Below are 231,895 nucleotides of genomic sequence, written 5' to 3'. Positions count from 1 at the left end.
TTCATTTGTATTTCTCCTTTTTATATACTAGTTGTTCATCTGTATATTCCCCTTTTAACATATTGGTTATTTCTTTTCATTCCCCTTTTCACATACAATGTACTGGTTGTGTATTTTTTTTATATCCCCTTTTCACACACTGGTTATTCTATTTTCACCTACTGATTGTTAATTTTTCTTCCCCATTACAACATACTGATTTGTCATTTTTATTCCCCTTTTCAACATACAATATAAACTAGAGGCTCTAAAGGGCCTTGTCGCTCACCTTGGTCTATGTGAATATTAAACAAAGGAAGCAGATAGATTCATGACAAAATTGTGTTTTGGTGATGGTGATGTGTAGATCTTGACCTGATAAACAATTTTCCCCATGTCAGATTTGCTCATAATGCTTTGGTCTTTGAGTTATAAGTCAAAAACTGCATTTTACCCCTATGTTCTATTTTTAGCCATGGTGGCCATTTTGGTTGGTTGGACGGGTCACGGGACAAATTTTTTAAACTAAATACCCCAATGATGATTGTGGCCAAGTTTGGTTTAATTTGGCCCAGTAGTTTCAGAGAAGATGATTTTTGTAAAAGTTTGATGCAAAGTGATGAGAAAAGCTCACTTGGCCCTTCGGACCAGGTGAGCCAAAAAAGAAGATGTGGTATGATTGCCAATGAGACGTTACTCTCCACAAGAGACCAAAATGAAATAGAATTAACAATTTATGAAGACAGATTTTGTAATTTTCTTAATAAACATTGCCGTAGTTGCTTTGAGTGGGATTCCGTCTATGGGAACGGTTCAAGTCCAAATATAAAGTATCAGTGTTACAAATTAGGAATGATCCTTTTTATTCCCTTTTTGACATACTGTTTGATTATTTTCATTCTCCTGTGCATAAATTGATTGTTTATTTTATTCCCCTTTTCATATACTGATTATTAATTTTAATTCCCATTTCAATATACTTGTTGTTTATTTTCATCCCCTTTTAACATACTGAGTTATAGAACTTTCATCATTTGGTACGTCAAAACCCCTCTTCTAAATTATCCCTCTTCATGAAAGCTCAAACATTTGAAATTCAGGGAAACATTAGGAGCTTAAATATGACTAAAATAAATTTTTAAAGAACAGAAAAATTCATCCATTGGAATTGGAAACTTGGATTTTTTCAATGATTTCTTAAAGTATTCACATGGAAGTTTAGTAAAGTACATTATAAATCATTCCAGTACCAAACCATTGACTGATGAACATTATATAATTATGGAACTTTTTTTTGTTGTTGTCATGGTATTCATTTATAATTGAGTTATGTCTAACTGGTATTCATGAAAAGTACAAATAATTGATCAAAATTGTTGCTTAGACAATTAATATAGATTTGGTTAGAAGTTTGGTTGTACCTGTAGAAAACTTATTTCAAACAGGATGGCACATCCTCATTTTGATGGAAATGTTGTTTACCCTGCCGAAATTTACAAATCCTGGTAAACTTATCGTTCCATTAAATAAACTTATTTAAAAAGGTTACCAATTCAACTGTAAGTGTAATTAGATCGTTAAATATTGTTTTTATTGGTATTTATATTGATTTTGATATCAGTAAATTAAAAGCAAACAAAATATTATTATTATATAAAATGTGTATATATACATATACATAAACATTTAGAGATCTACAATCTGTTGAAACCTGTATTTTGGCATTCCACAAGGTCATGTTTTACTAAGACTGTTTATGACGTCTTTACACTAAATCCATTGGATGTTGGATATGTACTGATCGATAATCATTTAAGATGCATGATTTTTTTTTAGTTGTTTAGGCTTTGAACTAGCTGTCAGTAACTGCAAGTACTCTCAGATCTGCACTTAGTTGTCTTCTTGTTGTTTGGGTATAATACAAGTAACCGGCCACGTTCACTCTTAAGTAGTATTTCTAATTGTATCCATCAGATGAGTTAAGCCTTTTTCAACTGATTTTTATGACCGCAAAATCTTTTTTGGGTTTTTATAATGCTATGATGTTGTCTGTGTTGTTGTCCAAAGACACATTTGGTTTTCAGTCAACAACTTAAGTCGAATTGAAGGGATCTATAAGAAATTTTACAAGAAGGTTAAATACTACAAAATAAAGGTTGGGATTGATATTGGGGGTTATGGCACCAACAGTTTATGAATTACGGGCCGAAAATGAGCCAAAAACAAGCATTTTTGTAGTTTCCACACAATAACATATGTGAAAGTGTATGGATCTCTCTTAAATGTAACACAAGGTTTCATATCACAAAGGGAAGGCTGGGATGAAGTGTGGGGGTAAGTGACCACAACAAGAATTAAGGGCCAAAACCAAGCATTTTTTTTCTAGTTTCCAGACAATAACTTTTGTTTAAGTGTATGGATTTCTCTAGAAATGTAATACAAAGTTCCATACCACAAAGGGAAGGCTGGAATTGAGTTTGGAGGTTATAACTCAAAGGGGATAAAACACCAAGGGGGTGTCATATTTTTTTCTTCAAAATTTTTTAACTTTTAATTTTTTTTAAAGTTTCAAGAAGAAATATTCAATAGATTTTTAAGATCTTTGACTACATTTATTTTGTGTCAGAAATTTGATCACAATCCAAATTCAGACAGTAAGTATCAAGCTTGAATGTTGTGTCCAAACTTGCCCCATCTGTTCAGGGTTGGACTTCTACTGTGGTATTAGGCTGCGCTCAGCAAATCATGTTATTATACTGTGGATTCATTATTTTTCCTTGAATACCAATATTGGTGGAAATCTTTGGAACAGGGAAACCACAAATTTAAATGTGAAATGCTTTGCAAATTTGCTGTATGATTAAATTCAGACTTTTGGAAAACAATGAAAATAAATATCCACGAAATTATTTTCCTCAATCCATGAAAATTAATACCTACAAAAATAAATGAATCCACAGTAGTTTGTTCTTATGTTGTAAGGTTACTTCACTGTCCCAGGTTAGGGGAAGGGCTGTCTGTGCCTGTCTCAAGTCAGGAGCCTGTTATTCAGTGGTTGTCTTTTGTTGATGCGTTACATATTTGTTTTTCCTTCAGTCTTTGTACATAAATTAGGCCGTTAATTTTCTTGCTTGATTTGTTTTCATTTGTCATTTCAGGGCCTTTTATAGCAGACTATGCAGAATAGGCTTTGCTTATTGTTGAAGGCTGTATGGTGACATATAGTTGTTAATTTCGGTGTCATTTGGTGTCTTGTGCAGAGTTGTCTCATTGGCAATCATACCACATCTTCTTTTTTATAAGCCATTTTATAAAAGATGCCTGTACAGCTCTCATACAGATCTACATGATACTAGTAATCAACCATGACAAATTTTCAACAAAAAATCTAAGAAAATTGTAATACCATGTGAATGAAATCTAAGGTTACCATTAAATTAAAAAAAAACTAGAGGGTCCAAGGACCCTGTGTCGCTCACCTGATATTTTTATTTACAATTGTTGCATGATAAATGCAACTGTTGTACTGTCGTTTAGTTTCAGAGATATAATACTAAAAAGTGCATTTGAAACCTATGTTTAATTTCAGCCATGTGGGCAGGCAGGGTCATCATACACAGTGGTCCCTGGATATCCTAGTGGTGATTTAAACCAAGTTTGTTTAAATTCAACAGTTGTTTCAGGGGAGAATTTTTGTACAATTTATCTAACAAGAAATGCAAAGTAATGAGAAAGTTGTGAAGTAGTTTTGTTGTTGCGCAACCCCCCCCCCACTTTGCCAAAAAAACCAAAAAGGTAATAAAAAATTATCATATAAGGGCAATCTATCCTATTAATGATTTCTGCAAAATTCAGTTGATTGTGCAAGGGTTGTATAGCCAGCTGAGGTCATTAAAAACTCTCTTTCTTTTGTTGTTGCAGATAGATCTTGACCTGATAAGCAATTCTACCACATGTCAGATTTGCTCTAAATGCTTTGGTTTTTGAGTGATAAGCCAAAAACTGCATTTTACCCCTATGTTCTATTTTTAGCCATGGCGGCCATCTTGATTGGTTGGCCGGGTCACCGGACACAATTTTTAAACTAGATACCCCAATGATGATTGTGGCCAAGTTTGGTTTAATTTGGTCCAGTAGTTTCAGAGGAGAAGATTTTTGTAAAAGATAACTAAGATTTACGAAAAATGGTTAAAAATTGACTATAAAGGGCAATAACTCCTAAAGGGGTCAACAGACCATTTTGGTCATGTTGACTTATTTGTAGATCTTACTTAGCTGAACATTTTTGCTGTTTACAGTTTATCTCTATCTATAATAATATTCAAGATAATAATCAAAAACAGCAAAATTTCCTTAAAATTACCAATTCAGGGGCAGCAACCTATCAACGAGTTGTCCGATTCATCTCAAAATTTCAGGGCAGATAGATCTTGACCTGATAAACAATTTTACTACATGTCAGATTTGCTCTAAATGCTTCGGTTTTTGAGTGATAAGCCAAAAACTGCATTTTACCCCTATGTTCTATTTTTAGCCATGGCGGCCATCTTGGTTGGTTGGCCGGATCACCGGACACAATTTTTAAACTAGATACCCCAATGATGATTGTGGCCAAGTTTGGTTTAATTTGGTCCAGTAGTTTCAGAGGAGAAGATTTTTGTAAAAGATAATTAAGATTTACGAAAAATGGTTAAAAATTGACTATAAAGGGCAATAACTTCTAAAGGGGTCAACAGACCATTTTGGTCATGTTGACTTATTTGTAGATCTTACTTTGTTGAATATTTTTGTTGTTCACAGTTTATCTCTATCTATAATAATATTCAAGATAATAACCAAAAACAGCAAAATTTTCTCAAAATTACCAATTCAGGGGCAGCAACCTATCAACGGGTTGTCCGATTCATCTGAAAATTTCAGGGCAGATAGATCTTGACCTGATAAACAATTTTACCCCATGTCAGATTTGCTCTAAATGCTTTGGTTTTTGAGTTATAAGCCAAAAACTGCATTTTACCCCTATGTTCTATTTTTAGCCATGGCGGCCATCTTGGTTGGTTGGGCGGGTCACCGGACACAATTTTTAAACTAGATACCCCAATGATGATTGTGGCCAAGTTTGGTTTAATTTGGTCCAGTAGTTTCAGAGGAGAAGATTTTTGTAAAAGTTAACGACGGACGACGGACGACGGACGACGGACGCCAAGTGATGAGAAAAGCTCACTTGGCCCTTCGGGCCAGGTGAGCTAAAAAAGGAAAACCAATAATGTTGAAAGATAAAGTAAATAAAACAAACTTTTATTTCTTTTTAAGAAATTACACAATAAGTAACTGACAAATGTAATATTTATTGCTTCTGATTCATATTTTAATGTGATACAATATATCAGATCTAGATTACATTATATACAAGATGATACATGTAGTGATTCATATTGACAAACACGTTATATGATTTACATTGTGAAAAGTGGTTTGCATCAAGGAAATAAAAAAACAATGCAATAAATAATGAAAGGCCAGTATTTAGTTGGCACATTTTTTCAAATAATTACATCTTTTTTTACACAAATTTCTTTTTACCAACTACAGATTGCGAACAAGATATTAGTTAAACCAAATCATCAATACAAATGAAAAATTTAATTACTAAAGGGTTTTAAACATAAAGTCACCATACAGTATACAACTACAGCTACATGTTTTTAACATCAATAAACACAAACAGAGTTAAAACATTACCCCTAAATCACACATCTATATATATCTTAACAAAACCAGAGGTTTCAGAATCTGTAAATAGTATCTTCATACAAATAGGTAATGGTATGATAACCAATAAGACAACTCTCCACTAGAGGTCAAATGATGTAGAACTTAACAACTATAGGTCATTGTACAGCCTTCACAAATGAATAAAACCCATACCACGTAGCAAGCTACTACTGTATAATACTGACATAATCTGTTTCTTGTTTGGTTCAGTTTTGATCAGTGGTTTTCCCTCCTTCAGCTTGTTCTGTTGTTTTGGTAAAGGTATCAGTAGTTTCCTTTAGCTTGAAATTGCTAGCCCTTGTTAATTATGATGTAAAAAATTTAAATTGTATACCATATAACGGTTTTGAAGCAAAGTTCACGGTCCAATGAGCATACAAAAGTAAAAGTGTAAAAATAAGAACATCCTAGGGTTATAATGTTTGGTTTTTAGTATTTTACCATTACATTGTGGTTTTATATCAACTTAAAACTAAGTGCATATGATCATAAGAGGCAAACTTTTAAAATCAAATGCAAAATTACAATTTTGACCTTCAATGCACTTTTTACTTAAACCTGATAAAGACTTTATGACAAGCTGCCATCTAAATGTATTAAAAATAAATTAACAACCAAATTGACTTCTGAACAAGAATGTGTCCAAAGTACACGAAGCCCCACTCACACTTTTATTTTCCATGTTCAATGGACCGTGAAATTGGATAAAAAATATAATTAGGCATTAAAATTAGAAAGATAATATCATGGGGAACATGTGTACTAAGTTTCAAGTTGATTGGACTTCAACTTCATCAAAAACTACCTTGACCAAAAACTTTAACCTGAAACATGCACTTTCATTTTCTATGTTCAGTGGACTGTGAAATTGGGGTCAAAAAATTAATTTGGCTTTAAAATTAGAAAGACCATATCATAAGGAACATGTGTACTAAGTTTCAAGTTGATTGGACTTCAACTTCATCAAAAACTACCTTGACCAAAAACTTTAACCTGAAGCGGGACAGACGGACGAACGAACGAACGGACAAACGGACGGACGGACAGACGAACGGACGCACAGACCAGAAAACATAATGCCTCTCTACTATCGTAGGTGGGGCATAAAAATGCAACAGGACCTTTACAAAATGCTGATGGTCTATGACATTGTGTCAATATAGATATAAATATAAACATAAGCAATAGTATATATAACAATTTTCCAAGTCTGTTTGATTTCAGGTCATGGACTAAAAAAGAAGTAGATAATTGTTTGACCAAAAACATGTTTCACACATCTCTCGAATAGTGTTGCAAGAAAGGTCGCATAAATATGGGTTCAAATGAGGTTGAATAATTATTAATAAGACATATGAGCCAATAACACATCAGCAATGTTTATCTCATTTTGGAGAAATTGCATCAACTTACTTCTTACATGTCTTATCATGCTTATAGTGAAATATTATTCCTAAATTCGCTTTTAAAAATGTTTGAAATAGTAAGTTTAAATTGCGACAAAATCCCAATTAAGAGCTACTGTAAATGTAAATGGCAAGATGAATAAAAGTGCACACTATATAAATGTCTTTCCTGCTTTACATCTTTTGATTGATTTTAATATTGAAAGTTTAATAATTGTATGTGAATTGTTTCAAACTCAATTCTAATTCTCTACAGACTTTTACCCAAAATAATGAAATGATGTTACCGTATATCATGTACATGCACATAACAATGGTTTTGAACCAGTTTAAATGTAAAACATTATCATGCCTTATGTCTGATCAAAAAACAAGAATTGCACTTAATCTTAAATAATAGAACATGTTTGGCTTCAACTTAATTTGATGTATGTTAACTTTGCAGTACATTTATTTCAGATCACTCAGTTGAACTAGGTCTACTAGCTAGCAAATATTAAAGACTTAAACATCATAAATACAAGTCTATTTGAACAATGTTGAACAGTAAATTTACAACTTAAATGTTATTTTCTATTAAGTTTTGACAAAAATACTACTGCTATTGTTAAAACAATCTAGTCTTTGTAAAGTATTTATGTTTTGGTTCTCCTAACTGATCTTAACTCTGTTTTGTTTGTGATAAAACAGAACATATGGGGTCCCTAACAGAGATCCATCTTGCAACATACTGCAGAATTTTTCTTCAGAGTATACTTTAACCGACTCATCATCACATTGTAGCCAACAATCCTCATACTTCTGAGATGGAATCTTGACAAACTTTGACAGGTTGTCTCCACGGGGTGACTCTGACAAAGCTCTTTGCGACTGAGAGTTGTATGAAGTTAGTGTGCTCCTATTTAAGGCTGGAGATTTGGAGGTGGATGGAGAGGAATACTCCTGAGATCCTGATGATTCTTGTACAGAATGAAATACACGGACATAAGTCAGATAATGTCCTGAGGTCAATGTCACTCCTGCATGGGCTATCAAGCCATATAATCTGTACCTGCAAAAAAAATCATGACAATTAATAGTTACATTAGATGTATGTTTCATTATAATACGTTATTCTGATTGGCTACACTGCAAGCTCACGTTATTCCTTATTCAACTTCATTACTCAATAATTACATCAGATGTATGTTTCATTATAATATTTTATTCTGATTGGCTAACTGCACATCTCGTGTTATTCCGTAAGCAGTTGCATTGCTCAATACAACTTTTCATTAATGATAACACGTGCTCCAACAATAAAGTGCACAGGTGAATTAAATAATAAAATATATAAAATTCGTGTTTTCATAATCATAGCTAAAAAATGTAATTATAAGTATTGAATGCTTCTTTTTGTAACTTTATAGGGTTGTAAAAGCGTTGACCGTGCGTACATTTTTAGAATGAAGCGCTTCCGCGCTTCATACAAAATGTACTTCGGTCAACGCTTTTACAACCCAATAAATTTACAAAAAGAAGCATTCAATTCTTAAATAAAATTTATCATTCATGATGACACGGGTCCCACAATAAAGTGCACAGGTAAATTAAATAAAAACTTGATAAAAATCGTTTTTTTCATGATCCTTGCTAAAAAATGTATCGAATGCTTCTTTTTGTAACTTCATAGGGTTGTAAAAGCGTTGACAGTGCACACATTTTTAGAATGAAGTGCTTCCCCACTTCATACAAAATGAACTTTGGTCAATGCTTTTACACCCCAATGAACAATGATGAAGTTACAAAAAGAAGCATTCAATTCTTAAATAAATTTAAAAAAAACATGTATAAATTTAAAAAAAACATGTATAAATTTATGCATATAATACAATGTATTAACAAGAATGCACTCGCTGAAATGTCTCGCCTTCTTTAATAATCATTGATATCATGTTGATAGTCCTTAATATAAAGCTTTATTACAACTGTCACATAAACTAAACATTAACCAAGATAACTATACATTGACCAATGAACCATGAAAATGAGGTCAAGGTCAGATGAACCAAGCCAGGCAGGCATGTACAGCTAACAATTATTCAATACAACAAATATAGTTGACCTAATTTGCTTATAGTTTTAAAAAAACCCAGACCAAAACACAAAAACTTAACTCGGAGCAATGATATGAAAATGAGGTCAAGGTCAAATAAAACCTGCGCAACTGACATATAGATTGTAATATTTCCATACACCAAATATAGTTGACCTATTGCATATAGTATTAGAAAAAAAGACCAAAACTCAAAAACTTAACTTTGACCACTGAACCATGAAAATGAGGTCAAGGTCAGATGACACATGCCAGCTAGACATGTACACCTTACAATCATTCCATACACCAAAGATAGTAGACCTATTGCATACAGTATAAGAAAAACAGACCAAAACACAAAAACTTAACTATAACCACTGAACTATGAAAATGAGGTCAAGGTCAGATGAAACCCACCAGTTGGACATGTACACCTTACAGTCCTCCCATACACCAAATATACTAGACATATTGCTTATAGTATCTGAAATATGGACTTGACCACCAAAACTTAACCTTGTTCACTGATCCATGAAATGAGGTCGAGGTCAAGTAAAAACTGTCTGACGGGCAGAGGTCTTCGCAGGTACGCACATACCAAATATAGTTCTCCTATTACTTATAATAAGAGAGAATTTACAAAAATCTTAACTTATTTTTTTTAGTAGTCACTGAACCATGAAAATGAGGTCAAGGACATTGGACATGTGACTGACGGAAACTTCCTAACATGAGGCATTCATATACAAAGTATGAAGCATCCAGGTCTTCTACCTTCTAAAATATAAAGCTGTTAAGAAGTTAGCTAAAGCTGCCGCCGCCTGATCACTATATCCCTATGTCGAGCTTTCTGCAACTAAAGTCGCAGGCTCGACAAAAATGAATTAGACACAAATAATACCCTATACATTATTCTCATGTAGGACTTTTAAATATGATCAATTCCAAGCAAGGATTATAACACCCTATTTATATGTGTTGACTGTAAGGTAATTACTACTAAAATGACAAAAACATCATTTATTGTAGGTTATTAAAGCTAAATATTGAGTTACATACATCCATAAATTATATAAAGATTTGTTTCTTTGAACAAATACTAGGTCTTATTCATCCATTTGTATGGACCATTGTTACTACTCATGACATGTGTAACATGTTACTAAAATATTTTAATTATTAGGGGCTGCATATACGGTTCATGCCACTGCTGGTGGACATTTATTCCTGAGGATTTCACCAGCCCAGAAGTCAGCACTTTGGTGTTGACATGAATATCAATTATATGGTCATCCTTATAAATTTACTGTTTGCAAAAGTATGAATTATTCAAAATACTATGGATTTTCTTATCCCAGGCATAGATACCCCTAGCCGTATTTGGCACAACTTTTTGGAATTTTCGGGCATAAATGCTCATCTTTGTACTTGTTTTGCTTTTTATATATTTTGATCTGAGATCACTGATGAGTCTTATGTAGAAGAAACGTGTGTGTGGAGTATTAAATTATAAGCCTGGTACCTTTGATATCCTTTGATAACTATTAACTGTTCCTGAACACAAAAATTAGACATTCAACTTAACAATAAAGGCCACCCTTACAAAAACCTAATTCAAATACAGATCCTGCTCACAAGTATCTGATAATGCTCTCATCTACTTTCTGTTTTGCAAAACCTTTAGATTTAGAAATTTCATAGGCTAATGTTATAATTACCAGAACAGAATGTAGAACAGATATTGTCAGATTCTTATAAAAGAAGCAGGGACACAAGATCTAAAATGGACATAATGAAGGTTCAATTGCCTAAAATCAAGGACAGTTCTCACTATGACTTGTTCTGAATAACGTTTACCTGATCAGATATTGTTTAGGTATACTTACCTATGATCAGATCTACTGCATGGACTTGGACATTTGTGTCTTAAACAAGGCAATGACAGTGGTATCCTTACATGGTCATTTATCTTAGACATATAGCCAAATATCCTGAAAAAAATCCATTCAAACTTTACTGTAACACAGTCAAGTAAATTAAATAAGAATAACAAAATAATATATAATCATGATAATACATATAAATCAGATAATATAATTGCATCTTCAGGTCACCATTCAGCCTTTAACAATGCGTAAAACCCATACTGTATTTATAGTAAGCAACCAGTAGAAATCAAAATAAGAGTTTTAGATTTACAGATGTCATCATGGTCTTTATGTCCCATTTTAAATTTATCAATAAAAACATTAAATTAATTTTTTGAATTAACAACAACTATACACTATTAAAATATCTATAAACAATTTTTTGACGTTTGCATGGTTTAATAATTCAGCATAGTACATGTAGTACTAAAAAAAAACACATGTTTCGTCTACAAAGACTCATCAGTGACGCTCAAATCAAAACATTTATAAAGCCAAACTAGTACAAAGTTGAAGAGCATTGAGGATCCAAAAATAATATGAAATTTTGAATTTTTTCAACCTTTTAAGACTGTTAGACAAAACTTAAAGATAATTTAAATAAAATTGTGTTATCGTCCTGTAATTCATATAATTATTAATTCCTATAAAATTGTGTATTTTACTTACCCTGATGCTGTAGAAAATCTTTTTAGATGAACCGATAGTACATCAGGTAAGACATTATAATGTAATGATCTTTCAGCCTCAACATGGTGTTGACATTTGTCACAGAAATACTTGTTATCTCCCTTTAATCTTTCTACTTCACAGAATGACTCCAGTAGCTTTGGTAATGATGGATCTTTATCATCTTCTTCATCATCTGCAATTTATATTCAATGTATTTTAGTATTTTAGTCTGAAAGTTTCATGTACGGGTATCGGAGTTCAAGTTTTCCTCAACTCAATTTTGTATAAAATAAATCTGTTAGCTATATACTCTATCAATCTTGGAGGGGGAGAACTATAGACATAAGGCAAACTGAGGAGTCTATAAAACATTCACCAGACAGTTATTTTCTGTTGTGATGATGTTACATGCATGTATATATGTCCCCCTGTATGTCAGTCAAGTGTAATACCTACACAAAGTCTTTTATATACATGCATACTTGATATACTCGAAGATGTAAATATTATTTACTTGTACATGTATATTGGTTAGATTCAAATATTCCTTTCAAGGTCAAATAATAAACCCTTTTTTCTGGTTTTACAACTATGATGACTTTTTAAAATAAGAGTTTAACCTTTTATCATGTTTATCTCATTAACTTAACAAAGAAATATACTCTGTGTAGATGCTGAGTAACTGCACAAGATGTCAGAAAGGTTTTGGAGTTACTGTCCTTGATTTGATTTGATTTTTGGTGTAATAACCCCACTATGTCATGTATATAGCACCGCATTTAGGCTATTTCGTGGTGGCCAGTTTTTATTGATGGAAAAGATAATGTCCTTGAGTTTGCCTACATATTGAGAACTGAGAATTGGTTTTGTATGGCCTTTTAATCATGTTAATTGATCTTTGCATGTACCTAATTGTCCCCTATTGTACCTAATTGTAGTACCTGATTGGCAGTTTTCCTCTTTGGCATCATCTTCATCATCACTCGTCTCAATATTTTCTTTTCGAACAGCAACACTAATATCATGAAACTCCTCTATTTTTTCTCGAGAAAATTCACATTCTGTACATTTTGTTCTTAACATCAGTGTCCCCATGAATAATTTCTCTACAAAATCTTTTTTTTTAGTACTTGTATTGTTTTGATCAGAGAAATCTAGTTTTGCCATAGCAGAGAGAACTCTATTCTTTGGTGAATGTGTTGGAGTCAATGTTTGTGTTGCATATGCTGCACTGACAGATTTTTTAGGACTATCACATACATGGTCACAATTTTCAAGTTTAACAACTGGCATTCCATTTTTCAGAGGTGAATTCTTTAAATTCAAAAGTCCATTTTTCATCGGTGAATTTTTTAAATTAAAAGACCCTTCAGATAATGGTGAAATTTTTGCATCTGATAACCCATTACTAAGTAAAGGTTTTCTGATGCAAGAATATTTGGAAGGTGAAGCTCTTTCTTTAAAATTTTCTCCATTAAAAGAATTTGTTTCAGGACTTGAATTTTCATTTGTTTCCATAGTGTATTCAGTACCATGTACCCCATCAATACAGGACAACAGCTCTCTTTCTTGATTTGACATTAGATGTTCCTCAGTGTTGTTGCTATTGTTAATATTCATTCTGTTCTTCAGCACTGCTCCCCTCATACCCAATCTTTTACAACTAGCACTTCCCTTTAACATAGCCATTATAGATAGCTGATTATCTTTCTGTGAGTCATTTTCCCCTGAAATGTCTGAGATGCATACTACACCATTTTCTTTCCCATCACACATAATATTTTCACTATTTCCATTGACCATTGAGTTCTTTTTTCTCTGTCTTTTAATACTTATACAATCAGATCCTTTGGTTTCAAGAGGTATGTCTGCAATTTGACATTCTGGCACTTTTTCAGGGGAGATAATTTCAACACTCCCTCCAGTCATAGCACTTTCACTTTCATCAATTTGTTCAAGTAAATCTGTTTTATTGCAATTTTCTTCGGTGGAGATAAAAGGTTTATGAAATAAATCTTGGCTGATATTTTCAGAATGAGAAATGGAACAATCCCTTTTTGACTTCTCTTCTTTTCCTGCTGATATAAAACTTTGCATTATGGGATTCATTAATTTGTTGGTATTTGGTAATTTCACTGGTTGAATAGAATTCTTTAATTTTAAAATTTCCTTTTCTGCATCTTGTAGATAACATAGGATGCACCTCAATAATTCCTGGGCATCATGTTGTAAACTTCCCTCAAACATTGGATTCAGCTCCCTGAAAAAAATATAAACCAATTACTTTTTTAAATTTCAAATTACTATAAATTATCTGTAGACTGAATGTTGTTTGCACAAAATTAAATATGACACAATCTTCTATTTGCAACATAAACTATAGTATATACCTTCACATATATACTACCCATATACTTTACAGAACAATTTTCCAATGTCCTCTTCTGCAGCACCATATGTTATCTGTCCAAGGGCAATAACTCCAATCATTTTATTTTTTTGTTTACATAAAAAAATATAAAAAAATGCAGAGGTAAACATGCTTTCAGTGAAATTTTTTTCAATAGAATTTGCATAACTTCCTAAAAAACAATTATTTGTCAATTGTTTTGAAATGTTCATAAACATTACTGATATTAACCATTGATATAAAATATACTCTGTGAAGAAATGTGTCACGAAATAGAAGTTCCTTCATAATATAAGTTCCAAGTGGAAGAAATATTCTGTAATATCATTTCCATTGGAACATATAAATCAGTATTTGTTCCTTATGGAATAAAGGGTATAGAATATTTGTTCCAACAGGAGCATATACTTTGACATTGTTTATAACAAATTTTCCAGTGGGACTTGTTTGGTGGAACAAATACAAGCTGACATTCAGACACTCAGTATTTCTTTGTTCTTCAATTTGTATGTCATAAAACTGAAAATAGAAATGGCAAAATATCCAGTTTTCATGGTTTTAAGTGGTATATATTTTTGTAGACAAACTAATGAAATTCTAACCTGATTGCACCCAAAATTTTCTCTGGTTTGATTGCCATAGACATAACATCTTCTGTAGCTATATCATGATGTTTTTCCTCTTGTCGTTCCATAGTTCTGTACAACTGTAATAAAAATACAAATTCAGTTTTTTCTTTTCCAGAGAAAGCAGATTAACAAAGACTTGTATTCCTCCAATATAAACAACTTATTAATCTACAATATCCCATTTCACTACTGTAGCTATCTACTTGTGCAGTACTTTTTAATACAATCTGTTACCTATTAATAAAACTTGCTGGTTGGGTGTTTCATTGAGACTATTCTGATGTAAATGGCAATCTAGTACTTGAAAGTGGAGTCTTACGAAATGGTGCAATCTCACTTACATAATTATTGTTGCTTAACAGTAGCATTATAACAATATTATAAAATGTTATCAGTGCCATTAATTGCAACATGCCCACTGCATGAAAGTTCTTTGTACCAAGTTTCTTTTTTATAATTCCTATAACTATTTTTATTGGTTTATTCATTTACAAGACTTTGTACTGATAAGAATAAAAAATAAAATAAAATATAGCCAACCTTGTACAAATATTTGACAAGTTCACAAGTCTGTGGTGTTTTATAGTCTTCATCTTCATCTCCCTGTAATGATAAACATACCTAGTCATGATATCCTCTTTGATTTTGTATCTCTATTGTAAAAGATTAATTATGATAAATTTACTGAAATGAAAACTTCAAATTTCTGTGGACTTTTACCTCAGTAGAAGACATTTTACAAGTCCCAGTAATACATTGAAAAAAATCCTGGTCTTTATATAAAATTTATGTTAAATCAATAATTTGCAATTTTTTAAACACCATGACTACCACATAGGGTCTCCACTGGTCAGTAGCATAACACAGAATACATAGTAACCTTTAGCTGTTTATCTTGTTTCTGTAACTTTTCAGTTTGTACTAATTCTTGGTATAAATCATCTAATCTGTCCAGAAATCTTGGTGTAAATCTGAGTATCTGTAGGACACTGTTCAGAAAACAGGTATTACCTGACAAAAAGAAAGATAAACAAAAGGTTAACTGGTTTGACCTGTCATATATGGAAGAAAGCAACAGTAATTTTTCAAAACTAACACTTATGACAATTATTTGGTGTTAAATGTCCAGTGGCAATTATTACATGTAGATCACGCAAAGAGCATATATATGAATGTTATTTTTAAAAAAATCTGCTTTGTACTAGACTGACATATTGAGCCAGTTATTCAAATGGTTATTCACAAGGTTACCTGATGACATATCACCTTACACAAGCACATTATTTTCCAGACAACCACACAGACTTTTTTCATACTCCTCAATTCCATTTTTTTAATTTTCTGTTTAACCCAGTTGGGGATTGAATATAAAACCTCCTGCCCCTTGACAAAATTTGTGTTTGTTTAAGCCATAATACCAGATGGATGCATTCATAAAAATACCTAAATTTTCTAAAGATGAAACAGCAGGAACTACAGAACTTTCAGTAATGCTGGTATCTCCATCAAAAGAAACATTCTTCTCTGTTATATCATCACTCACTTCCCTAAATCAAATTATATATATGTACATGATGTAAATAATTCTATCAGTGTTCATTATATAATTACTGTATATATTGAAACATTCCATCATTCATATATAAAATAATTAATAATTTTAACAGTAGTAAAGGTTATGTTGACAAAATTCATTGATGTGTTAATCCAGCCTTAAAATTAGGCTGTTAGTTTTGTTGTATGACTTGTTTTACATTTGTCATTTCCGGGGCTTTAATAGCTGACTATGTGGTATGGGCTTTGCTCTGTGTTGAAGGCCATACAGTGACCAATAGTTATTAATTTTTGTGTCATATAGTTTTTTGGGAAGAGTTATCTCATTGACAATCATACGACATGTTCTTTTTCATATTTATTCAACTTTATATAATGTGTAAAAATGTGTTAAAATACACTTATCATTTTTCAGTTAGTTCATACTTGCCAACTGTGACTATTTTCGGGCATTTCCCCAATGGAGGCTCCTATTTGGAAATTTTTAAAGAACAACTTTGTCCACAATTAAAAACAAAACAATCAATGGTCATGGTTATAGGTTTGTTAAAGTATCGAGAAGCAAAAATAACCAATATTAAAATAAATTTGAAGGCCTCTTTAAAGGTTTTGTAGGACCATCTTGCACATAGTACCCACATGAGCATTTTGAAATGTTGGCAGGTATGTCAGTCAGAGGTACTCCTTGAACAATTGTCAATCAATTTTTTTTTTTTTACTTGAAAGAGTGAATAGTAATATACTTATAAATACAGGTAAATTTTTTATATATATATTCATATTTTCTTATGAGGTTTTGAATAATCTTCACCATTTGGAAATATCTTGGAAAATGCAAAAAGAGTGCAAATACATAATGAGCAAAAATTAAAGAAATAATAACCCTGTATATTTATATCATTCAGAATTAAATTAGATTTTTTTTCAGCGTAAATACTGGCTATCAATGTTGCATATCCATAAATCAAATACATGTATAATCAAGTGTGAAAACTTACCTCTTCTGAAAAAACTATTTTAGTTGGGATAGGATAAGAAATACAAATGTAATTGAGTTTATACCTTGCAATTAAAGGCTCTTTCTTCTCGCTGACTGATGTTGGGGTATTGGTTGTTGAATCAGTTGAGCCTCTTTTGAGAAATTTCAATGATAACTTGGCTCTTTTCCTGACAGGACCAGGACTATCTGCATCTGCTACAACCATAACAACTTGAACCTAATGCAAAAGAAATAGATTTGCAATGCATTAAAAATAACTTCCTGTAAAAACACATTTCAAACATTTATTTGGCGTTTTGGAACTTTTTGCTGACATTGTACTTGGAAATTATGTTCCCATTAGTTGATTGTGTAATGTTTTGGGCATTTTTGTATTTTTATTTCCATCTTCCATGTCTTCACTTTCTTCTTCTTTTCTTCTTTTACCAGGCTTTCAAAATAACATAGAAGACTCATTCCCAATTGTAGTCAATCATGACTTGCATTTTTGTTTTATTTATCTAGGTCCAGCCAAACTCCAAAACTTTTCCAGGTGCACAGGTTTGTCTGTACAGAGATAATTTTGTGGTGTAAATATGGCCATATATTTGCTAAAAGGTAATGATGAACCTTCACAAATTATTCAGATCATAACCTTGAACCAGATGCTCCACAGGGCACAGCTTTATACGACCGCAGAGGTCAAACCCTGAACTGTTGGGGCAAGTATGGACACGACATTCAAGCTTGATACAGCTCTGAATTTGGATATTGTGATTAAATAGTTGACACAGCAAAGGTTTCTGACACAGAATGAATGTGGTCTAATGAACTTAAAATATTTTTTTTTTTGCATTTGAGCAATACACTATGCTGTTGAATATAAATCCCCTCAAAAAATATATTTGAAGAAATATTCTTTTTAATTTTTGAAATCTGAAATGAGAAAAATTTTACCCCCCCCCCCACCCCCCACCCCCCATCCATCCATCTCCATTTGTTTTTCTCACCTCCTCCAATCCCTTATTTCAAAAATAATCTCAATTCAAATTTAAATTAAGTTGGCAACAATAACTACTCATTTAAATACATGTTCATCATAAAGTATCAAAATATAAAATAACTTAGTCATGATTAAAATTAATATTAATTGACAGTGACTTCTAAAAATAAATTTACAGCTACACATCTCAAGACAATTATCACGTTCTTTAACATAATTTTCAAGCAGTGTCAGGGAGGTAATCAAGTAATCCAACATATAACAGTATTCTTTGAATTTTAATTGGAATTGGATTACCTCCCTTACACTGCCTTTAACCAGAAAAACCCTGGTTTCCTCCCCTTTTTGCCCCGATTAAATTGCTTAATGATTTGATCCATTACCCTATATAACCATCCCTTTGTAGTATGGAAACTTGTGGTATAATTTCAGAGAGATTTATACACTTAAACACAAGTAATTGACTAAAAACTACACAAATGCTTATTTGGGCCCTCACTTGTTGAAACCCCCTAGGAGCAAGAACCCCAAAACTCAATTTCAGCCTTTCCTTTGTAGTAAGAAACCTTGTAGTATAATTTCAGAAAGATCCATACACTTCAACACAAGTTATTGTCTGTAAACTAGAAAAATGCTTCTTTTTGGCCCCTTATTCCTAAATGTTCAGGGATATAAACTGACACCTTATATGGAACATTGTGGTATAATGTAAGAGAGATCCATACAGTTAAACATAAGTTCTTGTCCCAAAACTTCAAAAATGCTTGTTTTTGGCCCCTTTTTGGCCCTGAATTCCTAGACTGTTTGCCCCATAACCCTTAAAATAAATCCCAACCTTCTACTTAATGGTATGAACATTGTGGTACAATTTCAGAGTTATTGAAATACTTATGCACAACTTATTGTCATGAAACTAGATAAATGCTGTTTTGGGCCCCTAATTCCTAAACCTTTGGGACCATAACCCCCAAAAACAATCCCAAGCTTTCTTTTGTGGTTATTAACATTGTGTTAAAATTTCATTGATTTCATATTACTTATTCAAAAGTAATTATCCGGAAACAATCCGTCTTCGGACGATGACATGATACCAATATACAACCAAATTTTTTTTAATTTTTGCGGTCGTATAAAAACGATTTTTTGTTGAATTTGAACATAAAGTTATGAAGAACACTTCGTAAATGTGAAATGATTTGCTATAAAGTCATGTGACTGGCTATAAATGACCAGTCCCCTTAGTATAGAAAATGTTGTAAATATGGCGCGAACACAACACGGGAACGTCACTTAGGTCTTATATTGTAACGTCAAAACTTTGTGACGTGTCACTTGTATACTTGGGCTTATATAGATCGATTACATTATTAGAACATGCAACGTTTTATTCCTTAATTCACGTATTCCCTGGGGAAACGATATAGACTATAAATGTATAAATACACTTGTATGTAAATTTGTCTGCCATTATGTAAAATCATACCAGGTCCTGTAAACTTTGACATCTTAATTCTAAAAGATTGACATCACAATAGTCCATTTGCAAATTACCGAATTGATTCTGTTATTACACACGTTTTAAACAGATTACTTCCCTTTGTCAGTCTTAGGCTGTTTCTATACGGGACAAAATTGGCTTTTGACAACATGGCCAATACAAAGCATGATGAATTGAAAATGATGTTTCAGCCATTTAACTAACTTTTCATAAAAAATAATTTCTGATGTCAAAAGTATTTAGCTTAACCCTTTCACCAATAGCTGCCCAGACAGAAGCTACTCTGAGACGATGGCTTCCCAGGCTACTTTTACTCAAGAGGGCAGTCAGGGGTACTACTTGTACAAGTGTATTTTATTTACTTGAAGAAGTAAAAAAAAATATGGACCATAATTTGCTATTGGGCTCCGTTTCCTATAACTATAGAAAAGTGATAAAATTTGAATTACTATAAGAAAAGCTGTAACTACATCTAAAGATGCCATTATTTTTATTAACATACAAGTGTATGCTACTCTTCCCCAGAAAAAAAATTGAAATATACGAATTTCAAAGATTCTACAACCGTATTTTTGTGTCGTTTCTCGCGTTACTTTTTGCTTCCGAAGAGCATAACGCTGACTGATTTATAGATAATCGTCACCGGCAAATTCGTAACTTTTGCTTTCAAATAACAAAGAACATCGACCAATAAGAATAGTGAGAAGAAAATGCCGAGAACTATAAGTATTTATGTAGCAGATGTAAGAACAGTGGCGTGATTTTTGTGTCCGATTTCGTAACGCAAATTTTAGATGATGTAATCTGCTTTGTTGTAATAGAATTCTTAAAAACAATATGCAAATATGAACTCTCGCGAGATGTTCAAACAGGTAAATCAGAGATGATTTACATTCTTGTTTTGATCTTCGTAATAATTAAGTAAGAAAATGACGTTATCGTTATGCGTTACATTTCACACGAAACAGAAGTCCAGTTATTTATTAAAATTGTTTTTGTCCTTAAGTTCTAATCATTTCCGGTCATACGTGAAACATGTGACTAACATGTGATCACGCCCTTACAGCCGGACATACGATATACTAGTTCTAAACATTGTTTTTGTTTCCAACAGGATGTTAGCAAACATAATCTGTAGACTTGTTTCGACTTGTTTAAAAAAGGAAAATACAATTTTCAAAGAGATTGCGCCGGGGGTCTATTATTATTCCTATGTGCATAATGTTACATACGATCTTGTGTGAAAATAAATGCCCAATGACTTGACAAAATCTATTTCAAATTTGACCGACGTTTAAACACACTACGTTTCCCAATAACGATGTAAAGGGTCCTTGGAAAATTCAATCGAAATTACGTCTCTTATCATGGTGCCGATGTTCGTTGGATTGATTTTGCTTCAGCAGTAAATATTACTGGATATTTTAGGTGAATAAAGATAATTAAATGAAAAATGCATGTTAATATACCGTTACACTAGGAATGTACAAAGTTGGTAACTTTGTCACAATTTTTAATTATTTTTTTTTATTCATGTTCTGCAAACACTTTTCAGAAACGCAATAAACTTGTCAAAGGAAAAGTAAAGTTTTACCAGACATGACTTGAAAGGAAGTACTTTATTGATTTTAGCCCACTAAAGTAGGTTAAAATGTGGAAACCATGTAGATGGTGTACAGTTCACAAATATCACATGGTGCCTATTTTAAAGATTTTAATTCCAAGTTAAAAGTTTTTTTCTTTACTGGATTTAAAGAATTTTACATTGCCAATGATTTGGAATAAATTTTATATAACTGGAATTTCAAAACCAAATATAAATATATTTTTTTGGCCAAAACATCAAGATACAACGATTATGGTATCCTGTATCAATGAAGAAAATATGGAAAATTCTGAATAAATTGTACTAATTGTTTTCAAAACAAGCACATATTTAGGAGTTTTATAATACTGTTACATTTAAGATGGATTTTAAGAAAAAGTATACTGTTCAGATTATTTTAAGCAGATTTTGCAATAAAATAAAACTAAAAAAATGCTTTCGGTTTCTTATGGTTTCCTGTCACGTTTAAAAAAAACTTTAATATAACATTGAAAATAGATTTTAAATATTAACATGAAGCAAGTAACACTAGTAATGGTGTTTATTTATGCCTTTTGAATTATATTGTGCAAAATAAAGAAAATAAAGATTGGTTTCCTGTTTGGTTTCCTGTCACGTAAACGGTGAATCAAAATGTATTAATTTTTTCTCGAAAAACTCAATTGTTCCATTCATACTATTCTAACACCAACACAACCCACAAAATAAAAGTTAAAATTTTAGAACTTATAAAAAAGGATACAAAAAGAAACCAAAGGCTGAATACCAAATTATGGTCCATATACACATATAAGTAAATTTGTAGGATACTTATACAAGTGAATTTTATTTACTTGTATAGATAAAAAAAAAATAGGCTTAGTTATGTCCCTTAGGCATTCAGATTTTTTTACTTGCATAAGTAAAAAAATCATCCTTTCTATATTTCTTGAATTCTTAAGATTTCTTTGCTCTACTAGAATTTTAAATTAAGTACCCTTTACAGATGTCTTTACTAATCATTTAAGTGTAATTTCAAGGACAATGAAAATCCCATTTGACTGTTATCTTCATATCACTGCTTATTTACAAGACCCAAAGGAGCAATTTTTGATTGCCTAAATTGAAATTGCCTTGCGCAAATATACAAGATCTTTGCTCAATCAGTTTCTTTGATGAATTAATGAGATGAAACATTGAACTTTAATAAAAAAATTTGAGCTAACCTAGGAAAAATCATTAAAGGCATGATTTTACATCTAAAAACTTGAGGATTTTTGTGGGATTGTAAGAAAAATTTATTTATTTTTTAGAAAATTAAGGGGAGATTATTCCAACATTATTTATTTACTTATATGTGTATATTTTTTTTACTTCTTCAAGTAAATTAAATACACTTGTAGAAGTAGTACCCCTGACTGGAGGGAGATCTTAATAATAAATATCAATAAAAACTTGTCTGTAGTTATTTGTGTCTTTAAATCATAAATAACACCATGTTTACAGTTTTGTTCATGTTTTGATAATTTTTTCTTCATAAAAATTAAAATATTCATATTTTCGAATTTTCGGCATTATCTATCTAGGTGAAATTCCCAAAATTCGGCTCCTTGACCCATAATCATAATTTTTCAACCCAAAACGGCAAAATTTTGCAAAATTTAATGAGGCTGTACAAATTCCTTACACTGAACGATGTCCATTCCAAGTGTTTTGTACATAAAACTACATTCAAGTAAAAAAAGTATACTAGTTTGGCTTCAATTCTTCCATATTCTTTCAAAAAAAATTTCCCCTCATTGCAAATTCTCTTAAATTCCGTAAATTTCCTCTGATTTTGACACGGTTTTCCATAAATGAAAGCGTCATGTTTACACTTTCATCCGAGTATTCAACAAAGAAAGATAACTCATGTTTGCACTGTTTTCAGCGGGAAATATAAAAGAGGTATTACAATCCCTGTAAAACAGGACTCATTGTCAGCTGTCTGAAGCGTGAATCCCTGTAAAACAGGACTCATCGGCGAAAGGGTTAACAACAAATTAATGCAATTAAAAGATTTGAAAACCTTAAACATGTTAAAGATGACTTATATTACACACAGGTAAACTTGCTCTTTCTTCTAGCTCTCCATTGTAAATACTAATTAATATGTCCCTCATAAGGGAGACAACTAAAAAGGGATCTCTAATTATAGGGTCAATTACAGGAATTGGCAAATAGACTATTAAAAAGTAATGTTGCTTGACATCAGAAGGTTATTCTGTCATAAGGAGACAAAATTCAGCTAAATACCAAAGTGTAAATAAGTTTAAGTCTCATATAAAACATGTCAACCCTGCTGCATTTTTGCGCCTGTCCCAAGTCAGAAGCCTCTGGCCTTTGTTATAATTTTTAATTTTAGTTTCTTGTGTATAATTTGGAGTTAAGTATCATTTTCATTATCACTAAACTAGTATATATATTTGTGTGTAGGGGCCAGCTGAGGGACGCCTCTGGGTGCGGGAACTTTTCGCTGCATTGAAGACCTATTGGTGACCTTTTGCTGACAGTTGTCTGTTCTGTGGTCAGGTTGTTGTCTCTTTGACACATTCCCCACTTCTATTCTCTATTTTATTATTCTACAGATGGACACCAGTTTTGTAGCGTCCCAAATGTAAAACGTTTAGATAATTTTAACATGACAAATCAAGGGAAAAACTCGGCAGCAAGAGGGTTACATTAAACCATCAGCTGCTCATGGGATACTATAGCAAGTCAGCCAATTGTCTCTAATGAAGAGCTGGTGTTAGAAATAGAATGATAAATATAACCTAGTCTATGGCAAGGCTATTGGCGTCATAGAAAAAAAATAAAAATAGCCTTGCCAGACGTCATAATTATTTGGACTAAATATAACCATGAGACTCATGTTTATTTTTATCATGAAGAGTTGGTAAACTTTATCAGAAAACAAGGAAACATTATAATTCGTTTGGATTTTTTATAAAACTTTCTTACAACAAGCCAAAGAGCTTCAGCTCTCAGCTTTCGAAACAGTCACAGGATAGTCAAACTAATGACGGTGGTGTTAGAAGTAGAAGTAGCCTCCAGTGTAGAAACTTTTGAATTCGCCGGAAATAATGGATCTTGGCGGTTATTTTCGTATGTAGTTCTATTAATAAAATGCTCTCATTTTTTATGAAATTCATAGATTTCCATTTAACTGTTATTTAAAAAAATATGAAATATATGAATTATTGTTAATTGCAGTACAATAAATGCATATTTTTCGAATTAATTATACGAAACTAACTCGTCATTAATAAATATTATTTCTGAAACTGAAATAAGAAACATCATCTTTCTAAAAATACTTATTTTGAAGATTTAGTTTGCTTGTCATAAAAAGACATTACTAGAAAAGAATACGTGGTAAGGTAGCAGAGTGGGAAAAGTTCGTTATTTTGTTATAAATTTATGAAAACACAACACATAATATTACTGTACTGCAGTATGTGAAACTGAAAGTGGTCATGTATACATTTTTACATGAGGGTAGTCAATGAGGATACCTTCATGACGTAAAACATTAAAAATGCTTGCCAAATGACGTTAACAGTAATTTTTAGTGCATGACAATAAAATGTACACTTTCTTTTAGACGAATTATAGTTAACCCGTACCAATGTAAACTCGTACCAACGTTAACTCGTACCACTAAAAAATAACTCGTACCAATGTAAACTCGTATCACTGCTAACTCGTACCAACTTATTTAAATGCATTTGATTGGTGTTTAATTATGAATATATACTGTTATTTTTCTCAATACCTCTTAAGTCTGTAAAATGTATATAATTTGAAAGTAAAATGACCAGTCTGTAGTTAATGTTCCATGTGTATTAGATATAGACAATACCTTGGCAGATTTGTTTGTTGTCTCCCTTGAATCTTTCTTTTTTAAACTTATGCTGATAACCATTGGATTTAATTTTTAATCATTCCAAATCAGTTACATTGAATAGATTTGGGTACTTTTCTTTTGTTTCTCAAAGGAATTTTATTCACTGAAAGAATTAATTTAGTGTGTTTTAAAGGTTGTAAATTGTTTATGACCAACATGTTAAAAGTATGAATTATTTTATATATAATATTTTGCACAAGGTAATGCTTACTCACCGAGAAACTGACAACTTCTATTAAGATTTTAAGTAATGTCATGTTCATTTTTAAATGTGTGAGATATGCATTGCTTTGAAAAAGAGTAGTGACACCTTCAGAGGAAAGTAAACGAGACCTGAAATCATCATCAGATTAGTCTTTCGTTTGCTATGTTGTCACGGTCTTGTGTGCTATTATTTATTAGCCATGGCGTTTATTTCTTTTTATGAGTTTGATTGTCCATCCATGGTTTTGATAATCAGGAATTTCATTTAATAAAAAAACATTATATGTTTAATTCCAAGCTGTGAAAGTATATAACAACAATCAAAATGTAATAATATGATTAAACAAGTTGATTAGTTAATAATCAACCAATAATCACACAATCAAAGAAATGTATTAATTTGATCACACAATCAAAGGAATGTATTAATTTGATCACACAATCAAAGGAATGTATTAATTTGATCACACAATCAAAGGAATATCGTATATTAATTAGCAGGGTATTAAGGTAATTAAGACCATTTATATTTGTACGACTTCCCAGTGGTACGACTTTAAGTTGGTACGAGTTAACTTTTTTGGTACGAGTTAACATGGTACGAGTTTCCGTTGGTACGAGTTAACTTGCTTCCCTTTTAGACGATAAAAAAAATCAGCTGAATTTGACAAATCATGCTATTTTTTTCTCTTAAGGTTCATGTGGACCCTATGGCTAAAATGGCCGTGTTTTCACCTCAAAATTGAATCTGAGTACAGACAAACCTGTGCATTTTGAGAAGTTTTAAGGCATAGCATGCCCTAGATAAATAGAATTCAAATGCATTGTATGGTTTAGAAAATTCATAACTTAACTGAATTTTTAATACCGTACACTTTTTTTCGTACCTGCAGAAGATGATAAAATTAACAAACAGTTGAGTTTACCTTGATAGATCTTGATATGGTCCACTCAGGTACACAGTTTAAATAACCAATTATTGTCAGGTATCTATTGTCCATCGCATGTCCATGTCAAACAAAACAGCTCACTTCAATAATTACCTGTGGGGAAGTTCTCAAACCTGTTTCCCAACTTAGTTTATTTTGGCACCTTCTGGAGGAATGAAAAACAGTGCACGGCAAAATCCTGGTAAGTTTTTATTTTTCTAAAACACAAAACATATTTGAAATTTATTTATCTAGGGCATGCTATGCCTGAAATTTTTTTACAGATGCACAGGTTTGTCTGTACTCAGAGTAAATTTGAAGGTGAAAATACGGCCATTTTAGCCATAGGGTCCGGTCCACATGAACCTTAAATAACGGTAGTGATAATTATTTGAGACATCTGACAAATCTGACATGATAAGAATATTTTGACAAATCAGGGAAAAAATTTAACCAATTTGACGCTAACAGAAGCTGAAAATGACAGTTTGTCGCCTGACGTTAAAGGGCATTACCACCCTTTTACTCATGTGTTATGTAAAATCTCTGACTCTGTATCTTTATACATAATGCAACACAAAACTTTGTAGTAACACACACTGGTTTTTGTCGAGCCTGCAACTTTTGTTGCAGAAAGCTTGACATAGGGATAGTGATCCTGCGGCGGCGGCGTTAGCTAACTTCTTAAAAGCTTTATATTTAAGAAGGTGGAAGACCCGGATGCTTCATACTTTGTATATACATTGTAGATGCCTCATGTTACGAACTTTCCGTCTGTCACATGTCCAATGTCCTTGACCTCATTTTCATGGTTCAGTGACCACTTGAAAAAAAAGTTAAGATTTTTTGTAATGTTAAATTCTCTCTTATTATAAGTAATAGGATAACTATATTTGGTTTGTGCGTACCTTGCAAGGTCCTCATGCCCGTCTGACAGTTTTTACTTGACCTCGACCTCATTTGATGGATCAGTGAACAAGGTTAAGTTTTGGTGGTCAAGTCCATATCTCAGATACTACTAGCAGTAGGACTAGTACATGTATATTCGGTGTATGGAAGGACTGTAAGGTGTCCATGGCCAACTGGCAGGTGTCACCTGACCTTGACCTCATTTTCATGGTTCAGTGGTTATAGTTAAGTTTTTGTGTTTTGGTCTGTTTTTCTTATACTATATGCAATAGGTCTACTGTATTTGGTGTATGTAATTATTGTAAGGTGTACATGTCTAGCTGACAGGTGTCATCTGACCTAAGTTGACCTCCTTTTCATGGTTACAGTGGTCAAAGTTAAGTTTTTGAGTTTTGGTCTATTTTTCTAATACTATATATTATATGTAATCATGGTAATAGGTCAACCATATTTGTTGTATCGAAGAATTGTTAGCAGTACATGTCTGCATTTTCATGGTTCATTGATCAATGATAAGTTTTCTTGGTTAATGTTGAGTTTATGTGACAGTTGTAATAAAGCTTTATATTTAGGACTATCAACATAGTCTCAATGATTAGTAAAGAAGGCGAGACATTTCAGCATGTGCACTCTTGAATACTATTGGTTAAAGGTGTTGTTGATATGTTGATATATAAACGGTTTGTGAGAGTAATAATGCTCTCAATATAAAACCTCTCTGACGAATAAGGATAAGGATATTTTGACAATCACAGTAAAATTTCAACCCATTTGACGCTAGCAGTAGGCCAGTAGCCCATAATGACTGTTTGAAGCCTGGTGGTAAAGGGCATTCCTACCCTGGCTTTATATAATATCAGTTATGTAATAAATATGCCATGAGCCTATACCATTTATTGTTGATGAGTTTGTCCTAATAAAATATTTGTATATTTGTTTTTTGTAAAGAGATATAAATTATGTACAGTGAAGTCCTTGCTGTCTGTGCCACTGGTGATATCACCCATTAGCTGATTTCGTCATAACCGCTGTAACAGTAATAGAATTGTTTTAATCTTCAGAATGGACTGAAAAAAATTTAAATTGATAGGTTCAAGAGAAAATTAATAACTGCAGTCCAATGATTAACCATATTTAGCCAATTTCTGTTATTTAATTTCATCTTCAGATAAATTCATTTCATACAAGTCAAATTTCTATCGTATTGAAATTTATTTTGCGCTGCATCCCTGGCAGTCTGTTTGATTCAATTAATCTACTATATTTCGTAGTAAAGAATCTTTCTTTTATTCAAAATAATCTATTTTTAGCTGGAATTCAAGGAATCACCAGACATTTGAAGAACTCTCAAAACAGGTGTTCTTTATTTAAGACACACATTACTAGATTATGCATAATCTTAAGGGTGATACCAGTGATACATACAGAAGATTTTATGAAATAAATGTATGTTATGAATATGTTCACACAAAATTATCCGATTATTGGTTTTATCAGTTTAACAAAATGAAGTCATTTATAAGTCTTAGGCAATGTTAGGTGTGCGGATACACTTGACTGCACCGTATTATATAACATAAAATGATATCCCCTATTGCATAAATATATGATATATGGACAATACTGTGACATGTGTCTGACAGACTAAATTACATAGAAAGTATTGTCTGTCAGTCAGCATAAATCTGATAGAATATTGTCTGCAGAATCTCAAATTTTATCATATTGTCCTGATCTGTGACCTCTTTGAAATTTTGTCATTCATGAATGTTAAATTTTGGCACTGACATGACTGATGCCTTTCTACACATCGCGACATAACAAAAAAAGAAAATGGCCTTTCAAACTTATAATCTTGAGTCCTGAAGATCTTTTGTAAATGTGGGTCCTTAAATTAGCCCAGATTCCTTTTCTCACCCTGACTGAGGTACATCCAGGTGTATCCCAGTTCTGTCTAGGTTATTTGCTTAGATTTTATGATTAATGTGATTTTGTCATGATAATTGCAATGAATGAATTGTTTTATTTTTTATGTGTAAAAATATAAGTGGTCTACTCATGCTATTTTAGCATCTCTTTCCCAAGATGCTATCAGGTATTGAAATTGCAAAGTTTCTATGCATTTGTGGTTGTTGTTGATTGCTATCAGCCATATTCAGATATTTATTTTTAGTTTATTATTTTGGCATAAATGAGGCCCTTGGTTTTTTATTGAATTGTTTAATATTTTGTCTGGTGGCAGACCCTTGATATCTTACTCCATGCTATGAATTTTGCTCATCATGCTCATTGTTGAAGGCAATATGGTCTGAAATATCATGACTTGACTTGACTAATCCACTTCGTCCCAAGGGGGACATAGGGTGACTACAGTTTCTTTCCATTTCTTCCTGTCCATTGCTGTTCCTTTTGTTTCTTTCCAGGTCTTTCCGAATTTTGCTCAGCTCAGTTGTTAGTCCCCTGCGCCAGGTGTTTTTTGGCCTCCCCGTTTTTCCATGTCCTTGGGGGTTCCATTCTAGGGCTTGCTTAGTAATGTTTGAGTCTTTTTTCTGAGTGTACATTTTATGCCCAATCCACTTCCACTTTCCAGTTCTTATTATCTGAGTTATTGACTGTTGTTTGGTTCTTCTCCATAACTTATTGTTAGATATTTTGTTTGGCCATCTGATGTTGAGGATGTTTCTCAAACATTTATTGACAAACGTTTGGATAGATTTGACAGATGCAGCTGTTTCTCTCCAGGTTTCTGATCTGTATAAGAGTATTAATTTGACATTGGTGGTAAATATCCTTAACTTTGTGAAGTTGTTATCAAGCTTGTCCATTAATCACTGGTGGATAGTTGTCTCATTGGCATTCACACCTTATTTAATTTCCATATTTCCATGTATTTCGTATATCAGCTAGTTGTTATTACTCTTTTTATTGTATTTACAGATCTACAAGGATTGGCAGATAAAAACTGAAAGATGTATCAGGATGCAGAGACAGGATTTGCTGATCATGCTGATAGCACATTTCAGGAAGGATCATTTGGAGAAGAGGCTATCAGAAAGGGTATATATACTGTTGTTTTTAGATGGCGATGAGAAATGTTATGGAATTACATTGTAAGGGATTAAATTGCATTTGAAGTTTAGGGGCCAGAAACATGTATATATATATGTACCTCCTCCTTCTGTGTATGTAATCATGACTACGCTACTTATTATAAGAAGCCTATATATATAGTGTACAGGTATATGATATACACAGTATATCCCATGTCTTTATATCATCTCATCATTTTAAAATCAAGCAGTCCAGAATTTTTTTTAGTTTTTCCTACAGATATTTGATTTGATTATTGGTACATGAAGATGACCATTAATAATAAACACTTATATTGTAAAGTACAACAACAGGTTAACTGAATTTGTATTTTCTTACTGTTGACTGACATTTCATGGAACAACAGCACTTGACTTAAAAAAAAATCAAGAAATTGTACTTGAATGAATATGTCTTAGTAATGCCTGCAGACTTGAATTTTATTTATGAGACACTATAGTGTATAATGATGACCTACATTTGAGAAAGTGTTTCATCCTGATTGGCTCAATTTTGTGAAATATTTGTCTTGACTCATGGGTCATTATAGTCTTACTGACACATCTAATTGACTATGAATAATACATGTACACAGAAAATGTAATCTTCAAAAATCATCAAGACAGAAATAATAATATGAATGAAATATAGCATATATATATATATATATATTCCCATCATCATGAAAACTATAAAACATAAACCTTTATTTAACATGTTTAAAAATGGTATATATGCATTACAAGTACACACGTAAGCTTTTAAAACTGAAAAACAAATTGTAAACAACAAAAATGATAAGCAATACATCACTTCATAACATACAAAATTGTCAACTTGTCAATTGACTAAAACTGTCAATTAGATATTTAATTTACCTTTAGTTATCAATCATATGGTTGTTAATAAAAGGACAAAATAAGGTTGATGAAAAGATAGGAAGTAGTGTACACAAATCTCTGGTGTCTTTTCGAGGTTTATTCCCGATTGTCCCACTTTTTCAAATTTTAGAGTTCTGATTGTCCCACATGAAAAGTTCTGATTAAATTTTTATGTGAAATGTTCTTAAATAAACAGTAGACTTTGTGTTTATTTTGTTAAAATAACAAGAATTAATTATTACCTTTTCAAAGTATTATATTTGGATTATATCCATTTTATTAAGTAAAAGATATGATTTTTTTTTAAATTATGAAATTAATGCACTTTTCATTCAATAATATAACATTTAGTATCTAAAAAACATATCTGAAATGTTACTTTTATTTATAAAACAAATACAAATACCAACATTTATATTTTTTTTGCTTAGATTCTAAATAAATATTAAAAAATGCATCCATTTAAAAGAAAAAAGAGTATTCATAGATTTTATATTTTTTCTTTAAATTAATATTTCTATGTTTGCTGCTTTTTCATATCAATGTGTGCAAAATAAAATATTTAATAATTATTTTATGTTCTTTTTCATATTTTACAAGAAAATGATTACTTACCTGTAATTACTTACTTTACACTATAAAACAGATTAATCACAATCAAAACAATTCCCAATTGTCCCACAAACATCTTCCCAATTGTCCCACAAAATTTCACTACCTTTTTACCTGTAATTTCGAAAAGTGGGACAATCGGGAAGACACCCTTTTCGAATGCCAACATTTTGTATGTTACCTATTCCTTGAATGCCAACACAAATATTTCAATGGATGTTTATATAATAACAATAGGTGTTTTTATAAGTACTTAACTGTAAAAATAATTAGTGAACTTGATGAAATTGCTACATTTTAGGAAAAAATAGCAATTTTAAGGGTTTAAATTATTATGAATTTAAAGAAAAAAGAAAATGAAATCATTTTTATTTCTATTATTTATTGAAAAAAAATTGGGGGAATGAAAATGTTTATTAACATAAGACATATTTAGATGAACTATATGAATATTTTAATTGAACAAAATTTAAAAATCATCAAAAATAATTGAGTAATTAAAGAAAATTTGATAACTTCCAAGCTGGCACTCTACAAAGTTTACAAAGTTTGGAGAAAATCCATAAAATAAGGTAAAAAAGAATTTAGTCTAAAGAGGCATGATTTTTATTAGTTGTAAGTGGCTTTGAACTAGCTATCAGTAACTGCAAGTTTTCTCAGAGGCTGTTCTTAAGTGTCTTTTTGTTGTTGGGATATACAAGTACCTGACCCCGTCCATTCTGTGTAGTATTTCTATTTGCATCCATCTGATGAGATAAGACTATTTGGTATGAGCTTTGTTCATTGTTGAAGACTGTACTGTGAACTATAGTTGTTAATTTCTGTGTTATTTGGTCTCTTGTGGAGAGTTGTCGCAATGTCAATCATACCACATCTTCCTATTTATAAGAACACCGATGCGTTGTGAATGCCAGTTGATAAACCCCTTACCAATATCATTTCATGAACACTTGCAAAAAAGGATATAGTATTATTACTAAGAAAAATATCCTGAACAAAATGCAAACTGAACATAATAAAACATAGTAATCTAACACGTGATACAAAGTTTCAAGAAACTTGATCTAGTCATATGGTAGGATATTACAGCTCACACAAATATAGAAATATTGAAAAAATACCTTCAAAGTCCAAAGAGGCTGCTGTATAATTTGTGTTAATTGGAATTCCTGACAATAATGAATATGCACATTTTGACTTATTGATGCAACACTTTTTCAATATTCTGTGCATACATGGGATATATTTCATATTTGTACAGTACTAGATCTGTCTCTAAAGGATGCTTCAAGAAAGAAATGTTTTACTCTGTGTTAAGGTGTTTGTAAAAGAGTTTCTCCCTTCAAAATCTCATAAATTCCACAACAAATTTGAGAATTGTTAATGATATTTTATCTGCCAATTAACAAATGATTAAAGTTAGCTGTTTAAGAACTTATGGAAATCTTTCTTTTACCTTGTTGATGAATTTGATCGGGTTGCCCTTCAAGACCTTAGTAAACAGTTTCTTGATATAATTTTGCAGATAAAACAATGCCTATTGCTCTGTTATGACATAATAATAAGAGTTGTTACATAGTAAGAAAGAATGGATAAATCTTGACTGCCAGGTTTAAAGAAATATTGGACCTTGTTTAGATGCAAAAACGAATTGACAATAATAGTTTTATGAGAAGTTACAAATGAAGAGTGTGATTAATTTCATATTTATATATTACAGCTTTTATACGAAAGGTGTATGGTATACTGCTAACACAGATTATGTTTACTCTGGGAATAATGTCTATATTTTTGTATATGTAAGTGTGTTTCATAATCATGATTTGATATTATACTCCTCTTTTGTAAATTTTTAAAGTGTAATTATGTGACAGTTTTTCTGGTTATGAGTGACAATGTCACATGGCAGAACCATTAGTGGATAATAAACTTCCTACCATTATGGAGTGCTTGTGCTTACCCCCTTTTCCTTTTAATTTTTATGCCCCTCCACCACAGCTCTGAGGCATTTAAAATTTTCCCTAGGCTGTCTGTATATCTATATTTTCTAGTCATGTTCTACCAAATTTATTTTTGTCGGCCTGATGTTTGGCTGAAATGTACAAGAAGAAATGAGGGAATGTTTGTTAAATTTTAACAGTAATTACAAATGAAAGTTTTCTGGAATTGGCTTTAAAGCTTACTATACTTATACACGATACGGTTTGACTTTTTTCTTACATCCATGGCTTATCAACTTCCTGTGTACTAAATACTTATGACAGAGGTATCACTAGCTTATATTTTATATAGAATAAATAGAATGTCAATAACAAAGAAAATTAAAGTTTTTATAGGACCGCAAAATCTTGCAGTCGTATATTGGTATGACATTGGCGGCGTCGTTGTCGTTGTCTGAAGACACATTTGTTTTTGCACTATTACTTTAGTTTAAGTAAATAGAAATCTATGAAATTTAAACACAAGGTTTATGAACACAAAAGGAAGGTTGGGATTGATTTTGGGAGTTTTTGTACCAACAGTTTAGGAATTAGGGGCCAAAAAAGGGCCAAAATAAGCATTTTTCTTGGTTTTCGAACAATAACTTTAGGAGAAGTAAATAGAAATCTATGAAATTTAAACACAAGGTTTATGAACACAAAAGGAAGGTTGGGATCAATATTGGGAGTTTTAGTCCCAACAGTTTAGGAATTAGGGGCCAAAAAGGGGCCCAAATAAGCATTTTTCTTGGTTTTCACACCATAGCTTTAGTATAAGTAAATAGAAATCTATGAAATTTAAACACAAGGTTTATGACCATAAAACAAAGGTTGGGATTGATTTTGAAAGTTTAGGTCCCATCAGTTTAGGAATTAGGGGCCCAAAAATAAACTTTGTTTGATTTCATCAAAAATTGAATTATTGGGGTTCTTTGATATGCTGAATTTAACTGTGTATGTAGAATTTTAATTTTTGGTCCCATTTTCAAATTGGTTACCATTAAGGTCCAAAGGGTCCAAAATTAAACTAAGTTTGATTTTATCAAAAATTGAATTCTTGGAGTTCTTTGATATGCTGAATCTAAACATGTACTTAGATTTTTGATTATGGGCCCAGTTTTCAAGTTGGTCCAAATCGGGGTCTAAAAATAAACTTTGTTTGATTTCATCAAAAATTGAATAATTGGGGTTCTTTGATATGCTGAATCTAACTGTGTATGTAGATTTTTTTATTATGTGCCCAGTTTTCAAGTTGGTCCAAATCAGGGTCCAAAATTAAACTTTGTTTGATTTTATCAAAAATAGAATTCTTGGGATTCTTTGATATGCTGAATCTAAACATGTACTTAGATTTTTGATTATGGGCCCAGTTTTCAAGTTGGTCCAAATCGTGGTCCAAAATAAATCTTTGTTTGATATCAACAAAAATTGAATCCTTGGGATTCTTTGATATGCTAAATCTAAACATGTATTTAGACTTTTGATTATGTGCCCAGTTTTCAAGTTGGTCCAAATCAGGGTCCAAAATTAAACTTTGTTTAATTGATTTCAACAAAAATTGAATATATGCTGAATCTAACCATGTATTTAGATTTTTGATATTTGGGCCCGGTTATCAAATTGGTCCACATTGAGGGGTCCAAAATTAAACTTTATTTGATTTCATCAAAAATTGAATTCTTTGGGAGATGATATGCTGAACCATGTATTTAGATTTTGGATATTGGACCAAATAGGTAAATGTCCAATTTGAAATTTTTAAGTTTTTAAGTTTAAGTTCTTAGACCACATTTATTCTGTGTCGGAAACCTATATGTTGTGTCAAATATTAAATCACAATCCAAATTCAGAGCTGTATCAAGCTTGAATGTTGTATCCATACTTGCCCCACCTGTTCAGGGTGCGAACTCTGCGATTGTATAAAGCTGCGTCCTGCAGAGCATCTGGTTATTCTTGTTTAAAAAAAAATTTCAAAATATAAACATGATAATATATATTTGGAAATTGTTCTGCTTACATCAAAATCTTAGTGAACACATCATGGTGCCCTGTATGTCTTTAATATTTCTATAAGAAATGAGAAACTTAATTTTATGTTGTTTGCTAATTTTGTGAAGACTATGTACTTTTAAAGTTGCAATAATTTCAAATTTTAAGATATTACATTATACTTTTCAGACCAGAAGTACGAGATTATTCTAAACATAACACTTGGTTATGGATCGTTGCATTGTAAGTAATTTTAATGTTTCACATTTTTCTGCTGCTGAGTCATAGAGATTGTCCCTATAAGAAAAAAGATACTGCCACACCTGTTATTCTATAACCTGAATGGTTTTTGGGTAAAGATTGCTTGAAATGAAATAAAAAATCTATGGTTCTGAATTGACATTGGAATTCTTGAAGGTTTATCACTACCTTTGATAGTTCAAACAAAAAAGTGGAGTAACGTTATCATTCTTTAGATCCGATCCAGTTAATCATGTTAAGGATGTACACCTCTGAGGAGCCAAAAATTTCTAGAATTAAACTTTTTTTCTTAACCTGATTTTTGGATTCATAAGACTGTAACAAAATAATTGGTGAAAAAAAAATCATATGGTGGTGCACTACTTTTTTTGCTACGACCCTTTGAAAATGCCCAATTTTGATGATTTTCCCATTTTTCATCGATTTTTACCTATTTTTTGGCTATTATCGTGAAAAAAATCACAGTTCCACAATTAAACTTTTTTTCATACTTTCTATAACTATAGATGGAGTGGACCAATCTGAATAAATTTTACTTAAAAAAACTATAGGTAGGTGTTAATATAAGAAAGATTTATCATATTTTGACGCTTTTTTGTGTAAAATTTACCATGCTGTCAATTTTGTATTTCTATAATTTTTCTCAGTTTTAAGAGCAAAATGCATATTATTTCAACTTTTTTGTTATAAATGATTGAAAAAATACATATCTAAGAAATTTGAAAAGACCAAAATGATATGGGATGAACATGATTCTTGTAAAATCATTGTTTGTATCCCTCACCCATTTTCTCAAAATTTTGGCTAAAAATACAGACTTGATTAATCGTAAAATTTGAAAACTGGATTACTCAAAAACCATTCATTGTAAATACACAATTTTTTCACAGAGTTATGTTTGATTATAACATTTTTAAAATTCATTGATATTTTCCACTTGTATCACATTTTTTGGGAATAATTCAAGAACGAGATTTCAATGAGACTGAACGAGACTGAAAAGTCAGAAGAATACATCCTTAATGTCAAGCAATTTATAAATGATGTGTTATAATTAGATATTCAAGTTACAACATGATGTGTATTTGAACTACTGTACTTGTCAAGAAAACTTTTCTTTATTGAAAATTACATAAGTAATGCAATTGCATATGAAGTCTAGTTTGGTAACAGTTTCAAAATACATTTAACTTTTGTTCATAAAAAAAAAAAAATGTTTTTTAAATTATTTTTTTCTATTGCAGTGTGATGACATTTATTATTTTGATTGTATTGGCTTGTTGTGAAAATGTACGCAGAAGTTTCCCACTCAATATGATCTTTCTAGGATTATTTGTAAGTAAATAATGTGACAAAACTTAGTACAAAATAAAATATTAAACAGTTATTAAATGGAAAATTGCATTGTTATTGCTTTCATATGTTCAATTATCACCAGAATATTATGAAACTCATATAGGTTCATATCAGTAATGTCTTCGGGGGAGGGGGGTGGGGGACATTGAAACTCTGTTCTTTCTTTTATATTAACGAAAATTTTTAAGGAATCTTTAGACTATTTAGTAGCTGATCATATCACCGAAACCACATGACTATTTTTGCTGCGTTTTATTTTTGCTTTTCCTGACCTTTATTCTGTATTATTATATTATATATATTTTAAATTTTTAATGATATTGTAATAGTGTATTGCTCAATAGCAAAAAAACATAATTTTAAGTTCATTAGACCACATTCATTCTGTGTTAGAAACCTATGATGTGTCAACTACTTAATCACAATCCAAATGTAGAGCTATATCAAGCTTAAATGTTGTGCCCATATTTGCCCAAACTATTCAGGGTTCGACCACTGAGGTCGTATAAAGCTGCACCCTGCGTAGCATCTGGTTGTGTTTTGGTCTGTTTTTCTTAAACTATGAGCAATAGGTCAACTTTGTTGTATGGAAGAAATGTTAACATGCCTGCCTGGTATGGTTTATCTGACCTTGACCTCATTTTCATGGCTTGTTGGTCAATGTTTACTGTAGTTTTCTTGGTTAATGTAAAGTTTAGGTGACAGTTGTAATTAAGCTTTATATTTAGGACTATCAACATAATATCAATGAATAATAAAGAAGGTGAGACATTTCAGCGTGTGCACTCTTGTTTTTCTAGGAGTTACACCCCTTTGAATTTATTTGCCTCAATATACTACTGCATCAGTTTGTCATCCCAACTCCTCTGAAACCACGCATCACAATTTCATGAAACCTTGTAGGTGATAAGGACATACTATGTAGATGTGCATATCGACAGACAATTATGATTCAATTTCTTTTTCTTACAAGTTATTTTATGGAAAGGGGGGGGGGGGGGGGGGGGGTATGTGAGGCACTCACTAAGGTTCTTTAATTTGCACCTGTTATACAGAGTGTTTACCATTTTAAAAATTCAGATTTATTTCATTTCAGACTTTTTTTGAAGCATTTTTACTGGGAACTGTGGCAGCGTAAGTAATAACTTATCACTTCATAACTGGAATTTTGTACTAAGCTTAAATTGTTATTTCCTTACTCTTAGAGAATTATTCAATTTGAATCAATAACCAAATATTTCGTATATTGTTTTTTTGGAACTCAATGTAATAATGATTTCATATTTATGTATATAAACTTGTTATATTGTATTAAACCACTCCTGTTAATTGAATACCATCAGATCTTTTGGAACATGCATCAGCCAGGAATCATTTTAAGTTGAAGTCATCTATTCAACTTTGCTTATCAGATAGCAACTCAAGCAGTGTAAAATTTTTGTATAAAGTTTTTATATTTCAATAAATATGGAGACTGTGTAATCCATATCTTGTATCGGGATCATTTTTGTTGAGCCAGCGAGACATAGCTCTCCAAGATTCTGTCAACAGCCTCAACAACATTTAGGTTCAGTCTGTGGTTAAAGTTTAGTAGGTGTAATCAAGCCTTTAAGTTGTTTTTTTCAGTCACTTTGATTAATAGGTAGGCTATGCTAGGTTTAAATATTGCTTGTACCTGAAGAGTAAGTGTCAAAATGAAGTGGAGGTAGACGCTTCAGCATGAACTCTATTATTTTTAGCGATTGACATACAGTTTGACATGATCTAGTTGACAGCTATTTCTGTACACCTTGAAATAACTGCAATTTCACAGTATTTTCCATTAAATACCAGTATATATTATGCAGTTGTAATTATATTTTATAATCTATATTTTTCAGACGTTATGAAGCAGATGAAGTAATGTATGCAGCTGCCATCACAGCAGTAAGTAAAGCTTATTTTCATATGACATGTTTATTTTAGTCCTCTACCAAGGAAGTCAAAGGGGACTTAACGTTTGCACTCTGTCTGTGTCTGTCCATTCATCAGTCCAGCTAATCAGTTTTCCACACTTTTATTCTATATGCTTGAGGATATTGATTTGTTATTTGGTGTATTGTTTTATCATGCCAAGTAACAGATCCAGTTCTTTTTGTTCTTGTCTGATAATTTTGTGTAGAGTTATGGTCCTTGGACTTTCAAAATTCACTTAGTTAATCAGTTTTCAACAATTTATTTAGTCATGCTTAAAGATATTGACTTGATATTTGTTATAAGTTTGCACCAAGACAAGATATAGATCAAGTTCGAAATTTTGTTCCAATACAATGAATTTTTAATCAATAGGGGATTATGTATTACCATGCAATATGCACAGAATGCTTGTTATTATTTATTAGTTTTTGTGCTTGAAGATCATTATTCACCATGTTTCCTGAAATTGTTTATTTTTGTTTGTGAAATGACGATTTAGTTTTCGTCTTTGTCCGTGGACACATCCCCTCCTTTTGAAATTGTGTGACAATAACATGCAACAGCTGAGCAATGATCAATGATAATATTTGGAACTAAAATTTAAGAAATAATGACAAAAATAGCATACCAAACATATTGTAAATAAGGTGAAATATATATATTTTTTTACATATTTATGTCTTGAAAGGTATTTTAAAAAAATTTGTGAAAAATCTGTAAACCATCAAATTAAAAAATCCTGGCCAAATCAATATTCAAACTGTATGTCAGTTAATTTTTAAAGCAATATAAATATTTACGTTTACCCATGTATCTTATGAACTTTGACATAGGTTATTATCAGAGAAGTCAAAGTCTTGCAATGCATCTTCTTGAAAATGAGAAATTCTACATGTAGATAATTCTAATATGATTTGCATATCTATAAATACTTGAATTGGATTGGTCAATAAGAATTTTTCTCTTGGTTTACACTTCGATAAACCATGTTTCCGAAACTACTTTCGTAATCTATTCATCCGCGATACACATCCTTGCAGGGATACTGGGATTTTCAGCAAATTGAGATTAAAAAAAATGCATAACAGTTGTTTCTATTATAATGCATATATAACAAAAAAGAAATAAAACAAATGCACTAAAGCTTTGAAAAATGTATAAAAATAAAATTTAAATAAAATTCCGCAAAATTTCATGACTCATTTGGCGAATTTACGTCATGGCAAAACACGACGTCATACGAATGAAAACTTTAAAGGGACAGATTATTTCGTTACTTGAACGCTTCTAATTCGGGTAATATCTTATTAAAATGAAGTTTTGGAGGTAGGTGCTATTTCATTTTAATTTCCGTTGCCTTTATAGAACATTTATGGAGTTTAGAAAGTCAATATGGCGGCCAACTCCTTAGTTACGACCAGTCAGTTGTGCATTTTGTTATTTTGTTAATAAAAAATCAGGAATATTTGGCTTAAGAATTATAAGGATTAAACACATTTTTTCTAGAGGTGATTGATGTGTAAACCATGGCTCTTACTCACAAACTTTACATCCTATAGTAAATTATTTTAAGTATGAAATATATGTCATGAGATTGAGAAGATATTTCTAAAAATTGTCTTAAATAATGTTTGGTATAATAAGAAATTTGTCTTGTTTCCCTAATTAGCTTTTCTGTATAAATAAATTGACTATGTATTTCTAAGATTGGTAATATTCTCTATATTATATTTTCAGGTTGTAGTTTTAGGACTTACAATATTTGCTTTCCAGACAAAAGTAAGTGATTTATAAATACATAGGATTCAAGAATGCCTTTACTTGATTACTATTATTATTATTATATATGTACAAGGTTATCCAGAGAAGTCATATGACATTTTGTGTTTGATGTATGATGCTTTAATTTGGATTCCAGGAGAGTCTTTCTAATTTGATAATTTCAGATCCAAATACCTGATTTGCAGTGTGCAAGATGCAGATATTCTTTTATAAATCAATAAAATTCAACTTGCTTTGCTATACAGACATCTAGACATCTATACTTAAACACAATTAACACATGTTTAATGATAACTTTCATTTGTTAAGCCTTGCATAATTCTATGACTATGATCTAGTAATGGACATATGTTAGTAATTGTTTGTACCTCGCGTCTGAATTTGGTTAGTCGTAGCGTACAAAATATGCCATTATCAAACTGAAGCGTCCACATGGAAAGGTTAATAAAGATAACAGAAGAAGACCAAATATATATGATAATAAAGTTGACTGCCATCAACTTAAAAGAACCCAGGTCTAACTTTATTAAATGCTGTTTACTCTGATAGTTGATAGATAATATATTTTCATATTAATCTGCTTTTGTCTTTTTTAGTGGGATTTCACAATGATGGGAGGAATGCTGTGTGTATTACTTCTTGTGTTAATAGTTTTTGGTATACTGGCTGCAATATTTCACAATAAGGTAATTTGAAATGCAGAAACAACTTGAGTGAATTTGACTTCTTTGGGATTTATGCAATTAATTGGATAATACAGCATTTTGGGAAACAGAGCTAAAGCTTCACTGATTGAGTATGATAAACTTATTTCTACTGATTAAACATGTCCAAATTATTTGCACACTATCTTTCAGTAATTTCGTACATTGATTATTTCTACCCTGCCATTGAAGAGATTGAGTAGTTTCAGTTTGTAAAAAGAATAGAAAACTAGTTTTATTCTTCAAACATATAAATATACAACTATATCTTTACAGATTCTGAGTATGGTTTATGCATCAATTGGAGCCCTTATATTCTCTGCAGTAAGTACATCTTATATGTTTAATTTAGAAATTAGGAAACATGGTTTGATTCCAAGGTTGCTATTATTAAACCAAAAGGCAAACTAGGGAAAAATTACAGCTCACAATATGGTCTTCAACAATGAGCAAAACCAATACTGTTTTCAACAAATTTCAATTAGTTGTATAGAAAAATCCTGTAAATTATTACTTATGGTTACGTTTATTGAATGATAAAAATAATCATGCCATCATTTATAAATAAGAAATCTAGGGGAAAATCCTCTTTCAAACTGTAATTAGATTTCACTCAAATTTAAAGTTGATATGAACTCTTTTACTGTAAATGAATTGAAAGTTTTAAGTTGATATTGATCTGTTTTGATGGGTGTATTATGTACATAAACATGTTACACAAATAGGTATTGAAAAAAAAAAGACTGAAGATATTCAAAACTCGCAAGTTGAAGAAAAACTTACAACGCCAAGGCAAAAAAACAAAAAAACAAATAGAAGTAAAAACCTACGTGTCCACCAAAACACTTCATAGAAAACCAAGGATTGTTCAAAATCTTATTTATCTCTTGATTTTATTCCACAATGAACATAATATTTTATTGAAGAGGATTTCCTTTGCTTTTAGCCAATGAGAAAAACAGAAAAAATATAATCATATGAGAAAAATGAATTAATTATTTACCATTTAAAAATGAAAACAAACCCATAAAATATATTTTCATTTATAAAGAAGTCCACACTGACTGCAAGGAAGATAATATAGGATAAGTTTCTTATTAAAATAAGCCTATCATTTCTTTAATTATGATTGTACAGAATATTTAAGTTTCATGTTTCTATATGTACATTATACTATTTTCAGTACATTGTATTTGACACACAGATGATGCTAGGAGGGAAACACAAGTACGCCTTGTCACCAGAAGAGTATATTTTTGCAGCCTTGAATCTGTACCTGGATATTGTCAATCTATTCCTCTTCATTCTGGCTATCTTTGGTGGATCTAGAGACTAAATCCAGAAAAATGATTTTATACACTCTGTTCAAGAACAGAAATTTAGTTATTGGTTGTGGTATTTTCTAGTCTCTTATTAGTCAAAGGTGGTCATCTTTTGTGTATTACTTTTCAATAATAAGAACCAAAACTACAAAAATAGTGATAATTTGTACATATTTGTAGAATAACTAATCGAAGAATTCAAATAGAGAAAAATATTCAACGAGTGACCGAACAACACATTAATTCACGAATGTGCATAGCGCATGAGTTAATTATCAGTGTTGTTCGGTCACTAGTTGAATATTTTTCTCTATTTGAATTCTTTAATTAGTTGTTCTTTTTATAACATTGGCAAACGGCTTTTTTAAAGAAATTAATGTAAAACATGTAAGAAACTAAATCTTTTTTCTACGCATTCACAATTTATTTTGATCCGCCGTTAATGACGTCTTGACAATGCCTATTGTTGTATGACGTCAGAGAGTGAAACAACCATGTTTATTTCACATGTGAAATTATCGGGTTTTATTTAACTGGGAAATCAATGTAATTCATTGCAACCAATGTAATAATTGAAGTTTTGCACTTTGTATTTTGATATTTATTACCTGTCTGTGGTAATCATATTTACACTTAGACCTGACCTAGTTAGTTTTTGTGTATACAGCTTTAATTACGAAAATTAAAATCCTGATAAATGATTTAAAGATGACAATCATACTCGACATACTCAATGTTCATTTGTTTATCACTTTGTACAATATTTTATTGTACACAGGAATTTATGCTGGTATGCAACGATACAGAAACAATCAAATTTGTCAGACATGAATGATTCAAATTACAAATACCTGTAACTAAATTGAAACTACTAAAATGATTCAAACTGATTGAATTTTGAAAGTTAATCAAAAAACTTTTGTTTAAAATTGGTTTTCATTCATTATAGTATGATATAGTACTTTAATATCCATTAATAAATCTGCCGCTCCATATGCTCCATATTTTATGATTGTCAACATGGCCCTCAAAGTCACTGTTTAAATGTGACTGAATCTCTGGTTAATGATTGTTATTACATCGGCCTTTGTTGGTGCCAAGTAGTTGCAGTCGGACATTCAGGAGAATTTATTGATCAAGTTCAGACAATCAACTTCTCTAATGGATAACTTTTAAGCAAAAACTGACAAAATTCCTTTTTTTGAAAAATCTAAACTGATTACTTAGTTGATTAAGAAAAAATAGAACATTGAATTTTACTACACAATAAGCTTTCCTATAAATTCCCCCTATTTTTAACGAGTACAGGATTAATCATGAAATTATTCAAGTTACAAAAATAAGATGTATAGTTTAAGTAGTTCATGCTGTAAAATAGATGATATAGATTCCCTTATGTTGTGACTTCTGGTATGAATTTATTGTCTTCAAAAGTGAATTGTAAAATTGTAGGGGGGGGAGGGGGGGGGGAAATTCTCAACTTTTGCCAATATATATCCAACACTGCTTAGATATTATTCTATGTATTCTCTTTTGTATTTATAAGCACACTGATTTACTACAAAAATATAAATAACATTTATGGCTTTTAAGGTATAAAAGAAGTTCATATTCAACTGCCTGTTTTTGTTAGTAAAGGAACATGAATATGTAGGATTAATAGTATTTTGGCACCTATAAGGTGATACTGCTTAATACCCATAATACCAGTTCCCTAAGAACATTAATCAATGATGTTTTAGTTATAGTTTTCATATTCAAGGCAGGAGGTATAAGGGCCAATATTTGGCCCTGAAATGTCAAAAATAGTAAACTTATTCAAGCCATTCAAAATTATGTTGATTATAGAGGTAAATTAATCAGATGTTTAATCTGAAAACTTTAGTGCAGTGCAGAAATTTCACTTGTAATAAGAACATGTTGAATATGACATTGAGATCTAAGAAGGCCATTTCCACATAGTTATGGGTCAAATTATATATAAGTAATAACTTTAATAAAAAAAATATTTTACACAACTACCCATCTTCATCAAAATATTTTGAAGCAACTTATCTTTTTGGATAAATCTATTTCTCATATCTAAATATCAATTAAAAGATCTAAAGTGTGGCTATTTTGGCAGTTTTTTATGTAGAAAATTATACTGAGTAAACACTGAATGTTGGACAGAACTTTAAATGTCTTTTCAACATTTGAAGGATGTTATTTTGTAGATTTGTAGTACTTTTTTTATTTTTGTACTTTCTGTACCTTCCCTTATACATGTTATAAGGCTTTTCTAGATATTCTTAATTTTATTTTAAAAAAAACTCAAGAATTATGCAGCCATTATTAGTTTCTAAGTATAGATTTTTATGTATATATTTTCACCACAGTTTTATGGGAAGATAAAGGATTATCATCAAACCAGCTTTATTGAATGTGTAATAAATAAATTTTTACTGTGTATCATTGACAAGAATCTAATTTCAGTTTTAGTGTACTACATATGCATGAATTATTGTTATGTTTTAATACATATAAAAGCCATATCAAGTGTGTCATTTTAGTTAGTTTACACTTCAGGTGGAAGTTCTACAGAATATTAGGTATATGTATTATTTAGTATGAGCTCTTTATTGTGTTAATTATACTCTGTAAAATGGCATTTTATTTGCAATTAATATATTACTGTACATTCATTATTTTTTCGTGAGATACAAATTTTCCATGAATTTTTTGGGTTTAATAAAGTACAAACATTTTATAGTCTTACATGCAAACTTTGACTAAACCACAAAATGTTAATATCCATAAGAATACAGTGTTTTCTCAATCCACCAAAATGTGTACCCACGAAAAATAACTGAATCCACATAATTCCATGTAATAGCATTCCACTGATTATAAGCTTCATTGCTACTCCCAAATTGGAGCACAATATTCTCAGATTCTCGGTTGTGTTTTATTAGAATATGACCTTAAAGATGATTACTATAGATCTGATTGCTTTTTTTAGGATCTGCAACACATGATCTGAGATTATGTGACACTTGAACTATTGCATTATACAACAATGGCATTGTTGTGTCAGACATTTCCTCTTAAGACATTAAAATTTAACAAAATGTCTGTAATGGCAGAGGAACAGTGATAAGGTGTAATGAAATTTCAAACTAAACACATTATAAAAATCTGCAACTGATCTTCACCAGTGTTATTTAACATTTACACATATTTGTTTTCTTTTGAAAAGAAAGATCTTGTAGAGAATTGGAGATGTAAAATTTATTTTAAATAATTGAGGTCCCTTGAAATCAGATTCTAATGCTATTGGTTTGTTTTGATTGTGAAAAGATTTTAAATAGTTTTTTTTACAAAATTATATGTCTGGTTGGAAAGATGTAAGAAGTTGAACGTGTAAGTGTTAATGAAATACTTTTTTTGTAATACACTAAATAAATTAAATTAATCAAAGAAGAAGGTACATTTTTGGGCCTATTTGGTCCTGCTTATATATTTCAATAATCACTTATAATCTATATAATTAACAAATGTAACTATTACTACAACAATCACTTTATATATGATGGTCAAGGTTCAGTGATTGAAGTATCTAACTTTTTTGCTGATACCCCCTTTTTTTGGCATTTTTTTTTTACATTATTTTATGTAGATCATTCATTTTGAGAAATGAGTAACATTCCTACCTAGAAATGAATTCGGAAGACCTTTTTTATGGTTATGCATTAAAACATTATATCGGAGGGCTAATATTTCAGTGGTGGGTGGATGCAAGAGGACTGTACCTTCTTCGCTCCAACAGCTATACTACTGTACATGATTTAATGTTTGTCCTGATGTTTTACATGTCTGCATAATCATTGATGATAAAATAGAGTTTTTTGTTTTATTTTAAAGTACAGATAAATAATCATATAAAATATATGATGTATTATGGTGTTCAGCATGTATGTTTTGTAATTTGTTTGTTGTTGTTACACAAAAAATAAAATTTACTTTAAAAAAATGTGTTTGCTTTTCATACCTGTGTAATTGAGGAACAGAAGTTAGAATTGGCATAACTTTTATATGTTTATACCCACTTCTTACTGTTAATTGATTATCATTAGTCTGCCATAACTCATTAATTTCTTCTTATATTTATTGTCCCTTTCCCACAAAGAATACATAAGAAAACACATGGTCAGTTAAAGAACTATTATATTTTCTCAATTTTCAATGCCAATTATTGATTTTAATTGATAGATACTTAAGCACACATAGGACAGTCAGAAATATATTTGTGATTGTAAAATCTAAGATTGGGGAAGAGATGTATAAAAATGCATTACACATGTTACATTTAACCCAATCCATTGTAATTGCTTAAAAATCTCTTTTAAACAAAATATTAGAAAAACAAACCTTGTCTCTGATTGTTTGGTGAAAATGACAGTTGTCAATCATACTAGTATTGTATCAATACTCAATTACTTAATCAAACTAATTAAAAAGCCTGCACATGAACACACCTTTGACATACATTTTTGAATGAACTTCTCCAAAAATTGACCCATTTTTTATACGACAGCAAAAGTTTTTTGGTTGTATATTGGTATCATGTGGCGTCAGCGTCGTCCTCGTCGTTGTCCGAATGCTTTTGGTTTTCACACTATTACTTTAGTTTAAGTAAATAGAAATGTATGAAATTTAAACACAAGGTTTATGACCATAAAAGAAAGGTTGGGATTTATTTTGGAAGTTTTTGGTCCCAACAGTTTAGGAATTAGGGGCCAAAAAGGGCCCAAATAAGCATTTTCTTGGTTTTCGCACTACAACTTTAGTTTTTAAGTTAATAGAAATCAATAAAATTTTGACACAAGGATTATGAACACAAAAGGAAGGTTGGAATTGATTTTGGGAGTTTTGGTTCCAACGGTTAAGAAATTAGGGGCCAAAAAAGGGCCCAAATAAGCATTATTCTTGGTTTTCGCACAATAACTTAACTATTAGTTAATATAGAAATCTATGAAATTTAAACACAAGGTTTTTGACCATAAAAGGAAGGTTGGGATTGATTTTGGGAGTTTTGGTCCCAACAATTTAGGAATAAGGGGCCCAAAGGGTCCAAAATTAAACTTTGTTTCATTTCATTAAAAACTGAATAATTGGGGTTCTTAAATTTGATATGCTAAATCTAACTGCGTATGTAGATTCTTAATTTTTATACGACCGCAAAATTTGAAAAAATTTTCGTCGTATATTGCTATCACGTTGGCGTCGTTGTCTGCGTCGTCGTCGTCGTTGTCGTCCGAATACTTTTAGTTTTCGCACTCTAACTTTAGTAAAAGTGAATGGAAATCTATGAAATTTTAACACAAGGTTTATAACCACAAAAGGAAGGTTGGTATTGATTTTGGGAGTTTTGGTCCCAACATTTTAGGAATTAGGGGCCAAAAAGGGCCCAAATAAGCATTTTCTTGGTTTTCGCACTATAACTTTAGTTTAAGTTAATAGAAATCTATGAAATTTTGACACAAGGTTTATGACCACAAAAGAACGGTTGGGATTGATTTTGGGAGTTTTGGTTTCAACAGTTTAGGAATTAGGGGCCAAAAAAGGGCCCAAATAAGCATTATTCTTGGTTTTCGCACAATAACTTTAGTTTAAGTAAATAGAAATCAATGAAATTTAAACACAATGTTAATGACTACAAAAGAAAGGTTGGTATTGATTTTGGGAGTTTAGGTCCCAACAGTTTAGGAATTACGGGCCAAAAAGGGACCCAAATAAGCATTTTTCTTGGTTTTCGCACCATAACGTTAGTATAAGTAAATAGAAATCTATGATATTTAAACACAAGGTTCATGACCATAAAAGGAAGGTTGGTATTGATTTTGGGAGTTTTGGTCCCAACAGAATAAGGGGCCCAAAGGGTCCAAAATTAAACTTTGTTTGATTTCATCAAAATTGAATAATTGGGGTTCTTTGATATGCCGAATCTAACTGTGTATGTAGATTCTTAACTTTTGGTCCCGTTTTCAAATTGGTCTACATTAAGGTCCAAAGGGTCCAAAATTAAACTTAGTTTGATTTTGACAAAAAATGAATCAGTTAGGTTCTTTGATATGCTGAATCTAAAAATGTACTTAGATTCTTGATTATTGGCCCAGTTTTCAAGTTGGTCCAAATCGGGGTTCAAAATTAAACTTTGTTTGATTTCATCAAAAATTGAATAAATGGGGTTCTTTGATATACCAAATCTAACTGTGTATGTAGATCCTTTATTTTTGGTCCTGTTTTCAAATTGGTCTACACTAAAGTCCAAAGGGTCCAAAATTAAACTTGGGGTTCTTTGATATGCTGGATCCAAAAATGTACTTAGATTTTTTATTATGGGCCCAGTTTTCAAGTTGGTCCAAATCAGGATCTAAAATTATTATATTAAGTATTGTGCAATAGCAAGTCTTTTCAATTGCACTGTATTGCGCAATGGCAAGAAATATCTAATTGCACAATATTGTGAAATAGCAAATTTTTTTTTAATTAGAGTTATCTTTCTTTGTCCAGAATAGTAAGCAAGAAATATCTAATTGCAAAATATTGTGCAATAGCAAGATTTTTTTTTAATTGGAGTTATCTTTCTTTGAATCAACTTAAATCTTTGTTATATACAATATACAATGTATATTCACTTTTTACTACCAACTGATAAATTAAAATAATCTTTACCATTCAGTGATAACAAGCAGTTTTTTTACATCTTAATATTTTATGATGTATTTAAATGAGTAGTTATTGTTGCAAACTCCATTAGAAATTTTAATTGAGATTAGTTTTGGAATAAGGGAAAGGGGGATGTGATTAAAAAAATTGGGTTCAATTTTTCTCATTTGAAATTTCATAAATAAAAAAGAAAATTTCTTCAAACATTTTTTTGAGAGGATTAATATTCAACAGCATAGTGAATTGCTCTAAGAGAAAACAAAAATTTTAAGTTCATTAGAACACATTCATTCTGTGTCAGAAACCTATGCTGTGTCAACTATTTAATCACAATCCAAATTTAGAGCTGAATCCAGCTTGAATGTTGTGTCCATACTTGCCCCAACCGTTCAGGGTTCAACCTCTGCGGTCGTATAAAGCTACGCCCTGCGGAGCATCTGGTTGGTCCTGTTTTCAAATTGGTCTACATTAAGGACCAAGGGTCCAAAATTAAACTAAGTTTGATTTTAACAAAAAATGAATTCTTGGGCTTCTTTGATATGCTGAATCTAAACATGTACTTAGATTTTTGATTATGGCCCAGTTTTCAAGTTGGTCCAAATCAGGATCCAAATTTATTATATTAAGTAATTGCAATAGCAAGAAATTTTCAATTGCACAGTATTCAGCAATAGCAAGACATTTTCAATTGCACAGTATTGCGCAATAGCAAGAAATCTTTAATTGCACAGTATTGTGCAATAGCAAGTATTTTCAATTGCACAGTATTGCACAATAGCAAGATATATCTAATTGCACAATATTGTGCAATAGCAAGAAATTTATAATTGGAGTTATCTTTCTTTGTCCAGAATAGTAGTTGAATCAACTTAAATCATTGTTTTATACAATATACAATGTATATTCACTTTTACTACCAACTGATAAATTAAAACAATCTTTACCAATCAGTGATAACAAGCACTTATTTTACATTTTGATATTTTATGATGTATTTAAATGAGTAGTTATTGTTGCAAACTCCATTAGAAATTTGGATTGAGATGAAGGGTCCAAAATTAAACTTTGTTTGATTTCATCAAAAATTGAATAATTGGGGTTCTTTGAAATGCCGAATCTAACTATGTATGTAAATTTTAAGTTCATTAGATCACATTCATTCTGTGTAAAAAACCTATGCTGTGTTAACTATTTAATCACAATCCAAATTTAGAGCTGAATCCAACTTGAATGTTGTGTCCATACTTGCCTTAACCATTCAGGGTTCAACCTCTGCAGTCGTATAAAGCTGTGCCCTGCAGAGCATTGGGTTTAAATGAATGGACATTTTTTATTCTCGTAAACTATGTTATGATGAATTTTAGGTGTACTATAGATTGAATACATTTATATACACAAGTTTATCATGTCTAATTTGTGCTGTAAACTATTCCTCACTAATTATACCTCTTTATAAGGTTTTGGATAAGCATGAAGTTGACATAAAAAAATGAAGTTTGATATCAAAACACATATGATGGCAAGACAGTGTGGTGAAGCTTGTGTTGAGAGAATGTAACCTTCCAACTCAGGAACAGGTAGATACTTGCAAACAAAATATAAGAGAAATAGCACCACAAGAAAAAAAGATTACTGTTATGATTGTTATACTGTACCAAAACACTTGCATCTACTGAAAGGAGGCTTATTGTATAAATAAGGTGAGAGGTTTTTTATTTGAACTATTTCACATTTTTGTTGGGGCCTTTTATAAGTGACTATATAGTATTAGTGGTTCTCATAGTTGAAGGTTGTATGGTGACCTATAATTGCTTTTATCTTTGTTATTTGACCTCAGATGGAAAGTTGTCTCATTGCCAATAATTTTTATCTGTACATCCATAGTTTTTCCCTTCTAATACTAAGAATATAAATAAAATTGAGAATGGAAATTGGGAATGTGTCAAAGAGACAACAACCCGACCATAGAAAAAACAACAGCAGAAGGTCACCAACAGGTCTTCAATGTAGCAAGAAATTCCCGCACCCGGAGGCGTCCTTCAGCTGGCCCCTAAACAAATATATACTAGTTCAGTGATAATGAACGCCATACTAATTTCCAAATTGTACACAAGAAACTAAAATTAAAATAATACAAGACTAACAAAGGCCAGAGGCTCCTGACTTGGGACAGGCGCAAAAATGCGGCGGGGTTAAACATGTTTATGAGATCTCAACCCTCCCCCTATACCTCTAGCGAATGTAGAAAAATAAACGCATAACAATACGCACATTTAAAAATTCAGTTCAAGAGAAGTCCGAATTTGAGGTTGATATAGATGCAAATATCATTTACCCCATCATAATATTTGTTTAAAGTGGAAAAGTAAATACCTTTTGAAAAGTGTCCTTCATTTTATTTCAAAATCTGAAACCCCCAATCCCCCATACACAATACATCTAAGCATTATTAAGTTCCAGACCAAATATAAAGATGTTCCTCAATTCAGAATATAATTACTAACACATTATTCTCTTATGGAATTTACAGACAAGACTGATAGAGTAGGACAAGAAACAATAAAAAGTAAGATCACAAAAATACTGAACTTAGAGGAAAATCAATTCGGAAAGTCCATAATCACATGGCAAAAATTGACAGCAAACAAGGTTTTCTGTATTTTGAAGGCTCTTGAATGCATGTTTGATGTGCCATGTTCTGTGCATATTTTTAAAAAACTCAACAATATCAAATTAAGAGGCCTCCATTTTTGGCTTACATTTCAAACTAGGCTCTATTGGCTAATATCACAATGAATCATAGCTAATACAGTGACTAGGTTGGAGATATGGTTTTTTGTTGGAAATTTATGTTCCTGCGTTTTATTTGTGATGTGACAAATAGTACTTGTTTTGATTTTCCACAAAGAATCAATGAAAATTGGTAAATTTCCATTGATTATTGGACAGGAAACATGGAGCACATACGTCGACATAAAAGATCTTTGAAAATAATGTTGGTAAAGACATTTAACATGTCTAGCTTGAATATTTAGTTTGTCGACTTCTAAATTTGGCTGAAATCCAGTAGATTTAGTCAATTTCACCAAAATCACTCATTTTGACCTAATTGGAATGTAAAAATCAACACTTTCGAATAAACTTTGACAGAAATAGTTTTATATAACTTTCTCATGTCTTTAAGTCAACTTAAAACATTTGAACTTTATAATCGGGTCCGAGTAAATTCACAAGATATTACAATGAAATGACGCTATATATATCAAGGTAAATAACTCCTGAATGGGGAAAGTTAAACTCATCTTTGAACTTGCCCTCTATTTTTTGTCATTTGTAACAACATATTATAATTTGAAAAGCATTAGTAGAATGGTTCTTAGTTATTGGACAATGGGCATAAAGTGTAAAGTGCCAAAATATTAAGGACAGTAACTCTTCAGACAGACAGACTGACAAGGTGATGGCAGTATTAAAACTCGGTGAGTAAAGGAATAATGTTTTCTATTGTACATTTGATAAAAACAAGTAATAATTTGTTCAAATCTTTTATTAGAATCTGGATAAATAAGTTTATTGAATGAATCATTTAAAACCATTGGTGATCATCTTCTTGAAAAAATCTAAAAAAGAAGTAAAAACACATGTCTAATAACACAATTAGAAAGAATTATAAAAATAATCAAATAAGATTTGTTTTAGCAGTAAAATTATGTAAAAGTCCTCAAATTGACAGTTTGCACAGTAAATCTCTAAAACAAAGGTCTATAATGAAGGTTTTAAATCAATGCAAATAAAAACTTAAAAAATACAATTCCACAGTTTGTTTTGTACAATTACTTTCTACAACATTTAATACACAATTTACCACAAATGTGATTCAGCTTCTCTTTTTTATGAGCTCCATTGTGTAAAGTTTAAGGGATTTGATTTGGAAACTGGATGTTCAGAAATGATTAAGTTGGCAAACAGATCCTTGAACAATTCCATATTGACAGGTGTATAAATCACTGCAATCTTTTACTCTAAGTTAACAAATATGTTGGCAAACATATGCATAATATAAAATGAGTAAAGTAATGATTTTTGCATGATCACAAAATAATTGTTTCAATGAAAGGTTAATGAAGTTTCCCGAGTTTGAAAATTACACAATTCACCTATCTTCATGCACAACAGTGTTAACATTTTTGGGTTTGCATAACAAATCCCTGATTGTGGATCTTTGGTTACACTTTTACAATATTTTCATATAAGCACGTAAAAGGATAAGTACTTTTGATTTACAGTTAATAGGAAATGAAATACAATGGAAATCTGTTTTGATATACAATATGCTTTAACTGTCTTAAATGTTTTGTCTCTGTCTGATGTGCAAGTGGAATAAAGTCTTTCAACTTTTCTCTCATTTTATGCATTTCACTGTATTTAACCTGCAAGAAGAGAAAAGGTCACAATAATTAATTGTTTATCTGTGTAATAGATAACCATGGATATGTTTCGTTCATTGTCACCACAATGTGGTCCTTTTTTCCTCATTATAACAAAAGATTTGAATTTAACTAGCCGTGAGAAACATAATGGGAGCCACTGATGTAGCAAAATATAATTCAAATTCTCAAGCACTATAGGTAACTTAAAGTATTTATACAGATTTGTTTTGTTAAATTTAAGTTTGTTTGATGTTTTCTTTGATCTTTTGCCTCCTCATTTTTTGTTCTCTTTTGCCCTGGTCAGTTTTTCGTAAACAAGGTTTCTGTCCACTATTTCGTATAACTTTGGGATTCAAGGATCATGGCCTACGGTTTGACTCAGACAAATTATGATTGCAGCATGATTTTTCTTGACTATGTGCTTATACTTTTGGTAACAGAACCGCATTTGTTTACACTAACATGAAAGTTAGAATTGACCCGACATGGTTAAATATCATAAGGACTTATAAGAGCTACTGTTCTGCAGCTTATACCACAAGGCTCTATACTTTGCTTTAATTTGTATACAAAACATTTTTTTGGTTGATGGTGTGAACAACCTCACCATGTTAAAATGTTGTTTTGATATATCAGTCTTACCTCAACAACAGTAAAATGCCTTTCCTCTAGGAATTTCTTTTGAATGGCATATTCTCCAAGGAGTCTGCCTGTGTTTTTACAATAGCAATCAGAGGTGTATGGTAAAATTGCAACCCTGAAGTGATATACAAAATGTATAATAAAAATGTATAATATTTCATATAATTAGTTAGTATTTTCATATAGAGACACAGTTCTTTTTATCTTGGGTAGTTTTTTCAGGTCATATCGCAAAACAATTTTTCCTTCTTTTGTCTTTTTATGGTCCTGCAACAAAGTTGTCGATGCCATATAGTTTTACCCTTGTCCGTCATTTCGAAATTCCGTAATTCTGCATTTCCGTAATTCTGTTATTCCGTCATTCCAGAAGAAACCATTATACAGAGTTTTTTTCTAAATGCCTTCAGATATTGGACTGGATTTGAGTATGTGAGTTAACCATGATGAGTTACACATTTTTTGTTACACATCAAGTTTCGTTATGCGAGTTACTCTTGATGAGTTACAGATCAAATAAAAGTTTTGTTCGGCTCAGCTGATTTTTGCTGTAATAGGCTGATTTTTGGTATGTGAACTAACCATGATGAGTTACAGATCAAGTTTAAGTTTCCTTCTGCTCTGCTAGTTTTTGCCAAAATTAAGGGTTTACAACTTTGAAAATTGTTGAAAATCAGTTATACTGACATTTTTCTATATGCATCCAAATTTTGAGCTGTATTTGTTCACGTGTTATTGAAATTGCAGCTTTTTCAATTTTTTGAGATGAGGCAATTCGTGTCGCTTTAACACATCTAGTATTTTTTTTATTATACGTGTACATTTTTTTGTAAATTAATAAAAGAAGATGTTAGATTTGTTTTTGGGGAGGGGGAGGGGGATGTGCTTGTTTTTAACAAAATCAAAATCTATTAAAACATCATTTTGTTACATGTATCAGAATAATGTATCTAGGTATAAGCGTCAACATTTGGTATCAAACTGATTCATGTACCACTTGCAATGTGAAATTCATATACTTTCTAGGTATCAAGAGGGTCTTTGTACACTGTGTTAACAATTACTCTTTAAATTTTTTAATTTTTTATACAAAGCAAGCCTGATTCTATCAATAAATAAAGTTAGCTTTCGACACAACACTCTGTCTATGTTCCAAAGTTATCTTTATCTAACGATTGTCTCATTCATACATTGTCTTTGAAAATGCTAAACTTCCTAAACAAAAAAGTCTGAACAAATAGAAAGGTACACAATTGCACAATGTACTTTGTGTTAGTGTAATCTACAGAGAAATTGGCAACTTGATAACATAGACATAAAATTACAAAACCAATGCCTTCCCACATAATATGTAGAGGGACGGTTTCCCCAAAAATACAAAATGGCAACTAAAATGACTTTATTTTACAGCTTTTTCACTAAATGTACACTTACTGCCTCAATGTTGAATTGTGATCATCTATAATTTTGTCCTGTAACCTGAAAAAAAAATCAAACTATTCACACATTGATGAACATAAATCATTAAAATACAAAGTATAATAATTCATTCATTTTTTGTGTTACTAAATAATCCTGGGATATAAATTTCAGGCATTTCATGGAACAGGTGCATCCTTAATTTAGGTGTTAAATGAAAAGCATTTTTTTTACAGGCTTGTATGCAGTATGTGACAAACAGGGTTTCCCCTGGGTCAATTATTTTTTTCGCCACCTCTTTCGCCAAAACAATATATTTTTCGCCACTTTATTATTTTTTTCGCCAAGTAACATAAATATATTTTTCCTGTTGTGCCCTTTTGTACTACTAAGTAATTTTTACAACAAAACAAAAGCTTTTATCTCATGAAATTGATCCCTCATTTCATGTGTAGTCATTAAATTGAAGGGTTACTCTCATTCGAGGGGTTGTTCCCAGCCTTTTGGATGGATTTTTTCATAACGACAGTTTTCTTTTCTTGGCCATCGTAAATGAAAATGTTGAGACGTACAACTATGCTTGAAACACGTGCATGTGTCACTCAAACGACTTTATTAAAGTCAAAGGATAAAAGAATTAAAGTTTTAAATCGGAGATTTTTCTTGCTTTTGAACAATTTTCGTCACAACAACAGCTTTCTTTACAAAACTATCTTTAAAGGGAGAGATGTCAAAAGTTTTCTTCAAACACGTGCGTCGCAAAGATGTAAATAAATTCTGTATGTGACATTTATAGCGGAAGCCATTTGACCATATCATTTTGTGAAACAATTCAATCAACACCTTTATTAATTAGTCCTTTGTTGTCGTAAGCTATAAAATGCAATCAGTTGATTATTGATTTTCTGTCTAAATCTTAATGAGGTCAAGGTGAATTCCGAGTATTGTCTGATCGGGTAAAGTCCGAGAAACTCGAAAAAAGTAAATAAACAAGATGGAGGCAAATAAATCGGTTTATATATTTCTTTCGCCAAATTCTTTCGCAAATGACGAATTTTTATCGCCACAATTATTATTTTTTCGCAAATTGCGAAAATGGCGACCGCCAGCGGAAACCCTGGTGACAAAATCACTAATCAAATATCAACGAAAATGCAAGTTTTCTTCCATCCACAAACTAGAGGCTTTTAAAAGCCTGTGTCGCTCACCTTGGATATATATGCATATCAAACAAAGAAAACAGATCGTCAGATGGATTTATCACAAAATTGTGTTTTGGTGATGGTGATGTGTTTTGAGATCTTGCTTTTCTGAACATTCTTGCTACTTACAATTTTGTCTATCTATAATGAACTTGGCCCTTTAATTCCAGAGGAAAATATTATGTAACAAGATGTGTCCAAAGTACACAGATGCCCCACTCGCCCTATCCTTTTCCATGTTCCATGGACCGTGAAATTGGGTAATAATCTAATTTGGCATTAAAATTAGAAATATTATATTATAGAGAACATATGTACTAAGTTTTAAGTTGATTGGACTTCAATTTCATCAAAAACTACCTTGACCAAAAACTTTAACCTGAAACTCCCACTTTCATTTTGTATGTTCAGTGAACCGTGAAATTGGGGTCAAAATTCTAATTTGGCTTTAAAATTAGAAAGATTATATCATAAGCAACAAGTGTACTAAGTTTCAAGTTGATTGGACTTCAGCTTCATCAAAAACTACCTTGACCAAAAACTTTAACCTGAAAGGACGGACGTACGGACGGAGCCACAGACCAGAAAACATAATGCCCTTCTACTATCGTATGTGGGGCATAAGACGCACAGACGAACGGACGGATGCACAAACCGAGCCACAGACCAGAAAACATAACGCCTCTCAACTATTGTAGGTGGGGCATAAAAACTAATGAAAATTGTTAGAAATTGACTATAAAGGGCAATAACTCCTTAAGAGGTCATGTTCATTTAATTGTAGATCTTACTTTGCTGAACATTATTGCAGTTACAGTTTATCTGTATCTATAATAGTATTCAAGATTATAACCAAAAAAGGCAAAGTTTCCTTAAAAATTAACAATCAGGGGCAGCAACACAACAACCAGTTGTCCGATTCATTTGAAAATTTCAGGGCAGATAGATTTTTACTTGATAAACAATTTTACACCAGTCAGATTTGCTCTAAATGCTTTGGTTTCAGAGTTATAAGCCAAAATCTACATTTTACCCCTATGTTCTATTTTTAGCCATGACGGCGATCTTGGTTGGTTGGCCAGGTCACGTTACACATACTAAAGGATACCCCAATGATGATTGTAGCCAAGTTTGGTGTAATTTTGCCCAGTAGTTTCAGAGGAGATGATTTTTGTAAAAGTTAACGATGACAGTTGACGACGACTACGACGCCGTCCGCAAAGTAATGAGAAAAGCTCACTTGGCCCTTAGGGCTAGGTGAGCTAAAAATTTGGACCCACAAAATAAATTCATCCTCAGTAGTCTATAGCTTGTTTTAATACCTACAGCTAAAAGACAATGCACAAAAGTCCAAGGAACTTTCAAGTTCAATTATAGTTCTCTAATAGATTATTCTTACCTGCGAAACTGTTGCTTCACAATCTAGAAAAAAACAAGACACAAATAATTTAAACCTATACAGAAAATACATATAAATATTAAAGAAAATGGGAAAGAAATATCTTTAATAGAGCAATTTAAAGTAAAAAAAATAGGTTTACCAAAGAAAAATAAACAGCTGCGCCATGAGCGCATGATACGCCCGACGTCTTGTGTGGAAGTTTTATGCAATAATCATAAATAGTTTCTGAGAAAGTTTTAAGCAATAACCATATATTGTTTTTGAGACACGGCGGGACATGTGAAATCCCCAACCCTGTTTTATTTTTGAGATACGGCGCGACATGTAAAAAAAACCTCCCCTGTTTAACAAAATACTCAATAACTCCAAAATAAAAGTTTTGAATCATCACTAAAAAGTATACAGATCTTTAGATTAATATAACAAAAAGTGTGTAAAGTTTTAAGCAATAATCATAAATTGTTTTTGAGATACAGCCCAACATGTAAAAAAAACCTCCCCCTTTTTTACAAAATACTCAATAACTCAAAAATGAAATTTTGAATCATCATCAAAAAGTATACAGATCTTCAGATTAATATAACAAAGACATGTGTAAAGCTTTAAGCAATAATCATAAATCATTTTTGAGATATGGTGCGACATGTAAAAAAACCCTCCCCCTTTTTTTACAAAATACTCAATAACTCAAAAATAAAATTTTGAATCATCACCAAAAAGTATACAGATATTAAAATTAATATAACTAAGAAGTGTTTAAAGTTTTAAGCCATAATCAAGAATCGTTTTTGAGATACGGTGCGACATGTGAAAATAAACAGCTGCGCCATGAGCGCATGATACGCCCGACGTCTTATGTGGAAGTCTTATGCAATAATCATAAATAGTTTATGAGAAAGTTTTAAGCAATAACCATATATTGTTTTAGAGACATGGCGGGACATGTGAAACCCCCCACCCTGTTTTTTTTTACAAAAACTAAATATTACCAAAATAAAATTTTGAATCAAAACCAAAAAGTATACAGATCTTTAGATTAATATATCAAAGAATCGTGTAAAGTTTTAAGCAAAAATCATAACTTATTTTTGAGATACGGCGCGACATGTAAAAAACCCTCCCCTGTTTTACAAAATATTCAATAACTCAAAAATAAAATTCTGAATAATCACCAAAAAGTATACAGATCTTTAGATTAATAGAACAAAGAAGTGTGTAAAGTTTTAAGCAATAATCATAAATCGTTTTTGAGATATGGCACCAGATGTAAAAAAAACCCTCCCCCCTTTTTTAAAAAGTACTAATAACTAAAAAATGAAATTTTGAATCATCACCAAAAAGTATACAGATATTGAGATTAATATAAAAAAGACATGTGTAAAGTTTTAAGCAATAATCATAAATAGTTTTTGAGATATGGCGCGACATGTAAAAAAACCCTCCCCCTTTTTTACAAAATACTCAATTACTCAAAAATGAAATTTTGAATCATCACCAAAAAGTATACAGATATTGAGATTAATATAACTAAGAAGTGTTTAAAGTTTTAAGTCATAATCAAGAATCGTTTTTGAGATACAGTGCGACATGTGAAAAAAACACCCCCCTGTTTTAGTCATAAAGTGCTGTAACTCAAAAAGTTTAAATCTCATTTTCACCAAAAAGTATACAGATCATTTGACCATCATAAGAAACAACTATATAAAGTTTCATGAAATTTGGATAAGTCGTTCTCAAGTTACGGTGCGACATGTTTACGCCGGACAGACGGACAGACGGACGGACACCGGACATTTGTATACCATAATACGTCCCGTCAAAATTTTGACGGGCGTATAAAAACACACCCCCTGTTTTAGTTACAAAGTGCCGTTACTCAAAAAGTTTTAATCTTATTTTCACCAAAAAGTATACAGATCATTTGACCATCATAAGAAACAACTATGTTAAGTTTCATGAAATTTGGATAAGTCGTTCTCAAGTTACGGTGCGTATAAAAACCAACACGGAGATCATAAAACATACATCATCAGATGGATTTCTTATATATTTTACAAATCACTGGGTTTTTATTTTCATCCATGATATTTGCCAAAATATATTTATATGTTTCTATGTTTTACATCTTACATAAACACATAATCAATAACTTAAGGAAGCTGGATTGTCATGTTTTAGTTTTTTTTTGTCAGATTTTCAGAATCCTCTGGTTTTATCCATTTGAATGCCTTTAAAAAAAATTGCCCGGTGACCCCCATTTTTATTTTTGTAAATCTTTTACATGTATAATGATAAGCCATCTGTAAAAGTCTTATGAAATTTTAATTACTTTTTAACAGTTATTGAGAACTTCAATTTGTCAATGATAAAGCTATGAAAAGTCAAGAGAGAATATTTTCCTGCCAAAATTTCAATGGCCAGGCGCGTAGCTCCCTATACGCTAACACGCAGTTACGTGCACATGGATTCGGCATGCAAAAAAAATATGGCAAAATAAAAATTTATAGATTGAATGTTAAAGGAAACACCTATGTTGTCACTTTTTTAATTGATGAAATATCATTAAATAACGGCATTTGGTTTCAAAATAAAAGTGTTATTGGAGATTATGACAAAATTGGACAGTAACTTGTACCTTTTACAAGATTTGAATATTAGTCTGTCGACCACATCGCCTCGGCATATTTTCAACGATATCAAAGGGTTCTGATAATTCTAATGCCGATTGGTACATCTCATTCCAAACTGTATCACACAAATATGTGTTGTTTATGTATTACTCTATTCAGAAGATTTATTAATAGTTTTACATTCATAATTTTTTTATAAGTCCTATCTACATATAGCTCCTCTTTTAACCGTCCTATGACCGAAAACCGGAAAAGAAAACATTTTTCTGCATAAAAGGGTCCCAAAATTTTTTTCGCCTTGATTCGCTCGGCAGTAGTTGATTGCACATTGTTTCTTTCTAGCTACGCCCCTGATGGCTAATATCTCGAAAACAAGCATGATGACCTATAATTTTTTTTTGCTCTTTGGATTCCTTTATTAATCCCCTATCAATATAAACTAGTGTTTTGAAAAGTTAATTACTTTGAAACTGAGAAGCGAACTCCTTTAAGCTTTATTAAGGTCAAGTTAAAGTAAAGCACTATGTCAAAGATTTTTTTTTAATTTTGCATACAACTTTTGCTCATTAAACTATAACTGGAAATTGAGTTTTAATAATATATTTGTCTCTTTTATTTTCTGTAATATTTGTGATTAAAAATTAACATACTGCATTGAATATATTGGCTATAATGGTCCAAAAAATATTTTTAATCAACCATTATCCAGGGCTCACACTACTTCAGAATTATAGGGAAAAGTGACTTCTCTTTTTGAAACTGACAGGGAGAAGTGGTGAGATTTGAAAGAGAAGTGCTCATTCGCGCGGTGCGATACAATGTTTGGATTTTACAATAGTATAAAGGGCCATATGTAAATAATTTTCTTTTTATACTGTTCAATTCATATCTGAGTAAAAAAATTACAATTAAAGTAACATTAGAAATTAAAAGTTGTTTAAGGTTGTGAGAAACTACCAACTAAATATCTAGCACTAAAAAAATAAAAAATATTTAAAAAAATGTAAAGAAATTATAATACATCAATTACAATTTAATTAAAAATTATCTTGTGTATGACATTCAGTGTTTCTCATAAAAAAATATAAAAGTTATTAAGCTGGGCCATAATATATTGATATAAGTATAACAGTCTCAGAGTTAAGCAACTTTAATCAATAGTTTGAAACAATCCATAAAAAATATAAGGAATTATATACTCCAATCAATTAGATGTAACCAAAAGTCTCTTAATGCGTGTGGAATGCGTAAATTTTCCCTTTGGGATCAATATTCTTCTGTCAGCTGTTCCATCCGTGCGTCCGTAGTATTTATTGTAAAAGTACGGATTTCGGTCATGGCTGGTCCGGTTCAGATCCAGAGATTAGAAATCGGTCAATGGCGGACGAATGCAAGAAAATTTACAAAAATAAACGATGTTTGACAAGTTTTTTGGAAAGGAACATGACGTTTTTAATGCAATAAATGGATTAAAATTTACTGGAGGCAACTTTTATCACGTTTAAATGAAGTAACAAACTTATTTCGCCGCCGAAATTGAGGTTGATGTACGTTTTCGAGTAACAAGCACCGGTACTTGCGGAAATGCACGAAGTGATAAAAAGTTGTATTTTTATCAAATAACCTGCTACACACTGCGAAGACAATGCTTCAACCTCTTTTCAAAAGATAATGAATCATTAATGTCTGAATTTCTTTAATTATCAATAAAAATTTGATGTTTCATCAACTTGGTAAAAATTGAAAATGTCCGATGACGGAAGCGACTGAAAGCGACTGTCGTCAAGAACAGGGCGACTTGTTTTCGCTTTTGGGGGTCGGGGAAAGCGAAGTGACGGTCGGGAAGGCGACTTCTTCGCCCAAGTCGCCTGGTAGCGTGAGCCCTGATTATCTATGTATTCTTGCAACAATAATTAAAATCTTTTCACTAACTTTTGAGTCTGTAAAATGTTGGATGTCCTGTAGCAGTTCTTCATAAGATTTCTCTGTTTCCTGTTGCCATTCATCATTGATCAATCCATCTTCTGACATTATATCATTGGTTTGGAATAGTAAATCTAATCCCTCTACTTTAGGCAGATTTTCATCTATGTCTTTATTATCTTCATTGGATACTCCATCTTCAACCGTATTGTTATTTTTGAAATTATCAAAATGCTGTTCACTTTCCTGTGTAAAAGAAAGCATACTCTTACAAAAAAACATTGTAAGGGTTGCGCAGAACCCAGTGTCTCATCTACTTTTCTGTTAATCACAGGCTCAACAAAAATGAGGAAAAAAATCAATAAAATTGTTCCTGTTGATGCTTCTGTCCAAGTTTGGTACAAATCCAAGATAGTTTATGAATCTAATAAATGTTTAAAAACTTTAACTGCAGACTGTATTTAATGTTAACTGGAAAAAAAACTAAGTCCATTTATAAGTAAAATATAGATACACAGAAACAAAATTTCCTTCAAGATGCTAGCTTTTGATCATAAACAAGCTTCTGTACAAGTTTGGTACAAATCTAAAATTGTATAGGAAAGTTATTAAAATTCTAAAAACTTTAACCACAGAGTGAATGTGTTGTTTCCTGGCAGAAAATCTAAGTCCATTAAAAGTAAAGTACGGAAAAATTGAATTTTATTTTTACAAAATTTACTTCTGGATACTATCTAATGATCATAAACAAGCTTCTATCCAAGTTTGGTAGAATTCTAGTACAGTTTAAGAAAGTTATTAAAATTTCAAAAACTTTAACCACAGAATGAATATTTGTGGACGCCGTCGACAACACAGACGACGACGCAGATGTTGACGGAATGTAGGATCGCTATGTCTTGCTTTTTCGACAAAAGTCGAAAGGCTCGACAAAAATGTTTATGGTCAAGTGGAAACTTTCAATTAGGACCCCTTTCGAATTGGAGATTCTATCATCTTAAGAGTAGAATTAATTTGAGGCTACACATGATTATTATTAAGCAATATTAATACCTTGGTTGAGTAGATCGGTCACTTGTTTATAGTTGGATTCAATTTACAACAAAACACTGCATTAAATTGACAGGAATTATTAAATATATAGGTTAGTACAAAATAAAAACAATTGTTAATCAACCACTCCTTTGTAAGGAACGAACCACTTAATTTTTATTTGGATAAATGATAGAGGAACATGTTAAAAAGATTTATTTTTAACTTCTGATAATAATGAAATATAGTTTATCCTTTATAAATGTGTAGATAAGTTCTTTTAAAAATATTAATCATTAGTGGAAGAAAATATATAAGCTGTGATTAATAATTGTAACACACATTTGACCTCAATAAAAACGTAAGATATCATAAACCTACCAATAGTGGAAATGCTTTAATGCCATTTATAAGAGATTTATTGCACAAATTCAAATCTCTTGTCAACAGCAATACTGAACAATCTGGATCTTTAAAACAAAATATATGTATCGTTAAATCAACAAATTATGAATGTCATAATCAATTTTGAGCTAATTCTTCTTACAAAGATCATCCATTGAAGACAAATTAACACCAAGAACACTAGCTTCTTGTTGTTGAATCATACACAACATACACCATTCCTTCTTTTTTATAACAAAGCAGCATTACACTTTTTGTGTGTTTTGTTGTGTACATGCATGTTTTGATTTTGTGTCATGGATGAATACCTCATATCCTTTTTTCTTTTAAATAGTTGTTATATATTTATCAGGATATACTAAGCACCACTTATTACTTTTGATTTTTATGAGATTTAATATTGGTCAAACTATAGATATCATTGTTACAAGTTATTTCCATTTCATTGTGAATGACTGCATGCCAATATTGTCCCTAGCTCATATTGCTCATGGATTATCAACATGTTAGAATTCTTCCTACACATTTAGTCTTTCCATTTCAGTTGATGACAATACTCACTGTTACTTTGATATTGTATACAACATTGTAATATTCTATCATCACTGCATTCTGCTTTAAAATCACTGACTTCAGAAGCAACTCTTGCCTACAAAATAGATGAACTGATTATCATACAATTTACCCAGTCTACGTTGAGATGACAACTATTCAAACTTCAAAAAATGATTGCTTACATAAGAGCCAGTAGAATTTGAATGGAACCGCAATTGAAGGAATCCAATGAGATATTTTATTTCACAAGGCACATTATGTAAAATGTATTGTATCATTTGTTTGATTTTATTCTTCTAAAAGATACAAGACTTATCGTACTTGGACATATAAGGCCTTAAAACTGATCAAAAGACTTTCTTATGTACTAATTTACAGGTCCTTGAAAAAATTATGACCACTATCACATATCTAATTTAGGATAGTTGGTTACAATTTTGTTTGTCAGATTGCTAGACAAACTGTTTATCATAGATGATATAGCTCATATTTCATTTCTGACCTGGTTCGCCTAAATAAAACATTACTGAACTATGAACTGCACTTCTTTGAAATCAAGGTTAAGTTTACAAAACTCACTTTTACTTTGTGATAAAGTGTACCTACCTGTGCAGGTGTCTGACCAACAACACGTGGGTGACTAGATTGAAAACATTGGTATAAATACTGAACTGCATGTCTTGCTTTCTGGGCTTTTTCAATAGTCTGTAAATAATTTTTTTTTTAATTCTCATTCAAATTAAAATAGTAGAACATATTTTGTAATTGTGATGTAAAAATTATGCTTATGAATTTCAATATCTTTTAATATAATTTCTTGTTTTGTTTAAACACAAAATGCCCTAAACAGCATATATGTGTTTCACAATCATATGAAGGTATTCATGACTACTTTTTTATTTTCATACAGTAGACTCACAACTAACTAAACTAGATACTACTTTGATGTTAATTTTGACTGGGCTGTTGTCTCATTGGTAATCAAACCATATTTTCTATTTTATTTTGCATCCATGAAAGGTCAAACCAAAAAAGTGTATTTGATTTTTTGTCTAGAGTGGGGTGCTCATTTTCGCCATATCTTTCCATGTTTTCTACAGTTTATGTTCAGGTCTATATGTTTTTGAAGTACCGTAGATACTCGAGTATAAGTCGATCCGCTTATAAGTCGGATGCCCTTTTCAGCTTTTAAATCTAAGGATTCCGTCTTGACCCACCTATAAATCGGTTTAAATTGGGACCTTTTTTTTTTGCAGCAGAAAGGAACTGATCATCGGCAAAATCAAGAAATTAAATTGAGATTCCTGTATTGAATGAATGTTTGTTTCTTTAAATAAGTACATAGAATTGATGTTCATCCTGATTATTTATTTCTATTGATAATAATAAAGATCTATTCATTTCTTGTTTCTTGTTTTTATTCACTGTTTTGCCTCATATTGATTTCGTAATGCATCAATGATATTGTAGTGTATGACCAAACACCTATTGTTTGAGAAAAACGAATATAAACCAGCATGAACCTGAACAAAATAAAAGTCAAACACAAATAAATTAATCCTGTTAATTATTCATAACAGACCAGTCATAGTGATAAATATATTGAGACATAAGAGACACCATCAATTAATGGATTATAGAAATCAAGGAACACTAACTAATTAACCTATTAACCTGTCACTGATATTTTTCACTCCCATAGTGAATACAACTCTTTGTCACTTTATTAGGGGTTATTCATGGATAATATTGACTTGTCAATCAATGTTGTAATTTTTAATAAAACAATAATAACACAATTAGTCGGTTAGATACATTCTTTTTATATATTTAGTACATTATTATCTTCTTCTGATTTCTGGTTCTTGGCTCTTCCTTTGGGATGATACAAAAACCATGTGACCATGAAAAATCAATACACAAAACGGAAACAGGGGGAAATTCAACACAAATGTTAACAGAGAACAAATAAAACACAAAGACAGTATTGTAGTCATTTATTTTCAACAAAAGCTATTCATTTTGAGATTTATGTAGGTTTGGCTATCAAAAAACGTAGTTTTGGTCAGGAAATTCACATCTGACAACCTTTCGTGAGCTTGGATTTTTCCTCTGGTCTCGGGATCTCACTTATAAGTCGGTACCCCTCTCTGGATTCTGAATTTTACTCCCAAACTTCCGACTTATAAGCGAGTTCCTACAGTATACTGATATTTCTATACGAAATAACTTCAAATGCAAAATATTCTTAAGCTTGAAAACTTGTTTGCTTGAAAATAATTATCTGAAAAATTAGATTAAAGGGTGTTTGAAATTGCCTGATGTTTTGTCTATGGGGGACACATATTCGACGTTTTTATACATCTACTTAAATCCAAATAACTGCAGCTTTAAACAATATTTTTCAAATCAATTTCATTATAGACAGCAATAGCAGACATTTCATAGGTGTACAAAACTAAAATTTAGGGCGATCAGTCAAAGAATTAATAAGAAATACTTCTTTGAAATCGGGGTTTTCATTCAGGAAATTAGCCGAAAATCGTTGTCCATTTTTCGGTTCTATCCGGTAAGTCACGCAATTTTGTCGTAGTTTAAAAAATAATCATATTTGTTAAAAAAAATTAATTTACCGGCATATTTCTTTCATTTCAGCCATCCTTTGAAGTTTTTACACCTCAAAATCATAAAACGGCGAAATTGTGTCCCCGGCGAATATGTGCACCCCACTCTACTTACTACTTTTAAAACATAGGTAGAGAAGTATCTTTGTTACAGTATCTGATAAGTTTCATCTTTGAAACAATAGAAACTATTTTTCAATCAACATGATTTAATTCAACAGTTTATACTTCCACAGTTACAAACAAAATTTCAATTATAATATAATTGATTTATTTATTACAATTCTTAAAAGTATCCAATGGGAACTTACATTAGAGGATATTGACGTCTTTCCCTTTTTCAAAAAATCCAATTCTTGCATCACAACCCAAGGAAATACTAAAGCAGGTTTACCATGTGCTAAAAATATACATTCATTGCAGAATAAGAATTTTAGGCTTAGTAAACAAATTTGCTTCCACCTCAAAAAGATATTTTGTAGGAAGGTGGGAGATGCTGTATTTTATTTATCACAAAAATCAATCAGTTTATATCAATATCAACACAACATTTAATAAATATTTCCATTTTTTTTTAATGTAATTTTTTAGTGAAAATAAGTTTTTATGTTGTTCTGTTACACCACATGGGGAGGGTTGGGATTCTGCTTACATGTTTAACCCTACCACATTCTGTATATATGTGTCTATCCCAAGTCAGGAGCCTGCCTTTTTTGGTGTGTTACATATTTGTGTTTTGTTCATTTTTTGTGTATATAAATTAGGCTATTCATTTTTTTGTTTGAATTGTTTTACATTTGTGATTTTGGAGCCTTTTATACTATCTGACTATGTGGAATGGGTTTTGTTCATTGTTGAAGGTTGTATAGTGACCTACAGCTGTTAATTTCTGTGTCATTTGGTCTCTTGTGGAGAATTGTCTCATTGGCAATCATACCATATCTTCTTTTTTACATATGATTCTGGTTATCAAACACAAAGAAAGAGGCATAGAATATGGACATTCTGAGAAAATCAAATGTACTATAGAGATTCCTTACCTGTAAGACCTTGTATCAAATCTAGATCTGATATCAACATGCCTGTGTCAACAACAATGAACATATCCTGAAAATAATCAAAAACATATTTTTTTTTAGTGTTTACATTTTAGAAAGAAAAAAAAGTTATTTATAACTAGGAGGATAAAATAATTATGTTACTCCGTTTGTATATTAAAGTATTAACCAGAATTATGAATTATTAACAATATACTATAATACACAATGCAGCAAATAGCATAAAAAGTTGAAATATATTTGAAATTAACAGTTAAACATCTACTGAGACACATGGATGCTTTAATACACCAGAATAACTGAGATCATCTACCTTTTGAGATTCTGATATCATTCTTGTCAACTTTTCTAATACCTGAAATCAAAAGCACGATACATGTATACAAAGATTTTGTAACAATTTCCTGAACAACTCTAAAATTATAAAATGAATTTCTTGTCATTATTTACTACAGAACTCTATAAATGATAATACATTTAAAGTTAGACAAATAATTCACATAAGTTTGATAAAAAAAAATCTATGGGTGTTCAATGTGCGACATTTTTTTTTAAATTTCTAAGTCATCAAACTTTCCATTTTGTATTTCCATGATATTATGATTTCTAGAAACTGACCTTGTTTGAAAAATGTCATCTCAAATCCATTCCCCTAATTTTTTTGAGTAATACATTGTACAGAATTTTTACCACAAGTAAATTAAATTAACCTACATGGGTAATATAAAGTATCCCTCTTTATAATAGTGGTTTTCTTTCTTGTGTCAATAAAACAGTGATACAAATTATCATTTACAATTTAATTTCTTTCATCTTACCTGTGGCACATCTATGTTTGAACTTCCTTCACTGTCACTCACAGCATAATCTAAAAATTTAAAGTTACAGAAATATTAGTTTATAAATACCTAAACCAACTAAACTAGGGGAGATAATTTAACTCTTTCAATTAATCATTTAAAACTAGTATAGTAATGGTAATATATCTTAGTCCTAGAGGTAAGCTTATTAAAGTTTTCAATCTTGTTCCATCGATTGTACTGTACATTTTGATTGGATAACTTTACCAATTTTCATGGCATCCAGTCACAATTCATGCAATGAAAGCAGAGTTTTCCATTCGGCATTTAAGCCGGGTGTGCCGATCACCTTCTTTTGAAAGCCGACCACCTTTCGATTTTGGGAGGTGGTCGGCTTTTTTTTCAAAATCCGGATTTTTTTCGGTTCCGTACCGTTAAAATTTGAATACTAATCCCGCCTTGTTTTCATTCACAAAGATGGCGTCCAATCGTCAAATTTCAATGTTTTCATTAATCAATCGGGGGAAAAGAAAGGAAGATGACGATGATGATAAAGAAAATACTAGACCAAATAAGTTAAATAAAATTGATAGTAATGTTGAAGTTATGGAAATTGAACAAAAATCAACCAAACAACGGAAAAGACACGCAAGTGAAGACAAATATGAGCAAGACTTCAAATGACTTACAGTCACAGAGGAAGGATACTACTGTTCTGTGTGCCAAACATACGGCACAAAAGCAAGAAACAGAATAGAAACCTGGATCGAAAGGCCTTAAATCCATGCTGATGCATAACATTGTAAATGAAAGAAGAGATAAAAGAGATAAATTTTTGAAAAAATAAAATCAAAAAATAATTGACAATTAATATGACTACTTCTATTTATGTTTGTTCAACTGCATAAAATGTGAATATTATACTAATCTTTATTTCTGTGACCCCCACGTGCACCCACAGTAAATTAAAAAAAGGTTGGACATTTAAAACCTTAAACCACCCGGTTGCAAGTTATTTTTTTAAAACACCCACCTTACCTTAGTGAAAAAAGGAAAACACTGGAAAGCCTGCACTAAGTGCAAACAACTTACAACCGATTTTAAATGTATGATGCTGTTTTCTGTTTATTTTATTTTAAAGTCATATAAAACGAGTGACTGGTGAAAAATAATGTTTATCCAATTCTTGAACCAATGCATGTATATATCATTTACTTAGTCTTCTGTGCACGACTTTATTATTACGCAAATGTTTTTTTCTCTCTCTGTTTGTTATGATGTGAAAATATGGCAGCTCATTACTAATTAATCATGTTTGAAGCCTTAGTTTACAGATTGTCACCTTATAGTAAACAATCAACAAAGAAGCATGGATAATGAGCACATGTTTAACATGTACAATCAGATAATAGTTTATTTCAGTGACAGATCCCTGCGTATTGCAATCCCCTGATTTTTATGAGAAAGGTCACGCTAAGGTCACTGTGCATACGGAAAATATGTCGGTGAATTGCTTCCTGCAAGTAAGCAATTTAAAAAAAGTTGACATCTTCTCAATGTGGACAAATTATAAAGAATTTTCTTCAGAAAATAGTATATGTACATAAGTTTAAGAATTAAAAATATTCATTTTGTTATAAAGACATATGCATCATTTGTTTTAATTTGAGGTTTCATATGACTTTAAGCTCCTACGGCATAAAATCACCAAATGATGACTTCGACCTGAAACTACAATACTACTATCTCCTAGTTGAAAGACAATTATTCATCAGTTCAAATAAGGACACAATTTATTTGATCTACCAAAATATATTAAAAGGAAGCTTCCTGAAGTTTAATGTTTGAAATATTACTTGCCACTGGTTGTTTTCTTCAATATAAGGTCATAATCATTTTCTTCTCCAGAACTTTTCTTCACTCTTTCTTCAGCAACTCTCATCAATAAACCTTTTGAATATTTTTCCAGACACTGTACACCACTGTCTTTGATTGAATATCTCACAAAAATCAAACTAGAAGATATGAACAAGCTGATATTACACATTGATTGTTTAAGACATTTGTAATGTTACATTACTACAATGTTATGTGATAATTAAATAAAAGTTGAACTTTCTATTCTAAGAAAAATAATCATCAGTGAGGTTTATATAAGAAAAGATCATTTTTTTATACAAAATTTATAAGTTCATTAAATTTGACAGCAATTGATTAACCCTTTTCAGTGTTTTCTTTTATTCTTATAAAAATTATGTTTTCTTTTTAAGCTATGGTGACATCAATTTGGTGCAAATTAATGGTTTTTGTTTACAGAGAAAAGCTACAACATAAGTGATGAAAATAGGTAAACTGGCATAATAGAGAGAAATGGAATGTCATTGGCTACCGATTATGTTCATGAATATGAGTGTAGGAAATAGAATTTATAAACTTACTTTGGAATAATGCGTACTTCAGACAGTCCAGGAAAAACACCAAACTTTGCATGTAGACTCTGCAAGTACAAAGATATTTACAGGTTTTATTTTAAACGTGTACTGTAAATGTGGATCGTGTGAATAAAGTAGGAATTGGTAAAAAAAACATTAAATAATGTTACATATTCTACCTTTTATATCAAAATGACATAGTACATATTTATAAAGGTGTCTGATTTAAAAACAATCAGATTTCAGATATAGGGCAATGTTTTCTGTAAGATATACCTCCAATGTAACATTAATGAACAGATTTCAGATATAGGGCAATGTTTTCAGTAAGATATCTCCAATGTAACATAAACAATCTTATTTCAGATATTGACTAATGGTTTTTTTTTTAATATATACCTCCAATGTAACATCTTTTCTTTCCTTGAATCTTGGGTAACAGAGAGCATACTGTCCCTCCAAATTAGGCAAAAAGTTGGCATATTTATCATCATTGACAGTCTCTTTTTCATTACTCATGTCACCATGTGTACTTATCCATTTGTCTGTCTTCTTATCTGAAATAATATCTATAATTTTTCAGAAATAAGTTTCTACTGAAGCAATCAACACAAGTATTGTTTAAAGTCATTGATACTGGAAATGTATCTCTATTTAAACTAAGAGAAATGTCAAAAATCCTCCTCTGCATAACATTATTGTTGGCACTCAATTATTTTTAATAGGAAATCCATTATTTTTACAGTATTACATTTGACATTTTCTGGCTTTATATAGTTGACTTTGCGGTATGACTTTGCTTATTGTTGAAAGCCATACAGTGACCTATAGTTGCTCATTTTTGTGTCATTTGGTCTTTTGTGAATAGTTGTTTCATTGGCAGTCATACCACATCTTCTTTTATTATATTTTATAAGTGACTTAAATTGATTGATTGATTGGTGTTAAGTGACTAAGAAGTATTAATACTAATGTATACACGGTAATATGTATTGGTATTTATATATTATACAGCTACAGTGTCATGACCGCAGATGGCAACAAAAAAATGTCCCTAGATAAATTGGCAGTTATCAATCCTTAACATTTGCACCATGGCATCCCTTTTTTCAGGCATGCATAATGGTTCATTGTTCAATAATTTAAGAAAATTCATGTATTTCTTATTACAAATAAATGAGTCTGACTTAAACTTTCCCACTCAACATCAGAATAATTTGAAAATCTTTCCTAACTTTAAAGGTACACCAAAAGTGCAACTGTTTTACCTAATTTCGTCTGGATACTATTTTAGGATCATTTATAACAAGCTTCTGTCCAGATTAGGTAGACATCCAGGATAGTTAAGAAAGTTATTGAAATTTTAAAAACATTAACCACAGAGTGAATTTTTGTGGGCACTGCAGCTGTGGACGAAAAGTAGGATCGCTATGTTTTGCTTTTGCAACAAAATTCAAAGGTGCGACTTAAAGAAATGAATAGATATTCTGATAGAGAAAAGAAATCTTGTGTTAACATTACCAGCAGACAATGTTTCCACAACAGGAGAATTAAATGATTCTTTCTCAGTTTCTGGTATCTTCTTGGTTATGTCCCCAATATCTATTGTATTGACATTCTCACGGGTCTCACTAAACCATTTCCTGAAATACCAATACATTCAGTTGACAGTATTCTTCACATATATTTATTCCATACATTTTTAATGCATCGATTCTGTCCAGAATTTGTTTTTATAGATTGGCTAAAAATCAGTAACATTGTGTTTAGTTGCTGGGTATATAATATGCATCCCTTTTACCTGACAGATGAAAATGGACAGCAATTTAATAATTCTGATGATATTATCTGTTAGGTTAAAGCAGAATGAGACATATATCAAAATGTTTTCTCTTACCTGTGATTATAATGTGTCAGGTCATGTAAATTAACAACCCTGTTATTCTGGTCAATAAATATAAGGGCACCTGCAAAAGAGAGTCAATTCTAAATAAACAGATAAATAAAAAGTGTTGGTCAACATCATATAAAACAATCAATCAAAGAGCAGATTGCTTCACAATGTATGCATGTAGCTGGATAATATTATTTTCATAACTAATTCAAATGACAAACAGACATGTAAAATAGTTACAAAATAGCCAAACCCGGATAAAAGTGTATGAACAATGTAATTAGGTCTATTGTGTTTTATTTTTGTACTATCAATACCAAGTTTACTTTCCACAGCAGTCACTGACTGACTCAGAGTGAGAGATGTCAGAGAAGGTATTTTATTTCACTCATTGGTTATTATATTTTATTAAGTGTCTGTGAGCGATGTGCCGACGTATAGTCATCAATGTGCTGATGGATCGTCGTATGATGTAGATGTAGATGTAGATTTCAATTCGTATCTTATCACCTTTTTTCCTACGTTAATTCTAGGAGGAACCCCATTCCCAACTCTTTAAATATTTAATTTCCTTTGGGTCAGTCATCATGGCTCCTTTCTGTACACATTTATCGGTTTAAATTGCATTCGTTTTTAATATAATACGACGTTTATTGACAGAACGAGCTAATACTCAACGTCTTGTTTATATTCAGAATTCACGCAAGTTACTGTCGGAAGGGAGACAACTCGAAACGATAATATGGAAGACTCCATTTCACCTGAAGGGGTGTTCTATGATGTGGAATATATTTATTTTAATCTAAATGATGCATATGATTTAAAATTATGCAACAACAAAAACCCTCAATAGCAGACATACATAGAAAAGATCCAAATGAGTTATAAATTAATTAATTGAGTGGGGAATCCAGAGCAACCATTCAATCTAAAACCCCTTAAAGTCAAGAAAACTATACGCATGCGCATAATTTCCAAATCAAACCCTGGGGCAAGATATATTATATGCTTATTAAACGACCTAGATGGTTCTCAATTTCTTTATGGACGTACAATCTCAAATATCAGTTTTATAACGGTAACATATAAGAAAAACTCCACTTCAGTTCTTATATGACAGAAATAGATTTATCAATATTCAGAGAACTCTCGCATTTTATCAAAACTGGGAATTCCCTCTGACATGTTTCTAAATTTATAACTACACTAAATATAAATACTGCTTAATTCTGATTTTCCGTGTTGTTAAAAACACGCATCAAAGTCAAGGGAATTATCAAACATGAAGATTGTGAAAAGAACATTATAGGAAAGTTGATTAAGTTCAATCCCTTTGTTTGTTTTTACCTTTTAAAGCAGGACAATCATAAGAATCTGAAATGTTCCTTAATGTTTAGAATAAAACGATTGACGTGAGGGAAATTGCTCTGAGCCGCCGGTATAAGTCTACAGATTGCTTGAAAGCAATCGTATCCCAAAAAATGTAAGACGGCTTTCCAACAAAGGGTTTAATAATTGTATTGAGCACAGATGGATGGATAATAAATAGGGAATGTGTCCATGGGACACCGATGATGCCCCCATTTGCATATCATATAATAGTTATAAAGGGAGATAACTGTAGAACAATAAAAGTGACACTACCTAAATTTGTTCTTGATTTCAGTTTTGTGGTAGTAAGTATTGTGTATTTATTTCATAACTTTTAGTTGAAGCAAACTTAAGTTAGAGAACAGAAATGAAAAATTCAGCAATTTTTCCATTTGAAAAGGGGCATTACTCTAGAACAGTATAAGTGACACCACCAAAGTTCAAACTTTATCTGCTTTGGTTTTTTTTTGTGGTTATAGGCATTGTGTATAAGTTTCATAACGTTTGATTAAGGCAAACTAAAGTTAGAGAACGAAAACCAACTTTGGGATGTACTGATGGACATGCAGATGTACAAGAGAAAAACTGTATCCCATCTCCGCTATGGCATGTGCATTAAAAAAAACATAACCATGATTAAAATGTGTCCTCAGCTTCTAATTTGAAGGACAACAAAAAATCTATTTTTTTTTTTTTACTGTTTAGGTTCTATTTTATAATAACATCCTTAAATTTTGTGATTTGTGATAACAGTGCCTAAAAAGATTACTTTACCTAATTAAGAACAACTATTTCAGATGTTGCAAATCTTACCAAAGTTGAAGAAAGTATCATTCCAAAAAGCATATTTTGAATCCACTACACAAGACTTTCGCTCAAGCTCAGCTAAAATGTTCAGCATGAAATATCTTTCATGGTTCTTTGAAATCTCAATATTTTTTCCTACAAATATAAAAACAAATAGAAAAGATGAGAATGTGAAAGTTGTTATCCAATTAGATTAAATAAATGTCCTATAAAATAAAGTCCACTGGTCAAAGTTTAATAGAAACAATTTCCTTTTTAACGTTCATAGAACCTTAAATAAAACAGTTAGTTATTATAAACATTGTTATTTGTTTTTCAATTGTTGTCTCATTGGAAATCACACCACATTCACTTATAATCATCTGATGAATTAATGAATATTTTTGGGGTTGTTTTCTCACAAATTGTATGACTATGAATATTGTTACTCAGTTTCTGAAAAGCTTCAGTAAATACTTGTTTTCAATCTTTAGAAAATACTGAGTTTAAGATTGTGTATTCCAAAAGTTTATAATAATGTGAGAGTGTGAGAGGTTGATAAGGATGAGAAACCATTTTTTCCCCATACCATTCTGTATATCATATGAAAGAATTGAATTTAGCATATTCAGAGATCAATAATGTAAACATCAGAGCAAATAGTCCTTAACTTTGTAAACTGCTGTAATTTCTTCATAAATGATGGAAGGATTTACATTGTACATCTGTTTTTCAGAAAGATAGTTACAATACTACTTTTAAATTTAGGTTTACCATGTTTACCAAAGAATGACTAGAGAGCTTATTTCACTTTTAAAACATTAATTATATAGGAAATTGTTAAAAAAATCTTATTATAAATATAAACAAAATGATGAAATTAGAGACAAAAAAAATTGATTAATATAAATATTTTTCTTTTAAACTAATGAACAAAACTAGTACTGTGTAAATGCAAATCAAAGCATTTTTCAGGTGTACAAAAGAATTATCCTTCATCTTCCACTTACTTGAAATATTTCTCATTTCATAGAAAGCATGTCTGACAGTTTGTAGTCTTCTCTGTAAAGCACCAGTATCTTTTACAGCATACTTGATGGTTGACATCCATACTGATATCCTTTCAAGACTTGATTGTGTACAGGTCTCTATAACATAAAATCACAATTTACACATTAAAAACAAGAATATCTTTATTTATGAATATGTTATTTATATACAATGAAATGTTATGTGAATTTTTTTCTATAGAACTGGACAGGATAAAACTTTACTCATGCCAAGTATATCTTTATTTGAAACAAAGATAAATTCTGCACATTTTTTTGAAAAGTGCAAATTTAACAAAGACTAATAGGGGAAAATCAATGGGGGTATTACACCTGTATATATATATGTAAACTGTAATTACAATGTATGTACATGTTCCCGTACAAAGATTAAATCTAACTTTGGAAGTCATATAAAAAAGAAGATGTGGTATGATTGCCAATGAGACAACTGTCAATAAGAGACCAAAATGACACAGACATTAACAACTATAGGTCACCGTACGCCCTTTAACTATGAGCAAAGCCCATACATAAAAGGTCCTGATAAGACAATGTAAAACAATTCAAACGAGAAAACTAACGGCCTTGTACAGTTTTGAGGGATAAAGAACTGGGTTTATATTTTTAGAAAGAAAAGTTCCCTCTAAGTACTCTAAATATGAAAATATTTGTACCTTTGCATTTCCTCCAAAATGAAAGAGACAGAACTTGTGAGGCAAAGTTCAAAGGCAATCGATCCAGGTAAACAAAACTAGCCAGTAGTTCAGTAATGTGTACAGGGTCAAACTTGTCAAAATCTCTCAGTATGATTTCTTCAGCCACAAGAAACATATCATCTAACTGCTCTGGTTTGTAGTTAAAATGTCCAAATGGCACAAGGATGTGGTACAACTGAGTTGGGTCACAAGATTGTCCATATTTTTCAAAATTATTTGCTACACAGTCAAGAATTTTGGGGGAGCAGAAATTCATCACATGTTGATATTTCATGATAGTAGCAAGTAAATCTATGTTCATGTTTGAGCTATGTGTTTTTACATACAATTCAAGGGCCCGCACAAAAACATCACAATGAGTCATCAAAGTTAAATATCCCTCGGTAACTTTGATGAGGTCGCTTGCTGTCATGTCATTTATATTCACAAGTAACCATTTGCTGATTAAATCATAAAATGTCCAGCTCTTCACATTATGCAACTTTAATGCTGATACAATTAGTGAAAGATCTGTCCCAGGAATTTCCCACCAAACCCGGTTGAACTTCTTCCACAGAATTTCAAACACATTTTTCTTGGCACACAAAGGGATATTTGGAACTGACAGGAAAACAGATGATAAATTTCTTTCATCAATTTCTTCATCCCTATGACACATGTGAACCCAAATTAATTGTAGGAGACGTTGTAACTGATTGTCATGGCCAACAAGAACATGACTCAAGGTACATAACTCTGATATTGAAAAGTTACTATCCCAAAGACGTTGTTCAATTTCTTCACTAATGCTATCTGTACATTTGGATCTAAAGGGTTCTGATTTACAATATCCATCCACCAGTGAAATTAATATTGTATTACTATATGAAGAGATACTTGAATTAATTATTTTGTATAATTCATTCATGAAATCATCTTGAAAATGTGATTCAAAGCGAGTGATATTCTTTTGTGTCTCATTCAAGAGCAATATTTTCTGGAGAATCAACAATGCTGAAATGCTTGTAAATCCTGGAGATGGAATTTCTACTTTCTTCACAATCTCATTCACAGTTTTACAATCTTCAAGTTGTGCTATAATTGTTTTATCTTTGTCAGAAAGTTCTAATGTCACACCATTTTTAGAACTGTGTGTAAAGGATTGCTGAGGTAATATGCTGTCCATCTTTACTCTGACTAAAATAGGCATTTCTTTAAGTTCTTGACCTTCTTGCTTCATAAGTGATGCCACCTGAAGTCCCTCACATCTGCATCCATTGGAAGTCTTATTGTTTATCGAACAGGAAATGAACTTTGTTTTATGTACAACTAAGTTTCTCCTCTGTGACCATGCCAACCTCTTAAAGGTTGTATTGACACAACATCTTGGTAAAGCCATGATTAAAATTTACTGAAAATAAAAAAGAGAAAAAGTTAACAGTGAAAAAGGAATATATTCATTAAACATGTTAAAAACCCTTCAATTTTATATACATCATGTAATGTACATGCAGTACACATCAGTCACGTCAGTTAAAGACAACTTAAATGACTTGACTTCAGGTTGGCAAAGTATTACCCGCCCGGGTTTTACTGGGCGGGAAAACCCGTGTTTTCCCGGGTTGGGCAATACTCCCTGAAACGGGTAATACTGGGCAATACTGGGCAATATGATTTTTTAAGCTTATTTCAACAAAAAATAATAAAGACTTGTTGTAGTTTCATAGTATTATAGCTAAATATATACATTTTATACAGATAACCATTGAGAGTCATTTCTAGCAGATTACAAATTCAAGTTCATTCCTTCTCCACTTAAATTCTATGAAGGCAAAATGCAAGATTTGCCCAATTCCTTGTTAATTTTGAAGCTTTGTTTCAATAATCTAAACATTTTATTGCAGTGTTTATGAGGAATGTAAATTAAATTGCTATATATATATGCAATTATGATTGCTAAACAAACACCCTAGAGGGTCTTGTCATTAACTCTTATAGAAATGAAAAGGCTGATTATAATTATATAACATATCTGTGTTCTAATCTGAATAATTACTTAATAATCATTTAATGAGTTTGGTATATTTGTACTTTCTTTCATGTAATTGTTAAATACTTTATACCAAGGATTTGTATAGTATTACTATACAAATCCTTGTTTATACTAGCTATATTTAGTTGAAGAAAAAAAATCTCAGAGTTGTTAGAATAATTCTTTTATCAAATGTATACATTTGTACATGCATGTACATAAGACTCAAACAAGTAAACTTATTTATAATTAAAAATAGGTTTATATATATATCTTAAATGTATTGTATTTGTGTTTGATTACTGAATCCTTTATAAAATTCAGTCCAGTATCTTATATTACCCAGTATTACCCAGTAAAACCCGGGTTTTCCCAGTATTTCCCACTGGGCTGGGCAATACTCATAAAACCCGGGTTTTTGCCAACCCTGCAAGTTGACTTACGTGTACAAGTGTGTGTGTGTCATTTTTTTGAGTACATGTACCATATGAATATATAGTCAATATATTTTTTAAAGTTGACAATCTTTTTAATTGTTATTTCTCTTGTTATGTATAGATACATGTACATGTAAAGAAAATAAGTTATATGAGTATTCATTATTCTTTATTGCAAGTTGGGGATCAGCTTGTAACGTTGTGTATGTAACTATTTGTTATTTAATACACAGGATGAAAGACTTGCAGTTAAACATGTTGAAAAAAAATGCTAATTACTGCTGATTAATGTTGATGCATGGCTATTGATGATTGTACTAAATTCTGTTATATATGATTATATTATAAGAGGGGCGGAAGAATGTGAAATAACATTGCCATTTCACGACGAACATACACAGTCAGGGGACTTACTGAAATAAGTGATTTTTAAATCACTGTTCGGAGGTGTTGAAATTTGTGGGGGTTAATAAAATAATGATACTTAAAGAAGTGATTTTTGGGAAGGAAATTGAGGTATGATACTTAAACAAGTGATTTTTCTGTCCTTATCCTAGATTCAGTATACGTACAAGGTCATCACCTGAAATGACTTGGTCATCCTAGACAACACAGATAATGGTTCTGATAAGTTTAGAAACATAATTAGTCCCTGGATCATTTGTATTCTATATTTAAAGCTACAATAAGATTAAATCACTTCTTCTAGTGATTAATTTGTACTACTTAAATAGGTGATTATTAAAGACAACTCTTACTTCCAACTCTTACTTCCAACTTTTATGGAAATAATGTTACTTAAACCAGTGATTTAGAAAATCACTCGTTTAAGTAAGTCCCCTGACTGATACAATTAAAAATGTGCTTGCACTTTAGATCTTTTTACTGATTTCACAAAACACAGTGAATAACAAACCTTTTTCACGGCTGCACGTGAAATAAAAATGACAAAACATGTTGCACAATAATTACCCTTTACAACCCTCTATAATTATACCCAATAATCTTGAAAACTTGTCATGCTTGTAAGGAAAACATCATCAACATAGTTGTTAAAAATACTCATCTAATAAAAACATTCGTCAAAGGCCAACTTTTTTTTTACCATACACCTAGTCCAAATAATTATAATGTGTTGTATAGCCTTGCCAGACGTCTGTACACCTTTTTTCTTAAAAAAATTATGAATTTCATTTCATATATGACTTCACTAGTATTCCTTATAAATATATTTTTTTTATTGGGCTGGATCGACTTTAAATATGGGGTTGGATGGACGAATCCGGGTCCGTCCGCCCTGATTTCGGTTCGCCCTAGTTGCTGTTCGCCCTAGTTCCGTTTCGCCCTGAGACCGTTCGCCCTGATTTTTATTTTTTATTATAGTATTGTGTTGTGTGTATTTAATTGAATATGTTGAAGTCAGTCTACAATTTCGCCGAATATTTACGAACTATTGAGAACTAAGTTAGTATCTGTATGTAATTACGTTACTAGGAAATCACTATCACACATCCTTTTACTTTACATTTCCACATATGATTTGATCAATAAAAATGATACGTTAGGAGTACTAAAGTTATACATAAGAAAGTGTTCAAAGTTCAAAGTGTTTATTGATCTAAAATTCTTTACTGCAGCGGCTGAACGTTGTCTAGTAGGTTGTCGGACGGCTTGTACAGTTTGGCAATAACTTTGTAAAAATTTTATTTGAGAAAAATGTTATTTTCATTATTAATCCATCAAAGACAATTCATATACCAATCAGTGATATCAAAATTTCAAATTATCAGCAATCAAAATTCAATCAACAGTAATTAAAAGTAATTATAAAATAAAGTGTAACAATGCAGCCAAGAATTTTATTTCATTAATATTCTGTATTTAACTTTTAATAGATATACATAAATTTTAATATATATAAATATATATTTCTTTCATTAATGTAACGTATACATTGTACATATCATAAATGAAAATAGGGCGAACGAACCCAGGGCGAACGGATTACCAGGGCGAACAAACTCAGTGCGAACGAACCTAGGGCGAACATGTAATCAGGGCGAACGATCCCGATACCTGGATGGACATCACTCATCAGGCCGGATCAATGACTTAATTTGGGGCCAGATTGACATGATAGAAGGATTAAAGACTTATGAAACCACTTGATGGTTAAACAGACAGGCCAGTGTAATACAGCCACACACTCCCATGAAAAATTTATTGTTGTTCTGTTGCACAGACAATTCACGTCAATTGTTATGTAAAATTATGTGCAGCCCCCTTTTTTAGTTTTTAACTTCTAATTTCTTTTTCTGGCTTTAATTACTTACCTGAAATAAATTGGATGAGGAGAATTAAAAATAAAATAGTATCATTAGAAGTTATTATTCCTCGCAACTGTTTGGCAATGACCAGTACCAGTTTAGACTACATTTTTAGTTTATATAATAACACACGTTTTGTAACGATAAAGGCGCTTTAGGGGAGATAATTTTTTAGGTCGGATATACAGCATACAATTTTTTTTATTAATTATTTAATTTACTCATTTAAATATATTTGTGACATATCTTCCTGAATCAAAGATGAATTTACTTTATATTTTCTTATTGTTTTCAAGAGTATTTAAATGTATATAATTTTTTTTAATAAGAAACAAAGTATGATAAATTCTATGGCGTGTATCTATTTGTAAGACAAACTGGTTTAATTACTATAGGTACCAGATACTGTTATGAAAAATTCTGATTTAGACTGTTAGAGGTCAACAAATACAAATGAAATGCCTATCAGATCATTATTAAGGTATATTTTATCATGATATCATTGTTCATTTTTATTTTAAGATTTCATATTCGTTAAAAATATACAGAAAAGATTGTGTCCCATAAGTCAGTGCATAATCCTATTTTGCAACAACCCCTTTCCCCTTTTATTAGTTTTAAAAATCCCAAATAAGGCACTGCCCCTTAGGTTTTTTTGCTGTTGCAAGTAAAGATTAAAAAAAACATCACCTAATTTTTAACTCCAAATTAGGGAAAATTATCATCAGTCTGGGGCTGCTGGATAACTCGGACTAAAACAAAATCGGCCTATTCTCAGATCCGGACATCCTGGCATTTAAATTTTTCAAGGGGTGATGCAGATAGGATTCCTCTAGATTTTTCATCTATTTGAAGGTGTTAACTGATTATTTATATTGCTGATTATTTTTTAACCAGAGGATATAGTATGATAAAAATCAAAATGGAGATATTATATAGTGTCTTTAACAATATTAAGTCGGTAAAATTACTAGATTCAACTGGTGTTGATATATATCAATTAAATTAATTTACATTGAAGTCTATGGAAAATCTAGAGGATTCTCATCCGCATCACCTCTCAGAATCGGACTATACAGTAACAAACTCGGACTGGAACAAACTCGGCCTACCATTATTTATATGCAGAAATATATTGAACAAACTCGGACTACGATTAGTAGATTGTTTTTTTTTACTTTAACAAAAAAAAAAACTTTAACCCAAATTGCAACGAGTACCCAAATTGCACCTATTTAGCAAAAATAGCAGCAGATATCTTACAAGATCTCCTAGAGACTAAACAATTTGTATTTTTATGTTTTGATACTATACATGTCTTTCAAAATAGGTAAATATATTTAGATATACACAAAACGTTCACAGTATTTATCAATAGATAAAGTGTTTACTGAAAAAGCAAAATGTACTGAAACGTCGCCATGCGACGTCATCAAAACGTCATCTTTTTGAAATTAGAAAATACAATATGTTTCAAGTATTCATTTCTTAAAAAAAGAAGAGTAAGCATGGACAAATATCCAATTGTTCAAAATATTTGAAAAAAATTAACAAAAGCTCTGTTATTCGACTTTTGACGATGCGAGTTTAAGCATGGATGCAATTTGGGTACTCCTCATTACAGAATCATTGATGGTTTGGAGGTTAGTTCAGACCAATTTTTCTATGATTCCATATAAATTGAAAATCAAATTGGTGTACCTATATAGTAAAGAACGATACGGCTACAAAATAAACACAAAATTGAAACTTTTGTCTTAATCATAAAAAAACGTAGTTGAAAAAACTGTCAAAATAGGTGCAATTTGGGTACCGTCACGTTATACATTAAAATTATATACTTTAACAACAAAAAAACGCTTTATATATTAAAATTATATTAAAATTATATACGAATTTATGAGATTATAATAAATATTTAAAAAAAAAACAATATATAGAAATGTATTAAATATTTGTTATATGAGTTGATTTGATATGTTTAAACAAGTTGCTTTCTTTAAAACAAGAAATGCAATCGTAAACCCAAATGCTTGTTTGGCATTAAATATAAGATAATTGTTTAATAAATATGTATTGTTTCAGTTATTATTTTTGTGGTATAAGAATTAGAAACTGACATCGATAATCATTGTTCAATATGGGTGATATATATTCTTGTTAAAGGAATCATTGACCGCGTCCAAGGAATTTTTTTCTCCTTTCTCCCGAAAGACAACATGCTAAGTCACCCACTGGATGTTCCATTCTAAGGTGCTGGATTTTCTTTTGATAAGAGTTAGTTTTAAGACTAAAATTCAAATGAAAATGTGAAGAAATTTAATCAATTAATGATTATTTGTGTTTAAGAAATGCAATACATGAACCTGTGAAATAGCTGTTTTATTGAAATTTGATTATGTTCATGGTTATTTGAATAATGGCTTGATATTGATCATTATCAAGATCCTTACACCTGTGTCATCAGTACATGTGCCAGTTGTTTGTTTAACTTATGGTGATTAAAAAGGTGTCAACGATACACGTGACATAATGTCATAATCAATTAAGATATGCATATAATAAAAAATTATTTTCAGAGAGGGACATTATTACAAATAATTATACTGAAAAGACAAATCAGTGGTGAATTTTCATATTAAAAAGAAGTTTTTTGTACTTTTTATTTATATATAGATATCTATCATGTTAACATATTTTTGTTTATCCCCTTCAAAAAATTTTAAAATAAATTATTTAATTAATTGTAGGTAAATTAAAAAAAAATTAATTCCCAATAGCAGCAACGACCAAAATTATACTTATATATGTCTTATATTCTTCTAGTAGTCCGAGTTTGGTATAGTCTGAGTTTGTTATAGTCCGATTTTTGGAGGCCGATTATGTGTAAGGCCGAGTTTGTTATAGTCCGATTTTGTTATAGGCCGAGATATCAGGGATTCAGTCAGGGGACTTACTTAAATGAGTGATTTTCTAAATCACTGATTCAAGTAACATTATTTCCATAAAGGTTGAAAGTAAGAGTTGTCTTTCTTTAATAATCACCTATTTAGGCAGTACAAAATAATCACTAGAAGAAGTGATTTAATTTTACTGTAGCTTTAACAATGTTTAAATATAGAATACTAATGATCCAGGGACTAATTTTGTTTCTAAACTTATCTGAACCAACATCTGTGTTGTCTAGGATGACCAGGTCATTTCAGGTGAAGACCTTGTACTGAATCTAGGATAATGACATAAAAATCATACCTCAATTTCCTTCCCAAAAATCACTTCTTTAAGTATCATTATTTTAATAACCCCACTAATTTCAACACCCCCGAACAGTGAAATTTTTATCGCGATCAGTAGAATTTTATTACATTAGAATCTGAAAGATTAAACCTTAAACTTTACAGGAAAAATACTCCCACTGCTGGGAAAAATCTGTTAAGAAAGTATCAGATCATTATGTAAAGCCATTATTATAGCATTTTTTCAACTAAAATAGAATTTGCAGCTAAATGATAGCATCAAAGGCATAAACCTTGATACTTAAAAGAGGCAAAACATTCATTTTTTTTAATTTTACTAATGAAAAGATATTTTTTAAACCTATGTGTTTAAAATTTTGGTAAAACTACAAAATCACAATTTGTGACAAAACTTTGAATTTGCTACTAAAATAAGTGATTTAAAAATCACTTATTTAAGTAAGTCCCCTGACTGATCATACAATGTATTTGAAACAACTCTTCTAAAAGTCTGAAAACAGGGGATATCCCACTTTTTCTGACTTGGCCCAATCTTAGAAAAGGGATTTTCACTCTCCCATCCACAACTGAGGTTTGTAATTGGGGTACCTTCATAACTAATGACATTGTAACCGGAGAGCATGAATTTCATTACAAAATTGCTTTGCTCCACCTAGTCCAAATTTTTAATTTTTGCTTTGACGCCTTCCTGCGTCGATGTAAGGCTTCAAAGAAAAAAAATATAATAGCCTTTCATGATGTCATGATTATTTGGACTAGTCTCCACCATGACTCGAACCCGGGACCTCTGTGTTACAAGGGAGCGTGTTAACCGTCTGAGCTTACTTCCTTAGCTCAACAGCTTACGGCTGACTAGATATCTAACACACATTCAAAGAGAAGCAATCCCGTCACACTTCCCCACCTCAAGAGTCATCATACCATTTTGGCTCTCACACAAACATACCATAGCTAGAATTCCGCTCTAAGCACCATGGGTTTTTAGTTGGGCTTCAAAGTAACCAGAGAGCATGAATTTCATTACAAAATTGCTTGTCTCCACTGTATCTGGAACCCGGGACTTCTGTATTACAAGGCAGCGTGTTAACGGACTGAGCTAAAGAAGTTTTACCTTATCAGAACCGCTTACAGCTGACTAAGTATCTAACACATGTTCAAAGGAAAGCAATCCCGTCAGTGTCACAACATGAATAACATTAAAAGTTATTGCAAAATGATGTTAACATATAATTTATTATACCAAATGTTCTGCTATTATATATTGTCTTTAAAATTTTAGATGGAAAGTTATAAACTATGCATCATGTACACAACAACATTGCAGCTAGAAAAACAACAAAAGTTAAGCAAGCTGTATCTTTTATTATAACAATTTCTGATGTCATTACAGAGAACTTTAGCATTGTATTCAAAATTATTGATGTAAATTCACTTCATTGTCCTTAAAATTAATGATTTTGATTGTTATGCAGGAGAGGGTGTTATTCAAAAATTTCACACATGGCCATGTGATACTATACATGGTATAGGGTAAGTTATCTCCATTTAATTAGCGAATCAAAATCTGTCATTTTAACCTGAAGTATAATAATATTGAATAATAATTATCCTTATTCTCTTTTCCAGATATTTGCTGAATAATGAACAAATGATTCAAAAAGTAAGTGCTTAATATTTTCTCTGATATAGTGTTTATCATGATTTTTATGGCCCACTTATAATTAATGGCATTGTATTTCGGTCTGCGCGTCAATTCATTCGTCAGTTTGATTGTATGTCTGTCTTGCTTAAGTTTAAAAGTTTTTGGTCAAGGTAGTTTTTGATGAAGTTGAAGTCCAATCAGCTTGAAACTTTAAGTATACATGTACATGTTCCCTATGATATGATCTTTCTAATTTTAATGTCAAATTAGAGTTTTCTCTAAGAGTTATGCCCTAGGAATTAGGAATTTTGGCAATAATATACTACTGTAACAGGTTGCCATCTCAACTCCTCTGAAATCACACAACAGATTTCATGAAACTTTGTAGATAACAAGGACATACATGTATGAGCTGGCTAATTTGGTGTTTTTTGCTACTTAGAAATGAATTTTAGAAGTTTGAGACCCTAATGCTAATATGTGAGGCAAAATACACAAATATTGATATGGATGTGTGATAAACATTTGATTGATGTAATTTGCATGCTTTGGTAGATTGATAATCATTCTCAATTTTATAATTTAAGAGACCAAAAAAGATGTTTTGTCATACCTTCTCCCAAAATCATTCACACACATTGATAGGTTATAATGTAATGTAATTTGAAAAGTTTGAATATAGTTTTTATGATCACTCACAAAACATAAATTTATATATATAAAATTGAGAATGGAAATGGGGAATGTGTCAAAGAGACAACAACCCGCCCAAATAAAAAACAACAGCAGAGGGTCACCAACAGGTCTTCAATGTAGCGAGAAATTCCCGCACCCGGAGGCGTCCTTCAGCTGGCCCCTAAACAAATATATACTAGTCCAGTGATAATGAACGCCATACTAATTTCCAAATTGTACACAAGAAACTAAAATTAAAATAATACAAGACTAACAAAGGCCAGAGGCTCCTGACTTGGGACAGGCGCAAAAATGCGGCGGGGTTAAACATGTTTGTGAGATCTCAACCCTCCCCCTATACCTCTAACCAATGTAGTAAAGTAAACGCATAACAAAACGCACATTAAAATTCAGTTCAAGAGAAATCCGAGTCTGATGTCAGAAGATGTAACCAAAGAAAATAAACAAAATGACAATAATACATAAATAACAACAGACTACTAGCAGTTAACTGACATGCCAGCTCCAGACTTCAACTAAACTGACTGAAAGATTATGATTTCATCATATGAACATCAGGCACAATCCTTCCCGTTAGGGGTTTAGTATCATACCATCATAACATATATGAGAAGAACATAACCCGTGTCATGCCAACAACTGTTTTTAGAATAAATGTGTTTAGTTCCGATGCAAAGACCTTATCAATGACTCAATATTAACGCCAAAATATGCAATCTTTAATGACTTGACAACAGTATCGTAATTATATCCCTTCTTAATAAGTCTATTCAAAGGTTTTGTAAGTTTCTGAGGTGAATACTGACACCTTTGTGCTTTATAAAGAATATTACCATAAAAAATTGGATGTGAAATACCTGAACGTATTAAAAGTCTGCATGTTGAGCTATATTTACGAATAATGTCTTTATACCGATGATAAAATTTAGTAAATGTTTTGACTAGTTTGTGATATCGAAAACCCTGGTGTAATAATTTTTCAGTAATACATAAATTAGCAGTTCTCGCTCGGACACACATGTTGCATGTTGCATCAGTTTTATTTTCTAAAAAGGGGTAAATTACAAATGTACTATAACAACTTTATGCTCAATCTTTTTTATCAGTTAGCTGACAGTAAGCCAGTAAGAAGAGCAGCCCAACTTACAGTGTTTGTTAGTCAGAAAGCAAAAGAATCAGGTATTTATATGATTTAACTTTATGCCAGACAGATAAGAATTTCAGTTATGCCTACCTAAAGGAAGTTATGGAAATTGGATTAGAAAAAAATGGTTAGCAATGTGTTTCTACAAATGGTGGGTTAGTCAAGGTCAGGGGAACCCTTACCAAATTGTTGAAACTGGATGTCCCAAAAAGTGTTTTTTTCTGTATATTGGAGCTCTGGATAAAACATTGGTACAATGTAACAATTTTTTAATTCTATATAGCTGACTTATGTGCCCTTTCTAGCAGCATATGTTGTTTCCTTGTTAATAATTTAATCAAATAAATTGAAGTCATATCTTTTCACTGCACATATGATTTCGGTTTTACTTATGTTTTGTATTTTCAACAACATGTTTTAATTGTGTGTGTATTTTTTTTAACAGGGTTTGACAGTGTTAGTAAATTTTCAGAGGGATTTAAACAAGGGGAGACAAATGCATCAAAACCAGTTCGTAGAAGGAAATGATAACAGCGTGGAGAATAATGCTGGATGGACAAATTGCATTTGCTGAAGACATGAACTCCATCAATTAATTTATAACCTTTGAGCCTAACATTTCTATACAATGTACTTTTAATGATCATGATGCCAAACTGTGGCTATTTATTTTAATATTATTTCTGTTGAACTGTGATTTTCAATAAAGATACGGATGGTGTTGTATTTGTAGAAAGGCCATTTTTCCTATAGTAATCACTTAGTATATGTCCCTGTGCTTCACACAAACATGTACAAGTGAACATGTCTGTTTTTAAGTCTGTTGCATTCAACTGATGTCTGCTCTGTATTTGTTTGTAATGCTATTACTTGATATATGTCCTGGATTTAAACAAAGGCCATTAAATAAACCTATGGCTTTCACTTGGTGTCTCATATATTTAAATTTCATTCACTTGGTTTTTTACCTGTATTTGAACAAAAGTAATGTAACCTTTTGCCACTATTGAGTATATTTCCTGTATTTGTACTTGAGTCATGTTATCTATTGATTATTTTTTATTGCTGTCACTTTATATAATTTAGTCCTGTATATATGTTCAAATGTCAAGCACCTTTTGCTATCAGTTGATATATATCTTGTATTTGTAATAAGACCTAGTTACCTTTGGTATGACTTGGAAACTGACCGGTTTTTTAGCTCACCTGGCCCAAAGGGCCAAGTGAGCTTTTCTCATCACTTTGCATCAGGCGTTGTCCGTCGTCCGTTGTCGTTAGCTTTTACAAAAATCTTCTCCTCTGAAACTACTGGGCCAAATTAAACTAAACTTGGCCATAATCATTCAAGATTTCAAGATTTCAAGATTTTATTGGGGTATCTTGTTAAAAAAATGTGTGGCGTGACCCGGCCAACCAACCAAGATGGCCGCCATGGCTAAAAATAGAACATAGGGGTAAAATGTAAAACCAAAGCATTTAGAGCAAATCTGACATGGGGGTTAAATTGTTTAGCAGGTCAAGATCTAGCTGCCCTGAAATTTTCAGACAAATCGGACAACCCGTTGTTGGGTTGCTGCCCTGGAATTGGCAATTTTAAGGAAATTATACCGTTTTTGGGCTATTATCTTGAATATTATTATAGATAGAGGTAATCAGTAAACAGCAATAATGTTCAGCAAAGTAAGATTTACAAATAAGTCAACATGACCGAAATGGTCAATTGACCCCTTTAGGAGTAATTGCCCTTAATAGTCAATTTTCCATTATAGTCAATTTTTAACCATTTTTCGTAAATCTCAGTTATCTATTACAAAAATCTTCTCCTCTGAAACTACTGGGCCAAATTAATCCAAACTTGGCCACAATCATGTTTGGGGTATGTTGTTTACAAAAAGTGTGACCTGACCCGGCCAACCAACCAAGATGGCCGCCATGGCTAAAAATAGAACATAGGGGTGAAATGTAGATTTTGGCTTATATCTCTGAAACCAAAGCATTTAGAGCAAATCTGACAGGGGTTAAATTGTTTATCAGGTCAAGATCTATCTGCCCTGCAATTTTCAGACGAATTGGACAACCCGTTGTTGGGTTGCTGCCCCCGAATTAGTAATTTTAAGGAAATTTTGCAGATTTTGGGCTATTATCTTGAATATTATTGCGAAGAAAAAAGGGTTTGAATTACCCGATATATAGCCATTAACATGTTTGATGATGGCACAGAGATTTCATGTATTTGTCCACCAGAAGCAACGAAACAACAGCGAAAAAACACAATTATCCATGAGACAAACTTACTGGTGTAAAGTAAGCCGTCGATAACAGCCGGTGCTGATATTTAAGAGTACAGCAATGTTCGTATAGATGATTAAAGGCAAATGTAGGATCCTTGAATTTTGTGTTCGTAAAAAAGGCGAAGAAATATTTACATACATGGCAGTGTTAACAAAATCTATAAGTATTTTTGTTGGTCACATTTCAGTATATGGGACTTCCAAACTGTTCCCTTTTTTTGAAGGTAGTGAAGTCAGCAACTGTAGTTTAAGTTTGTTCTTTTTTAACGGGCTCGGACATTTGCCAAACTGAATAAAATCATTACAGCTGATTTCTTAAATCTGCAATATGTATGTGCGACAAGGTGGAAAATTGTGAAAATTGCAGCGTTGGATTTATAATAAAAAAGAAGATGTGGTATGATTGCCAATGAGACAGCTGTCCACAAGAGACCAAAATGACACAGAAATTAACATTTATAGATCACCGTACGGCCTTCAACAATAAGCAAAGCCCATACCGCAAAGTCATCTATAAAAGTCCCTGATATGACAATGTAAAACAATTCAAACGAGAAAACTAACGGCCTTAATTATATTAAAAAAAATGAACGAAAAACAAATATGTAACACATAAACAAACGACAACCACTGAAATACAGGCTCCTAGTATACAATATATTTTTTTTTGATGGTATAGATTTCTTGTCCTTTTATATATTTAATTGGGCTGGTTTTTGTTTTGTTTTTTTTGTTTTTTTGATTGTTTTACACAAGTAATTTATGGGTCATTAATATCATAGCTTACTTTTCAGCATTGGACCTATGACTGCTTACTTTACTAAATTATGTCTTTGTTGGAAAGATGTCTCATTTGGCACTCATACCTCATCTTCTTATTTCTATATACAAAGCACGTTTTAAAAAAAAATAAAAGGTAATATGGCACCCACTATGATCCAGAGACTTAATATTGGAGATATTTTACATATGTCAACAGGACAGCAGCTGAACGATAAAAAAAAACCTCAGTGGCGGATCCAGGGGGGCGGGGGTTCCGGGGGTCCGATGGACCCCTTTTTTTGGACGATCAGTGCATTTGGATGGGGACATGTAGTTGGAACTCTATCCCCTTTTGTCCGGGGTTAGGACCCCCTTTTTTAAATGGCTGGACCCGGCCCTGCCGCTTTCATAACACTTCTTTTTAGCATACTGAATATTATGATGTTCTTACTATTAGTTCAGGTCCTGATAAAAAAAACCACAATCAGTACAGAAAGAAGTGTTTCAATGAATGTTTCGTGTTTTTCTAGGCAGAAATGATTTTGCAATGACATTATACAGGTTTAAAAGAGCTCAAATGATTTTCTTACTGGACAGTGGTCACTTCATTGGATATTTCACTGTGACATGTCGTGAAATCAATGCAGGTTCAATTCATAACAATGCACAAAACCGGTTCAACTACTTTTGCAAGGCGAACAAGAATGTGTCCTCAGTACACGAATGCCCCACTCGCACAATCATTTTCTATGTTCAGTGGACCGTGAAATTGGGGTAAAATCTCTAATTTGTATGGTGGCCGGTTAAGGCCATTTCGCGTTTTCGCGTTTTCGCCCATCATATTATATAGGGCGAAAACGCGAAAACGCGAAATCGCGAAGTCGAAAACGCGAAAACGCGAAGTCGAAAACGCGAAAACGCGAAATATTTTTTCTTTCCGATTTCGCGTTTTCGACTTCGCGTTTTCGCGTTTTCGACTTCGCGTTTTCGCGTTTTCGACTTCGCGATTTCGCCTTTTCGCCTTTTCGCGTTTTCGCCTTTTCGCGTTTTCGCCTTTTCGCCTTTTCGCGTTTTCGCGTTTTCGCGATTTCGCGTTTTCGCCTTTTCGCGATTTCGTGTTTTATATACCAATACATATTCTTAGTATTTGACTTTATTTCATAATCTATTTTGTTCAATTCAATATTTTATCATAAATATTTGTTGTTTTTTAAGGTGTTTCGGTTAAGGTTTAACTACCAAGGCTTTTCCTCATCAGGTATCCCAAGCCTCTAACTAATAAAATAATCAGTTTCAAAGTAAAGTTCAAAGCATCCATACGCATAGAATTTAAAAATTCTGCATACCGGGATACGACACCTGGTAACTTTGTATTGATGTATTGTATTCTAAATTAAATCAGTTTATGATTTGATATAACCATTGTCTTTTATGTTGTGATTTATCCTATAACTTGGTTTATCCTATAACTTGGAGGATGTAAGTAGATCCTTCAAGTTTTTGTGTCTTTTATATGCTATGATCGGAGGTTTTGGAAACATGGTTTTTGTGCTATCATTTTGTTCAATTAGGTGCCAATGTTTTTTAATTGCTTTATTTAGTCCATTGAAGGAAGGATTAAATTTGGTGGCTAAAACAAATGGAGGCATTGCTCTTTTGTTTTTAAGCTTGTACCTTAGACAATCTTTTCTTTCCTTATGAAGTGCATTTGTTATAATGGGGTTGATATCTTTTTCCGAGTATCCCCTTTGGAGAAGTTTTGTTTTAAAAGTTTCAATTTCTTTTAGTGTATCTTTTTTGTTATTTGATGATCTCATAAAACGCAATATTTCCGCAGTAATAAATCCATTGAACACCGATGATGGGTGAGCTGACGTTCGTTCAAGATACTGAAAGTTATCAGTAGGTTTACGGTATAGTTTTACGTCTAATATATTATGATTAAGGAATCTGTTTCCTTTAAAAATTGTGACGTCAAGGAATTGAATGCTAGATTGTGATATTTCATGCGTAAATTTTATCAACGGGTGTATATTATTAGCAATGTTAAATAATTCAGTAAGATTATCTTGACTAGAATTAAAAAGAATGAATCCATCATCTCTGTATATAGATAACAGTGCTAAGTTATCTTTAAAAGGAAATATATCAAGAATATTCGTTATAATCTCGAACATTCTTAAATCAGCCAGGGATGGGCTCATTGGGGCTCCCATTGGGATTCCACATGTCTGTCTGAATATCAAGTTATTAAATTCAAATTCATTATTGCATAGAATGAATTGAAGTATTCGTAAGAAGTCCTTTTTTGGTGGTAGAGGTATTTCATGTTTATTACGACATATTTTGTACCATGCTCTGTCAACTGCTTGCAGTATTTCATCGTGAGTTAAGGAATTGTACATACTAGTAATATCAAAAGTGCACATAATTATGTCATCCGGTGCCCTTATTTGTTCTATTTTGTTGATAAATGAGGTCGTGTCCTGTGTATAAGTCCATAATTGGCTAACTACCGGTTTTAGGAAGTGGTCTATAAATTGACCAATTTTTTTCAATTGGACTATTGCATAATGATACAATTGGTCTCCCAGGAATATCTATATTTTTAAGGAAATCTTTGTTAGTTTTGATTTTTTCTCTGTCTTCATGGTTAATTTTGTGAATTTTTGGCAACATATAGAGTCGTCCCACTCGTATATTGGCATTATTGGCTAGGTATTTATATGTTATATCGTCGATATATTCTTTCTTGTGTAGTTGTTTGATCATTTTTTGAATAGTTTCGGATATTTTGTTCGTATTAAATTCATGAATTTGCTCATAGCATATACTGTTGTTCAGGAAATTCAGTGTTTGTTTAATATATAGATTTTTATCCAGAACAACAGTAGATGAATTTTTGTCAGCTTTCTTAATAATTATATTATTATTTGAACGTAAGGTTTTGAGTGCCGCTCTCTCATGTTTAGAAAGATTATTTCTAACTTTGTTTATTTTAAGTCTGCATATTTCCATCTTTGTGGCAAATAGATAATTTTCTATTGTGTTGTTTGCTAAAGAGGGTTTAAATCCCGATTTGATTCTAAAAGGATGATTGGTGTCCGCATTAGTTTTATCACTAAAGTGATATTTGCATCGCATTTTTCTACCTAGTTCGTCAAAATCTCGTAAGAGATTTTGTTTAATGTATTTTACATCAGGACTGGGAATAAATTTTAATCCCTTTGCAAGAACTAATATTTCATAGTTTGTGAGATTCTCACGTGAAAACACTTCTATATAGTTTAAAGCTTTTTTTACATTTTCATGAAAGTGTTTTGTGCGTTTAAGATGGCCTTTGTTATTATTATGTATACGGAGTTTACTTTTGTATTTTATTAATCGTTTTTTCTTATCCCTTTTTCTGAGAGATCTTTTTCTATTACTCATAGTAATTTATTTGTATAAATTTGTTTTGTGACAAAACTATTTTGTTTGTTTGTATAATTATTTCAACTCTAATTGAGAGATGAAATGAATATATATGAACTTCAACTCTATTTGAGAGATGAAATGTATTTTATTAATTCTACTCTATTTGAGAGATGAATTGATTTGTATTTTGTTTAAATCTATTTCAAAAATTATACATTGTATATGTAAACTCTGTTGAAGTGTTTGTTCACTTGTATCCCGGTATGCAGAATTTTTAAATTCTGTGCGTATGGATGCTTTGAACTTTACTTTGAAACTGATTATTTTATTAGTTAGAGGCTTGGGATACCTGATGAGGAAAAGCCTTGTTAGTTAAACCTTAACCGAAACACCTTAAAAAACAACAAATATTTATGATAAAATATTAAATTGAACAAAATAGATTATGAAATAAAGTCAAATACTAAGAATATGTGTTGGTATATAAAACACGAAATCGCGAAAAGGCGAAAACGCGAAAACGCGAAAACGCGAAATCGCGAAATCGCGAAAACGCGAAAACGCGAAAACGCGAAATCGCGAAAACGCGAAAACGCGAAAACGCGAAATCGCGAAAACGCGAAAAGGCGAAAACGCGAAATCGCGAAGTCGAAAACGCGAAAACGCGAAAACGCGAAGTCGAAAACGCGAAAACGCGAAGTCGAAAACGCGAAATCGGAAAGAAAAAATATTTCGCGTTTTCGCGTTTTCGACTTCGCGTTTTCGCGTTTTCGACTTCGCGTTTTCGCGTTTTCGACTTCGCGATTTCGCGTTTTCGCGTTTTCGCCCTATATAATATGATGGGCGAAAACGCGAAAACGCGAAAACGCGAAATGGCCTTAACCGGCCACCATAAATTTGGCATTAAAATTAGAAAGATCATATCATAGGGAACATGTGTACCAAGTTTGAAGTCGATTGGCAGGGCCGTAACTACATTGAGGCAAATGAGGCAAATGCCTCATGTTGGAAATTACCAAAAAAAAAAAAAAAAAAAAAAGAACTGAAACAAGATTGTCTTCATATCAACCTGAATTGTATTCACGGAAAGTTTCTTGCAATAGTCTGCAAATAGTCAAAAAATAACATAAGGACCTAAGAGCTACGGCAGCTAGCAAGAAGCACGTTCTCTTTACTCTCTGATGTCACCCCTGCATGTTTTTCGTGATTCATGTTTCTATTTTACTTTTAGTTTTCATAGTTGATGGTCTTTTGTTTGTACTTCTGTGTCCCGGGTTTGTCTTTTGTTCATTTATTGTCCTACTTTATAACTATAGTCTGCAGAGTGTTGATTTTCATTTGTAAAGTATTGTTTTGCAATGTTGCATGTCCACCGATGTCCAGACATTGTACGAGAAAATATTTTATTAATAAGAATATACGATGCTACTGGACATAGAAAAAAATTTTCGTTTCTGCATGGAGAATTGAACTTGATCATGTTGATATCAAAGAATACAAAACTGGCCCTTTTTTTTTTTAGATAAAACTAGGTAACTGACATGGTTTAGATTAAAGTAAGACCACCAATTTCCCGGTATCAAATCATCTTTAAAAAAACGTCAATGTATTGCCATATGACCTTTTACATTGAAGGGTTAAACTTGCATGAACACGTGACCCTTCAACTCAAAATAAAAGAATATGGAGTAAACGTCACGTGCACAGGACCTTATCTCACACAAAGTCAATGCATAGAAAAAATACAAATGACCAATGGCCAAAGTTTTTTTCCTGTCCTTCATCTTGATAGTTGATGGATCATTAATACCGTAAAACAAGGTCAAGATGGTCCTTAGTGTCGACTTAAGCAGTACTAGTACTTTAACTGTATAACACTGCACTGTCACTATATTTAAATCTAGTCACAAAAAAATCACCAAAGTCTGAATTACTGAGCACAATACAAGACAAGAGCAGACAGACATAATGATAATGAGAATTTCGGTTTTTGCTTTATCCTACATATCGGTCTACTTTTAATGTTGTCCCCGTAAAACCTAAAAGCCTTAAATTACAATGAATCTATGTTTTTGCTTTGAGACAAGAATATTGTCGAAAGAAATAGCTAAAAATTAATTGCGTTTCAATGTAAGAAAGAGTCCTGGAAACGTTTAGAATACACGATTTTGCGTAATTTTTCTCAGAGTGTCTGGGCTCTTTGAGCAGCCCCCAGACCCCTCGCCAAAATGTTGTATATTTTGCCTCAATATTAAAAGAAGCTAGTTACGGCCCTGGTTTTTCAAGGCCATATTGGCCTTGTGTTTTGGAAATTACTATATATATATATATGCAAATATATTCTGACGTCAGAAAATCTAGAGTTCTCGACCTGTTTAATAAACATATAATATACGTTCTTGCTCCAGGGTTTGTTTAGGAAATTATCCGCATGCGTATAGTTTTCTTGACTTCAAGGGGTTTTCGATTGAATGGTTGCTCTGGATTCCCCACTCAATTAATTAATGTTTAACTCATGGGATCTTTTCTATGTATGTCTGCTATTGAAGGTTGCTGTTGCATAATTTTAAATCATATGCATCATTTAAATTAAAATAAATATGGTCCACATCGTAGAACACCCCTTCAGGCGAAATGGAGTCTTCCATATTATCGTTTCGAGTTGTCTCCAGTGGCGTAGCTGGGTCATTTTTACGTGTACGCCCGAACCTTGGCGAGGGATAGGAGGGGGCTAACAGCTCAATGTTAAAGCACCTGCTGGTAGTGGGTTCGAAAGGGACGAAGCCCCCGAAAGCTATCGAGAATGAGATACCATAATGATTCATGTCAGTAAAAAATCATTGATAGCAACATACTTTTTAATCTAAATGGTTTATTTGTTTTGGTTAAATTTTGTAATATGTTAAAATTGAGAATGGAAATGGGGAATGTGCCAAAGAGACAACAACCCGACCATAGAGCAGACAACAGCAGAAGTCTTCAATGCAAGGAGAAATTCTCGCACCCGGAGGCGTCCTTCAGCTGGCCCCTAAACAAATATATAGCTTATTCATCGTGTTAAACTGGAAGCTATCGTAATGGTCATTGGTTTTAGAGAAAACGTCCAAACCAATATTACTGTTAAAAAAGTTTAAAGGGTGCCGTGAGTGAGCATACAATCGACAAAAGCACCTTTTAATGAACACGAAAAAAAATATTTCTAAGAGGTGCAATATAAAAAAAATTCTGGAACACCTAGGATTTCTTCCCACAAAAAGTGAATCAATTTATCATTTCTTTAAAAGGATTTAAAAAAAAATCTAAAATTTTCTTTTGATATTTTGTTCTTGTTCTGGAATATTTCACGACAACCTATGAAGGTTTATAAATTGAGCATGTAAAACAATTAATTGCGTAAAGAAGAGTCCGGCTATCTGTCTATCAGAAAAGAACAGAAAAATGAACGAAAAAAAATGTTTTCAAAATTTTAGCTTTAAACATTAGTCATAGAAAAAGCTTCTTCGGCATTTTCATAAATTCAATAAAGGTTCGACAAGTAGTTAATGTAATTGAGAAATAAAAAAATGTAAGCCTAAACTGCGACCACTTATTAATTGCAGAAAGAAATACATTTTGTCCTTAAAATTCAGGAAAAATAAAGCTATAATTGCATTATTATATTGCTCTGGATACTCTTTTGATCATAAACAGTTTCAGTCCAACTTTCGTAAAATTTCACGGAGAGTCATTCAAAAGAATTTATCCACATTCGGAACCTAAATATTGACGCCGCTTTATCTCGCTTTTAGGACATAAATCACAGGCTCGACAAAAATACAAACATCATATCGAATTTGAGCAGATAGTGAATGGCTTTAAATATAAGAAAAGTACGTAGAATTCATAGTAGATTCAGACTTTTACAAAAGATTCGACCAAATATATTAAATGATCTATTTGAGTAAAATTAGTCCTTTTTATTCAAAATTACAATCCATTGAAAAAAGAAGCACAAGGCTGATGTGCTTTTCACCAGTTTTTCTTATTCTATGTCGATTATTTGTTTTATTTTCAAAATCCAAGTGTACGCCCGGGCGTTTTGACGTAAACGTAGCTACGCGCATGGTCTCCCTTCCGGAAGTTACTTCCGTGAATTCTGAATCAAAACAATACGTCGAGTATTAGCTCGTTCTTTGAATAAAGTGTATTACATTAAAAACGATCGCAATTTAAACCGATAAATGTGTACGGAAAGGAGTCATAATCACTGACCCAAAGGAAATTAAATATTTAAAGAGTTAAGAATGGGGTTCCTCCTAGAAAAATAGGTGATAAGATACGAAGTGAAATACCTTTTCTCACTCTGATCCACTCTGAGTCTCAGTGACTGCTGTTATAAGTAAACTTGGAATTGATAGCACAGACTATTGAATTGAATCGGTACATCTATACATTTTTGTTCAGGGTCACTCAATCGACATCAATTTTTGGAAAGTTTGCTATATATCTTGCTATTGCTACTTTCCTTAGGCGTCGGCCTCAAACTTCCGGTTGACAGATTATCGCAATATATTCTGCTCCGAGATGATGTAGTACTAGTTTTTGAGTTCTGATTCTTGGAAGATTCTTTTTAAATTTTGAGTAACTACTGTTTTGAATGAAAAGATTACAGCTTGAATAAAAAAGAAATGAATGTTCACCGACGATTCAGATGAATTTAACTTCATTTTTTAAAATGAGTATCACAAACACTACTTCGCGGATCTGCCATGCGCTGAAGAGAAAATCACAAGAAATCTACGCGAGATTACGTTTTCATTCGTTCATGAATATTTAATGAATGAACATTTTCCCGCTCTACTTTTACCTGTTTATTGTATGTACGTACGTAAACGTGGTAAAATTCCGAGTGTATCGAAAGAATCGGGAATGACTGATAAAAATGCGAGAACAAGTTGACATTTTGACCAAGCCGTCGGATAATTGAAAAGTGATAACGGTTTGTTTAAACAAAACACAGGTGAAAGAATATAAAATACTCGATAATTATATAATATGTCTAACGTCTCACGCCAAGGACGAGTAAATGTTAATACTCGCTTTGATTAAAAAAAATTAAAAAAAATGCATTGTTTTTGTCAAAACATCGATCGGAAAATTTTGATGCCAAAAATCATTTGAAAACTTAATTCCGTTATTTAATTACTAATTGTTTCACATTCCAATGTGGATATAAGGAACTTTACTCGTTCAGCATGCTCAAGTGGATCAAACTTACAGCAGAAAAACTTTGACCCAACGTCAGTTCTTCTTCAGTCTTCTTCCAATAATTTACATTATACCACTTCTGGTGTATCATTGTAAATTTGTATCATACAGCATCTGTATTAAAAGCAACCGAGTTAGCATCTACTTCTCCGAATATTATAGCTCAGGGTATCAAGACAAGTTCTGTAGAAATGATATAAGGTTCATGGTGTGTACCCTTTGGCTAAAATGGCTGCATCAATTTCACCTCAAAATTTAGATAGATGACAGACAAACCTGTGCATCTGGAAAAGTTTTAACTAAAGGCATACCATTCCCTATATAAATAGATTTCAATTGCTTTGTCATCCAAACATAGAGGCAATGATTACCGTAATATATCAAATGAATGGCTTAAAACAAAAATTCTCAAATGTTATTTACTCATAAGACAATGCTTAATTTCACAACAGCAACTAAAATGTGTTACAGGTTATACAGTAAGCACTCTATGAATCTAGTGATTATAAACTTTTTATTCCTGTGGTCATACTGCTGTTGTTATGCTCCCACCGCATTGAGTTTTATCCTTGTTCTGCTGTAAGTATGTACCTCCTTCCCTTACTTGTATGTACATGTACATTGTAACTCCGTGCATCCCAAAATTCGTTTCTGTTCTCGTACTTTAGTTTGCCTGAACCAAATTGCATGAAACTTTATACGCAATGATTATAACCACAATTCACAAGTCAAGTTTGAATTTTAGTTGCGTCACTTTTACCATTCTAGCGTTTTATGCTACTTTACAAATAGGAAAGATGCTGGAAATTTTAGTTTCTGTTCTCTAACTTTAGTTTGTCTTAACCAAATGCTATGAATCTTATACACAATGCTCATTACCACAAACACTGATCAAGTTTGAATTTTGGTGGCGATAGTTATACCATTTTAGAGTTATGCCCCTTTACATATGTAAAAAATTGCTGACTATTTTCGTTTCAGTTATCTAACTTTAGTTCGCTCAACCAAATGTTATAAAACTTATACATTGTAATATTTTTAACAATAAAACAAAGATCAAGTTTGAATTTTGGTGGAGTCAATTTTAACTGCTCTAGGGTTGTGCCTTGTTACAAATGGAACCAGATGCTCTTCTTGTCACATCTTTATACGACCGCAGAGGTCGAGACCCTGAACAGTTGGGGCAAGTATGGACACAACATTCGAGCTTGATATAGCTCTGCATTTGGATTGCGATCAAATTTTTGACTTAATATATAGGTTTCTGACACAAAACAAATGGCAAGATCTTACAAATCTATTGCGCAATACTGTGTAATTAGAATGTATATACAATGCTTATTACCCCATAACTCAGATCTTGAGTTCACATTTTGGTAGCGTCACATTTACAGTTCTTGAGTTGTGACCCTTTATAACATTAATTCTAGCGAGGGCATCATTTGTGTCCCACGGACACGTTCCCAATTTTTGATAAAAGCCTTTAATATAAATTCACTTTCATTACAGTTGTATTGATTTAAGTTACTGTTACTGTCTTGTTTATAAAAAAGGATGCGGTATTTTTTGCAAAGAACCAATGCTATCCAAAAGAGTTCAAAGGAGGAAAATGTATTAATAACTATAGGCCACCATATGGTCGTCAATAATGAGAAATATTTGTACCATATACATGTAGAAAGCTATAAAAGGCCCCGATAGGAAATATGTGGAGCACTTATCAAACAAAAAAACTTACGTGTTAATTTACTAAAAACAAATATGAAGGATCTAAACCAATTGAAAAATTCTAATTCACAGGCCCTTGATGTTGACATGGCATGGGTACTTGAAAAGAAATTAACAGAGCTTTCTGTATATTTCAATATTTTAGATCTACAGTTTTAGGTTGCAATAGAAAATATCAAAACTTTTTATGACAAACATGAAAAAAAATATTTTTGATAATTACTGACGAGACAATGGTTTAGTTTAAAACATCCAAGCTGTGATGAAATACATTTTTGAAATAATACACGTCTATAACCTTTTTGGAATAATACGCAGCTACAGTTGCAAACTTTCCAGAGGTGCTATCCAGCACTTTGATTAGCTTCTCGAGTTGACGTCAGGTTTATGGCCATATGCAAAGGTGTAAACGCCGAGATATTTGGCCTGACATGCTGCATTTTATATAGAAATGTCCAAAACAAATGAACAACACTGCAAATTGGGACTGAAAAGATTTATACATGTTATACCAACTACAAAAATAAAACACAATAGGCCTAATTACATTGTTCATACACTTTTATCCGGGATTGGCTATTTTGTAACTATTTTACATGTGCAGTTGAATTAGTTTTGAAAATAATATTATCTAGCTACATGTGTCAATGAAACAACGGCAATCGTATATCCCTCAGAGCAATCTGCTCTTTGCTTATAGATAGAGATAAACTGTAAACAGCAATAATGTTCAGCAAAATAAGATCTACAAATATATAAGTCAACATGACCAAAATTGTCAATTGACCCCTTAAGGAGTTATTGCCCTTTATAGTCAATTGTAAACAATTTTCATAAATTTTTGTTAATTTTTGTAAATTTTTAAGAAATATTTTCCACTGTAATTACCGGGCCAAGTTCATTATAGATAGAGATAATTGTAGCAACACGAATGTTCAGTAAAGAAAGATCTACAAACACATTACCATCACCAAAACACCATTTTGTCATGAATTTATCTGTGTCCATTGAATATGCACATAGACCAAGGTGAGAGCCTCTATAGGTTTATGTCACCTGGCCAAAAGAGCCAAGTTAGATATTGCCATCAATCACTTGGTGTCTATGTAGTCTGATGTTCAATTTTGTATAAACTTTTCAAAGATATTCTCTTGAAACAAATGAACCAATTCCAACCAAACTTGGGGTGAATATCCTTAGGCCAAATAAAAAAGTATGTGTGGTTCCAGTTACATCTGAAAAAAAGTTAGTTAGGTAGGGATTTGTTTTTAATTTTATGTTGGTTTTTTTTACATTGAGTCTATGGGAGCAATATTCTGACTTTAACAGTGCTTAATGAAAAATGACAATAAAATCTTAAATTCTTTAGGGTAGGCTATTTTTAAGCCGAAAAAGTAGGGACGGTAGGGTTACTCGAACCACACATATATTTTTATTTGGCCTTATGTTATCTAGTTTAAAGTTTGTGTTTTTAATCCTGTTAGTCAAGCAACATGGCTGCAGTTCTTGGCTCATATCTAAAAAAAACTAAAGCTATAATGGCAATTACTTGGCACATCTCATCATTGTAAACTTTTTCAAAGACCTTCTTCTACAAAACAACTGAACATAGATCAGCCAAACATTAAGCGAATGATCCTTATGGTATAAAGTTTGTGTTTTTGTTCCGGTCAATTAAACAAAGATTTTTTATGAATTTCTCAATTTTTAGTTGTTATCTTGAAAACAGTACAGATAAAGAAAAATTTTGAAAAGCAAAAATGCTCAGCACAAAGCAAGTCTTAAGTATGGAGTTTTTCAATTCATTCCTTATAGGAGTTATTGCCCTGAAAAAGAACATATTAACCCATTTTATTAGCTCACCTGGACCCAAGGGCCAAACAAGCTTTTTTCATCACTTGGCATCCTGCTGCACCATCGTCTGTTAACTTTTTCAAAAATCTTCTCTGAAACTACTGAACCAATTTAACCAAACTTGGCCACAATGATCATTGGGGTAACTGTTTCAAGTTCTTTGGTGACTCTGCCTGCCAACCAAAATGCTTGACATGGCTAACATAGAAAACAGGGGTAAAATACAAGTTTTGCCTTATATCTTAAAAATTGTGATATTAGATACAATCTTGAAGAAGCAAAAACGTTCAACAAGACAAGATTAACAATTAAGTCACCAAGGAGTAAACTGTCTGACAACTCCTTATTGGAGTTAGTGCCCTTTGATGATGATTTTTACCATTTTTGTGGCGTTGATGCCTTGCATGATAAAAATGACAATAGATAAAATAGACACTTTAAATCATGAAACTGATCAACAAGGCAAGATATACTGACAAAATAAATTTTGCTGATTTGGTAGATTGCCATCCTTTTAAGGAGTGAATGCCCTTAAATGAGGATTTGATTTTAACCTCTTCTGAGTTTAAGCACAAACTGAAAAAGGTAGAGAAAAACTAAACACTAAATGATCAGCAAAACCAGATCAACGAGGAAATCGTCTGACAACTTCTTTTTGAAGTTGTTGTCCTTCAACTTGTTTATTGATGATTAACAACTTTTGGGAACTTTGGGTCATCAGTGCTCTTCGGCTTTGTACCTGTTTTGGCTTTCGAACTTTTTTCTCTGGGCCTCAATGGTTAGTCTTGTGTTGACGAGGCGCGCGTCTGGCGTATTAAATTTTAGACCCGGTACCTTTTGTTAGCTATTATTCGAGTGTTTCTCTGTCCTATATGTTGTTCCTTTTATTTGTATTGTAGTCCTGTCATTTCATGTTGTCATTTTAATGTTATATTTAACATTGCCATAAAAGCAAAAGGTTTGGCATGCCACAAAACCAGGTTCAACCCACCATTATTTTTATTAAAATGCTCTGTACCAAGTCAGGAAAATGGCCATCGTTATATTATAGTTCGTTTCTGTGTTACATTTTAATGTTGTGTTCCTGTTGTGTCGTAGTTCTTCTCTTATATTTGATGTGTTTCCCTCAGTTTAAGTTTGTAAACCGGATTTGTTTTTTTCTCAATCGATTTATGAATTTCGAACAGTGGTATACTACTGTTGCCTTTATCTACCTTTTTTTGGTGTTGATGCCTTGCGTGATAAAAATAACAAGATAAATTGACACTTTAAATCACTAAATTAACAACAAGGCAAGATATACTGACAAGTTAAATTTTGCTAATACACGTTAGTAGAACTAAAGACTGAATAATAAGCAAGACAAGATCAACGAGGAAATCGTCCAACACCTCGCTATTAGAGTTGTTGCCCTTCAATTATGATTTTTACCTTCTTTTGTTTGCTTTGGTGCCTTGCATGATAAAATTTATAATATTCCAATATACACATTTTACTATATACTTTAAAAAATATATTTCGGTTATTTATTGAAGCATTGTAATAATTTCACAATGATTTGTCTTGTTTCTTTCGGTTCCATAATTCAAGAAAAAAAACATCTGTTCATGCGTTATAATAGCGTCTGCTTTCTCGAATGAACGTTCTGCATGTTGGACATTTTCTTTCACTAGACATCAATGTATTTGAACATATATCACAACAAGCAATATGTCCACAGTCCAGAAAAATAGTTTGCTTTGGTCTTTCCATGCAGACTATACATTCGTTTTGGTCTGTAGATAAGTTTTGATTGGTAGCTGAGGTAGGTGGGATCACTGGCAAAGGCGGAGCTGAAGGTTGAACAGGTGCTTGTCTTGTTTCATTTGAATTTGGATATACCCTGGAAGAAGGTCGATCTGAAAAGTAGGTAAATCATATGTATTTCAGTAATACTTATTTAGTCAGAAAGTCTTTCAATGATCAAAATTTTTACTTCCAATTTTGTTCCAGTTGTAACATATTACGCATTGATTAAATGTCTTCATTTTTAGATGTATATTACAAAATAAAAACGTTGACACTTTTGTCAGTGCATAAATAATGAGGGAAAATATATTTTTGCTTTTTTTTTAAAGTCAAAATCATGGAAATAACATGGATATTAGAACAACAGACTCTTACAGTTTTGACTTGATTAGTGCAATAATTTTGGTGCTGTGGCCAAACCTAGTCTATAGCGCAATTTGGCACGATGCACACCCCAAAAAATACCAAGAGAACATATTTGAAAGATAGAGAGACATAATCACGACCAAACAGTCCTCAAAATTAAACGCAATCCTAGAGATGAACCAATTCGAAACCTAAAAATAACCAGGATTTTCACGAATGTCACCCTTCGTCTTGATCGTACTACATACATGACTACAGTTTTACAACCAATGGTCTGGGAGAATGCAGCTAGCCTTTGATGGTACTTTGTATATTGCCACCAAGATTACATTACATTTTCGAATTAAAGATTAAAAATGAAATAAATACACAAAATTGTGATCATATATTTTGTGAAAACAGCTTTAACCAATGCGAGGTTGAACTATTTTACTCGTAGAAAACAAAGTAAAGACGCGTGTTCAATTTAATTCGATGGACAAGAATGATGAAGTCTTATTAGGGTGACTCGATGACACTATTTACAATTTTTTTTTATCTCAGTGGAGGATCACACTCTATCCATTTTTAGGTCTTAGAAGTTTATCTTGGAGGTTTTTTTTCAACTGTTTGAATTTTAATTGTTACATCTTCATACACAACGATTTGTTTTACTAGACGCATTCTTTTTTTTTCCAATATGTCGTCTTCGTGAGGAATTATAACGAGTTTCTCAAAAAAATACTTGGAATCAAACATTTATGCATATATTTTAAATAATCAAACATACCTTGACATTCGGTAACCAATAAAATAACTGCAACTACAGAGTACAAAAAGAAAGCAATGAGAACAACTATAAAGGAACCAGACAGCTGATGATCGTCCAACCAGTGTGAATCCCGGTAATTATCACCATAAATACTTACACTTATCATCAAACAAAATCCTACAAAATAATGAAACACAATTAAGTCAATACACTAATTCATCATTCTGGGTATATATTTAGGAAATTTGTGGTCTCAAGATTGAAGAATATTTTAGTATGTTATTGTTGTGTCCTTGTCTCGCCGTTCTGCTATACATACGGCAATATTTTCCATAATATGTGTCATTAATTTTTTTTTATTGATTCTACAGATTCGAAATTCAATTCAACCTGTGTATTGTTTGGTCTTTTTTGTGCTATTCGTAGTAACCATCATCGCTTCCAACGAATGAGATCCGTTCGAAGTACAGTTTTGAATGCTGATATTGTACTAGAAATACCTATACCAAGTCAAGAATAAGACTCATGTTTTCCGTTCGTTCCGTTGGTTGATCAAATAAGAGACAATTCTATTGACGTTAGATATACTGTTCCCAGATAAAATCAAACGTGTTATCTTATCAGTTTTTAGAAACTTCTCTTCGTTTGGTTTACCTCAGAGTTCGGCATAGCTGTTATACTTTTACACTCAAACTTATGCTAACATGTCGAGTTCTGTGCGTTTTTTATTGGTTCATCGTCTTTGTTCTTATAATAATAATGTATTCCTTTGTATTTTATAATAGATTAGTATGCTTCATGTTAATTTACAGGCGCGGATCCAGCCATTTTAAAAATGGGGGGTTTCCAACCCAGTGTAAAGGGGGGTTCAAAGTATATGCTCCCATTCAAATGCATTGATCGGCAAAAAAAGGGGGGTTCCAACCCCCGGACCCCCCCCCCCCCCCCCCTGGATCCGGCAATGATTTACCATAAATACATGTACGTAATAACTTACTACCAAAAAGCAATATTATGGAAGACTTCAAAACATATATTTTTAATGCATATCTCCATCTTCTTGTTACGTTTTCTTGGTTCCTAATCGTGGTACGATGCTCGGATTAATATTCGTCGATGGGTTTTTTTACCAGAACAAAAATAATCTAGTCTGCATTTCAATATCTGTATGAAGCTCAAGAGATGAAGAGGGGATATTTCTGTTTTGGTAAGTTTGCATTTCTAAATCTGGTGGAAAGTTTAAACAGGTATTTTCAAGGCATGTGTGTCAAACAAGTTTGAGTTTGATTTCAACAATTGGTTTAATTGAATAATCATTTTTGAAAGGGTATATAACGTTAGGTTTCAGCATTGTGGAAATGGTTGATTTTTTATACAGGATATATAAACATCGGAATAAGGTGCATTTGTAAAACAAAAGTCTCAACTTAAATACACCTACCTGTCATCGTACAAAATACTATGGTGGTATAACTGACTTTACTATTCTGCATTGTTTTTGTAACACATGTTAACAGTACAAACATTATCATGGTAATCAAAGCCATGCAACATGAAATACATTGAAACACTTGTGTTGAAATCAACCAAACTGTAAAAAAATTAAATTGAAATGAAATGTTAAGGAAGTACCACAAATGAAATTACAAATTAAGCTGAATAGATTTTATAATGTATATTATATTATAATGTACATGGTATTCAGTGGTTGTGGTTTGTTGATATCATTCATTTAGTGTTTCTTGTGTTTCGTGTTCTATATAGATAAACAGTCGGTTTTAGTTTGCATTGAGTTACACTGGTGATTTGATGGCTCTTTATACCTTGCTGTCAGGTGTGAGCCAAGACTGCCTTACTTTGACCAATAATTGTTAACTTTCATACATTGTGACTTGGATTGAGAGTTGTCTCATTGGTACTCATACCTTATATGATGATGAATAAGTAATCCAGAATTCCCTATTTCTATAGTAGCTGTTAAATCTACAAGGTTATTCTAGGTTATTATTGTGGCCAAAAAACTTAAATCATTTCTTTAATCCTCATTTTTAATATACTTGTCTTTCAAGTAAATAAAGAACGGTTTGTTCCTTTGAATTGGAAAATAAAAGGATTTCTCTGTGGCTGAATAGACAGAGTCGTTTATCTATAATGATCACTTTTCTGTCGAGTTCCGAACAACTCCGAACTTAATTCAATAAAATCGACAAGTATTTGGAGGTACTGAAGAGGTGTTTTATTTTTGCTTTTCCAAAGGCAAAGTAATGACAATTTTACTCTCTGCAAAGCAAATTTTCCTACGACAGCTGTTTAAGACAAGGAACCTAAGTTTACTTCTTAACCTATAGGAAATTCCTGTAACTTAATTTTCTAAGTGGTGCTTCATTTATGCACCCATAATTATGATAATCACATCTGTAGCAACCTATTGAGTAAGACCCATATTATTGCAGCTATAAACGGATTATAGTTTGGGTAAACATAGTATGCACAGACGAGGAGACATGACTTATTTGGCAAATAAGAATGAGGAAAAAATAATTAGTCAATCTCATAATTTAATTGAAAATGTATTCAAAAATGCATCTTATAATCTGATATGTGTAACCAAGAACGGAAATGTAATTGGCGAATCAATTATAAAGGCATACATTTTTTCACTTTCAAGTGGCGGCCACTTTGCATATAATAATTTGAACAAATATGATCAAAAACATTTACGTACGTACCATATATATAAAGGCAACATAGTATACCGCTGTTCGAAAGTCATAAATCGATTGAGAGTCAACACATCCGGAAAAACAACGAAAACAACGAAATAACAGAAATTTTCCACCAACAACAACAGTTTTGAAAGAAAAAAAATCCTGATATTTTTAATTATATTATTTGTATCCTTAGGAATAGACAATTCAAACCTTCGTGTTTCAAATAATTCAGCATTCTATAAATTTTACATAACAATGTCAACATAAATGTGTAATTATGTGTTAGACTTGCTGAAATAAATAACTGGTGCCCAAAAGAGAAATGTGTTTTTTAAAGAACAGATGTATTTTTAAAATGAATAATTGGTAAAACTGGGTAGATACAATTACGTACAAACCTGGTGTATCTTCTATTTTATCATAAATACTTTCACAGCACGAAAATTCTCTTTCGTCATAACAATAAGTCCAAAGACCTTGACGCGAAGAATCTGAATTTGACCATGCCGCTGTTCCAACTCCAAATGCTTGAAGGACAACTGCCACAGGTATCAGAAAAAAAGCTATCCGCACGGCTATTGAACATTCGACAAAGTTGTCTATTCCGTGGCACAGGGCGCTTGCAATTGTCATTCTTAAAGTCAAATACGTTCATATTAATTTTCAAATCATTACTTAGAAAATATAAGCAGTGCGCAATTACTGCTATATATGTTTAAATCTTCCTGGTTGAAGGTTTGTTTACGTTAGCTACATGACTATTGAAATCCAATCAGTCATTATTTTGTCGAAATTAACAACCACTATATTGATTAAAATCAAATATAGAATTGTGTTGGTATATTGGAATGGAACATGAGACAGAGTGTTTATATTTAAAAATATCGCGAGCCTATTGCATTTGTCAATTGTGAGATCTAATTTGTTAAAGAACTTGCCGATTGCGTAGAATAAAACAATACAGAATCGTTATTAAATGTATTGCATGTCACAGTGGCGGAGCCAGTCATTTTTCAAAGGGGGTTCCCAATACTGGATAAAGAAGGTGGTTTCCAACTATATGCCCCAATTAAAATGCATTGATCGTTAAATAGAAGGTATTCAAACTCCCGAACCCCCTGAATTCGGTACTGTTTGACGTACTGGAATGAAAGAATTAAGGTGAAATCAGTTGAAATTGGAATTTTACTAATACTTCTATATGATTCTGACGCATGAAAAGTAGAACACAGGAATACACATGATATATACGGAAATGTAAATAAACGGTAGGAATGCAGCTTGTCTTTATAAATACATTTAGTTATATGCAAAGCTTAAAATATTACATTTTTTGTCGAATTGAGTATATACATCATTTTGGCGAGCATGCATATGTCTTCATTTTATACAAGTTTACGTTAAGATAGTACCAGTATGTTCACGTTTTTATGAGGTACTTAAGTATTTGCAGTTTAGCAAAGTTTAACATAAATTAACATTTTTTTGTGCTTTTGTTTACATTTTGTGTAGCGTATATATATATGAACTGTTTGATATATTGATGATCAAATATGAAGTATCCGTTTTTTATTCATATACCCTTTGCGGAGATATATCTAACCAAAAAATTACAATGGTTCACATGAAAGCATATGACAAGTCGTGTGAAGATGGGTAGATATCTAAGTATTGACAAAAAGACACGAAAAGAATTTATTTGTAGCTACAATACAACACAGATTTACAAAGCACATTTGATTGTCATTAAAACATAATATCAATTAGTTTTTGTCTCTTTTGTTCAAGCTCTACAAATCGTCATTATTTTACAAGTAATTTTGATGTATTTGTCTTTGTTTATAAAACTTAAAAAGAGGTATATTCCAATAAACACTGGACACTTTGTTTGTCACATAACTTTAAACATCAACGTTCAACATATTTTTTGGTCTTCCAACAATATAGTGCAACAAATGCACATTCTAAAAATATGAATTAATATTGCTAAGAGCAGTGTAATGGAAATAATAAGCGAGAAGGCCGTGAACCCTATTCAGAAAATACCGATATCTGGACATTTCAAAATTTCAGGTGTTCAGACAGGACTTTTGAGTCATTCATATTTTGCAGATTTTTTTTAAAACTGTTATTATGCACATTTGGAATATCTAGTTTTTTTTAAATAAAAAAATAGCAATTACATATTTTTCATATCGATTCTTCCATTTTCGCATATTAATCCCTCCAAATTACTACTTCTTACACAAAACTAACTACATGCAAAACTCATCCATCAAGGCCGTTTTTTTTTGCGATGAATTTTGTATTTATAATCATAGCCAGAATCCGAAACATTGTAATTTACGAAAATGCAGGAAAATATGTTGAATTTATATATGATTTAGGTCAAAAACTCTATTTTTTGCTTATTTGTTGTTACAAGTTTCACATGCCATGATGATCTTTTGCCTATTCCTCTAGGTTCGTTTAATACTTTTAGATTTAATTTTGATAACCTTACTAGTAATGCGACTACTGTATTGCTTCTATATTTAAAAAAAAAAAAAAAAATAAAAACATCTATGAAAAGTCTTGTTTTCAAATAAAACCAGCTACTATATTTGACAGTAAGTCAGGATACAAATTGTTTATCAAAAGCAACAAGAGATTAATAGTAAAAAAGATATTTAATGCATCTAGTATTTCTATACATTAAAACAAATTTGCATTAAAAAAAATCGTCAATTTGATTTGTCATGCTTCACCTTCAGTAGAATGTTATTTACTTTACTAATCTCTTTTTCTAAATTTAATAACACTTGTGTTCTCTTCTAAATATTCATATAAAGTAAAACATCTAAAATAGTATAAACAAGAATGTATCCCAAGTAAATGGATGATCATTTTTTTGTTCAGTGGACCATGAAAATGGGATAAAATCTCTAATTTGGCTTTAAAATTAGAAAGATCATATCATAGGGAACATCTTTACTAAGTTTCAAGTTGATTGGTCTTCAACTTCATCAAAAACTACCTCGACCAAAAACCTTAACCTGAAGCAGGACAGACGAACGGACGACCGAATGGACTCACGGACACACGGACGGTACGACGGACCAGAAAACATAATGCCCATAAATGGGACATAAAAAATCACGTTGAACATAATACTTCAGATTTAGTTTGAATAGTTCAAAGGTACCAGGCTTCTAATTAGATAGTCCGGACGCGCGGTTCGTCTACATAAGAATCATCAGAGTAAAAACAGTCATTGTCATTCTACAGATTATATATATATATATATATACTTCCAAACCAAGATATCGCTATGTCGACATTATAGAAGTGACTCGACTAGAAAGTCCAAATCACTAAACATCCCGTTGTGATAGTAGTAGAATGTCCACCAAAGCGGCTGTAAGTTTCATCTCATCAACGCCTACAAGACAAATCTTAAAGTATTCAATTCTACACATATTTCATAACTTGAATAAAATATCGTTTTCAAGGAAACTGCGATTTTTTTTTATATCTATCATTTTTTAATTCGTCATTGAAATCAGGTAAATGAAGTATTTGTTAGGTTACGTATAAGTTTAGGTTTAGCGGAGAGAGAAAAAAGATCAAAAACAAAACAAAACTATGTGAAGAGCAAACCTTACTTTTGGCACTGATACCATACGAAAAAAACTGTGAGTCAGTAAAAAAAGGAATATTTTCTTATTGCACACAATTACGAATTTTATATTCATGGCGGGCTGCTACCATAAAACGAATCTCTCTTTCATTTTGTTTCGATTAGTTCAGTAGTTTCAAGAATATTAGTTTCAACATAAAATTGAGAATGGAAATTGGCAATGTGTCAAATAGTAAACAACCAGACCTAATTCAAGAAAACAGCGCAAGGCTACCAATGGGTATTTAACACAACGATAAAAATCTCGTACCCGAAGGCTGGCTTCAGTTGGCCCCTAAACAAACTAGTGTACTTGTGCAGTGTAAATGGACGTCACACTAAACTCCTAAACGTCACTTTCATAAAGGCGAATATCATACAAACCCACAAAAAAGAACTACACAATAAAGATATGAAGATCTTATATTTAAATATTGAAAATATCATCACAGATAAAAGTATATGTACACCTCCCATTTGTCGGAATAGTTAAATGGCAAACTTATGATCAATTGATAGAGTTTGATTACGTAATTTTTTATGGACTCCTTATATAATTTGTCTTGGAGAGAATACGGTATATTTGTTATACATACATTTTTATGGAACAATAATTCATAAGCACACTGTCACATTGTTTGTTTCATATCCACTCAGAATATGTTTTTAATTTTTTTATAGTCATTTAATGACAATTAACACAATAAGGAGTAATTTGATGAGTTACATCACTTTATTTTCTGTATACTAGTATAACTTATCTACAATGTAGTCATTCGTTTCTGTTTGTGTCTTTCCCTCTAATATAGTTTTCAAGAGTAAAGCCGATAAGAATATTCATCCAGTGAACAACACACCAACATTGCACTATCATATAGCGATGGTAAGTAAACCTTGCAATTTTGGTAAAAAACCTAACTGTGCCTATGTATTAAAAAGTTCCCATTTTAATAAAATTAGGTGTTTCTCGTTTCTCGTCTTTTATAAAGATTATAACGTTGGGTTTCCTGTTTGAATTGTTTACACTAGTCATTTAGGGCCATTTATAGCTTGCTTTTCCGTGTGAGCTAAGGATCCATGTCGAAGCCCTTACTTTGATTTACAATTGTTTACTTTTTACACATTGGGAATTAGAAGGAGAGTTGTCTCATTAGCACTCATTCCACAACTTCTTATTGAAAGAAGCAGAAAATAGAAAGACGGACGGACCGTGGCGGATGACAGACAGAAAGACGGACGGACCGTGGCGGATGACAGACAGAGACGGACGGACCGTGGACGATGACAGACAGAAAGACGGACGGACCGTGGCGGAGGACAGACAGAAAGACGGACGGACCGTGGCGGATGACAGACAGAAAGACGGACGGACCATGGCGGATGACAGACATATATAGATATTGCGTCATTAATAATGTCGTAGGTAGAAGTGAAATGTTAATTTACTGGCAATATCTTTTGTAAAGAATCGAACGAAAATATCGATTATTTGACATATTTGTAGATCTTTTTTGCTGTTCAACTTTATTATGAGTCACGTTTCTTAGTTTTCTTGTCGACTAGACATAAGTTTTACTTACACAACATCTAAGATAACTTTATGTAAACTTACAGATAAAGTGAATTTATCAAAATTTCTTTCTTCTTCTTGTGCTCGTATGACAGTTTCACATATTACATATGCCTAAAACATTAGAAATCAACATTGTTAGAACGTTATAGTAATAATAATTAAGTTGATAAAAAAATAAATGGGCCGAAATCTTAAAAATGCCGCTTGCATTTGATGGATTTTTTTTGGTAGTTCTTTATGCATGTTGATAATAGTTTTTGTTAAACTCTTTTGTAACTGTTTTATATACCTGGGACATGTAAAATTTTCGTGCATGATTTCAGTTGCCTCTTCATATGATTTGAATAGTCGGGGTGGTACAGTAAACCAATTTTATATATAGTTAGTACTGTCTTCATAAAAACGTTGTTTGCAACATTTTAAACTACTCATTCCCGTTGAATTTGTTTTGAATTACTTTGAAAATATAAAATGTTTGGCAATGTGCTTGATATAAAAATAAATGCAGGATATTGACTCGAAATATCATCTCCTTCAGAGTATGCTAACTCTTCAGATACATGAAGGGATACTGAACTTGGATGGTTTTTAATCATGAATCAGATACCTCAAGTGCTGCTGAGCCTAGATTGTTCTAATGATTCATCATAAACACTAAAATCAATGATGGTTCTAACATTTCTAAGCTTCGACTAATTCCGTTATAGATGAAAAATGCTGGTCTTGTGACAGTGGGTAGAAGTTTTAGGGGTATAGTAATGTTTGTATATGTCTATTTCTCTTTATTATATTACCTGATTGTCCAATTTCATAGAATTTCTTGTAATGTCGTTTTCATCTATAATAAATAAAGACATTTGCATTTCTCTTGCATCTTCGAATTGCACCTGTTACAATTTACTTCTTTCAATAAACACAACAAAATATTTTTTTGTCTTGAGTATCAATGAATATGAGTTAGAAAAAATTAAAGATATCAAGGAAGCAATCATATAGATCCTCAAGACAGAATAGAGTGCACAATACTCTGATAAAAGAAAAAAAAAACCGCGAAACTGGACATAGTAAACCACAGAGTATAAGCAACATGATATCGATGGGATACACTCATTGTTCAAAAATTGCTGTATTTGTTAAGATAAATGAAAACTGTAAATAAAAGCGTTGTATTTTTAATTGTTGATTAATTAGATTGTTCGTATAAAACTGATTATAATACTTTTCAAAATATTTAGTATATCCTACTTCTGGTGTGATTATGTTATGTTTATTTTTTGGGTGAAAATCAAGTAATATTACAGACGAGGAAACAAGCCTTATGTGATATATAAGTTTTGCCAAAGATGAAACTTTATATCGTATGATCTTAGGTAGCCATGTGTGACACCACAAAAAACAACATCATTCATACAACCTAATTCAGCACAAAACGAAGTCTTTAGGTTATTCTTTTTTGTCACTGTCAGATGAAAAAACTGTTAGTATGAAAGGATGAGTTTTATACAATTATTCGTGTTATAATATCCATTTATTGGTTAGAATATAAATGACATTTCGGGACAGTCAGTTATTGTCTTGAATCTGTTATTAAACAAATATAAGACAATACCAATGCAGAGGAGTTTTAATAATAGTTTTGTAAAACAGTAAACGTGACGCTCTTTGACCAATGACAAAGATAGACGAAATAAATGGAGCAAATACAAAAATGAATCTATACAACCAAAATACATCCAATTTGACACAAAAGAAAAAGTAAATATAAACTTGCGGTTGAACATTTTGAGGTATAAAAGGATCGAAAGGGAAACCCTAAAAACAAGTATTTTTTTTTTATTTTTCCTTTGTTAAATTCGTCAAATTGTTCCTTCTTTTTTAAAATACAGATTATATTTTGTAATAAAATGATATAAGTTGCTTATTGCAAAACCTTTTTTTATTTTCTTGGGGGCATCGGTGGCCGAGTGTACTAAATATTGCAACTACTGTATCACTAGCCTCGCAGGACTAATGTTGTGATTTCTATTCCCGCACGTGCAAGTTCGACTCCAATCGTAATAGACTTGAGTCAGTTTTCTTGCCGTAGGTCGGAGGTTCTAACCGGGTTATCCGGCTTCCTTCATTATTACACTCCGACAGATACTAAATAGCAAATTATGCTAAAAATTGCACAAAACATAAATCAATAAATCTATCGATCAATCAATCAAGACATTTGTTATCCTATATCTGTTGTCACCGATCTGAAATAACACTAAATTTATAACGTATCAACCTACCTGTAATGTATTTTCTTTTCCTCTCTGTTTTAGTTTCATTCATGGAGCTGAAAATTTTCTGAAAATTCTCCATCTTCCACCAAAAATGCTCATTAAGTTCTTTATCGAATTTTGTTACACCATTTGTGTGGTTGGAATGTTTTACTGTCTTAAATCCGTCATTTAGCATCGAGATGAACATGTTTATGATAAGGACCGACGAACAAAACAAGAAAAATGTAAACATACTTTCAAGGACCAAATCAGTTGTATGGAAAGCTTCTTTAAATCGGACCATAGACAGAAACGCCTGTAGTAATGTCAAGTAGGAAGCTAAAACGCTTCTGAATTTGTATAATGTCCAATCTCCATAAAGGTACATAAAAGCAGCAAATGATGTCATGAGAATACAAACCATAATACCAAATGATAGTATTTCATTCTTATGCGAACTGATGGCGTTCTGCATTACAAACAGGTGGAAATTTAAATTAAGTGGCTGTAAAAGTCTTACTATTGCTATAAACATTTCCGTTGACATGATAATTCGGTACAATGTATCAAACTTATTGACATCCTCGAAGGAAACAAATACTTCTACAAAAGAAAAAAAATGATGTACAAGTTATACATTTTTTTTGATAATGTTATATCGGAATGATATATGCACAGTAACAAAATACATTTCACTCAAACATTTTTAAAGGAAGTAATATCAAGAGAAATAAATAAAATTCTACAGAAAACTTTGAGGGCATAAGATACAGATACAGGGAAGGTTATGCCGTTGCTAACGTAAATTGTCATTTTCCCGACGTCAAACAGTGACTTTCGAAAAAGATGCAGTTTTCGACTGATTTTTATCATTCAAACTGAATTAACTTGAAAACGAGTTCATGGAATTCTCTTTCTTTTTAAAAATGGCATTTGTTTTGATTACGTATGAAGATTATGTGTACCAATTTTCATGAAAAGTCAAAAGTGCATTTTTTTTAAATTTGATAAATATACAGCAAAAAATGACGGTTTTTTTTTCTACATTTACGAACATTTGATAAATATGAGTTATTTGTAGAAATAAAAGGTACAAATTTATAGGAAATTTCGTGCTGCTTTTTCTTTAGTTTTTCTATGTTGTGTCGTGTTGGGGTTCGTGTTGCGTATTTTTTTAGTTTTTTATGTTGTGTCGTGTCCACTATTGTTTGTCTGTTTGTCTTTTTGATTTTTAGCCATACTGTTGTCAGTTTATTTTCGATTTTTGAGTTTGACTGTCCCTCTGGTATCTTTCGTCCCTCTTTTATATAAAACAAAAAATACAAATTATTCAATAAAATACAGCTTGTGTTTATCTTTTAAAACAAAAAAAGTTATGTATTTCTGTCGAAAGAAAATACGTCTAAAAATCCGAATTTTGAGGAAATGTTTGAAATTTGAACCTCACGTTACTCAAAAAGTAGTACATGATGGTATATTTTGCATTACATATTTGATTCAATCAGGTAAAAAATAACCTATATGCAAGTTTTGATCAACATTTTATTGCAGGATATAAACTGTATCGTATGCCCTTAATGTTTGTTACTACACCTATCAGGTTTTTTTAAATATCTGACACACACAACAAATAGCTTTCGAATAAAACAAAAAAGGAATTTGATGAATGTATGAAGTTTTGCCATTTCAAAATTGTTCTAAGGTATGGTTATATAAACTGTATCAATATTACTAAAAAAATGATATCAACGGTCAAACTGCCATTGCATTGAAAGTTTTCCTTAAATAATTAAAAAATTACCATATCTCAATATATATAATAGAATCAAGTCTGTTAAAAATTATTTTTCATAATCAGAAAAAAATCATCTATTGAGACATAAAGCTTCAATTTAGTTTTATTTTATGAAGATTTATTTTGGTAGGAGTGTCTTTTTCCCTAAGATGTATACTGTACATTCATGATTGTATGTTCTACAGTGTTTAAAATCTGAACTCGTGTAAAACATAAAAGCAGTATGTGCCAGTGAAGTGTAAAATGTAGGTCAAAATGTTATATGTTGTTGTTCAACTGTAGTTCACTTAGTATCTCAGATATGAATAATGATCAATATTTTATAAATTACATTTTAATGTAGTTGACAAGCTTAAAGAAAAACTTTTAAAAACGTAGAATATGGCCCATCCGAATTTCTAAGCTTTGGCTAGTCTATGTGAGTTGTAAATAAACTCATCATAGATACCAGGACTAAATTTAGTATATACGCTAGACGCGCGTTTCGTCTACAGAAGACTCATCAGTGACGCTCGAATCCAAAAAAGTTAAAAAGGCCAAATAAAGTACCAAGTTGCAGAGCATTGAGGACCAAAATTCCTAAAAGTTTTGCCAAATACAGCTAAGGTTATCTATGACTGAGGTAGAAAAGCCCTAGTTTTTCAAAAAATTCAAAAATTTGTAAACAGTATATTTATAAATATAACCATATCAATGAAAATTCATGTCAGCACAAAAAAGTGCTGACTACTGGGTTTTTGATACCCTCGGGGAAATAAATCTCCATCAGAAGTGGTTGTAAATAAACTCATCATAGATACCAGGACTAAATTTAGTATATACGCCAGACGCGCGTTTCGTCTACAAAAGACTCATCAGTGACGCTCGAATCCAAAAAAGTTAAAAAGGCCAAATAAAGTTGAAGAGCATTGAGGACCAAAATTCCTAAAAGTTTTGCCAAATACAGCTAAGGTAAACTATAGTGTTTATTGGCTGTATTTGTTTTGCTGTGGACATACAGACGGAAACTTCGATCGATGAGGTGAACTACAAATTACCTTTAGTGTTGTAAATCGCCTCGATAGATGATATCGTGTTGTCTATTCTTATTATATAGCACACTATTGCAGTTATACACAAACCAACACTCATTAGTTCTACCAAGTGTCCAGTCATGTGTCTTGAACGATTATTGTCTTTAAATATGGCAAATATCAGAAATAGAACACGAAAAAATGTCATTAAAATAAATAAAATCTGCAAGCCTAAAACAAGAAAGTCGGATGTGCTTATGTATGGATATAACTGAGTTGTCTTAACTTCCAACGAAGCTTCTACATTTCCCCATGGAGGTAGTTCGAACATAATTCGAAAGCTTGTAAAAAGTTTGGTGTTGATGTTTAAAACCACTCCCTCAGCAACGACTAAACGGGTTTTGTCATTTATCCAATTGTTTGTTTTTAATTTCAGAATATCATTCTGTATTTCTGACTTGGTAGGATCTAGGACTTTTAAATAGCCACCGCCGTCATAGGTTGCAAATCGGCCAACAAAACAGGCTGATCCAGTAGCAAAATCATCATAAAATTTAAATCCATCCGAAAAACATGCTTCTGTATATGGCTTCCATTCTTAAAGAAAAAATAGCACTATAAGATTATACAACAGTTTGTATAATAAATTAGAATCTTTAAGTTATATCTTCAAAACAATATTTTGTATTACGCTGTTGTCATGAAAAATCACTATTACTACAGCGACTGTTCAATATAATAAACATTAGTTCTCCGCACTTGCTTTTCGTTGTTTATATTCGAGCGTGGGAGATCCCACGAGCGACATATAAACAACCAGGAGCAAGTGCGGAGATCTAATGTAAATTAGATTGGCGACCTTATTTGTACTTAAAGCAAAATGTTTGAAACCAAATACAAGACAAAGGAGTAGGGCCGGTAAGGGCCGATTTTGGCTTCAAATTTCAAGTTCATCAAACGAAAGATTTTGGACATTTTTTAAACACTTCAGTGTTTATTTAAATTGTTTCAATTAATTTATGTAAAAGATTTTAACTGATTTAGTCATTAAAAACGCTCCAATTCAAGCTTAAATATGAAAATTCTATCAAATATACCAAAGAACGTCACTTTTCAGATGGTTTTTGTTCAAAACAAAAAGTGGCCGCATCCGTGTTCATCCTCAACCTTTACATATGTTATGTATTATCATCAAACACAACTTACATTTCAATAATATGAATATACACAAATGCGGCCACTTTCATTTTAGACGGAAACCGTCTAAAATTTAACTAAAATGCTCAAATTGTGAAGATTTCAGTAATTTAGCATGACTTAATGATGCTAGTACCCGATATATGTGCATTGTATTGTCAAAAACAGCCCATATTTATGTAGCAGAAGCATTCTGCTTTCCAATAAATAGCTTAAAGATTACATTTTCATACTTTTGTAAAACTGCTATATTTTGGGGCCAAAAAGGGGTCTTACTGAACCTACTCCTTTAAAAATATAATCTTTATTTCAAAAATACACCCATAAGGGTTAAAGCAATGCAAACAAACAATACAATTAGATATAATACCATGGAATACAATAGAAAATATGTTCAATTAACAAATTTAGCATGTCTGAGATACTATTGTCCGTTGACCATCTGAAGGCTGTTATTTAGTTGCTTATTTTGGAATTGAAACAATGAAAATAATTGCCTATACCATACCATTTCCAGTATTGTTTAAACGCTTTTCCTTCTTTTTTAAACAGTTAACGTTTTCAACCAAAGACATGTATTGCATTAACCTTATTAAGCATATTTTTTCGGTGTTCTTTTAAATGTTGAACTTCCGATTTGATTTGACCTTCCTACTGCTTATATTCGAGAGCCACTGATGCTTTTCATGCAGACAATTCTTGTGTATGGCATATCAAATAATGATTTATTTAAATACTCTCGATATATCAAGATATAGCTTGATAGCATATATAGTTACAACTGATTTTAAAGACACACTATTACCTGGACAAAAATGCATTGTTTCCCGTGCATCTTTGGTATCATAGCTCATATAACAGAAGTCCACTGTTTTTGACATGATTTTTGGAACTGTACACTTTCCTTTTACAAATTGATATAGAACAGATAATAAAAAAATCGTTTACTTTCATTAATTAATTCATGATAAACAAGACCGTATAACAACTTATACATTTATATGTTGCAATTTCAGAACTTATAATAACTGCTACAAAGATTTTTATAGGACGCTCATGAAACACTTGTACATTTTTATTTAAATTCATTTGTATGGAATTTTATGCGAGTGTCATACAAGTGAGAGTTAGCTAGCTATAAAACCAGGTTTAATCCACCATTTTCTACATAAGAAAATGACCGTATCAAGTCAGGAATATGACAGTTGTTATCCATTCGTTCGATGTGTTTGAGCTTTTGATTTTGCCATTTGATTAGGGACTTTCCTTTTTGAATTTTCCTCGGCTTGTGATATTTTTGTGATTTTACTATCTATTATGTCTGTTTGTTTTGTTCCCCCATCGTTGTCAATATAATAGAAATTTTATACGACTGTTATACAAGGAAGAAGTTTAGCTAGCAAATAAACCAGGTAATATCCACATAGAAATTGTCTGTACCACGTCAGGAGTATGACAGATGTTATCCATTCGTTTGACGTGATTAAGGTTTTGAGTTTGCCATTTGATAAGGGACTTTCCGTTTTGAATCTTTCAAAATGTCCAGTCATCAATAAATTGTTGAAATATTTAAATTAAATGAAATGTTTCTTCCCCCTTTCTCCCTTTTAATCTATTAGCGTAGCTACGACCCATGAGCATATTCATACCGGGCATTCCTTGAATATGAATGTTAATTCATTTATAATATCTGAGTGGGCATAGTTAAAAATTAAAAAAAAGTAAACAAAAAGTCGTCGGAGATTTCATTGAATCAGCAAAATATTTAAACTGCTAACCGTAATTCACTGGATCTGATGACAGACTTTCATTCGTGCTAAAAAGTCTAGTTTCTTTATGACTTTATGACTTTAATTTAATTGGTACGAAAAAGAAAAAAAACACGATACTCTTGTATCTATAATTGTATGAATTTAAAGTGAGATTTTAGCAGACCTTCGAATTTTGAAAAGAAATCAAAAGGAATTGTGACAAACTTGAAAATGAAATCAAAGTCGGTTTTTTACTCAGTTCTACTCTTTGGATTGTTGTCTATAATATCTTCCTTATTTTCATTCTCTGTTTTATTATTTGACTTAATTTCAATATCTAAAACACTAGAACATAGACGTTACATTTAGTACCATCGTTGATAGGTAAGCTTCCTTTACCGGGACACAATTAAATCATTGCTTTTTCAAGTTTTTTTAATGAGACCATAAACGATATCAATATAAACTTATTAAGAGAAGGGTAACATAACTGCCATTATCGTGCCTTGTCCTTTCGTTCGAATTGAATTTAGCTTACCATTTACTCTCATCTGACGTAGTTGAATAAGTCCTATCTTATAACTGCAGTCATCGTCCATAAATCCCCTGTCATACACCAATCGTACGTCAGCACCAGACAATCGTTTGGGGAATATCTTATGAATGAATTGGTGACTCAAATAATTCCATATATCAAGTGTGTTGTTGACCTGTCAACGATAGTGTAAACACGGTATATTTTGTGTATGTTCTTGAAAAAAAAAACGTAATTTTGAATTTAACAATCACAAGGGAAATTTTACTTTTTTTTAATATGAATTTAGTTTTTCTATTTGAAATATACTCCCCAAATACACATTTATATCTAAAAATTATACTAGAACACATCCGTGATATCGCAGGTCCGTGACTGAATTAAAGTACATTGTATATAACTATGCGTAAGCCTTATTTAAGTATTGGTATTGTCATCTGATAAAGTCATGCCGATTATAAGTTGCACAGTTTTCTCTGCTTTCAAAATCTTTCTGTTTGAACCCGTCGACCTGGAACTTATTAATTATTGGTAATATTAATTAATTGGAAAACAAAAGGTCGTGGAATGGAGTATTTTTTAATCAATAGCATTGTCCTATATTAGTTCTAAGTAAAGTTGAATTCTTTTATTCGCTGTTTTACGTCATGCCCGCTAACAAATTAAAAACTGTACTTTTACGCTTTGTTTTAAGTCCAGAGTTTTAGTATTCGTATTGTTATCTTAGAAAGTCTTACTGATTGAAATACTGTAATAGGGAACAATTTGACAATGATTGAATTTAGTAGTGTCAACTCTGTGATTATGACCCGTGTATATAGCAAAATCCTAAATACACCGTTTGGTGGTACGCCTGTCAGATGTGGAACGTACAGATAAGGTAATAGGTAACAGGTGAATATACTATTGGTATCGGTATCGTATTCGACCCGAAACTTGTTAAATATTTGCAGTATTAATTATGTTGAAAACAAAAGGGTCTGGAGTGGTGTAACTTTTAATCTACACCAAATGTCCTATATTAGCTGTATATAAAGTTAAATTCTTTGATTTGTCGTTTTTACCCCATGACGGCTGACAAATTGGACTTCGTTATTATAGTATTATAGATTAAACATTTTGTTGATAACGTTATAGAATAGGTTGATTGTAATATATCTTCCGTCCAACAGAATCATTTTCTTTAATATAGATTTAGTTTTTCTATTTAGAATATAGTCCCAAATACACACCGCTATCTTAAATTATATTTTAACATACACAAACATTTTGCTGATACATTTTATATAATAGCCTGATTTTAATATATCTTCCGTCCACAGAATCATTTTCTGCAAGAAACTTTTATAGTTAAAAGGAATCATAATTTTGTAAAACTTCCGTTCAAATTATTCCGTTATGGTTACCAAATAATTTCATGCATTTAACCATTAATAATCTCTGCATAAGTATTACTTTTAACACCAACCTAACAGAAGACACCATAAGAGTTTCATCAACCGACATGAAAAACTATACTGACACATACATTCTGCATTTTGGAAGTGTCACTCATGGTTTTAGGATGAACATTGTATGACGAGTTTATGGAACAAAGTATATAACATTATTTTACTAAAAGTTATACAATGCGTTTAGTTCCCAACTTTTAAAAAGGAGTAAATTTCGCGACCACTTCAATCTATTTTTGCAGGTGCACATTTAATTCGCTGGAGTTAGTGATTGAAAATTGTGGAAAGAGTTTTAAAATATTCAAACGATATTCCCACATTTCTGCTCTCTCAAATCATCAATTTCCTATAAGTTCAAATGAACTTTGTGTGCAATCCCTAAAAAAAATATGATAAATATGATGCGTCTTCTTGTAATAATGAGGATGCAAAATGAATAACTGATTAATTTATCACCGTATTTAGGGCATTTAAAAGTGATCATATGCAAAGGAATCAATTTTATTCATAAGTACCACTATATTCTAAATCGTTGTATTCTCTGTAATAATTTGTCAATAGTAAAGAGTTATCAAAGGTACGAAGATTATAATTTAATACGCAAGACGCGCATTTCGTCTACATAAGACTCATCAGCGACGCTCAGATCAAAATAGTTATAAAGCCAAACAAGTAAAAAGTTAAAAAGCATTGAGGACCCAAAATTCCAAAAAAGTTGTCCAAAATACGGCTAAGGTAATCTATTCCTGGGATAAGAAAATCCTTAGTTTTTCGAAAAATTCAAAGTTTTGTAACAGGAAATTTATAAAAATGACCATATAATTGATATTCGTGTCAACACCGAAGTGCTGACTACTAGGCTGGTGATACCCTAAATGATTTATTCTAGAGATATTTTTCAACTTTCTTTTTCTTCCTGTTAGACTGTATGTAAACAAAGACAATAAGTATTCATTTTTAAAATATCCATACACACAACAACAAAAAGCATGATATTTACAAGGTCAGACTATGTGGTCAATGTTTAATACCAATAGCAACATGCTTTTTGTAAAAGTACACATTTTGTTGTATTTATAAACCATTCTGAAACATTTTCTAAATTATATGAAAAAATAAAAAAACTACGATGAGATATCAAATGCATACCTTGGATATCGGCGACAACTGGTTTCTTATGTTCTCGTTTTGTAAATATGATTTTTCTACATCATTATGCGTACATATGATTAAAACAAGAACAACGTAACACAACTGGCGAGCAATTTTAGAGAATACTTCCAGTAATCGTCGATTTAAGAGGCCTCTGTTGACAGACATCTTTCCTTTTCTGTTGATATGATTTCCTGTCCATTCTGATAATGGAAGATCTGAAAATGGAAGAACAACATATTTGATATTATAACATATCATCTTCCTTTTGTACAAAACAAGACAGTACTCCATTTTAAGAACTAAACACTTAGAACCAACACGACTGCCATGTAACAAAGAATTACAAACTGAAGTGAGGCATGCCTTTTGTACGAGTTTTCAAAACGGACCTGTATTAATAGCAAACTAGTCAGATTCCTTTGAACAAAATAGTTTTTGGCAATTTGGAAGTTTAAGGTATAATGTTTTACTTAACATATATATCCGATTTATAAGTTCGAATTCTTGTTTAATTACTAATTCAAATAAACTTATTTCAGATTTGAGTTTTGACTTGTGTGCTTAAAATATAAATTGTCTCAACTAAAACGAATACTTCTTTGTCAACTTGCAAAAGAGTTTGCTTGAAAATATCACATTTCAACAAATTTAAAGTAAACACAAGGAATTACTACTATACATGTGGAGAAGTAGGAAGTTGTTTGTATTATTTAAAGTATGTATTACGTTATTCAAATATTATGAGAGTATTAATGAATTTATGTTACACAATTCTGGCAAATACCAAATGAGTGGTCTGGGAACTTTCAATCATCTATTTTTCTTTAGTGTGAAATACTGGATTTTGCAATCGCTTAATATCTTTCAAATGAAAGTGCAATTTGAAATTGATTTTAAACTTTTACATATTCGGATATTAATCATGTAAATTCATACTTAACTTTCATATAAGTCCTATGCCTTACATTCTTGTTATTATGTATGAGAGCAGAGGTCAATGCCATTTCTTTGACGTGTTCCTCTGCATGGGAATTACAAAGGCATACTATTAGGATGGAACCTAAAACGACCTACAATGCAAACTTAAAACATAGCTTTGGATCGTATGTGATAAAGCAGTTTTCAATATGGTGCAGCAAAAAATATAGACCATCATGTGTTTACAGTGCTATCAATTGTCGATCCTGCTGGTGGACCATAAGTCCCCTAGTGTATCACCAAATAGCCAGTACTTTGGTAAACGCATGGACATACGGATATTGTTTGCTGAAATTTGCTTTTATAAAATGATAAAGTTGAAGCTGCTAAGTTTTTTTTAACGATATCACCTCTTTACCTTAATTGTTATTAGCTCTTTAAACACACTCTCGACTTCTTTCACAGTCTTATATTTCATATCTATATATGTTTGTATCAAAATAGTTGTGATATTTTACCTCATGTGTCCTATTCCTGGTTGTTACATTTTGACAGTTTGAATTTGTCAACGCTTTCGTTCTGTATTTTAGTTGCCGTCATTCCTTCATTATTATTTGTACTCTGATTTTTACCCTTAATCCAGAAAAATGCTTTAGACGCTTGTGATTTATAAAGTACTGTTTTTTTTTTGAATTGATTGAGGACATTTAAACAACGGTAAACTACTGTTGCCTTAATTTATCATTTCATAATTTGTATAAAATAATTGTATTAGAGGTGATTAACAAAGTTTTACTGTTGGTGTCAATTTTTAACATTGTTTTTATTAAGGTGTGTATGTATGCCAAATTGATAGAACAATTTTTGCTTACTTTAGAAGGGTTCAAAAAGACGATCTCTTCGACTGTTCCAAATAGAAACGACATTAGCCAATTAATAGATATATCATTTTCCCATTCTAAACTATAGAAAAACGTCATCGTAAATCCTGACAGTATTATAAAGCAAGATATGACATAGCCAATGATTATTGTCCACCATGGTAAATATCCTTTGTTTAATTTTCTCAGCACTGCATCTTCTTGTTCACCTTTGAATTTTCTTTTTCGGAATAAGTGACTTAACAAGCAACTTAAAGGAAACGTTAAAACTGCAGACATCAATCCAACATAAAACTGTTTGTAATTGATCACTATTGGTCCAATTGATATTCCAAGTACTTTTGTTCCTTTATCAGTCTGAAACCACATCGCACTACAAAGCATTGACATGCTTAAAATTGAAAAAATACAAATCAATCTTTGTACTCGGGAGAATCGACTGAATGATGGTCGACTGAACAGTGACAACAGCAGATGATCGTCAAAAAGTTTCGATTCTGATATAACATGGATCAAACTATTGTTTTCATTTAGATCTTTCTTCGATGCATATAGTTTTCTGTAACATTTACCATCACCTTTACTTGTTGAAAGCCAATCTCCGCATAAAAATACATATCTATGAAATGATAAAAAGATATGTGCTGTATAAAGAAAGGACACATCAAATTTTATTTGTCGTGAAATTCCCGATTCATCGACATATTGTTCTATCAATAGATTAGAGACAAAAATTGTATGCAAATATCTCATGTATTTCTTAGTGTTTTTTTTATTGATTGAATAAAACAACCAATTAAAAAAATGAAATGTGAATCCTTTTTTTTTAAGATAAGAGGTTTTCTGGTTTTTTTGGGGTTTTTTTTTTCAGGAAAAGAAATCCACACAATATCTTTATCTAAAATGCAGATTATATCGTCTAATATGCCAATATAATTGTATTTATAGAGAAAATTCCAAAGAATGTTAGTCAAATAATTTTGGTAAAGACAAATTTTGGAATGCATTTGTGACTTTAATTTTGAAATAGTTTGATGAATATAGGCAGGCAAATATTCTTTTTGATGCTTTAATATCAAAATATATTCATGTAAAGAACATTGTAATTAATGCCGGTTTAATTAGTTGTTGTAGTTTTCTGTCTTTTTTATTCTCGCAACTTTGACGAGTGTATATTAACCCAAAAATCGCGTATATCATGCCATTCCAAATCGTAGAAGTGACCTGCTAAAATCATACTTACGAGATGGGCGTATATAATTCTATTTAAAAGAAAAAAAACTTGTGACTTACATTTTCTGTCCATCAAATACAAGAATTTTCTCAACATGCCAAGATGCATTCCTTCCACTCTGCCAAAGTTTTATTTCCTTCAAATCTCCCAGTGATGTATTTGTTTTCAGTAAAAAGTTGCTGTATGTCAACCGATTAAAATTCTGCAATTTCAGAAAAAAAACTGTTTTTAAAAAAGTTTTGAAAACTAATTTATTCGCAACTTTTCTATTTTTTGAGCAATTTATGATTGTATTTGGACTATTTTTGACTTTGAAAGTTTGATCATTTAGGAAACATTGAATATGTTTCATTGAGCCTTGGCTAAGTGTAAAAAATAATTACATAACGACTATGCGTGTGTTACAAATTCTGCAGGAATTTGGCGTGAAATCTTACAAGCAAAAGCACAATTTATACCATGGATGACATCGTTGGAGATTCCAGTATTAGTATTTTCCTCAACTTTACCAAGTCAAGAATATGACAGTTAATTTTTCATTCGTCTCGTTGGACTACTGTTTGGTTTTGTGGGGCTTCATGGACTTTTTTTTTCAATTTACCTTGAATTTTGTTATTTTGATAATACTTTCTTAATGAAAATGTAGAAATATATCTTTCAAATTTACCCATGGCCTGAGTAGCTGAATCATTATCGTATATATTTGTATCTCATTTTATCCAAATCAATAATTACTATAATATAGCCTTGTAAGAATTGCCACGTTAATATATTAATAAATTCACTTCTCTATTTCCATCGAATAAAGCCCGAGTTCCGGTTGTTCCGTTTATGCCCTTTACTATGAAGAAAGGAATAGACGATAGTTTTCTGTCGGACCAAATACCAGTGTGGATGCTGATGAAATACGAATATGTAGCATTCTTTGGATTGTCATACAACGGAAAATAGGTCCACTGAAAAATAAGATAGTATTACAAAAAGTCATAATTAAAAAAAGCTCCTTTGCAAAGCAGGAAAATAACTATAAAATACCTCTAGATATTCTTTTGGTTTCATTTTTGTTTTACATTTTATTGTTTACTCATTGATTTGATAAGTCATAGTATAGTGGATAAATAGACTTCATGTCAATAGTATTAAATCAAAATTTGTAATCTATTTCTTTCCATTTCCATTGGTTTCAAATACTGACAAACGTATATGCTATATCAATAAAGAGGTTGCAAGTAGAATCAAATAATAAATACGTAAATACCAACCCTTTTCTGATCTATAATATCAAATCTTCTCAAAACAAGAACGGATATAACAGCAATAGTCAGCAAGGTAATATTCGTCACCAGTACGTATGGAGATCCAGCTAACTTTTCGTTAAAATTCATAATTATCTTTTCAAAATTTATAGTTTGTGGAGGAATATAGAAAACATTGCACGAAAATGTTCCAAGGTAATTACACTTGAAAGTAATTTTATTGTCGGCGATTGTCTTGAGCTGAAATGAACGTAATAAAAAGTTAACAAGAATAAAAAGCATTGGAACTGAATGCAATAACATTGTTAGAATCAGTATTAAAAGTTGTAAAAATATCCCAGTTTAATACTAACTGAACCACAGTGATGAGTATGTTTGGTCATGTTAGGGTATAAATATGCAATAACGCAATTAAGGGACGTATCGCGTAAATTACAGGTACTTTTTCCACTGCACGAGCTTGAAAAAGGATATCCCAAATACTAGTAGAAATTTTTCAATTTCTTATGAATGTTAAAACATAGTATGTATGATTTCAATTACAACCAATGGGTCGATGCCATCTTCGTACTATATTTGGCCTATTAACATTTTGTCATCCGAGCGTCACTGACCAGTCTTTTGTAGACGGAACACTGGGCTGCCGTACCCAATTTGAATTAAGGTATATATTCTGAGTTTATCAAGAGTGATTCAAATAATTATTTTAAAAAAACAACCACAGCATTGGATAAATATTCACCTGTATGTTTGTTGATTGATCCCATGCTTTTTCATTCAGAGAGTACGGTATAATATGTCCAAAACGGTAGCTGTTGAAGATCTTGTCCTTATTTCTATTGCCTGAAATGTTGAGAAAAAAAACTAAAGAGTACAATTCTAAGTAAATGTTCGGTTCAAAATGATATAATGGCTCGTGAAATAAATTTTCAATGGTATTGAAAAGGCAGGTTTTAGTCTTGGAAATATATATCCAAAGACAATATAACATAGTAAATATGATTTTATTTAAAATCGAACATAAAATATTCTGGACACGAAAAGGAGACGCTACCATTTTGTATTATAAAAAAGCAGAATAATATGTACAAGTAGTCATGGATAAAATAGGAATTCTATATATAGCTGCCAAAACCTGTTTAACAGTATGCGAAAAACAGTTTCAGAATATTTGCCAGTTATCAATTTGCAGAAATATTTCGTATTTCAAACTATTCCATTTTATCAAATTACCTTTACACATCTTATCAAATTACCTTTACACATCTTATCAAATATATATTGTGGTACATCGGAAGCAGGCCATATAAAATTACGACTAGGATAATCAGACCATCTTTTCATTTCGTCAGTATCATGTGTCTTTTCATTTGATATCAAGATCAGCGTTTTGAGATTTATGCTTCTCATTCTTCTCATTGTGGAATGATATTGAGCATTAGACATGGAGGAATATAAACCATCTGTATAAATAATGTTAATACGTCGGCTGTTGTTATGTCCATAGGTTTCGAAATAGTCTACCATGTCGTTCAGTGCTAAATCAATGTTCGATTCAGACCAATATGGAGGTTTGAACGACATTGAATCTATTTTTGAAACTTGAGCTGAATATGTGAAATGAGATATGATAGTTGTATTAACGCCAAATGTCATCATTGCAATCCTTGCAGCTGTATAGCGTCGATGAATATACTCGAGTAGATTCTTGGCATCAGCTTTTAGTGATTTATAGTCTTTTGAAATCTGGAAAAGTATTACAATATCTGCAACTCCAATGCATTCTGAAAGAAAATAACTTTTCGAAAAAATACTTCGTATTGTCATTTATTGTGAATATACGTATTTCCAACACAAGCCTGTTGTCGACAGTCGATATAATGTTCTAGCAAAAATTTGATAAAGGAACATGTAGAAAGAAACTACGAATTTCAATTGAAAATCTAAATTCATAAGAACATCAAATCTTTCTGTTTGTTAACTCCGACACCCGGATTACTTTTAAGAGACAACTTAAAAAATATATCTTACTTCGTGAATAAGTCGAATCCTCCCACAACCTACTTCAAAATGAATTGAGTCTATTATAGTTATAAGGACAAAAAGAGTAAGATTTAGTTGCTGCTTAATCAAATCAAACGAGTTTGTAACTACTATATCATTATAACATGTTTCCCTACTATCATCCCACTTCACAAATTAAGGAAGTAAGAAAAGGATGGCAAAGCTGGTCATGCTAGTATCATGAGTTTCCGTGTTCAAACTATTTTGTAATTATGTTTGTTAAATTCATCTGCACTGTTTTGTATGATTCGGATATTATTACTTTTTATATATAGTCCGTGCAAGTATTAAGGCGTTTATTCCTATTGAACATTGGTTATTTTAAATGTATTTAAAACGTACCCTCACACTGTATAGAAACTGTATAATTATCCGTTGAATTTCTTAGAGGTTTCCCCACAAATGTAATTTCTAACTGATGGTTTTGAAAGTTTATAGTTGTATTTGTCATATTTTTTACCACTGATAGTGACAAATTCTCTCTGGCAGTTAAAACACTCAACAAGACATCCGTTTGGTGCATTAAATGCGTTACACAAGGCGCAAGAAACATAAAATCTATGGTCAGTAGAGCATTAGATCCTAATGAAATATTGAAAACGTTTAGCTCATTTTCTTTGAAACCGGTCAGATTCTGCCAGTAGTTGGGATCTGATAGGGGTATTGAAGCGTCTACCACAAAGCTCATGTCATCATTGTTGCTAAATAAATTCACCATTCGACTATTTCCGTCATGGATAAATGCTTTGGTAACACCGGAGTTTGAAAATGCAGATTTTTTGGCAAAAACATAGAAATTTGTTTTGAAGCTATAGGTCTGAAATGAGATACAAATTAATCAGCAACATTTTTCATATTTTTTATTTTACATTTTCACTTAGTTAACAATTGTTTGTTGTCTTCAAAACTATTATCATGAAAAAACTAAAAGTCCGAAATGTAAAACATATATAGAAATAATCGTACTTTGATTTCAATATTCAATGTTGTATATAGTCTCTTGTTATTGAGTTTTTTTCTGGAACAATAACCTCATTGTGGGATTCAGTTAACGATGACATTCAGAACATAAAACTTACGAATCATCATTTACTGCATATTGTGTATACCCGATGTAACAATCAGGTCTCAAGTTAGCACTCTCTGCAGATTCCGAATATTAGTTTTTTCTTATTGTTTGTTTTATACTGGAATGAAGAGCACTCGTATACTATCTTTATATCTTATTTCTAGTATTTGGGTTGAAACAAATATATAAAAATAATTTTGTACACAAAATAATAGCAAGACAATTGAATAATTTCGTTTTATGATTGAATTATACATACATATAATTTCAGTAGTTGTCCATCGTACATCGTTAGATTGGTCTGAACGTCATCGAGTTTAAAAGTATCACTAATTTCATTTAATAATATCTGTAATTCTCTTGCTTCACCAGTTACTGCGGTGGCTATAATATCTGGCAGTTCAAATGACACAGAGTAGCTATCAACATTCCAACTCAAGGCAAGATCAAGTATCCGTAAAAGTCTTTCTTCTGTTTCGTTTATCATAACTTCAGACTAAAATGTTGAGTAGTGGTTATACGATATACATATTATTTTATATTATGAGTTTGTGGTTAAATTAATATTTTACAGGCAACTAAAGGGTAAATATACAAAAATAACGAACTTCGAGGAAAATTCAAAACGGAAAGCCCTAATAAAATGGCAAAATCAAAAGCTCAAACCCATTAAACGAATCGACAACAACTTTCATATTCCTGACTTTGTACAGGCATTTTCTTATGTAGAAATTGATGGATTTAACCTAGTTTTATAGCTAGTTAAATCACTCACTTGTATGACAGTCGTATAAAATTCCTTTATATAATTCCATTATATGTGTGAACAAAACAAACAGACATAATAGGTAAATTTGTCAAAAAAAGGAATACAGCAGTCAACGTTGTATACGTATCCTAATCACTATAAACACACAGATATATTAACAAACATGTTCCATGAAACAATCAATTGTATTTATGTATCATAATAAATAATCACTCATTCTGTCTAAAATAAGATCGTAAAGCGATAACTTGAGATAAACCGCAACTTACAGAATCACTATCTATTGAACAATCATTTTGATTTGAACTGGAGCTACATGTTTCTTCTTTTATTCCTTTTAACATCAACACAACCAGGTTTGTCAGTGCTTTGTAACAAATATGAAAAAAAGTATAAAAGGGAGAGAACATTTTTTTTCATAGTATATACACATCCAAAGCATCGATTGTTCAAGTCGAGAAGTAGAAATAAATATAAAACTTTTTTTTACTTTCTACAATATATTGAAATCTTTGCCTTTAATCATATATAGGTTCTACCACGGTATCGAGTGAGATGCTATATTTATCTACTCGAGACAGTAACATATTCAAATTTAAAACGCAAGGCTAGACAATCGTTTTAAATATTTGAAATTTACTGTCGAGAGTGAATATATATTGTATTGCACAAGATTTAGTGTTGGATACTGTTTCTCTACTGATTATTTGGCGATATATACACAATGTCAATCCGTCTTTTTGAACGACATGCAAAAGTGAAACATATGTGTTTTTTCAAAGTGACAACATTTTTCGTGACGTCAAAATAGGACTTTCAGAGGAAAGCAAGAAAATTTGATGTCATACACAAATTATAACCAATGATGAACTGAGATCAAACTCACCACACATTGATAAAGGTCGTAACCAACACCATGACTAATATTAATTTGGCTTGTGTAATTTTCATAAAATGTTGACAAAATGTTTACTTTGACCCTTTGACAAAAATATAATAATTTCAAAACCACTTTATCAACAGGCAATAAAAATTGAAACAAATCTACATCGTATTGTACTTATTTCATATGAATGAGTCATGTTGTTACTTTGTACTATATTTTGGAAACACATTGACTTTAGTTGAAATAAAAGGACTTTTTTGAGTGGAAACTCACTTTTGTCCAATGACTGTATTAAATGAAATAGTAAATAACACCTTTCAATATTTAAAAATCTGCTTACCAGCAACAAGGTGTAATTTATGTGTATATATTACTTTTATAGTAATTTTTTTATTTTTTGTTTTAGTGTATTTTTGTGAGTTTTCATAAAGTACACATAATTATTCATAAATTGTGGATATAGTAATATTCCAATGACTTTGGTTATTTATAATCAGTAAACACCATGTTTTACCTTCTCCGTAACGATCAAAATCGCGTACTCTCCTTCCATTTTCTTTTCTGAGTCCTTCGTGTTCTATTCGAAAAATAAAATTCTCAAGAACTCCCGAAACCTCAACCTTTAAAAAATAGCAAAATTATTAACATGAAAAATATATTAAAAACATTTTGTTCTAACCGAAAGTAGATATTTTTATAAATTTGTATATTTGACATAGATAGTAATTGGTGGTCGCATTAACCATTTAAGTGTTGTTTATTATCATCCATTGTCGTGTTTGTCTATATATTTTCCTGAAGTTTTTTTATCAAATCAGCAGGCAGAATATAAAGTAGGATACCTATCAACGGACTAGCGTTTTTTTTGTCGAGATCATTTTCAATTTCCTTGTAACAATTAGGTTTGAGACAAGAAGTGTATTTATATCGTAATCTATAACTGCACGCACATTTGGCGTGCTATATGACAAACTTAGTATAATCGAGCTTTTTCTAAATGTTTTTTTTTAAATTCCAAACACCTGCTTTTTTTGTTTCATATGTATCACTGTCCATTATGCCACTTACCAACGATAGTTTGAGGTGTTCATCGCTTTTGTCTATATCCTTTTCTAAAGTTTTCACGATCCCATTGACTGTCTTATTGAGAAACTGTGATGAAATAACTTCTTGCTCGTAAACTATTTCACTCCAAGTTACTATGTCCTCTATAGAAAATATCATTTACTTGTCAAATGGTATAATTTCAGAGAGAAATTCCATGTTGCTCACTCTTAAGTTTTCTATGTTGTGTTTTGAATATTGATGTTTGGTGTGGTTTATTTGCCATGGCGTTGTCAGTGTGTTTCCGATTTATGAGTTTCTATATCTTTCGCCTCTTTTCGATTTATTCATTCATACACTTATAATATATCCACTCTAAAAGCTGTTTTCCGTGGTCTATGTTAATCCATTATTGTTAGTAATTTAGTTGTGCAAATTTGATTTAAAACGATACGATTTACGGGGTCAATAAAAAAGATCAAAGACGAAAGGAAAATATATTCCGGGCACACGAATTATACATATGTTGGCGAACAGGAGCTATGCTGCTTAAGAAAGCAACTATCTGTTTTTCTTTCCATTTACCAGGGTTTTTTTTATTTTACATTTTTGTACATTTCTAGTATGTGTGTTATTCTTGTCGGTTATGCCTTTACCAAGTCAGGAATATGACAGTTGCTGTCCATTCGTTTTTGATATGTTTTGTCATTTGATATTGCTATGATTAGGGACTTTCCGATTTGATTTTCCTCTGAGTTCAGTATTTTTGTTATTTTACTTTTTAGACGCATTTTATACCGCCAAAGTCTATACCAGATCATTTTCTTTATTTCTGAAAGATGGCCGGAACTTATGCTTGTTGTCTGCTCTTAAATCAGGTTGTTGTTTCTGTTTTACATGGATCCCACAGTGTCCTTTGACTTTACTTTCTTTACTAAAGTTCAGATGTTTTTTTTATATATATCTGACTATTGATTACCCCTTAGTATCCTTTGCCCATTTCTCTCTTTACACAATTTTGGTCTGTTTCTATTTCTCGACGGGTTGATTATCCATATGCATAAGAATCATTTTTCAAACCTTTTACTAGTATCTTTTGTGTAAACAAATTTTATCAATAAAATTTATTACATAGTTAAATAATATACAAAATTTGTCATTAACATGTCAATACAAATGAATAATTAATAGGATGCGAACACAATCTTTTTTTTAATAACTTGTATTAAGGTTCATGTGGACCCTTTGGCAAAAATGGCCGTTTTTTCACCTCAAAATTTACTCTGAGTACAGACAAACATGTGCATCTGGAAAAGTTTTAAGGCATAAAAGAGGGACGAAAGATACCAAAGGGACAGTCAAACTTATAAATCTAAAACAAACTGACAACGTCATGGCTAAAAATGAAAAAGACAAACAGAAAAACAAAAGTACACATGACACAACATAGAAAACTAAAGAATAAACAACACGAACCCCACCAAAAACTAGGGGTGATCTCAGGTGCTTCGGAAGGGTAAGCAGATCCTGCTTCACATGTGGCACCCGTCGTGTTGCTCATGTGATTACAAATCCGGTAAATAGTCTAATACGGTAGGTCACATCCATGAAAGGGAAGGGGATTGTAGTTACGACGTAAGGAACATATCCGATATCATTTGTGAAACGGTTATTCCATAACGGTCAACCAACTCGTGATGGCGTCCGTAAAATTTACGAAGGGATGATTTCAACTTCACCATTTGGAACTCTTGGTTTAATAGCTTCCTTGTGAGCAGTAACCCTATATCAAGAAAATCATGATAGGAAATGCAAGGACGGGAATATCGTATCAATTGGGAGATATATACCCCGTATGGAGGTGCTGCTGGAATGTTGCTACTTAGAAATGGAAAGTTCACAATTGGAAAGCTGCCCTAACATGTCCTAGAGAAATATAATTCAAATGCATTGTATGATTTAGACAATTCATAACTAAACTGGATTTTGCTGTGCACTTTTTTCGTCCCTGCAGGAGATGATAAAATTTACAAACAGTTGAGTTTCTCTTGATATGGTCCACTCAGGTACACAATTTAAATTACCAAACATTGTCAGGTATCTATTGTCCATCTATTGTCCATGTCAATCAATACAGCTGACTCCAATTATTACCTGTGGGGAAGTTCTCAAACCTTTTTCACAACTTAGTTTATTTTGGCACCTTCTGGAGGAATGAAAAAAATGCACTGCAAAATCCTGGTAAGTGTTTATTTTTATAAATCATAAAACATATTTGAGATTTATTTATTTAGGGCATGCTATGCCTTGAAAATTTTACAGATGCGCAGGATTGTCTGTACTCTGTAATCGCAAAACGAGGATATGTTGCCATATTTTAAATTAAATGTGTTAACCCTTTAGCTAATACAACAACATAAAAGTATCAATGACATCTGACTATCCTATGTGTTGTGAATATCCAAAATGAGGTTATATCTGATAAATTTTATGGCATTTTCAAATTTTAGTACTCAAGGACAATTATGCCTATCGTTTTATAACTCAAATAATTCAATCCCTCTCCGTGTCCGATTTTCTTCCTTCCATGCGAGGAATGTAGCCATCATAGATCAGCGGAATATAACGACTGAATTATTCGGGTTAATCGTTTCAAAAAGTAAAGAAACATAAAATGTCTCTGATAGTATTAATGGCCTTGAATTATAGGTCTTAATTCATTTGCTAATTATTATTTTGTTCATTTTGTGTCTTTACCATTTTTCTTACAAACTAATGTATACTCACCGAATGTCGAATTTACAATTTGCAGAGAAAAAAACAGGTATATAATCTACAATAGATAAAATTTGGAAATTCACGAGACTCACCTCAATTTACTTTTTCGGACAAATACAAGTTATTCAAACATGACTGGAATTGGTATCAACCCCTTAGTAATTGCCCATGCCTGCCTTAGTGTCAAGTTGTAAAAAGTAAAATAACAAAAATACAGACTTCTGCGGAAAATTCAAAATGGAAAATCTTCTATCACATTGCAAAGTCGAGAGTTTAAACACATTAAACGAATGAATAACGACTGTCATATTCCTGACTTGGTACAGACATTTTCTGTATAGAAAATAGTGGATAAAATCTGGTTTTATATCTAGATGAACCTCTCACTTGTATGACAGTCGCATCAAATTCCATTATTTTGACAACAACGTATGAACAAAACAAACAGACATATTAGTTAAAAATTAAAAAAAAAGGTGAGGGAACAGCAGTGAACATTCTGACTCACCAATATATTAAACAACGATAACCACAAAGGCATCAAGACAAAGCGCATAAGCAAAAACGAAAGACAAAAATACAAAAATTTACCATAGCACAATAACACTATGACGGGATGTATCAGTACTGTGCAACATCAAATACATATTACAAAAGTGGACTAACAGTAAAGGGAATGATTTACAAAAACAAATAAAAGAACACTATAACACATCATTAAGATGATTAACAACGTCAGTATCTAGAATCTTTATTTCAAGGCCATTAATATAACCAATACCGACGAAAATTGTACGTCACATTAGGTTTCATACGAAAAGGGGTCAAAATGAAATATTCTCTTGAATTTGACAGTTAGAGAAAATTATTTTCATTGTAGAAACAAAATGCGTCATTTTAGATACATCGTGAGTGTTTCAAATCTCTGTTTTAAATTGGTGTTTTTTTCTAAAACGAAAATTGGGAAACTTGAAATGAAATGGTAACTAAAGCCTGTCAAATGGTAACAAAGGGTGAAAATTTGATTGGCTTACTTCCGGTGGTGGTTATTCTCTTGTACTATTGAGCACGATAACACCTGACTTGTGCGAACACACAGTAAAGTTATTCTTTATTTGTAACCAAGTGTTCATACTCCTTTTAAAAAAGGCATTTTGATACATTTATATATCTATGATACTAAAATTACGAGGTCCAATTTGTCAGCCGTCATCACGTAAAAACGACGAATCAAAGAATTCAACTTTATATACAACTAATATAGTACAAAGGTGTAGATTAAAAATTACACCACACTAGGCCCTTTTGTTTTCCACGTAATTAATATTGCCAATAATTAGAAGTTCCGGGTCGAGTCCGATACCGATACCAATAGTATAATCACCTGTTACCTATTACCTCATCTGACAGGCGCACCACCAAACGGTGTATTCAGGATTAATATGCTATATACACGGGTCATAATCACAGGGTTGACACTACTAAATTGTCAAATTGTTACCTATTGTAGTATTTTAATCCGTAAGACTTTCTAAGATAACAATACGAATACTAAAAATCTGGACTAAAAATAAGTTTCAATTTGTTAGCGGGCATGACGTAAAACAGCGAATCAAAGAATTCAACTTTATTTATAACTAATATAGGACAGTGCTGTTGATTAAAAAATACTCCATTCCAGGACCTTTTGTTTTCCAAATAATTAATATTACCAATAATTGATAAGTTCCAGTTCGACGGGTTCAAACAGAAAGATTTGAAAGCAGAGAAAATTGTGTATCTTATAATCGGCATGACTTTATCAGATGACAGTACTTATACTAAGATAAGGCTTGCGCATAGTTATATACTTTAATTCAGTCACGGACCCGCGATATCACGGGTGTGTTCTAGTTTTTCTGAAGAATCAATCATCACGTATTTTCGAACAAAGAAATACAAAGAAATAAAACCAAAGAAATTAGCACATTGATTGTTTATTTCAATAGATGAAGAAAAATCGCTTTGAAAAAGTGTGCGTCTGAAGCGCTTTTCTGGATTAAACTTTAGCGGGAACGCTCATCACCAAAAGTTTGAAATTATGAATTCTTATTATCGTTAAGACCCATATGACCAAAAAGGACATACACATCATAGATAATTTCATCTAACTTAAATGTCAATAAAGCATTGAATTGTAACCGTATTTCTTAAAAATTTCTAAGCTTATCAGTGGGGAATTTTATTATAATATGTTATAAATCAGGGCAGTACCTGAGCACGGACTATGAGATTGATACTCTCGGGTCTAACAGTCCACCAGCAACGGAATCGTATCAATTAGAATTTAAAACAAACATTATCAAAGACAAGAAACAATCTATTGTTTTCCCCCATAGAATAATCACGTCTTCATTTGTATCTCAATGAACTTAAAATATGTTATACTTTTTTCTGTTCTGAAGTTATGACGTACCGTTTACTACCTTTCTATGTTATCTCACTGAAATTCCAAAGAATTAAGGATTCAAAATTCCAAAAGGGGAAATTTAAAACTAAGTAAATGATATATCACTAAGTTTAATATGAAAAATAGGTTATGTACGGATATGCATCAATGAAACAACAGTCAATCGATGCAATTAAACAGTATATTTTGTGTTGCTTAGTTTTTTTAATTTTTTTTTAGCAATACTTAGAAGATGCATATTTAAATAAACAAACTTAAAAGTTCTGTTATGGTCTCAAATGAGTTGTTACTTGTAAAGCCAATTTTTCTCGAAGTTTAAAATGTCCAAATGCCCGCGCTACCGAAATAATATGATACGAGCTCTTCAAAATGCCAAATTAAAAATATGTAGCTATACTTCTATGAACTATTTAAAAATACATCAGCATTCATCATACTCACCGATTTCCACCGCATCCTGGCATTGTATTAGAAAATTTTCAAGAAAACAACGCGGTTTTATACCTCGAAACGTAAGGATTCATTAAATATTTTTCTAATCAATTTTAATTACATCTTAAAGATATTTAGAAGTGGATCATCAAGTAGATATTGGTGCTTTTGAATTGACATGTAATGATAAATGGTAATTAGAAATTTATTTATTTAAAAGAGGTGTATGATATGTTAAATATTTATGCGATTTACTTTCATTTTTTATATTAATATGTATTTTGGTCTTCTATTTCTAACGATCATAATAAACCATTAATTTCTATTAAATGAGGGGGTAAAATAGTAAGCGCCAAGTGTTGTATAATTTCCTTTTATGGTAGTTGAAGACAATTTGATTAGAAAGTATCATTAGGAGCCGGAAAATTAAGGAAATGGATCTTAAAACAAAACAAAAACAAAACAAAACAAACAAAATTAAAGTAAAGAAAAGTAAAACCTATTTAAAACAAAACTTTTTTACTTTCAAATACCTTTTTGGCGGTTTGTTTTATTACACTATTGGAAAATAATTTGATGGTAACATTGGTACTACATAACATCACCATAACAAAGATGACTTTACGGTTAACCTCTTTATTCGGACCATTCATTTTATAAAATGTTTAATTCTCCTATCAATATAACATTAAACGGTTTTGATGGCAGGTTATCTGAAATGAGTTTGTTGTCTTCTGATTATCAAACATAACTTTCAATTTAAGATGTCAAAAATAGGCAACAAAACTCATTGGAATATAACCTAAATAAAGTGCACCGAGAATTTATTGCAATATATAAACCATGTGTTCAAGTTCTCATGTCGTCGAATACAATATAATAGTCAATATAAGATCCTCAGACAAAAAACTCACTCTGCACCGAATTATTTTATAATTTTGTAAAAAAAGAGAAAACAAAAAACATACCACATATTTAAGAAAGATGAATCATTCAAATCAATAAGCAATTACATTGAAATTACAATATATTTATAAAACATGATAATGTGGTTCATTGAGTTGGTCCTGTAAAATAAGAGCATAGTAAACACTTATGAAAACGACACTTTTCCAATATTTGTTAGTCTCCTGATTCAACGATGATGATGGAGACAATTTAGAAATCAAGGGATATATATTTAACCTATAAAACAATAGAACGCATTTGGAAATTTAAACAACAAACAGAATTTCAAAAATTATTACATCGAAAAGACGATCGGATATGATCATATTTATTTATATCTTATCATCAGTTTTATTCTACCAGTTGTCAAATATCACGATATTTTCCAACAAAAACATTATTTTTACAATTGAATAGCTTAAATGTGATGTTGAATAGTTTGGGAGTATTTCATGAAGAGTAACCATTTAGGGAGGTTTTCGTGAGGCCTCTAATTATGTACTTGTATCATTGTTCACTCCCCTCGCCCAAAAATGTAAAAACTTGGGCAAATTTTCTTATAACTGATGATTACACTTGTCTCTTATTACTTCTAGACATGAAACAGAGACAAGTTACGTTTAAATAACCATGTTACAAACTCAGAGGTTACAAACCGAAATTGAAATCACGAAATCAATGATAAGAATGTGTATAGAAAAAATGATTTCTAAAACTTTCACAAAATACAAAGATTTCTTTTATTTCCTTTATAATCAAAAGTTTGTTTCCTTTAAATTACGTCAAACAATTTATCACTCATTTCCTTCTTATTTTGTTAAACCAGTCCTTGCTCATGCCCCGTATTTACCGTTATATTAGATATTATGACAACCATGATTTTCGACTGGTGAATCGTATAAGAGAGATTTGTGCATATATTTTACGTCCTTTATTCTGGACAGGATATTATAAATATTTCGTCGCAACTTCTCAAACAAACGTGCTTGTGTTTGCCAAATGTCCTACAAAGCCTATTTCCAAATTGTAAAAAAACAACAAATTAACAAAAAATAGTTACTACACCTATATGAACAAAAGGAGTTGTTGGATGATTGCCAATGAACCAACTTTTCACCAACGTTCAATTGAAGTATATGTAAGCTACTCTGTCGAACTGCAATGTGAAGGGGGAAAAAAATGACTGCTATACCCTTTACATTATTATTCTTCTTTCTGAACTTAATGCATATTGAAAGAATATGTCCAACTTTGTTTTATAACATTGATAATGGCCAGAGCGGAAACAAATACCTTGTTATAAAAAAAGACAAGTGAAACTTAGAATAAAACCACCATTCAGATTCAGATTGAATGCTGTTTTCAACTAACTTCATCAAATGTTTGATTTTGTAATTGACAATGTATTCGTTATGTTTGGAGGACGTACTTTTCAACAGACAACACGCATTCATGTTGAAACTATCTGTACTCCTCTTCTTTCCAACTTGATCCTTTATTCTAATGAGCGATATTTCATAAAGGAGACTCTCAAGAAAATGCTGTTTCTTATTTTGACTCATATAAATCTGTCATCCGTCGTCTTCGCTTGTGCATATATTTTCATAGGCTAGCATCAATTCAAAATGATGTATGACAATTAGTGACGTTATACAATCAAAGAGAAAGTTACAAACGATTTTGCCTTAAAGATAATTTTTCTCATTGTGAATTTTCCAGTTCTGTAAAGCATCATTCCAGAAGCACCGCCAAATAGAATTATATTTCACTGTTGATACGACAGTGATAAACATCACCGGATGCGACTTGTCACATAATTTTTAATAGCAAAAACATGCATTGTGCCACTACAAGGAGCATGAACTGTTTGTATTTCTGACAACCCGACAACAGTTGGTTTTACTGTTATTTGGGAAACATATTTCAGTTCAAACTGGATAAAACTATTGCATAAGAATTTTCCTTATACTGTTCCATATGAATTATTTTTGATATGAATAATTGAGATGCTTACGTATTGATTGCCAAATAACTGGCAGGAAATATTTAATACACGTTCTAAAGAAAAAAATTCACTGAAATACAAAACTTACTTTCCTAAGGGTAAAGATTAGATTAGATTGTTTACTAGACCGAATAATCTGTCTTTGGTGTGTTAATATTTGTCATTTCATATTTCCTTTTTATCATTTGGATTGTTGTCCCCTGCACAACGTGTATCCGGGTGTACAGAAATACTGAGCGTCCGTAAATTACCAAAAATAACTCTTTTATATATTAAACTTGCATGGGTGTTCTTCTTGGCACTTTAACACAACTAAAATAAATAGGTTTACCATTTTTTCATCTTTGTTAATAAATACAGTTACATTTTGTAAATACGGAAGAAAATATGCAAAATAGATTATACAATTTTCTTATCACTTTCTTTAAACAAATAAAAACAACTAGATTAAGGAATAGGCCTTCACCTAAACATCGACACAGTGATCAATGTTTCTACAACTAATTTATAGTTTTTCATTTATTGCATGTTTTGCAGGTAAGTTTTATTTTTTCACATAAAGTACATAAGCTTAAGGAACTAAATACACTGTTAAAACACAGTTAATTTACAATACTCATACAACTTCCCCTTTCAACTCAAGGTAGTACAATGTAAACATGTATCATGAATTGTTTAATTATTTTCATATTGCAAATATATATATATATATATTAATTATGTACTGGTCTGATTGTTGCATGTCAGAACTTTTTCATTGATTTTATTTTTGAAGTTTGAGTTATCCGATTTCAAATTTTAGATCTGAATGACCTTCCTTCTTCCTGATTTTTATCATTCTTCATTTTTCTTTGCGTACCGTCAAAATTTGAAATATCTTTTAATTGTAAATGCTGATCCGAATATATCTATATTTGTCTTTAGACCACTTAGTTACAAAATAGTTTCAGCAACAATAGGTTTTTCTTATTACATTAATGAATGCAAATTATCTAGTGCTTGAAATATGTGACCTCTTATACCTTCATCAACTGGACTTCAAAGATGAAAGCACTCCATGCTTTTTGAGAAAAAAAAATATGACAGTTTTTTAAGATGTAATGTAGAAGGTTGAGGCTAGAAATAAACTCATCATAGATACCAGAACTAAATTTTGTATATACGCCGATGCGCGTTTCGTCTACAAAAGACTCATCAGTGACAGAATTGTGTGTACCTTAGTCCAACAGAAAGTCTTTGCATTGTAGAACTTAATTAGCTTGTAACGATTTTTTCAGGTTCCAAAAGCCCTAAAGATATAACCAATTTCTCCCATTTACAAGGCATAATATATAGTGTATTCCGGTAGTTCAGACCCTATGTAATATTTGACTGCTTATTTGTGTTTTAATATAAATGCGAAGAATTCAAAATCCATACTTATTATATTTCTTTACGAATGATATTCGATAAACTGGTGTCTTTTTTTTTTTTTTTTTTTTTTTTTATCGTTAACCATTCATTTAAAGTGCAATATATTGTTTCTTGGGCAATATTTGAACACAAAATAGTTGAATTGAAGGTAACAATCAAGAACAGACAGGATTGCGAAAAAGAAGCGAAAGATTTTTTTTATGATTTTAAGTGTCTGGTGCCTTTTAAATGACGTCTAACTTAAATGATCAATTAAGCCATATAAAGAAGATTTTTATTAGAAGTTTAAAATGATATTTGTCTATATCATCGAAATGTGTTTTAAACGAGGTGTAGCCGTTAGACAATACAACAACTATATCGCCTTGTCTAGTTGTTCACAGTTACTATATCTCGACTAATGTCAGAAAGTTTACTATTATATAAATAACACATAGCTGAGAGGGTGATAGAGCAGATTGGTACCCCGAGAAAACATTGTCAACCGCGGCGAAGCCAAGGTTGACAATGCTTTTTCAAGGGGTACCAATCTGCTCTATCACCCTCTCAGCTATGTGTTATTTAATTTATTATACTAAACGTCCTACCATTTTTGTCTTTTACAGATAAATTTTATTTCAAAAGGATTTTCTATGACGTCACGTACATAACAACGTTACGAGTATTAGAAATGTAAACAACAAGATGTTGTTTTTTTTTATTTTGACAGTTAAATAATAAAATTTGATCCAAAACGTCAAACTTAAGCATTGTATTCAACTACTTGATGTAAATTCAATCCATTGTCCTTTAAATTGTCGATTTTTGATTGGTTGAGACGAGAGGGTAACATTCAAAAAAATTGTCACCCTCTCAGCTATGTGATAGAGTAAAATGACACCCTCGTATTAGCCAATCAAAATATGGCATTTTAACGTGAAGTATAATAAATTTAAATGTTCACCATTTGATATTGTTCATTTACAGAAGTAACCGAACTACCAACAACAGAACCAAAACCAACAACATCAAGTATGTAATAAGTTGTATTTAAAGAATATATATATTGTGGATAATTTGTGTACTTGTATTAAAAATTATACATCAGAACAAAAACGATTAGAATGTTATTAGATATACAGAAACAAGAGAATTATTTTTTGAATAAAAAACGTCGCAGTCAAATAGTTGATTTGCTTCTTCTTGAACTATTTCTACACGTAAGCTGTTTTAACGTGTTTGAAAGAGTGACATTGTTTGGAATTGAAACAATTTCCAATGTGAAAAACCCCTTTGAATAGATATTCAAAAGTACGGAAAGGTTAAACTATATATTGTACTAATTAGCTTGTGGTTTGAAATCTAAAAAAAAAAACTCTAAGGTTATCTTCACTCCCTTTTGTAATTATATGAAGTTTAAAATAAAAATTACCTAAACAAAATTACTCACGGTCCAGTTTACCTTAGAACGTTTCTATTTTTATTGTGCTAATATCCCATTTTCTTATATATCGTAATTTTTGCAATTTGATTCAGGATGTGATGAGCAGCCTTTCAATACAACCTCTACTGACGACTTTTCAATAGTACCATCGTCGATTGAACATGGAAAAGATATTTTAGACATTCTGCAAAAACCAGGCGTACCACTAACTTCATGGTCACCTTTATCAACAAATGAATCATACATTGTTTTCACTAGTTATGTTCCTGTAACATTTATTTCTGTGGAAGTTAACGTCAAAAATGTAGAATCTGTGACGCTTGAAGTTGAAAGATATATAAAGGTAAACTGTGTTTCTGCTCAGCTTAAATAGGTCATTTGAACATATATTTTTTCATTACAAGGAAAAGAAAAAAGGTAGAATATGATATTTAAATCTGTAGCACAATATGTGGTATTGTACCCATAAAAATCATCGAGAACAAGATAAAGAACTAGCAATGTTATCGTATAGACAAATATATTTCAAATATACTCACAAATCTGACATAACACTACAAGCCATCTTTATGTCTTTTCCCTTCATTTCACAAGACTTTTCATAGATATCACATGAAATTTGTTTTCAGCCACAAGAAGCCACAGAGTCATTGGTATCATTCAAATTGTCTGAAAAAGTAGACAGCAGTATATTCAAATTAATATTCGTCCCAAGTGGTGATCTGATTCCAGTTATAAGCAATCTTCAAATCGAAGTTTGTTATGGAGGTAATTTCATTCAGACATTTCTTTTTAACTGGAAGTAAGAAGTTTTAAATAGATATAAGAAGATGTGGTATGAGTGTCATTGAAACAACTATCCATCCAAGTCATAATTTGTAAAAGATAACCCATTGTAAGTCAAAAGTATGGTTTTCAACGTGGAGACTCGGATCATACCGAACAGCAAGCTATAAAGGACCCCACAAAAATACTAGTGTAAACCCATTCAAACGGGAAAACCAACGGTCTAATCTCTATAAAAACGAGAAACACTTATGAACCACATCAACAAACGACAACTACTGAACATCTGAACATCAGGTTCCTGACTTAGGACAAGTGCAAACAAATGCAGCGGGTTTAAACGTTTTATAGGTACCAAACTTCATCCTTACCTGAAACAATAGTATAACATCACAGCATAGAAAGACACACTACAAAATATCAATTAAAATGGCTTAACTCAACAAATGGCTTAACTCAACCAAAAAGACATATTAACACAAATGAACATACACTGAACGTATAAATTTGACATATGACATAATGTAAATTCAAAATCAATAAAATAAGGAATAAATAAATAAAGGCAACAGCAATATACCGTTATGATATGTTAAATAATTTCAGAAAGTCAACCAAAATCTTGAACAAATAACCTTACCGCCAAATAGAATAATGTACACAGGTAAATGAAAATAATTTTGTTATAGGATATACAGTATAATTGGAGAACGGAAATATTTTTTTACAAAATAAATGATTTTGTTGCTCATAGTACTTTGAATATTTTGTGGTTTGCTGTAGTCGCGTATTTTTATCCGTCTACATTCTATCAAAGTCACTATACCAAAATCAAAACAGATATGACTTATCAGCGGGTTATTAAGAAAAATGTGTTGTTAATCAGAGTATTCTGTAAGCTTTGGCTATTGAGTTAATACTCTCAGGGATTAACAGTCCACCAACAGTGGTATTGATACAGTGCACAGTAACGCAGAACTATGGTACTGACTATGGACTTGATACTCTCGAGAACTTATAGTCCACCAATCGTAACAAAGGTCAGTGCACAGTTACGCAAAACTAAAGCCCTGACTATGGAGTTGATACTCTCGAAAACTACTAGTCCCCCAACCGCAACGCAGTATGTATGTACTAGTAAATGCCTCCGATATCAGAAGAACCCCTCGAAAGCTGCGAGGGTACAGTGGCATCCATGTACACTCCCTAACGGGATTACTGGAGATGTGTCACTAACGTATGTTTATACGACAATTATTTTTACAAGGACAATCAATCCCCAACCAACACAAAGGGAGTGCTATGACACCGGGCAGTCTGTTATTATGGTGGAGGAAGCCGAAGTACTCGGAGAGAACCACCGGGCCATTCGGTGGAAACAGACAAACCAGAGAGATATCAGAAGATTGATCTCCAGGTCAAAGTAAGGGACAACTTTGACCAACCGAGGCCCCCAAAGTACCCATTCTAGTTTAAACTCCGGTCTGGGTACCAGAGATGTGTGTGAGAGGGTGAAAATTACCCTTCTGATGTGCTGATGATTTTTAGCAGCCCGAGTGAGAATCGAACTCGGGACCTTCAGCACTGTAGCCATCGGTCTTAACCACTTGACCACGAACTCACACACGCAGTACTAAATCCCTGACTATGGAGTTGATACTCTCGACAACTACTAGTCCCCCGACCGTAACAATGTGCACAGTAACGCAGTACTAAATCCCTGACTATGGAGTTGATACTCTCGACAACTACTAGTCCCCCAACCGCAACGAAGGCCAGTCAGTGCAAATAAACGCAGCACTAAATCCATGAATATGGAGTTGATACTCTACGGGAACTTACAGTCCACCAACGGTAAAAATGTGCACAGTAACGCAGTACTAAAGCCCTAACTATGGGGTTGATACTGTCGACAACTACTAGTCCCCCAACCGTAACAAAGGTCAGTGCAAAGTAACGCAGCACTAAATCCCTGAATATGGAGTTGATACTCTACGGGAATTTACAGTCCACCAACCGTAACAAAGTGCACAGTAACGCAGTACTAAAGCCCTGACTATGGAGTTGATACTCTCGGGAATTTACAGTAACAGGGCATCGATCAAGTGAATAGCAACGCAGTACCTCAGCTCTGACTACAGAGTTGCTACATTCGGAGACTTATAGTCCATAAATATTGGCATTAATAAAGTGAAGAGTAACACAGTACTTATACCCTGACTATGGAGTTGATTTCAGTCCACCAACATTGGCATCGATCAAGTGAATAGTAATGCAGTACTAAAGCCCTGAATATCGGTATTACCTTTTCCCACGTTGCACGTGATATATGTTCATAATTACGTTTTGCATAAAGTCATAATAGTGTTCAAAATTAAAAGTACCAATATGAAGTTGGAAGGAATGCGTATGGTTGGCTGCTTATATATAAAGGAACGTCCTGTCGGTCCAAATTCATTAATTAAATTCAATATACGTTGTGTTCAGACACCGGTGGTTCAGAGAGTGCAAAATACGTTGCATATATATATATAAAAAAAGGAGACCTGCAAGTTGTTTGGGGACATCCGAGGGTTTGTGCAGGCATAGGCGGATCAAGGGGGCCTCGGAGGCCCACCCCCACCTTTTCGTGGGAAAAGAATGGTTGATTATATAGGGAATCACTAAAGCATGACTGGAGCGCCCCTTCCCTTGGGTCAGTCAGCGGGCCCCTGCCTTATGAAAAGTTCTGGATCCGCCACTGGCAGGATGTATAGATACACCACCACGTCCAGGAGTCATGCCAAGAAATTGCCTCCGTTGAAATTCTGCAAACACCCCATAGAGCAAATTACATGGATGATTAATATTGACCATTTGGTATATGGCCGTGTTCTAAGCGACACGTACATGAAGGTAATAAATTGATTTCTTGAATGAAATCAAATCTTTAGCTACTAATGACTGCCGTAGGAGGTCGACCGGAATTTTTAGCGAGGATTTCTTGGCATGGGTAACATAATAATATGAACCCCTTGCAGAAAGAAAGAAAGAAGAAAAGAAAGAATCAAACAAACAAACAACGAACAAACAAACAAACAAACAAACAAACAAACACACACACACACACACACACACACACACACACACATTAATCAATCAATCATGTTTCTTACGGGGGGGGGGGGGGAAGACCGTTTACAATTGCTTTTTTTTTTAAACAATTGATTCATATTGTAAAAACGTTGTTTTTAACCATTCGTATGTACCGTTTTTATTTAAAAAAAAAACAATGTCCCCCTGGGACCTCCTTTTGCCCCCCCCCCTTTTATTTGTTTTTACCCTCCACTTACAACTGCTGAATGAAGCTGTGTGCTATCTATCCTTTCAACGGAGAAGAACGACAACTCCGGTTTTTTTTTCTCTTTAATATTGTATTTACATAGATCTCTTCTGAAAAAAAAATCCACATGCTTGTTATCTGATATACTCTGAAACTGCAAGTCCAATCGACCTCAAAATTTGCAGTCAGCAGGGCATACATGTATTAAAACTTCACAAAACGACGTGGTGCGGCTACCTCCCAAGAATTTCCGTAGAGAAAAGAAATTGCAATGCCGTAAAAATCGCTCTCAAGGTCCGTTAATCTCAATGAAATCCTACAAAAAATGTCTGCTCCCATATTATAATAATAAATGTGTTACAAGCTGCTATTGAGAAATGTACATTGTAAGAAAATAATGAATAATCGTGTTTTAAAGTTAACGGCACAGGATAAATTAAATCCAAAGCATGCACTGCTCGTGAACTGTGATCGAAACGTCAATTTCCTACAATGACAAAAGAAATATACATCGTGTGTATTCCCTCGTTATATACATGTTGTCTGTCTAACGTCTCACCCTTTTTTCTCTATTATAAAGCCTCGTCACGTGACGCCCCAACCTAGCGCGAAACAAAGTCGCGCGCGGGACCTGAAATAAAATAAAAACTTTTCTAACTAAATATAAAGCTTAACCATGCCAAGAAATTGCCTCCGTTGAAATTCTGCAAACACCCCATAGAACAAATTACATGGATGATTAATATTGACCATTTGGTATATGGCCGTGTTCTAAGCGACACGTACATGAAGGTCATAAATTAATTTATTGAATGAAATCAAATCTTTAGCTACTAATGACTGCCGTAGGAGGTCGACCGGAATTTTTAGCGAGCATTTCTTGGCATGACAGTCTAAATGTCACCAAGCAGTTTTCTTGAAATAAACTATCCATAGACGCGCATTACCAAAAATTCCTCTTTATAAATTACACTTTCATGGGTGTGCTACTTGGCACTAAAACACGCAAGAAATAAATAGATAGACATTTTTTTAATCTTTGTAAATTAATACAGATACATTTTCTAAAAACAGAAGACAAATTGTAAAATAAATAACGCAATCTTTTAATAAACGTTTGTTTGAGCAAATAAAAATATCAGATTTTAATTAAGTTTGTCCAGATTTCTCAGCTCCATTTTAAATCGCTAGATTACGGAATAGACCTCAATCCGAACTACGACACAGTGATCAATAAACTTAGTGTGTTTGTGCAAAAGAATATATCATAATTTATTTCCTAAATGTAGGTATAAATAGAATCTGACAATTTATGTATTTTTAACACGCTTGTTTGGCTGCAGTAGAGTGATTAGCAATGTTTCTACACCTATTTTTCTGTTTTTCCGTTATTATATGTTTTGCAGGTAAGTTTTAATGTTTTATTTACATAAAATGAATAAGCTTATTAAATGAAAAATGACAGTTAAAACACAGTTAATTATTAATACATATACACACAACTTCCCCTCTCTACTTAAGGTAGTACAATGGATACTTATTCATGAAGTGTCTCATTATTATCATATCGAAAATACACATATATTGTTATGTACTGGTATGATTGTTACATGTCATGAGTTTTTTGTTTGTGATAAAAGTCACTGATTTTAACTTTGAAGTTTGAATGAACATATTTAAAATTGTATAGATCTTAATGACCTTCCTTCTTCCGGATTTTTATCATTCTTCATTTTTGTTCAGCATAATATTGTCGTCAACATTTTATGTACCTTTTTTGAATTGAAAATGTTAATTCGAATGTGTATTTATTTGTATATGGACTTCATACTGGTTGCAAAATATTTTCATTAAACAAAATTTTGTTGAATTCATTTCTGAATTAACGAAATAAGTGACCTCCAATACTATGTTATTAACAACTTCACTTCAAAGATATATAGAGCACACTAGGCTTTTATGGGACCAAAAATGACAATGTGACATGCAGCATGTATAAAGTGGTCTCGAGAAAGTGGTAGATTACTTTTTACTTCCTGTTAGTTCATGTGATTTACATACCTGACTATTGAATTACTTGAAGCGGTAATTTTCAGTAAATTACTGTTCATATATTTGTAAACATGCTAGCCCCTAATGTTTTTCTATAATTGGACATAAACAACCGTAGCCAGTTTTGACATAACATTTTGGAGTTTTATATTTATAATGCTGTTCAACTTTGTGATATAGTTTGGCCTTCTAATTGTGTGATTTGAGAGAAATTGAATCATATATTTATATGTAGAACAAACGTGCAACTTGCGTAGTACCCTATTAGTTTCATTGAATAGCGTTTCAACAAGTGCGATACAATTCCTCGTACAATTCCGAACAAATCATACGTAATAATTTTAGTGAGGAATCTTTTTATTTTCTATTTGAAAAAGAAAACACAAGTTCCAATGTACACCATTAGAATTCAGATAAAACGTTATAAGTGTAGTATGTAAAAGCATAAGGAAGTCCAACAGACATTATTCGAGAGAGCAAAGTCTTTTCTAAGTACAAGCAAATAAGCCTAGTTTTACTTCCTTTCTTAACGAATCAATCCTTATTTGAATAATGTAAGGTAGAAGATAGTTTAAAATATATTTTTTATATATGAGAAGATTTCACTGTGTATAATGATGATAATGTGTGGTCATCGTGACTAAAAGTATTTGTGACACCCGGAACTTGACTTTGTTGCGGATGTTAAACAGGAAATTTGATACAGCAAAACATTTATATAATACAAAATGGAGTTAACTAGGACTGTGTTTAAAATTGAATGGATTTTATTGTTAATATTTCTTGTAAATTGTAAGTATTTTTGTGAAGTGAGGTCTCAGTTTACTCTAAAGTTACAAGCAAATTAAAACATAATTGAGTATTATATTGCATGAGTAAAATCAATTAAATAATATGTATCCTTACTAAGAATTTTAACATTCGATCAAATTATTTAGGAGTGTAAATTAAATTATTTATTATATAAGTGTGTTTAAAGTGTCTTGTTAACCATTTTGTAATTTCAATTAACGCTTTATTAATAGTCTAGAATATGTTGAATAAATGAAGAAAAAAATGTTTAGTTGATAAAAGGATTTGTATAGTAAGTCTTACTATACAAATTCTAGGTTGATAAGTTTAAAAACATTATTTATAGACGACATAGGTATACAGAAAAAAGCTCTATTGTGCTTTAATATCGTCTGATTCAGACAAAACATTTAAACGTGCACGTTTTAAACAAAGCATTCATACTTATCACATAATAACTACACCATCAAAGCAAATCAGGACTTTTATTTAAAAAGCAAACACATACTATATAAATGAAAAATGCAGGTATGTAGCTGACTATGCGGTATGGGCTTTGCTCATTGTTGAAGGTACGGTGTACTTTAGTTGTTAATTTCTGTGTCATTTTGGTCTCTTGTAGAGAGTTGTCTCATTGGCAATGCCACATCTTCTTTTTAATATGTTCTATGCACTATGCAAAATATCAAAAGAACAGTTTAGCTTGCATTGAACATTATCAAAGGCATACAAAACAGATAAAAACAAATAAGCAGTTATATCACATTAAGCTGAAAATAGATAGTCAATAGGCGATTATTGTTTTGCAGGCATTGCACTGGCATGGCGTTTGGCATGTTTAGAGGTCAAGAAAGTTTATTTGTGTTTTGTTAGGTCGCTTTCTTGTTGATCAAATTCAAATATATTTTATTGCTAATCAAAGCGCCCACAAGGAGCAGAACAATCAACATTAATTTATTACATACAAATGATTACAAGTGATTCAATATGATTAAGACACAATGTTATAAAAAATATGTATTAAGACAAGTAGAAGAATACAACAAGCACAGTATTTAATAATATAACTAGGTTAAGAAAAGGGGGGGGGGGTCACTGGGCATTACTATATCTATATATCATTTAAGGAAATTTTCCTATATGAGGATAAATTTTCCAATAATTCTCCGAGTTTCTGGCGTTTGAAAATATCTTCAGAAGACATTAGCCAAATAAATTATCATGATGATAGATTATGGGTACAAAAGTGTTTTTTTTTTTTTAATTTATAAAATTGAAATCTTCTCTATACGATTTCCTATCCGGAAATTAACAAATAACTTAAACAATGGAACTCATTGAAAACAAACAAATTTTCACTAAACCTATCATGTAGTAACACGAAACAGAGACAATACAGTGTATTTTATGTCTTTGCACGTATGGTAGTAATTAATATGCAGTTTAAGCCACATTTGAATTGCCTTTATTTTCCGGCAAAACACTATACATCTTTAGATTCTCTTTAGTATAATAGTCCCAGGCGAAAACTCAAAGATATATATTTAACATATATGCATCAATGATCAATGCTAAAGGCAGAGACAAAGCATACACAGCCCGGGGGTTACTTCCTATATTTTTAGTGGTATGAGTGTGCTGCAAAACAGGGTCGCTTTTTCATGCCCTGCTGGTTAGAACAGGGTCCCTTTTTCATGTCTGCTGGTTAGAACAGGGTGGCTTTTTCATGCCCTGCTGGTGAGAACAGGGTCTTTTTTTTTTTTTTTTTTTTTTTTTTTTTAAACATTTGAAGTATTTGTCTAGAACAAGATCACTTATTTAACTGTTTAAGATACAGTCTAGAACCCAGGTATAGAACAGCATCTATTCTATACGGTCTAGAACAGGGTAAACATTTTCTGAGCGTGTCTAGAACAAGGTATGTTTTTCTCTCTTTTAACAGGCACAGGCACTTGTCTCAGAAAAAAAAAATCCCATGTTTTTTTCTGAGACAAGTGCCTGTGTTAACAGGGTATGTTTTTCAATGCTTTCTGGTTAGAACAGGGTATGATTTTGCAAGTCCTGTCGGCACAGTTATACCCGAAAGGAAAGTCAGTAACCCCCCGGTATAAAAGGCAGAAATGCATAAACAAATATCATACACGATATACACACGGATATTATTTTTTGTCAAAAAATATGCAAACAGTATGTAATCATCGAAGTCGATGGAATATTGTATACCTAAAGAAGAAGAATGGCCCACGTTTATATGATTTTTATTTGTTACTCAAAATATAAATTAGTTGGGTGGGAATTCGTTGCACAGCTGCTCATCCCGATGATACCACAAAAGTAGTCGAATCGCCCATCGAAATCACAAACGGGAATTGAAGCGCAACTGTTCGTTACCGTCCCCTAAAGCTTTAGATACTCTTATTCCCAGGTTCGTCTTTTTTTTACAGAACACTCTACAGAAGCATGGACATTTGTCTTATCATGGGAACAGTATATATGTGTTCCTTTCTTATCTATATTCTTTAAAAGTTTGATATAAAAAGATAAGTGCTAGCCTGGAATCGCGTTTCGATCGAGTTGAGTCAGGGCCCCAGGCTAAGTCAAGTGTATGCCAGCAGAACTTGGTTAATCTGATTCTCAGCTTGTACCTCAATGTTATTTTACTATTAACTTTTGATTGTCGTGTGCATTCCTTGTAAATTATTTTCGTCTATGTCCTTCAGTTACTTTAAAATCAGGAACACAATTTAGCATAAGGGGAAGACCATTAAATGATGGCAGTGTCTGAGCGTACCGGCATGCGGGTACGAATAGTCATATTTCTGTTCATAGGCTACGCGTATCCACATCTGGTTTTAAAATAAAATGCTATTGAATCGGGAATGAAACGTGAAATATAAGCGGAAATTATCAGTAATATGTGGATTTCGTGTAGAGCGATTGAAGAGTATGAAAAATGATATTTTCAAATTGTATTTATTAGATGATAATAAATAATAAACATCGCAAATTAATTGCACACTGATGGAAAATGAAACTGTACAGTCACTGTGACATTATTTTTGGACGTCTGGATCGGGTGTTTTAAGCTCGGGATTTCGGGATTGATCCTTTCAGGATCCGGGAATACTTTTTTCCAATTTCGGGATGTTGGGATTTAAATTTCTTTTAATTCGGGACCTTGGGATTTCATATTTTAAGCCAGGGATTTAGGAATCAGGACCCATCCGACCCCTCTCTGTTATACAATTGTATAAAATTAATTGTTCCAATTCTTCATATTACAATGTAACTTTGAAATGTCTTCCCCACATGTACATGTAGGTCACACTCTTCCATAATAAGGAATATTAATTAACTGAGAAAAACTGTTCACTTACCTATATATAAATATTTATAAACTTCCGAGAGGTTTTAATTAATTTATTCGACAAATTCTGTATATATTTGATCATATTTCACGTTTCATTCCCATTTTATTAAATAACCGGATGTGGGTGCGCGTAGCCTACGAACTGCAATTTGACTATTCGTATCCACATGCGGGTATGCGCAGACACTGCCTTAAATAATTTTTTATAATCATGGGACTAATAGTTTTTTTTGCAAATTTATGGAATATAATATTCACATTCACTGCTTGCAAATCTAGATGCTTTGATGAGGTCATGATGATCCTTCTCTAGTCGATCTATCCTGAGACTAATAGTTAAGTTTAAGAGCTGACCCATATTTAAAGTCACCAGGGCCTAGGTGGCCAAGTGGTCTACATTGTAAGTAGTTAATTTCTTCTTAGAACTGTAAAAACTACCCAGTCAGCACTGAGGTTGTGAGTATGAACACCGCTTGTATGTGTGCATTTTACTCCAATCTTAATAGACTAGGATTGTCAGTTTTCCTATCGAAGGTCAGTGGTTCTCCAAGTACTCCAGCTTCCTCCACCCATTAAAACTGACTGCAATGAAATAGCCCAAAAGTGGTGCTTAAAAGTGGCGTTAAAACACCAACAATCAATCAATTAAAGTCCACAATTTTTTCAATGACTTAAAGTCAGAGTCACTGATATTTAAAACTCTTTCAACTTGTACATTGTTTTAAAATGAGAAATAACTACATACACAACTGTACATGTACAAGCCAACCCCACTTGATGGAAACAAAATTGTTTTTTGTTAAAGTTATAAAAAACTACTCAGATTGAGAATTAATTAATATTGAAATAATTTGTAACCATAATTTCATCATGTTTCATACATTTGTATGATTGTACTTGTCTCCTCTTCCTGTAAATATGAGAATTAAGTAAAAACTTAAAATGAAAATTAATTTCATAACAACATGTGGATGCTGCGTTACAAACAGTACCAACCATACTCCTTTTCATATCGATTTAGAATAATTCCTCTGATTAATATATAGATATAAGAAGATGTGGTATTGGTGCCAATGAGACAACTCTCTCATCCAAGTCACAATTTGTCAAAGTAAACCATTATAGGTCAAAATACCATCTGCAACACAGATCCCTGGCTCACACCAAACAGCTCCAAAAATGATATATGTTAACTTAACTAATAATTGCTGTAATTAATCATCAATTTTCTTTCTTTTTCTTAAAAATATTCCTTAGATCATCTTGGAAATCAATTTAAAAAAAATCAGTTTTTTACATGCATGATTCAATGCGTTCTTGCCTTCAAACTGGTTTACACTGCCTCTTTTTGATAAAAAGATGTTTTTTAGAACCTAAACATAGTAATTGTTTTGAAATATTGGGCAACCATAGGCTTATTTAGGGTTTCTTGTCAGCTTTATTTCTGACACAATTTGCGATTTGTGATATTCTGCAGTGTTTGCTGGTAAAAAGAAGCACCATACATGTGTATGTTGTTGAGTCCTTAAACACATTTTATGAATTTTATATGCTTTTGACTGCATATTGGTATTGAAATAACAATGTAGCCTAAATAGTTCTTCAATATTAAAAAAAAATAATAAACTAGAGTAATCTCTTGTATTTTCACTAAATTGTTTATCTTTAGTGCCATCAAGGATTTGTATAGTGAGACTGAAAATATAAATCATAAACATTAAAAAACAAAAAAAACATTTCAATATACAAGCAAAAAAAATACATGTTATAGTCACCTGTCCTCTGCTTTCAAGACAGTTGTTTTAAACCTTTATTTGTTTTTGGTATAATATTCAAGTATTTTTACGGAATAAGAACAAGTTTAAATGAATCAGAAATATAATTGTGATATTGCAGGTATATCTGTGGACGGTCAGTGTTCGGGGAAAAGATGTGGGGAATGTATTGTAAGTGGTCCAAACTGCCTATGGTGTAAACAAAAGGTATGTAACTCTTGTTTCTAAATTGTTATTAGTTTGCAACGTAAAATATAATAATATTCAAATGTACACATGATAGGTAAAATATAATAAGATGCAGGTCTGCAGAAACTTTAAACATGGGAGAAGTTTAGAAAAATGAATTTTCACTATTTTTTCTATTTCAAGCCCCAGCCACTATTATGTGGACAAGGCATACCGTAAACCAACTTAATTTCGTGGATACTTTATATTGTGTTTAACCATTTAAAGTCAACTTTTTAATTTTACGCGATTGTCTAATTTACTTGATGTACCGGTAGTTTAATAAGGAAAGATTGGTTTACAGTGTTGTGTCTATCTTGTTATCAAAGGTTTGACAAAGTTATTGATGTTTAAAAAACTTTGATGTCCGACTGAGTGATAATAACGGCAGCCTTCATGCTTAACTACAATTCATACTGCATTGGCTTGTAAAATTGCTCACAAGCTTATAAAATTCTGCTCTACAAGCCAACAGAATCAAACTGAAATTTTCTAAAAAATGAGCGTCTTGCTTGTTGATTCAAATAGTTAAGCTTGAAGGGTTTAAAGCTGTTGACAACAACTACACAGCCAAAGATAATGGTCTATAAACACAAGGGTGGACAAAATTTACATAATTGATATAAATATGTAAATGCTCTTTTGTTCCAACGTTGGAAAGTTCGGGCTGAAAGAACTAACTAGCCAAAAAGTTCCGCAGGAACTTTTTAACTAGTTACTTTGTTCTTCCTCTGGTTTAAAAGTTCCACCGGAACAAAGTGACTAGTTGAAAAGTTCCAACAGAACATATCAACTACATTTTGTAGTTAAAAAGTTCCTTTTTGCCAAATTAGTCAAAACTTGGAACTAACAAACTAGCCCAAACGTTCCAACGGAACTTATCAACCAGTCACAAAGTTCCATTTGGAGAATTGACACAAAGTAAAAGCGCAACATATTATATTTAAACCTTTCAAAGGGGAACCAAGATACTGATTACAAAAGTCAAAATAAACTTATCAACTAGTCAAAAAGTTCCTCTTTGGCAAATTAGTCATAGCCAGAACTAACAAACTAACCCAAAAGTTCCAATGGAACTCATCAACCAGTCACAAAGTTCCATTTGTAGAATTGATGCAAAGTAAAATAACGTAATAAGTTCTTATTTATTGTTATACATTAATCTGAAATTTAAGATTTTTAAAAGTACCCACATGAGCAGGGGGTATTCTTCCATCTCTTGAGGGTACTATGAATACTAAATTTGCATGATAATGCAACTTTTTCCGTTTTATACGAGCTATGAAATACAACTGAAGTTTTGCTAACTTAAGTTGTTCTGTTCAGCCAGAACTATTCAACTAGCTACATTGTTCCGGGACTTTTCAACTAGCTACTTTTTTCCGGAACTTTTCGACTACATTCGGAATAAAACAACTAGTTGGAAAGTTCCATCAGAACGAAATAACTAGTTGAAAAGTTCCGCCGGAACAAAGTAACTGACGGAACATAGTGACTGTTACAAATACACCGGATAAAATACAATGCATTTGTGCTACATTTTTATGCCCTCATGTCAGAAGAGGCATAAAAAGTGTTACCCTTGTCTATCTGTCCGCCCGTCCATACACATATTCCAAAATTATTTTCCATTCTCTAACATTAGTTTGCCTTTTATAACCAAATGTTATGTTATTTATGCACAATGCCTATAACCACATTTATAACACAGATCAAGTTTGAATTTGAGTGGCATCAATGTAACTGTTCTAGATCTACGGGCTTTTATAAATAGAAAAAATCTGTAATTTTTCATTCCATTTCCTAACTTTCTAGACTTTAGTTTGCCTCAATTAATTGTTATGAAACTTAAACACAATGCCTTAAAACCACAAACTTGTAGAAAAAAGTTTGAATTTGAGTGGCATCATTTGACAAGGGACTTTCTATTAGTATAGAAAGTCCCTGCTTTGACAGTTCTCTAGTTGTGTCCCTTCATAATGTTACATGCAAGCAGGGTCATTTTTCTTCATTTATTTGTACGGGTACTTGTTTCATGTTTAATCACTCTACAATTTATTTCATGAAACCTTTTTATGAAAATTATACTCTTTTTATATAAAAAGGGGGTACGATTTAACTTATGTTTATATCTGATCTTTAAGGAATGTTGTCTAACATGTTTGGTTTTATAACTTTTTATTATTTCCAGAATTACAATGAAACAAGATGTGCTGTGGAAGCAACTCTGAGATCAAATGGTTGCTCCTCAGGTGATATTGTTCGCCATCCTGTAGCAAGTATAACAAAAATAAAGGTATGTAATGTACTATACCATTTTAAAAATAAGTAACAATCTCACAATTTGAGGAAGGTAATTTTACATCAAGCCCAATATGTATTGATTTGATAGTTCTTACAATTTCCAAAAACTCAAAAACTATTAGATTGCAACCAAATGAAGCATATTTTTTTTATCGAACACTAATTAGAGAGCTCCGAAACAGTAAAATAGTATAATACAAGATTATTTCATTTTGTTTATCTGTAGGTATTATATACATGTACATTTCAAAATTTTGTTTTTTTGATGTACATAGTCCATGGTATATTTTCCCTTTTCAGGATGCCCCTTTACAAGATGGTGGAGTTGGAGTGGAACCTATACAGCTACAACCACAGGAAGTTAAAATTAGATTAGTTCCCAGTAAGTACCTGTATTACCGATATGTATTGAATTTTATTAAAATTAGATTAGTTCCCAGTAAGTACCTGTATTACCGATATGTATTGAATTTTATTAAAATTAGATTAGTTCCCAGTAAGTACCTGTATTACCGATATGTATTGAATTTTATACTTTAATATTTTACTAATATGACTTTAATGACTTAGCTAACAACTGTGTCATTCATGATTTCAGTTGTAATTTCAGAATTCATTAAGTAAATATGCCAGGGTTGTCTAATTTCAAAAAGATATTTTAGGCATTTTTTACAATAATAACACATGTTACAATGATTTAATAAGAATTCTAATAGTAAAGAAGGATTGGAATCTCATTGACAGCTACCATACAATGTTGGGGAAATGTGTTGAATGACCTAATGAACTCAAGTGTCTTTTAAGTGTAAGAATATAAACAACAGTTCACATTGTTTTAAACAAGTTGGCTTCTAAAATGTCTGTGCATTTTCTACTATATCATATACATAATTTGGTTCATGTAGGCTGTACATACTACAATATTGATTTTAATCTTTTCTCCAAAATTAAATTTTTAAACTTATATTTTATGTGTAAAAATACTATAAAGAAAATGATATAATAAAATGTATTTTTGTTGTACAAATGTTTGTTTTAGATACAACTTTAAACATTGTGCCATGTCAGTGTTAACAGAGAAAGCTCAACTTAACTCACTAAAGTGTCATGTTTGGTCAATTTTATGACTTTTTTATTTTAGATAAATTGTTTAGGTGGACTTTCAAGTACAGAGTAGCAGAAAACTTTCCTGTTGATATATACTTTCTAGTAGATCCATCATATACAATGAGAAATCTTAGAACACAGTTAGCAAATTTAGCTGATGACATAGGTTTGTAAAACCATTTGTTAGTAATAAAGACAATTGTAAAAAACACATCCAACAACATCAAAAGACATGGAGTAGATCTACATTGTATGTATATACAATAAGATAAGATAAGATCATTTTATTAACCAATCATGGTTCCCAAAATTTGAGCTATACAATCAAATGAATTACAAAATAAAGCACAGAAAATGATTAGAATGATTAAAATATGTTTCTGGTCTCCTATGATTGAAGACAAGCGGACTATAGGAATAGTTATCATAGTTTTTTGGAATAAAAAAGAAATACTTTATCTATACTGTTATGCTGTGCACAGTCTTGGGATATTTGGATCAAATAGAAAGCATACATACTGTAATTTTAGAAATTATTGAGTTCATTTATTATTGCGATTTTGTCATTTTAGACTTAAATGCGATTTTAATTACAATGTATTACAATTTTGAGAAAAATCCTGTTTAATTCATATTAAACATTTCAAAAAGCGAGTTTAAATTATTGCGTTTACAACTCTGTCGCATTTTTCGCAATAATTTCTGAATTTACAGTAGTTTAATTTGTTTGAATGCCTTAGTTGATTCTGTTGATTTAGTTATTTTCCTGGATACCAATATTCTTGGATTAAGGAAAACTTACACCTTCGTAGGTTTTGATGAATTCTGCATACAAGCCTATAGAAAATTTGTTATTCCTTTAATATTTAATTTTGTGGTTCACAATGTACCCATGAAATAAGCCAAAAATTGGTATCCAACAAATAGTTATAAATCTACAGTATTATTATTGTCACCCACAAAAAAAAAGAGTGTTGTGATCAAAGTGTATGTTTGAAAGGTCAAGGTCAATACTAAATATATATTTAAGAGCTGATCTCAGAGAAAACCATGCAAAATTGCAAAAATTGTCCAGAAGCAACTATTGAGATTTGTGTTTTTGTGTTGTTTGTTGGAAGGTCCATTTACTTGGCATGACTTTGAAAGTGTTTCAAATTATATCTGTTTGTGCTATTTTAGTAACCTGTGTTTCTATTTTTAGCAAATGGGAAATCCGAAAAGTTTTGATCTTTCATTGAAATTGCACAATTTTTAAACTCAGATTTTTTTTATTCTGTCACTATATTAAAAATGAGAAGAGTTTCATTTTGTCAGCTTTGTTATTAGTACCTGTATGTGTTAAAGAATTGATGATTTTCTTGTTGTAAGTCATGATATCCAAGTCACGTGAATGCTGATGGCTGTTTCTGTATTTTATTGAAGTTTCAATAAAGACTGAAAACATTATTGCTATCTTTGAAGTATGCGTTTAATTTAATTTTAGGTACTTCTATTCGAAATTTGACAACTGATTTTAGATTCGGATATGGAACATCAATGGACAAAGTAACTTTACCTTACACTCATACAACACCAGAATAGTAAGTCAGTAAAGCTCATTAAGTCATCTTAACCTTTTTAGACATTTGATTTATATATTATGTACTTAAATATTCTGTTTAAATATTGACATATGTACTTATGAGGGATTCTAATATGACGTGCTTCTTTTGCTTTGTGAATAAACCCATGCTTTAAATCCAATAAAATTTCGTTTGCATATGCGTATATTGACTACTGCAGAATAATGAATTTTAGAAAATTGGCATGCATTTAAAATATATTTCCAAAGTCTTAAATGATGCACATGTTGTTACTAATTCATTCATTGTGACTGCAATGTGTTGCAACTATATTGTTGTTTTAACATGGGCAGGCATTATATTCGTGTTATCTTAGCCCTCACTATTGCTAGGGCAAAATAATCATGAATATAATGCCTACCCATGTTAAAACTACCATGAAGTATAGCTTGCATAAATTATTTCTTAAGTACAAATGGTAGACACGTTACATATATCACTTCAAAACTTCTTATCAAATGTGTTTACAATATTTGTTTGATAATTTTTATTGAATGTCAATTTTTAAATCGCATAGTATAATTTTTTTGAGATTTTTATGTTCTTCTGTGATGGAGGGGATGGAGTTAAGTTTTGTCCTTGTCAATCCGTGAGTTTCCATTCTCTAACTTTAGTTTAATAATTGCCTTTGGGTGGTGTCACTTTCGCTCTTGAGTTTTGTCTCTTTGATCAATGAAAGTTGCTTATTTGCCATATCTACACTCTATTTTAATTTGCTTCAACCAAATATTATATACTTTTACACAATGCTAATTACCACCAAACACAGATGAAGTTGAATTATCACTTTCAGTTTCACTGTTCCTGATGAGCTATGTCCATTTGTCAATTGAAAAATTAAAGAATTTGCCTTATATATATTTACAAGCAAAGCATCTTTGTCCCATGGACATATTGTTTATTTATTTTTAAAATTAATGTATTAAAAAAGACACCATATGAAAAATCATAAGACATTGCCTATTGCTCATCACATGTTTTATTCACATATGGTATATACACATTAAATTACATTGGTACATCTTGAGAACTTACATGTTTGGTTTAAAGTGTTGCTTAGTTTTTGGTTTTATTTATTTTCATTTCTAATGTAGACCATACATTTCTTTTGGTGTGCAACAATAACATGAACCATGACACATACTTTATATAGAAAGCTCTGACAGGCCCATCAAGAATAAAAACCAAAAATTCAACAAAAGATTGTATGTGTAAGAAATTTGTATAGATTTGATTGATTTGAAATTACAGTCATATAATTAAAAATGTGGCAAGAAAAAAAAATATGTCTTGCCTTGAGCCTTTAAGTTCTTACTTTTTTTTCAGTTTACAAAATCCTTGTCCTGGTGATTCTAGCCTTACCTGTGCTCCACCACATTCCTTCCTACACAGGCTGAATCTTACCAATAATGTACAAGCATTTAGAGTAAGTATAAACAAGGCTTAAAACATCTTAAGTAGTTATAGACTGTCTTTGATTTTTAAAATGAAGTCAGAATATAGGAATAAAAATCTTACCTTTTGTTATTTATGTTGGAGTATTAAGAGAAAGAGTATTTGTTCAAATCTAAACCAGATCTTAGGGAAAAGATTTCAAATATGATTTCTGATTCTTTTTAATATGACAGCAAATTTTTTTGGGGATCGTACAATGGTATAATGTTGTTGTTGTCTGCATCGTTGTCGTCGTCTGCCTCATCTGAAGACACATTTGGTTTCTGGACAATAACTTTAGTTCAAGTCAATAGATCTCTATGAAATTTAAGAAGAAGGTTCAATACCACAAAAGGAAGGTTGGGATTGATTTTGGGGGTGATTGTCCAAACCATTAAGGCAGAAGGAGCTCAAAAGGGGCCAAAATAAGTATTTTTCTACTTTCAGATTAATAACTTGTGTATAAGTATTTCAATTGCTCTGAAATTGTACCACAATATTTAATACCACAAGTAGAAAGTTTAGAATCATTTTGGGGGTATGGTGCCAACAGTTTAGGAATTAAGGACCAAAAAGGGGCCAATTACAAGCATTTTTATACGACCGCAAAATTTGAAAAATTTTTCGTCGTATATTGCTATCACGTTGGCGTCGTCAGCGTCGTCGTCGTCGTCGTCGTCGTCCGAATACTTTTAGTTTTCGCACTCTAACTTTAGTAAAAGTGAATAGAAATCTATGAAATTTTAACACAAGGTTTATGACCACAAAAGGAAGGTTGGGATTGATTTTGGGAGTTTTAGTCCCAACATTTTAGGAATTAGGGGCCAAAAAGGGCCCAAATAAGCATTTTCTTGGTTTTCGACTATAACTTTAGTTTAAGTAAATAGAAATCTATGAAATTTTGACATAAGGTTTATGACCACAAAAGAAAGGTTGGGATTGATTTTGGGAGTTTTGGTTCCAACAGTTTAGGAATTAGGGGCCAAAAAAGGGCCCAAATAAGCATTATTCTTGGTTTTCGCACAATAACTTTAGTTTAAGTAAATAGAAATCAATGAAATTTTAACACAAGGTTTATGACCACAAAAGGAAGGTTGGGATTGATTTTTGGAGTTGAGGTCACAACAGTTTATGAACTAGGGGCCAAAAAAGGGCCCAAATAAGCATTATTTTTGGTTTTTGCACCATAACTTTAGTATAAGTGAATAGAAATCTATGAAATTTAAACACAAGGTTTATGACCATAAAAGGAAGGTTTGGTTTGATTTTGGGAGTTTTGGTCCTTACAGTTTAGGAATAAGGGGCCCAAAGGGTCCAAAATTGAACTTTGTGTGAATTCATCAAAAATTGAATGATTGGGGTTCTTTGATATGCCGAATCTAACTATGTATGTAGATTCTTAAATTTTGGTCCCGTTTTCAAATTGGTCTACATTAAGATCCAAAGGGTCCAAAATTAAACTTAGTTTGATTTTAACAAAAATTGAATCCTTGGGGTTCTTTGATATGCTGAATTTAAAAATGTACTTAGATTTTTAATTATTGGCCTAGTTTTCAAGTTGGTCCAAATGGGGGTCCAAAATTAAACTTTGTTTGATTTCATCAAAAATTGAATAAATGGGTTCTTTGATATGCCAAATCTAACTGTGTATGTAGATTCTTAATTTTTGGTCCAGTTTTCAAATTGGTCTACATTAAGGTCCAAAGGGTCCAAAATTAAACTAAGTTTGATTTTAACAAAAATTAAATTCTTGGGCTTATTTGATATGCTTTATCTAAATATGTACTTTGATTTTTGATTATGGGCCCAGTTTTCAAGTTGGTCCAAATCATGATTCCATATCAAGTATTGTGCAATAGCAAGAAATTTTCAATTGCACAGTATTGCACAATAGCAAGAAATATCTAATTGCACAATATTGTGCAATAGCAATTAATTTTCAATTGGAGTTATCTTTCTTTGTATAGAATAGTAGTTGATAATATATGTTGGAAATTTGCCAGACATGACTATGATGTCATTTTCTATTTTTATTTGCCAATAACTTTATGTAAATAACTTCATTGGAAATTTGCCAATATAAAATGTTGCTGATGAAGCTGTTTTTCCTTATCTTATCTAAAATGTTTTTAGATAATGTATGTTGGACATTTGCCAGACATGACTATGATGTCATTTTCTATTTTTATTTGCCAATAACTTTATGTAAATAACTTCATTGGAAATTTGCCAATATAAAATGTTGCTGATGAAGTTTTTTTTATTGTTTTATACAATAAACAATGTATATTCACTTTTACTACCAACCAATCTTTACCATTCAGTGATAACAAGCACTTTATTTTACATTTTAATATTTTATGATGTATTTAAAAGAGTAGTTATTGTTGCAAACTCCATTAGAAATTTGACTTGATATCAGTTTTGGAAAAAAGGGAAACGGGGATGTGAAAAAAGGGGGGGGGGTAAATTTTTCTCATTTCAGATTTCATAAATAAAAAGAAAATTTCTTCAAACATTTTTTTGAGAGGATTAATATTCAACAGCATAGTGAATTGCTAAAAGGCAAAAACAAACTTTTAAGTTCATTAGACCACATTCATTCTGTGTCAGAAACCTATGCTGTGTCAACTATTTAATTTTAGATTTAAAAAGTTTGAAGAAGAAATCTTTAATTGTAAAATTTGTAAAATCTTGACATTTGTTTTGTGTAAAAAAACACCATGTAATGTCAAAAATTTGATCACAATCCAAATTCAGAGCTGTATCACGCTTGAATGTTTTGTCCATACTTGCCCCAACTGTTCAGGGTTCGACCTCTGCGGTCGTATAAAGCTGCGCCCTGCGGAGCACCTGGTTGTAGTTTCTTGACAATAACTTGTGTGTAAGTTTATGGATCTCTCTGGCATTGTATCACAAGGTTCCATATCACAAAAGGAAGGCTGGGATAGAGTTTCGGGGTAATTGCCCAATTCATGCAGGAATTAGGGGGTCAAAAAAGGGCCAAAAACAAGTATTTTTCTAGTTTTGAGACAATAACTTATGTTTAAGAGTATGGATCTCTCTGAAATTGTACTTCAAGGTTCAATACTACAAAGGAAAGGCTGGGATTCAGTGTGGAAATAATTGCTCCAAGGGGGGATTCAAAAGTTTGGGGGTTCTAATTTTTTTAAGGGGGTCAAATTTTTTTATCAATAGTTTTTCAAATTTCAAATTTTTGAAAATTTTTCAAGAAGAATCTTTAATTGCACAGTATTGCATAATAGATTTGTAAGATCTTGACATTTGATTTGTGTCAGAAACCTATACTATGTCAAAAATTTGATCACAATCCAAATTCAGACTGTATCAAGCTTGAATATTGTGTCTAAATTTGCCCCAACTGTTTAGGGTTTAATATCTGCGGTGGTATCAGGCTACGCACAGCGAAGCAATTTATTCCTACTTCAAGGAATAAAACTCAACCATTGGTAAATCTTTTAAATAAGTGGATTACAGATTACTTATTATTGTCCGTTCTGCAAACAAAGTTATGACATTATATTTTTTAGTCTGTGTGTCCAATTGTCTGTTTGTTTGACAGTCTGCTGTGCTTCAGGTTTAAATTTTTGGTAACTGTATTTTTTAGGTAAAGATTGCAAGTAATGCAATCCATGCCTTATGGTATTGATTTGATATCTAAATCTTCCAATGTTTTTATGTGTAAAAAAAATTACACAATTTTTGCAAGGTGTAGGAAACTAATATCTGTTCTAAAACGATAAGTGATGTCATTGTTAAAGACATCTTTAAAAATGGGAGGTATCTTCCTTTGTCCAGAATTATAGTACAAGTTGAATCTACTACAACACTACTTTATACAATGCAGTATAACATTTTCATTCCCATTGATAAATTAAAACAATCTTTACCCTTCAGTGCTTCCAAGCACTTTGATAAATGAAGTTGAAGTCCAATCAACTTGAAAACTAGTACACATGTTCCCTATGATAAGATCTTTCTAATTTTAATTTTCAATAAGAGTTTTGACCACAATTGCACAGTCCACTGAATTTGAAAATGAAAGTGTGAGTGGGGCATCAGTGTACTATGGACACATTCTAGTTTTAAGAAGTTATGAATAATGTGAATTGATGATCATATTTTCTGGATGTGTTATCTAATGGGTAAATTTGTTAAGAAGGTTTGTCGAAAATGTGATCATAAACAGACAATCATATTATCCTGACAATTAGAAACATCAGTTTTTATATCTCCTGCAACAAAGTTTTCTTGAAAATATAGGGCCATCCTGACCATTGTGGACCTTGTATTGTCTTGTTAGCTTAACTGAAAAACAATGTATGAGTACATACCTGTGTACTTTCATGATTTAGGCGTGTACTACATGATTTTGATCCTTTGTGACGATTGCATGATCGTGATCGTGAAAAAACCTCTAAAACACGATTTTGTCAAAATCTACATGAAAAATATGATTGTTCTCGATTTTGAACTGTGTCCAAGGGAAGACAATCGTGTTCATTCAATTTAATTGTGGCAGATTTTACAGTATTATGTTCTGTCACCTACTTTCATGTTGCTAACGTGACGGAGACAAAAATGAGTAACGTTAGCGACATTTGGACATGTCACATGAGCAACAACATCTTTAAAAGTTAAATATACAGAATGTCATTTGCAGGTGTACTTTATATCAAATGAATACACATGAAACCAAAAAATGAGTAACGTTAGCGACATTTGGACATGTCACATTAGCAACAACATCTTTTAAAGTAAAAATGTATGCACACTGTGATGTTAAAATATGCCTGGAGTAATAAAATTGTAGTCTGGTTTAGAATTTCTAAATATACAGAATGTCATTTGCAGGTGTACTTTATATCAAATGAATACACAAGAAACCAATTCGTAATAGTAACATTAGCAACATCTACTATCATGACATTACGTTTTGTTGCGAACGTCTTTTTGATGGACGGAATACATTTAAGGTCCTCTTGTAACTATATAACATACAACTTATCTTCTTTGCTTCCCTATTATGTGAAGGAACTGACTCCGAATCTATTTCTGCAAAGGGCAATATCGTAACTCCTATACAGGAGAGTTACAGATCTAAATATATATTGCTCACGTGACACTGATTTGGACGGAAACATCGAGCAGTAACGTTCACAAAAAATAAAACAGCCATTGATATTGATTCCTCAAGTCCTTTGACCCCCTTACATCATCCAAATTTGATATGATTACTATTTTCAATTATTTATAAAATCCAGGATAAAAATAACTACAATGGGCTGTGTGAGAACCAACAAGAAAATTGTGATCGTGACATACCACAATGGACGGAAAAGACGTGACGTTCACAACAATATTATTAAATTACCTTTTTTAGCCTTTACCAATAAAAATCTGCCTTAAAGTTATGATTAAAACACAAAAGAAGACTTTTTATTAAAATATAAGTCCATTGAAAACCCTCTAATTCTAACAAAAAACACAAACACAAAGTAATTTTTATTTTTATTTACTCAGAAAGACACATTTTATTCAATAACATAATTATTAATGCATTACTTCATTACACAGTCTGTTTCACAGTTTCAGCAATTCCTTTTTTGATGGATACAAAAAAAACAATACTTCCTTCTTATTGTAAAATCTGCCTTCTGTGTTTCTCAAGATCAGATTAATGAGCCAATCAAAAACGTTTTCTCTCAAGATTATTCTAACATTAATCCCTAGGGGGTGTACCTGGATCTACTGTACCCTTGCAGTCAATCAAGGGGTGCGTCTCAACTGGCGGAATCTTGAAGTACATACATACATGCTAGATTTTGAACTTGTATTCTTCTGTGTGTTAGTCGAATTGCAAAATTGTGAACATGGCAGGTGATTTTTCACCTGCACCTGCAAGGAGGTTATTACACAGAATAAGAATAAAAGCATGGCTGATTGACAAAATTCAATGATGCAGTACTACCATAAAGATAATAAATAGTAGTTTATTCAATAATTTATTGACATTACACTTGCTGTAAAATGCTATTTTTGTATTCAATTAAATTACCATATCATTTAAAGTACAAGGTACTATTCTTTATTTCACAAGAACCAAACAAACAGGTTTGGAACAACCCCCACATGAGGGGTATTTCTTAAATGAGGGACTGTCCCTATGGCAAGGGGTTATTTTACTATTGTAAAAAATAAAATAGAAAAATATAGATTTTTTAATTTAAAAATGGGAAAATTCTGGCATTATATTTGGAACAACTTTTCTAAATGAAGGGTCCAATTATTTTGAATAATAAAGAAGATATAAGTCCAAGAACATTTCAAAATTCTTGGACATTTGTTGACCATATACACTGATATAATACCAGATTGACCATAAGAAGTATAGTTCTTTGAGAAAAATAGAGAAATATGAATATGTGCTCATTTGGACTTAAAAAAGTGGGTTTTAATGTCCTTAAATTGAGGGGTTACCCCTAGGTGTTGTTCCCAACCTGATAAAGGTCCTTCTTTGTTCATAATTTAAAATTAAATTCAACAAAAATGCAATCATTTAATATCCTTACTCATGAAAATAAATCCTGGTCTTATAACTACATGTTCATCTTCTCTACTGATATAATATCTAGAATCATGCAAATAAACTTAAGAAAAAGGCTTGTAAGCTATTCAACAAATATGACACTTTTTCTAGACCACAAAACAGCATGCGCAATATACATCGCAAAGATTTGTAACCTTTGAAATTGTTGTCGCGCACTAAAACCTCCATGGACACTTTCAAAAGTTGACAGGTATGTGAGTATTTGCATACACGATTTATTTCCTGCCCTAACATGATAGTCTAATGTACTTTCTTTTATCTTGCAATATTTGGTTAAAGCCTCTTGTAGGATGAACTCATCCAAACCAGCTAGAAGTTTTGTAATGGTTCTTATAAAAGTATTATTTTTTACAGGATGCTGTAAGAGCTACCCAAACAACTGCAAACAGAGATAAAACAGAAGGGTTGTTAGATGGAGTGATGCAGGTTGCAGTTTGTGGGGTTTGTACTTGTATAGTTGTATTAACACTGTGTATGATCATCAAACTTTCGAGTCAGTTTTTAGTACTCATACTCCATAATTAACCAATCAAAATGTTGGATTTCATGTTTCCAGCATGATCTTTGTGCTCCAAGCACTGAGCAAAGTTTTATGACTTCAACCCCAGATATAGGTACCCTTGACCTGGTTCTCTGTTCATTGTCTAAGGAAAATCTGTGAACCTTTATGTTGGTACTGTATAACTCACGAACTCGACTTTAACAGTCACAATTAGAACAGACCATTGACTTTAACAGTGCTTATTTGTTTTCAAGGGGGGTTTGTCCGAACCACCCGAACCCCCCTGGCTACGGGTATGATGTTCAGTAATGTTGTTATTCTTAGACACTGAACAGAGAACAGGGCTAACGGTACCTTTATAAGTGATGATAATACACAGTGATTAAGGTATTTCAATATATAATGTCTTGTCCTGCATGATATTATTGCCACTGGATGTTAAGCAAGCCCACAATCAACCAATCAACAACTTCTTTGAAAGTAGTGAATAAGTATAATGTTAAATAAAATAGAATGTAATAATGTTAACTGTAATAGGATTTTTAAGAGTTTGATATTTTAATGAGGAGAAGTTTGATGAACACTAACTAAAAAAAATATATATATGATGTTTATCCTACCATGAAAGTGAATAATTCCATAAGAAAAAATTGAAGACTTTATTTAAAGAGTTAACAGTTTTATTGTACATAATTCCATGTATTAACTGACAACCTTTTTGTATTTTATATATACAGGATAAAATAGGATGGAGAAATAAAGCCAGAAGAATGTTGATATATGCCTCTGATGTTGATTATCATTTCGCAGGGGACGGAAAGGTAAAACATAATCCTTTAACTAACAAGAAATGGAATAAGGTTGGGCAAGATCTTGACACCCAATTATTGTTCCTCAAGACTAAAGTCAACAGATTAACAATATTCAGTGTTGGAATTGCTTGTGGGGTGTGTTCCTTTGCAATGATTGCCAACAGATTATATTGAACAAATGGAATTTGAATGAATTTTGAATAGCATATAAAACCTTTACATTAATTTTCGTTGAAATTCTAGCACCTAAATGATTTGCTCTTTCCAATCGTTTATGATTTTAAAAAATGGTTTAAGTTTATACATACTGCAAAATGAATTATCAACTAAATTATTTCAATTTTGAAAGCCTTTCAGGGGACAAATACCTTCTCATATTAAAAGTTTAGGTCCCTGATAGCTTTGAAAATGGTACTGTATGTTGAATATATATGCTTACTTTAAAACGCTAGATCCAATCCTTTTCAAATTCTAGGATGATATTAACATGAGAAAATGGAACTAACAAGTCTTGGTTTTGACTATTTTATCTTTGGCTATTTATGAGGAAGTCTGGCCCTTTGTTGCCTATACAATGACACTAGTAAATGTGTGTAAACCTAGTTTGCTGTTGTTTTAACAGCCTCTTGCTCAGTTTTTTAACTGTTAGATAGTATTTCTTAAAAGTTCTAATGTCTTGTATGTTTCAGTTAGCTGGTATTGTAAGACCTCACGACCTGCAGTGTCATCTGGCTCCGGAAGGACAAAACATGAAATATACACATGATACCATATTGGTGAGTCATATATAGTGATTTTAATTTTTTTTATTTAGAGCATCAGCTTGAACTGAAATTAAATGCAAATACATTAGGATAGTCAAATAACAGTTAACTGAATCTAGAAAATAGGGAAAGTATTATAAACTAACGCACCTGTGTTGTTGTAAATACACACAGTAACTTGTTATTATGTGAACTGCATAGTTTTATATTATGCACTTATTGACAAGTTCTACACTACAGTGACCACCTTCAACAAATTGAACATATTATGTCATAGGCGGAAAACTTACAACAAGTGAAAAAACTATGTGAATTAAGTTTTTTATTCTTCATTGAACTTTTGATGTTGTCCCTTATTTGGATCAAACTCCAGTTTGGCATTGTTTCCTATGATTGCAATTTGTCAAGGTATTTTTGTAATTAAGATGTATCAGAATTAGATTTTATTGCCAAATAAATTATTGTATCATCTGCAAATAAATTCACTGTCATGATACCACTTCTTTTTATTTGTAAGTGAAACATTGTCAACTATATTGCTCTAGGCAAATTTGAGTGCAATAGTTTGTATTGAAGGGACAACAAACTTACTATTCTCCTCATAACCAGTTATTAAAAGTTTAATTATACCTATCAAAAAATAATTTCAAAGAAAAAAAATAAGATAAAATAGTTACAGTATTCTACACAAATAATATCTGTTTTAGGATTACCCATGACAGATGTGTAAAGTATTTATTGAATTCTCTATATAAATACATTATCTGTTTTAGGATTACCCATCAATTGGACAGATAAGAAAAGCTATAACAGATAACAATATAAATGTTATATTTGTAATCGATGATCGTGAAGGCTACAAGAATTATTATGTCAAGCTAAATCCAGATATCCCAGGATCCTTTACAGAAGAATTATCTACAGATGCTACCAATATCCTATCTATTATAAGAACTACCTATGAGGTTTGTATAGTAGAATCAAGACAATTCTAAAACAAAAAAAACAGGTTTTAGTTTGATTGTACACTGAATATTACAACATATATGTTGTGTACATTTTATTATTTTGTATAGGTTATTACTTGTACAAAAACTTTGTCGAGCAATTACTCTTGTGTGATGCCATCATACAAGTTATTACTTTGTACAAATATAATTGTACCAGTAATTACTTGTACAATTTTTGTTGAGAAAAGGTTAATAACTTGTACAACACAATATAATTTGGGTTATATTTGTTTCTTCTTTTGCTTTTAATGTTTTATTGAAAAACTCCTTTCTTTGGGTTTGTAAGTCAAGAATTTTTTTGTCAATTGTCAGGTATACTCTTGGCACTGGTATAGTAGCATTGTCTCCAATTTCTAAATCTTTTAATCATCTTTTGGAAACTGCTATTCTACACTCTAAAAATTGTGTTTAGCCCTGTACACTTTGTGTTACATGTTTTACCTAAATATGTTTAGGATAATGTTGAAATCCTATACACATAAATGAGCACATGTTCTTTAGCTATGTTTGTTTATCGTCAGAACATGATAGAGGATTAATGTGTAGGATTAAAATAAATTTAAATCCCCAAATCCTGAAATTCGAAAAAAAGAATTCCCGGATCCTGTAAGGATCAATCCCGAAATCCCGAGCTTAAAAACACCTTATCCTGGAGTCCCAATAAAGGTCCTATCCCCCTCATTTATGTTAACTTAATTATCAGATAAATTTACAGATCATTGGATTATTCTATTTCAGTATTTATTCTGCTACTCTTTAACGAACCTTCTCCTGATTTTGGAAATGAATATTTACTGTCATGCCACAAGTTAATTATTTAATCATATTATATTTTTACTGTTTTGCATCATTACACCTTAGTTTTGACTTTTTTTAATTTTGCTCATATATTTGTTATACAAAAAGTACACATATGTTGAAAGTTTATACATTTAGGTCTTAGTCATAAATTATTGGTATTATTTGTTTAAAGGGAAACGATTTGTTGAGAACATCAAATAGGCCAAGGTAGAATATTGATTTGTACAAGTTATTATCTTTTTCTCTGTAAAAATTGTATGAGTAATTACTTGTACAATTGTATTTGTACAGGTAATAACTTGTATGATGGCCTCATACAATTAGTTAATTGTATAAAATGTTTGTACAAGTAATAACCTGTACAAAATAATAACATGTACACGAGATATATACTTTTTTTTGTTGAATATCTGATTTGTTTGTTTTGAAGTTATGAGATTTTAATTGTGTTTTTTATGAGCTACAAAGCTGAAGTTTTTCTGAATGGATCTTTATGATATACTGGTACAGTGTATATGGTTAAGACCTTTGAATACTAGATTAATACAGGATTTACTTGACCTAGGTTTATTTGTCGTTTGGGGACTGTCACAGTTGTACCTCAACATAAGAATGCCTTTAGTAATTTATGCTTAAATTAAGCTGTTAGTTTCTTGTTTAAAGGGGTTTTCCATTTGTCATGTTTGGGCCTTTTATAGCTGACTATGCAGTATGGGTTTTAATCATTGTTGAAGGCAGTACAATGACTGATAATTGTAAGTTTTCTGTGTCATTTGGTCGCATGTGGACAGTTGTCTCATTGGCAATCTTCTTATTTTTATATATAATTTAGGTTGATTATGAGAGCATATGAAATAATTTAGTATGTGTTACATTATTAAGAATTTCCATTGGTTATCTTGAATTATTCATTTTCTCTTTTACAGAAACTGAGAGGTACAGTTAATTTTGTTAATGAAGCTTTCCAAAATATTGACACCCAGTACTGGTCAGCTTGTGGAGGGTAAGTTATACACATGACATGTTTACTTCAGGGCAATTTCATCAGTGGCCTTGCACCAACTGATTACTGTTCTTATAAATGGTAAAAATGATAGTACAGACATTTATTTGTTTAAATTGTCAAGAAAAGCAGATTATTACTTCAATAGATATAAGAAGTTGTGGTAAAAGTGCCAATGAGACATTAACTCTATATTCAAGTTCAATTTGTAAAAGTAAACCATTATAGGTCAAAGTACAGCCTTCAAAATGGAGCCAAACAGCAAGCTATATGGGGCTCCAAAAATGACTATTGTAAAACTACTTAAACAGGAAATGCAATGGTCTTATCTATTTAAAAAATGAGAAACACTTATGAACCACATTAACAATCAACAACCATTGATCATCAGGTTCCTGACTGAGGACAGGTGTAAACAAATGCAGCAGGTTCAAACATTTTAACAATATATGCCTGAAGTTAAATAAGCAGGGCTAATACTGTGACAGAATCAAGGAATATATAATCCAATATGTAAATTAGATACATGTGAAACCAACGCTTATACTTAATTATGAATTGAAGTTGCTCCAATTCATGTAGGCTCTGATCACTTCCTTATTATCTTTTGTTGGGTTACCGGTAAATGTAAAATATAATAATAAAAAAAGAGTAAAACATGTGATCTTCTGCAAAGAGTAAAACATGTGATCTTCAGAAAAGGGTAAAACATGTGATCTTCAGAAAAGAGTAAAACATGTGATCTTCAGAAAAGAGTAAAACATGTGATCTTCAGAAAAGAGTAAAATATGTGATCTTCAAAAAGAGTAAAACAAGTGATCTATAGAGTAGATTTTTTTTTTATTTCAGGAGAGTATCACAAACTGATCAGAGATCAACGTGTTCCAATATATCAGTAGGCGCTCCTGTAAGTTTATATTAAGCCAACTAAGGTAGAACAAGGTTTTTTAGGTAAACCATGTTGCATAAGAATCTATCAAACATTTTGGGATGTTATGAAATTCAAATAAACTAATTTCATTTAAATATCACGATGTAGCATATAATCAAAGTATGACCAATTCTAATATGATATGCTTCTTTTGCTTTGTAAAAAACACGGTGATAAAATTCTTGATATATCTATACTTAGACTACCAGATGTACATAATAATGGTTGTTAAAATATTACCTCCAATGTAAATCCTTATGTATTATAACCTATGCTCAAACGCTATGACAATGTAGCTGTGTTGAAATTACAATAAGAAAAAAATGTACAGAACCTATATTCTTATTTCTGAGGCATAACAAAAAGAACCTTTGAATTAGAGCTTGGAAATTGTACAAAATCAGTAAAATTTCATTATGTTTTTTTTTTGCACATTAATGTCATTTCAAAACATGATGTCATACAAGTGAAAACACCAAAGCTGAAAAATGTCGGATAATATTATGATAAAGTTTTGAGGTAGGTGTTGCTTGTTTCCCCTTTTCTATTGAATTATTTACACATTTACTGATTTCAACAGGTCAGCATGGTGACTCCATAGTTACAAACTGTCAACAGCAAATTTGACATTAGCTTACAAGAAAAAAAAATGACAAATATTGGTTTTGAGAATTAAAAGAATTAAACAATTTTTTTCTAGTGGTTATCTAAAAAATAATCCATGCAAGCTACAGATTTATTAGATTTTTTTTTTAGATTTATTAGATTTAATAGATTTTTTAGAATTGATCTAACAGTGGTAAAATAGAACAGCTACACACATGACACACCAACCCTTGCTTTAGTTTTTTAATGACCATATTTGTCCTGTTAGAATCAAAATATTTCATAGAGGCCATTGATTTGTTGTGAATTTACTTATGGCATAGGCTGTTATTTTTGTTAATTTTATACCTCCCTAATGCTCAGGATAGAATTAGTATATTATGGCCGTGTGTTTTTTATTTCTAACAAATCTATGGCTTCCATGAATTATTTCTTTAATATATTGTAGCAGGGTTGCTTCCCCTTAGTACAGGTAGAACATATATAGCCAGTCTTAATCAACTGAGCAAGGGAATCGATTCTTTGGCTCAGTGGGTTAACGCACTGACTGTCATGCAGGCAACCGGGGTTCGAATCCCGGTGGTGACGATACAAATTTGTAGAGTAGATACATGCTCTCCGGTTACATTTGGCACCTGACTAAAATATCCACGATGGTTATCTGGAGTATAGCCAGGGTTTGGGTTGTTAAGAGTCATATATTAAGATATGATGACTCTTGTGGTGGGGAAATAGTGTAGCAGGGTTGCTTCCCCTTAGTACAGGTAGAACATATATAGCCAGTCTTAATCAACTGAGCTTGGGAATTGATTCTTTGGCCAGTGGGTTAACGCACTTACTGTCATGCAGGTGACCGGGGTTCAAATCCCTGTGGTGACGATACAAATTTGTAGAGTAGATACGTGCTCTCCGGTTACAATATCATAGTTATGTAATGAACAATTAACAGATCTCATAATAAATTTGCTTATGTTTTCCCTTTAACAGTGTAAAGGGTAATACTTAGATACTTCTGATTTTTTGGAGCAGACAGTAGACTTTATTTGTGTGGAAAAAATGAAGAAATAAACAACTGCTTGAACATAGGCTTAACATATTTTTTCAGATAGATTTTGAGTTTCGTATGACCCTTAATATCAACAAATGTCCTGATAATATTAATGAAAGGACTGTGAGATCCTCAATCCATCCTGAGGGTCTAGAAGATAGACTAGATGTTAACGTGGAGTATATATGTGATTGTGATTGTCAGGCTCCAGGACAAGCAGTAAGTCTAGTGTTTTATTTTGTATTCATAGTTTATTTCTTTATTTTACAAATATTTGATATTTTATAACTAAAAGGAGATGTTGGGTATACACCAAAGAGACAGCAAACTAAGGTCACCCAAAAAAGTAACAAAAGTCATCTAGAGGAAAAAAATAATTATTTTAAACAATTTTCTATCAAACAACATTGATGATTTCAACAATATCAACTTAAGACAGCTCCATTTTAATTTAGTATGGATGTAAAGATTATGCAGTTGAAATTAAGCATGTTATTTTTACACAGAAACATCATATTTCACATTAAAACAATTGTATAATAAAAAACAAAGGTTATGAGGTACCCATCAATGACGCAAAATCAATACATGCGTAGCAAAAAACCACAGCAAAAGTTTTATTAATATTATATATAGGAAAGGTTTGATTCCATTCAAGGCATGAAGGCATATAAGGTTAGGTTTACTGTAAGTTTTAAAATCAATGCCATTGTTGAACATAAATCAGTAAATTGGCCAATCCAAACTTCAGGAAATAAAGCATTTTTTTTTAAAACAAACAAAGCAAGCTCTTACAATAACTTATATTTTGTTTATTGCTTTTATTACTATTGATGTCCTTCACAATTTTGAAAAACAAGTTTTTTTTAATTATTTTGACGATGATTTGTAGGTAGAGAATTCAACAGACTGTAACAAACAGGGACGATTGGAGTGTGGCGTATGTCACTGTAATGACGGTTGGTCAGGTGATAAGTGTGACTGTGACATTAGTAAGACACAAGAAGAAACATGTGGTCAGACGTAGGTTATTTTTCTTATACTAAATAATTTTGTCTGAATGAAAACCTTGAACACATACCATAGCACTCAAGAGACAATAATTTCTTTTAACTTGGTTGTTATCTTATCCCCTCAAACTGCTTGAAATGATGGATATACGTCAATGAAACAGAATCCTGACAACACAAAAAAACAAAACACTCTAAAACCTAAAGCAATTACATCGGGAGGTCAACATCTTATGTTTACCAGCAGACCAGTTGGTTTTAATCATCAAGAGTATTGTAAAGTAGTGATTAAATAAAAAGAGCCAATCAAAGATCTGCCTTAAAAACAAAATATCCTTCATGACAAACATTAAGATGTTGATACAGACAGCTGTAACACATTTTTAGCACTCAACCCTCCCCTGACATTATTTGAGATATTGTCATAATAATAAAAGAGTAAATCTGGTGTAAGAGGTTCACATTTTAAGTAAACAAATATTGACCACATTCTCCTAATTTTTTCAGCACTGATGGTGTGAATTATATCATATGCAGTAATGTAGGGGAGTGTCAATGTGGTAAATGTGTATGTCCTGCTGACTACACAGGGGATTACTGTGAATGCTACAACAAGGGCTGTGGTGGATATATTGGAACAGGAGAACTTTGTAATGGTAGGTACTCCGCTCTAAAGACCAACAAATGAAGGTGGAAATGGATATGTAGATCATATATAACCCAAATCAATGTACTGTCTATCAAAAGTAAAAGTATTTTGATATATCTTGTTATAAAAAGGATGGTCATTTTTTGTCGAGCCTTCAACTTTAGTTGAAAAAGCAAGACATAGCGATCCTACATTCCGTCGGCTTCGGTGTGTTCGGCATCCACATATTCACTCTGTGGTTAAAGTTTTTGAAATTTTAATAACTTTATTTAAATATCCTGGATTTCTACCAAACTTGGACAGAAGCTTGTTCATGTTCATAATATAGTATCCAGGAGTAAATTTTGTAAAAATAAAATTTCATTATTTCCGTATTTTACTTATAAATGGTATTAGTTTTTTCTGCCAGGAACCATTACATTCACTCTGTGGTTAAAGTTTTTAAAATTTTAATAACTTTCTTAAACTATCCTGGAATTGTACGAAACTTGGCCAGAAGCTTGTTTATGATCAGAAGATAGTATCCAGAAGTAAATTTCTTATAAATGGACTTTTTTTTCTTCCAGTTAACATTACATACAGTTTGCAGTTAAAGTTTTTAAAACATTTTCAAGATTCTTAAACTATCCTGGATTTTTACCAAACTTGGACAGAAGCTTCTGACAATCAAAAGATAGTATCGAAAGGAATAATTTTATTGATTTTTTCATCATTTTTTTTGAGTGTGTGATTAACAGCAAAAGTAGGCGAGACACTGGGTTCCACGGAACCCTTATAAATTTTTTATATAAAATCTCGCAAAATTGTGACCTTTATTTTTGGCACATATCCCTATTCACCCAATAATAGGAAGTGCATCCCAGCGGAGAATTGGATATTGCTCAATATCATCTAAAGTTTGTTTTTTTTCAATACAATAAAAACTAGCTTTTAGCAAGTTCATTTTTGTCGAGCCTGCAACTTTTGTTGCAGAAAGCTCGACATAGGGATAGTGATCCGGCAGCGGCCGCGGCAGCGGCGGCGTTAGCTCACTTCTTAAAAGCTTTATATTTTAGAAGGTAGAAGACCTGGATACTACATACTTTGTATATAGATGCTTCATGTTACGAAGTTTCCGTCAGTCACATGTCCAATGTCCTTGACCTCATTTTCATGGTTCAGTGATCACTTGAAAAAAAAGTTCAAATTTTTTGTAATGTTGAATTCTCTCTTATTATAAGTAATAGGATAACTATATTTGATATGTGCGTACCTTGCAAGGTCCTCATGTCTGTCAGACAGTTTTCACTTGACCTTGACCTCATTTCATGGATGAGTGAACAAGGTTAAGTTTTGGTGGTCAAGTCCATATCTCAATATACTATAAGCAATAGGGCTAGTATATTCGGTGAATGGAAGGACTGTAACGTGTACATGTCCAACTGGCAGGTGTCATCTGACCTTGACCTCATTTTCATGGTTCAGTGGTTATAGTTAAATTTTTTGTGTTTTGGTCTGTTTTTCTCATACTATATGCAATAGGTCTACTATATTTGTTGTATGGAATGATTGTAAGGTGTACATATCTAGCGGGCAGATGTCATGTGACCCTGACCTCATTTTCATGGTTCAGTGGTCAAAGTTAAGTTTTTGAGTTTTGGGCTTTTTATCTAATACTATATGCCATAGGTCAACTATATTTGGTGTATGGAAATATTTTATGATCTTTATGTCAGTCACACAGGTTTTATTTGACCCTGACCTCATTTTCATGGTTCATTGCACAGTGTTAAGTTTTTGTGTTTTGGTCTATTTTTCTTAAACTATAAGTAATGGGTCAACTATATATGTTGTATAGAAGCATTGTTAGCTGTACATGTCTGCCTGGCATGTTTCATCTGACCTTGACCTCATTTTCAAGGTTCATTGGTCTTTGTTTAGTTATCTTGGTTAATGTTAAGTTTATGTGACAGTTGTAATAAAGCTTAGCTTTATACCTAGGACTATCAACATAATATCAATGATTAGTATAGAAGGCAAGACATTTCAGCATGTGTACTCTTGTTATTATTGAAATAAAAATCAGTGTCCAAGCTTTTTATTTTTGTCGAGTCTTCAACTTTTGTTGCAAAAGCTAAACATAGCGATCCTACGTTCTATCCGAGCTGTTGTCGTCTGCAGTGGTAGCGGCAATGGCAGCAGCCACAAATATTCACTCTATATTCAAAGTTTTTGAACTTTTATACCTTTCTTAAATATTCCTGTATATGTACCAGGCTTGGACAGAAACTTGTTTATGATAAAAAGCTAGTATCTAGAAGGAAATTTTGTAAATATTTATTTCCTGTTTTTCTGTATGAACTTAGTTTTTTTTCTAGTTAACATTATATACAGTCTTCAGTTAAAGTTTTTAAAACATTAATTAGATTCATTAACCATCCTGGATTTTTACCAATCTGTAATAAAATGTTTTGCAATATATTTAAGGGAATGGTTTGTGTCAGTGCTCTAACTGTGTTTGTAACGAAGGTTACAATGGCACAACTTGTGACTGTCCTACATCAACAGACGCTTGTACTAATAATAATGGGGTAAGTATATTTACACTCAAAAAGATATTTTTTTATCTGGTTTCAAACCTAAACTTGTTAGAGTGGGTTGGTCAGTTTTAAATAACATTACTGTTCTTGAGTTATGTCCCTTTATACCATTATATGCAATCGGGGGATTCACCATTTTTTTGTAATATAGATACTTGCTTTTTGAGTCATACATTATAAATTTAAACTAAGAATGTCAATATGTTATTACTAGTAATTATGAATCTGAACAAGGATACCATGTTTCTTTTTATTTTCAAATGCCAGTAAATCCTTGTTTTTTAACCCCATAACACCCATTTATCTGTTCATATAATACTTAATAGCTCATTAAAGGTCATTTGCCAAAATTATAGCAGATTCTTGATTTCTTTTCTTTTGATTTGAGACCCAAATAATACATGGACCAATGTAAATATAAGGTAAAAGTTCAAGTTAGCATATTTTAAAAATCAAATATCTCAAAATGGAGCTCCATGACCTATCAATATTTTTAGCTTATTTTGTTCCTTAGACTAATTCTCTTCTGACTTATAGTACAACCTTAATCTTAAAATTGCACTCAATGTCACCATTCCCATTTTTGAAAGGGATCGATTCTGATATTGAGGTATACAATAAAAATTAGTTTTTAATTTAACTGCATAAGTAAAGCAATATTATCTACCACAAATTTTTCACAAATTTTACTGTAATATGTTTTTTTCAGACAATATGTTCTGATCGTGGTCAGTGTGTCTGTGGAAAATGCGTCTGTGATGATAATAACTATCGAGGAGACCAATGTCAGGAATGTCCTGTAAGTATCAACAATATTACTGCAACTTGTTAATTTCATTGACAATGGCATGTGTGCCGCCCTTAGTTTCTAGAGATAGTTTTTCATATCATTCTACTGTGCTGAGAATGGAAATTATCTTGTCAAATTAAGATCAAAGGAAAATTTTGAAAAATAACGGTAATTCTATTTATACACACTGTTTTCAGTTTCATGGGTAATTATGTCAGAACAATTGCAAGTTTACTTGTATTGTAAACCTAGTGGTTCAGATTAGACCAATATATAGAAATCATTAAAGATAATGGGAACATTAACAGGTTTTATTTAGAACGATGCTAGTGTGAACAGGGTCTAAGTCTGTGATTCTTGTCTTGAGGAAGTGTAAAATTAACTATGTGTCAATGAGTTGTCCATTTAAAATTATAATACTTTTGTGATTGTAGACTTGTCCTGGTCAGTGTAAAGCAAACCAAGACTGTGCAGAATGTGTTGGCTTCAAACAGGGTAAACTCAGTGAATTTGATTGTGCAGCACAATGTTCCCATGTATCTACTGAGGCTGTTTTACCAGGTAGGTCTAGGATGACAACAGTTACTGCTTGTAATGTCTTGACATGGCAGATTGGATGATGTCAAAATGTATAACATAATTTATGAAGCTTGATAGATGTTATCTGTTTTATTTATCTTTAGTAAAGATTTTAGTAAAGATAAAAGATTATTATTTTTCAAAAAAACAATGCTGAAATTTTATTCAATCTGACACTAGAAATTTGGGTTTGACTATAGATTGTGTATTTGAAACAAAAGGGTGCTACAAAATCGCCAAAAGGTGACAGCCATGAGATGGGATGTAGTTAAGAAACATTATTGAATGTGAAAGTCTGTTCATAATACATGATATAAGGACAGTTTTGGAAAAAGATAATTTACAATATATTATTTGGAAAGACCAAGCTCACATATAAATCCATTTTTAACCGGATTTTTGTGACAAAAATGTCGGTTACTGATTTGGGGATGTACGGCGGCGACCGGGCGGGCGTGCTGGCGGCAATTAAATGTTGTCTGTGCATTAACTCATGAACCGTTCAACCAAAGCTTTTAAAATTTTAATATGTTGTTACTGACAACTAAATGAAGGTCAAGTTCAATAATGATGATTTTGACTTTTGCCGTTCAGGAGTTATGGTTCTTGAAAGATTGAAAAATGGTGTTTCCAGTCGTGTCCGTGCATTTTCTCATAAACCATTCAACCAAAGCTTTTGAAATTTTTATATGTTGTTACTGATGACAAAATAGAGGTCAAGTTTATTATGACGATGTTGACTATTACCGTTCAGGAGTTATGGTTCTTGAAAGATCGTAAAATGGTGTTTCCATTCACGTTGTTGCATTTACTAATGAACCATTCAATCTAAGCTTTTCAAATTTTAATATGTTGATACTGATGACTAAATGGAGATCAAATTTGATATTGACGATTTTCACTTTCAGCATTCATCAGTTATGGTTCTTGTAATATTGCCAGGACACAAATAAATGTTAATAAATCCGGTTTGCTGTCGTTGTGACAGCCTCTTGTTTTTTTAATCACATTACAATATTTCTGTCATCCGATGACTGTGCTTATAACAAGGATGTATGACATTTAAATAAATGGAGGGATTTGAAAAAAAATAAATAGATTGATGCAGAAATAAAATTATCATTCATCTATTACTTCATATTGTTGGAAAAAAAACAGTATTTGTGGGACAGCATTCCCAGTCTAGATATAAAAATATATAATAAAGGAACTGTGTTTATTAATGTTCTTTGTCATGTGATAGAAACTGTTCTGTTGTCAACAAGCAGAAAGATAGCTTCAAATTTCTTCAAATTTTCATTTAAACTTTAAAATGTTTTTAAGGATACGTATAAAGAGGATCCTCCATGTCAGTGAGACTTTCTTATAATATTATGTATTTTCAGTTGAGAATATTACCAAGTGTCAGTTCTTTGATGATGAAGGATGTCAGATAGAGTTTACGTATGAATATGATGAAGAGTTTAAACTTAAAGTTGTAGTAAAAGATACAAAAAGTAAGTATTCACTGTTGCACAGTAAAGAGCTTGCTTATTTAAGGAGAATTTAAAGAGAAATTTTCTTCAGTTTTTATATAGATTTTTTGGCAATAAATAAAAAAATGTTGTCAGAAATATTCCCTAAAATTTTATCTTTATGGAATATTATTATCAGAATTGGAAGTAATAGAAATAAAACCTCACAGCAGAATTAGCAAGGATTGAACTCTACAAAAATTATGGTAGCTGCCATATAAATACAGAATTTAATTATAGAATAACTAGTCCATCCAGGTGCTCCACAGGGCGCAGCTTTAAACGACTGCAGAAGTTGACCCTGAACAGTTGGGGCAAGTATGGACACAACATTCAAGCTTGATACAGCTCTGAATTTGGATTGCGATCATATTTTTGACATAATATGAGTTTCTGACACAAAACAAATGTCAAGATCTTACAAATCTATTTCGCAATATTGTGCAATTAAAGATTTCTTCTTTTAACTTTTCAAAAATTTAGAATTTGAGAAATTTGAAAATAAATTTGAAAACAACTACCACCCCTCTTTTTTTGCAATTAGTCCAAAACCTGACATTTCTTTATACATAATATACAAGTAGTGTAAGGGAGGTAAATCCGAAAATATACCCAACATTGTATGTTAAACGTTTTAGAATTACCCCCCTTACACTGCTTTTGAATTGTCTTAATTGTCCATTGACCAGAAATACCTAGTTTTTCCCCTTTTTTGCCCCTTATTCCAAAACATTCTGAGCTATAACCCCCCAAAGTCAACACTAACCATCCCTTCATGGTATGGAGACTTGTGGTTTAATTTCAGAGAGATTCACACACTTTAACATAAGTTATTGTTTGAAAACTACAAAAATGATTATTTTGGGCCCCCTTTTTGGTCCCCAATTCCTTAACTATTGGGACCATAACCCCCAAAACCAATCCCAACCTTCCTTTAGTGGTATTGAACTTCTTGTAAAAAATTATAGAGATCCATACACTTAAACACAAGTTATTGTCTGTTAACTAGAAAAATGCTTCTTTTTGGCCTTTTTTTGGCCCCTTAATCCTATATAGTTGGAAACATTAACCCAAAACTGATTCCCAGCCTTCCTTGTGTTAAATGGAAACTTGTGGAACAATGTCAGAGAGATCCATATAGTTACACACAAGTTATTGTCCTGAAACTAGAAAAATGCTTTTTTCAGCCCCTTTTTTGGCCCTTAATTCCTAGACTGTTTGCCCAATAACCCCTTAAAATAAACCCAAACCTTTTACTTTTGGTATTAAACATTGTGGTACAATATCAGAACAATTGAAATACTAATACACAACTTTTTGTCCTGAAACTAGATAAATGCTGTTTTTGGCCCCTTTGGGCCCCTAAATCCTAAACCTTTGGGACCATTACCCCCAAAATCAATCCCAATTTCTTTTGTGGTTATCACAAGTGGTGGTTATAAACATTGTGTTAAAATTTTATTGATTTCTTTTTACTCATTTAAAAGTTATTACCCGGAAACAATCTGTCTTTGAACTACGATGCAGACGACGCCGACGACGATGTGATACAATATACGACCAAACAATTTTTAATTTTTACAGTCGTATAAAAATTCAAATAAAGAAATAGTTTCAAGGAGTGACCAAACAACACATTAATTCATGAATATGTGTAATGCATTAGTTATTATATGTAGTGTTGTTCGCTTACAAGTTGAATATTTTTCGATATTTGAACTCCTGGAATAGCTGTTCTTTTTATTACATTGACAATGGACTTTTTAATGGAAATAAAGTTAAAAATGAAAAGAACTTTATCTTTTTCTACACATTCTTTATTGTATTGATGCAATGTCATCAACAACATCTTGACAAGATGCTATTTGTGATGTGAAAGAAGTGAAGTTATTTAGGTTTATTTCACATTATTGCATTTTTACCAGAAATGGCATATCAGAGCTTATAGAAATTAGGTATCAAGCTTCATGTGAGTACTGTACTGAGTGATGCATTTCATCTTTAATTCTCATCCACTTCCTGTTTACTGAATACTTGTATATCACAACACGTAATTCCAATGTATAAAATTTTTGTCTCTCTAAGGAACTTCACATCAAGGCTTTCACAAATTAAGAATCAACCTACATTTGACTACACCTCAATGTGTTGTTTACAGTCTACCAGATGGTCCGAGAACACAATTATTTCGTAGTGCATTTCTTTTAGAACATAAATGAAAATAAAAAAAAATCCCACCTGCGCTTTCTCAAAGAAACTTTTACAGTGTGTTGTACTACTTTTGGGACAAATTATATCAAAATTATAGAAAACTTCATTGGCTCTAACTCAAAATATGGATAATTTTATGTTTAGGGCGTCTTGAAATCTTTTGATAGCTTCCGAAGTGCTAATTTTCAACCTTTTTCAGCTGGACCAAATCACTACTTTCCTTTAAAATTTTGGAGCCAATTTTTTTTACAGTGTAATTTCACCCCCATACTTGCAATTTGAGGCAATAAACATGGAGAAATAAATTTGGAAGGGGTATAAAAATTAATGGCAAGTAACCCACTGTCAACACTAGGGACTATATTCGAGAACAACGAAAAACAAGGGACGACAATTGTGGTCTCTGACCAGATATGTCTATAGGTATCATAAGTGATCAATAGCTAACAGTTTAACTTATTAATACATGTATACATAATAAGTTAATGATATAGGTAGAATTTCCAGGGAGCTACTTTGTAACACAAATGAAGAATTTTAACAAAAGGGAGTGGCACAGTAAGCAAAAGAAACACTTACATTATGCTTTTAAGATATTGTACTGGATGTTTTTTAATAGAACACTAAAACATGTTGTAGATGGAGATTTCAATAATTGTCTTTTTTTGGTAGCTTGTCCACCAGGGCCACCTGATGCCACAACTTTAGCTCTAGGTGTCAGTGGTGCCATCTTTTTGGTTGGATTACTGCTACTGTTGATATGGAAACTGTTGACCTCATGTTTAGATGGCATGGAGTATAAGAAATTTGCAACAGAAATAAATGATCCTAAATGGGGTTTTGTAAGTTAATAAGTATTTATTTAATGATCCTAAATGGGGTTTTGTAAGTTAATAAGTATTTATTTTATGATCCTAAATGGGGTGTTGTAAGTTAATAAGTATTTATTTAATGATCCTAAATGGGGTTTTGTAAGTTAATAAGTATTTATTTAATGATCCTAAATGGGGTTTTGTAAGTTAATAAGTATTTATTTAATGATCCTAAATGGGGTGTTGTAAGTTAATAAGTATTTATTTTATGATCCTAAATGGGGTGTTGTAAGTTAATAAGTATTTATTTAATGATCCTAAATGGGGTGTTGTAAGTTAATAAGTATTTATTTAATGATCCTAAATGGGGTGTTGTAAGTTAATAAGTATTTATTTAATGATCCTAAATGGGGTGTTGTAAGTTAATAAGTATTTATTTAATGATCCTAAATGGGGTGTTGTAAGTTAATAAGTATTTATTTAATGATCCTAAATGGGGTGTTGTAAGTTAATAAGTATTTATTTAATGATCCTAAATGGGGTTTTGTAAGTTAATAAGTATTTATTTAATGATCCTAAATGGGGTTTTGTAAGTTAATAAGTATTTATTTAATGATCCTAAATGGGGTTTTGTAAGTTAATAAGTATTTATTTAATGATCCTAAATGGGGTTTTGTAAGTTAATAAGTATTTATTTAATGATCCTAAATGGGGTTTTGTAAGTTAATAAGTATTTATTTTATGATCCTAAATGGGGTTTTGTAAGTTAATAAGTATTTATTTTATGATCCTAAATGGGGTTTTGTAAGTTAATAAGTATTTATTTAATGATCCTAAATGGGGTTTTGTAAGTTAATAAGTATTTATTTAATGATCCTAAATGGGGTTTTGTAAGTTAATAAGTATTTATTTAATGATCCTAAATGGGGTTTTGTAAGTTAATAAGTATTTATTTAATGATCCTAAATGGGGTTTTGTAAGTTAATAAGTATTTATTTAATGATCCTAAATGGGGTTTTGTAAGTTAATAAGTATTTATTTAATGATCCTAAATGGGGTTTTGTAAGTTAATAAGTATTTATTTAATGATCCTAAATGGGGTTTTGTAAGTTAATAAGTATTTATTTAATGATCCTAAATGGGGTTTTGTAAGTTAATAAGTATTTATTTAATGATCCTAAATGGGGTTTTGTAAGTTAATAAGTATTTATTTTATGATCCTAAATGGGGTTTTGTAAGTTAATAAGTATTTATTTTATGATCCTAAATGGGGTTTTGTAAGTTAATAAGTATTTATTTAATGATCCTAAATGGGGTTTTGTAAGTTAATAAGTATTTATTTAATGATCCTAAATGGGGTGTTGTAAGTTAATAAGTATTTATTTAATGATCCTAAATGGGGTTTTGTAAGTTAATAAGTATTTATTTAATGATCCTAAATGGGGTGTTGTAAGTTAATAAGTATTTATTTAATGATCCTAAATGGGGTGTTGTAAGTTAATAAGTATTTATTTAATGATCCTAAATGGGGTGTTGTAAGTTAATAAGTATTTATTTAATGATCCTAAATGGGGTTTTGTAAGTTAATAAGTATTTATTTAATGATCCTAAATGGGGTTTTGTAAGTTAATAAGTATTTATTTAATGATCCTAAATGGGGTGTTGTAAGTTAATAAGTATTTATTTAATGATCCTAAATGGGGTTTTGTAAGTTAATAAGTATTTATTTAATGATCCTAAATGGGGTTTTGTAAGTTAATAAGTATTTATTTAATGATCCTAAATGGGGTGTTGTAAGTTAATAAGTATTTATTTAATGATCCTAAATGGGGTGTTGTAAGTTAATAAGTATTTATTTAATGATCCTAAATGGGGTTTTGTAAGTTAATAAGTATTTATTTAATGATCCTAAATGGGGTGTTGTAAGTTAATAAGTATTTATTTAATGATCCTAAATGGGGTGTTGTAAGTTAATAAGTATTTATTTAATGATCCTAAATGGGGTTTTGTAAGTTAATAAGTATTTATTTAATGATCCTAAATGGGGTTTTGTAAGTTAATAAGTATTTATTTAATGATCCTAAATGGGGTTTTGTAAGTTAATAAGTATTTATTTAATGATCCTAAATGGGGTGTTGTAAGTTAATAAGTATTTATTTAATGATCCTAAATGGGGTGTTGTAAGTTAATAAGTATTTATTTAATGATCCTAAATGGGGTTTTGTAAGTTAATAAGTATTTATTTAATGATCCTAAATGGGGTTTTGTAAGTTAATAAGTATTTATTTAATGATCCTAAATGGGGTTTTGTGAGTTTAATAAGTATTTATTTTTCATGTGTTATCTATTGTGATGTTTTTGTAATAATTGTGTAATACATGAATCACTGCTGATAAAATCTGACTTATATGATGATGTTAATGCATATGATACCCATTATGCAGCACCAGAAGTGCAGTTCATCAATACATTCTTTTCATTGATGCTGTGGAAAATAATAATATTTAAAAAAAATAATTCTCAAATACCCTATGAAGCTTGATCTGTCAATGATCTGTTTACTATCTATGCATATCCTTTAAGGACTGGGCCAAATGAGTCATCTCTAAAGTTAAGGTTAGATATTTTATTATTTTTATACTGCTAAACAACAAAATTTGAAACCTTATTATGAAAAGATCATTAAAGTAAAACTGTTTTTGTGTCTTTATCAGTTTGGATTTGCATCCTTTAAAATTAGAGGGAATGTACCAAAACATGATCATCAATCTTCATTGTTGTTGTATCCAACCTAACCTTCTGTTTTAGTGTGTCAATCTTCAGTGTTGTTGTATCCAACCTAACCTTCTGTTTTAGTGTGTCAATCTTCAGTGTTGTTGTATCCAACCTAACCTTCTGTTTTAGTGTGTCAATCTTCAGTGTTGTTGTATCCAACCTAACCTTCTGTTTTAGTGTGTCAATCTTCAGTGTTGTTGTATCCAACTTAACCTTCTGTTTTAGTGTGTCAATCTTCAGTGTTGTTGTATCCAACCTAACCTTCTGCTTTAGTTTGTCAAACTTCAGCCTGTTGTATACTTAAATTAATGAAATGTGTTCTCAATAATCTGGTCTTATATCAGTCTACATGGAGATATTTTAAAAGTGTTCAAAAATGCATAAGGGAAGTCATGTTTATAAAAAAAAATCCATGTTTCAACATAATGCAAAAAGGTTTGGAAATGTCTTAGTTATTTATATGTTAGGTATCTTGGACTGGTTGACATATACCCCTCCCCCAAAAAAATATACAAAGAAATTTAAAACTGCATTATAGATCTGTGATGTATTCAGTTGATGAGAAGATAAAAACTGATAATTATTTCACTTATTATTAGATATTTTTTTTCTGTTACAGGAGAAGAACCCAATCTATAAGGACTGTATAACAGAAGTCCAGAATCCAATGTGTGATATACCTAAGGGACCGGATGGACCAGGTGCAGAAGGAATGGACAGTGTAGTTTTTAGGAAGAAATAATGTTCTGTTGTTCATAAATTTCTTCAAACATTCCAAGTGCAATAGTGTTTCTGTTGAGAAAACATAACTTTGTATGAAAATAATAACTATAATTTATCCACAACTTCTTTCAAAAAAAGGTGGACATTTTTTTATGAATCATAAATATAAGGGATAAATAATTCATGATTAATGATGTTCTAGAAAAAAAAATACATGTTGATTTCAGGGCATCAGTGTCACTATCATTACTCAGTAAATTTGAAAAGAAATCTGTTCATTTTCTAAAAGATAATTTCAAACTTGCCATTCATTCTAATTTGCTTTAATCCCTGCCAATGACCATTACAATTTTACCTGGAATTTATGTAAAAAAGCTACATATCAAAGAAAGCCATATAGAAGTAGTTTAATGGTGCCTTATATTCTTTGAAAAAAAAAAATGACTGATGCAGTGGACATTAGAAACATAATGCCATTCCTAGTAAACTAATAATGAATGTTGTTGTCTAATACAATGTGTAAATAACACCTTTTGTGTATTTGATAGCTCTTGATCTGTTGACTCTTTATGTGGAAAGATCTGAATGACTGAGAAAATTGCAATACAAACTTTAAATCTAGGTGATATCTAACAGACAAATATGCTTTTTTTTATATATATTTGGAAATGTAACAGTTACTGCCATATATAGAATAAATGTTATAATACAAAATGAGAAGACTGTTCCTGTTGAATGGATATATAATTGTGTATCATTGATTTTGCTGGAAATCATATTAAGAATGTGCTTTGTTATTTCTTTCATTAAATTTTGTATTTTTATGTATGTCATTCTTATTGTTATTTGTAGTTCATGTTTAAAGTTAAGTTGGATTGGTTTATATTACCTTAGCTGTATTTGGCAAAACTTTTTATGAAATTTTGGGTCTCAATGCTCTTCAACTTCGTACTTTATTTGGTATTTTCAAGATTTTTTTATTCAAGCTTCACTGAGGAGTCTTTTTTATACGAAACTCGCGTCTAGCGTAAATATTAAATTTGAATCCTGGTATCTATGATGAGTTTATTTACAACTGAGCTTGGAATAAACAGCAAAACTGGTTTACATATTCTTCAACATCAATTAAAAAGGATGAAATTTTACAAAATCACAAATCTGTTCTTTTTTCTTTTGGTATTAACATTGAAGAAAACGAAGAAATTCTACTGCATTATACTTGATACCAAAACTTCACAAAACTCCTTATAAAGAACGATAGATAGCCCAATCATCAAGATGTTCAACTAAACATCGTCCACCAGTGGTGTCTATCAGATGTGGATTCTTAAAAATTCTAAAGATTTACTGGTTCATCTTCAATCCCAATCTCTGCAATTTTGCAGCAACATTAAAACTTTTGATTTTTCTACCCTTTACACTGCTTCCCAATGCTCAGTTAAAAGATCAACTTCACAATCTCATTAAACAGAGCTTTTTTTTTATAAAATGGGAATCATAGATCTAAATTTCTTGTTTTGGATTATGATAATTCTTATTTTGTGAAGAACCACTCTGATTCTTCCATAAAATATACTGAAGATGATATTATCAAAATGCTGGACTTTTTGATGGGCAACACATTTGTTGAGTTTCGAGGATTGGTATTTTCAACAGACAGTCAGTATTCCAATGTGTACTAATTGAGCACCCATACTGGACGATTTGAATTTTTACTCATAAGGAGCAGAATTCATTTAGAATCACATAAAAGACAAAAAGTGAAAGCACCTTACAAAATTCTTTAATTTAACTTTCAGATATATTCATGATGTCTTATCACTGACTAACCAATAATAATAATAAGTGGAGAAATCAGCCTTATAAAATATCCCTATATTTGTGTCCGCCATATTGGGATGGTCGTAATTGCAGTTACGGTCATCACGTTGACGCCAGTGAACAAAAGGAACGATGTCAACTTCACAATTTCTCAGCAGTAACATACCCAGCCCAATCGTTTGTTGTTTACTAAAGACATGTTTTCCACGTCTAACATTTTGGTTTCTAATCAACATCGTCTAGTGCTCTAAGCTATTCCCGTATATGACTATCATGCTTAGTGTAAATTTACATTGCTAATAGCCCTGTCTCGGTATTAGTACATCCAAAACTCCTGTATTTAATTATGATTTTTCATTTGAAATTCTGGTTGGATTTTGTTCGATGTCTTATTGTTAGTGGATTTAATTCTATTTTTATTAGCCCACCTGATCTAATAGGCCAAGTGAGCTTTTCTCAGTGGGGTCCGTCATGGTCGTCTTCCGTTAATTATTACAAAAGTCTTCTCCTCTGAAACTACTGGGCCAAATTTAAACAAACTTTGCCGCAATCATCATTAGGGTAACTTTTAAAAAAATGTGTCAGATGACTTTGCTTACTAAACAACATGGCTGAAATGGCTAAACAAAGAACATTAGGGGGGATACAAATTGTATCTTGTATTTTTGTATGCCCCTCCTACGATAGTAGAGGGGCATTATTTTTTCTGGTCTGTACGTCCGTCCGTCTGTCCGCTTCAGGTTAAAGGTTTGGTCAAGGTAGTTTTTAATGAAGTTGAAGTCCAATCAATTTGAAACTTAGTACACATGTTCCCTATGGTATGATCTTTCTATTTTAATGCCAAATTAGATTTTCTACCCATTTTCACGGCCCATTGAACATGGAAATTGATAGTGCGAGTGGGGCATCCGTGTACTTTGGACACATTCTTGTTAACCTTTATTAATAGAGAAAATCTGAAGTAGCAAAAATGTTCAGAATAATGAGCTCTTTCAATTGTCCATATACATGTATGGCAAAACTGTTAGACAAATTCTTATAGGAGATATTGCCCATCATTGATAAATATCAATTTTTGACTTTTATCATGAAAACTATGATATTTTGAGAGATTATTTTTTACCGTTATGCTTATATGATTTAAATTATAATAGATAAGTAAACACTTTAAATCTCAAAACAGAACAAAAGATCTGTAATACAAGATAAAAAAAAGAGATTGATGCCATTAAGTCTTTTCTCGTCAACAATGTTGGAGAGAGTCCTTTGTTTTGATATGCACATAGACCGAAGTTTGTGACACAGGCTCTTAAGAGCCTCTAGTTTTCTACATGTATGTAAAAGTAAACATAATTAATCAACTAGTTCGTTTATAAGAAATTTAGACAACTATATGTACATGATTTATTTGTTTTTAAACAATTTGATTTAAAAATTAAAACCGACATGGTAATAAAATACAAATAATTATGTCACTACTAACCAAATTCGATAATAATATTCTTGTAATGGTTAGAAAAAACATCAAACAACCTGTGACGTCACTTTTTGTGGCATTCAAATGTTCAAATGACACACAGTTGATAATCCTATTGTGCTGTATTTGTGTCCTGTAGAAAATTAATTTCCGGTATTCGTTGTTATTCTATGGTTTACACACAGGCACTTGTCTCAGATTTTCCCCCTATCTACCTCAATACTTACGACATAACAAGTTTTATTGGAGTCGACAACCGAGAAATCGGCATAAAATGGAATTTCGCGACCAACTGACATTTTTCAAAAATGTGAGTTAAGTACCTTGTGTTAATGTTATATTAAGGTATATAGGAAAACAAATTCTGAGACAAGTGCCTGTGGGTTTACATGTTGAAATGTTCTATTATAGTATGTATTTATGAATTTCTCTGTCCTAAATGTTCTTGCCTTTATTTGGACTGTATTCCTTTTACGCAATGTTGTCATTTTAGTGTTACGTTTAACATTGCAATACAAACAGGAGGTTCGGCTATCCATCAAACCATGTTCAGATTTTTTCTAATATGTCCTGTACCAATTCAGGAATATGGCAGTTGTTGTCACACAGTATGTTTATAGGTATGTTGATGTTTATTTTGCATTTCAGTGTATCTGTTGATGCAGTTTTTTCCCCTCTATAGTTGATGTGTTTTCCTCAGTTTTGGTTTGTGACCCGGATTTGTTTCGGTTAAATGGATTTATGACTACTGAACAGCGGTATACTACTATTGCCTTTATTAAACTTGGTATTCTAATTGTACTGTTCAATATCAATGACAACGTTTTCCAGTTTTATTTATAGTAACATATTAAATTTGACAGGAACGGTCAATTGACTTGAATAGTTTAATTAAAATATCTTTTATCCAATAAATTCATCAGACATCAGCTGGATGTCTTTAGAAACTGTTTTTCACCTCTAAATCAAGGAATTGTATATATAAATATACAATTCCTTGTCTAAATGTATTCTTGGAATGCTGGTTGTTGTCTCAATACCTTTTAATGCAGTTGTATTGCCAATCAGTACTGTCTTAGTGTGGGGCAACTATTCGTCCTTTAGCAACCAACAAGTGCTTGAATTGGAGAGAAAAAATATCAATAGCTTTTGGTAAAAGAATATTGAATAAATTGTATTTCATATTTTACTATGAATGTTAATTTTTGCAAATAGAAATATTCAGAAAAAAAGCATTTACATAGATATAGGAAGATGTGGTATAAGTGCCAGTGAGACAACTCTCCACCCAAGTCACAATTTATAAAAGTAAACCATTATAGGTCAAGGTACGGTCTTCAACACACTTATATTTGATGGTCTGTCTATGTATTGTATATGTATTGTCTATTCATAAATTATTTTTGGAAACGAAAGGGAGTTTCTGGGCTATAATCACATCAAAAGGTGGGAGTCCTGAGAGGATATGTAGACGAATCTTCATTAAGTTTTAAGACCAAAAGTTATGTGTGTATCACTATTTTCGACGGCAGTGTCAATGACGCTTCAAATACAACTTGAATTGGTTTAAACTAAAACTTCCAAAGAGGTAGTTTTATGCGTGAAAAGATCTAAAGTGAACCGATTCAACTTTAAATGTGAACGCAGAGATCGATCTAAACTAGTATAATGGAATGGAAAATAATAAGAGCGCATGTATGGCGGAGAATTTACACTTGCAATTTATTATAAAATGAATATTAAATATAAAGGGCTGAGAATTAACGAAAACTTTGCAAACAGCAATATCAAAATTTGAACTTTTAATCGTGAACCAGTGAAACAAGAATTAACTCAACCATTATTTTTGGCAAGCGTGTATTAATTTATATCACACATTAATTTGATAAAATATTTCTATTTAGACAAATTATTTACAGTTTCACCCGTAATTTTGTCAGATCGATTGCAATTATTTTGTAGTGTTAATGCAGTGGTTCAGATTAGAACGATATAGATTGTTAGGATAAGAGATGATGTATTATTTAGATTGATTAACAAAATGCTAGTGTGAACGGGGTCTTACTCTGTAATTGTTGTCTGAGGTAAATATAATTAAGCATGTGTCAATGTTAAATTGAAATACTTCTGGTATTGTAGACTTGTCCTGGTCAGTGCAAAACAAATTAAGACTGTGCAGAATGTGTTGGCTTCAAACAGGGTAAACTTAGTGAATGTTATTGTGCAGCACAATGTTCCCATGTAACTACTGATGCTGTTTTACCAGGTATGTCTAGTGGGAAATTATAACTGTTTGTTATATATTTTCATGCCAAAATGTATAATCAAATTTATAAAACTAAATAACATATGTAATCCTTAATATTTAGGTATCTTTAGTAAAGATTATTACTTTTTAAAAGCATAGTATTGTTATTTTATTCGATATTACACTAAAACGTTGGGTATAATTATGGATTAGTAATGGTATTTCAACAAAAGTGTGTTTCTTAGCTACAATCACACCGAAATGAGACTTTCTTGTAATGAGATATAGCAGTCATAATTCTGTTTCAAAGACCATTATGATCTGATAATATCACTGTTTTGTTTGGCAATGTCAATAACTTATTATATAGACGAAACGCGCGTCTGGCGTACTAAATTATAATCCTGGTACCTTTGATAATTAATTAAGCCTCATGATATCATACATTCTATTTCTACTCCACTGAGAAAAATTAGAAAAACCAAATTACTTTAATTTGGGATTAAGTCGTTTAAAAAAGAGGGGTTAAACATACCAGAGGGACATTCAAACTGATATAGATGGAAAATAAACTGGCAACTTCATGGCTAAAAAAGAATAACACTAAACTAAACTAAAACAGTACAGAAGAGACAACATAGAAGAAAGAGCAGCATGAACTGTCAATGATCTCAGGTATTCGAGAATAACCAACTTTCATAGGAATTCAGTACCTGGTCTTTCTTCAGGAATTCCGGGATTACCTGCTACCTCCTCCATTCCCCCTCTAAATATTAAAGGAAAATTAAAAAAAAAACATCAATAATTTACAATTGTTTTCGTATGTAATTTTGTTATTATAACACATTGCAATATGTCATCAGGTGATCATGCTCATCATCACATAGGTGTTTCCGTTTTAAAATATTAAAGTTTCGAGTGTATAAAAAATATACAAATAGATAACGCAGAAAATATTTCTTCATTCTTCATATTATAGAAAAAAAGGATATTTGAATTTAGACATAAAAATATCTAAAAGAGGCATTAGGTGTTTTGCTGTACTTTGTCTTGATAGTAACTCTAAGGTTGTCAACAAACAGAAAGATAAAGACAGTGTTTAACTTCTTTTTTGTTGTTGATATTCATATAAATGTTACAAATTTTTAAGAAGAATTATTCCAAGGAGATATTGCTGAGACCTACTTAGTATAGATTTTTTTTCCAATTTAAATATTCAACGAGTGACCGAAACACATTAAAGCAGGAAAGCTGCTAGAGTTATTAAGTTGATCATGTACTGTTTAAATATAATAAAGTAGAAAACGAAAGGAACTATATCTTTTTCCACATATATTCAATTGTTTTTGATGCAACGTCACAAATAACGTCTTGAAACACCCATTGTTTTATAACATCACAGGGGGTGAAATTATCAGATTGAAATACTAGAGTTTTTTGTACTGGGAAATCCAAGTAATTCAGTACAAGCAATGTAATAATATTATGTATTTTCAGTTGAGAATGTTACCAAGTGCAAGTATGTTGACGAGGAAGGATGCCACTTTGAATTTACTTATGAGTATGATGAAAAGTTTCAACTGAAAGTTGTTGTAAAAAATACAAAAAGTAAGTATTGACAGTTGTAGAGTAGATATTAAATATTGCTTATTTCAGGAAACATGGGCATATTTAAAGAGTTTTTATTTTGACAATAACTATAAATTTATGAACATATTCCTTTGCATAAATTTTATCTTGATGGAATATTATAATCAAAATTTGAAATCTTATAAAATCAAACTTCACATATATAAGTTAAACTGCACTCAAATGAGCGGCTAAACAGTAACCATGGTTTTCTGTGTTATCAGTTTAGTGTGTCTGAGTGACGTACATTGTAATATAAAACCTTGTATATTGAAAGGATGTTTTTCAACAAGAATGCGTGACTTCATTAATGAAGCAGAACTCTTTGAATATTGATAGTTAGATGAAGGAGGGGTAGTTGTTCATGTCTGTCCATCTGTCCGTCCTAAAAAAAATCATTGAACTTTTCTCAGAAACAACATATCAGTAAAAAAAGTAAAATAAAAAAATACCGAACTCTGAGGAAAATTCAAAACGGAAAATTCTTAAGCAAATGTCAAAATCAAAACATCGAACACATGAAAGGAATGGTTTACAACTGTCACATTCCTGACTTGGTACAGGTACTTTCTTATGGTTATAGAAAATGTTAGATTAAAACTTGTGTTATAACTAGAAAAACCTCTAGCTTTAAGGGATTCCATCCATTTTGTTTCACGCTTCATGCGAGCAACCTGTACTGTGATGCATTTTCAAATTCATTACTCATCGACTACATGAAAATCGAATACCTATATTTTTTCATGTTGCCTTTGCGTGGTTCGATTTTTGTTAAATTTGCACCTGTGGTGTAGTAAAACAAATAACACCGTCTAAACATTGAAATCTTCCGTAGTTTGGTAAATTCAATAAAAAATATTATCCTAAGAACAGAACACTGTACGATTTACCTAGGCGACGGTATTAAATCGGATTGATAAATCCTACTGTGTAAAAACATATAAACACATAGTTGCATGTATACATGTTTTGTCGGGAACTTCACATCTTGACTTCCTGAAATTTTGAATTAGAACTTCCTTTGAACATATCTTGATAAGAGATGTATTTTTACTGACACAACTTATCAACCAGTTTTCTTCTAAAATATTTAAAGAGAATGATAAAGGTTTCATACGTGATGAATCGCTCACATCTCAATTTGTTCATTCTTTTTTGCTTGTTAAGATATAGCTAAACATAAAGATATAACTTTTGGGGATATGTAATTGTTCCCTTATATATTTTCCTACACAATATATTGCGATACCCCTTTCGTGTGGCCTCATGAAATACAAGACTATAGCTAACGGTTCTGTTTGGACGTTGACACCTCTACACACTACAAAAATACCTTGTTTAATATAATTTTAAACTCTTAAATACTTTTAAATTTACGCATTCGATTTACTATAGTGGCTACAACATTTCTGCAAACTATAGAATAGAAACAAGCAAAAGTAAATGCTTTTTAAACGCTTAAAGTGTGAATTCATAACGGAACCATATGATAAAAGACATGTATCAAGGGTACATATTTTAGTAATTACAAGAATTCGCTCTGGATACTTTTCGATTAGAAATTGCACAAGGTCGTTACAGAAACATCCGATATGTAAATGATTTGATGCAGGTTCGGTAGAAAACAAAATATATGTCCTCACCTATTGTGACTGCTTTACTGATGCAAGAAACAAACTAACATTGATAAACTATCTCATCTCCAAACGAAGCCATTGCAGTTCATTTGAATGCTAATAGCAAATGGGTAGCCAAGTTGCTTTATGAATGCTCCAACACAAGGAGGGACCATTTTAAGGTTGCTCTGGTGTCTTCTTCCATCTTGGATTGTGAAGTAGCAGATATCAATTGGTGTAGATCTTTGATGATATGTGTAAATTATGAGACTAGTATGTAATTCATATTCAAGACTTTTAATGGTAATACACAAAATTATGTGCTTTATCACATGTATAAAAGTGAGAATGGAAATGGGGAATGTGTCAAAGAGACAACAACCCGACCAAATAAAAAACAACAGCAGAGGGTCACCAACAGGTCTTCAATGTAGCGAGAAATTCCCGCACCCGGAGGCGTCCTTCAGCTGGCCCCTAAACAAATATATACTAGTCCAGTGATAATGAACGCCATACTAATTTCCAAATTGTACACAAGAAACTAAAATTAAAATAATACAAGACTAACAAAGGCCAGAGGCTCCTGACTTGGGACAAGCGCAAAAATGCGGCGGGGTTAAACATGTTTGTGAGATCTCAACCCTCCCCGTATACCTCTAACCAATGTAGTAAAGTAAACGCATAACAATACGCACATTAAAATTCAGTTCAAGAGAAATCAGAGTCTGATGTCAGAAGATGTAACCAAAGAAAATAAACAAAATGACAATAATACATAAATAACAACAGACTACTAGCAGTTAACTGACATGCCAGCTCCAGACTTCAATTAAACTGACTGAAAGATTATGATTTCATCATATGAACATCAGGCACAATCCTTCCCGTTAGGGGTTTAGTATCATACCATCATAACATATATGAGAAGAACATAACCCGTGTCATGCCAACAACTGTTTTTAGAATAAATGTGTTTAGTTCCGATGCAAAGACCTTATCAGTGACTCAATATTAACGCCAAAATATGCAATCTTTAATGACTTGACAACAGTATCGTAATTATATCCCTTCTTAATAAGTTTATTCAAAGGTTTTGTAAGTTTCTGAGGTGAATACTGACACTTTATGTGCTTTATAAAGAATATTACCATAAAAAATAGGATGTGAAATACCTGATCGTATTAGAAGTCTGCATGTTGAGCTATATTTACGAATGATGTCTTTATACCGATGATAAAATTTAGTAAATGTTTTGACTAGTTTGTGATATCGAAAACCCTGGTGTAATAATTTTTCAGTAATACATAAATTTCTCTCGTTAAAATCTAAAACATTGTTACATACACGAGCGAATCGTACAAGTTGAGATATATAAACACCGTAAGATGGTGACAAGGGAACGTCACCATCTAAAAACGGATAATTAACGATAGGAAATGAAAAATCATCCCTTTTATCATAAATTTTAGTATTCAGCTTTCCATTAGTGATATAGATATCAAGATCGAGAAAAGGGCAGTGGTCCTTGTTAGTATTAGCTTTATTTAAAGTAAGTTCAACAGGATAAATTTCATTAATATACATACTGAAGTCGTCATTATTGAGAGCCAAAATATCATCCAAATATCTAAAAGTATTATTAAATTTGTTTATCAGATGTTGTTTCGATGGGTCTTTGCTTATTTTTGTCATAAATTGTAACTCATAACAATACAAAAACAGGTCCGCAATAAGTGGTGCACAGTTAGTCCCCATTGGAATTCCGATAATCTGACGATATACGGAATCCCCAAAGCGAACAAAAATGTTATCTAGTAAAAATTCAAGGGCATATATAGTATCAAAGCATGTCCAACTAACATAGTTTTTTTGTTTATTGCTACTAAAAAATGACCTAAAAGAGTTTGAACATATATATTCACATTCGGATTTTTTGAATGCCCATTTAATTAGGTGTGTGAATTTTTTCTTAATGAGAATGTGAGGCAATGTGGTATACAGGGTAGAAAAATCAAAACTTTGAACAGATTCAAAATCACTAATATAAGCATGCAATTTATCAAGTACTTCCAACGAGTTCTTGACACTCCAAAAGTAATTTATTCCACTATTTTCGAAGGCCTTATTTGAACAATTTATTATCAGGTTTTTAATTGTACCAAGTGTGCTGGTAAGAAGAATAGACAATTTAGTAGTTGAACAATGGCTTGAAGACGAAATAAATCTATATTTGTAAGGGTTTTTGTGTAGCTTCGGAAGCCAATACATAGTTGGGACTTTCATTGTATTTGGCTCTGCTTGTAAAGCGGTGGCTAAAAGTTTATGTTTGTTACAGATTTCGTTTTCTGAAAATGGAGTCAGTTGGAATGTTGGTGAATTGGTGATTTCCTTTTTCAGAACCTCAATGTAAAATTTACGTCAAACAATAATAATATTATTAGCAGCTTTATCTGCCGGGACAAAAACAAATTCCTTGGCTAGTTCTTTTAGTTTATGTTTGATACGAGAAATAGGTTTATTGTGGTTATTGTTTATAGTAAAATGTTCTTTAAAATGTTGAATACGTATATCAACTATCTTCATTACTGAATTAAAAAAAGAGTCCAAATATTTTTTGTCAGCTTTTTCCCGTTTTATCCATTTCATACAGTAAGTATGGAGTGAGTCGTGGATGATATTACGACACTCATTCCAATTAATAATTGACGGGGGACGATATTTAGGTCCTTTACTGAGGAATGATTTTAACTCTCGGTCTTGAACGATGTTAAGATCTCCTGTTATAACATGGGAAATGGGTTTATTTTCTATAAAACAAAAAACAAAAAAACTACTTGTGTCTAATCCATTTTGCTTAAATTCAACAAATAAAATATGTTTAAACTAACTGACTAATCTATGCAATATTTCCTTTAAGAACACTAGCTCAAATGGGTCATTTCAAAAATGTTAAGATTTTACATTTTATGCTTTGATACACACTGCTTAACAACAATATTTGCAACCTTCAATTGAACAGAGTGAACTACTATAAGTGTTTTTTTTGTATCCTTTAAAATTAGTTGAAATGTACGTACCAAAACTTTATCCAACTTTAGTGTTGTTTTATGGAACACATCGTTCTGTTTTTGTGGGTCAAACTGCAACCTGTTGTTATATACTTCAACTACTGAAATGTTTTCTCAATAATATTGTCCTATATTGGCTTTATAGATATATTAAGTGTTTAAATATACTTAGGAAACTCTTGTTTTATACAAAAAATTGATTGTTGAAGTATTCTCATTTTTTTGATATTTTAAATTTTTAAATGGTTTGTAAATGACCAACTTTTGTATATTGTGCTGCTTTCTTTGTAAACAAAGAAAATTAAAACCGTTAATACTATAAACTGTGAAGCATTTCAGTATTCAATTTGTAAGAAATTTAAAACTGATGATAACGTAACTTATTAACAGTCTTTTTTATTACAGGAGATGGAACCAATCAAGAAGGAATGTGAAACAGAAGTCAAGAATCCACTGTGTGATATACCTAAGGGACCGGATAGACCAGGTGCAGAAGGAATGGACAGTTGATTATGAGGGAAAATAGTATTCTGTTGATTGCGGGTTTATTCAAAGAATTAAGTGTAAAAGTGGTTTCTATCGATTTTTCATGTGGAATATCCTAAAATAGAGAATACCGATGTACACAATTTTATGTAAAACTTAAAATGTATCATAAATAAAAGGGATAAATATTTCATAAAGCTGTTCTGGAAAAATATATTAAACATGATGATTTTAAGGCATTGTTTTTACTTACATTACTCAGCAATTTTACAAAGAAATCTATTTGATATCAAAAAGATAATTTCATACATGTTTTACCTTCGTCCCTGTCAACTACCATTACAATTTTCCTGAAATATTTAAAAAAATGCTACGTATCAAAGGTAGCCCTATAGGTGCATTACTTGATGTGTGTAATGTATGAAGTCATATTCCCCTATAAAACAGATGATTCTAGAACTTTGTTAATTCTAGAAAAAGCTTTTTAATCATTTTAACTGAAAAACTTATAATTATTGATATTCATCAACAACATGTTTTTGTTATTAACAAATAATCACAAATGAAATTAAAAAAAAGAATATTTAAGACATCACAAATGACAACATTTAATTATATGCTTGTTACATGGTGACTTTATGTTCACCCTATTTAATGATTTAATGTAGCTTGTGATTATTTTTGAGATATAAGCTTTTGAAAAAATCTTTTTTTAGGGGAATGTATTTTCTCTGAATTTCCATGGACATGCATGTAGAGAATTCAGGAGAAAATACTATGCTAAGATAACACCATGTGGGAACAGCACTAGCACTAGGAATGAAGAATTAGTGGGTTTACAATTTGAAAAATAAAAATAAAATGATTGAGGCAATGGACATTAGAAACGTTAAGCCATTCCTAGGAAAGTAATGATAAATTCTTTGCCTAATACAATGTGTATCGCTTGATAGATGTTAATCTTGTGTATCGGTTGATAGATGTTAATCTTGTGTATCTATTGATAAATGTTAATCTTGTGTATCTATTGATATATGTTAATCTTGTGTATCTGTTGATAAATGTTAATCTTGTGTATCTATTGATAGATGTCAATCTTGTGTATCTGTTGATAGATGTTAATCTTGTGTATCTGTTGATAGATGTTAATCTTGTGTATCTATTGATAGATGTTAATCTTGTGTATCTGTTGATAAATGTTAATCTTGTGTATCTGTTGATAAATGTTAATCTTGTGTATCTATTGATATATGTTAATCTTGTGTACCTGTTGATAGATGTTAATCTTGTGTATCTGTTGATAGATGTTAATCTTGTGTATCTGTTGATAGATGTTAATCTTGTGTATCTGTTGATAGATGTTAATCTTGTGTATCTATTGATAGATGTTAATCTTGTGTATCTGTTGATAAATGTTAATCTTGTGTATCTATTGATAAATGTTAATCTTGTGTATCTATTGATATATGTTAATCTTGTGTATCTGTTGATAGATGTTAATCTTGTGTATCTGTTGATAAATGTTAATCTTGTGTATCTGTTGATAGATGTTAATCTTGTGTATCTGTTGATAAATGTTAATCTTGTGTATCTGTTGATAGATGTTAATCTTGTGTATCTGTTGATAAATGTTAATCTTGTGTATCTGTTGATAGATGTTAATCTTGTGTATCTGTTGATAGAGGTTAATCTTGTGTATCTGTTGATAGAGGTTAATCTTGTGTACCTGTTGATAGATGTTAATCTTGTGTATCTGTTGATAGAGGTTAATCTTGTGTACCTGTTGATAGAGGTTAATCTTGTGTATCTGTTGATAAATGTTAATCTTGTGTATCTGTTGATAGATGTTAATCTTGTGTATCTGTTGCTTCTGTGTATGAACAGATTCTGAATACATGTCAATACAAATTCAAATAACCAATTGCTGATAATTGAGAGACAAGTAGGCCTTTTTCTTTTGTTATAGTGGAGAAACTGCCAACAGTAAAACTGCCATATATGAAATAAATGTTATAACACAAAATCGGATGACTGCTTCTGTTGAATGGATATATTATTGTGTTACATTAATTATGCTGGAAATCATTTGTTATTTCTTTCATTAAATTTTGTATTTTGTAAATATCTTTCTTATTTTTAGTTTATGTTTTGAATTGAGTTGGGATAGTTTAAACTCAAATATACTGTTCAGTATCAATGAATATATTCCTTCTGCTCTGTGTTTAGCATTATATTGAATCAATCGGAATGGTCAATTGGAATATTTGCATTTTAGATTTTATTCAGAATATGAAATATTTGCTGAAAAACACAAGGCGTCCATGGATGTCATACATTTAATTGCTGGTTCTCAGATTGAATATTTACTGACATCCAGGTACACACAAAAACATAGAAGGAAAACAATTAAAATTGTATTAACTAACTTAAAATAAGGACCAGGTCTTTCCTGTAAATGCTATTCTTGATTAATATTCGGTTGAACAACGACCAGGAGCATGACAAAACCGCTAACACATTGCGTTTGAGTGTTATCGTCTTGGATCCTAAATTTGAAATTACCGTTTTACCGTTCTTTACCATGGTATTTATGCAGCAACCGTTTATGTTTTGGCATTGATTTATTTCAACTTTCTTATATTTTGAAAATGAGCGATTAGGTGAGTTTTTTGCGTAATTTTATTGTATTTATTGTAGTTTTTAGTAGGTTTATTTTCTTGTTATAGACCCGCCACAGTCACACACCAGTGTTGGTAAGCAAAAAGTAAAATAACAAAATTGCCGAACTTCGAGGAAAATTCTAAATGGAAACAGTTCCAAATTGCAAAATCAAAAGCTGAAGCACATCAAACGAAGGGATAACAACTGTCATATTCCTGACTTGGTTGATGAAACCTGATTTTATAGCTAGCTAAACCTCTCACTTTGATATAGTCGCATTAAGTTCCATTATATTGACAAAGATGTGTCAACAAAATAATGAACGCACAGCAGTTAAAATTGTGTTATTATCTTAATCACAATAAAAAACAAATATGTCAACAAAGATAAACAAAAGGTGTCTAGACAAAGCACATAAGCAAACACGAAAGACAAGATTACAAAACGTTACCGTATAAGTACTGAGCCATGTCAAATGGGTGTTACAAAAAAAAAGCCTAAATAGTATAAAAATAATTTACATTATGAATAAAAGAATACTATTACATGTTATTAAGATGATAAACAATGTCAGAACCTAGAATCTATACTTCAAGACCAGTGTGTATTTATGAAGTTGATATGGAATATTTATGTAAATGCTCACGTTAACATGCTTAGATTCAGTTTGTTAAATGCTCCTTTACGTATCTAATTGGAGGTTCTAAAAAGAAGGAGATTTATATGAAACACGTATGAATTCATTTAGAACCAACACATGCACCATTGCATATTAAAACAAGCGTGTATGCAGCCCGACAAACTAGGCACAGGGAATGTACCAAGCAGAGAAACTGTGCAAAGTTCTTATTACTATCACAACTAAACAAGGAACGCTCCATTTCGGCTTAAAGAATACTAGCAATGGCTTTAAGAATTACAATAATTAGACGAAATGTTACAAGGTTTTTGACCGGAGTCATTATTTAAAATGACCTTTTTAATCAGTAGCTTATTCCAAAAGGAAAACCGGGTACGGCATCACCCTGAAAGAAAGAGAAAAAGAATGAAGAAGTTGTAACAGTTAAAATATAAGACAGCACCAGTACAAATACCGACATTCAACAAATTACGTACACTCTATTGGTGATAGAATCTTGCCGAAATCTATGTCGCCTTCTAATTTCTATATGTCTGGCAGCCAGCATTTTTGTCTTGAGTACACGATTCGAGGCAGGTGGCAGGTGTTTAAATACTATTCTCAATTTAACGAAGTATACTCAACATTCTTTAACACGATTCTAGTACTAAAAAGTTTTATGACCGCATTAAATTTGGAGTACAAAATTTTCGAGCACGAATTTGAATTTGGAGAACATATTTTGTACTCCGAGTTCTGAGCAAAGACTGCAAGGCCCGGAATTCCTTGAGATCTTTGATATCAAGAGCAATTCCACGCAGAATAATGTTATTTCGAAATCTAATCCTGATACCTTTAATAACAGTTTAAACGAGTCCTCAATATCAATTAAACACAACAAGCATGTCGATAGCCTTGCCATTTTTACTACTGCAAACACAGTTGGAAACAACACAAGCTATCATGAATAAGCCAATATCATTGTTTGCAGGCCAAAAAAAAATACATCTTAAATTCTATGTCATACTGATATTTTATAAGCAAACTCCATAAACAGTCCAGACTAAGTCGATTTCACCACGTATGTATCAAAAAACAAGTACAGTGTATTTATAAATAATCAACTGTGATACAGTAGTACTAATACTGTAGTAGATTAAGATCAAAACAGCAGTGTCCTCAAGAATCGTTACATTTTATAGACAAAATAAAAGAATTGACTGAGGAACAAAGAGAGACAACAAGATTATGATGGATAACTGTTGAACGTCTATTCCCAATGTGAAACTATGCCTTTCAATATAAAAATGAAATTATATTAATTCATTACTTTGGGATATTATATGGCATAATCTTTTTAAGTGAACAAAAAGGTAAAACATGCTGCAAAGGGGGACACGTGATCAGTATGCTGGAATTTCTTTTTGACAACATATTTGTTGAATTTGAAGTAAGCATTCTTATTGGAATAAAAGATGCACTACTCGGCATTGACGACAAACGATTTAGGAATCCAGACAATTAAATTTAACTTTCATATATATAAACAAACGACATTTTTCTGATTGGTTACCATTAATTTATCACCCAGAACTAGAAATTAAAAAAAGAACAGACACGACTTCCACAGTCATACAACGATTGTGCATAGGCGGTCATTTCAGAACCAGAATCTATGACAAACGAGACCATTTTAATTTAAAAGTATCAATTTCATCCACGTTCGTAAACCAATTTCACCTGCTTATGGGATATGCATCTCCCAACTCAACTGGTTTTCAAGAGCTTGTAGACTTTATTAAACGTCACCAGAATCAGAGCTGACAGTTGATGAACCAGAGTAATTTAGAAGAACGAGACGTTCTTAAATATTACTCTGGTTCTTTTTCATAAAAAGTTCATTGAAAGAGACCTAGACTTTGTTAATAAATCGGTTCTGTATACTGACATTGTTTATCATCTATATTAGTTATGTGTTATGGCGTTCTTTTATTTGACCTTGATTTGGGTCTTTCCGTTTTTGAATTTTCCTCGGAGTTCAGTATTTTGTAATTTTACTTTTTATTACCCTTTACTGTAAAGTTCATTTTTTGGTAATATTCTTTTGACCTAGCTTGGTACTTATATATCCCGCCATTGTGGTATTATGCTATGGTCATTTAACTGTATTTTTGTCATTCATTCTTATACGCTTTTTCTATGTGCCATTTTATTTTTCCTTGTTGACAGATTGTTTGTTTATTATAGTGATTAAGATTATAGAACAATGTTGTTTGATGTACCCTATTTTATACTACTTTACTAATGATGTCCGTTTGTTTTCTTTACTCATTTTTGTCAGTGTATGGAATTTTATGCGACTGTCATACAAGTCGGAGGTTATGCTAGCTATAAAACCCGGTTTAAGCCGCCATGTTCTACATAAGAAAAGGATTATGACAGTTGTTTTTCATTCGTTTGATATGTTTCAGGTTTAGATTTTGCCGTTTGATAAGAGACTTTACGTTTTTTATTTTCCTTTAAGTACGGTCCTTTTTTTTTTTTTAACTTTTTGAATTAATAAATACATTTTCAGGTCGAAACCATGTAATTACACCGACACGCTTAAATAAAATTCTTGCGTACAAGGTAACAATCAACAGAAAGACACGTGAATCTACATTGCTACTCACGGCTCTTACCAAATGATTACACGTGCCGATCGGAGAAGCAGCGAAAACGCATTTGAAAGTCTTTGTTTAGACCAGACCAGGATCAAACCTACAACCTCTTTCATCCGATTTGCACAAGTTACCCCGAAATAAGAGAGGCGGCTGGAAGAGCAAAAGACATATGGCAAAATTTTGGGTGATTTGCTAATTTGCATAGCGGCCATTTAACCTTATCATGACGGAAGCCATTACAAAAGAATTATATAAACCCCTTAAATAAAAATGCCAATATGCCAATATCTATGTCGAATGAACAATTTGTTTGCATATAGGTGAATTGTACATGTTTTAGACTTCTGTCCGTGTACAAATGGACATTGTCTACTCTGAAATCTTTCGGCCATTTAGTTTAAAAATCGAAAGCGTAAGCATATAATAATTGTTATATTAGATCTTATAAAATGACGACAAATCGTAAAATAGCAAGATTCAAAACAGAAATACATATGACAGAAGATATTGTTCATGATTTGTTCGCATATAGGGAAACACCTTGTAGGTTGAATTTTAAAGTTAAATAACTTTTCCTGCTTTCTTAAGTTTTCGACCTAGTTGTTTTAAAAACATGATGATTTTAATTAGTTATCAAAGGTACCAGGGTTATAATTTTGTACGCCAGACGCGCGTTTCGTCTACATAAGACTCATCAGTGACGCTCATATCAAAATATTTATAAAGCCAAACAAGTACAAAGTTGAAGAGCATTGAGGATCCAAAATTCCAAAACGTTGTGCCAAATACGGCTGAGGTAATCTATGCCTGGGATAAGAAAATCCCTAGTTTTTCGAAAAATTTAAAGTTTTGTAAACAGGAATTTTTTTTTTTTTAATGACCACATTATTGATATTCATGTCAACACCGAAATGTTGACTACTAGGCTCGTGATACCCTCGGACACGAAACGTCCACCAGCAGTGGCATCGAACCAGTGGTGTAAATAGTTATCAAAGGTACCAGGGTTATAATTTTGTACGCCAGACGCGCGTTTCGTCTACATAAGACTCATCAGTGACGCTCATATCAAAATATTTATAAAGCCAAACAAGTACAAAGTTGAAGAGCATTGAGGATCCAAAATTCCAAAACGTTGTGCCAAATACGGCTGAGGTAATCTATGCCTGGGATAAGAAAATCCTTAGTTTTTCGAAAAATTTATAGTTTTGTAAACAGGAAATTTATTTAAAAAAAAATGACCACATTATTGATATTCATGTCAACACCGAACCTTTCCATTTTGTTATTTAGAAAATAGAAGACACTCATCCAGTATGGGTTACTGTTTCTGAATTAGTATAGAATGACAAATAAAGTTGAATGTTGAAGCGAAGATCATCGAAAGATACCGGAGGCACATTCAAACTCATAAATCGAAAATAAACTGACAACGCCATGGCAAAAAGAGAGAAAGACAAACAGGCAAACAATAGTAAAAAGTAAAATAAAAAAAACCCACTGAACTCCAAGGAATATTCAAAAAGGAAAGTCCACAATCAAATGGCAAAATCAAAAGTTCAAACACATCAAACGAATGGATAACAACTGTCATATTCCTGACTTTGTACAGGCATTTCTTATGTAGAAAATGGTGGATTGAACCTGGTTTTATAGTTATTTAAACCTCTCACTTGTATGACAGTCGCATCAATTCCATTAAATAGTCACCGATGCGTGAACAAAACAAACAGACACCATAGGTAAAAATGTCAAAAATAGGGGTACAGCAGTCAACATTGTGTTATCATCTTAATCACTATAAAAACAACCAATGTAACGAAGAAGCACAAACAGGCATGCATCATAATTAACATCCTCATTTTGCTTATATTACACGATTTTATATATCTATGTAAGATGCACCCATACAGGGTGGAAGGTTTTAAGTACTGGTGTAAAATTGCTTGTTTGAAATTCGCACAGGTAGAGATAAAATAAGTTTGTCGTTCAAAGTATGACGGGATACATAAATACAGTCACGTAAAATAGATATAACAAAAAACAGACTAAACAGTAAATTAAATTATATATAAATATGCTAAATAAATAAATGATTTGGAAAATACATTGAAGGTATAAAAAGTCAAGAGAATTCTGTGTGCAATGAGGTTCTATCCGGGCACTCTGGTTCTAAACCTTGGTTCCATCTGGGTTTTTTTTTGGTTCTGAACCTTGGTTCTTTGGTTCGAAACCATAGTAACTGGTTCAACATCCGGGTTGTTTGGTTATAGCAACTCAACTTCTTGGTTCCATCTTGGTTCTATCCTAGATCATTCTAATGTTCCCGTTGAACTTGGAGAAGATAACCGCAACTATCCGAATAAAAAGATAAAGTAGGTCAAAGACGCTAAAATTGTTTTATAACATTAAACATTTCAGTATCGGCGGAAGAGGAAGCTGTAAGGTATTTATCTTCTCTTTTACTTATTTTCATCAGGAAACTAGATAAAAATAAAGTATCGTAAAGATTTTAAAAATAACCCGAAATATACAGTATATCGAACATCCTTTTATTTAATTCAATCGTTCTGTTTTCATTTATTTTTCTTTACTCATCCCTTATTTCCGTTAATATTTCTAGAAGTTTTAAAACGACGTGTCGTTCAATTTGCCGACGATATGTGCATCTAGCCTCTTTACCAGTTAACGACTTGCATATATATTTGAATGATTGCATATTTATTTTCAAGTTCGACTGAATTTTATTTAATTGGCTTTGTAATAATGCCAGATTTGATAGAAATACATGTGAAGTATATGTAACAAATCGTTTTGTTCAAAACAAAATGTTAAAAGACATATAAAAAGAAAGAGAAAGATAACACAGATCTATGAAGTTCGATTTTGGGTGGCGTCACTTTTACTGTTCCTGAGTCATTATAATGAGATGTAAGAAGATGTGGTACGAGTACCAATGATACGAATGTCAACACGGAGCCTTAAGATAGGAAAAATGTTAAATCTGTTGTGACCGTTCTTCCACTTCAGTTTGCCTTAACCAAATATTTTAAAACTTATACATAATGCTTATGGTCACAAAACGGTCAAAATAACGTGAATCCTGCATCTATATGTGGAAGTTTACTGATGTTTTTTTCACAAGCAGGGAAATCTGTGGCCCATTGACCTATTTTACATTTATTTAAGTAAACAGCTTATTTACTTCCATTGAACTCTACTTTTAGAATTAACTTGCATATTTTTTTCAGGATATCGGTGCAGTTTGGTAACAGAAAACGTTACATGTGACCAGCATAACAAAGTGTTTCACTAGATTGAGCTCTCTATCTAAGTGTACTTTAAAGGTTCTTTTCATTGAGTTCAGTTTATTGATATGCGTATACCTTCTCTGTGTGAGTTTTCAAGTCGCTTAAACAGACTATTCATATCTACATGTCCATGAAATAAAATCCAAGATAAAATGATTGAAACATTTTTAATTAGCTATCACAACTGGCAGTACATGGTGCTACTGAAGCAGGAAATGTTCTCTCTAATTTTTCACGGCAATTATAAGATTTAGTTTTCATTTGATCAAAACATTCTTCAATTCAAAAATTGAGAATATAAGTGTAAAATGTGTTTAAGAGACAGTAGCATGACAAAAGAGCAAAAAGCAGTCGCAGGCCACCGATGGGTTTTAACAAAGTGAGAAAATCCCTCGCCCTGTGGCGGACTTCAGATGGCCCCTTAACAAAATGTATACTAGTTCAAACCCCAATACATAAAACCAAACTTACAATTAAAAACATACTAGACTAACAAAAACCAGAGACTCCTGACTTTGTCAAAGTAATCATACCAAGAGACACACCCAATATGCATAGGTCAATAGTCCAAAAGTCATAAACTGGTCAAGAGTTCCATGTCAAAAAAAAAACACAAAGCAGATTTTGAGAAAAGGGTCATCGTGGTACACAAAACTCACAAATATATCTATATATCTAATATAGATATAAGAAGATGTGGTATGAGTGCAATCAATTCTCCATATAATCCAAACAAAATATACAAGTTGTACAATGAGGGCAAAGGTCAAGCTCATATGAAGTTTCTTGTGCCACAAGACTCACCATCTTATGACAATACATCTTCATGCTACATATTCAGAAGCAAGGTCAATTTAGAATTATACTTTTAGGTCAGGGTAATATACATGTACAAAGGAACACACTGTATCATGATGACACACTCAAAGTGCATAGGTCAAGAGTCAAAAAGTCGTAGTCTGGTCAAGAGTTCCATGTCAAAAATACACAAAGCAGTCCTGCACGAAAGTTCATCACGGTATACATAGCAATGTCTTATGTCAAGATGCACTACACATGCCAAATACAAAAAACAGTGGTCAGGGACAGAAACAGAAAACATATAACTAAACTCAATGGAACAGTACTTATATTGCAGGTGACTATATACAAATGCCTTCAACATAGACCATAAACCCTCGCAACACTTCAAAGTAAAAACCTTCTTTCACAAAAGTTTGAACATGATTCATTGCAACAATTATCTTACCACTGTTAATTGAAAATCGGGTCGTGCAGTTAATTCAATAAATTAAAACGGTAAGTTAAGACATTAAAACATTTAAAACTAGGGTTTACCATTAATTTCTAACCTGACCATGTGATAACACTATGGTAAACTGACAGAAACACATAATGCAGTCATGAAATTGAATATTTGCAATAGTACGACCTGAACAATACGAGACAGAGTTGGAAACAAATTAAAGTAATTATACATACGAATTTTTAATCACAATGCACAAATAATGAATCGTTGTTTTCATTCAATTTATTCATTTAAAATGTACGCTCGCGTTAAATAATGGAAATTAACACTGTGTATTTATATAAACGATCAATCTTGTTAATAGTAAATAAAATAATAGTGTGGTTCAAAGTATGAAATCAAATGTTTATCACAAAAAAACAGACTTAACAGTAAAAGTAATATAATAAAATAATTTTGTCATTCAAAGTATGACAAGATACATTGGTACAGAGTCACATCATAAAATAATTTTGCCGTTCAAAGTATGATGGGATACATAAGCACAGAGTTACGTCAAATGGATATCTAAAAAACAGACTTAACAGTAAAAGTAATATTAATAAAGACAAATAAAAGAATAATATAACACGTTCTTAAGATGATAAACAAAGTCAGTACGCAAAATCTATACTTCAAGACCATCGTGTATTATTTGTGAAGTTGATACGGAATATTTATCAACAAGTTCTTGGTACCTTCCGATGAACTTTTTTAGAAAAAGGACGAGACGTTCTTTGACATACCCCTGGTTCATCAACTTTCTGATCATACACTGGTGACGTTTTACAAAGTCTGAGTAGGTGCTGCAAGCTCTTGAATACCGAAAAAGTTGGTGAAGTCAAACACAACATATAAAAATAAAGACTACGCAACATGAACCCCACTAAACACTGGGTTGATCTCAGGTGCTCCGGACAGGTAAGCAGATCTTGGTCGACATGTAACATCCGTTGTGTAACTCATGCTTGTACAAACCAGGTAATAAGTTCGTTAGGGCACGGGATTGTTGTAACGACATAAGGAATAAAGGCAACAGTAGTATACCGCTGTTCAAAACTCATAAATCTATGGACAAAAAACAAAATCGGGGTAACAAACTAAAACTGAGGGAAACACATTAAATATTAGAGGAGAACAATGAAACAACATTGGAATGTAACACACACAGCAACGGACTAAGCATTAAACAACATCCGATGAGAATAACAAATATAACATCAAAACCAAATACATGAATTTGGGATAGAAAGGTACCGTGACACGTCTTATAGTAATGTGAATTCACACTCAAAAATAGGAGAAAACAAACGACACAACGGAATCACAGCGTAAAAATGATACACACACAGAAACGAACTATGATATAACAATGGCCATTTTCCTGACTTGGTACAGGACATTTTTAAAGAAAAAAATGGTGGGTTGAACCTGGTTTTGTGGCACGCCAAACCTCGCACTTTGATGGCATTGTTAAATATAACATTAAAATGACAACATAATAACACAGGACTACAATACAAATAAATAGCAGAACGTATTAGGCAAAGAAACACATCAATAATAAATAACAAAAGGCATCAGGTTTAAAATTCATTACGTCAAAAACGCGCCTCGTCCTAACAAGACTTACCAGTGACGCCCAGATATAAAAGTTCGAAAGTCAAAAAAAAAGGGGGACAAAATTGTACAGCTCTGAACATATCTGATATCATCTATGAAATGGATATTCTATAAAGGTCAACCAACTCGAGATGGCGTTCGTAAAATTTACGAAGGAATGACTTCAACTTCACCATTTGAAACTCTTGGTTTAATAGCTTCCTTGTGAGCATCAACCCTCTGTCAAGGTATTCATGATAGAAAATACAAATCCGGTAATATCATAAACAAGCTGACATGTATAGATTTATTGAGAATGAATCATTTCCAATCTGTCAAAATTGTAGAATTGAAAACAGTATATATAATCCCAACAAAGTGTGTATTGTTAGTTCGTTACCAATATGTAAGCAGGTCGTAGAAACATTGCAATTATTCCACTAATTTAGATATTCTTGAAAAAAATTATTTAAACTATCAAAACGGCAGTATACTACTGTTACCTTTATATACTATATGTCTATAGCAAACAGTTATGAAGTAAAGTTTTTTTATTTGAATATACGTATAGTTGAATTTACGATTTGGGTATGCTATACATTTTACGGATAGACGTAGACACAGTTAAGGCCATTGTCATAAGATATCACCTACTGTACATGATGTCTCTATTTTATTACCTTTATCCAGTTGTACAGAAGCCCGTATATATTTATCCCATCCGCAAAAAGCTTTTTCTTCTAGCTCTTTCAAAACGTATTTCTCTGTACAACTTATTTTTGGAAATTAATGTTATAAAATCTCAAAAAAATACAAAGTAAAAAGTAAAATCACAAAAATACTGAACGCAGAGGAAAATCAATTCGGAAAGTCCATAATCACATGGCAAAATCAAACAACAAAACGCATCAAACACGAATGGACAAGAACTAGAACAAGTAATAGCTTATATTTCGGATATTGACAGTCACCATAGACTTGTAAGATCTATTCGCATTGAAAAAAATGAAACAGAGGAAAGATGTTTCTTAAACTTCCCTTTGCCATGAACTAAGGTGATGTCCTTTGTATCATAAATCAGTTCAATCAAAAATGCCTCCATAATTTAAAGATCAGTCTGTACCTATAAACTCATATCAAACCAATAGCGAGTAAAGTTTTTTTAATTACAAAAAACCGGTTTGTAGGATCTCAACATTGACGGCTTCAAGTCTAAACCCCCTGACGGCACTTTTGCTACTTCCAAATTCATAAATCCGTCATACAGGTACCACGTTATTCATTACTGGTGACATAAAAAATGCAAATAACACTTCTCCACGAAATGTGTTATACAAAGGCCCAAGATCTCGTGAACCTTGAAACACTACTCCGAAATACTATTGGATTAAGTCGATGATGTGACATGCATTGGCAAAACGAGAAACCAAAGACGCAGATACTCTTTCCCGAAGGTTAAGGCAGTAAGGTTGTTGATACAAATAAGAGTAAAATCATGAATTGGTCTATTAATACACATGCTATATTGATCTTTGAAGACCCAAATGTTGCTATGCACATTTCCTACCCAGCAACATAGTTTTTGGTATGTAAATGACATCAAATCAAGTGTTTGATAAAAAAAAAACCAAGGTATTGAAACTCATACATACATTTTTCAAAGGGAGAAATACATAATAATCATAGGTCTGTGCTATGTTCGATTTGATTTTCAATCTAAACATAATTATTTGATCTATCTTCACAGTATTGAATACTTTTATAAAATAAGCGTCCTAACGAACAACGTTTTATGCTGGGTCTCCGATGAAACATCTTTCAAAACTGTTAATATTAATTGAATTAGGGATTCAAGCCGGAGTTCACATTTATTGTGAAACTACCCACTCTAGGGTGGTTTGAATCAGATGTTTGAATTACATACAAACGAATTATATGTCATCTTTCAATAGGATGAACACTTCTGACTTTTTACCCTGTAATCCATATTCCAAACTTAAAGACAGATTGAAATGATCGGTCTTACTTTTTTTCATAAAAAATAATGACCAACATATAACAGGTGTCTTTGTCTGGATGGATAAATCATAATTTGTAAAATAAACAATCTGATTTAAACAAAAATTCTCTGCAGCATACCTAACGTTATAAAGACGATATCTTCTCACTCAATACACTTGGTGGTTATGTTGACTGCATCCATCCCATCAAATTTGAAATCAACTATTAACAGATACTATTAAGTCTCCCTCTAATCTTGATTGACAGCTTTTCGACAAAAGAGAGGATATCAACTTTTTAATTGTGAACTTTCCATTTCTAAGTAGAAACATTCCAGCAGCGCCTGATAATGATGTACCAGATTCTACGATTTTCCGACATTTGCATTTCCTCTCATGATTTTCTTCACAATTGCTACTAACAAAAAAGATATTAAACCAAAAGTTTCACTGTGTTAAGTTTAGGTCATCTCAATTGTTGTTACCGTGTTCCCGTCGTCCTTTCCGAGTATGTGTTCTCAACAAATAAGTACTTGCATGAGCAAAACGACGAGTTTCAATTGTGTTGAAGAGTCTTGTTGTCCTTTATGAGCCCCTGATATCATCTCTGGTTTTGTTGTTCTTCCTTTTCAGTTTTATCAACTGTATTGTGTTTCGTATCTGTTATATATGTTTTTTTCGTTATTTGAATGTTGTTGTCAGATTGACATATTTTGCCTCTTTTTTAAAACCACTGGGTCAATGTGTCTACTTATGAACATATCATCTTCGGGAACTGCATATGCCCAGAAGCATACAACTTATGTACTATCAAGATTCAAGATAATACTTTCTCGGAATTTTTCCAGTATAAAATAAAAATGAATGCCATTTTTGACTTGAGAAAAAATTAATTCAATACTCCACATTATGGTCTTTCTCATCGCCTATATCACTATGCACAGTCGCTCTTTTATCAAGGCATCGAGATGTGAGTATTCATTATATACTACGTCACAATGTGTGAAAAGACGTTATAAAGCTTACTTTATACAAACTGAAACTGCGTAAGGAAGGGAGAAAGGGGGGAACTCGGCAAGCAGAGTTAAGTTGATCCCTGAATATATCATCCCATGCTGCAAGTCGTAACATTGTAAATTCAATAACAATTTTGGTAAAATCAACCCCTTTTTTGTGAATTCAGAAGAGGGTACCGTGAATTTACTGATACGATTGTAACCTTTAACTCCAATATACTAGTGATGCATTAACATTTTTACCATAAAATATCTTTTCGAGGTTGTCCGTTGAAGACGCGTGGTATGTTTTCCTTGATGCATCATATTATTTTTAATATTTTTAATATAAAGCGGGACCAACGTATTTTTAATTCTACTGTGCTGTTGACATTGCTGTGCAGACATCAGGCCTGAGAATTTCCTTGGTTTCGATTAAGTTAGATCTTGACCTTATATCAATGAGACTGAACTCTTTGTAATAAAGTCATTGGCTTATTTTCACTTGATTACACATATTAAATATCAGCATAGTTATGCAAATTAATGACAATAAGTTTCAGTATATTAAAATAACTGTGTGGAGCCTAGTCGTTGATCCGTTAATCTGATATGTATATGATTGACAGAAGATACCTATCTAACCTTCAAGCATTCAACAATGACATGTATGACCCTAAAGTATTGTCCGCCTAATAGTTAAGTTTAAGGTCAAATATATGGATTGAAGTTGAACTAATGTCACATTAATTTCTAATACCAAAATGCGCCTAAACTGTGATCCTTCCCCTATCACATAGATTGAAAATTGAAAAATGATTCAAGAATAAAACAATATTATCAATTTTAATTTGAAATTTTTTTTGATGACATACAAAATCTGTAAACCTCGTCTCCCTTAGATAAAAAGAAAATACAGAAAAATACATCACATTTACTTATAACTTGCGAAGCAATGGCCAGCCCACCATTATTTCACTCAGATGAGCATATAGTCACATTTACTTATAACTTGTGAAGCAATGGCCAGCCCACCATTATTTGACTCAGATGAGCATATAGTCAGTTATATAAGTTATTTCAAACGTAATTTAAAAATTAATGAAAGAGGGCAATTATTTAACTAGTGTGTTGTTTCTCCTTGTTGAAGGTCGTACAGGGACTTATAATTTCTTATGTTTACGTCATTTGAACTCAATGGATAGTTGTCTCATTAGCAATGATATCCATCTTTATATAAAAATGAGAAAAAGTATAGAAAAGGGTGATGTTTTACAACAAATGACTGTATTGCATACGCATGTACAAATGAAGTGCATTAATTGCTGCTTTTAACAAATCAATGTCATATTTACCATTAAAAACGAACAAAGATATAAGAGCCAAATATCTAGTTCGTATGATACGTAAAATAAATGTAACGGCAAGAAAAATTCGAAAGAAGGTACAAGATTATTTGCTTGTTGATTGTTGTTGTTGAAAAATCAGCATCAAAGGAATGTTTCAAAATCACATATAATGTACAGACAAAGAAGAAAACTATTTTGACAAAAAAAAACTTAAAAAATATTTCAATAAGTTGTAGTATCGATTTATAAAGTAGACGACTTCGTTTTATTAAATGATGTTGAAAGTATAATTGCAATAAATAATTGATTAAAAAGCTTACTTGACACTTTTATATTTGCACAATCGTAAATTGCATGTTTGGTCCAAATAATATTAGGTATTTATAAATGAGTGCCACAAACTATTTACTAGCGAAATGAGTTGTGGCGGGAAATGACGAGTTGTGGGTCCAAACGGATTGCTCATGTAAACCACTGTGTAATGTAAATATAATGTAAAACTATATCGAAACAAGGGCATATTGTTTGTTTACCTTGTTAGTTCTTTTGCCGGTTTTTTTTATTTGAATAAAAAAAACGTCCTGTAAAATTAATAAAGACTGTTTTACTCAGTAAGCATTGATAATTTCGTTTCTTATCACGTCATCACAGTACACAGGCTATAACAGTTTTCTCTTTATATGAAATACTATTTTAATTGGCTCAGATATAAATCTATTTGTTGAACAATTTTATATTAACATAGTTTTTGTATTACAAACAGTTTGAAACGTGGTTAAGCTGTACGAAAACATTTTAATTTAATTTTGAAGTTCATTCAGTACTAGCTGTGTCTTAAATGTGCGTGCCAATACTACTTATGTTGGCACACGTCACTTTTCACAGTAGGTTTCAATTTAGACAGATGGCAGGACATGACATAAGGTCGGGGCACCAGGTACCTGTCTTACAGTCTGCAATAAGTACCTACGACTTATTAACAGTTCCTTACATGTGCAACATACTGATGCAGATTAAAATGAAATTAGTCAGAATGTCAAAGGAGGAATGTGTCAAGCTATTCTGATCTGTATTATTTTTACTTACAAAATTAAGAATTTCAGATTTACCTCTAATTTAAGGAAACCTTTTTTAATCATTTGCGTCAGTCGACGAGTAAAACCATGCTGTCGCAACTTTTTTGTTATTGTTTTGCAGATTTTATTTCATTGCCCTGTAGAATATAATCTGAGCATAATAGTACGGTTTAGAGAAAGAAATCATTATTACCCAATGCGAAAACTTGTTAAGAACAATAAAACAGAAAACTCTTTTGCAATTAAATTATTAGGTCAAAACTTAGTTTACCCCGATGAACCTTCTTGTGAACGATTCATGTTTATCGGGAAAAAAACGTAATCAGGTTCCTTCGAGATAGTGGAAAAGCCAAAGTGTAAACCATTAAATAACTCAAAAACTGAAAAGGCTTCATTCCGAGAGTAGCCAAAACAGTGGTTGGCCAGTTTCAGTTAAATTACATAATATTTAAAATTTTAAAACAAAATGTACCACATGATTCGTTTCAGCAGGAAGTTAAGCAAACCTTACTGAGCCAGGACTCCTTCTGAGATATTTAGGCTTATCAGCAGTGATCAGCAGTTGCGAGTGAACTACGGTATGAAATATGAAAGTCCATTATCGGTGGTTTCATAACTGATGATATCTTTTGAGAATCTACAGCAATATCTAATGATCCTTTGGAATTGAAAATCCAGCAGCAGTGGCAAAGACCTGGTTATAGCAAAATAAAACCGCGCGTACGACATGTGTTTTTAAAGAAATCTCCATCGCGTTCTCAGATCGTAAAGGCATTTGAATAAAGACCTTAACCTTAGCAGTCAAAATCGAACACAGTCAACTTTGCCTCGAGAAGTTGCAACATAGTTTTAAAACTACAGTCATCAATATAGTTATTTTGAATTAGCTGTTCAGCTGTATGACTTGAAATGAACGCGTAAATACTTGTGATACTTTCATTACATGAAAAAAGAAATAAACTGCCTAAAAGGTTTGTGCCATACAGGGAAATATAAGTTATAACAACGCGTTGTATATTGCATACGTCCGAAGCGTTTTTCTGAAATTACCTTCATCAGAAAAGCTGAAAGCCGAATATTTGAATGCCAATGATGTTTGAAAACCACCACAGATGGAGTACCAAATGATAAAAAAAGGACCTCTAAAAAAACAAATTCATCTAAGGTCAACTTTGTCTGAGGAAGTTGAACCTTGTTTTCTTTATAAATATTTTTTTTATAGATTGACAATTTTAGACAAAAATGTTTGTCATGAATCATGTCTGCACTAAATGAACTCAGTCTGATTACTTCTGAGCTAATGATACTTTCAACAACTGATAGTCTACCAGCAAAGGTATCGACCAATGTTTTGTAGAAATGGAAGACAACACGTTATAAATTGTCATGCATCCGAAGAGCTTTTCTGGATTTACCTTCATCAGAAATTATTGAACGTTAAAAGCCTATTTTCAAACGAGTACCGATCTGAATTGTGTTTACGTCTAAACGAGTTATATGGAAGAAAGACGGAAATCGACAGTCATCGTAATCAGCATTATACATCGCCTACTCTGTATTATATTTGCCATATAATAACCTTCTGTTGTTTATACAAAAACCGAGATGCATTACATTTGCACGAAGCTTTATTGACTACCCCTTTAAAAACTTTCTTTCTTTCTCTATTCGAATTATGTTTAAAATGAAGGCCCAACGTAGATGCATCTTGTCTTAGAGAGAGATAAATTGTACCATTCGAAAAATCAATATGATTTATATAAAAATCTCTGTAACCGACACTGTCAATGTGTTCGATTTTTATTTGTTGACCACATGTTAGTTAAGTTTGGAGGACGTGTATATATATCAAACGATTGGAACCAACTATGCCTCGTCTTGACAACATGTTCCTTAAGACATATGCGACTGACTTCATACTGGAGCCGAAGATTTAAAGAAGCTAGAATTGTCATTTAACTACACGTTCTGCATAATAGATGATGTTTAACTAAATAATTAAAAGTTGGGTGACTAGGTAGAAGGCAACTACCACATCGGACACAACAGATGAAATTAAGTCCGCTTCGCATGTTGTCTTACATTTTGAAACAATGGCGGTCGGTTTGAGAACAAAACTTAACAACAAAAAAGATTATGTTTTTAAGATTACCAATTGTGATCTTTCAATTTCTATATAGCAACATTCCTGGAGCGATTGTATATTAAGTTGAATTCCAGATCTTGCATTTCTTTGAAAGTGTGTTGCTGCTTACAAAAAAGTTATTGAACCAAGAGTTCGAAGTAGTGAAGTTTAAATCATCTCTTTGAAAAATTGGAGGATTCAATAACGAGTGGGTTGACAGTTATGAAAGAATCTGTTTCACTAAAGACGGATATGTTCTTATTGCAATAAACAAAATCCATCCCATGTGACCTACCAAATTATCACCGGGTTTGTACTTTCATGTATATTCCACCAGGTACAAAATGAGGAGCAGGACTCGCTTACACTGACAGAGCACCTACAATCACACTCAAATTTTGGTAGGGTTCTTGTAGCCTAGTCATTAATTGTCCATGTTGTGTTTTGTCTACTAGTGTTTGTTTTTCGTCGTTTTTTTTGTTTTTTTGCCATTGCATTGTCTTTTATTGTTTTTCGTTTTTTGCCATTGCATTGTCTTTTATCGTTTTTCGTATTTTGCCATTGCATTGTCTTTTATCGTTTTTCGTTTTTTGCCTTTGCGTTGTCTTTTATTGTTTTTCGACTTATAAGTTTAATTATACCTTTAGTATCTTTCGCCTATCTGTTTTTACTTTTAACTTCTCTGATCTAGCTTTGTTAATATACCCCGCATTGTCGTCTATGTTTGTAGGAACAATTGTAGTTTATATTGTATGTACCATTAACCTGCTGTCCTTTCGTTTTGTCATACAAAAAAGAAAATGAAAAGCACACTTTATTAATCCTTATAGGTTTGCATTGGTATATTAATTAAAAAGTGTTAGTCATTTCAGAATATTATCTGATTTTGTATGTATTTTTTTTTATCGGCTGCGAGTATTGATATGTTTCTGTGAACAATTGGCAGAAAGGATCATTGGTTTGTATAAATCGTTCTCAACTAAGTTTCAACAAACTCTTATATGTAGACTGTTCTCTTTATTTTTTATGTTTAGGGAAAAAGCATTGCATCACATGTTAACTCATTTATCAATTTTTTTCAATTTAAGTATTATCCACACTGTAAAAATGGTGTTTAGCTTCTGAAAACATTTGTGTGCACTCTTTTTTTCAAACGTTGAAATCTAATAAAAGTAACAGCAGTATACCGCTTTTCAAAAGTCATTAATCGATTAAGAGAAGGTAAAATATGGTTTACAAACTAAAACCGAGGGAAACACATCAGACGTCAGATGAAAACAACGACCCAACAGAAACACTTAACTGCTACAAAAACAAACGTCAATATAAGTAGAAAAAAACTTTTGGATAAAAACTTAAACATGTCTGAATTCTAAATATGTTCAGGATTGTATGTAGGGTCGTGTTGACTTTAAAATTAGAGTTTTATTCTTGCACACCTAAAAGTAACATGGAAAATCTTTCACATTTTTCAGAAATTGTGCTAGCAACTTGAGCATGTGGAACTGTATATGAATATCAAAAATGATATATAAGTAAGTCTTATACTTTCTGATACATGTATATAGCAAATTCTGTAGAAAGAAGTACAAACGTAAAGGATACACATAAATTACAAAACAAATGTTTCTTCCGAATGTTTTTTAAATTTGATATGTTATTGCCACTTAACCTTCTATTTATATAATTTACTCTTGTTAAAGACAATATGTTGTTTCTAAATGTCCTTGGTTTTATGTCGTTTGTTCGAGTTTAGTCAACCTAAATTCAATGGTTCAATATTTAAAGCCCGACACCAGCGGACAGAAAGACAGACAGATTTTCTCTTTGTCAATTGTGTTCTCCAATTTATTTATATTGTAGTCCTGTGTTGTCATTTTGATGTTATATTTCACATGGCCATAAAAGTGCGAGGTTTGGCATGCCACAAAACCAGGTTCAACCCACCATTTTTTCCTTTAAAAATGCCCTGTACCAAGTCAGGAATATGGTCATTGTTATATTATAGTTCGTTTCTGTGTGTATTACATTATAACGTTGTGTCGTTTGTTTTCTCTTATTTTTGAGTGTAAATTCACATTGCGATAAGACGTGTCACGGTACTTGTCTATCCCAAATTCATGTACTTGGTTTTGATGTTATATATATATGTTATATTTGTTATTCTCGTGGGATTTTGTCTATATGTGTTACATTTTAGGGTTATGTCGTTGTTCTCCTCTTATATTTAATGCGTTTCCCTCGGTTTTAGTTTGTTATCCCGATTTTGTTTTTTGTCCATGGATTTATGAGTTTTGAACAGCGGTATACTACTGTTGCCTTTATTTTTCTATATACCCCGGATTATTGGCCGAGGGGTTAAAAGTAGCGGGTTTTTTTTTATGGTCGTTGATGATAACAAAAAAAAGCTATAATGAATAGCACGACTTTCACCACAAGCGGTAAAAAGAGTTACTTCATCTGAGTTTATCAGAATATCGAGTACATTTAATCTATACACCTGAAAAAGAGTATTGCAACACTAACATTGAAAACAATGTAAAATGACATGATTGTAGAATGGGTATAATTTTGGGTTTTACCAAATACTTTTGATCCGTTTATGGTTTAAAATTGAAATTGTGTTATTAACTTACATTCAAAAAATTCTGAATGAGTTTAATGCATAAAAATCTGTATTTGTTGCAGAACCAACTTTTTGGAAAAATGAGTCCTGCAAAATTTGTATTTTTTGTGAAAAGCGCGAAAAACAATTTCAGTGCAGCTGTTATGTCATAACCATGTATCATTAATATTAGAAGAAAAGTAAGTTAATATGATGAATTCAATTTGAACCATAAACAGATCAAAAGTATTTAGCAGAACCCAAATTTTACTCATTCTACAATCATGCCATTTTACATTGTTTTTAATGGAAGTGTTGCAATACTTTTTTCCAGGTGCATATATGTAAAAATATTTTTAAAGAGGCCAATGTTCTTCTTTTAATTTCAACTTCGGTTTATAGGTTTGATTTGAAATATGTTTTATCGAACTTACAAATATCAAGTCAAGTCATCTTAACGAATATAGTCAATGAAAAACCGATTTCAATATCATCGTGTTAAAACAAATCAGTTTGTATCTAGCTTTACTGGTGATATCGTTTTATTTCTTTATAGTTAAAAAGGAACAGTCAATCATTGTATTTCTTAAGTTAAGTTCAAAGCATTTTAAGTAAACACATAAAGAAGTCTTGAATAAGAAAGACGTGCAGCATACCAATCTAACGTCTATTTGATCTTATTTATTTTATAGTGTATTGTTTTATATTCAATACATAAGATGTAAATAAATTTCTCAAGCAACATCTTTCTTTTCCGTTTGACTTCCTATGTTTTGTATCCTTAATATTCTCTGTAGTATCGATACGTTCAGTGCAGATTCCGACAAACCTATGGAATGATCATCAATAGATGAAAGCACAAATCCGATAAACACAGATTTAACCATTAAAAATCAGTATGTGAAGTATTACAAATACTAAGTATGGTTACCATTCCTTACTCTCTTGCTAAGTTCCTTTCATAGCCATTAAAGCATTGCTTAGTTCTGATAACAAAAGTCTTTTGACTTGCATAGAGCGCAACGGTGAAACCAGTACGTGAACGAGAATCTTGTTTCAACTGACTAATAATTTGGATTTTAATTGAAAGTAAATAAATGTAAGAAAAGTCGATATTCGGGTGGACTCAGCTGAAGTAATCCTTTTTACTACTTGTGGTGAAAGTCATGCTAGTAATTATGTCTGCTGGGCTTAACAAAGGAGCAAATCAGTTTTACTGGACATCGAACAAGAATTCTACTTTAATTAATTTGCTTTTATAAACGAATAGATATTATAATCGATGAGATGTTTATTGTTTGAGGGCGACTAAAGAAGTATTTTTAGTTTTAACTAATGTTTTTCTCCTCTAAACCCCTCTTTAGACACACGATGCTGAGAAATGTCATTTCCTCGTTACTAAACAAATCTAACGACAAATTGATTTTAAATTATCCTATCTTGGTTGTGAAATAGAATTTCATTTCTTTTAAATGGAAAATATGATCCCTCCTTTCAAGGATCAGAAATGACATCCTACGCTTTTATATACAAAAACAGAAAATTAATTTCATAAACGGTAAAAATGAAGACGAACAACCGTGGACTTTATCAGAGGAAATTTAATTACATTCACATGAAAATCAAATTCTTTCAAGTGTTATACTGAACACATGCTATGTATAATGATGAAGATGGATTAGTAAAAGTCCACTTATGGAATTTAGGAATATTGAAAATATTCTTTATCATTCATATCAGTTTTGTTTGACGGATTTATTTCTAACTATAGCAACTGTTATGTAATGAGTAAATAGGCGCCAAATTTATAAATATTTTAAGATTTGTTTGGTTATATCAT

The 231,895-nt window shown here is 31.7% G+C and overlaps 8 protein-coding genes and 2 long non-coding RNA genes across 14 annotated transcripts; 3 read left to right on the top strand and 7 right to left on the bottom strand.

The window, feature by feature from the left end:
• Positions 1-5,261: 5,261 nt before the first annotated feature.
• On the bottom strand, positions 5,262-24,632 carry LOC139513053 (ubiquitin carboxyl-terminal hydrolase 1-like). Its single transcript, XM_071301165.1, has 11 exons — positions 24,496-24,632; positions 17,493-17,647; positions 16,320-16,423; positions 15,757-15,887; positions 15,417-15,479; positions 14,850-14,953; positions 12,779-14,097; positions 11,835-12,030; positions 11,124-11,228; positions 6,858-8,211; positions 5,262-6,380 (listed from the first exon to the last, which is right to left on the bottom strand). Exons 2-10 carry the CDS (start codon positions 17,633-17,635, stop codon positions 7,812-7,814), a joined length of 2,565 nt encoding a protein of 854 aa, XP_071157266.1. The 5' UTR covers positions 17,636-17,647; positions 24,496-24,632; the 3' UTR covers positions 5,262-6,380; positions 6,858-7,811.
• Positions 24,633-24,781: 149 nt separating this feature from the next.
• On the top strand, positions 24,782-46,787 carry LOC139513055 (protein lifeguard 1-like). 2 transcript variants are annotated; one of them, XM_071301167.1, is made up of 11 exons: positions 24,782-24,909; positions 30,421-30,540; positions 33,787-33,865; positions 36,224-36,277; positions 37,540-37,630; positions 38,748-38,785; positions 39,532-39,577; positions 41,345-41,386; positions 41,986-42,075; positions 42,370-42,417; positions 43,277-46,787. In XM_071301167.1, the coding sequence occupies exons 2-11, from the start codon at positions 30,453-30,455 to the stop codon at positions 43,427-43,429; spliced, it is 729 nt and encodes a 242-aa protein (XP_071157268.1). In that variant the 5' UTR covers positions 24,782-24,909; positions 30,421-30,452; the 3' UTR covers positions 43,430-46,787. The 2 variants fall into 2 exon arrangements, with proteins under 2 accessions (XP_071157268.1, XP_071157269.1); XM_071301168.1 differs by having other exon boundaries at positions 24,822-24,931.
• Positions 46,788-53,658: 6,871 nt separating this feature from the next.
• Positions 53,659-83,449, bottom strand: LOC139513052 (uncharacterized). 2 transcript variants are annotated; one of them, XM_071301163.1, is made up of 21 exons: positions 83,278-83,449; positions 78,455-79,886; positions 77,739-77,876; positions 76,756-76,884; positions 74,575-74,644; positions 74,199-74,320; positions 73,077-73,234; positions 72,684-72,742; positions 72,106-72,260; positions 70,264-70,313; positions 69,759-69,800; positions 69,428-69,494; positions 68,699-68,787; positions 66,370-66,468; positions 65,770-65,857; positions 65,185-65,273; positions 63,781-64,017; positions 59,216-59,238; positions 56,630-56,674; positions 55,199-55,313; positions 53,659-54,556 (listed from the first exon to the last, which is right to left on the bottom strand). In XM_071301163.1, the coding sequence occupies exons 2-21, from the start codon at positions 79,872-79,874 to the stop codon at positions 54,413-54,415; spliced, it is 3,339 nt and encodes a 1,112-aa protein (XP_071157264.1). In that variant the 5' UTR covers positions 79,875-79,886; positions 83,278-83,449; the 3' UTR covers positions 53,659-54,412. The 2 variants fall into 2 exon arrangements, 1 of the variants encoding a protein (XP_071157264.1); XR_011662377.1 differs by lacking the exon at positions 59,216-59,238 and having other exon boundaries at positions 63,757-64,017.
• Positions 83,450-83,629: 180 nt separating this feature from the next.
• LOC139513022 (uncharacterized) lies at positions 83,630-90,731 on the top strand. Its single transcript, XR_011662372.1, has 4 exons — positions 83,630-83,752; positions 88,155-88,188; positions 89,973-90,045; positions 90,456-90,731. It is a non-coding gene; the product is annotated as an uncharacterized lncRNA (long non-coding RNA).
• A 15,833-nt stretch (positions 90,732-106,564) lies between these two features.
• LOC139513051 (peripheral myelin protein 22-like) lies at positions 106,565-111,675 on the bottom strand. Its single transcript, XM_071301162.1, has 4 exons — positions 111,324-111,675; positions 109,656-109,805; positions 108,233-108,391; positions 106,565-107,207 (listed from the first exon to the last, which is right to left on the bottom strand). Exons 1-4 carry the CDS (start codon positions 111,556-111,558, stop codon positions 106,915-106,917), a joined length of 837 nt encoding a protein of 278 aa, XP_071157263.1. The 5' UTR covers positions 111,559-111,675; the 3' UTR covers positions 106,565-106,914.
• A 6,048-nt stretch (positions 111,676-117,723) lies between these two features.
• On the bottom strand, positions 117,724-128,001 carry LOC139511031 (polycystin-2-like). Its single transcript, XM_071297599.1, has 6 exons — positions 127,300-128,001; positions 124,703-124,874; positions 123,219-123,317; positions 121,241-121,813; positions 118,436-119,011; positions 117,724-117,737 (listed from the first exon to the last, which is right to left on the bottom strand). The coding sequence occupies exons 1-6, from the start codon at positions 127,594-127,596 to the stop codon at positions 117,724-117,726; spliced, it is 1,731 nt and encodes a 576-aa protein (XP_071153700.1). The 5' UTR covers positions 127,597-128,001.
• Positions 128,002-128,225: 224 nt separating this feature from the next.
• LOC139511030 (uncharacterized) lies at positions 128,226-135,214 on the bottom strand. Its single transcript, XM_071297598.1, has 9 exons — positions 134,987-135,214; positions 134,001-134,475; positions 132,851-133,378; positions 132,337-132,437; positions 131,601-131,834; positions 131,124-131,294; positions 130,398-130,540; positions 129,096-129,723; positions 128,226-128,375 (listed from the first exon to the last, which is right to left on the bottom strand). The coding sequence occupies exons 1-9, from the start codon at positions 135,212-135,214 to the stop codon at positions 128,226-128,228; spliced, it is 2,658 nt and encodes an 885-aa protein (XP_071153699.1).
• A 567-nt stretch (positions 135,215-135,781) lies between these two features.
• On the bottom strand, positions 135,782-149,543 carry LOC139513050 (uncharacterized). Its single transcript, XR_011662376.1, has 5 exons — positions 149,414-149,543; positions 140,214-140,259; positions 137,451-137,590; positions 136,897-137,002; positions 135,782-135,863 (listed from the first exon to the last, which is right to left on the bottom strand). It is a non-coding gene; the product is annotated as an uncharacterized lncRNA (long non-coding RNA).
• On the top strand, positions 146,457-196,244 carry LOC139513045 (integrin beta-1-A-like). 3 transcript variants are annotated; one of them, XM_071301152.1, is made up of 25 exons: positions 146,457-146,575; positions 148,418-148,462; positions 148,967-149,217; positions 149,504-149,642; positions 161,093-161,178; positions 163,391-163,495; positions 163,804-163,885; positions 164,645-164,776; positions 166,094-166,190; positions 167,559-167,658; positions 174,652-174,738; positions 175,537-175,620; positions 176,301-176,387; positions 177,149-177,340; positions 179,113-179,189; positions 180,039-180,096; positions 181,832-181,993; positions 182,667-182,797; positions 183,292-183,440; positions 185,900-186,003; positions 186,722-186,811; positions 187,237-187,363; positions 188,767-188,877; positions 191,779-191,948; positions 195,313-196,244. In XM_071301152.1, exons 1-25 carry the CDS (start codon positions 146,527-146,529, stop codon positions 195,433-195,435), a joined length of 2,838 nt encoding a protein of 945 aa, XP_071157253.1. In that variant the 5' UTR covers positions 146,457-146,526; the 3' UTR covers positions 195,436-196,244. The 3 variants fall into 3 exon arrangements, with proteins under 3 accessions (XP_071157253.1, XP_071157255.1, XP_071157254.1); XM_071301154.1 differs by lacking the exons at positions 146,457-146,575; positions 148,418-148,462; positions 148,967-149,217; positions 149,504-149,642 and adding an exon at positions 154,131-154,388; XM_071301153.1 differs by lacking the exons at positions 146,457-146,575; positions 148,418-148,462; positions 148,967-149,217; positions 149,504-149,642 and adding an exon at positions 154,625-155,826.
• Positions 196,245-208,688: 12,444 nt separating this feature from the next.
• On the bottom strand, positions 208,689-211,609 carry LOC139511029 (major royal jelly protein 5-like). The gene is made up of 2 exons (XM_071297597.1): positions 211,539-211,609; positions 208,689-209,541 (listed from the first exon to the last, which is right to left on the bottom strand). Exons 1-2 carry the CDS (start codon positions 211,607-211,609, stop codon positions 208,689-208,691), a joined length of 924 nt encoding a protein of 307 aa, XP_071153698.1.
• Positions 211,610-231,895: the final 20,286 nt, after the last annotated feature.

Source organism: Mytilus edulis, chromosome 2 (genome assembly GCF_963676685.1).
Source record: "Mytilus edulis chromosome 2, xbMytEdul2.2, whole genome shotgun sequence".
NCBI lineage: Eukaryota > Metazoa > Mollusca > Bivalvia > Mytilida > Mytilidae > Mytilus > Mytilus edulis.
This window is presented reverse-complemented; position numbering and strand designations above follow the sequence as displayed.

Coding starts and splice junctions, on each gene's coding strand:
- LOC139513053 (XM_071301165.1), bottom strand. CDS start 17,635: ATGGTTGTAGCAGATGCAGATAGTCCTGGTCCTGTCAGGAAAAGAGCC. Junction 15,888..16,319: donor TTCATCTTTAGAAAATTTAG/GTATTTTTATGA, acceptor TCTTTTTGTCAG/GTAATACCTGTTTTCTGAAC. Junction 11,229..11,834: donor AGATTTTCTACAGCATCAGG/GTAAGTAAAATA, acceptor GATTTTTTTCAG/GATATTTGGCTATATGTCTA.
- LOC139513055 (XM_071301167.1), top strand. CDS start 30,453: ATGTATCAGGATGCAGAGACAGGATTTGCTGATCATGCTGATAGCACA. Junction 30,541..33,786: donor AGAAGAGGCTATCAGAAAGG/GTATATATACTG, acceptor TATATATTACAG/CTTTTATACGAAAGGTGTAT. Junction 38,786..39,531: donor TTACTGGGAACTGTGGCAGC/GTAAGTAATAAC, acceptor TATATTTTTCAG/ACGTTATGAAGCAGATGAAG.
- LOC139513052 (XM_071301163.1), bottom strand. CDS start 79,874: ATGGCTTTACCAAGATGTTGTGTCAATACAACCTTTAAGAGGTTGGCA. Junction 73,235..74,198: donor TGTGGAAACATTGTCTGCTG/GTAATGTTAACA, acceptor ATATTATTTCAG/ATAAGAAGACAGACAAATGG. Junction 66,469..68,698: donor AGACGTCAATATCCTCTAAT/GTAAGTTCCCAT, acceptor AATTATTTACAG/ACTATTGAAAAAGCCCAGAA.
- LOC139513051 (XM_071301162.1), bottom strand. CDS start 111,558: ATGACAATTGCAAGCGCCCTGTGCCACGGAATAGACAACTTTGTCGAA. Junction 109,806..111,323: donor TAAAATAGAAGATACACCAG/GTTTGTACGTAA, acceptor ATTTTTTTACAG/TTTGGTTGATTTCAACACAA. Junction 108,392..109,655: donor AGTATTTTGTACGATGACAG/GTAGGTGTATTT, acceptor ATTATTTTGTAG/GATTTTGTTTGATGATAAGT.
- LOC139511031 (XM_071297599.1), bottom strand. CDS start 127,596: ATGGAGTACTGTCTTGTTTTGTACAAAAGGAAGATGATATGTTATAAT. Junction 123,318..124,702: donor ACGTCAGATGAGAGTAAATG/GTAAGCTAAATT, acceptor AATTTGTAAAAG/GAAAGTGTACAGTTCCAAAA. Junction 119,012..121,240: donor GGCGATTTACAACACTAAAG/GTAATTTGTAGT, acceptor TTTCTTTTGTAG/AAGTATTTGTTTCCTTCGAG.
- LOC139511030 (XM_071297598.1), bottom strand. CDS start 135,214: ATGATAAACGAAACAGAAGAAAGACTTTTACGGATACTTGATCTTGCC. Junction 133,379..134,000: donor AGTTTCTATACAGTGTGAGG/GTACGTTTTAAA, acceptor ATTTTCTTTCAG/AATGCATTGGAGTTGCAGAT. Junction 128,376..129,095: donor TCTTTTTGAACCCTTCTAAA/GTAAGCAAAAAT, acceptor TTTGCATTGTAG/GTCGTTTTAGGTTCCATCCT.
- LOC139513045 (XM_071301152.1), top strand. CDS start 146,527: ATGTTTCTACAACTAATTTATAGTTTTTCATTTATTGCATGTTTTGCA. Junction 176,388..177,148: donor ATACACATGATACCATATTG/GTGAGTCATATA, acceptor TATCTGTTTTAG/GATTACCCATCAATTGGACA. Junction 177,341..179,112: donor TTATAAGAACTACCTATGAG/GTTTGTATAGTA, acceptor TCTCTTTTACAG/AAACTGAGAGGTACAGTTAA.
- LOC139511029 (XM_071297597.1), bottom strand. CDS start 211,609: ATGCTGGCTGCCAGACATATAGAAATTAGAAGGCGACATAGATTTCGG. Junction 209,542..211,538: donor GATTCTATCACCAATAGAGT/GTACGTAATTTG, acceptor CTCTATCAACAG/GTACACAAGATTAACCTCTA.